Raw genomic sequence first — 288,358 nt, forward strand, 5'->3', positions numbered from 1 at the left:
GAGCTTACTAGACATCCGCCACATACCATGGGGAGTCTTTTGGTTCCGTGCGTTTGATTATGAGAATTGCTTTGGCTGTTTGCAAAAAACAGTGTGGACAGTTTTGAAGCACGGGCTTTATTTATAAGTAAAACTGATGATGGATCGAGTTCTATAACATTTTCAATTAAGTGGCTCTTATTTAAGTAGTATTATTGTTTGGGTTATGTCTAGTTTATCCAATCACAATTTAAGTTGTTATTTTTTTGGTATTTTAATGGTACTTTTTTTTTGAAATTTTTTTTTATTAATTTTTATTGGTTTATTATTATTTTGCATTATTTTAGGTAATTACACGGTCCTGTACCATGGGTCAGTGACAAATACCCCCTGAATTTTAATTTGCAACAAAGATCCCCTAAACTTTGGCCATTAGACAAAGACCCCCCCTCGGTTAACGTTCCATCAGTTGATTTCAAAAAAGTTTCTCATTTGATTGTTTAAAATTTTCTAAACGCCCAAATTATTCTGTTCTAATTTAGGTGCCATTTGATTGCACTTTTTAGAGGTCTGAATCTGAAAAAGCTACTTTTCATACCTCACCCCTTGTTTGGTTGTACCTCTTAAATTAGGTTTGAAACTAATTTTCAGATCTGAAAATCACAGACCTTGGTCTGGCTCTTAATGCATTAAGATGTGTTTCAAAGCCAGCCCAATGTCGAAAATATCCTTACAATTTTTCGTAGATGACCCAAATTACCCTTGATACCCCAAACCCAGAAAACCAAAACATTCAACCTCTCTCTCTCTCTCTCTCTCCGCCCTGTCTTCCTGCCACTGCCGCTGCAACTTCCGACGGTGGTTCTCTTTCTCCTCTTGTCTTCTCTCTCTCTCTCTCTCTCTCTCTCTCTCTCTCTCTCGCTCGCTCGCTCGCTCTCGCTCTTCACCCTGTATTCCCGCTACCGCCGCTGCAACCTGTAGCGACAGTTCTCTCCCCCTATCTTCTCTCTCTCTCTCTCTCTTCGCCCCCTGTATTCCTACCACCGCCGCTGCAATAGCTGCTTTCTCTCCCCATGTCTTCTATCGCACTTGCTCTCTCTCTCTCGCTCTCTCTCTCTCTCACTCTCGCTCTCGCTCTTACTCTCTCTCTTCGCCCCCGTATTCCCGCCACCACCACTACAAGTTGTAGCGGCAGCTCTCTCCCCTCTAGTCTTCTCTCACTCTCTCCCTCCCTCTCTCTCTCTCTCTCCTTCCCTGTCTTCTCTCATTCGCTCGCTCGCTCCCTCTCTCTCTCTCTCTCTCTCCCCTATATTCCCACCACTGCCACCACCGTTGTCTTCTCTCTCTCCCCAGGGGTGGCTCTCTCTCTCCCTGTCTTCTCTCTCTCTCCCTCTCTCCCTCTCTCCCTCTCTCCCTCTCTCCCTCTCTCTCCCTCCCTCCCCTATCTTCCCACCACCGCCACTGCCACTACAACAAGCAGTAGTGGTGGTTCGGTACTTCGGTGAATAATAATAATGTTTTTATTAATTATTAATTATAAAATATTTTTATTAATTATTTTAATATTTTTTATTAAATTTACTTGTGTTATTTATTAATTATTAATTAATATTTTTAATTATTTCATTAATTTTTAAAAAGTAGTTTAATTTTTATTTCTGTAAATTATTAATTATTTTAATATTTTTATAATCATTATTTATTTTTTTATTTTAATTATTTCATTTATTAATTAGTAATTAGTAATTTTTTATTTTTTATTTATATTGTTTCAATATTATTTTGAGGTTGAAAATTATTTTTTATGAGATAATATAAATTGAATTCAACATTTTCAAAATGTATATTTTAGGGGCAAAATAGTAAAATCAATAAATTTCAGATGGTAAAAGGTTGATCCAACACAAATAAACTCATGGATTCAGATCTTCTAAAAAGTAGAAAAGCAACTATACCTCTTTTCAGATTTTAGACACATTTAATATCTTTTTAACTTTCCAGATTTATCAAATGCCACCTTATTTTATGACTTTTTTTTTAATCCGACAAGGCTAAGATCTAGTACTTTTGGTGTATAAATAGATAGACTCCGGTCTGGGTGGAGGTAGTGGAGCTGGTGTATTGTCCAACGAAAATGGCAGCAATGAGCAAGCCAGTGATCCATTCCCGAGTAGCAGTGATGGGGATGACTGGATTGGAGTCGTAGGAAGAGTTCTAGCGATAGGATGGGACCGAGGCAGTTTTTTTGCACTTTCCTTCCTCCCTTCTCTATCTCAACTCTCCCCCTCTTACTCTTAGTTGTGTCTATTGCTAATGGCGTCAATTCATCACAATAATCTCGTTGTGGATTCCTCCAAAGAACACAACCCTTTTCACTTCATCAGTGGTAGCAGTTTTTTTGTTCCTCCCCAATCCCTAGTTGATCTGTTTCAGAATCATACCCCAAGGTCTTTATGAATCATACCCCTGGTTGATCTGTTTTGGCTTGTCTTGCTCAGTCTTTCTATTGTGGTGGTTGTTTATCTTGCAAATCATCGTCTTCCTTTGATGGAATAAGAGTGGTTCACCAAAATGGTTTTGTGGAGGAGTTCAACTATTCGGTCACAGTGAGTGAGGTCACCAAAGCACTAAGGGTGTTCATGGGTCGAGTTAGGTTGGTTTGAGTCATTTTCTTCAACCGACCTGACCTAGTCGGTTTACCTATTGACTAAATCGAAACCAACCAACTCTGGAGCAAAACCGACCCAAACATGAAGGGTCGGTTTGATTTTATTCAAAATCAAAATATATATTTGAATCGATTAGTTTTTTATTCAAAACTAAATTAAATATTGTACCATTGTATTATATTTGTATTGGTTTTACATTTTTAGTTTTTATCATAAATAACCAATTTTTTTTTCAAAGTTCAAACAAACACAAATAAAATATATCAACCTTTAACATATAGGGTATGGACTAATTAATAATTACTTAAACACTTAAACATATAGGACCGGTTCGGTTTAGAACCAAATCGAGTTATCGGTTTATTTTCTCATACAAACTGAAATCGACCGATGGTTTTAAAAACCGACCAACTCGGGTTGGGTCAAGCCAGTTTGGTCAACTTGGTTGGTTTGACATTTAATGTGAACACCCCTACAAAGCACTTTGTTTGCACCATGGCTCAGCTCCACTCCTTTGGCTCAAAACCAGCACTGGCCCCTAACACTTAACTTCAACCCGCCCAACTCTACTTCGTATAACCTTTTTCATCTTTTAGTCCGATGCCTCTCCCATCGACCTTGTCTCTTTGTCCACAAGGCTCACATCGATCGCCAAACGCGGTAGCTCCGCCTCCGATGCTAGACACCTAGAAAGCAGTCCTATGTCGAGGCTTAACAACTCTGGTTTCAAAAGTAATTATATTCCTACAAGTGCCACACTACAGGAAAAGAGGCTTTTCGTGGCATTTCATAAACGTCACCAAAAGCTAGGGAAACATCGCCAAAAGGTTTTTGTGACGTTTTCATCATCGTCACGATTGTGAATGTCGTTAAAAGTTTTTGTGACGATTATATTAGATTTCACGACATTTTGCAAATGTCACTAAACCTTTTACAAAAGTCACATACTTCATACAATGACAACATTTAAATTTCTCTTGTTAATACTTAGCAAATGCCTATTTTTGGCGACATTTATAAATGTCACCAATAAAATTATTTTTTGACATTTCTTAACTATCACCGAATAAATATTTTTAGTCACATTTCATAAGTGTCACAAAAAATAAATTTTGGTGACGTTTGCCTAATGTCACTAAAAGGATAAATTTGAGATGCATTAATATTTTATGGTGACATTTGGAAAAGTGTTACAGAAATTACTTTTAATAGCTGTTGCCAAAAGGTTATATTAAGTTTTGATGACATTTGCTAATAAATGCCACTGAAAATTGAAATGGCTTCATCAACCATCCTTGCTAGCATAATACTTGTAACCCAACAAGATTTAAATGAGCCTATTCTCAAATATGACCTATTTTAATAATTCATATACACATAATAATTGAATAGTAGAGATGCATTAAAAACTAAAATTCAATTTTAAAAAATATAATGTATATTTACAACCAAAGTGTTATTTACGTTTTGGAACAAAGAAAGTTAAAATAATATAATAAAACTCTCATTGGAAAAGGGCATTCCTCTTTCCCTTCCCAGTTTCCTTTGCATGCACTTGAGATGAACCTCTCATGGGATTGAGCATCTATTGCAAAAGACAAAATGAATATAAAATAATATTATTTACATGATAAAAGATGTAAATAAATAAAAAATAAAATCAAGCTTACAATAACTTACTAGGCTTGTTGGTGGTTCTTCAATAGTGTCATTGGCATTATTTATATCCTGAATTGAACTAGCTACTAATCCATGGTCACTCTACACATGAAAATAATAAATAAAAGACATTAAAAACAAAATAAAATAGAAAGAATATAGCATATACAAACATAATAAAAGTATCCATGTTTTATAGAGTGGTGTGGGTTTGGTCTTAATATGTTGGATTCGATTGAGTCTGATTAGGATGTCAGTTTAAATAGGTTGATTAAAATTAGGTTTAATTAGCTCAATTTGAATTGAGCAAGATTGATTTCTTATGAAACTAGGTGTTTTAGATTGGTTTAAATTTTGTTGGAGTGTTTCCTAGAGGTTCTAGAGATGGTGTGGTTTAAAATTATTGCAAGTGAGTTGGAATGAAATAGTTTAGATGAGTTAGTTTTGTTTGAGTTTGGATAGGTTGAATTGTAGTGAATCTAAGAGAATTTGGGTTGGTTTGTAATAAATGGGATTAGTCTTTAGTGATTATAAGTAAATTAAGCTAATTTTGAGTTGATTTAAACATGGGTGGCGGGTTTTAGATGATTAGTTCAGAGTTAATTATCTATTGGAAGTAGGTTATTAGATGAATAGGTCAATTTTTAGTAGAATTTCGTTAAAGATGGTAGGTTTTAGGTAAGTGGATTACTTTTAAGTAGGTTTAGTTAGGGATATTGGGTTCTAGTTAAGTTTATTAATTTATAATTGGTTTGGCTTTCTAAAGATGATAGAATCTAGTTGAGTTGGTCAAGTTTAACTTGGTTAAGCTAAGGATGGTGGAATCTAGGTGAGTGGGTCAATTTGGAGTGTGTTTGGCTTGGGTCTTAGGTGAGGTGATTAATTTTGAATTGGTTTGGCTAGTTAAGGCTAGTGGGTTCTAGGTGAATAAATCAAGTTTAAATTTCATAAGCTAATGGAGGTGGATAATAAGTGAATGTGTTAGGTTTGAGTTGGTTAAGCTAGAGGTGATGGACTGTATAGATTTTGTTTATAAGTTGGTTAGGTTTGCTTTGAATGGGCTTAGGTAGGTTGGGTTTAATTCTAATAGTCTTGAATAGGTCAATTAGGTATGGTTAAGTTGGACTGGGTTGAGTTGTGATAAGTTTGGGTAGCTTTGATATATGTAGGCCTAATTAACTTGGGTGGGTTTAGCTTTTGTAGGTCTAGGTGAGTTGTGAATTTGGTACTAGTGGGATACAATTTGGTTGTTTTGGTTATTGTAGACTTTAGAGGTTTTGGTTGGATTATGTTCTAAGAAGAATAAATGAATTGGATTAAATTGGATTGGCTTCTAAAAAATACATATAAATTGGGTTAGGTTAAAAGTGTTGAAAAGTTTGAGTTTGATGGACTTCTAGTAGGCATAGGTAAATCATATTGGATTGGGTTAGGTTTTTATAGAAAGGTATGGACACATGGAAAGGAAAGAGCACTTCTATATTCATTCACATCAACCCAACTACAAATAATCCTCACCTCATGATACATACTTCCATCAACCATCATCACCTCCATCATTCATTATTTTTACAATCAAGATGCACACTTGCATCAACCATCTTCACATCCATCATTAAATTGATTTGGCTAGGTAAGGTTGGTGGGCTTTAGATGAATGAGCCAAGTTTAAGTTGGTTAGGCTAGTGGACATAGGTAAAAAATGAATGGTTCAAGTTTGAATTGGTTAGGCTAGGTGTTTTTGGTTAGTCTAGGTTTGGTTGGAGTGTTTCCTAGTGGGTATAGAGTTGGTTTGGTTTATAATTGGTGCAAATGAGTTGGATTGAAAGGGTTTAGATGGGTTAGGTTGGTTTGAGTTTGGTTAAGTTGATTTCTAGTGGATCTAGGAGAATTTGGGATGGTTTGAATTGATTGGGATTGGTTTCTAGTGGGTATAGATAAATTAAGCTAATTTTAAGTTGGTTTATTCGATGTAGATTATAAGGTAAAATTGGTTAATTTAGAACTTATTTGGCTAAGGGTGGTGGGTTCAAGGTAAGTAAATCAATTTTGAGCATGTTTGTCTAGGGATATTGAGTGGTGGATTCTAGATGAATTGGTTAGGCTAAGATCTATGGTGGGTTCTAGGCAATTGGGTCAACTTTGATTGCGTTTAACTTGTTATGGTGGTTCCTAGGTGAGTTGGTTAATTTTAAATTGGTTTGTCTATCTAGGACTTATGTAGGGGGTAGTTAGGCTATGTGTTTTGGGCTGGTTCAAGTTTGGTTGGAGTGTTTCCTAGTGGTTTTATAGTTAGTACAAGTTGAGTTGAAATTTTTTATGAGTTAGATTGGGTTGATTTCTAGTAAATCTAGGAGAATTTTGGGTTGATTGGGATTGGTTTCTAGTGGATATAGGTAAATTAAACTACTTTTGAATTAATTTAGACAAGGCTGGTGCAATCTAGGTGATTAGTTCAAATTTTAATTGATTTGTCTATTAGATGTGAATAGGCCAATTTTTAACAGATTCGGATAAGGATGGTGGCTTTTAGATAAGTGAATCAATTTTGAACAGGCTTGAGTAAGGAGTAAGGATATAGAGTCTAGGAAAGTTGGTTAATTTTAAATTGATTTGGCTTTTTAGGGGTGGTAGATTCTAGCTAAATTTGTCAAGCTTGAGTTGGTTAGGCTAAGAATTGTGGGTTCTAGGTGAGTAGGTCAATTTTAAGTGGGTTTGGCTTGGTATGGTGGGTCTTAAGTGAGTTGTTTAATTTTAAATTGATTTGGCTATATAGGATTTGTGGATTCTAGGTGAACGAGTCAAGTTAGGTTGAATTGGGTGCAGTTACAGGTGTTGAAAAGTTTGAGTTGGATAGGTTTACGAAGTGCAAAAAATATTGGATTCAACACTTTTTCAAGTTCCACCTCCATCATCTGCATATGATGAACTATCAACTATGGTGTCATGTTCTCCTTTGTCTTGTAGCCTATCTTTTGCATTTAGCCAATCCTTCAAGTAGATGCACATCCCAAAGAACGATCATTCAAGTTGCCCCTCTTCTTGTCCAAAACCCGATTACCTATAGAAAAACAAGACTTCAATGCAATTGTTGATACCAGAAGGGTTAGTATATCACGTGCCATAGATGAAATAATTGGATAATTTTTTCCCATTTTCTCTCCACCATACTAAAATATCAATTTTGTCTACTTCCTCTAAACTGAGGTAGTCAAACATACTTAATTATTGCAAATAAATTTGAAATTCACTAAATGATGAACTTGGTGAAGATGTGGTAGTTGATTGTTGCTTTTCTCTACTTATTATTGACCAAATTTTATTTCCACTACCACTTTCACATGGTGTGGTTGTTGACTTTTTTTTTTTTTATTTTCTACTGAACTTTAAGAATCGTACATTTCATACATTTGAAATAATAAAGTATTAACTTAATCCTTTTTTTCCAATTTGAGTTATCATATTTGTATGATAAAGATCAAGTAAAACATCTAAACCCAATTTTTTAATTCTAGGGTCAAAAATTGTAATTAAGCAATATCAAGGAGAAATGTTTTCCCAATATTTTTTTTTAATTTCAATTCCATAATTTCAACAATTGCTTGAAATTGTGAAATATTTTTATATTTTGAAAAAATGTCACTAATTTTAAATAATTGATTAACTAATACATATGAAGTAGGATAATAAATTGCTGAAAATAAATTAATTGCACCATAAAAGGTTGTAAAAAATCTTTTATATAAATTGCAACTCCCAATCTTCATCAGTTATGTAATCATTTGGCATTTTTTTCATTATAAAAATTTGTTAACACATATTTATATTATAAACAACTTTCTAACATAGAATATGTTGAATTCCCCCTATGCTATAAATTTAATACAAATCTTTTATATTTTTTCCCATATTAGTGACATAAATTTTTAAATTCTTGTTTTCTTACCCTAAAGTTGTAATATACATAATACAATTTCTAACTTTATTTATATTGAGTGAAATAAATTCTAATGCATCATGTATTGATAAATTTAATGTGGCATGCACACCTAATGTAAAATAATTTTCCATCAAAATTTGGTTTTAATTATTTTTTAACATATTTATTGCTGATTCATTATTACTAGCATGGCCAAAAGTAATAGAAAAAACTTTACTTTCAATTTTATATTCTTATAAAGTATTTAAAATACTAGCTGAAATTGTAGTTCCAGTATGTGGCCATTCTAGTTTAATAAAACTTAAAATTCTTTTTTTTTTGCAAATTCCAATATTGACCAATAAAATGTGTAGTGACATAAATATAATTAATAGTATATTTGGATATCCATATATCAGATGTAAGAGAAATTTTAAAATCTAAATTAGAAAGAGTTGAAATTAAATCTTGTTTTTATACCTGAAAATTTTTAAAGCATCATTTCTACTTGTATTCCTATAAATTAACTTTACTAAATTGAGGATTAACAACATGTTGCAAACATTTTTATAACCTAGGGTTACTCAACATGTACAATGTATTTTACTAATTCTTGCCTCATTTTCTCTTGGGAATATTTGAAATTACTAAATACCCCACTAGAAATTTGCATTTGGTTTGAGTTGTCATCTCCCTTTTCATGTGAGATGCCATGTGCCTGCACTTTTTTGCAAATTTCTCTTCTTCCCTTTCCAAGGATTTCCTCAATCCCAAATATAGTCCAAACATTGCTAGTCCTTCTCTTACCCGAATGGGATTTGACATTACAGGTAATAGCACCAATTTGAAAAAGCCATATTTGGAGCAACATTAGTGTTGCTGACATTGATATTTTCAGTGTTATCATATTGAGATTCAACTTCATCAAGAATAGGAAAAGGATTTTGGGAAGAGCCGGCTATTGTAATAAAAATTAAAATCTATAAGAAAATAAACTTTGATGTTGTCTGATCCAAGGTGTTCCAAATCAAGGACACAATTAGATAGTCCTGCTAAATAGATGAGGTCGAGGTGGAAGGATGAAGCTGCACACCGAGATCTACAACTAGGAGAAAGGTTAGAGGCCTGAGGAGTTGTTCCCCGGGTAGGTACTCCAATGTTCAAGTCAGTAGGATCGAGAAGGATGTAGCTGGGTTGAGTAGGTTGAAATAACGTCATATTCAAAGAGTGCAGTTCCAAAAGGTCCCTTACCTCAAGTGGGGAATACTTATTTATAGTTGGGTGCCCATGTCCCAAATGGATAGGGCTCCCTGGGTTGTCGAGATGAGGGCATCCGCCGAGGTCTTCGAGAAGTTTCCTCTTCCCTGTCGAAGTTTGCTTCCTTGTCTATGTAGGATACTCCTTCTTAGTTGTGTTCTTCCATTACGCGTGGCGACGATGTGTTTTGAGAGGGGGGCGGCTATGGAGATAGTCATGTGGCATCTTTGGCTAGCTCAACCATCACCCGAACAAATTTAATCTACTACTTACTTGGTTCAACCGCCATATTCTTGATTTGAACTGATGAAGCCTTAGAGAAGCCTCCTGGGTTCCCAATTGTAGTATTTGATTTGCAAACTTCACTTGAAGCAAGTTCCTCCTTGTTGAAACTTAGAAATTGGAATAACAAAATAAAGTTGAGAAAAGTAAAAGAATTAAGAATATGAGAACAGATAGATTGTAGGGAGCAATAGAGTATGAGAGTTGTGGTGAGAATAAGTGATGGTAGGGGTGTCAATTGGACTGGATTTGGTCCAATCCGATCCAGTCCAATGTGTAGATTATAAATGGACCAGGTCCAATCCAATCCAATGAATATTTTGGACCATTTTGGACCGGTCCAATTTAATGTCTAGACCGTCCAATCTGTTCAATTTTGTTTTCATTGAGATCGGTTTCAACTCAAATCTGGTCCATTAACTCCTATATTCTTATCTTATATCATGGATTAGATATTGACTTAATCCAACACAATCTAATATAAATTTGTTACGAACAGATCAGGTACAATCCAATCTAATAAAATATTTTGGACTGGATTGGTCCAATCCAATATGTCTTGTTGGTCCGTCCAGTTTGTCCAAATTAATTTATAGGAATTAAGGGGTCCAATCCAAAATCGGTCAATTGACACCCTTTAAGTGATGGTAGAGGTATTTATAGGAATTAAGGGGATTAATTTGACCAAAATACCTTTCTAAACTAATTGTTTATGGATGTTAGGAGGGGCATTTGGTCAGTTTTAGGGATGATATGTTATTGAACTTAAATACCATCCTAAACTAACTATTAGAGGCATTAAAGTCATTTTTTGCCCCCATCCAAAATACATAAATACCCCAAAAAATAGCAAATATAACCGTTGGGACCCCTCCAACGACTATGAGCCATACTGCGGTCCCCTCTGTAGCCTAGGCCCAGCAAAGCCTGGATTCCCATCCCGTGCCTTGGCACGGTACTATAGCCATATAGCGACCATGCCAGGCACGACCCCTGTCGTGCTGGGCCTGCTGGCACCCGCCACCAGCCCGGCCCACATTACAGCTCCAGCCCCAGCCGTGCCATGCGTAGACTGCGGGCCGTGCTCTTCTTCGTTCCATGCCCACGGGCCTCAAAATTCAAGCCCAGCACAGCCACAGGGGTTTGGGACGGCCCGCCCAACTTTACAGCTATACAGAGGATGGAGGATGTATCTACGATTGATGCCAATCTGTTGGATGAGGGCAGTATTGGCTTACTGCCCTTCTTTGGCTGCTTCTCCTTGGAGAAATATTCCCTATGATGGTTGTTTGAACGGGCTTTGCACTGACTGAATCCCATTTCTTCTCCTTGCGTGTATCACTGTGTTGACATCCGTTACTTATTTCAGACATAATAATCTAATAGAACTCTCTCTCTCTCTCTGCGCTAGGAAACCTAGATATCAGCAATGGCGGGTGGAAAGGTCTCCTTCAAGGTCACGCTGACGTCGGACCCGAAACTCCCGTTCAAAGTGTACGTCGGAGATGATTTCCTTTTTTTTTTTTTTTCTCTTAATTTACTGTTTATTATTGTTCTTTCTTCATCTACCTTCGATCTTCGAATAGCTGAGTTCTGTTTATCTTTTCCAGTTTCAGCGTTCCAGAAGCAGCTCCGTTTACGGCAGTTCTGAAATTCGCTGCCGAGGAATTCAAGGTTCCTCCCCAGACCAGCGCCATCATCACTAATGGTACCAATTCTCCCACCTTTTTTTTTATTTATCTTTATTTGTTTAACTTGCATACGGTTTTTCTTTTGGCTTTTACCTTTGCTTCGATTTGCTTTTTTTTTTTGGGAACCGGATTACGGATTACCAGAGTTTAGTTTTGAGAAGATTTCTAAATATGTGTCATTTATCAAAAAGAAAAAAAAGATTTCTAAATATGTGGATCTTAAAAGACAGAAATTAGACTTGGAGCAATAGAAGAATTCTAGAATTTTCTAAAAAAATTAATTTTTCTTGAAGGTTTTGATTATTCTAGGCACTAAAGGTGCATGAGCTTCATGGATCCTTTTTTATGCTGTCTGTTTGGTTTTGGAACTCCTAAAGATTGTGATTATCATATCTCTGTGCTGCTTTGCACATTTTATTTGATGTATAGCACCCTGACACGAAAGTAGTCTAATATGTAACCCTAATTTCTGAAGTTGATATTTGCTGCTGAAACATCTGAAGAGTATTGACCAATTTATCAATCATGTATTTCTGTTGGCGGAAAAAACTAATAATGAGAACATAGATACAAAAAAGGGAGTAAAAGGAATCAAACAGAAATTCTGGGGGGGGGGCGTAAATTAATACTTTTTCATCCCAAAGCACAAATTGTCCACAAAACTATTGACATGTGGATGGGCAAGATCTGCATCTTGGACATGTGTTCAGGGTTACAATATAGTTTTTGAGGATGGGTTTATACATTAATATACCATGTTACCCTTTTCTAATGTTGCAGGTTTTGGTCCTATGGCTGCCTGCGTTATGGTGAAACTATCCTTCTTTGCTGGATTGTTTGTTTAAGGGAAAAAAAAGAAAAATCAATGTTCAAACTTTCATTGTTTAGCTAGGAGTCCCATTGTTGGATGTAATGATGATTTTGGTTGAACCTATCCATGTGGTCAATGACAATCCAAAGATCACTTTATTAGATTGATTATCCAGATTGGCCATGTAATCCCTTTACATGGTTAAAAGTTTGTGGTTCATATTGCTAAGAGAACATGTGATTGGGTCTTTAGTTGTCAGATCATTTTTCCCCTAGAGATTTCTGCAAGAGCGAATTGCACAGTTGATCTTGATTCTACCATAATATTAATGTTGTTGAGTTTCTAAGATCATTTCGTACTTTTTCTGCACATGGTTGCATGCCATTTGTCTGCTTTCCGATGAGTAAATGCTTGTCTGCATTTCTTTCTTCTCTTGGTGTTCTGCTTCTTGAATAACCAACTAACATTGTGCTCCTTTGCTTCTTTTAAGAAATGTCAACTAGTTGAGGAGGTTGTCTAGTTTATTGCTTCCATGTGTGAGTGCTTTTTCGGGAATTATTTCCTCTTGTGTCATCCTTATGCTACACTATAATCCTTTGAGTAAGGAAGGTTATGGAATAGTAAAGATTTGCTATGTAATGAACTGCCATCAACCATTTTTGGTAAACTAGTAATGGGAAGGAATACAGTAACTAGCAGTCCAAATCAGAGAAAGGAGCATCTCAAACCTTAGAGAGGCAAAGCAGATATGAATCTAACAAAAGAAGCAAGAAGACAAATTTACCATAGAGGGAGGGAGGACACCCAATGGTACTTGGTGCTGCCAATCCCACTTTTGGCAAGACTATCTGCCAAAGTATTAGTAGATTTTGAATCCATTGGGACTATTCTGTTACTGTAAATGCCAATCCTAAGGGAAATCAAAAGTAAAAACCCTCTTTGAACTAACCAATAATCACCCCGACCTTTATATATTTAAACCCAAGAGAATACATGAGCTGAGACCTGGAAACACCACTAGAATATTATCTTTAACACCTCATACTGTGACTTCTAAAGACACCACCAATTCTAAATGGTCATCTTCCTGTCGGTAATCCATCAAATTTGATGTCGATGGCTCTCTCTCTAGAAGGGGAGATGGCTCCTACATAACTTCCTAAAGGAAGCAAAGCTAAGAACTCAAAAGGTTTTCTATCCTCCAATCACAAAATTCACATAAGTTCCCCTGAACTCATTCCTTTGTTCATGATCCAATGGGGCACTCTAATGGTAATGAAGTCAATAAAAGTTATGATAAAATGAACTCTATCCGAGAACCTAAGTTCTTATAATGGGCAAGAACATGGATGGATATGGCATTGGATATGAATTTTACAAAAAATTTCAAGTATCTGACATGATATTGGTATCCTTATACAGGTATCTGTGCCCCATAGATACTAGTTTATAAGACCAGATTTAGGTTTCTGCTCCACATTCCTGCTAAAAGTTTTGATGATAGGGGGAGCCTATTTGGCGATGATTAGAGAGTGGCCAGGCTTTCCTCTAAAGCCGGTGGTATTGGTCATCATAAATCCTCTAACAAATTACTGCTTCATTGGAACTGTAGTCATTGGTATGATATTTGAAGGTGGGCCATCTAATTTCAGAAGGATAGTGACGAACATGAATGAACATGTGTTTTTTTTCTGCGCAATCAATAAGCTGAAGTGCTGGCTCATCGATTGCTACATCATCCATTATGCTTGAAGTATGGTAGCATTCTAATTTGCAGTTTATTGGTTGATATGGGAGTAGAAAAATAACATAATTTTTGGATGGAAAAGATATTCTTTATAATTGGTGTTTTGCAAGATGGTAAAAAGTTAAGTCTTCTCATGGTCATCTATATTGAAGCACTTCATGGTTTTAACTTGCAGTGTTTTTGAAGGAGAAGCAATCCCATGATTTTTATTCCTCTTTTCTGGTTTGCAGTGATTTAAAAGGTGCGCCTAGGCGCACAAGCGAGGCGCATTTTAGGGTATGTGCCTTGCCTAGGTCCCAAGTGGGGTATTTTCTAAAGGCACCCTCTTGGTGTTCCTAGGAAACCTTGTGTCCGGACCCCCGACCAAGCCCCTCGAGGCAAGCCCAAACAAGTCCATATTAGGGTCTTAAAATCTTAATCCCTATAAAAAAGAAAGGTTTTATAACTTTAAGTGTCTTTTAAAAATATCTTTTATTAGAATGAATGAATGGGCAACATTAGCAAAGGCAACTCCTAGAATCAAGAATGCATAATGTTTAACATCATATTAGCTACCTCACCTTGCGCCTTGCATTCTATACCTGTCACATTTTCACTTTTAAAACACTGCTGGTGTGACTTTCTTGTTCATTTTTGCTCGCATGGTTCTATACCTGTCACATTTAAATTTCCGTAAGGGTAAGGTTCTTTTATCCCTTTTACCATTATTTCAACATTTGCATTTATTTATCAAATAAGAAAAATAAATGTTTGTCCTTTTCTAGAATGTCACCAATGCACATTTACTTGAATTTTCACCCTAAACTTCCTTATTTTTTTTTCAATTTTCAGTTTGTTGACTTTAATTTTATCTTTTTTATTTTGTTCAGATGGTGTTGGTATCAACCCTCAACAAAGCGCAGGTATGTTAAGATATCACCTTTGTGTATCTTTCCTGTTTACTTACGTTGTTCCCTCCTGTTTTGTTTATTGTTTTGAATCATGTAAAATATATCATTCACTAGAATACCATAATCAACTGTATAGGTTATGGTAAATTTGATAGAAAAAAAACCATAAACTTTTTTGTGATGTCAAAGATTGTTATATACTTTCGGGGGCCCTCTATCTTGATGATGTTTACGGCTTTTGGTTCTCAAATTCTTGTGCACTTTGAAGTATCTTCTTCAGCTTCACCTTGGAAGTCTATTCAATGGGTACTTGAGTACTTCTTTCTTTTCTAAGATTTATTAGATATGATGTGGGGTGTGGAGATAAAGTCCTTTTCTGGGAAGGTCTGCAGTTAGGTGAATCCCCTCTTAAAATCCAATTCCCTTTGCTTTACTCCCTGTCATAGTTATCAAGGCGACGCCTAGGTGACAAGGCGCCCTTTGAGGCTCGCCTCGCCTAATCGCCAAGCAATTTTCTACTTCCTACTATAAAATACTTTTTATTCATTCTTTTTGAGATTATAATTATAAAATAGACATTATTAAACTAAAATAAACATTTTGTGTGTTTATATACTAATTTATTTTTATTATTTTCTTATTTATTAGGGTTTTATCAACACAAACATTGCTAAATTCTGTATTGAACCCTCAAATACTTAAAAACCTGAACCAATAAGTAAGGAAGAACTTAAAGTTTTATCTAATCAGAGCACATTTTCCTCTTCCATATATTCTTTTTCTACTTCTTCTTCTTCTTCTTCTACTACTACTACTACCAATACTTTTTATTTTCTTCTTTTCCTATAACAAAAATAAGGGTTCAGCCCCTATATTTTTTGAATTTTACTTTCCTTCTTTTCTTCTCACGAATATGTTGAATTTCTTTACTTTAATATGAAATTTATACTTTTCTTATGAAAATCATGAATAATTATTAAGGAAACATGGTTATGGTACCTAGGAAATTACCCTAGGATCTATGTTTTTAACATAAAAAAATCCATTGCCTAGGCACCCCCCAGTCGCCTAGCCTTGCCTTGGCGCCTTGAAAACTATGCTCCCTGTCTAATTACAAAGGTGATCCTATCTCAAAATTTTTGGCTGCTTCTTTTTCTTAACTCAAATAAAATGGGATTTTGGGTTTAGCAGAGGTATAACTGTATAAGAGATGGTGAATGTGATTCTCTACTTGGATTGTTGGCAAAACTTTAAACTGTTTTCTACTTTTCTTGGATCCACACATAGAAGATAGTAGGGTTTGATCAATTTATCCTATTGGTTTCTTTTCCTATGCTTCCTTCTTCAGTACTCTTCTTCAGACAAATAATATGGGGGGGGGGGAGGAGGGGGTCTTCCCTGTGAAAATTCAAGCCTTTCAATGAGAGGTGTTCCTTGGCAAGATTAATGCCTATATATGCTCCAAAGAAGAAGGTCAAGTACATCCCTTTCTCCTTATATGTGCATTCTGGTTAAGGCAAGTGGTGAGACTATTCCCCATTTCCTCTAATCTCTTGTTCTTTTGTGCATTGCATTTGGGTTTGCTTTTGCTATTTCTTTGGTTGCAAATGGAATCCTCCTCAAGATGTGGTGAACCTTTTTAGTCCAAGCTTTCTTAAACAGCCAAAGAAGAGAGGGAGAATCATGTGGGCCAGTTAGGGTAGCAGTAACATGGATTATTTGGAAAGAAAGGAATGAGAGGGTATTCAATGAGAAAAACAGATAATTGGAAGAGTTGGCGGATAGCATAAAAGTAAAAGTTTCACATTGAGCGAAAACAATAGAGGCCTTTCAAGTCTTCTTGATGGAGGATATAATAAGAGCTTGGGCAGAAGTATAAAATTCCTATTCAATGAAGGACAAAGTGGTAATGGAATGGAAACCTTCAGCAAATAATAAGGTTAAGCTGAATTTTGATGGAAGTTCCTTGGGCAATCTGGTTCTGGAAGGTGTTGGGGGTGTGCTTAGAGACACAATAGATAAGGTTGTGGCCTTGTATTTGGGCCCGATTGGTGTTGGTGATTCTTTGTGAGCCGAGTTATTAGTATTGTTGCAAGGACTAAGAATAGCAAATCGACTCGATCTTTAACAGGTGGGGGTAGTAGGGGACTCCAAGTTAATCATATCTTGGACAAGTGTAATACTCTAGGTGCTTGGGTATACAAGCATACACTAAGGCTATGTTTGGTTTGAAGGAAAAAGTAGGAAAGGAAAGGAAAGTTAGGGAAACCTTCACAAATCTTGTATAGGTTTCCCTAACTTTCCTTTCTTTTCCCTACCATTTCCTTCAAACCAAACATAGCATAAGGGAAATTTATTGCTTAGCTAAAGAGATGGACGCTTCTTTTAAATGGGCCAGGGGACTACTAGGGCTAAGTTGTAATCACATATAGTAAAACACATGGGTTGTTGGAAGTCTCTCCAAATTCCAACATCTAGTTGTACTGTTTCTATTCTAATTTAATAAAATTTCCCTTGCTGAGAAAAAAAATGCATGATCAATAGAATTAATCATATGTGAAATAAAAAGAAAACAACAAAGCAGAGAAAATGAGTTGGAAAGAATTGGAGCAAAAACTTGATATAGATGACTCCAGAATAAGACATGTTTGTGTCCATGCAAGATGCAACACTGCAACAAGCACAAAAAATGCATGGACATTCCCCATTTATGTAAAAGAGGAAAAAAATGGACCAGTCTCATTTGAATTGCTCAGCAATCAGCATTGCATGGGATTATAACTTTTTACCCTTGAATAACAACAATTGGTTATTTTGGCTGTTCCTTCTTAAGCTACAGTATAAAGGAAATCCAATATAAGATGAAACTAATCTTAGGTATTTTGTTTCGGTAAAAGACAGATATGAACCACTTATTTGAGGAGCTTGATCAAGTCACACCAAAAAGATGGACACATAGTGCATACAAATTTGCCCATTTGTCTCATCTTTTTTGATATTTAAGTTGTATATAAGTATATAACTAAAGTCTTAAACCTTGATCGTGATACCTCAGAATGCAAATCAACTTGAACATGAATCAGCATAGTTTTTTTTTGAAAAAGGTAAGGTAATTTTATTAAGAATATAGAGAAGGATACAAATAGCCCCCCAGAAAGAAGGAAGGCCCAAGAACCAGTTTACATTACAGCTCAAGGAGATTTCTAGAGTTCAGCTGGGCTCCAATCTCCCTGTTTTGGAAATCATTTACAGAAGCAATCCAAGAAACCATTTTTCCAAAGGAATTAGAGATGAGGCTGTCTATTCCTTTGGCCTTGTTCTAGAACACTGTTGTTTCTCTCCTCCCAGATGGTATTAATCACTGCTGCAGGAATTGAGCTCCAAACACTTTTGGCCAACTTGAAAAGTCTTAAACAGTCCCGGTACCACATCAGACCCAACACAGACTTTGGCATGTTCCAGGGCACTCCTACCGAGGAAAGATAGTGATTCCATAAAGACATTGAAACAGAACAATGGAGGAACAAGTGATTGTTATCCTCTTCATGTTGACGGCTGACCACATAACACACAATTCAAGTCTTGAATCTGCACTCCTCTCCTCAGCAGGCCTTTCTTGGTGAGGCACCTATCCAGGGCGGCAGCCCAAACAAGGGCATTTACTTTGGTAGGAGCTGTTGCATTCCAAACAATAGCAGCTGGAAAAACAGGTTTGTTATCTCCTTCCAAAACTTTGGCAAAGGACCTCACAGAAAAGAAACTGTCTGCACTCCAGATCCAGATCCATCTATCATCTTCCAACAGGTTTATGGTTTGATTCGATAGCAGCTCAAATAACTCCCTTACTTGATTAATTTCCCAATCCTGAAAGTTTCTTCTAAATGAGGGGCTCCAAATGATGGAATTGTTTGAAACTTCATAGCACTTGGTCACCAAAGCATCTTGATTATCAGCCAAGCAAAATAACTGAGGAAACAACTGCGCCAAAGGCCTTTCTGCACACCAAATATCTTTCCAGAAATTTAAATGCTGACCATTTCCCACCTTCTGAACCAGACACCTTCTGAATCAGCATAGAAATTTAACATACAACTCAGTACATCTAACAAGGTGAAAGTGGAGAGAGAAATGAGAACATTATGAGGAATCAATTTGAAGATAAAAATATGAGAAGATTCTTTGAGTAGAGGTGTAAATCAGGCCGTGCCGGCCCGCAGGTCGAGACTGGTCGTGCTTCCCTCCCCTGGGATACTTCGGGGGGTTGGCCTGCATGGCCCATGACCCGAGTCCATGCAGGCCCATGCTGTGTCACGACCCAAGCCTTATGCCAGGCCGGGCCGCAAACTAGGCCAAGCCATTTTTTTTTAATTTTGAAAAAATAATGAAAATTTTAACATAAATTAAAAAAAGACAAAAAATAAAAAGATCTTAAAATTTTATTTTATATGAATTTTGATGTATACAATATTGTTTATATATGCAATAATAAAATTGAAAATAAAATTATATATTAATATATTATATAATTATTATATAATATATATGGGCCGGGCCGACACATGGGCTGTAGGCAGCACAGCCCACGATCCGTCGTGCCAGGCCGCAGGTGGCACGAACCGATTTACACCTTTATCTTTGAGTGACGGGGGGGGGGGGGAGGTCATGTCGTGAGAAGAGCATGATAGGAGGGGGAAAGTATGGCTGTTTGGAATAAACCTGGGCCGTTTTGAAGCTTTGTCTGGATGGCTTGTTAGCATGGGTGTGGGATAAAAGAGTAATTGCAATCAATGTTCTGATAATTAAAAGAAAAATAAAGAACTAAGTGAGATAATGTATCATGTGTACAAAGCTTCAAAACAGCCCAGGCTGTTTTTTTCCAAATAGCCAAGCTTTTCTCTGATAGGAGGTTGAGAAGGACATTATATAAAGAAGAGGATGGAGAGAAAAGGTGAAACATGTAGGATGTTTTTTGACAGTCTCAATGGAAACACATTCTCCAATAACTGGAGCAAGCTGTGTCTAGATAGTTTTCTTTAATAGGAAATAGATGTAAAACCTAAAACATGTGTGCATTCAAGATTCTTATATACAATAAGAATAACAAAAAAGAAAAAAAAAACTTTGTTGAGATGGATGGCAGGTTGGTTAATCCTCTAGCAAATGTTTTAGCTGGGTATCTGTTCAGAATCTGCTTAAGAATGATGATTAATCTGCTCCTTTTTTTAGTCAATTATTTTTTGTTGTCCTTTAATGTAGATCAGATGTGCAAAGTCTCTTTGTGTAGTGGGCCCTATACATCATTGTATACACCTATTTTATTTTGTTTTTCCTTGATACAAACTGGGCCAAGCCATTTTTTTAAATTTTGAAAAAAATGAAAAATTTAACATAAATTTAAAAAAGACAAAAAATAAAAAAAGACCTTAAAATTTTATTTTATATGAATTTTGATGTATACAATATTGTTTATATATGCAATAATAAAATGAAAGAATATAATAAAATTGAAAATAAAATTATATATATTAATATATTATATAATTATTATATATAATATATAAGGGCCGGGCCGACACACGGGCTGTGGGCGGCATGACCCGATTTACACCTTTATCTTTGAGTGACGGAGGGGGGGGAGAGGTCATGTCATGAGAAGAGCATGATAGGAGGGGGAGAGTATGGCTGTTTGGAAAAAACCTGGGCTTTTTTTGAAGCTTTATCTGCATGGCTTGTTAGCATGGGTGTGGGATAAAAGAGTAATTGCAATCAATGTTCTAATAATTAAAAGAAAAATAAAGAACTAAGTGAGATAATGTATCATGTGTATAAAGCTTCAAAACAGCCCAGGCTGTTTTATTTTTTTCCAAATAGCCAAGCTTTTCTCTGATAGGAGGTTGAGAAGGACATTATATAAAGAAGAGGATGGAAAGAAAAGGTGAAACATGTAGGATGTTGTTTTTTGACAGTCTCAATGGAAACATGTTCTCCAATAACTGGAACAAGCTGTGTCTAGATAGTTTTCTTTACTAAGAAATAGATGTAAAACCTAAAACATGTGTGCGTTCAAGATTCATATATACAATAAGAACAACAAAAAAGAAAAAAAAAACTTTGTTGAGATGGATCTGCAGGTTGATTAATCCTCTAGCAAATGTTTTAGCTGGGTATCTGGTCAGAGTCTGCTTAAGGATGATGATTAATCTTCTCCTTTTTTTTGGTCAATTTTTTTGGTTGTCCTTTAATGTAGATCAGATGTGCAGAGTCTCTTTGTGCAGTGGGCTCTATACATCGTTGTATATGTACACCTATTTTATTATGTTTTTTCCTTGATACAAATTTACTTTACCTTTTCAAGAAAAAAGTTTAGCTAGAGGAGGTGGGGAGGGGGGGGGGGGGGGCAGAGCCATATATGGAAGATTCTATCTCTCCAAGGATAGCAGCTTTCTGTTTCAGTTTTCTGTTGTTTCATATACTGTATGGATTTCTCCTATGAGATGCATTTGTGTCTAGCCCTGGCATCAATACTTTTAGATGATTGTATCCTGATTGTTTGAACTCAATTAATAATCAAAAGTAAAACAAAAAAAGAAGAGAGAAGAAACGGAACAGGGAAGGATAATCTTTTTATGGGCAAAAGTTACCAAGAATCAAGAGCAATAAAATGTGCAGCTATTTGAATGGAATAACTCATCAGGAAAATGAACACACATTAAGAAGAAAGAAATGTAATGAAGATAGAACTGACAGTGGAATTGATCTTAGTCTAACATGAATATGTCAAAAAGCACTTGCAATAATTTAAGGATTGGAGGAAACAAGTAAAATCTAAGTGATGCAGAAACCAATACCATTAATCCTTGCTGTTAACATATTATAGAAAATTATCTACAATCAATACATCCACATATTAAGAAGAAAGAAATGTAATTAGCATATGCTGGAAGCATTTTTTAATGCAATAATTATTTTTCCAAAAGAAAAAAAAGAAAGTTCATTAAAATATGACTAAAACTTACCCTTCTACCCCATTCATTGGCCCGATCAATAAGGTACGATTATTCCAGATCTTCAGAACATTTTTGCAAAGAGAGTGGCTCATTAAAGTAAACAGGAAGGCAAACTTTTGTGAGATCCTTCCCAATGTTATCTTGAATCATTGACCATAGGCTAATTCCCTTCTCTTTTTAATGGGGTTAGGCAATTTCTTGCGCCGCCTCGCATAAAGATAGTTATACCAACAGATTTAATTGAACTATCAATACCATCCTCAGAATCAACAGCATAAAGCTCTTCATCATCAGAGTCAAATGATGATCTCTGGAAATCAGATGCACTGCTTTTAAAGGAGCTTGATGAAAGAAATCACATGTATCAAAGAAAGTGTTATTGTCATCGTCTGTTTCTTCCTCTGCATATCAGGTCTTTCATTGTCATCCTCAGATTTTTTTTTTTGGAAAAAGGTAAAGTAATTTTATTCAATGAGAAAGCCAAATACAACAAGACTCAGGCCAACTAGGCCTTCCTGAGCCCAAAACATATTACAAGAACATCCATGATTTACAAAGATGGAGAGAAACATTCTGACTTTTAAACTCCTCATTCACCGACACCCAGGAGCAAATCTTCCCCACCACTTTCTGCACAATCTCATCTGGACTTTTAGATTGATTACAGAAAATTCTATTGTTTCTTTCCATCCAAATGGACCAAAGAACAGCCTGCGGAATAGTATTCCAAACAAGCCTGCCTTTCATGTTAAGACCCTCCAATCTCCAACTCATAAACAGCTATAGCCCAACACACCTCTAGTTTCTTGAAGAAATGTCCCCAGATTGAAGAGGAGATCGGACAGTGAATGCACAAATGATCTATAGATTCAGCACCCATGCCGCATAAGACACAGGAGGGATCAGGAATCTGCATACCCCTTCTCTCCAAGTTGACCCTAGTTAGACATTTATTCAAAACCATTGTCCAAACCAGGAAGTTAACCTTGGAGGGACAGGTGGGGTTCCAAATCTGCCCATCCGGTAAGTTCTCCTGACCTGAGCTGCACATCTTAAGGAAAAGGGATTTAACTGTGAATCTACCATCTGCATTCCACTTCCAAGTCCATTCATTTTCCATACTCGTACCAATTCTCTGATTTTGAATTTGCCCCAACAGACCTACATACTCCTCCACTTCCCAGTCTAGCAAATTCCTCCTACATAGGGGAGTCCAAGAGAAGGAGCCCCCAGCAGTACTAATGTTATCAGCAACTTAAGAATCTTGATTCACTGCAATTTGGAACAGCCAGGGAAAAGCATCAGCCAAGGGGCCTTCCTCACTCCAGGAATCCTTCCAAAACTTGATTCTATCCCCTTTTCCAACTTTAAACTTGACCCCATTCATGAAAAGAGTACTGACCTTAGAAATACCAGCCCAGAGAGAGCTACCCCCAAATGACAAGGGATCGAGAGTTTTCCAATTTCCCCAATCCACACCATACTTAGCCACAATGAGGCACCTCCACCAAGCATTTCTCTCATAAGCAAATCTCCATATCCATTTGCTAAGAAGAGCAGCATTGAAATCTTTTACTTTCCTAACTCCCAAACCACCCTTCTCCTTAGGCTTACACACTTGCTCCCACTTAACAATGTGAATTTTCTTCTCATTCTCCCATCCCCTCCATAAGAAATTCCTTTGAAGCTGTTCCAACCTCTTTGCAATTTTATTTGGAATTGGAAAGAGAGAAAGAAAGTGCGTTGGGAGATTGGACAGGGAGCTCTTAATCAATGTAACCCTACCACCAAACGATAAATATTTAGCCTTCCAAAGAGTCAACTTCTTCTCCATTCTCTCAATGATTGGACTCTAGATTGAAGAAGAGGAACATTTTGCCCCAAGAGGCAACCCCAAATACTTAACCGGAAGGAGCTCCATATGGCAGGCCATTATCTATGCACAATCTTCCAAATTTACAACTTGACCCACTGGGATGATCTTACTTTTGTTCAGATTGACTTTGAGACCCGTAACCACTTCAAACCAACTCAGAATTCCAAGAACTGTTTCCAACTGAGGCAGAGATGCGTCCACAAAGCAGAGGGTATCATCAGCAAACTGAAGAATATTAACTCTCTTTACCTGGAGAGATAGCAAACCCGTTCCATAATCTCGATTCTGCAGCCTTCTTACTAAAAAGAGTGAGGATTTCCATAACACAGATGAACAGCAAGGGTGACAGAGGATCTCTCTGTCTCAGCCCCCTAGAACTACCAAAGAAACCCGTGGGCTGCCCATTAATTAGGATTGAAAATTTAGAGGTCTTAGTACAAACACTAACCCAGTTTCTCCATTTTTGTCCAAAATTCATGTAGTCCAACACCCTATCCAAACAATTCCAATTGACATTGTCATAAGCCTTCTCAATGTCAAGCTTACAAACAACCCCCGGAATACCTTGTCTTCTCCTTGAGTCAATTAACTCATTAGCAACTAAAATTGAGTCCACCATCTGTTTGCCTGGAATAAATGCACTCTGATTATTTGAAATAACATTACCTATCACCCCTTTCATTCTTTCTGCCAAGACTTTTGCCAATATTTTATAGAAACTGTGAAGTAAGCTAATAGGCCTAAACTCCTTAATATTCACAGCCCCCTCAATTTTTGTCATCCTCAGATTCAGTAGCACTTTCTTCTGAAAAATTATTCAACAGAAGTAGGGTTTTGTGTAATATACAAAGCTTGAACTTGACTAGGGAAGTAATAACAATTTTCAAATGGACACTTAGATAAACCAACAGCATTGCTGATGCTCAGCAAAAACCAGTTGTAAATAGGGCTATGTTGTATTGGAGGATACCTCTCAGGGGAATGTAATATACATTATACAAAAAGAACAACTGGGATAGGTAGCAGTTTGTAAACCAATCAAAAAGAGGTGCTAGGCATGAAACAAAATTCCATATATAATTCTTTAATCACACTCAATAATATTTATGATTATTACTAATCAAAAAGATGGAAGAATTAGAAACTAAAATATATGAATCTTCCACTTCAAAACATAATGACTTCCATCATTCAGAAACAGCAAATGATCTAACATAATTGTCAAGGTGATGAGGAATTTTCTTGGAGCCTTATCCCTCATTTTGGTGCCTCTATATTGGTGGTGTATAAATTTTAGGTGTAGTTTAGCTAAATTGTATCTTGCTGTATAAATAAAGGTAAAAAGGTGTAAAGAAAATCATATAAAATCAGTTTTCAATTTAGAGATCCATAAAATGGATTTGGGGCAAAAGAAAACAGAAATGTTAATGTATTTATTGTGACAGGGATTTAACTAGTAGCCCCTGTCATTGTATTCATCACAACAAGCTTTTCTTCTACTTTCCTCTCAATTTTTGTAAATGCAATAAAGCGTCCTCTCTCTCTCTCTCTCTGTATCTTGTATATCTTTGCCAAATTCAGCATGCTTGAGGTTTTGTCCCTTTGCTTTTTTTCCTCCATTTTTTAGTCGTAGATACAAAAATAGATCATGTAATGCTGTTTCTCTTTTACTTTTACTGTTTAATTTGTTCATTTCAGGTCATTTTTAATGTTTTCTGGTTTCTACTTCAATTAGGGAAACAATTTACCCATAAAAAAAGCTAAAGAAAGCAAGATACACACACACACACAAAAGGGGTGTCTATCAGGATGTTATAAGTGTAGTATGTGCTCATTCTGAAACTTTAGTTTCTATGTTGCCTTTTCTTTGGAGGAGGGCATCCTTGATAATGGGTGGGACCATATCATTGTTATTGTAATAATCTTATAGGTGGATAGTTTCCCCAGTGTTGACACTTGGTTGCACTTCCTTTCCATTTTACTTATTAAAAAAAAAATCACCTTCGATTCTTCCATAGCAAAAAGGAAATATGATCAATTTCTAGGAAGACGTCAGAAGATCAAGGAACCATTAGAAAAATAAATCGATGAATCACACTGGCACTAGTTCATACAAGGTTCACAACAAAGAGCCCAAGCGCATACATCCATATATTAATTTTCTATCTGAATTCACATTTCAAGTGCAAGGAGCAAAAAAAAAAACGAAAAGCAGTTAAGTTTACGCCCAAGGTGCAACTCTGATTGAAGTTAAAGGTTTACTTTTCATCTTTTAACCTCACTATTGGGAGTGAGGCTAAAAGATCGGAGATTGCTCTCTGGGCAACAGGTCCAGTGAGGTAAGAGGGTGAGTACCTTAATGAGTTTGGGCAAATTCAGTAGGTCTTCGTAGAACCTATGGGTTGGAGGCTTGGAGCAACTCCAATGGAAATGAAGTTTATGTTCTCTCCAGCTGGCTAGAGCTTGCCTCAATTCAGTTTCCTTACCCCCCGATCCCTTGATGAGTTTTGGCAAATTCAGTAGGTCGTCTTAGATCCTATGGGTTGGAACAACTCCTCCAAAGTTTAATGTTCTCTCTGGCTGGTTAGAGCTTCTTCAATTCAGTTATCCACCCCCCCCCCCTGTCTTCAATTTTCATATTGCAATATGTGGCTGAATTTCTGTACCAAGTGTGTGCCTCCAATTACAAAGAGAACCATCAAACATGACAAATCAGAATAAATTGTTACTTGAAGGTCCTCTATTAATTCTAGACAAAGTTTTATTTATTTATTTTTCTTTTTCAGGGAACGTCTTCCTTAAGCATGGATCTGAACTACGTCTGATTCCCCGAGATAGGGTGGGAGCTTTGCGGTCATTCACTTAAATGATGCACTTGTATCAGGTTGAAGACGTTGTAGGTCACAATTGTGCTATTTTATTTCCTTTGGTGATCTCATTCTTCAAGCATTAAGCATTTAATGACGTTATACAAATTAGATATGTATGGGGATCCTATGTGATAGAAATAATGAACTTTCGAAATAAATATATTTATATAAGAAGCTGGAAAATTGCATCTTTATCCTATTTACCATCAAAAGCATGAGGAATAATATGAAAACCATGAAGTGTAATGCCATGGGGAGTAGACAGTGACTACCGTGTAAGTGCAGTCTACTTTTTTTATCTCTGACTCAAACCTGCATTATCATACTTTTCAGCATGAGATTTCCACTCTATGGTTGTATACAAGGCTGCTTTTGGTAAGAATGCAAGTGCAAAACCAAGGTAAATTTGTATTCTAGTTCAGTTTTGCAATTGCTTGGTAAGAATGCAAGTGCAAAACCAAGGTAAATTTGTATTCTAGTTCAGTTTTGCAATTGCTTGGTAAGAATACGTCTTTATACTGAAAATGAAAGTAAATTTGTTGTTTTCTTTTTCTGACATTTTTGCATTCAAAATGGGGCAAAGTCTGCTTTCAAAAAGTTGAGACAAACTTTTGCACTCAAGTTGCTCATAAGGTAGATTCCAGTCTTAAAAGTTAGTGTACATACTCGTCACAAGTATAACCAAACATAAAACAAAATTTATCAAGCCAAAACCAAATGATTTTTGCATCCTACCAAATGCAGCCTCAGGTTCACAGTATCAATATGAATTGGCTGATATGGGTAAAATGTAGAGCCCGGATACCTAAAAGTAAAAGCTCTGATAACATGGATCTAGCCGCTCATTGAGAATATCTCCCGTATATGTATCTTTTAAGTTCATGGGGAGATGTTCCTACTGTGTGGCTGGATGCGTATATTTTTAGGTGTTTGCAGGGTTTTAGATTTCAGGAGACCTTGTCACATGTTTTCCTCTGTTGCTCTTCTTGATTTTCAAGCTGTAGGGAGAACCGGAGGGGCAAGTGACCACAAGTAAATTCATTGGTGTTCATTCGATTAGTGATGAGCCATCATGCAAGCAGATGGATGGCTTTGAACTTTATTCAGCATGGGACTCAATGCTAAAGGAGTAGATCAGGTGCAATCGCCCAAAAAGTCGAGACATAAGTCTAAAGGCATTGCAAGCCATGAGGTTTAAAAATTAAGAAAAAAATTAATTCAAGTTATACATGACAAAATTAACATGTGATAATTAAAATTGAATTACGAGCCCTGTTTGGTCTGCAGGAATGGGGGTTTGGAATTGGAATTGGAATGGGCTATTCTGATTCCAGCTCTTTGGTTGGGCAGAATCGGAATTCCATTCCCATTCCTGCTGGAATGACCATTCCCTGTCCCTCCCTTGGGAATGAAATTTCATTCTTACTGATTTCAATTCTCATTCTTATTCCTGTCTGAATCAAATAGACTATTATCCCCATTCCCATTTTTGTCTAGTCAAATAGACTCTGGGAATAGGCCATTCTGATTCCAATTCTAATTGCAAACCAAATGGATCTTGAATTTTTTACATTTCAAGTTTCAAAATTCAAGGTTCTCTAATTATTCAAATGACCATTTGTAATGTTTTAGATTAACAATCTCCATCATCAAAATTATTTTCATAAATGAGATTATATGATGAATCATCCATATAATTGACATTAGATTTGTCGTCACCCAATATAGTATGTCATATGTGTCAAGTGCACTAAAATTATATATATATCCACAATTTTTTTTTATGCCTAAAAGGCAAAATATGCATCCACATAATTGATAAATATGCTTTATACATGCATACATGTCATAAACAAGGGAGTGGGAATAAATGTACTAAAATCAAGAGTTTGGATTTTTTTTTAAATATTATGAGTTTATATTAATTCCCATACACAAGAGTGGGGATGAACATGTAATATTGATAATGGATGGGAAAGACGGGAGTCACTTTATATATTTTTTTAATGATATTTATTGTTATTAATGTGTTTTTGAGATTTATGTAATTTTTTATTATATCCATGTGTATCTTAATTTTCCAATCATAAATGTGTTTTCCAGACCATATTTTTCTTTTGTCCCTCTGGCCCTCTGCATCTTCAGTCTTCAATCTTCCTCATCTCTTATTGACCTACCTGGTATGCAGGTGCCTTATCACCTGTCTTCACCCTTCTAATCCACACTTAACCAACTATATTGATCCCACCACCACGGCACCACTCTTCCTCCACTCCACTCTGTTATTTTGTTTACTTTATAGGCAAAAGAAAAACAATCCTAAAAACTACTCGCAACGGATGCATCAAGATTCAGGATTGTCAACAGCCAGCGAGCAGGAATCTAGCAGAAACAAGAACTTTTCAGTCTTATGGGCTACAAAGTGAGTAGCTACGTTCCCCTTCATCGATACAAACACAAATTTAACATGACTAAACTTTTCTCATTCATGTCTGATCAAGTGCAAAAGAGAAAAAAAGATTGAGAGATGTCATCTAAAATTCAGCATGACTTTTTCACTTTTTAAAACCTCCAAAAAAACTCACCTTCAGTTAGGATTTTCATTAGATCACTGTTAGTTATCATTAATAGATTTTTTTTATGTAAGCATTTATTTATTTTACATAACCAACTGAATGATCAGTCAACATTATTAAGTACTTCAAGACAAAATTACTCGGCTGCTATGGGCTTGGCATGGGTCAGGGTAATTTTGTCATAAAACATTTAATAAGCTTGACTTGCCATTCAAGGGTAATTTAGTCATTTAAAATATTCAAACGCTTATGTCGACAACTTCTGTTAATAATCACTAACAGTGAATTAATGAAAATCTAAAGGAAGGTGAATTTTAGACAATAAAGCTCATGAATGATAGGAGGCTCTCTTGAGGTTTTGAAAAGGAACAATGTGAAAAATTGGGAATGGGGAAAAATGCAACTTCTGGCTGGACAATTGGGTGGAATTGAAGCCAATAAAAGATTTGATAGGAACCCAATTAGAGGAATCACAGCTTCAAAATCAGAAAGTAAATGAATTCATTACTTAGAATTACAGTTTATGGCACTTTCAAAAATTGGCAGATATAGTTCCTCGAGAAATAAGTAAATAAAATAAAGTCAATTCACCAACCCATTAACCCTAGTTCGGACACTAGACATTGGGGACTAACCCCTGATGGGAAATTGACAGTGAGTACTGCATATAACTTATTGAGAGGAAATAATAGCCTAGACCCTTCCCTTTTCCCTATCTAAATTGATAAGCAAAACAAGGAAAATCAAATGTCCGGAAAAAATAAAGGTTTTCCTGTGGTTACTATTCTTGGGGTTCATTTGGTTCACAGTTGGAATCAGAGTTAGAATTGGAATTGTAATGGTCTATTCTTATAGTCTGTTTGGTTCAGACAGAAATGAGCCAGAAAAAATAAAGGTTTTCTTATGGTTATTATTCTTAGGGTTTGTTTGGTTCATAGTCGGAATCAGAATTAGAATTGGAATTGGAATGATCTATTCCCATAGTTTGTTTGGTTCAAACAGGAATGAGAATAAAAATTGGAATCAACAGGAATGAGATTTCATTCCCAATGGAAGGACAGCGAATGGCCATTCCCTCAAATGGAGGAATGCCATTCTAGTAGGAATGGAAATGAAATTTCGATTCCGCTCAACTAAACAGTTGAAATCGGGATAACCCATTTCGATTCCAATTTCAGATCCCTATTCCTGCAAACCAAATGGGGCCTTAGATAGACTACCCATAAAAAGAAATCTCCGAGAGAGAGAGGAATCCAAATCGACCCAAAATGCCCAAACTGTGCAGAGATTGAAGATTGTAACCACCTACTTGCAAAATGTCACCAATATAAACAAGTCCGATAGACTGTGGATAGACCCGATTGGAGTGTGGTCCAACCATTTAATTAAAGAACAACTGGAGGATAGCATAAATAGACTAGAAAAAAATACGTTTAATTAAAATATGATTTGGCTTAAATGGATCCCCCGGCTCAAGGTTATTTAAATAAATTTCAACGCCTCAACTTAAATTCACCATGACTTGGGTTAAATTCACCAAGTCTTTGCCCCCACTGGTCTTGATTATTCTCCCCCATGTATCAAAAAAAAATCATGGTGAATTTAAGAGAAATGGGAAGACTTGAATAAAGCAAGTAGATTTCTATTTTACTGTAATTCAGAAAAGAGAATAAGAGAAAAGAAGAGGAGAGGAGAATACAAAGAAGAGAAGGGAGGAGAAGAGAGAAGAAAGGGGTTTGGTGATTGATGTATTTTCTGCCCTATACACTCCTTTATTTATAGCTTTAGGTTCCTTACAAGAAAATGAAATAAACATAAAGTCCTAGTCTTAATAAAACAAAAAAGAAAAAAGGATAAACATAACATGGATAAGGCCAACTGGCCCAAGTTAAAAGAATTTAGAAACAACTAGGTGTGGGTATGGAACCACACACACTAGAGACTGAGAGTGGGCATGGAACTCCACACTCATGGCTAACCAACTATTTCTTCACTCCCCCTCAAGTTGGGATTAGATATTTGTCATGCCCAATTTGCATAGATTTGTCTCTAATATGATTTTTGTGATTGCTTTGATGAAGATATCAGCTAACTGCATGCATGTCTGAGACAATGTAGGGAAGGCATACGACTTGAGATGCGACTCGCTCTCAGATAAAATGTTTGTCAACCTCGATATGCTTAGTCCTGTTATGTTGTATTGGGTTGTGGGCAATATTAATTGCAGCTTAATTATCGTAATACAACATCAAAGGCTTCTCATAATCAACCTCCAACTCATTAAGCAAGGATCTCAGCCATAACACTTTTGAAACACCATTGGCTATTGATCTATATTATGCTTCTACACTGGAGAAAGCAACAACATTTTGTTTCTTGCTTCTCTAGGAAATGAGATTTCCCCCTAGAAATGCACAATATCCAAATGTGGACCTCCTGCCATCAACACATCCAGCCCAATCCGCATCTATATACACTTCTATTTTCATATGACCATTATTCTTGAAGAATATACTTCTCCCTGGACATCTCTTTAAGTAAGCAATAATCCTTTCTATTACAAGGAGGTGGGTGGTCCTAGGAGAATGCATGTATTGATTAATAACACTAACAACATATAAATATCTGGTCGAGTTAGGCAGAGATAAAGAAGTTTTCCAACCATCCTTTGGTACATAGCCCTGTCCTCAAAGGAGTTTTCCAATTTCTGCACTTATCTTATGGTTGGGCTCAATGAGAGTATCAGCAGGTTTCACTCCTAACTTGCTAGTTTTTTTTAATAAGTCCATAACATGCTTCCTTTGAGAGATGAAAATGCCATGCTTAGATCGAGCTACCTCAATTCCTAGAAAATAGTGTAACTTCCTAGGTCTTTCACTTCAAATTCCTTGTAAAGGTGTTGTTTAAGGGTTTCAATTTCACTAGTGTCACTTCCTGTTATCACAATGTCATCTACATAGACTGCAAGTAGAGTCAGGGAATGACCTGTCTTCTTAAAGAAGAGAGTGTGATCTGACTGAGCCTATATGTGTCTGAATTTGTCCAAAGCCAATCTAAACCTATCAAACCAAGCTCTTTGAGATTGTTTCAGCCAGTACAAGGCCTTCTTCAAAAGGTAAACTTTATTTCCTACCTCTATACTAAAAGCTAAGGGGTAACTCCATGTATACTTCCATTTATAAGTCTCTATTGAGGAAGGCATTCTTAACATCCAACTAAAATAGTGGTCATGAGAAGTTTGCAGCATGGACAGAAGAACTCTAATAGTGTTCATTTTTGCAACAGGTGCAAAGGTTTCTGTATAGTCTATGCCATAAGTTTGTGTAAATCCCTTTACAACCAATCTAGCCTTATACCTCTCTACAATACCATCAACATTATATTTCACAGTAAACACCCATCTGCATCCAACAGGTTTCTTCCCTTCAAGCTGGTTAATTGGTTTTCATGTGTTGTTCTTGACAAGAGCATCCATCTCTACTTGCATTGCTTCCTTCCATTCAGGTATCAGAAGAACTTCTTGCACTTTTTTGGGTATAGGAATAGCAGAAATAGATGCCAAGTAAGATCTATAGGATTCTGAGAAACAATTATAGGAAATGAACTTAGAAATGCAATGGGTAGTGGATGAAGGGCAACGACACTTCCCTTTATGAATAGCTATTAGAAAATCAAGGTCATCTATTGGCGAAGGCTGAGCATCTGTAATAGTGGGATCAATAGTGAGAGCAATAGTAGTGTCTGGATCTAGGGCTATAGAAGATGTTGGAACTGGCCTGGATTGCTGTTGAGTACGAGAATCAACCTGCCTCCACCACTTTCTATGATATACTCTCAACTCTCTGCATTTTTGACAACCTTCTTCACAACTCCCCCCCCCCCTTAGTAATTGGGATAGGTAAAGGAAATTTTGGGGGTTTGAAATCCCTTCCTCACTATTATCCCCCTAAGGAGAAGCCTTATGATGGTAAGGCATATCCTCAAAGAAATAGACACAAAGCGCTTCCTTGAAACTGGCTCATAACAATAATATTCCTTTTGATTTTGTGCATACCCAAGGAAAATACACTTAGTGGCTTTGGGATCAAACTTGGAGCGATGAGGTCCAAGGACTTGAACAAAACAAGTACACCCAAAAGTTTTGAAATGAATAGTGAATAGGTCCTTATCTAGTTATAGAAGATTGAACGGGGTTTGCATGTTTAGGGCCCATGAAAGAACCCTGTTAATGAGGTATATGGTTGTACGGATTGCATCCCCCCAGAAGCGTATGGGAACATTGGAGTTGAGCATGATGCTTCTGGCTACCTCTAAGATATGCCTGTTTTTTCTCTTAGCAACCTCGTTTTGTTGAGGTGTGTGAGGGCATGTGCTTTGATGAATGACCCCATAATCAAGGAGATAGGATGCTAGGGGTTTTGAAAAATATTCCTTGGCATTATCAAATATAAGAGTTTTGATTTTGGTTCTAAATTAGGTTAGAATCATCTGATGGAAGGCCTGGGTCAGAGTGGACCTCATCTCGAGAGTGCATAAGGTAGACCCATGAAAAGCGGGTATAATCATCAACAAATAATAAGAAACATTTGTACCCCCCCCCCTTCATGGTGGGAGTATGATATGATCCCCAAACATCGGTATGCACAATCTCAAAAGGAAAGTTGCTTCTTTTATTACTTAAAGGATAAAATGATCTACTATGTTTTGCAAGATCACAACTTTCACATTTTAACTCAGACACTTCTAACTCAAACAAGTTTGGAAAAAAACTCTTCAAAGACCCGAAAAATAAATGACCTAAGCGGTTGTGTCAAAGTATAATCTTGCTATAAGACTATGAAACAAACAATTTCCCTACTTCCCTCTGCTCCCCCTGTGAATGATCAAGCAGGTAGACTCCATTCATCTCACAGCCAGTCCCAATCACCTTCTTCGTTTCCAAACCCTGAAAAATACACCGTCAAGGAACATGCAAAACTGAGGATAGGGTGATGGCATCTGACAATCTGATATCTCCCTTACCAGAAATTGGTACAAGAGAGTCATCAGCAATGAAAACTTTGTCTATCCCAGAGGATAAACAATAGATGGTGAATAAAGTAGATATATTGGTCATATGGTCTGAAGCACCTGGATCTATTATCCAAGAAAGTCTAGTATTATTTGGGACAAAAGCATGACATGCAACAGCTCTTGTACCTGTATGCAAGGTTCAAAGTATCGATACAATACATCCCATATCGGGCGTATCATATCGTATCTTTTGAAAATGACATGGTTTGAAATGTCTGTTTCTAGGTGTTTCGGACCCCCAATTTCTTTTAATAATAAAAAGCATGCTAAAAGCTTCCCAAAAAACCAAAATTTGAAAAAAAAAACTAAAAAAAATAGAGTTTCGGTCGTTTCTAAGTGCCAATATGTTACGGCCGAAACTCGTATCGTATCGATACTTTGAACCTTGCCTATATGAGCAAGGGCTGAAGTAGACTAAGCTGGTGTAGTAGTTGAAGATCCATAAATACCATCTTCCTTTTCTAACCGTGTCAGTGCATCTTGGACAGCTGCCAAGGCATCCAAGGATGTGGTCCTTGTGCTGGAAGAGGATGTATTATCAATATTAGTTGTTGTATTAGCACTTCCCTTCTTGTTTCTAAGTCTAGCTGGCATTAGGTGCGGATGCAACTTCCTGCATGTCTCCCTAGTGTGTTTGGGCTTCTTACAATGATCACAAAAAATATCCTTTTTGTCTTCCTTCTTAACTTCTTTCTCCTTTTCTCCTCCAGCTTTGAATTTTGTTGCTTTTGTTGCTGCCAATGCTGCTTTTGTGGGTTGGAAGGATATCATTACCTTCCTCCTACTCTCTTCACTGTGGACTAAGAAGTAGGCCTTTCTCAGAAAAAGAACTCTTTGGTCTGAACCCTGATCGTCCACTTCAAAAAAGGAACTCTGATCGTCCAACTTCAGAAAAAGAACTCTGGTCGAATCTGAATTTTTTCTTAGAAAAAGAATTTTGATTGTCTTCTTAGGTTTGAAACCCTAACCTTGTTCGAGTATGATCTCTGATTCTTCTTGGTCACTAGGTAATTCTCCAAGAATCTTTCTTGGGCAGTCTTCAGCACTCTAGTGACCTCCAAGAACAAGGCAACTTCTGCAGAGGTCTTGATCTAATGGTTTCTCATGTAACCGACCAAATCAATCTTACATGAAAAACTTAGTTTCTTTCACCTCCCAAGCTCTGATACTAACTTGAATAAATCAAGTAGATTTCTATTCTACTATAATTCAGAAAAGAGAAGAAGAGAAAAGAAGAGTAGAGGAGAAGAAGAAGAAGAGAAGAGAGGAGAAGAGAGAAGAAAGGGGTTTGGTGATTGATATATTATCCCATACACTCCTTTATTTATATCTTTAGGTTCCTTACAAGAATAGGAAATAAACATAAAGTCCTAGTCCTAATAAAACAAAAAAGAAAAAGGATAAACATAACATGGATAAGGCAAGCCGGCCCAACTTCAAAGAATTTAGAAACAACTAGGTGTGGGTATGGAACAACACACACTAGAGCATGAGTGTGGGTATGGAACCCCACACTCATGGCTAACCAACTATTTATTCAGAAATATCTCTCTCTCTCTCTCCAATTTCATCTTTCTTTTTCATATATTTCAATGTCATGTTAGGCTCACTAGTTTTGAACTAAAAAGTCCAACACAAATTATAGTTCAAACTATTTTTACTAGCTGGCAGATCTCTGATGTAGGTTGCTATAGACCATAGAATTATCTCCTATACTTAGACTTTTTCATTCATGGGAAGATGTTCTCAATGTATCGGGAACATCTCCCATTAATAATAACATATAAGTATGGGAGATATTCCCGGTACATGATGGTGGGATCAAGGTTCAAAGTATCGATATGATACGCCCCGTATCAGGTGTATTGTATCGTATCTTTTGATCTCGATACATCTATTTACAGGTGTTTCAGGACCCTTGTTTTATTTTAGTAAAAAACCATTAAAAACATCTTTAAAATCAAATTTTGAAAAAAAAACCATTGAACGGGTATTTTTTAGTACCGATACACAGGGGCATATCGATACCTTGAACCTTAGGTGGGATGTGCCTGTGAGATTAGTGTGAGGAGCAGATCTAGACTCAATAATAACATGGAAATATGGGAGATATTCTTAATGTGCGGAGGGAACATGCTGTGAGGTCAGTGTGAGTGTAAGGAAGGAACAGATCCAGAATCCCCGATGCAGGGTTATAATGTGCTGTGATGGTGTGAGACACATTCTATGAGGAGCAAATCCGATTTTCTGAAGACATGGCTGATCAAGAAGATCCCTATCTGATCTGATGCAATGTCCAAAAGTACCACAAGATTCCTCCACGTGGCAAATTTGGTGGTTATCCTCCCGCAATTCGACCAAATAATGACAAACAGCGTTGTGTAGTTGTTAGATTCCAATCTAACAACACAAGTACCTCGGGCAATACACACCACCAAATATTCCAATCTAGCCCATATAAACTGCATCATGACAGTGGTTGCGAATGGCTTTTCCCACAGCCCCACCCACTGCCCTGCTGCTTCCTTAATAAAATCACCATTCACTGCACTGGGAAATATTCATGGTGTGTGGTGTTAAAGGTCTCGGGTCGGCCAACGGCCATACCTCCACCAACTTCATTAGGCCACACCATCAACTCCGTATGGGCTTAGTGTCAGATTTGCAGAGAATTCTATGGGCCCATCGAATATACATCCATGTTTGGAGTCCATCTACCACTGCTATCCACCATAAACACAAATAAGTTTTTCTGGTATGAGCTATTACTGACCCACTTGTCTACCCAAGACAATTAAATATATGAAACAGACAAAAGACCTAGGTGGGCCATAGTAATAAGATGGTGGGCTGGTGGGCCCTTCAAAGAAATCAAACTAGCAAGTGGGACATGGTGATTGGATTACGGATCGTATTGAATTAACAAGTGATTGAGAGTATCGGATCCAATAGACCTCATCCCACCTCATGTCCCCTAACCACCCGATCGTCCTAGACTCCTAGTAAGTTCTTAAGTCATAGTAAGTTCGTAACTACCCTCCAACCCCAACTCGACCTCAATTTGAAAGGAAGCTGCAGATCTTGTCCAAATGGTCCAGGTCTGTGGACCAAAGGCCCACAATAAATGACCCATTTGGAGTGTTATGTGTTATCAAATATTTGAGTAGCATCAAGCCTTCAACAAGGAGATGGATGACAGGATGGGGCAGTTAGTTGCACTGTAATTTCTAGGGGACGGTTTTACCCTCTTTAAATTTTTCATTATTCCATTTAAAAATCAGAGAAATACGAATACACATGATGCAGAATTCTGAATTCCAGCCCCTCCCCTACTATTAGCCCTTTCCCCCTATAAACCACATTCTGTCCATAAATTTGGCATCAATTCATGGTTAGGATGCATTTCCCAAATACTTTGGAGCTATAAAATTCTGATCTGGGCTGATTAGTCATTCTCCCTTTAAAAATACTATTTTTTCTATTTAGTGGATAACCTTGATTTGATAATTAAATTTTCTTTTTGTGGGTAAAATATAAATAAATTTTCAATAATATAGTCTATGAGAGGCTAGCCATGTGCCTTGCATGTGGAGGGATTGAATTGAAAATCAACTTTGTGAAGTTTCTTCTAAGTGAGATAGACATATGGAAGGCAAAGATAATCACCAACCTTCTTTTACACGGAAGAAGAAAGGTTTCCTCCCAAGTTCCAACCCCGACAACCCATCTTCCCATCTAAGCTTTGACCTCAACGATGGGTTTTTATTTATTATTATTATTATTATTATTATTATTATTATTATTATTATTATTATTATTATTATTATTATTATTATTATTATTATTATTATTATTATTATTATTTTTGGGGGAGGAGGGGCAGGGGGGCATTTTGATGCCTTCAAAGTTCAAACAATATGAACAGAGTTTCTTAGTGCTTAGTTTGTCTTAATATGCCTTTTCCGGTTATGGGAATGGATGAGTCATTACTTTCTTTGACTTAAAGAAGTCTTTAGAAATCTATTATACACAAAGAAAGTTTGAATAGTGACTAACTTAATAGAAAAGCTGATAGTGGATGCTGGATAAATTCAGTTAAATAACTAAACCAAAGAAAGACATAAACTGAATATGAAATTATAAACTACAAAATTGAACAGGAACAACTAACTGAAAGGAGACCTGATTGAAGAGCAAATCTTGTGAATTTTTGGGAGAAGTGATTACCCCCTTTTCCTATTCATCTTGATCAGAGGTTTTCTAGCTCCGATAGCTCATGTAAGAGAGCAAATGAAAAGAGTAAGAAAAATAGTTAGAAGAAAAGGAGATATATCTTGAAGCCATTAAGCTCTATGTAAAGTGGAAAAGGGAAAGAAAAACAGAAAGGAAATACAATATCGATAATTATATTTTCATATTCTTAATCTTTCTTGTACTAGATTTTTGCCTTCCAAACCTTTCTCTCCCTCTTCTCTTCTTCTTCCTTTATTTTCTTATATGATAAAAGATTTAATTAGTAGAGCTTAGTAATGAGAAACAAAAATGCTTTATATATATGATTTAATGAGGAAAAATGGAAGTTAATACTTTAAATGTGGGATTTGATGAGAGGGAATAGAATGAAACGAATAATAGTATTCAAAGCACATTTTGTAATCGCACAACAAAAAGAGATCATTTTTCAAAAAGATGGGATATTTTAGTTAAAAAAAAACTTTTAGAAATCTAAAACCCTATTTGTACTTTCTATATAGATATAGATTGACAAATGGCTTGATATAAGTAACTGAGTCTAAAATAACAGGAAGAAAAACAAAGAAAATGCAGTAAAAATGATTTAAGGACTTGAAGGATTTGTAATTAAACTGAAAAATAAGGCTGTTGATATACCATAATGAGGGAATAGGATCCATGTAGCTGATCCCATGTTAATGGTTGGGGTTAAGGAATATAGTTAAGGCTGAAGTGAGTTGTATTAAGTTAATATATTTTTTTTTACTTTAGACTATTTCTGTCAACATGTTTGTTTTTCATTTTATTCCCGTGCAGTAATCAATGCGCAGACGGAGTTTGACCAAATTATTAATCTAATACAAGAAGTTAGATCTAAACTTCAATTAATTAGAGCCATTTGAGTTAGATATTATATTGCATCCTATTTTAGTGTGACCCTAGGTCAAAGCAAAAGGTTTCAAACAAAGTAAACATGGAGTATACTGGTGAGAGGGATGAATCTTAAATCTTAGTTGTGTAATGGTTGCAACTTTTCTTCTTAAATCTTAATTTTGTAATAATTTACTATAGTGTAATCCTTGTGTTGCCTTCCTTCATATCCTCCTACCAATGTTTTGTACGTAGTTTGAAAGTACTGATCCTAAGGCATTCACATTGTAGAGCTAAGACCAAAGATTTTTCAATCCCAAAAATCAATCCAATTAAGAATGTCAAAGAATAAATAAGAAAACCGTTGTTGAGATTGGTTCAAGGTTAGAATCATGGGTGAATGACTGTTCAATATACCTTAAGAATTCTTAGCCCCACTGTACAGTTGGGGTTGGTGCTAGCACGCAATTGATGTCAATTCACAGGCAGGTATTGATGTTTAAGGGTAGGGGTATTTGTCATTTCAAATTGTGTAGGATTGCAATGAAATTCCGAATTCTGCAATTAATTGTACTATACTTTTCTGTAGAATCATTCAATCACGGTCAATTTATGTATAACAGATCTATTTGGTAGGTCTTGAATTTGTACAATCCAAATTAAAGGAGAGAGAGAGAGAGAGGAAGGAGAGACCGAGAACGGCGAAGGAGGTATTGTCGCATCACATTTGCATATGAGTCACTTAGGCTCCCCACGTAGCACATCCCACATGCATCCTAACAATGCATTGGGAATATCTCCCATGACAAGTACATGAAATGTTATTAATTAGGGGTGTAAGCGAATTGAGCCTATTTGTAAGTTGTTTGTAGGGGTGAGCATTCAATTTATTCGATTAAAAATTGAGCCGAATAAACCAATATTTTAAAAACTGAAATAAAAAACAAAAACCAAACCAAAATCGAATTATAGATGATGTTGTCCAATCTGGCTGCTCCTAGCTGGAGATGACTTGGATTCCAATAGACGACGGGCTAGACGGATCTGCACAGAGAGAATCAGAGAACCCGAGGGTGCTTACCCGGGAGGTCGCTCCAATGCTTAAGTCAGTAACTTGCGAGTTGGAGGTAATTTAGAAAGCTAGAGAGCTAGTGAGCAGTGATTACACGTACCTTTGCCCCCGAAGGGTTGGGGTCTTTATATACTGGAGTCCTCACGGGTTTCTCAGAGTGGTTCCGGGATTCTTGCCGTGATGAGGCCCGTTACCGAATTAACAGGAGATAACGTCGCTAGCCGTTAAGGCATATCATTGCCGTCCGAATCGGTCGAAGGAGATAAGGCCAGCTGTTACGAGGCGTGATCCCATAAAACATGGAATCCGGTGACGAGATCTTCAGGGTTATCATGTGGAGGTCAGTCAATATTACCCGAACTAATGCCACCTGGATCCGACCTACTATAGACGTTGAGGTGCCTAGTAACCGAAGTGATCTTAATGCAATCGTGCCCCGAAGTGAACTTGTCCCGAGGTGGTTCAGTTATCCAAGCTTGGTCCGTCGCAGACTTGGGTACGTTGGGATGAGCTATCGTTCTTTCAACTAGGTCGTGTCCACGTGTCCCTCTATTATTAGGTTGGGCCAAATCACCCTACATCAATAGAAAAACCAAAATTTTCGATTCGGTTTTCAGTTATTTCAATTAAAATCGAATTTAATAATATATTCTATTATATATATATATATTATAATTATAGAAAGTTCAGTTAACCGAATTTCTAATTCTAAAAACCGAAAAAAAAATCAAAACTGAAATTTTCAGCTTGGTTTTTTTTTGTTTTAACTGAATAATGCTCACCCCTAGTTGTTCGGGCTCAGCTTGCTAAATACTCAAACTCGACTTGTGGTAATCAAGTTTCAGTCGAGTTCGACTCGACTCGAGTTGAGTACTTGGTTGAATCGAGTTCGAGATTCACAATAGTCGGCTCTAGTGGCTTGCGAGCCTAATCGAGTTCATAATAAAATAATATTTTTTTAATATATTTGTATTTATAATATAAATAAACATTAATTTTTTATATTAACTTATTTATAATATAAATTAATACATTTATAATTGATTTTCAAAATATATTTTTATTTAGAATATTTAGAATATTAATTTATTTATAAATTTTTAATATATTTAATATTGATTATTTATAATTTTTAATATTAATTTATTTATAATTGACTCGAGTCAAGTTGAGCTCGAGTAGCTCGCAAGTATCAACTCAAGTCAAGTTCAAGCCAAATATATGAAACTTGGTCGAGCTCAACTTGAATTTCAAGCTCTATGTTTTTTAGTCAAGTTCAAGCTCGAGTAGCTCGCAAGTATCAACTCAAGTCAAGTTCAAGCCAAATATATGAAACTTGGTCGAGCTCAACTTGAATTTCAAGCTCTATGTTTTTTAGTCAAGTTCAAGCTCGAGTAGCTTAATACTCGTCTCGACTCAACTCGATTACACCCCTATTAGGCTATTACCAATGCACGGTTGGAATGTGCCATGGGGTGTATGGGGCATTCTGTGGGGAGCCAAGGCAAATTTTTTGTGAGATTTTACAAACAGCCTCCCACACATGCATTTTTTAGGTATACATGTTTCAATTATAAGCAGCCTCAAATAATAGTTGTATGTCAATTTGTGTTGATCAACCTAAAAAATATAGGCCTCTTTTGTTTTTTGGGAAGCCACTTACCTGGGTAATGTATTTATCTAGATAAGTGTTATTCGAGTAAGTGTATTTGTCCAAGTTTTTCTATTTCTCATGTAAATGACCATTTTAGCCATAAAAAACCATTATTAAAAGGGTTAATTTTGTCCCATCCAAGTGTTGACAACTTCCCCCCTAGGTGAGAGAGTTACTCCCACTTGGAAGATGGATATCACTCATCCAAGTAAGTGATACCTTGGAAAAATGAATTTTCCGTGAATCCCATATAAATATAAAAAAATAATATGGATGCCTCAGTCAATAGAAACCAAAATCATATTAACCGAATTAATTTTCTCCCTCTCAAAATCCGAAAAAACGAATGAAGCCTTTTAAGATAAAAATAGCAATGCTACCAAACAACCTCGTACTTAGCCAATTGGATGTAAAAGCTTCAAAGGCAGCTTAATATTAGATGTTTCAAATCAAACCATTGTTTAAATACATATCTTTGCAAATAATAATGCCCTTAAATTTTGTCTGTTCAAGATTGGTCCTATAGCTATTTATCAAGGTATTCAGTTGAATAGATCTTTCTTTTGTTTTAAAACCTTCATCATAAAATACCTATATTGGGCAGTTGACTTTCAAGCCCAATGTGTTGTTCTTTGGGCTGCCATAAGAAAGAAATGAATAAACACCTGATAACCCCGGTAAGATGTTGGGCTGCTAGATAATATCAATTGGTGGGCTGTGGGCCCATGCCTTAAACCCTTTAATGATTTAATCAAATTATAAGCTCTGGGCAACATTATCTCTCCTCTTGATCAAAGCCCGTTCTTTATTGTTAATAATGCATGTCGCATTCTTCTAAGTATAAATTAATAAGCGCATTTGATGTTTAGGAGCGTCCCCCTGTCTCTGTGATGAGTCGTAGTCAAGTAAAGCAACACTTGTTGAAAGCGCCAAAGCAATTTTTGATCATTCATCTCAGCATTGAGTGTGGTGGGTTGGTGGGTCCCTTTAAAATTTAAGTCCAACTATCTGCATGGATGACACGTGTATCTTTTTTAAAGAAAATGCCAACTCATCATCTGATGTCCAGGGTTCAAACTCGGAGGAAGTGGGGAGCGGAGTTCGATCCACCATTTCGCTTTATTCCTTGCACGACTCCGCAAACAGAACCGAATGAATGAAAGAAGCTTTTAATAAAGTAGCTTTAATATTAAATTACAGAAATAGCCTTCTAATGGAAGCGGTGTATCCCGTAATGAGAAGGGAGTTTTTCGTAATTTTTGACATTTATCTGAAAGAGTTTTTGCGGTCCCGATAAGAGACGACGTGTTTTGACTTTTTAGGGTTGCGCATGTTTCGGAGAGATTCTGGCAGTAATCATGGTCTCAGAACTCCGACGTTGCCAAATTTTTGCTAATGACACTTTTACCCCTATTGTAGATCTGGATACGTTTTTCACGTAAACGAGAGCGTTTCATCTTTCATGCGGCGGGCGACTCACATCACATGTGGTACAATACTATGTGCAATACTAGTAAATATGTGGATGTATTTGCATACTATGTGGTACAATACTAGTAAATATGTCCGTGAATCCCACATATTTACTATGTGGTACAATACTACAATCTCTAACTATATATATATATATAATAGTAAATATGTGCATGTATTTGCATGTGATAATATCTATAAGATAAATCTATTTATAATTCATAGATAGTTTCTGAACAATTATAAATGGACAAATTTTGAACAGTTATAAGTGAATAGTTTCTAAAATGAGAGTAAAAGACATACATGCCCTCTTTATACTCATTGTATGTTTAGACAAAAGAAATAGAAAACGTCTAATGAAAAATCCAAAAAGAAAGCGCATTCACTCTTTTATAGGTAGTATATATATATATATGCTATTTCTCTTGTATATATTTAGACGTGTTTCGGTGATCATTTCTCTTGTAAATAATACAATGGTCGTTTTAATCATAAGAATCTATTATTAAAAGGGATAATTTTGTCTCATCAAAGTATTGGTAATTTCCCCCATGTGGAAAAGTAACTTATCAACCTGAGATGAATGTCAAAGTAAGTGATATGAGGAGAATAAATTTTTCATAAACTCCACACATAAATTTGAAAAAAGAACATAGGCTTTTTGGCCAATAAAAACCAAAACTCTCATTGCCAACTTTCTCCCATTCAAAATCCAAAAAAAAACAAACAAACTGACCCGTATATTAGTACTCTTCCAAATTGAGCGTTATAATACAAGGTTCAAAAATACTCATTACAAGGTTTTATACCATATATTTATCAAAAAGAAGGTTTTATACTATACATATTTATTTGTATTTATACACCTCCCAAATCGAGTCCACAAGAATGGTCATGTGGCAAATTCAAAAGCGTTAACCTAAAAACATATACCCAAATATTCTTTTCCCAATTCTTTGCAGAATATACTCTTGGTAGCCAAGAGTGTTGTCTAAAAAAGTTCGTCCATTAACATTTTGTAATGGAGTTGCCAAGTTTGTTTTAGATGAATATATTTGCCTATATGCAAAGTAAGTCTTAATATTAGTAGTTCTATGCTACATGGTCATAAATTTTTAGACACCCATTGGTGAACTGTTCAAATTCAGATTTGCTCCTTACAATATTTGCAGCCACACATTGGGTTCATTTCACATATTTGCATATTGCCATTCATAACGAGATGCTCTCAGATGCATGGCTGCAACTTACTATGAGGTTGGTGTCAGGAGCAAATCTAGGTTAGACCTGTTAAGTTCTAAATTTTTAATAGTAAATCATCTTATTGTTGTTTGTGTGTGTGAGGAACGATGAACCAGCACTAATGTTGTGTGTATATCCCATTATACTTTGTCGTCGTCATTTTAGTCTTATCCCAACTAAATGGAATCGGCTACAAAAATCCTGTTTTTCCATTTTGTTCTTTTAAATGGCATTATTTCGACACATGTTCTCTTTGGTGTGTCCCTAACCCTCTAGCTCCCAATGCTATAGGTGGTCTTCTATGGATGTGATTGAACTATTTAAATCTAATATCTTTTATTTTTATCATGTATTGGAGCCACTCCTACATTCCTTCCAATGATCTTATTTCATGATAATAGGTTTTGTGTTCTCATTTTGGACATTTGTACTAATAGTATAATTTTCCAATACAAAGTATTCTATATGGATAATATGGATACAGGAAACAAATCTAGAGAATCGTCTGTCTAATGGACGCTTCAAATTTAACCTGAATAGGAAACATTTCCTACTAATTTCTTTGCAATTTGAGAAAGGAATATATGCAAAATTAAACAGATCTATTTTTTTAAGTTTCTAAAAACACAATAAATCAAATTTTGCATTTTAAAATAGTATATGTCCAAGTAAAATGCATATGATTTGAAAAATATAATGAAAATTAACTCAATGAATGAACGCAACATTGATCCATATGACTAGATGGATGGATTACTAACATGTTAATTCTTGATTGGGTTTTTGTAGCTCTAGTTTGTATATGCCTTGTTTGTGAATTATGACAAATCAGATGGTAGTTCGAGTACAACAAAATAAAGGGAAAATTATAGTCAAAACTAATAGTACATTTAATTTTAGGGATTTTTGGACTGAAATCCCCCTCAGAAATTGAATTTGCAGCCCCCTCCTAGTCTAATGGTAGCACCCCTATAAACCACATATTGCCTGTGAATTTGGCATCAACCCACGGGTAGAATTCAGTCCACCCCTAGTCTAGTAGTAGTTCCAGGTAGGGGTGGACTGAACGGTAAAAACCCTTTAATTTTATGTTGTAGGTTTGGTTGATCAGAAACCAACAAAATTCTAACAATCAGGTGTACATTTCAAATTATAAAAACCCCGCCATGTCATTGGAGGCTTATGTGGTTGTTACCAACATAGGACTCTTAATCCATATTCTTGACCTTCAATTGTGTAAAAGTTGAAGATTGTGTTATTATCTCCAAAGTGGGCATTGAGTTTTATTTTGAAAAATTGAAGAATAATGGAGGGCAAAATTGACATAAAAGGGTAATACTAGATTTAAAAAAAAAATTATATTGCTACGTGATATTACATGTGAATGTATTGTGATGAAATGTTACCAATGGCTAACAATAGGGGAAGATTTAATTAATCAATTGTTAGAAAAGTTAAGAATACTTTAATATAATTTTTAAATAATAGGCACAGAATTAATTAATTTCCTAAAACTTAGGGATACTCCAAGGAATGTGCCCTTTCTTTTAAATTAAAAAAAAAAAAGATTAAGGCAATATTTAGTTTGACAGAAAAAAAGTTTATCAAACCCAACAGTCAAACGGAGGATAATAGTAAACCTTGAAAGGAATAAATGGACTCTTTTGGAGACAGGTGAGAAGAAACAAGCCCATTTCATATCAATGATCAAATGCTTTAAACAGTTCCTGGGTAAAACCCTTCTCATCAAACCCATCCAAACTGTTACAGCACAAATCTATATACAATTCAGTGGTTGATTCTATACTGCAAATTCTCTCAAATCAGCTTTTGCCCTTCTATGAAGTTTCCAAGAAACATGAACATATAGCTGACTTCAATTCTACCATTCAAGCTTCTAGACATTAGAAGGGACCCTTGTCCTTTCTTTCCAAAAAGCTAGCCTATGTGACATTACATGTGTGGGACAGCCAATGTGAATAATAATTCATGTACTAAGCTGTCCTGTATTTTGAAAATTAAACATGATTTTACAAGCCGAGGAACCATGTCAAGCCACCTCGAAAGCTTTGAGATTGGAATAAATGGCCCCACCAACTCATTACAATAGGACAGTTGAAAAGTGTCCTACACGATCACATGGGTCATCCGGGCCTCCGGGGCCTCCTGCGTTCCTTTCATGACGGAGATAAATGAGTGTCAGTAAGGAGAGCAATTTCGTATTTAAACGAAGTATTGTAGTCTGTTACTAAAAAATATTGTCATCCACTTGGGCAGTCAATATTAGCTGTTGAACGGCAAAACCGGAGGGTAATCCGGTCAAAAAAATAAAGTTGGGAATAAATCATTAATGAGTTGGGGCTGAGATTAACGGAGCCCGAGGCAACGCACCTTCAAATGGACGGGCCGTAGCCGGTCGTCCAGTACTTTCTGTTGTGCTCCATTTTCCGTTTTATTATGAATAACGCCAAACGGTCCGGCTTATGCGGCTCGGCTGAACGGCTATAGCCAATTGATGGCTTAGATGAATCCACCTTCACTACAGTTATTTCTGTTAGTTCATGTCGGCCAGCTTCCAGTTCGCTTGTTAATTTCCAAATAGCCAATATACCCTTCAAAAGAGTGGAAATTCTGTCCTGAACTATTCAATCAAAGGTTAATCTGTATTAAAATTATATATAATTATGCATATATACACATATGCATCCAAATATATGTGTCTATATTAAAAATCCAAGCCTTGTAATGAGATAAAGTTGGTCAGTTCTTTCTTTCTTCTTCTCTTCTCCTCCTCCTCCTCTCTCTCTCTCTTCTCCTTCTTCCCCCTTTTTTCTAGGGCGGCAGCGGCATTTCTCTCTCTCTTCTTCTTCTTCTTCTTCTTCCCCCTTTTTTCTCTATGTTCTGTCACCACCGCTGAAACCAGTTGCAGCGGCAGATCTGAACCCACCTCCCATCTGTCTCTCTTTCATTCTCTTTCTTTCTCTCTTCTCCTTTTTTTTCTTCTTCTTCTTCCTCTGCTTCCCTCCTCCTCTATGTAAATTTTCACAGAATTTACACCTTGGCAACCAAACATGGAGGGTGTAAATTTTAAAATCTACTAGTCCCAGTTTCTATGAACAACTAAACCGGTTCACATTTCCCATCAGTGTAAAACTGAATTTACACCTAAAACAAATACAACCTAAGGAGTTCAAATCTATTATTGCCTACAAGATATACATAAGGAATGTCTCACTTGTCATTCATGGTTTTATAGTTTTGTGGCATATGTTGTCAATCATGGTTGCATTGTGTTGTGGATACGTTTGCAGCGTCTTTGTGCAGCAGATCTGAGCTCGTTATTGACAAGGTTGTGAGATGACTAAAATAGATTTTGGGTTGACTGGGGAAAGACAAAACAATAACAATAAATCATTCAGTTTAATCACTTCAATCAATATCAAATGACAGACAGTCTCAATGCAGATTTCTGAATTCCACTATAGAGCTATAAACATTCAAAAGGTCAAAAACCCCCATTTTATTCACCAATGCCCGCCCTAGAATTGGCATCAATTCCGAGCCGGCATCCACCCCAACTGTACTTTGAGCCTAAAAATTCTGACCCTAGGCTGAACCATCATTCTCCCTTAATATTATGCAATGTTTAAAAGATCGAACCAAACCGGATGGTTGGAGTGGTTGAACTATAACCCAGACCCCTGGTCGGTTCCGTCATACCTCCAAAACCCTAGTGGGCAAAAAACCAGTCAAAACCGGTGACCTAGATAGTCAAATAGGAAAACTTGTGACCCGATTATGGTTTTAAAAAACTGGCCGGTTTTTGGACAATTTTTTTTGCACATAAATGTGAATTTCTAAAGGCCATAACTTTATGCTCAGATGTTCGATTGGGGTGATTTTTTTTTTATTTTGGGTAACTTTTCAAGATCTACATGTTTCCAAGGTTAAAAAGGTGCTTTGCTCCACTGTTTTTGCTAAAAAAACACCTTTTTTGCTTCAAATATTAATTTTTAATATAAAAATTGAAATTAAAATAATATATATATTATAGAAGAATATAATTATATATTTTTAAAATATGCATATTATTATTATTATTATATATCATATAACCGTGCATATTATATAATATATAATATATATTTTATAAATTATATTACATTACATTATAATATAAAACAAAATAAAAATATGTTATAACAGAATATAATTATATATTTTAAATATATTATAATCTAATATATAATTTATAATATATTAAATATAAATAATACACACAATATATTACAACATCACGTTTCAACCTTTGATCAGGCCCTGATTGAACCTCTGGCCTGTGAATCTCTCCCTCTTCCGGGTCGATGCCTGGTCCGTTCTCTGAACATATTATTATGACATCATCTAGTTCAAACCAAACCAGGATAAAAATTGACTAAGGCTGCAATGGGCATTCCTTATTTTAAGTATTTATCTCTTTTTTAACTTAAAACTTAGTATTCAAAGGGGTCATTTTAATTACAAAAAAGGAGATAAGTCCTTAGAATAAGAATAAGGAATGCCAAATGCAGCCTTAGCCTAATTGATTGCAGTCTTGCAAAGTCAACAAGAGTTTTGGCTTCCATATATAGTATTTAGTAAAATATTATATGAATGATAAATTCAATTAAAATAGGAAAACATGTAAAAAGATTAAAATGCTACTTCCATTTCTTTATTGCTTACTAAGTAATTCATCAACAAAAAAAAAAAAACTCTTTCTCTTTTTTCCTAAAGATTGCAAAATTATTATTAATTATAGGAAAATGAATTGGTAAGGAAAATATCAAAACTTATAGCAAAATTGCATCTAAACCGTTCGTCATCATGTCAATGTAGACCTGATTTTCAACCACCGTGGATGGTCACATGAATCACAAGAAAAAAAAAAAAAAAGGTGGTTTGGTTTGGCCAATTTAAATGTAAAATGACTTTTTTTTTTTAATTTTCTCAGGTTTGATGCTTTCCCAAAAAGTAGATATCCCCAACCTTCGTTTTCTCTAATTTATAGAAGCCCCTCTTAAAAAAGGCATCTCTCCCATTCATAAAAAAGGCATGGATTAAGGTGTAAATCATGCTATTTGGAATAATACCCCAAGATTTCATCAATTGTAATTTGGGAGAGGTCGATGACTTGATGTAATGGGTGGAGATGGTGATTTCTGATCAAGGATGAGATAGGCAATATGTTGATGAGATGGACTGAGGAAGATAAGACAGGTTTTGATTGAAACCTGAGAACTTAGATGGGTTGCAGAGAAGAGAAGATGGCCAGTTTTGTGGTATTAGAGACGCTAGGCATGGACGGTGGCCCAACAACGGTCGACGGGCTGTTCTCTTCGGTTCCTTTTCTACTCGCTCCTTAAACAGAAATGAACAGTAAAAATGGTTGCTTATTATGCCATTTACCAATTGTAATATCTATGGAAATAGCAGAGGGGCCCTGCTTCGCAGGGGTTGGAATGGAACTGTGGATCCGTTGATCTGTTGATCTAGTTTTTGGTTAAAAGTTATTGAATCGGTTAATGATTCATTGACCTGAGTGGTCGAATTGTCGATCCGTTGAGCCGTTCAATGGTTTTTAGCCGTTTTTTATTTTTTTAATTGAGAACCATTCAGGCAACCGGTTTCATTTTATCCTAATCTCGGTCCTTAGCAAAAAATCGTTGAATCGGTCAATGATTCATTGACCCAAGCGGTCAAACCATTGACCCATTCAATGGTTTTTGGTTGTTTTTTATTTTTTTAATTTTTGTTATCAAAACAGGCCATCCATTCGAACCGAGCAGTCAAACCATTGACCCGAAAACCGATGGCCAAAACAGTTCCATTTTCAGGTCATATGAGTCACACGCTCGAATGACATAACACGTATGGTATTGCTTAATGGACCTCACACACTCAATTTTTTACCTATAATTTTTGTTGTTAGAACGGATCGTCCGTTTTTTTTTTTTTAATTAGGAACCATCCAAGCAACCAATTCCGTTTTACCCCAATCCCGGTCCTTTTTTGGCCATTTTTTATTTTTTAATTTTTGTTGTCAGAACGGGTCGTCCATTCGAACTGAACGGTCAAACCATCAACTCGAAAACCGGTGGCCAGAATAATTCCATTTTTAGGTTGTATGAGTCGCACGCTCGAATGACATAACACATATGATACTGCTTAGTGGACCTCACACACTCAATTTTTTGCCTGTAATTTTTGTTGTCAGAATGGGTTGTCCTTTCAAACCGGATGATCGAACCGTCAACCCAAAAACGGTGGCCAGAATGGTTCCGTAATTTTTTGCTTGTAACTTTTTGTTGTCAGAACAGGTCATCCGTTCGAACCGAACAATCAAACCGTCGACCCAAAAATTGGTGGCCATAACGGTTCCGTTTTTGGGTCGTATGAGTCACACGCTTGAATGACATAACACGTATGATACTACTTAATGAACATCACAAACTCAATTTTTTGCCTATAATTTTTGTTGTTAGAACGGATCGTTTGTTCAAACTGGATGATCGAACCGTCGACCCAAAAACTGGTGGCTAGAATGGTTCCATAATTTTTTGCTTGTAATTTTTGTTGTGAGAACGAACCATCCGTTCGAATCGGACGGTCGAACCATCGGTTGTCAAAACCTTATTAACAACATTTATCAATAATAGTAAGTAATTATACTATTTAATTAAATATTTATTAATGATAATTTTAATAATATTATTTAGTTATTTTTAATATAACAATAAATATTAAATTTATGAATAGGATTTATTAACAATATTCATTAAAATAATAATTACCAAAATTAAATTAAATTAATAGTATTTATTAGTAATAGTCAGTAATTATAATATTTTATTAAATAATCAATAACAATACTTTTAATAACATTTTTAATTTTTTTAATATAACAATAATTACTAAATTTGTTAACAGTATTTATAATTTTAATTTAAAGTAAAATTAAAATAAATATCTATTTATTAACAATATTTATAATAACAGTAATTATTAATTATAATCACTAATTATATATTTATTAAATTAATGTAATAATTAGTAATTTATTAACAATATTTTTTGATAGCAGTATTTATAATTTTAAAGTAAATATCTAGTTATTAACAATATTTATAATAACAATAATTATTAATTATAATAACTAAATATATATTTTTTAAATTACTGTAATAAATCAGTAATTATTAAAATAAATAGATGTATTTATTAAATTACTCTAATAATCAATAAATACTGTTATTTATATGGCAATAATTAAAGGATTTGGATTGCTCTCACGTGGAAATCTACTCGCACGAGTAGATTCCATTTCCTGCATGGAGAGAGCACCTATATGTAAGATATTTTGCGCTGAATTTCAATTAGGTTTGCATAATGCCCTCATATTCGATTTTGAAAAAGCAGAAACAGAATATTATAATAGCAAATGTTTCTATATGCAAGATATTTAAAAGTTACTAATGATTGTCAATTGGCAAAAAGCTTAAAGTTGAGTACACATCTCCGCCCCAAACGTCCCACAGCACATCCCGCTGTGTATTTGGAATATCTCCCGATGATAATACCAGAACCGATGATATCATTGTCGAGAGATGTTTCTAATACACGACAGAGATGTGCTGTGGAACGTTGTGGGACTGCCCCTTGTGGGGCGGAGGTGTGAACTCCCTAAAGTTATGGTCTTCAAAAATTTGCATATACCTTAGAGATTGGACTCAAAATGGTAAAGCGTGGGTTGGGTTCCAGCTAGGCTTTGCCTCTTTATAAATAAAAAAATGACTAGGCTTGAGCCTGAGCCTGGCCCTATATAAAGACCAAAGTTTGACATGTATTTTATAATTATTAATAATATATTATATATTATTCTATATTATAATATATAAAATTTTTTGCTATTAATTTTATTATTATATAATATATATATATATATCATATTTTTATGATATATAATATTATCGGACTGAGCTTATAGAAAGACAAAGGCTGATCCAAAAAATAATCAGACCTGATATTTAAAACCCAAGACTGAAGCTGTAAGCTTAAAAACTTGAGTCTTTTATTAGAACAGCCCCTATAGTTTCACAGATTTACTTCAACCTATCATATAGTTTGTATTTTATTAAAACGCTCCTTATACTTTGTAACTTATTTACATAATCAACCTTTCATTAAGAACTATTTGTTTTGTCATATGAAAATAGTAACATGATCACCTAGTATGTGTTTGGTTTTGTTTACGTTTTTTTCATTCAACGTTTGTACTTTATTTGCTTACAAAACCGAGAAAGGTAATAATTACAACCGTTTATGACAAACTAAGCACCACTAGGCTCCACATTAGCGTAACAGTGAAAAAACGCTTGACCATTTGTGAAAGCTTTAAAAAATAACTTCCACAAACAATTGGCATGCACAAAAAACGAAGCCCACTTTTGTCATTCTCGATGCATACAAAAGAAAAACAGAGAGAAATTGCTGAAGTAACACCTATAGGGCAGCGTTTATTGTATAAACGCTCACGGAACCAAACACCCTATTAAACTAAGTGGAAAATGTTTAAGGGCATTGGCCCATGGTTGTTTATTCCAAAAGTACCCCTAAATTGAGTGAAAAATGTTGGATCCATGGTTGTTTATTACTAAAGTACCTTAACACTTTTTTGTATAGAAAATAAAGTTGACCAAATAGAGAAAAATGGAGTGGTTGTTTGTGTTTTACAAGGAGAAAAATGGTATTTTTGTTTTTAGTTTCTTTTTTATTAAATTTATTTGAATGGATTTTAGTGTTAAAACTATATTTTCACTTTCATTTCATTGTAGGTCAATTAAGTAAATTGATTGCAAACTATAGAAGATGTTTTAGTAATACATAAATTATAGAATATGTTTTAGTAAATTCATGAAATTATAGGGAGTGTTCTAGTAAATGACCCTAAAAACTTTGTCCAAACCCAATTTAAAACAGCTAGGCCAAGCTAGCCTATTGGGCTATCCGGCCCATGAAGAGGTTTATTGGTGACAGTTCTAATAGTTAGACCGTCCAAACCAATGGCGGATTGAAAACACTATATCAAGGGTCTAAAGAAGAAGGCAATGTTTTCAAAACTGGACTGGACGGTTGGACTAAAAAAACCAGGAAACGGTTCTGTTTTACCCCAAAACTGCTATTTGGTCAAAAATCATTGATTTGGTCAGCGAACCAATGACCCAGATGGTCGAACCATCAAACCTTTCGACCCCAAAACGTTTTTCTGGCTGTTTTTTGAGTTTTTTTAAATTTTTATTATTTTTTATCAGAGCAGGCCGTCCGTTTGGACCATTCAACCCGAGAACCGGACCGGGTTGAATAGTTAGACCGTCCCACAGAGGCACAGAGAGAACTTGTCGGCTCCAAGCCGCGCCGGAGCTGGTCATTTCAGACTTGAACACCAAAGTCTCTCTCTCTCTCTAAAAGCTGTCTCATAACTCATTCTGTAGTTCAAACCCATCTCTTAATTCCGTTCTGCAACTACGGTTCCTCTTGAATGACGGGCATTTTCTCATATCCAAGCTTTTAGCCGCATTCTATCAACAATTCTGTAATCTAGGCTATCTAGTTCCTATGTTGCTCTCGTAAGCTCTTTCTGTCACACTAACACAGACACTGTCTGAGTGTCTGTCACTGTTTCTCTGAGGAAGCCATGCTAGACCTCATCCAACCAGAAGATTTCAAACCCACATTCTCAATCTCTTAAAAATACATAAAAAGAGCTCCATCACTGTTTCATGGTCTCAACCAAACTCTGCAACCATGACAACCAAAGTTCATCTCCAAAGTCTCCTCCCAAATACATATAATGGGTACAGCAGCGAAAGCAGTTCAGATAGCCCACCTTCCTCCCCACGCCCTCTCTCCAAGGTTCCACATTACCGGCGACGTCTTCGTTCTAAGGGCCATTTGGGGGCGGCTGGTCATGGAACTTTCTTTGCATGCGTGCTCTCCCAGCGCAATTTTCGCATTTTCATATTGGTACCAGTGTTCTACATCTCCGGTATGATCATATTCTTAGGTACATTCTCTGTCGTCATGCGCCCCCGCTCTTGTTCTCCTTCTCCCTCTCCTCTTCTTCCTCCTCCGCAGCCGGGCTCGGTGTACCGAAGCCATGAGATTTTCCAAAACCTCTGGCCTGACATTCAATCGGATAATGCCTCTGGAATTGAGGTTGGATTTCTATCTTTCTTTATCTCCCATTTGTTTTTATTCATTTATTTTTTCCAATTCGTTGATTATACATAATGGGTTCTCTCATCTGGTCCTGATGATTGAATGTAGTTGTGCATTGGGTTATTCTGTTTTTTCCCCTTAATTGGTATGAATTGGATTATTCCGTTTCTTTAGTGTATTCAGATTCACGAATACTTCTTGATCTCTGCAATGAGTCGGTTATGAATTGAAACAGAAAAAAGAAAAAAAAATGGAGAAGAAATTCTAGTTTATTGGAGTAGGAAAGAAGAAACAATAGTGTGATTTATCTACCAAAACAGTGACACTAGACGTGCTGTTGACTTGTGAAATTCGTCATTTCATTTACTGCTGGACTTGGTACTTCAAGGTTCACATTTATAATCAAGGAAGATGAAGATAAGAGCGTGGACAATGGAGGAAAACTTCATCTGTTGAGAAAGAAGAGAACCCATTTTGCTGAAAACATCTTTTTTTTGGACGTTTTTTCGGTTTCTTCCACTGTTCATAGGCAAGTAAATTTACATGTCGGTCTCAATACTGAGAAGTTCGTAGGAATTCGGGAACTATGTAACTAATTTCTGCACCTTACCAATTGGGTGGTTCACCTGCAGTTGCACCTAATATGTGCTTTGAAGTGGGATTGAGTGGTACAGAGAATTTAACATACTCTCTCATGTGGTCATGTAACCTACCATACCAAAGTCATCGAGCTTTACAATTGCTTTCCTTAATCTGTAAGATGTTTCATACTTAAAAACATTGTTCATTCCATGGTCATCTTATTATTAGGGATATTTTATGACTGACACAATTGTTAAAAATTTGATGACTGGCAAGCAATGCCAGGATGCATCTTCAGGCTCTAGTTCTGTGACAGACATGAGGGTAAGCTTTGAAGTGGAGCTCAAATTAGAGTGATGCTCCATAGCTGTTTTTTAGCATTTTGATTTTGAGTTATATGTCTATACTAGCTATGATTTCTAAGTTATAGAATGAAAAAAAATTAAGTATTAATAATGTCCATGAGAAAATGGATGGGGTGACAACATTTTTTGAAATGGTCATATGGTGTTCTGTTAAGATTCAAAGATTCAAGAAGATAATTAAACATTGACCAATTTCTCCTTGTTTACATAAGCAGCGAGTTAGAAGAGGTCCTTCCTTTCCCCCATCCTTCAACTGAAATAAAATATCTTTATCGTCTCAATAAATCTACTAATAACTGAATGGAGCAATAGTTCTCTATGATGTTTAGTTTATTTATTCCTTGTGGAAGTAACAAAGATAGAAGAATTGGGAGAAAGATAGGTAAAGTGGAAGAGAAGGAAATGCCCACATTAAGGTGGAATTTGGTTCGTCAGTAGGTCTATTATCAACCTGAGCCCATTTATATTTTGACAAAAATCCAACCTGAGCCCATCCAAGTTGCACCTATTACTTATCACATTAGTTACCCAAACCCATTCAAATTTTGAAAAAAAAAAATCCAATCCAAGCCCTTCCAAGTTGCACCCCTGACTTATCAAAAGGTAACTTATCACATAGTTACTTATCATTAGTCATAAGCAAATTTTTTTTTTTTTTGTTTTTAACTTAACCTAATTTATTTAAGCTTACTTATTGAAGATATTTTCTAGATGGAAAACCAAGCTTACTTTTCTACTGATATCTACTGATGATCATCAATTGATATCAGTAGAAAAGTTATTTCTTTTGTGAACCAAATGCCTCCTAACTTAATTGGAAATTCTCATGTATGCTTGCTTTAATATCATACAATTATGACAAAAATAAAATGAAAAGGAATTCTTACTAAATTTTGTTGAATTTATTAAAAAATAAAATACATGCTAATAGTGGCCTACACAATGGGCTTTTTATGCCTAGAGGCGAGTTTTCTTGCATTAGAGCATCTTTTTATGAAACTATTGTTACGTGGTTTATCTATTTTGGTTGAAGAATGTAATTACCATTAAATATAATTGCTTTGACATTTACCTATATCCCCATAGTAGTTATATAATTGAACAAGTGTAATAAGCATAGACAGAATGGAAACTGGTGAACAGAATATAGTAGTTAGAGACTTCTTACAGAGAAAGTTACTGAAATTGTCTGTGCATGCATGTGTCTGTGTGGCTGCATGCACATGTACAAGAATGTTTAATGATTAACTGAGAAGTCTGTTGCTTCTTTGTAGCTGTCCTCTGTATGGAGATATAGCAAGAAGCTAAAAGAGCAGAAACCTTGTACAAATGCTACTCCTAGACAACATTCTGGTATGTACATATACTCCAACTACTGTTTACTTCTCCATTTATCTTCTTTTATCATGGGAAAATAATGTATGGTCTTTCTACTATATAATTTAGTTCTCAATTCTATAACTGCAATTTGTTATCTTTAGCAAGTTTCTCAAAAACTATAACAATCACAAAGTAAATCAAATCAATGATGGCTGCATTTTGTTGCACATAAAAATAAGGAAATCAAACAAATTTCTAGAAAATGATATTCAACCGGAAAAATTTCCTAATTTTTCTGGTGGTTGGTTTGGGAAAAAATATGAATGCTTGAGAAATACATAGGTGCTATGAAATGTAAGTTGAGAGGGATGGGAAGTAAGTGTGGATGGAACGGAAGGTTTTAAATTTATGAAGAAACTTCAGTGGATTAAAACCAATGTAAAAACTTCGAAAAAACAAGTGGTTGGCATAATTTGGGAGAAGAAACACCTACCATCACAAATTGAAGATCTGGACAAAGGAAGAAGGTAGGGATTTGTTTGGAGAAAATCTGCTTTGAAGAAAGGATGGAAATAGAATTTCAAGAAATTGAAATCTAGTGGAAGCAAAATTAAGATGCAAATGGATCAAAGAAGGTGATGGAAATACCAAATAGTACCATGCAATGGCAAATGGTAGGGAAAAGACAAACCTGAAGTCTATCCAAGATCAGTGTTTAAATTAGGAATTGTGAAGTAAGTTGATATGATGTTACTTGGAGTACTTTGAAGCTCTACCAATCAGTGTTTAAATTAGGAAATAGAAAGAGGTACTGAGTTCAATCTTGTCCCATTTGATTAGGGTGACCCTCTACTAATCAAAAACAAACAAAACAAAATGAGATCACAGTGACCTTTTGACCCTTTGAGGAGGAAGAAGTCAGAAAATCTATTTATTGGATGATTAGAGTGACTCATTGAGGGTGACCCTCCACAGGTTTTCATTGGTTTTTCGAAAGAATGCTTGGAAACAATTAAGGATGATCTAATGAAGGTTTTTGGAGAATTTCATAATAGAGGTAAATTTTGCAAAGCACTGAAGGCTACATTTATTTGCCGGATCCCAAAGAGGTCAGGAACAACTTTACCTGCTGATTTAGGCCAATAAATTTTGTAACTAGCCATTACAAAATCATTGCAAAGGTGCTGCCATTGTGACTTGTGACTAAGGAAAATTCTACATTTTATTGTTTTCCTCCTTAGGGTGCATTTTTAAAGGGAGGAAAAATTCTTGATCTGATCTTAATTGAAAATGGGGCTGTTGATGATATCAGGAAGAAAGGTTTTGCTTGCAAATTGGGTTTGTAGAAGGCTTTTGATCAGTGTAGTTGGGGTTTTCAAAGATGCATCTTGGTTAAAATGGGGTTTAAAAGGAGGTGGATAAAATAGATTATGGGTTGCATAGCCTCGGCATATTTCTCTCCTAATTAATAGATCTCCAAAAGATTTCTTAGAGCATATAGGGGTTTACAAGGAGACCTATTGTCACTAATACTTTTTGTTTTAGTAGTTGGGATTCTTATAAGACTACTGTAGAGTAGGTGTTCGGATTCTTATAAGACCTGCAGGTGACATCAGAAATTTGAAAATTATGCGACAGGTTGTACTCTTGTAGAGTAGGTGTTGGGGTTGAGGATAAACCTATCTGAATGTAACCTTGTGGGGATCATGAAAAGTTTAGAAGTAGAATATTGTGCAAGGATTCTAGTTTGTAGAGTGGAGGAATAATGACCCATTAGATGTCTTGGACGGAAAACTGGCAATCCTACAGCTGAATGCTTTTGAGATGCTGTGGTAGGGAGGCTTTTGTAAAAAATGGTGGCTTAGAAGAAAAAAAAAACTATTTTTTGTTGGGGGAAAGGGTTGTACTTATTAAATTGGGTGCATTTCCTTTCAGTTTTGAAGGTACTAATAAGAATGATTAATAAAGTAGAGAAAACCATTTGAGACTTCCTGTGGGAACCAGGTGACTCCAAAAGAATAATTACCTAGTTAACTTGAAAAGTTGTTTACTGAAGCAAGATTGATGGTGGTTTGGAGCTAGGAAGGGCGACAATAAAACTATACCTTACTTGGGAAGTAGCCATGGAAATTTTTGTCAGAATCACTTTCTCTATGGTACTCAATCATTAAAAACAAATACAGGCTCCTGCACAAAAGTTGGATAGCGACCCCATAAACAGAGTAATGTTACATAGTCCATAGAAGGCCATATCCACAATCTATCCCATTGAAAGGACCAACCCTCTGTTTGAAAAATGACCTGTAGAAAATTAGAAGGAATGTCAATTTCCCTACAACTACTACTACTTTCTGGGAAATATTTGTTTCTGATGGCCGTTTTATGTGCAATCAAACACCAAAAAAATAGCATCTTATGTGAAACTCTTTTATTTTCCTTTATTTTTTACAAGCAACCAAATGGGTCAATGAAAAAACTGTGGAATCAGAAGTACAATAATACATTCCAAGGAATAATAACAGAGATAATTATAGGTGTTTTTATTAGATAACTGACGTTCTCCATTAACTCTCAGGATCTCCTGCGCCTATTGGTTACTTGATTGTTGAGGCTAATGGTGGTCTTAATCAACAACGCACATCGGTATGTAACTATATTGGGTATGGGTGGCCATTTTGATGCTTGAGTCACCAAATTATTTGAGATACACATCTTTTTGCATGAGCTCCAAGCTGGATTTCTTTGCTCTATGTCCTTGCAAATGCACACCTATACCCTAACATTCACGACACCATATTAGTTTGAAAATGCGAGGATAAAATCAGAAAAAAGGATGTTGAACTGCCAAAGGAAAAAGGGAAAGGGGCAAGGAAAGGAGAGGAAAAAAGAAAAATGAAAAATTTCAGAAATTCTAATGCTATGCATAATGTGATGCATTTTTATATTATATCTCTGCATATGATGTTTGTTCCTCATATTTGTTAAATTGTCTGCTGGCAGATCTGCAATGCAGTCGCTGTGGCAGGGCTTTTGAATGCAATACTGGTCATCCCACAATTGAATTTCCACAGTGTTTGGAAGGATCCGAGGTGAATGAACTGTTTTTCTTCTTTTCTCATCTTGTTGGCATAATTGCATTATTGATCAATTGTGCATAGAATTTTGATGAAAATAGAGGGGATGCATAGATTCAAGTCTTTTAATCTTATATGAATATACTATGGATGAATTTATATTTTAAAGTGATGTTAAAAGATGCCTATAATATGAGAGAAGGAAGAATGGGACACAATCTTGGGTTACCTTGTTTTTTGTTTTGCTTGCAGACAACTGAATGAGATATTCAAGTATTGCAAAATGACTATGTAATGTGACAAGGAAATCTGTTTGGGGGGATGGTGTTCTAATATTATGTTTAAGTTGAACATTTTGAATACAAGCTTCAAATTTGATGCAGGTTATTACTTATTCCCTCTTCCAGTTTGTTTTATCATCCATTGTGTTTTCTTTTTACTTATGTTTTATTCTTCTACTACAAGCTTTACTCTAGATTGGGGGACATCCAATTGCAACTTCCATACAGATCTCCTTTTATACTTAGCTCAGCAATCCTTCTCCCAGCCTTCTGATTAGTTGGCAATTATACACAGGAAATGTAATTAAAGAAAGGGAAACAAACTATCAAATTGTTGTTAGATACTATTACTTTGAACATTCATGTACTAATTAACCAGATAGCATAAGAGTCCAGGGTTGGATTATATGTTGTGGCTCATTCATTCTTCTAATTTCTTTTCCACAACTTTTAGTTGTATGTTCTATGGTTGTTTATTCCTTTTATCCTTTTTTGACAAGTTCTGTAGCTAGCAAAGGAAAAAAGAACAGAGAGGCAGATACACAATACAAGTTTGGTTTTGCAGCTAATTTATTACTTGTACAACTAAAAGACCCCCTTAGAAATAAAAAAAATTATTTCATGATTAGTGAAATTCAGCCGTTCAAAATCCACTAAAATGGAATCTCGGAAAACCATAACAGTGAATTAAGGATTTCTTATGTTAATTTGGATTGTTTTAAACTTTTTTTATCAGAAAAGGTATGGATTGTTTTAAACTATTAACCAAAATTATAAAAATAAACTGAAAAGTAAAATTATTATTTTTACTTATAGTAATTGTTTCTTATGATAAATTTCATAGCTTCTTAGTAATATTATCTATGACTTTGCAGTGACTTTAGCGATATCTATGATGAGTACCACTTTGTGACTGCACTTAAAGGCCATGTGAAGGTTGTTCAGCAACTACCTGAGGTATTGATGGAAAGATATGATTACAACATCAGTAATGTCCCAAACTTCAAAGTCAAGGCTTGGTCTGAAACAAGTTATTACATGGGACAAGTTTATCCTATTTTGCAAAAGAAAGGGTATGTACTAAATCACATCTATTTTTAATTCCCTTCTGTGGCCTGGAGGTGGGATCAGTATGTTGGGTACTTCTATTACCAAGACCAAGAGGATCAACAATTGTAATATAGAATGGTGGTTTTAACTCCTTTTCATGCCTTGATATTGATATGGCCAGTCAACTCAACAAAGCCTCAATTGGATCCTCTTTTGTCATTACACTCAATCAGGTCTCAACTGATATGGTATGGTCATGGTGCTGCGCATAGACAACCAATGACTACACCATTGAGGAGTGAATTGGTACAAATAGAAGGCTCTAACAGATCAAGGAGAAGACCAAAGAAAATGTGGTCTGAAGTGGTAAAAAATGATTTAAAAGCTTAAAATTTGACAGAAAACATCACACTTAATAGAGCAAAATGGTGACTTGGTGAGACAATTCATGTAGCTGACTTGAAATGGTTTGGGTTAAGGGTGAGTTCAATTAAGCAATGTTGTAAGACTTGGATTCAACTAAAAGCTGGAATACTCAACGGGTCATGGTTTTACTGGTTAACTGGGCAGTTAGCATGTTAAACTCATGAAAATCATCATTTAAACAGGACCCAGAAAAGGTTACTAATTCCAGTTTTTCCAATCCGACTGTCTTGTCTGACCTGAGTCTTACAACACTGGAGTTGAGTATAGTTAATCAGGATGTAATTGATTACTCAATTAAGGTACATAAGAAGCTTGGTTTACAACTCCTGGGAGGACATCAGCATGGTAAAAGAGTTTCTTAGAAGATTGGAGCAGAGAGTAGTAATATATTGAATGCTATTGATCAACCACTGGATGGGACTGAGAAGTCACTGCATATTCCTAATGATGGTGAATTTATGAAAGGAAGAGGCAAGGGTCTAGGGTAAAGCATTTTGGGCTGTTCAAGAATCGGTATATATGGTCCCAAAGCACATAAAGGAGGTTCCAAGTTTTTTTTTTTTTTTGAGAGAAGGTAAGGCAATGTTGTAATAATGTGTTTATAACTCAGATTACAACTTTATTGCCTATGCCAGCCCAAAATTTGGTGTGGAATTATCCAAATAATGTGGAATAGTAAAAAAACTGATCGTGTGGGACCTTGTTGAACTGTTCTTTGACTGATATCCATGAATGCAGAGAAGCCCTTGCCTTCTGGCACAACTCATCCAAGCCCCTGCTCCTCCCTTCAAATATTCTCCTGTTCCTCTCCTTCCACAGTGCCCAAATATTGCTGAAGGTATTGTGTTCCAAAGCAATTTCCCCATCTTATTTAAACCCAGAATCTTCCAGGATTTCACCACCACAGAGAGGCTTCTAGGTTGACACCGACACATGTTCAACCTCCTGTGGAAATGATTAAATAAGGATCTAGCTACTTTACAGTAAAAAAAGAAATGGTCAGCTGACTCTGTCTCCTGGCCACACAAGAAACAATCCAAACAATCCAGGACCAAGCCTCTCCTGTCTAACTGTTCTTTCGACAGACATTTGCCCTTCACATCTGACCACATGAAAAAGATTACCTTGGTTGGGACTTGAGGAAGCCAAATGACCCTCCATGGGAAGCCCCGAGGGAGGGGGGGCTCTAGGTGGTCATATTTTATCTTTTATGCTTGTATGTGTGAGTTTGTTTTGTTTTATTTTATATTTTGTGCTTCTCATCTGTAGTGTGGTGCATATTTCTTTCTACTTTCTGTCTTATTTTGGTGGTTGATGTTTGATCTTCTGTGTGTACTTCTATCTATCTGGTTCTATCTCTAGATATCTAGGACCCCTGCACTATGTAATTTCTAATAGTAGGGTATTGATCAAGAACAAGGTACAGTACAGCATAAAGCTGGACAAAAGTAAAGAAAAACAAAAACAAAAAAAATCAGGTTTGCTGCTACTCCCTTGGTGCTTGGCTCTGGTGTCACCCTTCCCCATGGTTGACTCTCCATACCTGTCCTTCAGTTAACAAGTTGGTCAAGGCATTAGCCAATCTAGAAATCCACCAGAACATGGCTTTCAGAGTGGAGGCTAAGGCCTTTATCATCCTAATAATTAAGGGCCAATGACCCTCTTTTGAATTTGTTAAGATTGCCATACGTTACTAAATGGGGGTGTACCTTCATGGTAGATATATACAGATCCGGGTAAACTAAATGATAGGATTTCCCCTTAAAATAATTATGTCTAACAGTGAAAGTAGGCTGATGGTCCATGTCTCTTGAAAAAAATATTAGAGCACTTAAAAGATACTACAAAACCATACGGCTTTATTTATGCAGCTTCTGGTCAAAATGATCAAGTAGACACATTCTTTCATCATTCTTTCCTTTCTAGTGGAAATTTGAAGTTTATAATTTACATAAAACCTTTCTTACTGGTTTGCTTGGCTGATGTAGAGTTATCCGCATAGCACCCTTTGCAAACAGATTGGCAATGGAAGTTCCTCATAATATTCAATTTCTTAGATGCTTAGCCAATTATAAAGCATTGAGATTCTCTGTTCATATTGCAACATTAGCAAAGAAGTTGGTTAACCGTATGATCAAGAAGAGCTCAAGGACTGGTGGGAAGTATGTATCTGTTCACCTTCGTTTTGAGGAGGTATACAAACATTCCATTGATGTGTTGAATAAGTCTTGATCCTTTAAATTTATGATTATTGAGGAATTGTAATTTTTCTGGATGGACTCAGCTTGCTATTTCTTTACAATTTGTAGGACATGGTTGCATTTTCATGCTGTGTATATGATGGAGGAGAGAGTGAAAAGTTAAAAATGGATTTCATTCGTCAACAGGGGTGGAGAGGAAAGTTTACACGTGAAGGCCGTATTGACAGACCTGATCACAATCGGATCAATGGCAAATGCCCTCTGACTCCCTTGGAGGTAACTATAAGCTGTATCTTTTGTTTTTGTTTTGGATGTTAGAAAAAGTATACAGTTTTTAATTCTGTTGACTTTTTTTTCTTTTACTTTCGGAATGCAATTTAAATCTTAATCAATGTTTAGGAAACCGGACCGGATTGGACGGTTGGACCAAGGTTCAAAGTATCAACACAATACACCTGATATGGGGTGTATCCTTGCATTTTCAAACAGCCAATACACAGTGGTGTATCAATACTTTGAACCATGGATCGGACTGGTTGAACTGTGATCTTCAGTCACACCCCAAGAACTGGAATTGTTAAAAATCTGGTGAAAACTGGCTGACTGGCCATTTAACTGGAAAATTGGTGAACCGGTCCTGGTTTCATGAAACTTCCCAGGCCATTAAATAATTGAAATTTTCGAAACATGGACAAGACTTGAACCGATGACCTCTTATTTTCAAATATTGCTTAATTACCATTAATCCACTTCTTTATTTGTGTTCATTAATGACTCTTTATTGTATATATTACTTTGCTACACATATTTTAAAGAAAATGTGAATTAAGTGGCTTGAGCCTTGGTAATTTGCTTTAAAAATTAAAGAACTTTCCATCCATCCACCATATTTAAGTATGATAAAAGTTGTAAAATATATAATATATAGTATATATCACTTGTAGTATATATACATATATGCCACGTCATCACGGTTTGACCTCTGGTTTGACCCCGGTTGAACCTCTGACCTGTGAGCCTCTCCCTTTTCCAGTTCCATACCCGGTCCGTCTCTCTGAACATTGATCTAACTATCAGCTATATATAAAATAGATAAGTTTTTGGCATATGGTAGTTTTGGATAAGTCATTCCCTGGTTTCATGCACATAGATGATGCTAGCTGGGTGGAGAATTGATAATATTGTATAACACAAAAGGAAGTGTTAACATATCTATCAATAAAAGGAAGTGCTAACATATAAAAAGCTATGCAAAATATGGTTGGATATTTTCTTGAATTAGTGAACCAGTTGAATCTAGCAGTTTCATGCCAGTTTGAATTTAAGGATTTCAGACCTCTATGGATGGGGAAATCTTAAGGGTCATTTCTTGGTGAGATGGTAAAATCTTAGGATGACAAGAGTGACAGAATAGATCAAGTCTGTGCTAAAAATGCCAGAGGTCAGGTCCATACCAGTCCATTCCTCACAAGACCCTGGATAAGCTCTGGGACTAGCATTAAGTACTGGCCTTTCTTTCTACCATGCATATAACAAACCATTATGGCTGTTCTTTATTGTGATTTTCTTGACCACTTTTTTGATACTAGAGGACCATTTGATAATGGCTGGAGTGAATGACTTGTTTCTTTGTCTTTAGTGATCAAATACTTAAATAATAAAATATTTGATGGCATATTAGTTGATCCAATTTCAGCTTCGGCCATTAATGAGCGTACAACCTCCTTAAAATCTTGTTGGCTAAAAGATAAAACAATAAGTCATTTAATTCTGCCACTTCATCTGTTTATCAAATGGCCCCTAAAAGGCCATTAGCCATTGGTGGTACTACCGGCTTCTGGGGTTGTGGTAGGGGTATGCTGGATATTGACCTAGACCTTGGCTTTTTTTTTTTCTTTTTTTTTTTAATTTTTTTTTGGCGCAAAGTGGCCACTCTCAGACTCAATCCTGTGTTGCGCCCATCAAATGAGATTTTACCATTACACCATTTCTTTATTATTTAAACAACTCTAAAATAAAACCTCAGTGAGCATAAACTAAACAAGTTAACGAAGATTCCAATATTTAATGATTTGCATGTTATGGGAAAATGTGATACACTCCAAGCCCCACAAATACTTGATGATAAAACTTTTCCACTCATATAACTATTGTGAAATGTGTTTATCAGATGGTTTTACCTACTTGTTTACTTTATCATGCCACAACTTCCTTTCACATGGATTCATACATCATGTATGTTTATAACCCTCTTTCTCAAAATTTGTTACTTGTCAGGATAGGTGGGAATGATGCTGAGGGGTATGGGCTTTGATAACAATACTTCAATTTATCTGGCGTCTGGGAAGATATATGATGGGGAAAGGAATTTAGCTCCTTTACTTAAGATGTTTCCCCTTCTACAGAGCAAGGAGTCCCTTGCAACCCCAGAGGAGCTTGCTTCTTTTCAGGTAATATTTCTTTCTAGCACTATAAGACATGTCACTTTGCTAAATCTTGTCTTTATCTCCACATTTATATATTTTTTGGTTTCTTTATAGGGATTTTCTTCAAGGATGGCTGCTTTGGACTACACGGTTTGCTTATTTAGTGAAGTTTTTGTGACAACCCAAGGTGGTAACTTCCCACATCACCTGATGGGCCATAGACGGTTTTTGTATGGACATGCCAAGACCATCAGGCCAGACAAACATAAACTAGTTGTTCTGCTGCATAACACTAGTATTAGGTCATCTCTCTCTCTCTCTCTCTCTCTCTCTTGCTCTCAATATTTATCTATCTAGTGATTTTAATCTGTCTCTATATCGTTGACTTGTACAGCTGGAAAGATTTCAAAGAGCATATGGATGAAATGCTCGTGGATAGTGATCACAAGGGGATAACTGTGCCTACAACTGAAAAAGAGAGGAAACGTTCTTCCATATATGCTTATCCTTTTCCAGAGTGTAGGTGTTTGCATGGACAGCAAAATTCAAGCGTTTGGTCTGCCAAGAGCATTCCATTCTCTTAGCCACCAACTCCAAGCCATGGTCTAGGAATACAGTGCGGTCTCCCTGCTGCAGTCTACCATTCATTCCCATTTTTGACTACTACAACCCACATCAAGCCCCGCCCCACTTTTGGCACGCTTTTTAAACTGCCACCAACCATGGGTGACAAAGTCCGCAGTGCAGAGGTGGTTGAGTCACTACAGCTGTATTGATGATAAGCAGGTTTTTTGATATTGAGAATGGGGATTCCTTTTTTCTTGTTTTACTACAACATGGAGGCTGGATGGTTATGTACAGGTAGGTCCAAGAATTTGAGGGACGTCTAAGGATTGATTGAATCGTTTGTCATGTTACATGTGTGGTGGGTCCTTTATAAAACCAAAATTTGTGCAAAAAGCTTGGATGGTTTCAGGCAAAATTGGATCCAAGATGATACCCACTTAAAGCTCTTTTTGAAAGTCGTTTTCCCAATGTATCTTTTAACATCTTTTGTCTGTAACATATACTTGTGCTCAAAAACATACTTTTCAGCAATCTTCCTGAGTTTGAGTCAGTGGATGAAAAACTGGGTTTGTAGATTTATGTACTGGTCTGCTACATATATGGTATGGGTAGAGCTGTTAATGCATGAAGTGGCCTTATAACATGAATTTAGCATGGTTTCAAGAATAGTTTTGGAACTTTGCCTAAGTTAGCTTGTGTCATAAAAAACATGGATGTTTGCATTGATTACATTATCAATTATACAGGGTTCAATTACACAGCCATGAGGTCAGAAGAATCAAAAACTTTTTGATGTTCTAATTTTAGAAGTCTGATATTTTTTTTCCACTTTAGTAGTGCTTAGTTTTTATTAGACTAGGATACGATTTGATTAATGTTCTTTTGGATTAATTTGTCTATTTACAATATATAAGATTTTTGTTTCAATAAATTGTGGATATGCATCAATAGTGTACTGATTTATTAAGTTTTAAATCAAACCAGATTCAAATAGGATACCTGGATACATGAATGAATCAAATATAAATCTGTTCTCTATTACATGCCCATTGGATATTGAATCACATTTGGATGTTTTGGATTCTTAGTGGATTGGGTTCATATATGCCCCTATCTGAATTTAGTTGGATCCATTTTCATCCCTATGTTTTATATTAAGGAGCTTTTGGTCTTGCATATATATGTATTTATAGGTAGATTGGGCTTGGGTTGAGTTGGCCTCTAAAGCTGATTGGGTTGAGCTCGATCAGGGCTGGTGTAATCTGTCAACCCAAGTATACCTGCCTACCTGGTCTAACTGAAGTTTAAGGTTGCTTTTCTTATTTTTTTTCTCTTTTTTTTTTTTTTTTTTTTTTTATAACTGGAGTTTTAGTCTTTCACAAACAGAAAACTCCGACATGAACTGTCACCAGTTCTATGTTCAGTAATGGCTACACTTACCGAGAAATTTCATTCAGCATGATACAAAGCTCCAAAAGAGACCAAAACAGGAAAAAAAAAAGCCAATACGAGACAATCAAAGTTGCAAATTATCAGGTTCCGGCCTTCCGGACATCCTCAAACAGAATGGTCCCTTGTTATACCCACCGTTGCAACTTTACAAGAGAATCAGCCAAGGCGTTAGCCTCCCTGTGAACTCAACTGAACGAGCTGTTCAACTTGGAAACTAACGCCTATGCCTGTCTTGCCAACGGCTTAAACTTCCAAGGGATTTACTAGTGTTTGGCATCGGTGCTGTGTACCGTTTTGAAACGGTGCTGGTAACACAGCACCAAGGGATTTACTGGGTGCTTATTTTTTGTTTGGAAATGGTGCTGCCACATGGGCTATTTTCTGGGAAAACAGCACTGGTTTTGTTTGGTACCAGTGCTATAGAATCGTTTTCAGCATTGGTCATATTATCCAACGTCCAATATGATGCCACATCATTGCACCGCTAGCAGCAATGGGCTATTTTCTGAGAAAACAGTGAACTTGACGTTTCTTCAGACCACACTTTCTCAATTTCCAAGATATGGTCTGAAGCAACGTTTTTTTCTGGAAAAACGGTACCAAATAAGAGGCCATTTTTTGAAGCACCGCCTTTTCTGATGTGGTGCCTATGTGGTGCTGTTTTCTGAGAAAACGGCATCAATGCCAAACACTGCCTTAAACTTTCAAGGGATCTCTTCAAGAGAACTTATTCAGCAGATTATGGTTTTGCAACTCCGTTTACCTCCATGTCCCTCATTCCCTGCATATTCATGAACTTTAAACCTTGAATCATAGCTTGCAGTTCAGCCCTCAAAAACTATATTCCATGGCGGCCCCTAACCATGCCCTCAATACCAGACTCCCCCGCGTTACCAAGGCAATGTCCATCAAAGTTGAGCTTTGACCTGCCGGGAGTCGGGGCAATCCAACCAGCCGTCCTTTGCCATCTTGTGGCCTGAAAATCAGCAACAGCTTGCCGCCCACTTAACAAGTCATTAGCTGAAACAATCACAAATCAAAACCCAATGAACTACTCTTATTTTTATCGTTTCAGTCTGAGCCATCCTTGCCTTCTCTTCAAAGTTTGGTGCATTTCTTTCATTCCACAACCGGCAAAAGACAACCCCAAAAACACATTGCCAAAGAATTCACTGAACCACTCATCATGTTTTTAGTGAACAAGTCTGATATGTCATTTGGAGCCGCTCAATCACTTCCAACCAGGGAGAGAATTTTCCCACACCTGAGCACCGGAAGATGGTTGATGTTTTCCCCATTTTTGGGCAAAGAATGCATACATGAGGGGAGAGATACCAGTTTTTCCACTTCTTGTTATCACGAATCCAGCACTTAATTGACAGCTTTCCAACAGAAAACCTTTACTTTAGGGCGAATGGGACTGCTCTAAAGTTCTTTAGCTAGGACAGGATTTTCACTAGAAGGTTGATGAAGGATTTGAAGACGAGAAACAACCACTAATATTTGGTACCCAAGCTCTCTCATCAACTCCCGTCCGGAATAAAATCACCTTTTGGAAACAATTCTAACTCCTGACCACAATCCAGCTTAATCCAGCTTCCTTCATGCCAGTTTCTCTGATAAGTTCTCTAAGTTTTGTTGAATCAGTCCACATTCCCAAACTGGCATAAATATTTGACAGTGTCACATAGATTGATGGGTTTTGTGGTGACACTGCAAAAAGATTTTGGGCAATGCGAATGGCAAGTTCAATGTTATTGTGAATTCCACAGGCTCCAAGCAAAGAGAGCCATATGGTCTCATTGGGTTCATATGGCATAACAGCAATCAACTTCTCTGCCTCTTCAAAACACCCAGCTCTACCAAGAAGGTCAACCATGCAACAGTAATGCTCAATACGTGGTTTGAGCCCATGCTTTGATTCCATGGCTTTCAAAAAGATCCAAGCTTCCCTAGTCAAACCAACATTCTTACATGCAGAAAGAACACCTAGAAAAGTGATTTCATTCGGTTCAACTCCTGATTTTAGCATCTCTTGGAATAACCTTATTGCTTCTGTTGCTCTTCCATTCTGTGCACACCCAACAATGATTTCAGTCCAACAAATGGTGTCTCTCCTGGAAACGTCATTAAATAAAGTCAATCCAGCCTCAATATCACCACATTTTGTGTACATATGAATCAGAGAGGTGATTATTACCTCCTCCATTTCATATGCGCTCTTAACACAGTAAGCATGAACCTGTTTTCCAGCTTCAAGCGCCACAATGTTACAACAGGCTTTAAGAACACTTGAAAGAACAAATTGATCTACTTCAAAATCCAAGTAAACCATATCTTTGAACAGAGAAAACACTAACAAGTTTAATCCTTTTTTAACACAACATGCAATCAAACTAGACCAGGAAATTATATCCTTCCTGGTTAGCTTCTGAAACAATTTTAGTGCATCCTTTATGTTCCCATTTTCTGCATAGAAATCTGTAAGCACACTTCCAACAACATAATCTGATTCATATCCGCTGGTTATAATTATACCATGGAGTTGAAGCCCAAGCTTCAAATCAAACAGGTTAACACTGACTTTTAAACTACTGCTGAAAGTGTAGGAGTCGAGAGGTAAACCTAAGCTATGGATTTGAGAGACTAGGTCAAGAGCAGCAACATTGTATTTATTAACAGCATACCCAGAAAGCATAGAATTATAAAGCGACAACTTATCATGAACAGACCCTTGGTACCTTGGATATTGATCAAACCACTTTATTGCTTCACCAATTGCACTACACTTAGAATACATATCAATAAGAGCTGACCCAGTAAAGCAGCTTAATTCAAAACCAGACTTAACCACACAGCAATGAATCTGTTTACCCACTGTAAGCAAACTGAGACAACCACAGGTGTTCAAAGCACATGAAAATGTGAATTGATCAAGTTTAAAGCCTTCTCTGTGCATCATTGCTAGAAATTTTAACGTTTCTGGACTCTCTTTATGGGCAAAGCCTGAAATAATGGTGTTCCATGTGACAGTGTCAGGTTTGGGCATTTTATGAAATAGATTAACTGCTTCTTCCATCTGAGCTTCCTTCAAATACCCTGCGATGATTGTATTCCATGAATTTGAATTTGGTAGAAAATCCTCATCAAACACCTTCCTAGCATTACTCAAACTCCCGCACTTAACATACATGTCAAGAACAGTGTTCATCAAAACTGTATCAGATTGCAATTTATCTCCGGATATACTTCTGTGTATTGACTTGCCCAGTTCAAGATTCCCTGACAAAGCACACGCTTTAAGTGCTGCAGAATATGTAAAGCAATTCGGTTGTTCTGATCCTGACTCTGACATCAAGTTAAATATCCTTAAACCGTCAACAGGACTTCCTGCAATAGTATACCCAGAGATCATGGTGGTCCAAGTAACAACATTCCTTACAGGCATTTCCCCAAACAAATTTTCTGCATCCCCCATGGAAGTGAAATCTACATACATGGCAATCAAATTATTTGCAACAAAAACATCCCTCCAGAACCCGTATTTTATCAACTGGCAATGCAACGCCTTGCCGTTTTTGAAAGCTTGAATGCGGCCACAATGGCGTAAAGCTCCTACTATCGTATTCAAGTCCATAATTACCGCAGCGACCAAAAAGAATTCAAAATGAATGATCAAATGGCATTTCGAAGTTCTCATCGCATAAGTCTTTAATCCTGGGCAAACCCATCAAACGATATCGAGACATCAACCCCATATCATCAAAGACCGAAGAAAGTTCACCCTGTTCCATCAAAATCCGGTAGTTCGTTCAGAAACATCTGTACTACTACTACTTTCTCCTTTCTTCCTACTGCGGACATATTGGCCGTTATACACGGTTTAAGTACTTGAAACCTGCACGTGTTGCTCTGTGGTAGCTATGTTGGGTTCGGTCAGACAGCAGCTCTCAACGTTGCAAATTTGTTGGGGCCTTTTGGGCCCACGTGGTTCTTTCACTGATCACTGTCCTCGATTTTCGCAACTTGTAATCCGGATTTATTATTCACAGAGCAGAGCGCACGCACCTCACACCGACATCACAATACGTCCCACCGTGTATTGTGAATATCTCTATGAAAAACAATACACAAATACCGGAGATGTTCTCAATGTGCGGCTGAGACGTATTGTAAGATTGGTGTGAGGAGCCCTGTGTGAGGAAGAGATCCGAACTTTGATTGTTGGATCATTGCGAGTGGTCTGAGACAGAAGTAAATGGGTCGTCTAGAGAAAAAGGCCAGATTTTTTGCTCACAAACCTGAGTGGTGGTTTGGTTGGCAGGTTAGCTGGGTAGGGCTGTCAACGCGTCGGGTCTCGGCCGGTATCAGCTGGAACCGACCCGATAGGAAATACTGAGGACCCACTGAACCAATTTTTAGACCCAAAAGGGCCAGAACCAAACTGATTGGTTCTCGAGATAATCGGATCTAACCCTATAATAAATAAATAAATATGTTTAGTATATATTATATGCATATTATATATATAATTTATTTATTTAATATATATATATTATGAATATAGCTCGGGTCGGGTCTGAATCGATTTGAGATTAGGTGGAACCGGTTGTGAACCAATAATAATTAAGACTCTATATCAGGACCCGGAACTAACTTGTCGATCCAATTCTTGGAACTAGAATTGGCCCAGGTCGGATCCGACCCATTGACAACCATATAGTTGGGTACCAGTAGAGGCACGGATTTGAGTCGTGCTATTACCACCTAAACCTCACATATTATCAAGAATAAAATAAAATATTTAATATATAAATTAATAAATATTGAAAATAATATATAAATGGATTTCACTTGAAATTTACCTATTACTATTATTTTTTTAAAAGAGGAAATTTTGAGTAAGATCCATATATAATTTCAATTTTCAAGTAGAACTTATATATTATATTCAATATTTATTAATTTATACATTAAACTTTTTATTTATTTTTCTTGATAACGTGTGAGGTTTAAGATATTATAATTTCAGTGAACTCACTTGTAATTTTTCAGTTTGTTGGTTTGAGTTAAATAATACCACATCAATATTTCTTATTATTTTATAGTCATTTTTAGTTAATTATACATATGATATTTTGATTTTTAGTTTAGGCATATATATTTCGATGTCCGAGTAAAATCGGAGTTCAGTTTAGGCATATATATAACTTAAAAAGCAAAAGGCTGTACCATGCCAATTGCTATGCATTTGCCAAATGGAATCATTTTTTATATAACCTAAATAAAATCTTATAATCTTACAATATTTCTCTTTTCATGTTTTTAACCATTACAATTATAAACTTAATTAATTACAATGATATCATTGAATAAAATAAAAAAACAATCATATTTTGTCCTTTCTCCTTTTCCTCTTTCATATTTGATACTAAAAATGTAATTATTTACAATGACGTCGTTGCTAACTATTTATAATGATGCCATTAAATTTCTACCTTTTTCATATTGTTAAAAATTGTCTTTATCTCTCATTTTATTTACAATAGGGTCGTGTTGGGCATGTTGTGTGGCCCATGCTTCCTTTCCCTGGGATACTTTAAGGGGTTGACCCAGCACAGCCCTTGGCTTGAGCCCGTGTAGACTTATGTTGTGTTGCGGGCTAGGCTGGTCCATGAGCCAAGTCTTAGGCAAGGCAGAGCCACGAATCGGGCTAATCCATGTTTTCTAAAAATTTTGAAAAAAATAATGAAAAGGTTAACATAAATTAGAAAATAGATAAAAAATTAAAAAAATCTTAAAATTTTATTTTATATGAATTTTGATGTATACGATTATTTATATATGCAATAATAAAATGAAATAGTATAATAAAAATGAAAATAAAATTATATATTATATAATTATTGTATATAATATACGACTTGAGCCCGCGTAGGCCTGTGCCGTGCTGCAGGCCAAGTCTTAAGCCAGGCCAGGCCACGAATCGGGCTAAGCCATGCTTTTTAAAAATTTTGAAAAAAATAATGAAAAGTTTAACTTAAATTAAAATAAATAGACAAAAAATTAAAAAAAGATCTTAAAACTTTATTTTATATGAATTTTGATGTATACAATTGAAAATAAAATTATATATTATATAATTATTATTGAGCCACGAACCGGGCTAAGACATGTTTTTATAAATTAAAAAATAGATAAAAAATTTAGATCTTAAAATTTTATTTTATAAGAATTTTAACGTGTACAATTGTTTATGTATGCAATAATAAACTGAAATAATATAATGAAATTGAAAATAAAATTATATATATTAATATATTATATAATTATTGTATATAATATATGGCCTGAGCCTACATAGGCCAAACTGGTCCGCGGGCCAAGTCTTAGGCCAAGCTGAGCCACAAATTGGGCTAAGCCATGTTTTTTTTTTAAATTAAAAAAGATCTTAAAATTTTATTTTATCCTGAGCCCATGTTGTGCAATGGGTCGGGATGGTCCACAAGCCAAGTTTTAGGCCAAGCCGAGCTACGAATTGGGTTAAGCCTATTCATGGGCTTGATAGCCCAGTAGTTTAGCCTAATCCATTAACAACACTAAATTAATTAATTAAATAATTTGAGATAACCTTTACCAATCTTGTGTTGATAATACATAAAATTTTATTTATTTGTTTACTTATTTTACTAAATTATTTAATTAGTTAATAATTTAATAATCTAACAAATTAATATTTCTAACAAAGTAAGACATAGAATCATGTGTATATGTATATACATATTTACTCTCTCACTTGATTGTCTATTTATCTCATTTATTTTATAAATTTATTTATTTATTAAATTAAATTAATTATTATTTAACTATTTACGATTATTCCACTATATAAAACAGAAGTACAATGACAAAAGTCATCTCTCTCTCTCTCTCTTTTACTCTATTGCCCGATGGCCGTGATTATTTATTTATTGTTTTATTTTATTAAATTAAATATATCATTATCCATAAATATTTATTTATTTTAAATAGATATTGTTTGCAATAAACTTTTAATTAAAAATTTACCTTTTGCAAATTGTTTTCCTATATAATAATTTACCTTTGACAAGCCACTTACCATCATGTTTTGCCCCTACAACGTAGGCCCCTCAACTAGATTGATTTAATCCGTTTGCAGCCATAGGGGACAAAGGGTGGACAGAGATGTGGAAGACAAGAATGGAAAATCATCACCATCATCATCTTCTTCTTCTAAGCCTTATTCCAGCTATGGGTGTTGGCTATATGAATCCTGTTTTGCAATTTTCATTCTGTTTAGTGTCATATCTCTTGTAAATTACAAATGCTTAAATCATTTCTTACTACTTCAATCTGTCTTATTGTCCTTTTTTGGTCTAACCCTATCTCTACTAGTCCCTTTAACTTGTAACAGATCTACTTCCTTAAATGTTCTATGCACAAGAAAAAACTATCCTAACCCATGTTCTCTTATTTTATCATCTATTTAAGCTACTTCCTAGATTCTTTCTTACCCTATTCAGGATAGGAATGGAATCTGAAAATGAATAATCAATTAAACAAAGACATAATTGAAAACAAAAAATAATTAAGGGTTTTATGTGAAAATAATTAAGGCTGTATTTGGTTTGAAGGAAAGGTAGGGAAACCAATACAAAAGTTTGAATGGAGGAAGAAACTCTCCTTTTTATAAGGTAATAGATATAGTCCTGTACAACCATGAAAATGATACAATTAAGTAGGTCTGGACTTTTGGGTGAAGTCTGTTATCTCTAATTGTCCTTGACCATCAATTGCCTTGCTTAGATCAGCAGACCCAGCTTTATCACTCTCAAATGGTAATATAACCACAGGAGCTGCAGGTACACTATCCCAACGTTCCTTCAAGAAGCTTGAGAACCTTATAACCATTTCTCTACGAAACCCAAGCTCCCGTGTGAACAGATCAAGAAGTAAAAATGCAAGGACGAAGCGGAAAGGAACAACAAGGAGAATAAATGCAACAGCCAACAGTACCAGAGAAACCTCAGCTGTTATCTGCAAGTAAGTTGGGCTGAACACCATAAGCAGATAATTTAAATATATATAAAACAAGTTATCTACACAGAGAGCATTGAAATAACATAAAGTGTATGAATTTCAGTTCGTTGAGAGCAATATTAATAAGTTGCAACCCATCTTCTGATTTTCTAATTTCTGCAATTATGGGGAAAAAACAAGTTATCTACACAGAGAGCATTGAAATAACATAAAGTGTATAAATTTCAGTTCGTTGAGAGCAATATTAATAAGTTGCAACCCATCTTCTGATTTTCTAATTTCTGCAATTATGGGGAAATCTAGTCAGTATATTATACATGTAATTTGTTGAGAATTAAAAACAAACCTGCTAATAGATAGTTACAACCAGTAAGAGATATGGTTCATTATAAGAAGGCCACTAGACAATGTTGGTCCTGGCTATCTGAGATCTTGGCAGGGGTAAGAACACAGACCTAACCTTGGCAATTTGTTGCACAAAGTGGCTGCTACTGGACTTGAACCCATATTCTCGTGTTTGTCAGCCTAGTCATGATGAAAGAAACTTTTGTAAATTCAGGTAGGTAGAGAAGCATCCGGCTATGGTTGGCAACATTCAAAGGACAAGACCAAGGAATATATAATATATAGAAGGTCTAGCATCCCTATGTGTTACACATTATATTGAAGCCCAAAATAAATGCAACCAGGCGTGCAACTTGGCCAGGCCCAACCCGAGCCTGAAATTTTACACAGGCTGGTCTTGGATTTTCGGTCCTTGGGCTGGGCTCAAGGTAGCCCGAACCTGGCCCAAGCCTGGCCCAACTATATACATTCACACACACACACACACACACACACACACACACACACACACATATATATATATATATATATATATATATACATTTGTATACATATTTAAATATATACATACATATTTTGCATACATATTTACATGTATACATAAATATATGTATACATATTTACATATATATGTATAATTTTAGAGTGAGTTCATTGACCAACTCGAGCCCAGTCCAGGCCTGAGCCCAACCCGAGTGCATCAAATTACAGTGCGGGCTGGGCTTGGGTTGGGAAGGTTGGGCTTGACCTCGGGCTCGGGCCTTAAGCCCAAATTTTAGGTTCAGGCTTGGGTTGGCTATAAACCCAGCCCAACCCACCCGACTTGCACCCCTAAATGAAACTCATTGACCCCTTGTTGCTTTCACTTCTCTTGCTATTTGCTTCCCTTTGCACCCACTGGAATGTTGTTTTGACTTCTCTTGCTAGTTTCTTGTCTTCCTAACAAGCTGTCTATGAGTCTATATGCCTGATTGTTGTTTAGCCAGACAACTACCAACTTTGAGTCCTCTTCAACGACAATTTTCTTGAAATTAGTTGTCTTAGCTATTTTCATTCCTTTCTTAACTGCTAGTAGTTTTCCCTTGCTGAGTTCCTATAGCCAATTGGTCCCAAGTAGAGTGCTAGAATTTCTCCACTATTTCTCCTAAGGACTCCACATCTGCTGAAGGTCTTCGGTTACCACCTGAACTTCCATCAAAATTCAACTTTATAGACCCAATGTTCCGGGGATTCCATTATTGGATATGAATGACATCCTAGCTGTAGATGAATCAAGAACCATTTTCAATCCAATGTGAAAAGGGCTAAACACTTCCTTAGTCTTGACCCAGTTTGCTACTTTATCATAGTATACTCTCTATTATTCCCTCTTTTTTTGTTTCCCTTTGAAGGTTTTTGAGTTCCTTTCTTTTCATATAGCTCAAATGACAGCTACTCTTGTGCATTTCCATAAAACACTCCCTATTTTCTGAGACAGCAAGAGGTAGTTTTGATTGAAGAGGCTGGCCAAATATAATGGGGGTATTATGTGCCTTAGGAGAACTCACCCCTAAAAGCTAGCTGTTAGAGGGAGGGAACCCAAGCACATATATACCCCACAACAGCATCCCATACTACCGATGTGGGATACCTCACATTAGCATCCCATACTACCAACATGGGACAAATGGATCGTAACATTCCATTACGCTCCGCAGTCCCAGCACCCACACAGGCTGGCTTTGCACTAGTTCATCTAGTTCCGGCCAAACACTGTAAGACCGGTGTCACCACCTGTGCCACACACGATTACAACTGGGAGGCAAAGTGTAGGCTCTGATACCATTTGTTATGTGCCTTAGGAGAACTCACCCCTAAAAGCTAGCTGTTAGAGGGAGGGAATCCAAGCACATATATACCCCACAACAGCATCCCATACTACCGATGTGGGATATCTCACATTAGCATCCCATACTACCAACATGGGACAAATGGATCGTAACAGGGGGCTCATATAAAGCCAACAATATTAGAGAACTCTCAAATAGTGGAGGCAAATAAATAGGAGATTGGTAAGTGATGAGCTATTTCACCACTAGCATCACAAACAAGACATGTATGGGAGAAAGACACCAGTTAGATCTGTTTTTGAAGTGCATCACAAGTATTGATACTCCTAAGGAGAACCTCCACGTGTCAGATGCCAACAATTTTAAGAAGCAATTCTGCACTTGTCAAATATCAACCTCCACTTGAAGGATTGAGAGAGAGAGAGAGAGAGAGAGCCCAGAATCAGTCATGAGATATTGGAATCACTCTAGGGCATTGGAATCACATCCTTACGTATTTATAGTCTGTAGACTCATAAGAATACTAGTAAGACACAAAAACAGACGATTACTGAATCGCCGCTAAAGTATTTCAATTTGAAGAAAACTTGATAACTCAAACTACTTATTCTATGACTCTGAAAGACTGAAACTTTAAACTTTGACATATCAAACTACTAGACAGGATCCCAAGGACAGTGTATAAAATAACTAAAACACCCTTATTATTTAAAAATACATAAAATATAAAAGATCCAATCTTGGCCTTTTTTGCCCTTGCATTACCCTTATGTATGTGGATGTGCAATCTACTGTTGAACCTTTTCTTTTTGCTTTTTCGGTGGTTGTGATAGCATTTTTATTCTCAGAAATGAAATATATCAAAAACAAAAGCAGATAAGAGAACAAGACAACTAAAAGGATGAGCCGATGAGGAAATGCACAACTGGCATGCAAAAACCCCAAATTAAAAAAAAAAGGAAAAATGAAAGAAATAAAGGAAATCTAACATGGTTGTCATGGCTTTTCTCATCAGAAGAATGAGTTAAAAGACCAACTCTAACATTTCTATATGTACTTTCATGATCAGTACAAGTGTGAAGTTAGATCTGTATGCAGTCAACCCCTCCCAAGGTTCCAAATATTCGGGACCAACATTGGATAATGGCCTTCTATGGTTTTCATTTACATGAAGAGCTTTTCTAGAAGGATTTGTAACAAGGTTCCTAATACTTTGTAGGCCTTATTTATAAGATGAGTAATTCATCTATAAATTAGTCAGTTTTTCATAATTCTAACAAATTCTCTCATTTTGGTTCACATTTTCTGTTGAAATAAAGAGATTTCATGTGCATCATATATTTCTGTTATTATGGCCAAGACACAATTATATATTGATTATATCCAGCTGAGTCTAGAGGATCAGTATCTGGGCTTGGTGAATACATTGACAGCCATACAAGGGAAGGTATCAGTACAGTTAAATATCCTACAGATTATATTTGAAAATATATGTCTAACCCAGAAAAAAAGAATTGTGAACATATGCAACTGGGGGAAACTCATTCTTATTCAATAAGATTTCAGAACAAACACGGTTATCATTTTATGCCTGCATTCTATATCATACTCTAGTATCCAAGTTCTTTAATGCAGAACTTGTAGCAACTTTAAACCATCATTGGAAAACAATGACTATATCAATAATATCATCATCTTCCAATTAAACGAATACACCTGACAAGCATCTAATGATCATTGTTTGCACTTCACCCTAACTACCATATATGATCCCATAAATTTTCTTATGGCAAGCATTCAATTGTCCGGAAAACACACCTGGGGTTGACCTGGCAGAAAAATTGTACGAATTTTTAGAAGTGCAACATTCAGATTCTGCAGGTAATTTTCTAAGTCAATCATTGCCTCTTTCAAAGCTATGATCTTTTGAATTGTACTTGAAGGTGGCTGATCATGTATTATAATTTTCCCGAAAGATCTTCCTAGACGACCTTGCTCTTTAAGCTCCTTTAACAACAGCATGACAGCTGCTAGAATCATCAATGCAACAGGAAATGCATATGAAAGCAGGTTTCTGGAGGGAAAAAAAAAAAGAAAACAGAATATATATGTCAGGGCTTTTTTTTTGTGCAAAGGGAGGGAAGTGCCATCACCATAAAAAGTATGCCTACAAAAACAAAATTAGAAAGAGGAAATACTTGTGGAATTCTTATTACAACATCAACTTTTGATATAATTATCAAAAAGGTGGGAGTAAATTATTTCTATAGGCAATTGAGTAATCAAATCTTTTGTAAGGACGCACAAAATAGAGGAGAAAAAAGTTACTTTACACAATATATCATATGTACAACGAAAACAGTGTTCCAACAAAATAGACCATCAATCTTGCCACTATTACCAGTGTTAACTATAGCTGGTTGACCTACTACTTTGTTATGTCCCATTTCAACTGCATCCATCACTAGTTAGTTGATACACATGATGCAATAACTTTGGAGGACTAAGCATCGAACAGGTCGATAACAACAGCAACTTATTTTATTTATCTGTAACTACTTAAAATAATAATATATGTTTTTGATATATGTAAACAGTAACTGTTTTAGGAAAAGTACTTGAAACTGATGTAGGACAGAAAAGAGAACATCCGTGCTTGCATTGAGAATACAAAAAGATAACAGAAGAGCTTCACCCATTTGTGGATGTATCTCTACTAATATACTTACATATGACACTGATATACAATATATTCACCTCCTACTTTCTTTTGACCACCCCTTCAAGGAAAGAAAAAACAAAAAACAAATAAAGCAAAGATATGCATATAGTGCCTCGCTAAAACGTCTCTTTTCCCATTGCCATCTAATCATTTGGATACCTTTGAACAAATCCAATCCACAATGAAGAAAGATATGTACAAGTTGTATGGGTTGGGCTAGATTTTGCTTCACTTTTTTATTGGGGTTTCATTCTTTCCACAAGCCCCAATGAACTATATATGCCTTATTGCCTTTATGCTGTTAAACACACATAGGTTTGTTAAGTGTTTGCAGTGACATGTGGTTGGTTCAGGAGTATATAAAGTAGAAAGCTATAACCTAATTATTGTCCTAGATATCTGGGGCTTTGGGAGGGGTGGACAGGATAGAGACTAACTCTATGGCATTTTTTTTTTGCACAAAGTGGTATCTCTCAGACTCAAACCCATTTCTCATGTTTAACAGCCTGAGATTTTATAATTGAAACAAGAATAAAGTTCATGTGGTGTATTTCAGAGCAATAGTTGTCAAGGCGACGCCTAGGTGACAATGCGCCCTTTGAGGCACACCTCGCCTAATCACCAAGCAGTTTTGTACTATGTGTTGTAAAATACTTTTTTATTCTTTATTTTTTGACATTATAATTATAAAATAGGCACTATTTAACTAAAATATTCATTTTGTGTGTTTATATACTAATTTCATTTTATTATTTTTTTATTTGTTAGGGTTTAATCAATACAAACATTGCTAAATGCTGTATTGAACCCTCAAAGACTTTAAAACCTGAACCAATAAGTAGGGAAGAACTTAAAATTTTGTCTAATGAACACATTTTCTACTACTACTACTACTTTTTCTTTTCTTCTTTTCCTATAACAAAAATGAGGGTTCAGCCCCTACATTTTTTGAATTTTCTTTTCCTTCTTCTTTTTCTTCTCATGAATATGTTGATTTTCTATACTTTAACATGAACCCTATACTTTTCTTATGAAAATTATGAATAATTATTAAGGAAATATGGCTATGGTACTTAGGGAACTACCCTAGGATCTATTTTTTCTACATAAAAAAATCCATCGCCTAGGTGACTAGGCAATGCCTAGGTGCCTGCCTAGGCGACTAGGCAACAAGGTGCCTCCCTGACGCCCAGCCTTGTCTTGGCGCCTTGAAAACTATGCTTCAGAGAAGTTACTACAAAACGGGCACCACATCCTCCATGTGTGTGTGTGTAAGAACAAAGACTGTTTCTGCTCTTAACTTTGGATGGACAGAAAAGCCAAGTTCTTGGAGCCAAAAAGTAGAACCCACGCATCATATCTAGGCAATAAAATCATACCTGAAACATAAAAAGAAAAAACACCCAGCAAAAATAAACAACAGATTTACTAGATTTTAGGGGTGCTCATAAAAAATTGAAAAACCGAACTGGACCAATGAGACCAAACAAAAAAAAAGGTCCAGTCAACCAAACTGACTGGTATATATATATATATATATATATATAGATAGATAGATAGATAGATAGATAGATAGATAGATAGATAGATAGATAGATAGATAGAGAGAGATATTATATAAATTTTTCATGTATATTATATATGTTTTCCATATATATTAATATATAAATTTAGAATATATAATATTTTGTATATTATTTATAATATAATATATTACATATATTTATAGTATTTATATTATGTATTTATGCATTTATAATATATATTATAAATTAAAAAGCTGAAAAACCGAAGAACTGAACCAGTCAAAAATCAAACTGATCAACCAGTTACCAATCAGTTCGGTTTGGAAAAAAACACCAACGGTTCAGTTAACAGAACTGTGAGCACCCCTACCAGATTTATGCAGTTCAGCACTAAGGTGTAACTCCACAGGAGAGAGAAAATCACGAATCACTATGAAAAATAGTACAATAGATATGGGAATTAAAACCACAAACCTTCTAAGCTGCATAGTCTATATCTCTCTTTTCTCACCAAATCAGAAAACAATAATGGCTGAAATAAGTCCCATACCAATTGGCTTCTCTGACAATCGATATACGAGTTGGCATAAATAAGCCACAAGATTGGGAAGAACGCTAGAATCTTCAACAACAAACAAGAGGTGAACATTATTATTGATCTGATTGCTCTCAAGGCGGCTCTTTAGATATATAGAAGTGACATAGGACCAGCTAAATTCCAGTCCTTCGATAATGTTGAACCATCTTCTCTGTTTATTGTTCCAAACTCATGTTCCTACCTATTTTTGGGGCGATGTTGTCAAGGCAATTGTGTATCTCATTAACTGGCTTCAATCAAGGGTCCTTAACCTTTGGTCTCCTCCTCATCAACTTCTCCTCCCTAATTAACCTCTCTTATTTACCCATCTTTGGTTGTGTTTGTTTTGTTCATGATGAGTCATCCTTGGCACAAATTTGATCCTAAATCAATCAAATGTGTATTCCATGGTTACTCTCCTGTCTAGAAAGGTTACATATGTTTTGATCCTCTCTTTGGAAAGAGACATGTTTCTAAAATGTTACATTTTTGGAGTCCTCTTTTTTGTAGTCATCACGTCCTCTTCAGGGGGAGAATGCAAGTGAAGATTGAACTTCCTTTTGTCTTCCTATTCTTGTCCCTATATCTCCTCCTCCTCCTTCCTCTCATCCTTGTACCGATGGTATTCCTTCTCGTCTTGTGTATCCACCTTGGTCCTGGCAGTAGTTCTTCATAGGTGCAATAAAAGGGTGGCTCCTAAAGCTGAATGCCCATCACAATCTGATCTTTTGGACTTGGGTAATCTTGAACTCCCTAATAATTTTGTTACTGATCCTAACCTTGATCTTCCTATTGCCATCTGAAAGGGAAAGAGAACATGCAACAAGTATCTCATTACTAACTATGTGTCTTATGATGCTCTCTCACCTTCCTATTATGCTTATATTTCTGCCATTTCTTTTATTTCCATCCCTCGTAGTGTTGCAAAGGCAATGTGGTCCCCACACTAAAAGGAAGCTATAGACCAAGAGATGAAGGCCCTAATAAAGAACCAAACTTGGGATGTTGTTTCTTGTCCCAAGGATAAGAATAGGGTGCGAGTGGATTTACACCATTAAGCACAAGGAAGATGGTTCAATTAAGAGGTATAAGACTCGGCTTATGGCCAAAGGATACACTCAGACCTATGGCATTGATTATCTAGAAACCTTTCCTCCAGTTGCTAAAATGAACTTATTTGGATGATCAGGTCTCTTGCTACCCACTACTCTTGGCCTTTATTGTCGGCAAGATATGATTTGCGGCAAATTAAGAAAGATATGATGCTGCAAATTTAGAAAGATTTGATTTGATTGATTACAGATTTGAATAAATTTAGGAACAATTAGATTTGAATAAAATTAGGAAAGTCATATCCTAGGATTAAGGGAAAGATTTAATCAATCCCTAATTGAGAGAGATTCTAGGAGTAATTGAGAGAGATCCTAGGAGTTTGTCTCTCTTATCTTTTCTTATTTAAGTTGTATGCTCAACATGTTTTATCAACACATTATCAATACAGAAGTATTTCTTCTTCTCTCCCTCTTCATTTCTTCTTCTCTTCCTCTTTATTTTTTCCACATGGTATCAGAGCTTTAGGGTCCGATCATGAATTTTAAGGCCGCCATGGTTGGCTCTGGTTCAGCCTCTTCGGATGCTACCAGTGGTGTGACATCTTTGGAGGGAGGTATTCAGTTAGCGACCATCTCTCTTTCTGAGAATTCTCTTCAAATTACCATTCACAAATTGAATGGAAAGAATTATCTTGAGTGGTCTCAGTCCGTGCGGTTGGTGATTGACGACAAAGGGAAACTTGACTATTTGAATGGCGAAGTGAAACCGCCAGCCACTGATGATCCCAAGTACAGGCAGTGGCGTTCTGAAAATTCAATGGTTACCGCCTGGTTGATCAACTCTATGGATCCTGTGGTTGGAAAACCATTCATGTTCCTGCCGACTGCTCGTGATGTGTGGGAAGCTGTTAGGGAAACCTATTCAGATCTGGACAATCATTCACAACTATTTGAACTGAATACCCGAATGTGGAAGATGCAGCAAGGTAAACGTGAAGTAACTGCTTATTATAATGAGATGATGGCTGTTTGGCAGGAGCTGGATTTATTTGAAGAAGAAGAATGGGAAAGTCCGAGTGACGGTGCTTAGTACAAAAAGAAGATAGAAAGAGGCCGGGTCTTTGTCTTCTTGGCTGGTTTGAATAAAGAACTCGATGAGGTTCGGGGACGTATCTTAGGGCGAAAGCCCTTACCTACTATAAGAGAAGTTTTTTTAGAAGTGTGTAGAGAAGAAGCACGACGACAAGTGATGTTGAAGAATGTTAATGAAACAAAAACTGAGAATGAAGGGTCCGCTCTTGTGGCCCGAGGTGCAGACGTAGATGGAGATAAACGAGGAGGAAAGCAAAGGCCTTGGTGTGATCATTGTAAAAAGCCATGGCATACTCAGGAAACCTGCTGGAAGCTGCACGGCAAATCAACAGGTTGGAAGAAAAAATCAGACAATGACAACAAGTCAGGGGGAGATGTCCGCGCGCTTCAAGTAAGCAATTCGGATCCAGGGCAACAATCATCCTCAAAGTCTCTTCCTTTCACAAAGGAACAAATAGAGCACTTATATAAAATGTTTCAATCTCAATCGTTAAGAAACTCTAACCCATCCTGCTCTCTAGCCCAATCAGGTAATTTTTTCACTACAGCCATTGCTTGTACCAAATCTAATGGCTCCTGAATATTAGATTCAGGTGCCACTGATCATATGACCGACACTTCACAATTCTTCTCTTCATATACACCCTGTGCAGGGAATCAAAAGGTTAAAATTGCAGATGGTTCCTTTGCTACTGTTGCTGGGAAAGGAACTGTGTCTATTTCTCCTTCTCTAAACCTTAAAAATGTTCTACATGTTCCTAACCTATCATACAATCTCTTATCTGTCAGCAAACTAACCCTTGATCATAATTGTCGGGTTAATTTTTGGTCTTCTTGATGTAAATTTCAGGATTTAACCTCGAGGAAGATGATTGGGGGTGCTAAACTGAGAGGTTACAAATGCTTTGATCCAATTTTGAAAAGGATGTTTGTGACTATGGATGTCACATTCTTTGAAGGAACCTCATACTACAAACACTCCCATCTTCAGGGGGAGAGCAACACTAGTGAAGATGGTCTTTTAGATGGTTCTGATTTAATGTTTGAATTTGTCCATAATGATGTTCCTCACAACCAGTCACCAAAAGAAAGTGAGGCAGAAAATACAAAATCAGTGGAAACAAATGAATTAAATATTGAAAATGAACAACCTTTGGTGATGCCATCTCAAAATAAAAAAGCTGAAACAACATAGATGCGTGCGAAACAGTATAAAGGCCTTGTATATTCAAGGGAACATCTAGCACTGAAAAGGAGAGGCACTATTCCGCAGCATCAACAAGAATCTGATCTGAGGGTGGATCATGAAATTCATGATGATTTTCCAAAAATACCTGAAAATATTCCTCCAGGTAATTCTAATTCTTCCAGTCAGCTTGATCTTCCCATTGCTCTTAGGAAAGATGTTAGGTCTTGTACAAAACATCCTCTATCAAATTTTGTATCTTACAAAAATATTTCACCTTCATATTGTGCCTTTATTTCACAAGTGTCTAATGTATCCATTCCTAACAGTATCCAGGAGGCTCTAAATGTTCCTGAGTGGAAAGAAGCTGTTTTTGAGGAGATGAGAGCTTTGGAAAAGAATGCTACCTGGGAGAAAGTGGATCTGCCGGATGGAAAGACAGTTGTTGGTTGTAAATGGGTGTTCACTCTGAAGTACAACTCAGATGGATCCTTGGAGAGATACAAGGCTCGCCATGTAGCTAAAGGCTTTACTCAGACATATAGAGTGGACTATCTGAGACCTTTTCTCCAGTGGCGAAACTAAATACAGTTTGAGTACTCTTATCTGTTGCAGCTAATCTTGACTGGCCACTGAATCAGCTGGATGTGAAGAATGCTTTTTTGAATGGAGACTTTGAAGAAGAAGTATATATGGAGCCTCCACCTGGTTTCACTGAGAAGTTTGGAACTAAGGTATGCAAGCTAAAAAAGTCTCTATATGGACTTAAACAGTCTCCCAGAGCCTGGTTTGAAAGATTCACAAGGTTCGTTAAAAGTCAAGGATATAGTCAAGGACAATCTGATCACACTCTTTTCACAAAAAGATCCACCAAAGACAAGGTATCGGTTCTGATTGTCTATGCTGATGACATAATCTTGACTGGAGATGATATTGAAGAGATGAGCACCCTAAAGCAAAGCTTAGCCAAGGAATTCGAGATTAAAGACTTAGGCCAGCTAAGGTACTTTCTTGGAATGGAAGTGGCTAGATCAAAGAAGGGCATTGTGGTTTCGCAACGAAAATATATTCTAGACCTCTTGAAAGAAAATGGAATGAGTGGATGCAAACCTTCAGACACTCCGATAGAAGTTAAGGCTAAGCTCGGAGAAGTTAAAGATGGGGTTCCAGTAGATGCAGGTAGATACCAAAGGCTGGTAGGAAGATTGATTTACTTGTCACATACGCGTCCTGACATTGCCTTCACTGTGAGCATGGAGAGTCAATTTATGCACTCCCCGTACGAAGAACATCTTGAAGCTGTGTATCGAATTCTTAAGTATCTAAAAGGCACACCAGGAAAAGGACTCTTCAAGAAAAATAAGAAGAGAGGGGTTGAAGTGTATACAAATGCGGATTGGGCAGGCTCAATCACTGATAGAAGGTCAACTTCGGGGTACTGCACATTTCTTTGGGGCAATTTAGTTACTTGGAGAAGCAAGAAGCAAAGTGTAGTTGCTAGAAGTAGTGCTGAGGCTGAATTCAGATCAATGGCTCAAGGAGTGTGTGAGGTTCTTTGGCTAAAGAGGGTGCTAGCAGATCTTAAGAGACCAGTGAGTTTACTTATGAAGCTGTATTGTGATAACAAGGCAGCTATCAGCATTGCTCATAATCCGGTTCTACATGACAGGACTAAACATGTTGAGATTGATAGACACTTTATAAAGGAGAAGCTTGAAGAAGGAATAATTTGCACTCCGTTTGTACCAACCACGCAGCAAGTTGCAGATGTTTTGACTAAGGGCTTGTTGAGACAGCCATTTGAACTTCAAGTTAGCAAGTTGGGCATGATAGATATCTTTGCACCAACTTGAGGGGGGGTGTCGGAAAGATATGATTTGCTGCAAATTTAGAAAGATTTGATTTGATTGATTACAGATTTGATTTGATTGATTACATATTTGAATAAATTTAGGAACGATTAGATTTGAATAAAATTAGGAAAATCATATCCTAGGATTAAGGGAAAGATTTAATCAATCCCTAATTGAGAGAGATTCTAGGAGTAATTGAGAAAAATCCTAGGAGTTTGTCTCTCCTATCTTTTCTTATTTAAGTTGTATGCTCAACATGTTTTATCAACACATTATCAATACAGAAGTATTTCTTCTTCTCTCCCTCTTCATTTCTTCTTCTCTTCCTCTTTATTTTTTCCACATTTATATTAGATGGATGTGAAGAATGCCTTTTTAATGGGGATACAGGAAGAAGTTTATATGGACTTACCACCTAGGGTAAGCCTTCCTAACAACGAAGGGAAAGTTTGTCACTTGAAGAAGGCTTTATATGGGCTCAAGCAATCCCCTTGATCCTGGTTTGACAAATTTAAAAATATTATCTTAAATATTGGATTCTCTCAATCTCAGGCATACTATACTTTGTTTGTAAGAAGAGTTAATGGTAGAATAACAATGTTGATAGTATATGTTGATGACATTATGTGATGGGTGATGACATTACATGTATCTCTCAATTAAAATCCTTCCTTGCTTTAGAATTTGAGACTAAGGATCTTGGTGATCCTAAACATTTTCTTGACATTGAAGTTGCAAGATCCAAGAAGGGAATCTTTCTTTCAAAAAGGAAGTATGTTCTTGACTTGCTCCATGAAGTTGGGAAATTGTGGTGCAAGCCTGTAGAAACTCCAATTGATCTTAACCACAAGTTGAGTGCTATTGAAGGAGTTCTTCTAGATAGAAGGATAGATCAGAGATTGGTGGGCCATCTCCTATATCTTTGTCTAACTAAACTTGACATATCTTACGTTGTTGAAATGGTTAGCCAATATATGCATGAACCTAGAACATCTCACATGCAAGCAATTAATAAAATTTTAGCTTATTTAAAAGGGTGTCCTAGTAAAGGAATGTTATACTCCAATCATTATCACCTAAAAATTGAGGATTAAACAGATGTTGACTGGGCAGGGTCCATTGATGATAATAGAAGATCTACATCTGGTTACTATGACTTGGAGGCAATATGGTTTCATAGAGAAGTAAGAAATAACCAGTTGTTGCTCATTTTAGTGTTGAGGATGATTACAAGGCAATGGCTCATGGGGTGTCTGAACTGCTTTGGTTGAAGACATTATTGACCGAGATGGGCATACAAGCTGATACTGCGATGGGACTTTATTGTGACAATCAAGCAGCCATAAACATTGTTCATGATCCTATTCAACATGATTGTACAAAAAATATTGAGGTAGCAAACACTTAATTAGAGAAAGGATTGCTAGTGGAGAAATTTGCCTTCCTTTTGTAAGGTCGGAAGATCAACTAGCTGATTGCCTCACTAAAGGTGTTCACCATCCAAAGTTTGACAAGAACTTTGTCAAGTTGGGCATGATTGACATATATGCTCAGCTTGAGGGGGAGTGTTGAGAATGCTTGGGTGGGGTGTTTTTGGTCTTTCCCTAATCTGTTTGTATTTGGGCGTGCAAGTAAGGGCTTTATTGTAATTTTCCCTCAAAATATAAATGGCAGATTTGAGGGTATGAATAGTAACACACACCTCTCATTCAATATTCTTCCTTCTCCTCTCTACAAAGCCTAGCTTGATTTCTATTTGGATTGACATCTCTCTTGACATCACATTTTAAATCTTCGTCCTTAATTGGATTGGGTCAAGGTAGACCAAATACCAACTAAATTATTATTGGACTCTAGAAGTTGGACCAAGAACTGATCTTTCATAGTACCTGTCATAGTATATTATAGATTTGCATATCTTGAGTCTATTGAACCAACCTGGCCCATTGACAGCTTTATAATTTTTTATGGAATTATATCATATATTCTGAATTCGCTTTGCCAACTGAACTTATCCTATTATACATTACGTCCTTGAAGTATTATGAGTTCTGGTCACCTCGTATCTCCTTTAAAATAGGTTAATTTTTCTCTACTTAAAATTTCCTAAATTTACAAATTTTAATGCTATATTGACATGACATTTTTATGCTATTGAAGGCTCAAAATTTCATGATAAATGAAATAAAGAACTTACTCAGTAAGTGGCAACAATAAATATATACTTGATCCTCCATAATAATCAATTTACAAGACATACCTTGCAATAAGCTAGTAGAGTGGAGTTTGAGTAATGAAAAAGTAATGGCATGGAAGTTGATCAACCAGTTTACCTAAAGATTATGGTATAGGCAACTGCAAGAAAAGACACTGTCAAATGTGGCTCCTCCCAGTGCCTAAGCTTTTCAAAATTGTTGGCAACAACCACAAATGGAAGCATAAGCTCCTGAATAATGCCCAATCACCAAAATGTTGATCCAGGAAATCACATATAGAAAAAGAAGAAAATATTGATTATAATAACCATTCCTCACAGCAGCAAAGCATATAAGAAAAATCTCAAGTAAAACAAAGTTCATAGCATAAAGCACAAGTCCATGATATCAGAACAGAACAGAAAGCAGTCTAAGAGATCAAGCCATATGTTAAAATGTTTGATTACAATTCCTACTTAGTGATAATATTCATAACAATTATAATGTTTGTGAATTTTTTATACTTTTTATATTGGTTTTTTGAGAAACTAAAAGGTCCCAAACAAGTAGACCACACACATCAATGACCACTAAAGTTGCAGATTGTCATGTTTTTCATGGTTATCAAATGGGAGGTATGACTCCTAGGATGTCACTAAAGCACTGCCCTGTCAAGGAAGAAGATTTGGTTTCCAGCCCTGTTAGCCTAAACCTAGGATTGGATTTCATCTTTTTGTTCCTGGATGCCCCATAAAAGTCAATTGCTATTCCTTTCCTCCACCAACAAAGGTTCATTCCAAGTCACAAGAGTGGGCAGAAGAGCATTTATAGTCATCCACTCTAATTTTACTTGAGGGGCTGATCAGTAATTTGTTATTGTAGTCAATTTTCTAGTATAAATAGAAGTATGCCACAGATGGAGAGTTGATTTATTTAATATCTAAATGATCAAGGTTATATTACAACAGTGACATACCCTTCAAATCTTCAACTATTACCTTAAGTTCTTTACTTCTAGGTTTTACTTTTAACTCAAATAATATCAAAATAACCAAACAGTAAGCAATTTCCCGGTGTAGGGCCTCCTGAAAGACACACATGACACAACAAACCACCCAATCCTTTCTAACTTCAAAGAGAGTTTATAAATTGTAAAGCATTTAACAAATCCCACATAGATTTTCTATACTGCATCAAGAAATATCTGTAAATATTTCCACTCGCTCCCCAATTCAAGACCACAGGTTTTTTATAAAATCTTTTAATCCAATCATGATCCCTTTCCACTAAATAAAACCTATGCTGATGAACCTGGATGCCTTTTTCACCTCAAGAAGTCATATTCTGGTATTCATGTTGCAATTAAGCTCCTTCACGAATCCATCTTCTCATTCCTAAGTCTCATATACAATTCTCATAGAATACTTAGTCATCAATAACACATTCCTCATCCCCGACCTATCAATTTCTTTGAATAGTTCTTTATCATCTTCTTTAAAAAGAAATGGCCCTGAAAATATACGCTTTTGGAGATTTATGGTTCATGTTATCTGAGAAGGATCTCCATACAAAATTAGTCACAATAACTGAACTAAGCGAAGTGATATAGGCAACTACTAGTAGTTACTCAGAAAGACATCAAGGGAAAAGCAATTATGACAAACCAAGAAAAATTAAATAATTACATTTTCATAATTGTACATAGAACATTCGTAGAATTTATGAGTGACAGTATACTCTATAGGCAATTCAGCAGGAAGAATGCGATAATTTTCTCCTATGGGCGATGAAATGCAATACCTATACAAGAACCCAGTCTAAGAATTAAGGTCAAAAAGATTAAATAATTAAAAAAGCACTAAGAAAGATTAAGTACCTTGAAAAGATCAATGTTACTGGGGATCCCTTTCAGCATTGCAGCATCAATAGTAGCTTGTGTTTTCTCAATAACCTGACTTTTCTCTTTGCAAGTTATTGCTGCCTTTTCTACAAGAGTCATATCAGACACAACAAGATTTTTATTCAAAACTAGACCTTGTCTTATTGAAGAATTTTTCCAGAAGGTAACTGATGCATTAGTTGCCCAAGATGGAGATTTCATCCACTTCTGCAAGTAAACACTTCCATCTATGTCAAAGACATGAATACTACCAGAGACCTCATTTGAAGGCCTTGTTCCTTTCATTTCTACATGGTCTGACTCTGCAAATTTTTTAACTAGTGGTCCACCCCAAAAGTTTACAGCCAATGCCTGGCAAACTACATAACCATTAGGTGTATTTCTCAAATATGCGAACTGAACAAGTTTAGCAGGATCTTCTGATAACTTCTGAATAAAATGAAGTGCCTGTAGTCTGGCAACACTGTTAATTGCACTTATGGTAGCTCTTGTTTTCCCTTTATGAGAACCATATACATAATTAACTGATTGATCACCATCCTCTGGTCCATATTCACGTATAAACTCATGCAAGGCAATTAATTCACTAATAAAAGCATGCCACAAATCTCGTCTCATTTCACCACCAAATTCAACAAATTCTAACAACCAAGTTTCTGACCTATTCAGAAGAGAAACATTAGGGGAACATTATGAGAAAACAAATGAGAAATCAAGTGAAACATAAAGATGGAGGCCAAAGAATCCCATACAATTTAACATGGAGAAACTGTCAAAAGCTAAGTAATAGACATTTAGCTTGTATATGAACAAAAAGTTACAATCCATGCTACCCAGACATTAATGCTAACAAAGATGTGGATATGGGAACAGGAGCATGATCTCTTCACTATGATATTGGACATGTATATAAGTAAAAGAATTCCATGTAATATTCTTATTGATTCTATATCTAATTTTTGAAGCTAAGCATCATTCTCAATACTAATAATCATCTTTATAAATTTGATTGAACTTCAAATGTATTCAATTCCAAGAAAGTATTTGAGATCACCAAGATCCTTAATCTCAAATTTAGAATCAAGGGTTTTAATATCAGCATAGTCAACTGCCATCAAATTTCCTTATGAACAATGTGGTCATCTTGAGACTGAGAGAATCCAATCTTCAAAACAACATTTCTAAACCTGTCAAACCAGGCTTTGGGAGACTGTTTACAAAGAATTCTTCAAACAACAAACTTTACCTTCAAACAACAAACCAGGCTTTGGGAGACTGTTAAGTCAATATACATTTCTTCTTGCAGATCTCCATTAAGAAAAACATTTTTCACATCTAGTTTATATAAAGGCCAAGGAAAGTGGGTAGCAAGTGACATAATTACACAAATAGACTTAATCTTAGCAATTGGTGCAAAGGTTACAAGATAGTCAATACCATAGGTTTGGATATATCCTTTGACCACAAATCAAGCCTTATACTTCTCAACTGAACCATCAACCCTATACTTAATAGTGTACACCCATTTACACCCAACAAGAACCTTATCAATGGGACAAGACACTATCTTCCAGGTCTGGTTTTTTATCAAGGCCTTTATCTCTTGGTTCATAGCTTCCTTCCAATGAGGAGACTACACTACTTTTGTAACATTGTGAGGAATAAAAATAGAGAAAATGGTATAAATATAGGCAATAGGAGGATGAGAGAGAATCATACAACACATAATTAGTAATGGGATACTTGGTACATGTTCTCTTTCCCTTCTGGATAGCAATAGGAAGATCAAGGTCAGTATTAGTAATAGAAGTACTAGGGAGTTCAAGATCAAGGTTTTGAAAGGCTAAAGGTGTAGTTGAGGCATAATGGCCCAAAAAGGTGAGGCATATGCCTCTAGACATTGCAAGGCGTAACCCTTAAATCCTAAGAATAAAATCAATTAAAGTTTATAAATTGATAAAAATAACATATAATATATCAGGTTAGAAAGATAAAAGGTATAAATATCCATAAAATAAAAGTTTATAAGCAATAAGTTTCAGCCAAGGTTCAAAACTTCGAAACGTATCAGGCCATGTCGGCTGATACATATCGTATCGGTGGCCTCTTGATATGCCCCTACAGTGAATGTTTCGGGGTTTGACCTGGTTTAATGGGTAGATGAGCCTTAAATCAACCCCTATGAACCAGTTTGAAAAAAAAAAAGAGCAAGCCAAGATACAAGTCGATACGTCCCAACTGACGTATCGACCTTATTGATATTTTGAACCTTGGTTTCAACATTTAAGCAATAAATAAAATAATAACTAATCAACTAACAATTATAAGCATTTTACATTTCATGTTTCAAAATGCAAATTTCTCAAATAGTTCAAATAACTAATTTAGAAGAAAAGAAACATATGAAGAATCATCCATGTAATTGGATATTAGATTATTTATGGTTATTCAATAGTTTAGAAGAAAGAAAAGAACTAAGTTAATTTGATCTATGCAAAAAAAAATCAAAACAAAAATAAATCTATTAGAAAAAGAAATGAGAAAAATAACAAACATGGGATGCTATATTTATAATAATTAGAAAAAAACTCACTTGATATATCCAAGAGAAACAAAGAACTTGATTAGTCCATTTTGTAGTGAATTCTCCTAAAACACTAAGAGAAACTAATAGAACTTGATTTTCCATATTGGATTTTCATTGTTACTCTTTTTTATTTATTTAGCCCATAATTATTGAAGTGCTTCTTCCATATATTATGAACTATAAAAATGCATAATTTTTTTTGCATTAAATCACTAAATAATCATTGATACTTGAGGCCTACACCTTTTTACGCCTAAAGCTATGCCCCACACCTTGAGGCTTACGCCTCATTCTGACAAAGGCTTAAGCCTCACATTAAAGTTGTAAGGCTTACCTCTTGAGGCAAAATCAATATGCCTTGTCTCAAGGTGTAAGCCTCATACCTCAAGGCTTAAGCCTTTTAAAACAATGTTCAAGATTACCTGAGTCCAAAGGGTTAGATTGTGATGGGTATTCAACTTCAAACGCCGATTAGATTGTGATGGGAATTCAACTTCAAAAGCCACCCTCTTACTATGCCTGATGAAGAACTATTGCCAAGACCAAGGTTGACCACAAGATGAGGAGGAGATGGAATGCCCTCATTACAAGGATGTGAAGGAAAAGAGTAGAAATTTGCAAAAACAAAAAGTTGTAGAGAAAGAAAAAGAGAAGAGAAGTTTTTGTGAGGAGAAAAGAAGAAGAGATAGAATGGAGAAAAGAATGAGAGAGCTCTTAGATCTGGCCACCCCCTCCTATTGATAATTTATACTTTTAAGTAAAAAATATGTACAATGACTGATATGCCCTTTTAGGGTGGATGACACAAAAAAATCAATAAAAGACTTAAAAACACCAATCTAAAGGGTCCCAACAAGTATGTTGTGGTCTCCACTCCCTAACTAAACGTGTAATAAACAAATTAAGTTGAGTGTTGATGCAGGTGAAGAGTTTGATGATCCTAGAAAATACAAGAGGTTGGTGGGAAAGTTGAATTATCTGACTATTACCCGGCTAGATATATCATTTGCTGTGAGTCAGTTTATGCAACATCCTCAGATTCCTCATTGGGAAGCAGCTCTAAGGATTGTTAGGTACCTGAACGGTGCTCCAGGTCGTGGTTTTCTATACAAAACTGGAGTGACTCTTGAGATAGTAGGGTATACAGATGCTGATTGGGCTGGTTCTATATCAGACAGGAGATCAACTACAGGGTATTGTAACTTCCTTGGTGGCAATCTTGTAACTTGGAAGAGCAAGAAACAAACAGTGGTGGCAAGGAGTAGTGCAGAAGCTGAGTACAAAGCTATGGCTTATACCACATGTGAACTAGTATGGTTGAAGAACTTGTTACAAGAGATGGGGTTCTCAATTGACAAACCCATGAGACTATACTGTGATAACCAAGCAGCTGTTCACATCTCTTCCAATCCAGTCTTCCATGAGAGAACCAAGCATATTGAGGTCGATTGTCACTTTGTAAGAGAGAAAGTGATCAATGGAGTGATAACCATATCTCATGTGAGCTTGGGAAATCAGCGGGTAGATCTCTTTACAAAGGGATTGTCTCGGGGAAGAGTAGATTATATTTGTGACAAGCTGGGACTATTTGACATATGCTCTCTAGCTTGAGGGGGAGTGTTAGAGTTCATACAACAGGGGTATTTTGGTCATTTGGGTTTATCCATTTGAGAGTGAAAGGTCTGTTTTATTCAAGTTTAAGTTGTGTGTCCCATCACTTATGAGGGACAATATGGTTTTTCTTGTAACTAAGGTTATTTGAGATAAATACAAGTGGGTCGACTAGAGGGGACAGATTTTCCTCTATTGGTCGAACCCTTCTTCTTCTCTTCTTCTTCTTCCTCTTCTTATTCTCTATTGTAACCTAGGACTGAATAAGGTTTTCACAATTTGGTTAATCTACTAACAGACATAAGGTTAAAAGGGAACTTGGGAACATATAAAACAAATGATAAAGATAAGGAGGTAAGATCAACATCACCAACACCACAAATGGGAGATGTAGAACCATTAGCAAGGGTAATTGTTTGGGATGTAGAAGACTGAGAAAGTGAAGAAAATACATTTGGAGTCCCAGACATATGATCCAAGGCTCCAGAGTCAATGATCCAGTGTGAAGGTTTGGAAGCCAAGCAAGCCATACCTGAATGAGCAAGAGTAGTTGTGTTCTGCTAAGAGGATGTCTGAAGGAATTTCCCATATACCTCACGTGGTACACTCACTATCTCCTTCCTAGAAGCACTAGTAGATGTGGAAGGAGTTTGATCAGTTTGCTGATTTTCACTAACTGTACCACTGCCACTAGTCACAGCATGGTTAGCCCAAGTGTTGGGTGGACCATGTAAATCATAGAAGAAATTAACAGTGTGCCCCTCTAATCCATAGTATGCGCATTTTCTAGTTGCATTACTTCTTCCTCTACCACGACCTCCCCCTGACTCTCGACCTCCACTACGGCCACTAGAACGATTAAACATAGGACCACCTTGGTTCCCTGGAAACCCACGGCCACCACCTCCACCACCTCTATTTCCATGACCTCCCCCTTTAGTCACCACAAAACCAGATCTGTCCAAGAGAGAAGACTCTATAGAATCAATAGATATCCTCTGAAGATAGGCAAACACTTCTTTAAATGAGGGGAGAGCAGACCCCCCCCCCCCCCCAGTATTTGTGCTCGAACCGATTCATATTCAGCCTTTAGACCTACTAGAAACTTTGTCACATCAAGTTTCCCTCACTGTTGTTGTTGAACCTAAACATCCGGAGTCAGAGGATGATATACATTAAGCTCATTACAGATATTTCTCATGCTTGCATAGTATTCCTTCAAGCTTTGGTTACCTTGCTTCAAATTAAAGTACTCTTGATAAAGCTGATATGCCCTAGTGGTAATATCATAGCCGGAATAAAGTTTCTTAGCATAGTCCCAAATTTCTTTAGTTGTATCTAGAAACATAAAATTCACACTGATTTTAGGTTCCGTGCTGTTCCACAATCAGGTCATGATTTGTGCATCCTCCTGTTCCCAATCACTGAACCCTAGAGAATCGGAAGGGGGTTTCTCCTCTCACATGTTTTACCTTTTTCTTGGATTTTAGAAACACTTCCACGGATTTCGCCCACAACACATGGTTCTCACCATTTAACTTAATAGATGTCATTTGAACATTTAAGTAATCTGGAGTGTTAGTGTCGAGTATGTAGGGGTATTTCTGTCTTTATACTTATGTTGAGGTTGCTGATCTGTAATATTATATTAGAACTAGTGTCCCTCACTTAAGTAAGGGCACATGTGTCTTTTCCATTATGTTAGTAATATAAAACATGTCTGGCTGAATGGGAGAGGTAATTTTTCTCTCATTCGAACCAGACTTTTCTTCTCTCCTTTTCTCCTCCTTTCTCTCTCTCTTTCTTTCTTCTTTCTTCTTCTCTCTTCTTGGCTGTTATCAGACTAACAGAACTCAAGGGCAGGCCGAATCATAATATGGTATCAGAGCACAGCTAAGCAACTCGGATCTGCCCAGGTTTCTGTTTTCTGCGCACTCAGTCTAGGGTTTTCTCTTGATTTCTCTGCCATCGATTGGAGATAAGGGAAAGGGCTAAAAAGGAGTGGTCGCCCTCTTCCCTTTGAGGTCTCTATGCCTCAAGTTGTGCTGTTCATGGTCGGTTGCTGTGGTTTCTAAGAAGCCCTCCCCTAATCGATGAAGAGAAGAGGGCTGATTCGTGTGGTGCAGTGGGTGTCTTGTGTGGTCTGATTTTTTTTGTGTGGTTTGTTTTTCGGGTGATGAGGTAAGAGATTTCTATGCATATTTTTGTTATGAATCAAATAAGAAGTATGTTTCAGATCGTACGGTGGGATTTTAGACTGTAGTGTGCTAGGGTTTATGCTGTTTTTAGTGTGATTCGAAGGGGGAGTGGTCCTCATATAGTGTGGTGAGATTTCAGGTAGTCGTGGGGTAGGGTTTGTGGTGTAAAGAGTGCAATCTTTAGCAATAACAAGTGCTGAAACCAGTGTGATTAGTGTGATCAAGTAGTGTGCTGTGTGCCGAATTTGGTAATAACAGAATTCAGCAATGTGAGATAGCAGTGGTAGCAAATTTAATGTGATGATACCTACTGACTACCTGAATGTTCAAATGACCTCCATTAAACTGAATGGAGAGAATTATGTACCTTAGGCTAAATCTGTAGAAGTTTTTCTGAAGGCAAAGAAGAAGGTGAAACACATAAGGGAGGAGAAACCCTCCACTAATTCTCATGAGTATGATGGCTGGGAACAAGATGATGCATAAATTATAACGTGGTTATGGAACAGTATGGAACCCAAGATTAGTGTAAATTTCATGTTTCTTGACACTGCCAAAGATGTGTGGGACCATGCTAAGAAGTTGTATTCTGGTCAAGACAATACAACCGGAGTATATCAGCTGTATTAGGAATACTTTAATCTGCAACAGGGCAATCAGAGTCTTGAGGAGTACTATGCTAGTATGAGAAACATTCGTAATGAGTTGAATGTTTATCACCCCCTCACTTCTGATGTCAAAATTCAGCAATAACAGAGAGAACAACTTGATGTGACTCGATTTTTGGTGGGGCTGAAATCTGAGTATGAACCAGTGCGGGCTCAGATACTAGGAGAGTCAGCTCTCCCTTCCTTAGAATAGGTGTTTGCTCGACTTCGGTGGATTTTCATTGGATCTACTGAGAACTCTAATGTTTCTGATAGATCAGCCTTTGTAGTATCAAGGGGCCATGGTGTTAGAGGTGGAGCTCGGGGAGCTCAGTCTGGCCGTAGTGGTAGCAGTGGTCCGGTATATGGCCGGAGTGGTGGTGGTGGACCTACATATAACCGTGGTGGTGGTCGTACTGGAGGTAGAGAATCAGGGGGAGCCCGTGGCAGAGAACGTGGCTCGGGTCCGAGGAGGTGTACTCATTGTGGTATGGATGGACATGCCATTAATTATTGCTGACTTGCATGGTCCACCCTCAACTTGGGCCAATCATGCCATGACTAGTGACACTAGTTTCAGATAGGAGAGTCGTTCAGCTGATCAGATGCCTCCTACATCCACAGATGTTCCCGGGAAGGAGATTGTGAGTGTTCCCTTTGATGAGTATGAGAGGTTTGTCCAATCCACATCTCAACAGAACACGACTACTCTCGCACATTCAGGTATGGCTTGTTTGGCATCCACACCCAATCCCTAGATTATTGACTTTGGAGCCTCTGATCACATGACTGGAACTCTAGGTGTGTTTTCTTCCCTCTCTCATTGCTCAACATCACAATCTGTTACCCTTGCTAATGGTTCCACATCCTCCATTTGTGGTGTTGGCAATGTTAACATGACCCCCTTATTTTTATCCTCAGTTTTGTATGTCCCTAAATTTCCATTTAACCTGTTAGTAAGTTGACCAAGTCACTCAGTTGTTCTATTACTTTTTACCCTTCTTCGTGTGTTTTTCAGGATCTCTAGACAGGGATGAAGATTGGTGGAGGGCATGAAGCTGGTGGATTGTATTATCTTGACGGTGGTGGAAGAATATTAACAGATCTCCAGTCATCTCTCTCCCCTCTCCAGTGGCACTGTCGATTTAGTCATCCTTCGCTGAAAGTTTTGAAGTCTTTGGTTCCTTCGTTGAGTCAACTTTATGTTTTAGATTGTGAGTCGTGTCAGTTGGGGAAGCATCATCGTGTTCCGTTTAATCCTACGGTTGATAACCGTGTGCCGACTCCTTTTTCTTTGGTTCATTCAGATGTTTGGGGTCTTTATAAAGTGATGCCATACAATGGATATAGATATTTTGCCATTTTTGTTGATGATTATTCAAGGATGACGTGGCTCTATTTAATGAAAAAAAGGAGTGAATTGTTTACCATCTTCCAAAAATTTTATGCTGAGATTCGCAACCAATTTGGTGTTCACATTAAAATTTTTCATTCTGATAATGGCCGTGAATATTTTTCTTCATCATTTCAAGAATACTTGGATCAACATGGCATTATACATCAGACCTCATGTACCTACACCCCACAACAAAATGGGGTGGCTGAGAGAAAGAATCGTCATCTTTTGGAAACAGCTCGATCCCTCATGCATCACATGAATGTTCCCAAACCCTTTTGGAGTGATGCAGTGCTTACTTCTTGCTTCTTGATTAATCGAATGCCCACGTCTATCATTGATGGTCATTCCCCATTCACTACCTTGTTCCCACCTTGTCTCTGTTTCCTCTTTCTCCTCGGGTTTTTGGGTGTGTCTACTTCGTCCATAATCTGGGCCCCGGGAAGGACAAGTTAGATGCACGATCCATTAAGTGCATCTTCTTTGGCTATTCCCGGACCCAAAAAGGGTATAAGTGTTATCATCCTAGTTCTCGACGTTCCTTTGTGTGTGTTGATGCTACCTTCTTTGAGTCTACTCCATTTTTCTTGGGGTCCGGTGATGTTTCTTCCTCCTCATCACCTCCTCCTCTTCCACTTCCAGTTGCGGATTCTGTTCCCCTTGTTCTAGTTGTGACCAAGTCCTTGCCTCCAATGCCACCACCTGTTGAACGACCACCTATCCGTCAAGTGTATACACATCGCCCACATGTACCGGCTACTACTCCTCCAACTCCATCAACGTCGACAGATCTGGAAGTTGTCTCCACATCAGCCCCAAGCTCAGTATCTGATCTTGATCTTCCCATTGCCTTGCAGAAAGGTAAACGCACTTGTACCCTTCATCCTATTTCTAATTATGTTTCATTCACTCACTTTTTCGCTTCCCATCGCCAGTTTATCTCTTTGTTATCCTCAGTTGTTGTCCCTAAGGATGTCTAGGAAGCCCTTGCCTCTCCAGGGTGGTGTCGTGCAATGGAAGTAGAACTCTCAGCTCTAACTCATAATCATACTTGGGACCTCACCACTCTTCCTCCTGGGAAGCAGACTGTCGGTTGTAAGTGGGTTTATATTGTTAAGCATTTACCTGATGGTAGTGTAGAGCGCCTAAAAGCTAGATTGGTTGCAAAAGGGTACTCCCAAACCTATGGTATTGACTACACAGAGACCTTCTCCCCAGTTGCTAAGATAGGTTCAGTTCGTGTTGTGATCTCTCTTGCTGCTATGTATTATTGACCCCTCTATCAGCTTGATATCAAGAATGCTTTCTTGCATGGTGATTTGCTCGAGGAGGTCTATATGGAGCAACCACTGGGGTTTGTTGCTCAGGGGGAGGATGGTAAGGTATGTAGACTAAAGAAGGCTATTTATGGGCTTAAACAGTCTCCTCGAGCATGGTTTGGTAGGTTCAGTGAGGTGGTAAAGAAGTTTGGTATGAAACAGTGCCAAGTTGATCATTCAGTCTTCAGTCATGACTCTCAAGCAGGAAAAATCCTATTGGTGGTGTATGTAGATGATATTGTTATTACCGGGAATGATAAAATGAGCATTGACAGGTTGAAGACTTTTCTACAGGAACATTTTCAAACAAAGGACCTTGGTAAATTGAAATATTTCTTGGGGATAGAAGGAGGAAACAGGTTTGTTAGGTGCTAAACCAGCTGAAACACCTATGGAAACAAATACTAAGCTGAACAGTGATATGGGTGAAGTGTTTGAAGACCCTGGCAGATACCGAATTGTAGGTAAATTGAACTACCTAACCATTACTCAGCCAGATATTTCATTTGCGGTTAGTGTGGTAAGTCAATTCATGCAGAAACCTCTGGTTCCTCATTGGGATGTGGTTCTAAGAATTGTGAGGTATTTAAAAGGGGATCCCGGTCGTGGTTTGATATACAAAAGTGGTGGAAAACTTGAAATAGAAGGATATACTGATGTTGACTGGGCCGGTTCTATGTCTGATAGGAGGTCTACCACAAGCTATTGCACTTTTCTTGGGGGTAATCTGGTGACATGGAAAAGTAGGAAGCAGACAGTCGTGGCGAGAAGCAATGCAAAGGCAGAATATAGAGCTATGGCACATACTACTTGTGAATTAGTGTGGCTAAGGCACCTTCTACATGAGATAGGATACAATGGTAACACTCCAATGAAGCTTTACTGTGACAATCAGGCTGCAGTTCATATTTCTTCTAATCCGGTGTTTCATGAAAGAACCAAGCGCATAGAGGTTGACTGTCACTTTGTGAGAGAGAAGGTGCTGAATGGAGTGATATGTAACAAGCTGGGCAAACTTATTTACTAAAGATGTTAACACAGGGTTGACTGTGTTAACACAGGGTTATTTACTAAAGATGTAACAAGCACATAGAGGTTGACTGTCACTTCCCTGTGTTGCATATGTTAACACAGGGAACCAGTGGGCAGACTTATTTACTAAAGGGTTGAGTCGGGGAAGAGTGGACTACCTATGTAACAAGCTAGGATTATATGATATATACTCACCAGCTTGAGGGGGAGTGTTGGTGTCGAGTATGTAGGGGTATTTCTATCTTTATACTTATGTTGAGGTTGCTGATCTATAATATTATATTAGAACTAGTGTCCCTCACTTAAGTAAGGGCACATGTGTCTTTTCCATTATGTTAGTAATATAAAACATGTCTGGCCGAATGGGAGAGGTAATTTTTCTCTCATTCGAACCAAACTTTTCTTCTCTCCTTTTCTCCTCCTTTCTCTCTCTCTTTCTTCTTTCTTCTTCTCTCTTCTTGGCTGTTATCAGACTAACAGAACTCAAGGGCAGGCCGAATCATAATACGGAGAAATCATAGCACCTGTTATATTGTCACTTCCATCTCCAGATGATGCCATCTTAACTGGTTCACCTCACTTCACAAAGGAATCACTATTATAGACAAAGTAGTTACCTTCTACTATTCAGCAACACACCACACACCACTCAACACTTCTACTATTCAGCACCACACCACATACTACTCAACAGACTATAATTATGACCACACTACTGCTGTCATGAATTCAGCATTCGAAAACCCTACTTTCAACTCACATATCCAGGTATAAACAGAAGAAAAAGAAGCTTATAAGCATACCTATCAATTCACATTGCCACATAAATGAAGTCCAGACCAAAAGAAAACAGCCGCAGTCCACTACTAGTCGAATAGAGATTTCTGTTCACACCTGTCCACAACCAGCCCTCTTTGTACCATCAAATAGAGGGTATCTAGTACACCACCACAGCAACTGGATGCATATTTACCTCCAAGAACAAAAAACGACCACTCCTTTTTGGCCCTTTATCGAACTTCTAATCTGTCTAGGAGATATTAAAAAAAAAATTGATATGGCTGGTGTTATCTCAGTGGCTTCAGCAGTTTGAACCAGAAGAAGAAGAAGAAGAAGAAGAAGAAGAAGAAGAAAAGGAACAGTCGAATCTGATAGCTTAAACCCTATCAATCGACCCTAATATGAATTAGCCTCTAATTAGTTGTACAAAGACTAAACTGCCCCCCACTTAAGTATGGGACAGGAAATCTCTATTAAAACTGCCACATAAGCACATAACTTAACAGAAATAAAATGACTAATCTACCCTTATTTGGCTAGCTCTAAAACTCCCCCTCAAGCTGGAGAATATATGTCATATAATCACAACTTTACATATATAGTTCACTCTCCCTGAGCTTAAGCCTTTTGTAAACAAATCTGCCCATTGATCACCTGAGCCCACATGTTCTGTGCTTATCTCTCTAATAAGAACCTTCTCCCTCACAAAGTGGCAATCAATCTCTATGTGCTTTGTTCTCTCATGAAAAACAGGGTTAGATGAGATGTGGACTGCAGCATGATTGTCACAGTACAATTCCATAGGTCTATCCATGGAGAACCCGATTTCTTGTAGGAGATCCCTCAGCCATACCAATTCACATGTAGTGTGTGCCATGGCTCTGTATTCAGCTTCAGCACAGCTCCTTGCCACAACCGTCTGCTTCTTACTCTTCCATATCACAAGATTTCCTCCAAAAAATGTGCAGTAACCTGTAGTAGATCTTCTATCAGACACAGAGCCTGCCCAATCTGCATCTATATACCCAATTACCTCAAGTCTTCCTCCTGGTTTGTACAATGGCCCACGGCCTGGAGCTCCCTTCAGGTACCTTACAATTCTAAGAATTGCATCCCAGTGAGGTATCCGAGGGTTTTGCATAAATTGGCTCACCACACTGACTGCAAAGGAGATGTCTGGTCTCGTGATAGTCAAATAGTTCAGCTTCCCCACTAACCGTCTATAACTTCCAGGATCAACAAATATTTCCCCTGTATCACTGTTCAACTTATTATTTTGGCTTCATGGGAGCTTCATCCGGTTTTGCACCTAACAGTCCTGTTTCATCCAGCAGATCAAGAACATATTTTCTTTGGCACAGGTTTACACCTTGTTTTGATCTAGCAACTTCTCTACCCAAGAAATACTTCAATGTCCCAAGGTCTTTTGTTTGAAAATGGTTTTGCAAAAAGACCTTTAGTTTATCGATCCCCAATTTGTCACTATCAGTTATGATAATATCATCCACATAGACCACTAATAAAATCTTTCCGGCTTCTAAATCATAGCTGAACACCGAGTGGTCAACCTGGCATTGTTTCATTCCAAATATTTTCACCACTTCACTAAACTTCCCAAACCAAGCACAAGGCGATTGTTTCAACCCATAAATTGCCTTTTTCAATCTGCACACCTTACCATCCTCCCCTTGAGCAACAAACCCAGGTGGTTGCTCCATATATACCTCCTCCATAAGGTCACCATGAAGGAAGGCATTTTTAATGTCAAGTTGAAACAAGGGTCAATCATACATAACTGCCAGGGAAATTAAGACACGGACAAAGCCAATCTTAGCCACTGGAGAGAAGGTCTCCATATAGTCCACACCATACAACTGTGAATAACCTTTAGCAACAAGTCTGGCCTTCAAACGCTCCACACTACCATCCGGCAAGTATTTAACAGTATACACCCATTTACAACCCACAACATGCTTACCGGGAGGAAGAGTAGAGAGCTCCCACGTTTGAGTATGCAGAAGGGAAGAGAGTTCCTCCTCCATTGCCTGCCGCCACACAGGTGAGCTAAGAGCCTCTTGGACATTCTTAGGTATAGAAATAGATGACAATAGTGAAACAAACTGGCGATTTGAAGCGGAAAGGCGAGAGACTGAAACAAAATTGGAAATGGGATGGAGGGTACAACTACGTTTACCTTTCCGTAAAGAAATGGGAAGATCAAGTCCTGAAGGTTCTGGGACAGGAGCAACAACAGGATCCACAGACAAGGTATAAGCTGGAGGAGGAACCGGTGTCTGTCGATGAGTATACACGTGTCGGATCGGTGGTCGTTCAGTAGGGATCTGCACTGGAGGAGGTGAAGGGTCAACCCCAACTGGAACAACCGGAACGGGATCATGGACTGGAAGAGGAAGATGAAGCAAAGGTGGAGACACCGATGCTTCAGGTCCCGAGAAGAAGGGGACAGACTCAAAAAAGGTGACATCAGGACAGACATAGCACTTCCGAGTAATGGGATTGAAACATTTATACCCTTTTTGAGTCCGAGAGTAGCCAAGAAAGACACACTTAATAGAGCATGCATCCAGCTTGTCTATCCCATGACTCAGATTGTGAACAAAGCACACAGCCAAAGATGCGGGGTGTTAATGGAAAGGGAGACAAGGTGGGGAACCAAATAGAAAAAGGGAGACCAACCATGAAGAATGAAGGAGGGCACCCGATTAATAAGGAAACACGCAGTAAGTACAACATCACTCCAAAATCGTTTAGAAACACTCATATGATGAAGAATAGACCGAGCAGTTTCAAGGAGATGACGGTTCTTTCGTTCAGCCACCCCATTTTGTTGAGGAGTGGATGCACATGAAGTTTGATGAATGATGCCATGCTGTTCTAAATATTGTTGAAAGGAAGTAAGAAAGTAATCACAATCATTATCTGAATGAAGAACTTTGATTGGAACACCAAATTGTGTACGTATTTCAGCATGGAATTTTTGAAAAATGGAAAATAATTCACTCCTTTCTATCATTAAATAAATCCATGTCATCCTTGAACAATCATCAATAAAAGTGACAAAATACTTGTAATCATTATAAGACTATTTTAATCGGACCCCAAACATCTGAATGAACTAAAGAAAAAGGACTCAACATATGACTATCAACTCTAGGACTGAAGGGAACCCGACGATGTTTCCCATACTGACACGACTCACACTATAAAGACAACAAATGACTCAAAGAAGGAACCAGTATCTTGAGTGCCTTGAGAGATGGATGTCCCAGTTGACAATGCCACTATAGAGGAGTGAGTGAAGTCTGAAGTGCAACTAACGATCCACCACCGTCAAGGTAATACAATCCACCAGCCTCATGCCCCCCACCAATCTTCTTCCCCGCTTTGAGATCCTGAAAAACACAAAAGGAAGGGAAAAATGTAATAGAACAATTAAGAGTCTTGGTTAATTTACTAATAGACATAAGATTGAATGGAAACTTAAGGACATCTAGAACAAATGATAAAGAAAGAGAAGCCGTGTCAACATTACCAACACCACAGATGGGAGAAGAGGAACCATTGGCAAGGGTAACAATTTGAGATGTAGAAGTTTCAGAGAGGGAAGAGAACACACCTGGAGTCCCGATCAAGTGATCAGAGGCTCCAGAGTCAATAATCTAGGGGGAGGGTTTGGATGCCAGACAAGTTATACCTGAGTGGGCAAGGGTGGCTATAGTATGCTGTGAAGTAGCCTGGGGGAACCTCTCATACTCATCGCGCGGTACACTCACCATCTCCTTCCCGGAAACAGATGTAGATGTGGAAGGTGTTAGATCTACCTGTTGGTTATCACTGACATCAACCCCACTAGCTACTGCATGATTAGCCCATGTAGAAGGAGGGCCATGGAGATCATAACATAAATTCACCGAATTTCCGTCCCTGCCACAATGGGTACAGTTCCTTGTAGAGTTACTTTTTCCTTTACCACAGCCTCCCCCTGAGTCACGACCACCACCACGGCCAAATACGGAACCACCATGACCTCCTCAGGAGGCATGTCCTCCCCCTCTAGTACCACGTCCTCCTCCTCTGGCTATCACAAATGTTGATCTTTCAGACTGTGTGATTCTCTGTAGATCTCAAAGAAATCCTACGAAGCCGTGCAAAAACTTTCTCAAGTGTAGGAAGAGTAGAGCCTCCCAATATTTGGGCCCTAACTGGTTCATATTCTGATTTCAACCCCACTAAGAACCTAGTGACATCTAGTTGTTCCCTCTGTTGTTGTTGAACCTTAACATCTGGAGTGAGGGGATGATAAACCTTGAGTTCATTTATGAGGTTCTTCATACTGGCATAGTACTCTTCTAGGGTTTTATTCTCTTGCTGCAGATCGAAATACTCCTGATAGAGCTGATATACCCTTGTAGTATTATCCTGCCCAGAATAAAGCTTATTGGCATGTTTCCATATGTCCTTAGCTGTATCTAAGAACATAAAGTTGGCACTTATTTTGGGTTCCATACTATTCCATAACCATGTCATGATTTGGACATCTTCCTGTTCTCAGTCATCAAACCCTGGAGAGTCAGCTGATGGTTTATCTTCCTTCATGTGTTTCACTTTCCTCTTTGCCTTGAGGAAAACTTCCACTGACTTGGCCCATGGCACATAATTCTCACCATTAAGTTTAATGGAGGTCATCTGCACACCCAAACAATCAGAGAGAGATCATCACACTCTGTTTCTGATCACTAGAACCACCTCCCGTTGCTGCCATTATGTCTCCCCCACTGCTATCTCTAATGCTGAACTCTCAGTCACCAACCAAATACTACAACAGCCGATGCAACACTACAGCAGTCTCTAAACTCAGGTGATAGGTTCACAAGTCACAATCAGTCACCACTGTGCACAAACTACCATTCAGATTAAGAACAAAAGGTAAACCAACATTCAGACAACACCAACAAGGCAAAAAATTGATGTAGGCAATTCGGCCATTCCTTCCGGCCCCCCCAAAAAAAAAAACAACTTTTGTTCTTGCTCACACCACTACTGATTACACAGAGCCATAAATCACCACTACAGTAATTCAGCAATTTACTAACAACATACAAGCCCTCTTGAGGCTGCTCAATAAAGGGTGAGCATCAAAAGCATCACCACACAACCATCTCTATCCCACATGGTACAGGTCTGTTTGACCCTTTTTTTTTTTTTAAAGGTCACTACCAGTCCAAAGACATCAACTACAACCACTACAGTAACCCTTACACCATTCGGTCACTGTAAACACAGCCTGTTCTTGGGCCTTTTGCCAAGAACCAAGGCGACAAATAACCTAGTTCTTTAAGTTCTGATCAGTCTGAGCAGATTTTTGAGGGTTTTCCAACCTAGAAACACCAACAACACAAAAAAAAAGGATAACCAACCTTGATGGAGAGCTTCAGTCGACCATCCACTTATTTCTGGAGTTATTCTCTTAAAAGGCAATCAAGTTCTGAGCAGAGAAAGAGAGGTCGAAGTGTTCTCAGACCTAGGTCGAGTCTGTGTTCTCCATTTGCAGTCCAGAGAGAAGAAAAAGAAGTCACGAACAAAAAGGAGCAGCAGTCACGAGCGGAGATTTAAAGAGCACGTCCTGCTCTAATACCATGTTATCTCAGTGGCTTCAGCAGTTCGAACCAGAGGAAGAAGAAGAAGAAGAAGAAGAAGAAGAAGAAAAGGAACAGTCCAATCTGATAGCTTAAACCCTATCAGTCGACCCTAATATGAATTAGCCTCTAATTAGTTGTACAAAGACTAAACTGCCCCCCCCCCCCACTTAAGTATGGGACAGGAAATCTCTATTAAAACTGCCACATAAGCACATAACTTAACAGAAATAAAATGACTAATCTACCCTTATTCGGCTAGCTCTAATAGCTGGCAGTGATCCAGGAAGACGAAGGGCGGTGAGAGAGAAAAAAGAAAAACTGGTTTCTTATTGCTGTGATGCCATGTAAATGGGTAGATTGATCCTATTCAGTTCTAGGTTCGAAGTATGAGAAGGAGAAGAAGAAGAAGAGAAAAAGTCACTCACTCTAGCCGACCCACGTTGTATTTATAATGAATAGGTTGAGTTACAAAAGACAGTATCGTCCCTTACAAGAGATGGGACACATAACTTAAACTTGAATAAAACAGACCTTTCACTTCTAACTAGATAAACCAAAAGACCAAAATACCCCTGTACTGTCGACTCTAACAGCAGCAAAATAGAGGGGGAAGAAAAACTCCCAACAATCTTTTAGGGTTCAAAAAAATATAGGATCACTTCTCATCATTCCCACGATATAAAACAACCTAAAAGGACCAGGTTTCATAGAATAAGAACCCATCAAACAAGGAAAACAAGCCTCAAAACTAGATCTGGAATTTCTGCGATTTTCCACTTGAAAATTCCACAATAAATCATAGAGGCATCAAACATAAATGAGACATATACCAAAATTCATCTAAAGCCAGGGCGAATCAAACCATGTAATTTTTAGGGATTGCCGCTGTCACCTGTACAGATTGTTGATGTCATCTAATGGCAGTCTGACATGAGCAATTCATCCTCTCAGCAAAGATCAGAAGAAGAAGGTTCTCCTAAGAGCTTCTAGTTGCTCTGATATCAAGTTGTAGTGTCTAGGGTTTTGTTGAGAGAGAAAGAAGAAGAAGAGAGAAATTACATGGAAGCCCTCATATGGGCACCGAAATTCAAAAGACTGGGACCAACATTTTTTTTTGCTTCATGGGGCTACACAACAGGGGGTAAACCATCCCCTTTCCCTTGAACCCCCCCCAACCCCTGGTGGCAGAGGGATTTGATCCCAGGTCTCTACTCCGACGAGTCAGAGAACCTACCAACTGAGCCACCATCAGTTGGCAATCCTGGGTCAAAAACCTAGACCCAACCTACCAACTGAACCTACCGACTGGGACCAACATTTGGTAATGACATTTTTATACTAAAATCCTGGGTCAAAAACCTAGACCCAAGTCCAGAAATTTGCAGGCTGGTCCAAGAATGATCACCCTATTGTCAGCCCAAGATTTTATTTCTACACCAATAACTTGTTGAACTGCCACTTTTGATTGTAATTTAATTCTTGAACTTGATCTTTGATAACTTCTTCCCCTCAAATATTTCAAATGATTATGGTGATCCATTTGCAGATTCCTATGTGGTAAGGTTGAAAAATTGAAGCTTCTACACTTGGATTCATCATTCTTCTAAAAGATGATATCAAACTAAAAAGGGATGACCTAACAAAAGGAGCATGCCTGATGTGTCAGACCTTATTTCATCTTTAAAGAGAAGAAACACAGGTTCACAGAAGCTTACTCACTGGGGACCAGATGAAACAGAGACAGCAGAGTCAAAAAGTTCACATCCCAAAGGTCCAACTCTTGCTTTCTCCACCCTTGAACCATGTCTTGTAAGATCCAACCTACTAGCTTCTTTCTGATTTATCAGACCAACTGCCTGTTATAAAAGTCCAAGTAAAAGTGGAATTTAGAGACAAATTCATTGAACCAAACACATGCAATGGAAGAAGGTATACAAACCCCAACTAACACTGCAGATTTTTCACTCATGGTAACACAAACAAGTTTCAAAAGCATAAATCACAATTTATTTCTCTAAAGAATCACATGATGAGACAAATGAGGGGGGGGGGATAGTAAATGATTAAAAGGTACACCAACAGGCATTTAGTGGAAGAAAAATTTTAAATAGGTCTGATATATATACAAGATTCTAATACCATTTAATTTTTTTTTTCAAAACGCCTAATACCATATAATGAACAAGGAGAATAACAACTCAATAAATAAAAACAATATTCAACCTAACAGTGCATGCAAAATGATAACCAACCACCATGTTAATTAGCAAAGCAGTTTTTATTCTATAAGATCTGTCAACTCTGTTTATAACTAATAACACACAAAACAGCAACTTCCTATTTAGGTTCAAACTCTAATAGAAAATAGTAATTGCCTATTCAAGCCAGGATACCTTTATAACTCTCTACTAATTTTACTAAAGCTAACTTAATGTGAAGAAACCAGATAGTCTCCCAGTTGGCCAGACCTTTTATCTATTATATGTTAAAAACAGGTAAAATCACATTTTTATCCCTTTAAGTAATAAAAGCAAACTGACTAAGTTATAACAGTATATAGACATAAATGCCCCTGTCTACTAAAACAAAAGGAAATAAACTAATAGAAATAGAAAACAAGAAATAACAAATCAGCATCCAGCCACTCAACACCCTCCCTCTCAAGTGGGGAATCAATATTCCATATACTAATATCTGGCTCTCTTACCTCCAGTATTTTGAGCTGGTTTCTAGTTCTTTTTGTTTGTGGTTGCTCCCTACCGGTTTCAGCGAGAAGTATTTTCTTGCCTTCCTTTTTCAAGCTCCCAAGGAGAAGAGGGAAAATAATGTGGAGATGCTATTGGGCTGCCATCCTTTGGTCTATTTGGGAAGAAAGAAATGCAAGATTTTTCACAATAACAGACTGACTACAGAACAGATGATAGAAAACATTACTTGAAAATTTGTGCATTGGATTAAAACTCTGGACATCTTCATGCATTTCTCTTCTTGGCAGGTTGTGGCTCAATCTTCTATGGCAAGAATAAATATACCATGACAATGGAGGCTTCCAGTGTCAATCTCAAGTTGAAATTTGCTGGATACAGCATTGATAACCTTGGAGTCTTTAGAGATAGCCATAGAGCTGTGGTAGCATAATATTACAGTACTATTGGTTTTGGGGTTTTACAAGAGCTGAGATACTAGCAGTTCTTTATGGAATTAAGATGTCCAAGAGGATGAATATGAGAAAACTAATGATGGAAGGTGATTCTGAAACAGTAATGAGCTCTCTCAGAAATTATTGTCAAGGAACTTGACACCACTGACATACTTTAAGGGAAATCAAGGATGAAGCAAGGGAGATGATTAACTGAATAGTTGGCTACCTAGATTGGAAAATTGCATTGCTGATTCATTTGCAAAACAAGGAGCAAATAGTGAGCAAATGTACTAGGGGACCACAGATAAAATCTATCTATAATAGGTTTAATTTGAATAGAGGGTAGGCTGATGAATACCAGCCCTAAAGAGGAATTAATATAAATCAGTGTAAATACCAACAAAGATGAATACAGGGTTGTTCTCTTTCAACCATCATCAAGGAATGCAATCCTCTTGACTCAAGTCCACCAATTTTCTTCCTCATCTTTATGCTTTGAAAATTTAAATACACAATGAGTAATGAAAACATTCAGGTTTAAAGAAGAAGGTGAAGAGTAGTAGAGAAGAAGAAGAAAACTCAAGAGTGGCCTGCAGCTTCTCCATTCTGTACAGCCCTAACAATACCATTTAGCCCAATAGAGAAAATACATAAAAATGACATAAGGCCCAGGCCCACTCATCCCAATAGAGAAAATAAATAAAACAAGTACATAACAGCCCAAGTCCACATAATCCACACAACACTCCCCCTCAAATTGAGAATGGATATCTATCATGCCTAGCTTGCACAACATTGTTTCTGCCCACTAGTGGAGAATTGGAGGTTTCATCCCTACTTATAGTCCAAGATTGAAATTTTGTTGATATTTGTAGAGAAGATGGGCCGAATGGCCCATAGCCCACAGTTTTTATTTCTCTTTATTCTTCTGTTCTGTTTTGTTAATGGGCCTTCTCTTATGGGCCGAATGGCCCAATTAAGGGCTTACTTGTAATTTTTTAAAATTAGTGATTAATTTTTAATGAAAGGATTAGGGGAAGGAGGGACTGTACGAACAACTCTTCTCCTCACCCTTCTCACAACCGAACTCTTCTTCTTCCTCTTGCTGCTGCTATCTCCTTTGTTTTTTCCCTTCTTTTAATCAGTTTTCTTATTCTTTTGGGACTATTTTTCTTCTTGGTATCAGAGGAGGTCCCTTTTTTCTTTCCCCCTTTTTTTCTTCTTTTTTCTTTTCCCATGCACAATGTGTATGGAAAGTCGAACCAAATATTTGATTGAAGAAGATATCCAGCCCAATTGGTAGTGGTTTCTTGGAGAAAAAAGGAAGATATCAGTCTCATCTTTTTAACAGTTTTTGGTTTTTGCCCAAAAACCCTAATCAACTAGAGAGTTTTGATTGCGGGTCCCACAGGAAGCTTTACCTTGGTGCTCAGTGGTTGAAGGGGCTCTTTTTTTTATTACCTTGAAGATTAATCCAAGCTTTGCGCAGTTCTGTGAAGCCTACAGGGAGTGGCTGCCTCTTTTCTTTTTCCCCCAGGTTCTAGGTGAGACGCAGTTGGCTGTTAGGGATCTGTGAAGGTTGGTACTTGGTGTCTGTTATTTCCTATCTTCTTTATTTGTCATCTAAAAACTGTTTTAGTCATTGTTTGAGGAAGATGGATGTTTCTGGAGTTGAAAATAAGATGGGCTCAGAGTCCAGACAGGTTCCAGGAGCACCTGTAGACTCTTTATTGGCTATGACCACAGTCAAGCTTGATGAGACTAACTATCTAGCATGGTCACAATCAGTAAAGATACATGTTTGTAGTAGAGGCAAGTGGGGATATATTTCTAGGAGCAAGAAAGCACCAAGGGAAGATGACTTGTCTTATGAGAAATGGTTGCAAGAGAATTACACTGTTATTGGGTGGTTAGTGAATTCAATGCAACCGCAAATTAGTCAGCACTATTTGTGGACGAATTTTGATAAGGAAATATGGGATAGTGTTGCTGAAACCTATTCACAAAAACTGAACATGGCCAGGGCATGTAAGTTAAGAAGTGATGTGAACAGGGGGAGAAACCTTTAGCAGTCTACTTCTCAATGCTGAAATCCTTGTGGCAAGAGATAGATCTCATGGAAACAGTTGTCTGGGAAAATACAGATGATGTAAAGACATAGAAAATTAGTTGAGAGGAATAGAGTTTTTGAATTCCTGACAAGGTTGAATCCAGAATTTGATATTACCAAATAGAATATCCTAGCTAAAGACAATGTATCTTTGTCTCAGGCTTATGCCATGGTGAGCAGTGAGAAGAGAAGGAGGATGGTTCAGGTTCAAGGGACAATTCCAGTTGACCATTTTGCTAATATGGGGTTGAAACCTAGGATGACTACAGGTGGTAAAGGGAAGGAGGTTATATGTGAATACTATAAGAAACCAAGACATACAAAGGATAAATGTTGGAAGCTACATCCAGACCTTATTCCACCTCATTTTCAAAAGAAGGTCGAAAATGGGAAGACTGGGAGTGCCAATGCAGCCATAGTTTCAGATAATGATGGGAGTGCCACAGATGAGAAAATTGCTAGTGAGCAGTTAGCTATTATGAAGGCGGAGTATGAGAAATATGGGAGAATGATCAGCCACCTTGAGAGTGTAGCCACCTCCTCCAACTCTTCAAGCAATCCAACTACGTCAGCATTTGCTCATTCAGGTATACGTGCTACTACCAACCATGAAGCCATGTCAGGTAATCATAGGATCCCTCGTATTATTGATTCTGGTGCTTCTGATCATATGACCAACATTTATACTCTGTTTAGCCCTTATGACTTACTTTCTACTCGTGATAAGATTACCCTAGCCGATGGCTCTCTTGCTCCTATCTCTGGCAAGGGAGTCATCAAGGCCACAAACCCCCTCTTTTCCCTTATTTTTGTCCTTCATGTCCCTAAATTGCATACTAATTTGATGTCAGTGAGTAGCCTAATTAAATCCTTAAACTGCAATGCAACCTTCTTCCTTTCTTATTGTGTTTTCAGGACCTAAAGTCTCAGAAAGTGATTGGGAGTGGCCATGAAGCGAATGGAATATATCTGCTAGATACTCCTCGACAAAGCCGAGGACAGGCTAAAAGAGTTGCTTTCGGGTCTACTTCTTCAGAGTCTTTTAGTCGTATCATGTTATGTCATTTTCGTTTGGGTCATTTATCCTTTTATGCTTTGAGCCATTTATTCCCAGAGTTGTTTAAGGGAATTAACTTGTCTAGTCTTCATTGTGAGTCATGTGAGTTATCAAAATATTGTAGAAGCACTTATCCTTTAAGCAATAAGAGATCCACTTTTCCTTTTCATATTGTGCACTCTAATGTGTGGGGGCCATACTACTTGCCTTTCGTGGGTGGTTATCAATATTTTATCTTGTTCATTGACAATTTTTCTCAGTATACTTGGTTATTTTTTATGAGATCTTGTGACGAAGTTCCCAAGCTTGTAAGACAATTTCATGAATATGTTCTTACCCAGTTTGATACAAGAATCAAGATATTTAGGTCTGATAATACAAAAGAATACTTTGAGAATAACCTAACCTCTTATCTCACTGACTTTGGTGTCATCCACCAGAGCTCTTGCATTCGTACTTCGGAATAAAACGGAGTATCTGAGAGGAAGAATCGTCACATAGTTGAAGTTGCAAGAAGAATTTTGTTTGCCTCATGTGTTCCTACAAAGTTCTAGGGGATGTTGTTCTCACTACAACATACCTAATCAATCGTATGCCATCCATAGTTTTGGGCTTTAAGTCTTCTTTTAATCTTCTTTATCCAAATAAGGACCTTTTTATCTTCCCCTTCGTATCTTTGGTTGCACCTGTTATATACACATTTCTAGTACCTAAAGACATAAATTTGAACCAAAGGCCCATAAGTGCATTTTTCTTGGTTATGCCTCCACACAGAAGGGTTATTGTTGTTTTAATCCTAGTAGTGGAACTTGTTGTCTCAATGGATGTCACTTTTGCTGAGTCCACTCCTTTCTATGGTTCATCTCAGGGGGAGTATTTGTCACAGTTGTTTGCACTCCCCCTTCATGTTCCTGTTGAGTCTTCTTCACTTGAGTTTTCTTCTGTTGAGTCTAAGAGGGAAAAATCAACTCCGGATCCCTTCACTATTCTTGTTTCTCCTCCATTGCCTCCTCGTCCTCTTTCTACTCATAGGTGGTACCAACAGCAAAAGACCAGGAGTGAGCAAATTGTTTCCTCTACACCACATGAGCCTCCTACGCTTCCAGTTGCTTAAGAGACAATAGGTATTGAGGTCACTCCCTTGCAGCCTCCCTTCCCAGACCTTGATGTCCTTATTGCCACAAGGAAAGGTAAACGGAAGTGTACTGCACATTGCATTTCTAAACATCTTTCCTATGGCCTTCTTTCTCCTTCATATTATTCATTTCTTTCCTCTGTTGCTTCTATACCCAGGTCTGTATCAGCAGCTCTCTCTATTCCAGAATGGAGGGATGCTATGAGAACCGAGATAGAGGCTCTGCACAAGAATGCCACATGGGAAGTGGTTGATTTTCCTGAAGGGAAGGAGCTAGTGGGCTGTAAATTGGTGTACACCATCAAATATCATGTTGATGTCTCTATTGAGATACAAAGCTCGATTGGTTGCAAAAGGCTACACGTAGACTTATGGGATTGACTACCTAGAGACTTTTGCCCCTGTTACGAAGATGACCTCTGTGAGGGTCCTGCTATCTTTGGCAGCTCATTTAGATTGGCCCCTCTATCAGCTAGATGTGAAAAATTCCTTCTTGAATGGAGAATTACAAGAGAAGGTTTAAATGTCTCTCCCACCAGGGATGTATGGCATAGACATGAAGGGTAAGGCGTGCAAGCTGAAGAAGTCTCTCTATGGGCTCAAAAAGTCACCTAGAGCCTGGTATGAAAGGTTTAGGGCTGCTCTTGTTAAATTTGATTACACACAAACTCAGTCTGACCATACCCTAGAGAAGAGGTTCATTGGTGGTATATCTTATAGTCTATGTGGATGACATTGTAGTGACTGGCACTGATGTGACTAGGATTGATAACCTTAAATCCTTCCTTCATGTAGAGTTTGAGATCAAAGACCTAGGGGAATTGAGGTATTTCCTATGCATTAGGGGTGTTCACGGGTCGGGTTGGGTCGGTTTATTGGGGTTTTCCCAACCGACCCGACCTAGTCGGGTTACCTGAGGTGGAAACCGAAACCGACCCACGGATAGGCCAAACCGACCTGGTCGGTTTGAGTCGGGTTGGGTCGGTTTGGGTCGATTTCAGTTTTGCTCCTATACAAAAGGACGCCTAATTGAATTATATTTGTAATTGCCTAATGGGTTGCCTATTTGGTGTAAAAGATTATAGAAAGTTAGAAACTAGGATAGATTGCCTATTCTAATTGTAATTGCCTAATGGGCCTTCTAGTTTTAGTAGAAGACTAGTTATAGTTAAGTAGAAAACTACTCAAACTAGGAACGGGTCGGGTTGGTTTCGGTTTTCACACAAGAAAACCGAAACCGACCCGATATATTGGTTTATATATTTTCCCAACCCAAAACCGACCGGTACTGATGAAAACCCAGCCGACTCGGGTTGGGTCGGTCCGGGTTGGTCGGTTTGGTCGGGTTGGGCATTCTTATGAACAACCCTACTACGCATTGAAGTGGTTTAGTCTAAAGATGGAATCTTTATTTCTCAACGCAAGTATGTGCTAGACTTGCTCACTGAAACAAGTAAAATGGGTGCAAGACTAGTGGCTACACCTGTTGATATGAGTCACAAGCTTTCTACCTTTGATGGAGAACTATTGAAGGATAAGGGAGTGTTTCAAAGGTTACTAAGGAAACTGCTATATCTTTGTATGACTCGCCCTAACATTGCATATGTTGTTAACTGCATTACCCAGTTCATGCATGCTCCCAGAGATACACATATGGCAGCAACAGAGAGGATTTTATGTTACTTGAAGAGCACTCTGGGGAAAGGTATTCTTTTTGCTAAACATGGTCATATGAAACTGGAGACCTATACAGATGCTGATTGGGCAGGCAACATTGATGATAGGAGGCCAACTTCGGGATACTGTAGTATGGTGGTAGGCAATATTGTTTCTTGGAGAAGCAAGAAACAATCTGTTGTTGCTAGATCTTCAGCTGAGGCAGAGTACAGAGCTATGGCTCATGGAGTTTTTGAGTTACTTTGGCTTCGATCCTTGGAGGAATTAGGTGTTAAGTATGACAGACCGTTGATGTTGTATTGTGACAATTAGGCTGCCATTAACGTTTCCCATAATCCTGTGCAACACGATAGAACTAAACACATTGAAGTTGACAGGCATTTCATTAGAGAAAGAGTGGCTTCTGGAGAAGTTTGTCTACCTTTTATTGCATTTGAAGAACAATTAGCTGACATTCTTATCAAAGGTGTCTCCAAGGCCAAGCTACAGCATGATACAGGCAAGTTGGGCATGATTGACATCTATGCTCAGCTTAAGGGGGAGTATAGAGAAGATTGACCAAATGGCCCATAGCCCACAGTTGTTATTTCTCTTTATTCTTCTATTCTGTTTTGTTAATGGGCCTGTTAACATTAGTTTTGTTTTGTTTAATTAGTTGGCCAACCAATTAAGGGCTTACTTGTAATTTCTGAAAATTAGTGATTAATTTTTAATGAAAGGATTAGGGGAAGGAGGGACTGTACGAACAACTCTTCTCCTCACCCTTCTCACAACCGAACTCTTCTTCTTCTCTTCTTCTTCTTCTTCTTCTTCTTCTTACTTCTGCTATCTCCTTTGTTTTAATCAGTTTTCTTATTCTTTTGGGACTGTTTTTCTTCTATATTGTTTCCTACAAGATTCTTAGTAAATGAAGTTCAGCTCCTATGAACTCATGGACTGTGCTGGGAATAATTTCAATCTGTTCATTTGTACATCAGTGGATATAGAAAACTTGGGTATTTAACTACTGTAGTGATGCAGCTAGGTCTTTTAAATCCTAGTTACACAAAGTGGGTCCAAGAAAACTTCATAGTTATATTGTGGTTGTGTGGTTCCATGCTTCCACACAGTAGTACGAATGTTTTTATGGATGGAATATGATAAAGAAATCTTGGATAACGTCTCAAATAATGTATTAACAGGCACTAGAGGTTGTTACAGCATATCAGCCTAAGTGTGAAACAAATAATTTAAAGCAAGAGAAAATTTCAGCAATTTATTTTTCTATGCTGAAATCTTTGTGGCAAGAAAAAGTTTATCTTGAGAGAATACAGTGGAAAAGTCTTGAGGAAGCCTTTAGGGACTGCAATAGCATGACCGTAGGGCTTTGTTCAGGCCATAATGGAATTGGGGACTCAACCATAAGGATCACAAAATAGAAAAGCTTCAACCATCTAGAGGTAAATAGGACTCGAAAGTGATTGTGGTGTGGCTAACCAAAAAATTACAGGTTACTTGGCAACACTGGAACATAATGAGGAAAATTCAAAAATTGGGAAGGAGACTTATTGTAGCTTTCAAGTGGATAAGCAGGTTAGCCAATGTTTTGGCCAATACATTGTCTAAGCAAGGGGTAAACAGGTCAGAACTATGCAAGAGTCTATATTATCAGGAGTTTGGGGGTTGCAATGCCTCCAATGTATGGATGACTTTTGGCTGTACAATTCTGTAACTCCTTTAATAAAATCAGAATTAAATTCTTCAAAAAACTAGTGGGAAAGTCCCAAGGATTCTGAAACCTTTGCAGCTCTCCCTCCAGTTAATGCAATTTCTTACTTATCAAAAATAATAATAGAAAAAATTCTTAATGATTCACAACATTATGCCTACAATCAGGATTTCAACATGCAAAAAAGAACCCTGAAACTATTTAAAAACTTACTTCCATGGTTTTCAATATGAACTTATAATAAAATCATTTGTAAAACTAGTTTATAGACTTTCTAAGTATATTTTCAATATAAATTAACAAATCAATTTCTAAGTAAATTTTAAACCTGTTAAAGACTTTAACTTACCTTTTGTACATATGAAAATTTCAACTAAAATTGGCAGGAGCCTCATGCACTGGGCTGCCCTATGAAAAATTCCACTAATATTTTGTCCAATCAGTAAATTGTAAATTGGTCATAACTTGCTCAAAGTAGCCATTATAGTGACACCGAAATCAATGGAAAAGACCAAGCTCTTAAATTGCCCCTGAAAATGATAAGAAAGAGCAATTAAAGTGTCACTTTGTTCAGCATATTCATCTTTCTTCTTCTTCCTCACCTGGCTAGAATAGCATTCGTTCTTCATCAGGGCTGTTTCCACATATAAAAAAGAATTCATTCTTCTAGGTATGCTATGTGATCAAATCCAAACATCAGATTCAATTGTTACATATAAGTGGCAATATAGAACTGTTTATGATAAAATTGATAGTTATTGCAATCTTTTAGAAAAGTGACAGAACTTTACAAGTTTGGTACAATCTTGGAAGAATACATTGTGAGATAGAATACTTATTATGTTACTCAGACATGGTACCAAAAGCAAAAATTTAATTTAGAAGGCAAAGTGTGGACCTCTACTAAATTCCATTTCTTCGAGACAATCTCATTTTTTATTGATTCTATAAGAAAGCATTCTTAGTATTTTACTCATATAAATGAAAGAGCATATACCTCAAAATAGAGTGCTTTATCTGTCAATATAAGTTTTCCAGGCCAAGCAATGCTATTTTCCCATTTTAGAACAGGTTGCTTACTGCTAGAACCAACACATAAGATTTGTTCATCAGAAAGTATGGGTGTTTCTCGTGTCTGGTATGACTTCCGCCCTTCATGAACCCTATACAAAAGAAAACAAGTACAACACCTTAAATTGAGAAAAGACCAAAATATTCATGTAATTTTGGTGAAGCATTGCCGTAGGTCAAACAGGAGAGGAGTTTCTACGGAAACAATGAAGTGGAGTTTGAGAGAGGAAGATCTCTCCCATCATTATCTGTTGGATTCTTTCCTAGTACTTCACCCAAGGCTTTACAAGTATCAGAATGGACATCAACTGAATGGAAAGCTGAGTGAGAGGACTAGGCTAGAAACATGTTTTGTGTCTTATTCCTCTTCACCTTTGGAAATTGGAGAACAACATCTTTGAAAAGAGCTCTTTAACAAAGTTGTGTTATGAACCAGTCATAGACTCATAGGTTCCCATGCCCATATTTCAAATCAAAATGGTGGAAAATTAATGGACCTTGTTGCACTTGTGGATTCAGTTTCTCTTTGAGACTATTGAGAACATTTCATGTTACTATTTTTTTGCAGATCCACAAAAGTGTTCTTGGGAGATCATAGGTAATGCTAAAATCTTGATCAAGCAAGAAGGTATCAAGAAGATGCCAAATACTGACATTGGAGAACCAAATACCTGAACAGATTTTGTTTTTCTTTGTTACCAAGTTGAAGATGATTACAAAAATGCAATAATGCCCTCCATACAAGTCAAAATTACTTCAGGCACCAAACCCACTTGCTCTTTATCGAACTTAGTGGTGTTCAATAAAATTTTAGGGAATAATATCCTCTTTATTAGAGGTTTTTATGTATATGCCTGCACACTTACTTGAGAATTTCTTCAATATACATAGTCCACGAGCTTAAAGAGATCCCCTGTTCTTCTCCCGCAAGTGCCTTGTAAAGACTGTATACTGTTAATCTATCAGCCAGACCAGCAACAGCTGGAGCTATACGAACAAAAGCCTCTTCTCTTACAAGCTTCATCTTCAATCACAAGAACACAAACTATTTTAGATGATAGCCCTCAAAATAACATAGAATGTTGGTAACAAGAATCTAACCACAATGGATAAGAAATACAGAAGTCTACTTAAAGTTAAATTTGAAAAAAAAAAACGAGTCCAGAAGGCATTTAATGTAGACAAGAATGAAAATATCAAATTATCCCTTCTTTTGAATATGTATATAGGTAATGATACTCAAGAAAATGAAATTGCAAGTAAAAGCATGAATGAAGTTTGAAGATGTTGGACAATAAGGCTAAACAGCCAAGGTGAGAGTTCAATATCAATGGGTAATGGCATGGTGAAAGCTAATTCATAACGAGTTAGGGAAGTTCATCTCACTTTTTTTTTTTTAAATCCTTATATTATTATTCATAAATAGGAGCTTTAGATTTCTCTTGTTGGATGCCAAATGCTAGGTCCCACTGCATAGCATTTTTCTGTACAGAGGCAAACTGTGTATATATTTATCTCTACCATGTCAAAAATAAATAAATAGAATAAAACCTCAGATAGAACATGAACCACATTGAACATTCATCAGTAAAAGCTTTTATAGGATCAAGCACATTATTCTTATCCAAGCACCTTGCCGATTATCAAACAAAAACTAACACCTAAAAATTAAAAGTGTCCAACACAATAGGTCACCTATGTACAAGTATCTGGGTGTCATAGTCCTCTAGAATGACCTCATAAAAGCTTATTTAATTGTATTTTTGTGCTAAATGATGTTATACTTAATGTATCTTATCAGCATATTAAAACAAGTTTTGAAAACACATCCTAGTAGATTTACATGTTTATTTTAATAGCATCCAAAACTTTTATCTATAATACACTACACACCTTTTCTCCACACTCAGTACATATTTTTAAATCAGTAACATCACCCAAGGTTCGAAGTATCAAAGTATCAATACACCTGATATGCACAAATATGTGTATTGGGCATTTCAGGTCACTGATACTCTTTTTTATTAATTTTTTTGGATTCAAATTTTTATAGGGGTTTGTGATATTTATATTTAATGATTAAAAACATTAAAATTTTCAAACTCTTAAAGATAGGCATTTTGATGACCTTTGGGAACAATACAATATGCCCGAAACAGGGCACAGGATATATCACATAGATAATTTGATCCTTGACTATACCCATAGTTCACAATATTGGCAATATTTAGTGAAATTTCATAGAAACCTCCCTATTTGGCTAGGTGGTAATACAAAATATTTTGAGAATCTTTTTTTCTTAATATCTCTAATGTTTTGCCAATAAGTTGGCAATATTTCAGATTTCATTGATTGACTATACATTTATGTTTAAGAACTTTTTTAAAATATTTTGATATTTCATTAAAATCATCATAAGTTTTTAAAAATCTTTCCCTTAAAGGACCCATAAGAAAATTGGTAATTGGATGATTGGCTCACTATTTTGATATGATTCACATACTAAGTCACTACAATTCAAAACAAAAAGAAAAATGCACACAAGTACAAAAGAAGATTCTCAATCTAACCAAAACATATAAGACAAGAGACCTAATACTTTGAATCTGCCATTAGATGATACTTAGAATATGACAACTATAGTAAGAATAACTCATCATTTGCAAAACTCAAACAGAAAATATAAAATGTATTATAAATTAATCAAACAATGTGCTCTTGCAGATTGCTGAAACAATAAGTGAAACACAATTCAGGGAATGATCTATTGTGATATAATATTTAGAAATTCAAACCTGCAAGGAAGTACTTCCCGAAGCATTGACATGTGAAACAATGCCTTCACTGTAAGGATTCTCCCATGCAAGCATTGTTATGAAAAGAAGTCTTCTGAATGCATGTCCCTGTGAAAAAATGTATCTATTACTATATAAGCAGATACCCCACCTTAATAGCTATGATTACCATTCTAAGTGTAGCTGTTGAATAATTGAGGGGGTGTGTTGCCATGGTGTTTTCGGGCTAATCAATATAAATTTGTATGAGAAAGATTTTTCTACCTAAAACATTTTAAGTTGATTAATACTGTTACGAAATTATAGGCTGTAAATATGTAGTATTAGCCCAATTAGGAATAGCTTGATTATAGGAATTATTCTTTCTTTGATTTTCTTCCTATTTTAGTATCTACAAGGCTGTATGATTTTCTTCCTTTTTTGTATCTGCAAGGCTGTATGATTTTCTTCCTTTTTTGTATCTGCAAGGCTGTATGATTTTCTTCCTTTTTAGTATCTACAAGGTTGTATATATATGTACTACATTCTCAATAGAAAGACATCAATTTCTTCTAATTCTTGTTCTATCACATGGTATCAGAGCTGGAGACACCAACAGTCTGAAACTAATTTCTGGTTTTCTTCCCTCTGCTGCCCAAGTGAGCAGCAGCTGCGATCTCTAGGTCACCCATTCCGAGTGACATCTGCATCTCACCGCCCCTACTAGTGGAAGCGGAATCCCAGATCAGCCTACCCACCTTCACCCATCTCTTCTTCACTTCGATCGGGAGAGGGCTTTCAAGTCTGCAACAGGTCGGAGAGTAGCACAGCAGCCTCGGTGTTACTCCTGTGGAGTTTGTTTGCCCATCAGGAAAGTCTTTCTTCTCTGTTCTTTTTATACAGTTGATATTTCGGTGCTGCCAGTTGTGGTTTCTTGCTGTTTGGGTGTTGCATCTGTTGCCGATTCTGTTTTATTAGCTTTGCTGGTTGTTAAAAGTTTATTTTCCTGTGTTTATGATGGCGGTTGAACAAAAGAACTTGGCTATGCCTAGTGTTATCCCCATTCTATCTAAGATCACTGAACAAAAAACTAAATGGAACTAATTATTTAGACTGAAGTAAGACTGTTCGTTTGTATTTACGGAGTATCTCTAAGGACAACCATCTGACTAAGGACCCTCCTACTGATGAGACCCGCACTGAATGGCTAAGGATTGACGCTCAATTGTTTTTGCAAATCCACAATTCTATTGAGAATGAGTACGTCGGTCATGTCTCTCACTGTGAGTTTGTAAAAGAACTAATGGAATATTTGGCTTTTCTGTTCTCTGGTAAAGAAAATATTTCCCGTATTTTTTATGTTTGCAAGACATTTTATTGGGTTGAACAACAGGATCAGTCTCTTCAGACCTATTTCATGAATTTCAAGCGCACTTATGAAGAATTGAACGCCTTGTTAACTTTCAGTACTGATATCAAAGTTCAGCAGACTCAACGTGAACAGATGGCTATTATGAGTTTTCTGGCTGGTCTTAATCCTCAATTTGATGGTGCTAAGTCACAGATTTTGTCTAATCCTGAGATTACCTCTTTAAAAGAGGTCTTTACTAGGGTCCTTCGTACAGATACTGGTTCCCATACCTCACCTGTACAACAACCTAGTGCACTTGTCAGTCAGAATAGTGGATCAACTGGCCGGTCTCATTCTCAGAATAGTAGCAGAGGTGGCAGTAATAGTGGTTGGAATGCTGGAACTCAGGCCATAGGGGGAGTAGTTTGCTACTATTGTCATGAACCAGGACACACTAAAAGGACTTGCCAGAAATTGCTAAAGAAAAACCAGAAGTCTTCTGGGTCTCAGTCAGCTCATGTTGTAACTACGAGTGATGCTCCTCATCCATCGTCAAATCAGACCATTACAATTTCTGCAAATGAGTATGTGAAATTTACCCAGTATCAAGAGGCATTAAAGAACTCCTCTCAGTCCATCACTGCCCTTACTGAGTCAGGTAAAACCAATACGTCTTCTCTCTTCTTCCTCTCAGTGGGTCATTGATTCTGGTGCAACAGATCATATGACAGGTAATCCTAGTCTCTTTTCCACTTTCCAATCACACACTTTTCCTTCTTCAGTCACCTTAGCAGATGGTTCTATTTCTTCAGTCCTTGGTTCTGGCACTATCAATCCCACACTAACACTTTCTTTGTCATCTGTATTGAGTTTACCAAAATTTTCTTTTAATTTGGTATCTATTAGCAAACTCACTCGTACTCTTAACTGTTGTATCTCATTCTTTCCTGATCATTGTCTGTTTTGGGATCTTATGACGAAGAGGATTATTGGTAAAGGACGAGAATCAGGAGGTCTGTACATTTTGGATACCCAGGAACCTCAGACCATTGCTTGTTCCAGTACTTTATCTCCTTTTGAAGTTCATTGTTGGTTGGGGCATCCATCTTTACCTTTGTTAAAGAAGTTATCTCCTCAGTTTCATGATGTATCTTCTTTAGATTGTGAGTCTTGTCAGTTTGCAAAACATCATCGTCTATCGTCTGTTTCTCGAGTTAATAAAAGGGCTAGTCATGCTTTTGAGTTAGTACATTCAGATGTTTGGGGACCTTGTCCTATTATGACTAACACTGGATTTCGATATTTTGTTACCTTTGTGGATGATTTTTCTCGTATGACTTGGCTTTATTTAATGAAATCTCGTTCTGAGTTGCTTTCACATTTTAAAACCTTTTGTGCTGAAATAAAAACCCAGTTTGATGTGTCTGTACAAACATTGCGAAGTGATAATGCCAAAGAATATTTCTCTGATTCCTTCCAGACTTACATGACTCATAATGGAATTCTCCATCAATCATCTTGTGTTGATACTCCATTTCAAAATGAAGTGGCTAAGAGAAAAAATAGACATCTTCTTGAAACTACCAGGGCTCTTTTATTTCAAACACATGGGCTGATGCTGTTTCTACAGCGTGTTTTTTGATTAATCGCATGCCTTCCACTGTTCTAAATGATCAGATCCCTTATAAGATTTTGTTTCCTAATAAATCTGTGTTTCCTGTTGAACCTCGTATCTTTGGATGTTCTTGTTTTGTTCGTGATGTTTGTTTGCAGGTTTCCAAATTGGACCCCAAGTCATTAAAATGTGTCTTCCTGGGATACTCTCATCTCCAAAAAGGGTACAGGTGTTTTCTACTCTCTTGAACAGGTACCTTGTGTTAGTTGATGTTATTGGACCCCAAGTCATTAAAATGTGTCTTCCTGGGATACTCTCGTCTCCAAAAAGGGTACAGGTGTTTTCTACTCTCTTGAACAGGTACCTTGTGTCAGCTGATGTTACATTCCATGAACATCTTCCTTTCTTTACTGCTCCATCTACACCTGTGTGTCCACAAGAGGATGATGATCTACTAGTGTATCATGTCACCGGTCTAGACGCTAGTGTTGTTCCAATACCCCCACCACCACCTTCTCAACAAAAACTACCTATTACTCAAGTCTATTCTCGACGACCTAATCCTCCTGTGACAAGTCCGGCACTAGTCTCTTCTTCGTCATCAGATCCAATGCCCAGTGATATTGATCTACCTATTGCTCTTCGGAAAGGTAAACGTCAATGTACTTATCCAATTTCCTCTTATGTTACCTATGATCGTTTGTCCTCTACTTCTTGTTCGTTTGTTGCCTCTCTTCATTCTGTAGGGATTCCCAAAACTGTTCACCAGGCTTTATCCCATCCTGGGTGGCGTGATGCCATGCTTGAGGAAATGAATGCCTTGACTGAGAATGGTACTTGGGATCTGGTCGATTTACCTGGTGGTAAGAAAGCGGTTGGATGCAAGTGGGTCTTTGTAGTCAAATTTAATTATGATGGATCAGTGGCTCGCCTAAAGGCTCGCCTGGTGGCCAAAGGCTATGCACAGACATATGGAGTGGACTATTCTGATACTTTCTCCCCTGTGGCAAAATTGACTTCAGTTCGATTATTTATTTCTCTGGCAGCTACATATGATTGGCCACTTTACTAGCTTGATATAAAAAATGCTTTCCTGCATGGAGTTCTTCAGGAGGAGGTTTATATGGAGCAACCACCTAGGTTTGTTGCTCAGGGAGAGTCTGGGAAAGTTTGTCGTCTTCGAAAATCGCTGTATGGACTAAAACAGAGTCCTCGAGCTTGGTTTGGAAAATTTAGTCAGGCAGTAGAGAGGTTTGGGATGAGGAAGTGCAAATCTGACCATACTGCTTTCTATAAGCAGTCCACATTTGGCATCATTCTACTTGTTGTATATGTAGACGATATTGTTATCACTGGGAGTGACACAAAGGGAATCTCATCCTTGAAATCCTTCTTGCAGAGCCATTTCAATACTAAAGATTTGGGGCACCTAAAATACTTCTTGGGGATTGAGGTGGCAAGGAGTAAAAGAGGCATTTTCCTGTCTCAGAGGAAGTATGTTTTGGACCTGTTAACAGAAACTGGGAAACTGGGAGTCAAACCATGCAGTACTCCAATGCTTCCTAACCAGCAACACACAAAGGATGGAGATGCTTTTGATGATCCTGAACGATATAGAAGATTAGTTGGAAAGTTGAACTATCTCACAGTGACTCGTCCAGACATTGCTTACTCAGTTAGTATTGTAAGTCAATTTATGTCCTCTCCTACAGTGCATCATTGGGCAACCTTAGAACAAATCTTGTGTTACTTGAAAGGAGCTCCTGGACGGGGGATACTGTATCGGAATCATGGTCACAGTAACATTGAGTGTTTTTTGATGCGGACTGGGCAAGTTCCAAGATTGATCGAAGGTCCACTACTAGCTATTGTGTTTTCGTTGGTGGTAATCTAGTTTCGTGGAAGAGTAAGAAGCAAAATGTGGTGTCGCAATCTAGTGCAGAATCTGAGTATAGAGCAATGGCACAAGTTTCGTGTGAGGTTATGTGGGTTTCTCAACTCTTAACTGAGGTCGGTCTTAAAGTCTTAGTTCCAGCGAAGCTATGGTGCGATAATCAAGCTGCGATTCATATTGCTTCGAATCTAGTTTTTCATGAACGAACTAAACATATCGAGATAGACTGTCATTTCGTTCATGAGAAAATTCAACAAAACTTGATCTCTACAGCATATGTGAAGACTGGAGAGCAGTTAGGAGATATCTTTACAAAAGCTCTTAATGGAGCTCGGATTTCTTATATTTGTAACAAGCTGGGCATGATTGACATCTATGCTCCATCTTGAGGGGGAGTGTTACGAAATTATAGGATGTAAATATGTAGTATTAGCCCAATTAGGAATAGATTGATTATAGGAATTATTCTTTCTTTGATTTTCTTCCTATTTTAGTATCTACAAGGCTGTATGATTTTCTTCCTTTTTTGTATCTGCAAGACTGTATGATTTTCTTCCTTTTTTGTATCTGCAAGGCTGTATGATTTTCTTCCTTTTTTGTATCTGCAAGGCTGTATGATTTTCTTCCTTTTTAGTATCTACAAGGTTGTATATATATGTACTACATTCTCAATAGAAAGACATCAATTTCTTCTAATTCTTGTTCTATCACAAATACAATTGCTATTTCTACCTAGAACATCAAATTTGATGTTTCTTACACACATGTGTAGAGAGGATGGGCCGAATGGCCCATAGACTGTTTACTTATTTTTGTTTATGTTCTTTTCTGTAATGGACCTCAACATGGGCCTTACTTATGTTACGTTTTCTTAAATTATTTGCCCAGTTAAGGGCCTCTCTGTAATTACTGAAATTAAGTTAATGAAAAGGGATTAGGGTGTAAGAGAAGATTACATTTCGAAAATCTCTCTCTGAACCCTTATTGCCGCCACCTGCTTCTTCCTCTTCTCTCTTCTTGGTTCTCTGCTTCTGCTGTTCTCTATCACTTTTCTGCACTCTTTTAATCAGTCCATTTGTTTCAGAAGGTTGTTTTTCTTCTTGGTATCAGAGCGGGCTCTCCTTTTCTTTCTTTTCTTCTCTTTCTTCCCATACATAGTGTGTATGGAGAATTGAATCGAATGAATAGTTAAAAAATTCTTTTTACCCCAGTTGTTAGTGGTTTTTGGAGAGAAGGAGGCTGTCCTTGTCATCACTTTGACAGTCTTAGGTGTGTTGCCCAAAACCCTAATTAACTAGAGAAATCTGCTTACGGGGCCCCACAAGGAGTTTGACCTTGGCGCTCAGTGATTAAGAGACTTCTTGTTCTTCTTGAAGGTTGATTCAAGTAGCTCAATGTTCTGTGAAGTCTACAAGGTACGGCTGGTTTTTTTCTGTTTCTCCCGAGTTCTGGGTGTGACGTAGTTAACAGGTAAAACTGCATAGAGTTTGATTCACAACATATATTTTTTCCTGTCTTCCTTGATTGTTAATTGAAGTTGTTAGAAGTTATTTTTGGAGTTTTTTTAAGAAGATGGATCCTTTGGGAGTTGAAAACAAGCATGTCACAATCAAGCTAGATGGAACCAATTATCTGGCATGGTCACAATCAGTAAAAATTCATGTCTACAGTAGAGGCAAGTGGAGGTCTATCTCCAGGAGCAAGAAGGCTCCCTCGGAAGATGATCCATCTTATGAAAAGTGGATGCAAGAAAATTACACTATAATTGGATAGTTAGTAAATTCGATGCAACCTCAAATCAATCAACACTATTTATGGATGAATTCAGCAAAGGAAATATGGGACAGTGTTGCTGAAACCTATTCTCAGAAATTGAATGTAGCCAGGGCATATAAGCTAAGGAGTGATGTGAAACCTTTAAGGCAGGGGGAGAGACCTTTGGCCGTTTATTTCACAATGCTGAAATCTCTTTGGCAAGAAATTGACTTGATGGAAACTATTGCCTGGGAAAGTACTAATGATGCTGAAACCTACAGAAAATTAGTTGAGAGAAACAGGGTTTTTGAATTCTTGACGGGGTCGATATCCTGAGTATGATATCACAAAACAAAACATCTTATCCAAGGATAGTGTTTCATTGTCTCAGGCCTATGCCTTGGTAAGTAGTGAAGAAATTAGGAGACTAGTCCATGTCCAAGGGGCTGGTCTAAATGACCACTTTGCTAACATGGGGCTGAAACCTAGGGAACTACTGGAAGTCCAGGTGCTTCAGGAAAGAAGGAAGTTATTTGTGAGTATTGTAAGAAACCAAAACATACAAAAGACAAGTGCTGGAAACTACATCCGGAGCTTCTTCCCCCTCGTTTCCAAAAGAAGGCTGATAATTTGATGATTGGAAGTGCCAACATTGCTACTGGTCCAGATAATGACAGGTGCTTAACCGATGAGAGAACTACTAGTGAACAGTTAGCAGTTATGAAGGCAGAATATGAGAAGTTTGGAAGGATGATCAGTCACCTTGAGAGTGTTGCCTCTTCTCCCAACCCTCCAAAAATTTCAACTTCTTCTGCATTTGCTCATTCAGGTATAAGGGCTATTGCCAATCATGCAACTATCTCAGGTAATCATAGGATCCCTTGGATTATTGATTCTGGAGCTTCTGACCATATGACCAGCCTTTCCACTTTGTTTATTTCTTATGATTTGCTTCCTATTCGTGATAATATCACCTTAGCCGATGGCTCTCTTGCTCCCATCTCTGGCAAGGGAACCATCAAGGCTATAAACTCTCTTTTACTTCCTTCTACTCTTCATGTGCCCAAATTGAATACAAATCTGTTATCTGTAAGTAGTCTAACTAAGTCTTTGAACTACAGTGTAACATTTTTTCCTTCCTACAATGTCTTTCAGGATCTGGAGTCTCAAAAAGTGATTGGGAATGGCCATGAGGCGAATGGAACATATCTGTTGGATACTCCTGGACAGTGTCAAGGACAACCTGGGAAAGCTTCTTTTGGATCTACATCTTCAGTTTGTCATTCGTGTCATGTTATGTCATTTTCGTTTGAGTCATCTTTCTTTTTCTGCATTGAGTCATTTATTCCCATACTATTTAAGGGAATTAATTTGCTTAGTCTTCATTGTGAGTCTTGTGAGTTGTCAAAACATTGTAGAAGCAGTTACCCTTTGAGTAATAAAATATCTTCTTCTCCATTCCACATTGTGCACTCTTATGTGTGGGGACCATACCACTTACCCTCTATGTGTGGATATAAATATTTTATCTTGTTCATTGATGATTTTTCACAATATACTTGGTTTTTTTTTTATGAAGTCCCGTGATGAAGTTCTCAGACTTGTGAGGCAGTTGCATGAATTTGTTCTTACCCAATTTGCTACCAGAATCAAAATCTTCATATCTAACAATGCAAAAGAATATTTTGAGAAAAAACTAACCTGTTATCTCACTGATTTGGGGGTTATTCACCAAAGTTCCTGTGTTAGGACTCTAGAATAGAATGGAGTTGCTGAAAGGAAAAACCGGCTCATTGTTGAAGTTGCAAGAAGTATCCTATTTGCCTCACATGTCCCTACAAGATTTTGGGGGATATTGTTCTCACTTGAAAGAAGAAAAAGAATAATTGTTTACTGTATTACAGGTTTGAAGAGAAGAAAAGAGAGAGAGAGAGAGTGAAGAGAGTGAAGAGAGGAGAAAAGAAAGAAGGGGTTCGGTGGTGAATGATATGCCGCCCCATACACTTCTTTATTTATAGCTTTTAGGATCCTTACAAGAATAGGAAATAAACAAAAATTAGAAACAATAAGGCCAGCCTGCCCAACTTAATAGAAATTAGAAACTTTTAATAACAGAAATTAGAAACTACTAAAAAAAGAAATTAGAAACAACTAGTTGTGGGTATGAAACCACACCCACTAGAGCCTGAGTGTGGGTATGGAACCCCACACTCGTGGCTAACCAACTATTTCTTCACACTGCAACCTACCTAATTAACCGTATGCCGTCCAGAGTGTTGGGTTTTAAGTCTCCTTTGAGTCTCCTTCATCCGGGCAAGAACCTTTTTCCTATTCCACTCTGTCTTTGGATATACTTGTTATGTACACATTCCAAGTACCTAGAGACATAAATTTGAACCAAAAGCCCACAAGTGCATTTTCCTTGGTTATGCCTCCACACAAAAGGGTTATTGTTGTTTTGATCCAAAGTCTAGAACTCAGTATGTCTCAATGGATGTCACCTTTGATGAGTCTTCTTCTTTCTATGATCCTTCTCTAGAGAAGCATTGTCCAAAGGGGGAGAATTTGTCACAGTTGTTTGTTCTCCCCCTTCCTATCCCAGTTGAGTCTTCTTTTGAGCCTCTTTCTACTTCAAATGAGTCAAGGGAGGAACAGTCATCTCATTGTCCTTCCAATATCCCTATTCCTCCTCTGTTACCTCCTCTTCCTCCTCTCTTTAATCCCCGGTTGTACTAGCAGCAGAGAACTAGAAGTGGGCAGATTGTTTCCTCTACATCACATGAACCTCCTACACTTCCAGTCACAGAAGAGACAACAAGTACCGATACAGTCCCTTTGGAGTCACACTTCCCAGACCTTGATATTCCTATTACTATCAGGAAAGGTAAAAGGAAGTGTTCTACACATTGCATTTTTTTTATCATCAAAGGAAACTTTTATTTGAAATTAGATTTAAGAAGTTTTACAACATTGTGTATGCAACAAGAAGTCCCACATGAATACATATTTCAGTCCCTTTTACAATGCAGCCCAAAACAGTTGTTGCCTCAAAGCCCCTTGTTTAGCAAGATAATCAGGCTAGCCCATTTGCACTCCTTCTAACCCATTTGAATTCTGCTTCTATCTCCCTTGCAACCTTTTCCACTTCCCTTATCACTTGTTTGAAGGTCCACGGAGTAGTTCTATTGTTCATATCCCAAGAGATGATCACCTTGGAATCCCCTTCAACCTCAATTTTCCTCATTCCTAGTTGCTTGGCTATCTTCAATCCTTGTAGGTCCAGAGAATAATGCTAATATCCTCCCTTCAGAATTTCTGATTACTCCCCCAATACCTGACAATCCCAGATTCCCAAATGAACTTCCATCAAAATTCAGTTTAATTTTGTTACCATTTGGAGGTTTCCATTCCATCCTTACTCTCCCTTTCACTCTTGAAGATTGTCTTACTTCTTTCCAGGATCTTATAATGTCTGTGACTGAGAACTCTTGAAATATATGCAAAGAACTTACTCAATGGGCTACTTTAACTTTGATTGTGTCAATCACCTCCTCCGTGGTTCTACTTTTTTCTAAGAATATTCTATTATTCCTTTCTTCCCATATTACCCAACAAATAGCTGCCTTTGTAGCTTTCCACATAACCTTCCCTCTTTTCTTTGATTGCCTCAAAAAGTCACGGTTAAAAAGACTTGCCACATCTTGAGGGGAAACCCACCTGCAACCAAAGAGAAGACAAAAAAAATCCCAAATATGATGCACAAAAGGACAAGATAAAAAAGGTGTGTCAAGGTCTCACCACTTTCCTTACAAAGGGAGCACATGTGAGGAGAAAGGCAAGCAAAAGGCCTTCTTTTCTGCAACATATCACACGTATTAACCTTACCAAGGAAAATTTCCCAACAAAAGGCTTGAACTTTTGGGGGGATAGGCTTACTCCAAATTTCTTTTACAGGGAAGTCCCCAGCCGGGTTGCTAGGTGAGACAAGGACATTAAAGAAAGAGGAACAAGAGAAGAGGCCATCTGTGAAGCCATTTCAAATTCTGGAATCTTCCAAGGACGGGCCCAAAAGGACTTGTCCTAGAATATCCAGCAAGTGAATTAAAGATGCACATTCATTTTCCCTCAGGCCCCTTCTGAAACCCAGATTCCAATTTATCCTACTTGGGCCAGGATTACCCAAAAGACTTATTGTTTTCCTTTTTAAGTTCGACAAAGAGTATAGGTCAGGAAAAAGGTCTTTGAGTGGACTATCTCCCACCCAAAGATCTTCCTAAAAACAAACTTTATTGCCCTAGCCCACATCAAACCAAATGGAATTAAGGAAAGATGGGTAAATTTCATGGATAGCTTTCCAAGGAGAACAAGAGGAAACATGAGGGGCGACTTTTGCATCCCAACCATTCCCATCCAAACCATGGATACTCGCAATGACTTTGTGCCACAGTCTATCTCTCTCGAAAGGGAACCTCCACAACCATTTTCCTAGAGAAGCTGAGTTCCTAAGTGAAATATTTCCTATTCCCAAACCCCCTTTATCCTTGGGCTTTCTAACTTGATCCCAACTAATCAGGTGATCCTTCCTCTCCTCTCCTGAATCCCAAAAGAAACCTCTCATGTATTTTTCTAACCTCCTTGCCACTCTACAGGGTATTCTAAAGGTTGAGAGGAAGTAAATAGGAAGGTTTGCCAATATGGCTCTAATCAGTGTTATCCTTCCACCAAGAGAGATGTAATTCCTCCTCCTAAGAGCTAGCTTCCTAGCAAATCTTTCAATGACTGGCTTCCAAAAATCTTCTAACCTAGGATTACCACCTAACTGTAACCCCAAATAGCTAGTTGGCCAACTTCTAATCTCACACCCCAAAATCTCTGCAAATCTATTAAGTTCCTGTTGGAAAACGTGGGGTTACTGGTTCAGATCTGAAAATAGAATTGTATATATTCCTAGGATTGTGGAAGGATTGATTTAGAAAGTTTTTTCTTTCTATTTCTTTCTTTCTATTTTTGTACTTTCTATTTTCTCTTCTTTCTATTTTTCTTTCTATTTATTGCAGCAGCTTACTGTATAAATATGCCCATTGGCAATAGAATGAAACATATCAGTATTCTACCATTCCAAAACATGGTATCGGAGCTCTAGGTTTGTCAACCTTGAGATTTTTTCGGTCTTCATTGCCAGTTTTTTGTGTTTTTCTCTTCTGGCCTTCAGTGTTGATCTGTAACCAGAGGTGTTCCTTTATTCGCCTTTCCTGCTAGCCTTATTTTTCCTCCATTAACAATGTCTGACATGACTGCAACAAGTGCTCCCATCCAAACCGATGAAGGAGCAACAAACTCTCATCCTCACACTGGTAATTTGCAGAATATTCAGGCAACATATAGACTGAATGGCCATAATTACTTGAAGTGGTCACAACTAATGCGTACCTATTTGAAGGGAAAAGGAAAAATTAGTCACCTCCTTGGAACAGGACCAAGGTTGGGCGAGCCAAATTTTGATGCTTGGGACAAAGAGGACTCCATGATTATGTCATGGTTGTGGAGTTCAATGACACCCGAGATCAGTGATACTTGTATGTTTCTTCCCTCTGCAAAGGCTATTTGGGATGTTGTCCGACAAACCTATTCCAAAGCCCATGACACTGCTCGTGTCTATGAGGTCAAAGTGAAGACTGTGGCGGCCAAACAAGGGAGCAGGAGTGTTACAGAGTATGCAAATCTGCTGCAAAATTTATGGCATGAGCTTGATCATTATCGGGTTCTTGAGACAAAGTGCGCAGATGATGCTGTGATCTTGAAGAATTTTATTGAAAGAGATAGGGTGTATGATTTTTTGGTCGGACTGAATGCTGAATTTGATCAGGTCCGAGTACAAATTCTTGGCAAAGAAAAAGTGCCTCCATTGAATGAAGTCATAGCCCTTGTCAGAGCTGAGGAAAGCCGCCGTGGAATCATGCTTGAGCCTAAAGATCCCGAAGGCTCAGCCATGGTGGCAAGGGGAGGAAGTTACAGTGGTTCAAAGGGTGAGAACAATCACAACTTGGCTCGTGACACAACCACCCGTGACTCTAACGATAACCTCTGGTGCACCTATTGCAAGAAGCCCAAACACACGAAAGATCGGTGCTGGAAACTTCATGGGAAACCTCCCACATCCAACAAGGAATGGGGAAATCGAGGAGTTTCAAAAGGAGTTCAACAGGCCCATAATGTCTCCACAACCCCGCAGCAAGAACACTCAAGTCAGGGACCATTTAATGATGAAGAAATTGAAAGGCTGAGGTGCTTCCTGAAATCCTTGAAACCAGGAAGTGGTTCTACCTCTCTTGCTCTCTCAGGTGAGTCTTTATCTCTAGGATTACATGCCTCGGCTAGTGTTTTTCCATGGATTATTGATTCTGGAGCTACTGACCACATGACACCCTCTTCACTACATTTTCTCACCTATACACCCTGTCCTAGTAATAGAAAAATTTATGTTGCTGATGGTTCTTTCACCACAGTGGCAGGGATTGGGAATATTCAAATTACTCCATCCCTATTACTTAAAAATGTGCTTCATGTTCCTAAATTATCCACTAGCCTTATCTCTATACATACACTCACCCAGGATGTGAACTGCAATGTTGTGTTCTTCCCTTCTTACTGTGTATTTCAGGACCAGGTTTCGGGGAAGAAGATTGGACTTGCTAAGGAAAGAGATGGACTCTACTACCTTGAAGCAACCAGCAAATCATCTCACACTGTTATGCATGTCACACACGAGTCATTCTTATCTACCTCCAATAAAGATTTAATTTGGCGTCATCATTTCCGTTTTGGCCATCCTTCATTTCCTATTTTAAAAACAATGCTTCCTTACTTGTTTAAAGGAATTGATGTTGAAACCTTTTTATTTCCCAATCAGCAATAAAAGATCTTCAACTCCTTTTTATTTGATTCATTCGGATATATGGGGCCCTTCTCAAATTCCCAACATTACTGGTTCCAAATGGTTCGTCACCTTTATTGATGATTGCACTAGGGTCACATGGATTTTTCTTCTTAAGTCTAAATCTGATGTGGGTACGATTCTTCCCAACTTTCATAACATGGTCCGAACTCAGTTTGGTGTGAGAATTAAAAGGTTTCGATCTGATAATGCTACAGATTATTTTAATCAGAATTTGTCCCCATTTTTCAAAAAGAAGGCATTGTGCATGAATCCTCTTGTGTTAACACTCCCCAACAGAATGAGGTAGCTGAGAGAAAAAATGGCCATCTTTTGCAAACCACCCGAGCCTTTCTCTTTCAAAATCAGGTGCCAAAACAATATTGGGGGGAAGCTGTCCTTATTGCTACCTACACCATAAATAGACTACCATCTAAAGTTCTTGACAACCGAAGCCCAATACAAGTCCTTTCTCAATTTTACCCTGATATTCGAGCCTCAAATAATCTCACACCAAGAATTTTTGGCTGCACTACCTTTGTTCATGTCCATAATAAGGGAAAATTAGACCCACGAGCAATCAAGTGTCTCTTCTTGGGATATTCCCCAACTCAGAAAGGTTATAAATGTTATCATCCAGCCACCAAAAAATTCTACACCTCCATCGATGTCACATTTGAGGAAGGAAAATCTTTTTTCACTCAACCTTATCTTCAGGGGGAACCCTCATTAATGGAAGATAAGGCATCGGATCTACTCTCCCTAGATGTTTTACCCTCCTCACAGACATTCAATCGTCAAGAATCACATCCCTCTGAGTCACATTCCTCTGAGCCCCACATTCCCGAGTCCCAACAAGAGTCAAACAACCCGACCATTGAACCAAATTCGGACACTGTTAACCCCATGAATGATGTGCATGATAATGTGAGATATATGCAGGTTTACTCTAGGAGGAAAAATCCAAATCCTCAACCTGTGCAAGTCCAAGATTCAACTCCTAATCCTAGAACTGAGGGATGCTTAGATCCTAAACCTACACCTTCACAGTCTAAGTATGAGTATGACCTACCTATTGCACTGAAAAAAGGAACCAGAGAATGTACCAAACGCCCATTGTACCCTTTAGCCAAATATGTATCATTCCAAAGATTCTCTAAATCCCATAAAAGTTTTCTAGCCAGCCTTAACACCATTCCAATTCCTAATACTCTAGCCGAGGCACTTTCTAATAAGGAGTGGAGAAAAGCCATGAGAGTGGAAATGGAGGCATTAGAAAAAAACAACACATGGGAAGTTGTGGATCTACCAAGAAACAAGAAGACGGTAGGTTGTAAATGGGTGTTCACAATTAAGTACAAATCTGATGGGTCATTAGAAAGGTACAAAGCACGCCTGGTAGCCAAGGGTAGATTATTAGGAGACTTTTGCCCCAGTAGCTAAAATGAATACAGTAAGGGTGTTACTGCCATTGGCTGCTAACTATAATTGGGATTTGCAACAGTTTGATGTAAAAAATGCGTTTCTCCATGGTGATCTAGAAGAGGAGATATACATGGACATTCCACCGGGTTTTGGAGAAGGCATTAAAGGGAACAAAGTTTGTCGGTTGAAGAAAGCACTATATGGTCTCAAACAATCTCCGAGAGCATGGTTTGGAAGGTTTACGAAGGTAATGCTGAGTACAGGTTACAAGCAAAGTCAAGGTGACCACACATTGTTTATCAAACACACAGCCTCAGGGGGAGTTACTGCACTATTAGTCTATGTGGATGATATAATCGTTACTGGGAATGATAAAAAGGAGAAGGAAGCATTGAAAAACTGCCTTGCCAGAGAATTTGAGATAAAAGACTTGGGGAGACTAAAGTATTTTCTCGGAATTGAAGTTGCACATTCTAAACAAGGCATCTTTATCTCTCAACAAAAGTATGTTGTTGATCTTTTGAGAGAAACAGGAAATATGGCCTGTAAACCAGCTTCCACGCCTATAGATCCCAATCATAAACTTGAAAAAGCCCACGAGAATGCAAGTGTAGACAAGGAGATGTTCCAAAGACTAGTTGGAAAACTCATTTATCTTGCACATACACGACCAGATATTGCATATGCTATAAGTGTAATAAGTCAGTCTATGCATAATCCTAAAGAAGTTCATCTGCAGGCTGCTCATCGAATTCTGCACTATTTGAAAGCCAATCTAGGAAAAGGAATTTTATTCAGAAGAAATGGAGGACTGACTCTTGAAGCATATACAGATGCCGATTATGTAGGATCTCCAGTAGATAGACGGTCCACTTCTGGTTACTGTACCTTCTTAGGAGGAAACTTAGTCACTTGGAGGAGTAAGAAGCAAAATGTAGTGGCTCGGTCAAGTGCAGAGGTAGAATTCAGGGCTATGGCACAAGGAGTGTGTGAATTACTCTGGTTGAAGATAATTTTAGAAGACCTGAAGATTCCACGAGAAGAGCCTATGAAACTATATTGTGACAACAAGTCAGCCATCAATATTGCTCACAATCCTGTTCAACATGACAGGACAAAGCACATCGAAATTGACCGACACTTTATAAAAGAGAAACTGGACAGCAAGTTGATTTGCACTCCCTATGTGTCTACAAAAGGACAACTGGCCGATGTACTTACTAAAGGGCTTAATAGTACAGACTTTCGGAGAAGTATAGCCAAGCTGGGAATGGAGGATCTCTATTCACCAGCTTCAGGGGGAGTGTTGGAAAACGTGGGGTTACTGGTTCAAATCTGAAAATAGAATTGTATATATTCCTAGGATTGTGGAAGGATTGATTTAGAAAGTTTTTTCTTTCTATTTCTTTCTTTCTATTTTTGTACTTTCTATTTTCTCTTCTTTCTATTTTTTCTTCTTTCTATTTTTTCTTTCTATTTTCTTTTCTTTCTATTTTTCTTTCTATTTATTGCAGCAGCTTACTGTATAAATATGCCCATTGGCAATAGAATGAAACATATCAGTATTCTACCATTCCAAAACAGTTCCCCTTCCTCCAAATTGATCCCTACGATGCCTGTTTTGGTCCAATTAATCCTTAAACCTGTTATCCCCACAAAGTTATCCAATAGCCTCTTTAGATTCACCACACCTTCCTCGTTACCACCCTCACAAAAGAAGATTGCGTCATCTGCAAATTGGAGGTGGGTAACAACCTCTTGATTTCTACCTATCCTCCACCCCTTGAACGACCCTTGGGTGTCATCTACAAAGGGAGATAAGGGTTCTCCTTGCCTAATTCCTCTCTCCACCGGAAAGAAATCCCTCACTACTCCATTAATAAGAATTGAGTAATGGGCAGAATTCAAACATCCTCTGATCCAAGATCTCCACTTAGTTCCAAAGCCCAACCTTTCTAACATTTGAAGTAGCACTTCCCAATTAACCATGTCATAAGCTTTCTCTAGGTCCACCTTACACACCAACCCTTTTCCTCTACCCTTTCTTTTTTCTGCAACACACTCATTGGCTACTAGAATTTGATCCACAATCTGCCTACCTTCCACAAAAGCACTGGAAAGGTGAGATGATTGATAGAAGCACTTTCTTGATCCTTTCTGAGAGAACCTTTGCAATAATTTTATATATACTCCCAACAATACTAATTGGCCTATAGTCTTTAGGGGTTTTGGCCTCCCTCCTCTTCGGGATTAAAGTTATAAAAGTGGCATTCACCCCTCAAGGCACCTCTCCTTTGAGAAAGAATTCATTGAACACTTCTAAGATATCATTTTTCAGCTAATCCCAACATTCTTGATAAAAGGGCATTGAAAATTCATCTGGTCCGGGGGCTTTTGATCTATCCATGGAGAAGATTACACTCATAATTTCCTCCAAAGTGAAGTTCCTCTCCAAAGACAAAGATTGTTCTTCTGAGAGCCAATCCCCTTCCATTTCTGGTAGTTCTGTTGTCACCCCACTTGAGCTTGTGAAGATTTCTTTGAAGTAGTTCACAAAGATCTTTGTGGTCTCCTGGCTCTCTCTTACTTCCTGACCCCCCTCCTCCACATTGAAGTGTACTACACATTGCATTTCCAAACACCTTTCTTACAGTTTGCTCTCTCCTTCATATTTTGGCTATCTTTCTTCTGTTGCTTCTAATCCAATACCCAGGTCTGTGTTAGAAGCTCTTACTATTCTAGAATGGAGGGATGCTATGAGAACAGAAATTGATGCCCTGCATAAGAATGACATTTGGGAAATGGTTAATTTACCTGAAGGGAAGGAACTAGTGGGCTGTAAGTGGGTTTTCACCATCAAATATCATGTTGATGGCACCATTGAAAGCTATTGTTTGTGTTGTTCAGCCGAACTGAGAAATGAGGAAGGAAGAAGAGAAGAAGAAGTGAAGAGGAAGAAGAAGATGAACAATGTCGAAGAAGAAGGTACTGACATGACTCACTGTAAAGACGACAGACGACTCAATGACGTAACAAGAAGCTTGAGAGCTTTAAGAGATGGATGGCCGAGTCGACAATGCCACTGAAGAGGAGTCAAAGATGTTTGAAGTGCAACTGTAGATCCACCACCATCAAGATAATACAACCCGCCAGCCTCATGCCCTCCACCAATCTTCTTCCCCCTCGTTAGATCCTGAAAAACACAAGAGGAAGGGTAAAATGTGATAGAACAATTGAGGGATTTGGTTAGTTTACTAACAAACATAAGATTGAAAGGAAACTTGGGAACATATAAAACAGAAGTCAAAGAAAGAGACACTGTGTTAACAATACCAACACCATAGATGGGGGAAGTAGATCCATTGGCAAGGGTCACACTATTCGATGTAGAAGTTGGAGAAAGGGAGGAAAACACACCTGGAGTCCCAGTCATGTGACCAGAGGCTCCAGAGTCAATTATCTAGGGTGAAGGTTTGGATGCTAGGCAAGCTATACCTGAATGAGCAAGAGTGGCAATATTCTGATGTGAGGTGGCCTGAAGAAATCTCTCATACTCCTCTCTTGGAATACTCATCATCTCCTTCCCAGAAGTAGTTGTGACTGTAGAGGATGTTGGATCAACTGGTTGAATATCACTGACTTCACTACCACCAACAACTGCATGATTAGCTCATGTGGATGGTGGGCCATGCAAATCATAGCAGAAGTTAACTGTGTGTCCTCTCCCACAATGTGTGCATTTTCTAGTAGTGCTCCCCCTTCCTCTGCCACGGCCTCCCCCTGAATTACGACCTCCTCCACCACCACGACCACCCATAGGGAGACGACGGCCTCCCTTAACTGTACAACCACCTACTCTGTGTCCATAAGAACCACCTCGAGTGCCAACAAGTGCTGATCTATTGGAAGGTATGTAACACTCTGTGGGGGTAAGAGAGATCCTACGGAGACGGGCAAACACCTCTTCTAGAGTAGGGAGAGCAGATCCTCCCAATATCTGTGCTCTAACTGGTTCATATTCTGCTTTCAGTCCCACCAAGAACCGAGTAACATCTAGTTGTTCCCTTTGTTGCTGCTGAATCTTAACGTCTAGTGTTAAGGGATGATAGACATTAAGTTCATTCCAAAGATTCTTCATACTGGTGTAATATTCTTCAAGAGTCTGGTTTCCCTGCTGCAAACTGAAGTATTCCTAATAAAGCTGATAAACCCTTGTGGTGTTGTCTTGTCTAGAGTAGAGTTTCTTGGCACGCTCCCATATATCCTTTGTTGTATCTAAAAACATGAAATTAACACTGATCCTAGGCTCCATATTGTTCCACAACCACGTCATAATTTGAGGATCCTCTTGCTCTCAATCACTAAAACTCGAGGATTCAGCACTAGGCTCCTCCTCCCGTACATGTTTCACTTTCTTCTTAGCCTTCAGAAACACCTCCACCGACTTGGCCCACGGAACATAGTTTTCACCATTAAGTTTGATGGAGGTCATCTGGACATTTAAAAAATCAAAGGAAATCATGATACTCGATTTCTGGTCACCACTCGCATCTTCCATCGAAGCCATTTCAGTCTACAAGTCGGTTCTGCCCATCACACAAAAAAAAAAAACAGTTCCAACCACTGCACTACAGTTCGTTAGCTACCACATTAGCACACTTGAAATCACCAAGTATTGGCCTTGGCATACATTCAGCCACTTCAACCACCACTGTACTGCTAACATACAGATTTAAAACCACAAAGAATTCCTCTTGAAACTGCTCACTAGAGGGTTCAGACTACCACAACTGCACCTACTCGACCACCACAACTGTCACACCCATGGTGACAGCAGTCTACATAAAAAAACTTTTTTTTTCTTATCACTTGACTGTTGTTCTCTTTCCCTTGTCACCAGAAGTCAAACCTCTGAAACCCTAGAGGTTGCCGGAGGAATTTGGGTTGTGCCGCAGTCTTCTACCCCAGATTTGTCGCACCAGAGAAAAAAAACGAAAAAATTAGAGCCTAATCACTATTAAGAGGTCGACTGATAGGGTTTAGCCTATCAGGTTCGACAGTTCTTTCATCTTCTTCTTCTTCTTCTCTTCTTCTTCTTCTCCTTCTCTTTCTTCTTCTCCTTACTGGTTCGGACTACTGTAGCAGCAGTCGAAACATGGTATCAGAGCGGGATTTGTGACCTGCTTCAGTTCGTGACAACTTCAGTCCGTGCTTCAGTTCTCTCCTTTTCTTTTCTGGGCTGTCAATGGAGAAAACTGGTTCGTCCTAGGCCTGAAACATCTCAGCTCTTCTTTCTCTCTGGTGCGCAGAACCTCATTTCTTAAGAAAACGACTTCAGCAGTGAATGGTTGGCTGAAGCTCTCAAAAGAAGGTTGGTTATCTCTTCTCTTTGTGCTGTTGGTATTTCTGGGTTGAAAATCTTCAAGAATCTGCGAGGACTGATCAGAACCTAGCGAACTAGGTTGGTTGTTGCCCTGGTTCTTGAAAAAAAAAATTTCAAGAACAGGCTGTGTTTACAGTGACCGAATGGTGTAAGGGCTGCTGCAGGTGGCCGAATGGTGTAGGGGCTACTGTGGGTGGCCAAATGGTGCAAGGTGTAATGCAGTGACACTAGCTGAGTTCTCTTTGATCTTGTAGTGCTCTCTTAAAAATGTTAGACAGGTTTGTACCGTGTGTGACAGCTATGGCTGTGTGGTGGTGCTTGTGATGCACAATCTCTGTTGAGTAGTTGTAAGAGGGCTTGCATGTGGTTAGTAAGTGCTGAATTAACGTCGGTGTGGTTCGTGGTTTTGTGAAATCAGTAGTGGTGTGGACAAGAACAAAGGCTTGTGTATCTATCATTGTGTTTAGGGACTGCTGTAGGTTCTAGAACATCAAACTCCTGACAGCAGCACTTAGTTGGTGACTGGGAATTCAGATTAGAGGCAGCATTGAAAGAGTATCATGGCAGCAATGGGAGATGGCTGTAGTGATCAGAAACCAAGTGTGGTGGTTTCTCTCTGACTATCTAGGTGTACAGATGACCTCAATTAAACTGAATGGTGAGAACTATGTTCCATGGGCCAAGTCAGTGGAAGTTTTTCTCAAGGCAAAGAGGAAAGTGAAGCATGTGAAAGAAGATAAACAACCGGCTGAGACTCCTATGGAACCAAATGTTAAGTTGAGCAGTGATACAGGGGAAATATTTGATGATCCTGTAAGGTATAGACGACTAGTGGGGAAGCTGAACTATTTGACTATCACGAGACCAGACATCTCCTTTGCAGTCAGTGTGGTGAGCCAATTTATGCAGAACCCTCGTATATCTCACTCGATGCAGTTCTTAGAATTGTAAGATATTTGAAGGGAGCTCTGGGCCGTGGGCTATTGTAGAAACCAGGAGGAAAACTTGAAGTAGTTGGGTACACAGATGCAGATTGGGCAGGCTCTGTGTCTGATAGAAGATTTACTATAGGTTACTGCACATTTCTTGGAGGAAATCTTGTGACGTGGAAGAGTAAAAAGCAGAAGGTTGTGGCTAGAAGCAGTGCTGAAGTCGAGTACAGAGCCATGGCACACACTACATGTGAATTAGTATGGTTGAGGAATCTCCTACAAGAAATTAGGTTCCACATGGATAAACCTATGAAATTGTACTGTGACGATCAAGCTGCACTCCATATCTCATCCAACCCTGTTTTTCATGAGAGAACAAAGCACATAGAGATTGATTGCCACTTTGTGAGGGAGAAGGTTCTTACTAGAGAGATAAAAACAGAACATGTAGGCTCAGGTCATCAGTGGGCAGATTTGTTTACAAAAGCCTTAAGCTCAGGGAGAGTGAACTATATATGTAACAAGCTAGGATTATATGACATATTCTCCAGCTTGAGGGGGAGTGTTAGAGTTAGCCGAATAAGGGTAGATTAGTCAACTCACCTTTGTTAAGTTATGTGCTTATGTGGCAGTCTTATTAGAGACTCTCTGTCCCATACTTTAGTGAGGGCAGTTTAGTCTTTGTATAATTAATTAGAGCCTAATCACTATTAAGAGGTCGATTGATAGGGTTTAGCCTATCAGGTTCGACAGTTCTTTCATCTTCTTCTTCTTCTTCTCTTCTCCTTCTCCTTCTCTTTCTTCTTCTCCTTACTGGTTCGGACTATTGTAGCAGCAATCGAAACAACTACTGTCAATGGCGCTCTGATACCATGTTTGTGTTGTTCAGCCAAACTGAGAAAAGGGGAAGGAAGAAAAGAAGAAGAAGAAGATGAACAGTGTCGAACTGAGAAGACTAAAATACCCCTTTTTAGTTGATTCTAACAGGTACAAAGCTAGGCTGGTTGCAAAAGATTATACACAGACTTATGGGATTGACTATCTGGAGACCTTTGCTCCTATTGCAAAGATGACCTCTGTGAGGGTTTTGCTATCTCTGACTGCACATTCAGATTGGCCTCTTTACCAACTGGATGTGAAAAATGCATTTCTGAATAGAGAATTACATGAAGAGGTCTATATGTCTCTTCCTCCGGGGATGTATGACACAGATATGGAGAGAAAAGTATGCAAGCTGAAGAAACCTCTTTATGGACTTAAACAATCACCTAGGGTATGGTTTGAAAGGTTTAGGGCTGCCCTCTTTGTGAAGAGGAGAGGCTCTTAGGTGGTATATCTTATTGTCTATGTTGATGATATAGTTGTGACTGGTAATGATGTAACATGGATTAATGATTTCAAAGCTTTCCTTCATACAAAGTTTGAGATCAAAGATCTGGGGGAATTAAGGTATTTTCTTGGCATAGAAGTTGCTCGGTCTAAGGATAGGATCTTTATCTCTCAACGAAAGTATGTGCTTGACTTGCTCACTGAAACAAGAAAGATGGGTGCTAGACTAGTTGCTACTCCTATTGATAGTCATAAGCTTTCTGCCTCAAATGGAGTATTGTTGAAAGATAAGGGAGTCTTCCAAAGGTTACTTGGGAAGCTGCTCTATCTGTGCATGACTCGGCCAAACATTGCATATGTTGTCAGCTGCATTAGTCAGCTCATGCATGCTCCTAGGGACACTCACATGGCAGCAGTAGAACGAATTCTGTGTTATTTAAAGGGTTCTCCTAGAAAGGGAATTCTATTTGCTAAGCATGGTCATATGAAATTGGAGGCTTACACAGATGCTGACTGGGCCGGAAACATTGACGATAGAAGGTCAACTTTTGGGTATTGTAGCTTGGTGGCAGGTAATATTATTTATTGGAGAAGCAAGAAACAACTAGTTGTTGCTAGATCTTCAGCTAAAGCCGAGTACAGAGCCATGGCTCATGGAGTTTCTGAACTACTTTGGCTTCGATCCCTGATGGAGGAACTGGGTATTGAGTATTGTTAGTGGTGTTAGTGAAGGGGTATTTCAGTCTTTGTACTTGTTGAGAATGCTGATGTGTACTGTTATGTTAGTTCGAGTGCCTCTTACTTAAAGAAGGGCACTCAAGTCTTTTTCAATAAGTCAATAATATAATAATAGGTCTGGCCGAATCAAGGGATTAACTTTTTTTCTCTAATTCGAACCAGCCTTTCTCTCTTTTCTCTCTTCTCTCTTTTCTTCTTTCCTCTCCTACTTCTTGCTGTCTACTTTACTCTACAGTCAACGAACAAGACAGAATTCTATGGCAGGTCAAACTTCAACATGGTATCAGAGCTAGGTTCACCAAATCAGACTTGCTAGAATTCTGCCTTCTGCGCATTCGAATTAGGGTTTCACTTGGGGTTCTCAGTTGTGAGTTGGAGACTGGGAAAAGGGCTGAAAAGGAGTGATCGCCCTCTTCCCTAGGAGGTCTCTATGCCTCCGATTGTGTCGTTGGTGATTGGTTGCTGTGGTTTCTAAGCCCTAGTTAGGGCTGGTACGTGTGGTGCAGTGGTGTCTCAGCCCTTCGTATGGTTGGCCTTCAGGCGATGAGGTAAAGTTTTTTTTATATATTTTTTTTCGTTATGGAATACATGAGAGGTGTAGTACAGTTCGCATGATGGGTTCTCAGATTGCAGTATGCTAGGGTTTATGCTAGGGTTTATTCTGGTTTGTGTGTGATTCGAATGGCAATAGTGTCTACTTAATGGTGAAGCTTCCTATAGTTGTGGATTAATGTTGGTGGTGTTACAAGTGTGGTTTTCAGCTTTTGATATCGCTGAAATCAGTGTACAGACTTCGGTGAGTAGGGTTTGTGGTGTTGCAGTTCTCAGCTGTTGAAATCAGTGTGCAGATTTCGATGAAGTGTCTGTGTGTAGTGTGCAGTGTGTAGTGCTCCTAATTCAGTGCTCAGAATTAAGGGAGTTCGGCAATGGCAGATAACAGTGATAGTAAACCTAGTGTCATGATATCTACTGACTACCTGAATGTCCAAATGACCTCCATTAAACTGAATGGAGAGAATTATGTCCCTTGGGCCAAGTCTGTAGAGGTTTTTCTGAAGGCGAAGAAGAAAGTGAAGCATATAAGAGAGGAGAAACCCCCCGCTAATTCTCAGGAGTATGAAGACTGGGAACAGGAAGATGCACAGATCATTACATGGTTGTGGAACAGTATGGAACCCAAAATCAGTGTGAACTTCATGTTTCTTGACACAGCCAAAGAGGTGTGGGATCATGCCAAGAAACTGTATTCAGGTCAGGATAATACCACTAGGGTATATCAACTGTATCAGGAATACTTCAATCTGCAACAGGGAAATCAGAGCCTTGAGGAGTACTATGCCAATGTGAGGAATATCCGTAATGAGTTAAATGTCTATCATCCTCTCACTTCAGATGTCAAAGTTCAACAGCAACAGCGAGAGCAGCTTGATGTAACACGGTTTCTGGTGGGGCTGAAGTCTGAGTATGAACCAGTACGAGCCCAGATACTAGGGGGATCTGCTCTTCCATCTTTAGAGGAGGTGTTTGCTCGTCTTCGGAGGGCTTCCATTGGATCTATGGACTCTAATGTCTCCGATAAATCAGCATTTGCAGTGTCAAGAGGCCGAGGTGGCAGAAGTGGGACTCGAGGAACCCAGCCTGGCAGGAGTGGTAGTGGTGGATCTACACATATCCGTGGTGGTGGTCGTACTGGAGGCAGAGATTCAGGGGGAGCTCGTGGTAGAGGACGTGGCTCGGGTCCACGGAAGTGTACTCACTGTGGTTTGGATGGACATACCATTAACTACTGCTATGACTTACATGGTCCTCCCTCGACGTGGGCCAACCATGCCATGACTAGTGACACCAGTTTCAGCCCTACACAGGAGAAACGGTCAGCTGACCCGATGCCTTCTACTCCCTCAGATGGTCCAGGCAAGGAGATGGTGAGTGTTCCTCGTGATGAGTATGAGAGGTTTGTTCAATCCAAGTCGCAGCAGAACACAGCTTCCTTTGCACACTCAGGTATGGCTTGTTTGGCATCCACACCCAACCCCTGGATTATTGACTCTGGAGCCTCCGATCACATGACGGGAACTCCAGGTGTGTTTTCATCTCTCACTCATTGCTCAACATCACAATCTGTTACCCTTGCTAATGGCTCCACGTCATCTATCTGTGGTGTTGGTAATGTTGACCTAGACCCTGTATCCCTATCCTCTGTTTTATATGTACCTAAGCTTCCATTTAATCTTATGTCTGTTAGTAAGCTGACCAAGTCACTTAAGTGCTCCATCACTTTTTACCCTTCTATGTGTGTTTTTCAGGATCTCAAGACGGGGATGAAGATTGGTGGAGGGCATGAAGCCGGTGGACTGTATTATCTTGATGGTGGTGGACGAACGTCAACGGCTCTTCAGTCATCCATTTCTCCTCTCCAGTGGCACTGTAGATTTGGTCATCCTTCGCTGAAAGTGTTGCAGTCCTTAGTCCCTTCATTGAGTCAACTTTCTGTTTTAGATTGTGAGTCTTGTCAATTTGGGAAACACCATCGTGTTCCCTTTCGTTCTAGGGTCGATAACCGTGTGTCGAGTCTTTTTTCTTTAATTCATTCAGATGTTTGGGGTCCTTATAAAGTGATGTCATATAATGGATACCGATATTTTGTTATTTTTGTTGATGACTGTTCAAGAATGACGTGGCTCTATTTAATGAAAGAAAGAAGTGAATTATTTTCCATCTTCCAGAAATTTTATGCTGAGATCCGCAATCAATTTGGTGTTCACATCAAAATTTTCCGTTCTGATAATGGTCGTGAATACTTGTCTTCATCTTTTCGAGAATACTTGGACCAACATGGCATTATACACCAAACTTCATGTACCTATACTCCGCAACAAAATGGGGTTGCTGAGAGAAAGAACCGCCATCTTGTAGAAACGGCACGCTCCCTCATGCACCACATGAATGTTCCCAAAACTTTTTGGAGCGATGCAATGCTCACCTCTTGTTTCTTAATTAATCGGATGCCCACGTCTATCCTTGATGGTCGTTCTCCTTTTAGTGTCTTATTCCCCAACATGTCTCCGTTTTCGCTTTCTCCTCGGGTATTTGGGTGTGTCTGCTTCGTTCATAATCTGAGTCCCGGGACTGACAAGTTAGATGCACGTTCCATGAAGTGTATCTTCCTTGGTTATTCCCGAACTCAGAAAGGGTACAAGTGTTATCATCCTAGTTCTCGTCGTTCCTTGGTATGTGCTGATGTTACATTCTTTGAGTCTACTCCGTTCTTCGTGGGGTCCGGTGCTGCTGCTTCCCCCACATCACCACCTCCTCTTCCTCTTCCTGTGGCTGATCCACCTCCTTTGGTTCCAGTCATGCCTACGTCCTTGCCTCCGGTGCCACCATTGGTTGACCGTCCACCCATCCGTCACGTGTATACACATCGCCCACGTGTACCGGCTGCAGCTCCTCCAGCTTCATCACCGTCGACAGATCCAGCTCCAGCTTCGACACCAGCCTCCGACCTAGATCTTCCTATTGCCTTACGGAAAGGTAAGCGTACTTGCACCCTTCACCCTATTTCCAATTTTGTTTCACTTACCCACCTCTCCGCTTCCCATCGCCAGTTCATATCTTTGTTATCCTCCGTGGTTGTTCCTAAGGATGTCCAGGAAGCCCTTACCTCTCCAGAGTGGTGCCGTGCTATGGAAGAAGAGCTCTCTGCTTTGCATCATAATCACACTTGGGATCTCACCGCTCTTCCTCCTGGGAAGCAGGCTGTCGGTTGTAAGTGGGTGTATAGTGTTAAGTACTTGCCAGATGGTCGTGTTGAGCGCCTGAAGGCGCGGCTGGTTGCCAAAGGGTACTCCCAAACCTATGGCATTGACTACACGGAGACGTTCTCCCCGGTTGCTAAGATAGGGTCAGTTCGTGTCGTCATCTCTCTTGCAGCTATGTCTGGTTGGCCTCTCCATCAGCTCGATATCAAAAATGCCTTTTTGCATGGGGATTTGCTCGAGGAGGTCTACATGGAGCAACCACCTGGGTTTGTTGCTCAGGGGGAGGATGGTAAGGTATGTAGACTTAAGAAGGCTATTTATGGACTTAAACAGTCCCCTCGAGCATGGTTTGGTAGGTTCAGTGAGGTGGTCAAGAAGTTTGGTCTGAAACAGTGCCAAGTTGATCACTCTGTCTTCAGTCTTGACTCTTCGGTAGGTAAAATAATATTGGTGGTGTATGTGGATGATATCGTTGTGACTGGGAATGATAAAATGGGCATTGACAGATTGAAGGCATTCCTACAGGAACACTTTCAGACAAAGGACCTTGGCAAGTTGAAATACTTTTTGGGCATAGAGGTAGCAAGATCTAAGCATGGCATTAATTTGTGCCAGAGGAAATATGTGCTTGATTTACTGGAAGAAACAGGATTGTTGGGTACTAAACCGGCTGAGACACCTATGGAAACAAATACGAGGCTGAGCAGTGATATAGGTGAAGTGTTTGAAGAGCCTGGCAGATACCGACGACTTGTAGGCAAACTAAACTATCTAACCATTACTCGGCCAGATATTTCATTTGCGGTTAGTGTGGTGAGTCAGTTCATGCAGAAACCTTTGGTCCCACATTGGAGTGCAGTGCTAAGGATTGTGAGGTATCTGAAAGGAGCTCCTGGTCGTGGTTTGCTGTACAGAAGTGGTGGAAAACTGGTAGTAGAAGGATACACCGATGCTGATTGGGCAGGTTCTATGTCTGATAGACGATCTACCACAGGCTATTGCACCTTTCTGGGGGGTAACCTGGTAACATGGAAAAGTAAGAAGCAAACAGTTGTGGCAAGAAGCAGTGCAGAAGCGGAATATAGGGCCATGGCACATACTGCTTGTGAACTAGTGTGGCTGAGGAACCTTCTACAGGAGATAGGATATGACATCAGTACTCCAATGAAGCTCTACTGTGACAATCAGGCAGCGGTTCATATCTCTTCCAATCCAGTGTTTCATGAAAGAACCAAGCACATCGAAGTTGACTGTCATTTTGTGAGAGAGAAGGTGCTGAATGGGGTGATAGAAACTGCATATGTTAGTACGGGAAACCAGTGGGCAGACTTGTTTACAAAAGGCTTGAGTCGGGGGAGAGTGGACTACATATGTAACAAGCTGGGATTATATGATATATACTCACCAGCTTGAGGGGGAGTGTTAGTGGTGTTAGTGAAGGGGTATTTCAGTCTTTGTACTTGTTGAGAATGCTGATGTGTACTGTTATGTTAGTTCGAGTGCCTCTTACTTAAAGAAGGGCACTCAAGTCTTTTTCAATAAGTCAATAATATAATAATAGGTCTGGCCGAATCGAGGGATTAACTTTTTTTCTCTAATTCGAACCAGCCTTTCTCTCTTTTCTCTCTTCTCTCTTTTCTTCTTTCCTCTCCTACTTCTTGCTGTCTACTTTACTCTACAGTCAACGAACAAGACAGAATTCTATGGCAGGTCAAACTTCAACAAGTATGATAAGCCATTAATGTTATATTATGACAATCAGGCTGCTATCAACATTGCTCACAATCCGGTGCAACATGACAAGACCAAACATATTGAAGTTGACAGACATTTTATCCGAGAAAGAGTGGCTTCTATAGAAGTTTGTCTACCATTCTCTTCTAAAGGACAGTTAGCTGATATCCTTACCAAGGGCATCCCCAAGGCCAAACTTCAGCATGATACTGACAAGCTTGGCATGATTCTAATCTATGCTCAACTTGAAGGGGAGCCTAGAGAGGATGGGCCAAATGGCCCATAGACTGTTTACTTATTTCTTTTGTTTATGTTCTTTGCTATAATGGGCCTCAACATGGGCCATACTTATGTTATGTTTTCTTAAATTATTCGCCCGGTTAAGGGCGTCTCTATAATTACTAAAATTAAGTTAATGAAAAGGGATTAGGGTGTAAGAGAAGATTACATTTCAAAAATCTCTCTCTGAACCATTATTGCCGCCACCTTCTTCTTCCTCTTCTCTCTTCTTGATTCTTTGTTTCTGTTGTTCTCTATCACTTTTCTGCACTTTTTTAATCAGTCTGTTTATTTCAAAAGGTTGTTTTTCTTCTTCCTCCTTCAACCTTCATAAACAATTTTATAGAATGGCCCATTCATTAAAAACAAACTTCTAAGTTCTACACCAAGAACCCCAACATACACCTTTTGACTTACAGACCCAAGTGTTTATTCACAGTCAACAAAAACTAAGCATTCTAGCCCATAGCAAACAGCTTTATGTCACAAATTAGACCATTTAAAGCTCGAATTGAAATTCAATATTCCTTCTTAAAAGTACCAAACTTTCAGAATTCTCATTCTACACCCTCTTCTCTTTTTTTAAAAGAAAATAAGACGGCATCAACATCAACCTCCAAACACTAGGAAAATAACACATAAGCATCAGGCACTAAATTCTAGGATGGTTTCATACACATCCCAACACCTCTGAATAGATTATTTTACTAATGGAAAATAAAATAGAATAACATAATATATGTGATTTACTCTAATGATTTCACAGACCTTCAAGCAAGGATGAATATCAGAACTATCTCTTGACAAGAACCTGAAGCAACAATACTCCACTAAGTTGCGGGCATCATTCCGTACAGACTCAGGAACAAGTTCCTCAAATATTTTCTGCATTATTTTCCCTGTCATTCCATTCATCCTGCATATCAATAATGGAAAAAAAATCAGAGCATAAATTTTTACAAAGTTCAAACAACAGGAAAAATTAATTTGAGATAAATATGTCGGCACTTTCATTCACTAAAGGACAGGTGGAAGAAAAAATAGAAGGCAAAAGAAATAAAATTATGGTTGTTCACATGGTAAGGAAATGCACTTGTTACTGTGCACTGGTAACAAATTGAAGAAATCCCTTTATGGCCTCAAGAAAATCCCCTTGAGCTTGGTTTGACAAATTTCAGACTGCACTTGTTGAGTTTGGCTACACTCAAACACAGTCTGACCATACCCTATTTGTTAAGAGGAGAGGTACTCGGGTTACCTTATTGTTTATGTTGATGATATTGTGGTTACAGGTAGTGATACAAAGGAAGTCCAAGCACTCAAGAGTTTTCTTAATTTAGAATTAAAATTAAGGATTTAGGAGAATTGAGATATTTCTTGGGGATTGAAGTTGCCAAGTATAAAGATGGTATCTTCATCTCCTAGCAGAAGTATGTGTTAGATCTTCTTAGAGAGATTGGAAAACTTGGTGCCAATCTTGTCTATACACCTATTGATGCCAACCATCAGCTTTCAGCCAATTATGGTGAGCTCTTGGCTTGTATTTTCCTAAGTATAGTACCACAGGGGTACTATTGTACTTTTACCCTTTTATTTTTTAGTTGTTGTCGCCCTAGTATATATAACAAAATAGCTGGCACCGCCAGCATGCTTTTTGACTCTCAATCTTTTCTCCTCTCTCTCTTCTCTCTCTCCTCTCTCTTCTCTTCTCTTCCATCACTGCACTGATAACATGGTATCAGAGCAGGACTGTTAGATCCAAAAGAAGAAATCGAGCACAGCTTCCCTGTCTTCTCCATTCGCCAGATCCAGATCCAGATTCATTGAAGATTCAGATCCAGATCCAGATCGAACTGAAGTACTCTCTCTCCCTTCTCCTTTTTTTTTATTCTTTCTGGTCGTGTGCCAGAACAGAACCTATAATAGGTTCAGACTGTTAATGTGAGGCAAGCAGCCCCTTTTCTTTCCTTTTTTGTGGGGTCGGCTGATCCCTGTAAAACTGTAGGTCGTGAGGACCTTTTGTGGGCTACAACAGCAGCTTTTATGGTGAACTGGAGGTCAGAAAGTGACCTGTACTTGCTGTAACAGATTTTGTGTGCTGCAACAGCTTTTATGGTGAACTGGAGGTCAGAAAGTGAACTGTACTTGCTGTAATTGCCTTCCTGTTGATGCGTAGGTCAAGAGATGACCTGTATGCACTGTGGCAACACTTGTGTTAATTCTGTAGGTCAAAGGATGACCTGTTAGTGCTGTTACAGCACCTGTATTTTACAGAAAAGAGGTGTGTTTTCTAAAGACAAAAGGGGTTCTCCTTGGTACCCTGTGTTAGGATATTGTTAAGGCTGTGTACCCCTCTAAGAGTGTTTTATTGAATCTGAAATCATGAGTGATGAAGATTCTACTACATCCAGTGTTTCCTCAATGTCGAATGGAACGAGTGGGGGTGCGGACCTTTCCTTTCCCATGGCTGTTATTCCTCTCAACAGTTTAAATTATTTGGAATGGTCAAGAGGGATCAAGTTATACACTACTGCAAGGGGGAAGATAGGTTATATAAATGAGAGAATAAAGAACCCAATTCTGGGAGTGCTGAATACGGCAGATGGAACCAGGAAAACAGTATGGTTATGTTCTAGATTTTAGTGTCTATGCAACCCCAAATAAGAAGGAATTTATGTGGGCTGAAACGGAAAATGAAATCTAGGAACAGGCAAAATCAACCTTTTCTGAGCTGCATCACTATGCAAAGATTTATCAGTTACAGGCAAAATCGTCCACTTGTAAACAGAGGGAGAGGTGTCTTTCTGTATACTACTCCAACTTGACCTCTTTCTAGAATGAGCTAGATCATTATCAGTGTGGACTGGAAGTGTGATAAAGATGCAAAGTTATACAAGAAACTTGTATCTTAGCAGAGTTCAGATCCTAGGTAGCAAGGATCTTCCCTCCGTCCAGGAAGTTTATGCTCTTGTACTATCAGAAGAAAGTAGAAGGAACTTGATGAACAGTTCTGGAGGGGATGCAGTTGGGTTGGTAGCAAAATGAAGTGTGATTACAGGTGGTGGGAACACTTTTAAGAGAGGGGACTCAAAAAAGGGTGGATGACAAAGACAAACTGTGGTGTACTCATTGCCAGAAACCCCGACACACTCGAAATACATGCTAGGATCTCCATGGGAAGCCAAAATGGGCTCAAGATTTGAATAACAAACAAGGTTCAAATCTGAACAAAAAGTCAGGACAGTGAAGTACAAGAAAGAACACTATGGCAAATATGGCCTCTCAAGAAAATCAGCCCCCCATAAATACTGTGACACCGACTCACGTCTCTGGATCTGACCCAAGGGAGGATATTATTAATTCCTTCCGTGACCATTTAGAGCTCTATGGTAAAGAAATTCTTTAGATGGATGCTCCTTCCTCAACGTCATTTGCGTCTACATCAGGTAACTCTACCACAGCCTTCCATGTTGCATCTCATACCCCTAACACTCCTTGGATCATTGATTCTGGAGCGTCTACACACATTGACTGGTACGTCCTCTTACTTTCAAACCTATCACCTCCTTTTTGGAAGAGACAAAGTGAGACTAGCTAATGGATCATATACTACCATAGCTGGTCAAGGAACCATTTCTCTTCCTTTTGGCCTTACACTCTGATGTTTTACATGTCCCGAAATTTCCCATTAATTTGGCCTCTACTAGTAGTATTACAAATTCCTTAAACTGCTCAGTTACCTTTTTCCCTTCTTACTGTGTGATCCAGGATCTGGCCTCGGGGAAGACGATTGGTAGAGGATGTATAGTGGATGGACTTTACATGCTGGAGAATAAGGTTGGTCTTCAAGTCACAGAGTCTAAGAGTCTATCCTATAAGAGTCAAGTCTATTTATGGCATTGTCGTCTTGGTCATTTATCTTTTGAGTCTTTAAAAGTGGTGTTTCCAGAATTGTTTAAGTCAGTGTCAGTTTCAGACTTTTCTTGTCAAACTTGTCAATTGAGTAAGCAATGTAGAACTCATTTTCCTTCAAAGAATAATAAATCTAAATTTCCTTTTCACATCGTTCATTATGATGTGTGGGGCCCGGTTACTTTACCATCTGAGAGTGGCTACAAGTATTTTATTACCATTATTGATGATTATTCTAGATATACATGGGTATATCCCATGCAGACAAGGGATGAAGTACCAAAAATTATCCAAGACTTTCAGGGGATGATCTTCACCCAATTTCACACTGAAATCCAAATTTTTCAATCAGATAATGCCAAAGAGTATTTTCATAGTGATCTCACGGAATTTTTTGTTTTACGTGGTTCACTTCACCGTAGCTCTTGTGCCCGAACACCACAAAAAAATGGTGTTGCCGAAAGAAAAAACTAACACCTCCTTGAAGTGGCTCGGGGTTTACTAATCCATATGAACGTCCCAAAATGATTTTGGCTTGAGGTTGTCCTTTGTGCTACCTATCTCATCAACCATATGCCCTCTCGTTGGTTAGAGTGCAAAGCCCCACATCAGCTTCTTTTTCCTAAGGCTCCCCTTCTTTCCATTCCTCTTCGTGTGTTTGGTTGTCGTTGTTTTTGTCCAAAATCTGTCACCCACTCGTGGAAAATTAGACCCTCCTGCTATTCCTTGCATCTTCCTGGGGTATTCTTTCACTCAGAAGGGATACCGTTGTTTTGATCCTGTTTCTCGGAAGTTTTATGTTTCCATGGACGTCTCTTTCTTTGAGAGTGAGCCTTTTTTCCCAGTTTCTCTTCAGGGGGAGTGTAGGAATGAGGAGAAACTGGTTCAGCTCCCTCCTCTTCCTAATCCTCCTCATTTTCGTGTCTTCTTTCGTCGTCACAAAGGCCAACCAAGTTCAAGAACTGTGGAGAACCTAGAAGTTGTACCTCCAATGCCGTCAAACTCCCCGGGGGCAGATCATACTCGCTCAGGTATCTTGGTTCCTATAGATGTCCCTGACCCTATTGCTATCGATACCTCTGTTGCTAATGACCTTGACCTTCCTATTGCTCACAAGAAAGGTGTTAGATCTTGCACCACTAAACAACCCATTTCTCATTTTGTTTCCTATGAAAACATTTCACCCTCTTTTCGGGCCTTTCTCACATCCATTAGCAGTGTTCCTATCCCTAAGAATGTGGTAGAAGCTCTTTCAGTACCTAAATGGACAGATGCTATGAAGGAAGAAATTAATGCTCTACATAAAAATGGCACATGAGAACTATTAGATTTAAGGTAAAGGATCCAGTTGGATGTAAATGAGTGTTCACAATCAAACATAAGGCTAATGGCACTGTGGAGAGGTATAAAGTTCGTTTAGTGGCAAAGGGGTTTACACAAGTGTATGGAGTTGATTATGCAGAGACTTTTAAACCCGTTGCCAAGATGAACTCCATTAGAGTCCTGTTCTCCTTTGCCGGTAATCTTGACTGAGATCTACATCAGCTTGATATCAAGAATGCATTCCTGAATGGTGACCTTGAAGAGGAAGTTTACATGGTACAACCCCCTGGTTTTCGGGTTCAAGGCAATGAACAGAAAGTGTGCAGGTTGAAGAAGTCCTTATATGGGCTGAAACAATCACCGAGAGCCTGGTTCAGCAAGTTCCATGTAGCGGTTCATCAGAAAGGATACAAGCAATGTCAATCTGATCACACATTGTTTGTGAAAAGAGAAAAGGGAAAATTGCTGCTCTGATAGTATATGTTGATGATATAATTATCACTGGCGGTTGGAAGGATGAAATCCAAAAGTTGAACATTTTTCTTGCTACACAATTTGAAGTAAAGGATCTAGGTCCTCTAAGATACTTTCTTGGAATTGAAGTTGCCTGCTCACAAAAGGGTATCTTCATTTCCCAAAGGAAGTATGTCCTAGATCTACTCTAGGATATAGGAAAATTGGGAGTGAAGCCAGTTGATTCCCCTATTGATCCTAACCACAAATTAGGTGACTGCCAAGGTGAACCTATCAAGGATGTGAAACAGTTTCAGAGACTTATAGGAAGATTGTTATATCTTTTTATGACCCGCCCCGACATTGCTTATGCAGTTGGTGTTCTTAGCCAGTTCATGCATGCTCCCAAGACCACTCACCTTGAAGCAGCAGAAAGAGTTCTCAGATATCTTAAGAAGCTCCCAGGCGCTGGTTTGTTGTTTCAAAAGCACGAACGTCTGAAAGTTGAAGTGTACACTAATGCAGATTAGGCAGGATCCCTAAATGACAGAAAGTCAACTAGTGGCTACTGTGCCTTCATAGGAGGAAACCTAGTTACCTGGAGAAGCAAAAAGCAGAATGTGGTAGCTAGATCCAGTGTTGAAGCTGAATATTGGGCAATGGCTCATGGAGTGGCTGAAAATATGTGAATAAAGAATCTGTTGAGTGAGTTGGGTTTTCTAGTGAACAAACCTAAGACCCTATTCTGTGATAACAAAGTAGTCATAAACATTGTTGTTAATTCAGTGTTGCATGATAGAACTAAACACATCGAAGTCGACAAACACTTTATTAGAGAGAAAGTTATCACAGGGGAAGTGTGTACTCCTTATGTCAACTCTGAGGATCAACTTGCAAACATCTTTACAAAAGGGCTACACCATTCACGACATTATGATTTATGTGACAAGTTGGGCATGATTGACATCTATGTCCCAACTTGAGGGAGAGTGTTGAAAGCGTGTATTTTCCTAAGTATAGTACCGCAGGGGTACTATTGTACTTTTACCCTTTCATTTTTTAGTTGTTGTCGTTCTAGTATATATAACAAAATAGTTGGCGCCACCAGCATGCTTTTTGACTCTCAATCTTTTCTCCTCTCTTCTGCTCTCTCTTCTCTCTCTCCTCTCTCTTCTCCTCTTCTCTTCCATCACTGCACTGATAACAGCAGACAAGGGAGTGATCTAGAGACTTTTGGGGGAAGTTACCATATCTTTGTATGACATGGCCAAAAAATTCATATGATGTCAATGTGATTAGTTAGTTTATCCATGGCCCTAGAGACACAGATATGGCTGTTGTAGAATAGGTTTTGTGTTACTTGAAGGGAACTCTAGGAAAGGGTATTTTTTTCTCTAAGCATGGACACATAAAGTTAGAGGCTTATACATATGCCCATTGGGCTGATAGTATTGATGGTAGAAGATCTACATCTGGTTACCATGCTCTGGTAGCAAGGAATATTGTCTCTTGGAGAAGAAAGAAGCAGCCTATGTAGCTAGATCTTCAGCTAAGGTGGAGTATAGGGCCATGGCCCATGGAGTTTTGGAGTTGTTATGTGTCACTTCTAGAGGAGATAGGCATTGCATATGATAAGCCCTTGATGTTGTACTATGATAATCAGGCTACAATTAACATAGCTCAGAACCCAGTTCAGCATGATAGAATAAAACACATTGAAGTAAAAAGACATTTCATAAGAGAAAGAGTGGCATCAGGAGAAGTTTGCCTTCCTTTCATTGCCTCAAAGCAAAAATTAGCAAATGTTTTGACCAAGGGTGTCCCTAAGTTAAGGTTACAACACTATGTAAGCAAGTTGGGCATAACTGATGTCTATGCTTAGCTTGAGGGGGAGTGAAGAGATGATGGGCCAAATGGACCACAATTCCTTTCTTTTAGTCGGAGCACCATTTATGACTTATGTTTGTTATTAAAGGGCCTTAGCTATAGGCCTATTTCACTTTTCTTATTACTTTTATTGAGTTGGCCTCCCTACTAAGGGTACTCATGTTTGTTATTAGCACCATTGATTGTATTCACATTACAATCAATGTCTAAAGAAAGATGATTTAGGGGACTAGAGAGAGGTTCGATTGACTTTCTTCTTCCTTCCCTTTCTTCCTTTCTCTTGTTCTTCTTCTTCTAAATTTTCTCTATTCCATCTTCTTCCTTTTCTATTTTATTCCTAGATTTATATAGGTGGGATTTACAACTACTACAACAGCAAGGTTAATGTTAAAAACATGCATTTGTACGTGAAATACTACCATGTCAGCCTCCTTACCTGCTGAACTGCTCAATGGAAACAATAGCAGTTAAAGAAAGATTTCCTTTTGGTGTTCTTCTCTCAATAGTTTGCTCTGCAATAAAGATTTCTTCAATTTCTTCAGAATCCATTGCATTTTTAATATCAGGTTTTCTGACCTGCCTTGTTCGAACAATTGGATGAGCAACACCATTCAAAAAGCTTTGGGTCTTTAGCAGCCACAAATTTAATCTTTCTGGAACTGCATTTGTCAAGAAGTCGAACAAATGATAAGGCCATTAAACAATGTCAATTATGCTCAAGAGATTCCATGAACTTTAGTACAAAAGGATTACAAATCAACAAGGTTATGATGCAAACTTATCTTTTATACTGAGATATCCGCACGCTAGCTATGTGAGCTGAACAAGATATGTCCTAAGGTGTCTATATCTCATAACAGCAACTCATAGATGTATATTTCTTTTGTTTTTATTTCTTCCAATTTGATACCTTATCACATTTTTTAACTATCTATTTTTATGTTTTGATTTGATACGTTATGTATGTATGTGATTCTAACAAAGCAAGAACTAAAAGTTAGATGGGTAGTATTACAATTTCTTTTCTTTTTATTTGATCAAGCATATATACATAGACATAAATATGTATCTACATATATATTAATTTTTGTCAGAAATTATAAAAAAAATATGCACGCCTTTTATACATATATTATACATGAAAAAGAAAACAATGATGGTTAGTGGTTGAAAGAAAAATGAAAGAATTCTTATTGAAAAGGATGAAAAGAAGAGTTTAAATTCCAAATGCTAAAATGGGAGGAGATATGTGCTCCTAGGAAGAATGGAGACTTGGGTATGAGAAGGATGAAGTTGGTAAATACAGCTCTGCTTGGCAAGTGGTTTTGGAGGTTCCTATCACAGATGAATAGTTTATGGAGACAAATTATGGCAGTGACATATGGTACAAGGAATTTAGAGTAGGACCTGTTAAACTATATGATATTAAGTAATACTAGGCGTAGGGGTATATGTGTCATTTTACTTTTATTATGATTGCCCTATAAATAATGACAGTTTGGGTGTCTCCACTTTGTTCTGTCTTCTCTTTTCTTATTCTCTTATGTCTTCTGTGGAAGACATCCTGGTATCAGAGCATATTCTGCCATAGAAAATACTTCTTTTCTATTTCTTTCTCTCCTTTTCTTCTCTCAAGAACAGATTTGGTTGGAGTAGACTGAAAGTTAACTTTTCTTGACTGATCACACAAAAGAATGTTTCTTTTCTCTATGTTTTTGCTGGTCGTGTGACCTAGGAATTTATTTTACGTAATCTGTTGGATGGTGGTGCAAAGAGGCTGTTAGCAGTGCTTGGACCATGAAAGAATGAAGTGGGACACAAGGGGTTCCAAACCAAGGACTTGGGGTAGTTGAAGTATTTCTTGGGAATTGAACTGGAAAGATCAAGGTGGTGTATTTCTATGTCACAGCAAAAATATTTTCTTGATTTTCTGGATGAGGCAGCATGGCTAGGAGTCAAACCAGCTGAAACTCCTATGGACCCAAAATGTTAAAATGACTGATGATCAAGGGAGAACAGGTTTTTTGGTGTCCTACTTCAAGACGGCCATTACTTGATAGGGAATTGGAAGAATACTTTTTTCTATTTTCTAAACCAAAAGCATGAAGTTTAAAGACAATGAAGCAGATGTAAGGTAGTGGAAAAAATGTGTGGATGGGAAATCCACTATCAAATCTTTCTTTAATGATTTAATCATTCATCAGATGCATAGCTCTGAAAGACTTGGAGTTTGGGGATATCCTTTGCTACCAATGCTGGAGGCGTTTGCATGGTTTTTATTCTTGGACAGAATTCTTACACTGGATCACCCAAAAGCAAAGGGATTTCAGAACCTAGCATCTTTTGTGTGGAAGAAGAAAGAAGAAAATGTGCAACATCTGTCCATTCACCGCATGCAGTTATACAAAGTACATCTCATCATTATTTTTCTCTTTGTTCAGCATTGGAAGGGTGTTCCCTTCATCGGTGAAAGAAATTTTCTCCAACTGCCAAGCATAGGAGGAGAAAAGAGGGCAAAAATCATTTGGGGTTTAATCCCATTTGCAGTGTGTAGGGGTATATGAAAACAAGGAAATATCCAGAAACAAGATGATTGGAGATATATATTTCCTAATCATGGGCTGGTCATTATCTCGTTCTGAATCCAGGGGTGTAAAAGGAGTACTTTTGGGTTCCCGGGGGGGCAGGGGGTTGAAAATTCTTTGCCTGAGGTACTGTAATCCTGTTCTGTTTTAATAAAATTTTCTTCTTTACCATCAAAAAAAAAAAAAAAACTTTCAAAAGGCATTTTAGGAGTTGTTCAGGAATTAGAAAGGGAATCATTTTCCTTCTAATCTACCCTTATATTAAAAGGAGAAAAGAGATCATTCCTGAACAAGCTCTGCATGTCAGCAGGAAGCTAAAACCATGTACTGAAAAGGATAATGAAATGATTCCAGATAAATTGATGAAGTGATTAGTAAATTCATCATTAGATTTCACAAGAAACACATGTGGGAGGCCAGTTTCCAGGTCTGTTGCCTTTGCTGAAGAATGTCATAACTATTAATCTACATATGCACCACCTCCCAACAAATGCCCTGATTATTCGAACAATGTAAACCTGGCTGTAACTTTGATTAGAAAATAATCTCGTTAAAGGTATTATAATTGGCAATACAAAAAAGAGGAACAAACTAGCATAGGATGTAAGTCCCCTTACCATAATTCCTCCAAAAATCTAAGCCTTCTCCAATATGTTCATAACTGTCGTATTAAGAAAATGAAACATAGCAACAATGGATTTTTGAAGGACAATTTAAAGTGACCCTACCAGCTAATTTAGAATCACGAGCATTGCATTCATAACTGTTGTATTAACAAAATGAAATATGGAACAATGAATTTTTGAAGGACAATTTGAAGTGATGCTACCAGCTAATTTAGAATCACAAGCATTGCATGCATGCCATACTTGCTTCTGGTGAGGGAATGCCAAAAGCTTTGAGACACTTCCCTTGATCTCCACAACCAATTTCCAGGCAAACAAGTATTAATAAACTTGGCCTACCAATACCTAAACCGACTTCCTGCTTTACCAATAGTTTCCCAGTTCATAAGGTAGTCGTCCTTCATAGAGTATCTCAGCTCCCACAATAAAAAAAAAAAAAAGAAAAACTATAAACACCAAGGAAAAGTGGACCAACAGGTTAGAAAAAATAGATTTAATCAAAGTTATCATGCCTCCCAGCAAGATATGACTCTTTTTCAAGAATCCCTCAGCAAAAATGTTACGACTTACAAGAATCAATTAACCTGATATCCCCACTGCAACATGGCTTCCTTCCATAACACAGTTACTTTTCATGGGAACTTGTAGATCACATCCCCTAAAATATCTACAAGTCATACTTGAAGTATTGATGGATAACCACCCAACACTAATTGTATCCTCTAAATTCTATTCGGGCATTAGTTTAAATCATTTCAACAGCTAGTTCTCCTGTTAACAGATCTATGACATTATCATTTAAGTGCTCTATGTACACGAATACAGTCTGGAGTCTAGAATGCCTCTCCACCTCCAAGACTTACTAGATTACTCAAGGACTTTACCCTCATGAAGCTATTCTTATCTTGGGCGTGTTCATCCATTCAAATACCTCTACATAATAAAAGTATAAAATTAAAGCCATTACCCAATGTTGGTCCCAACTATCTGGGGTCATGAGAGGGGTAGAGTGGATACAGGCATACAGGCATACAGGCATACAGCCTTAACCTTAAACAGTTTTTTGCTCACAAAGTGGCCTCTCTCAGACAAAAAACCGCATTCTTACTCTTGTCAGCCCAAGGTTTTACCATTACTCAAGGACTTTACCCTCATGAATCTATTCTTATCTTGGGCGTGTTCATCCATTCAAATACCTCTACATAATAAAAGTATAAAATTAAAGCCATTACCCAATGTTGGTCCCAACTATCTGGGGTCATGGGAGGGGCAGAGTGGATACAGGCATACAGGCATACAGCCTTAACCTTAAACAGTTTTTTGCTCACAAAGTGGCCTCTCTCAGACACAAACCCGCATTCTTACTCTTGTCAGCCCAAAGTTTTACCATTACACTAAGTAACGGCCCCTATCGTATAATAAAAGTATCAATCTAGAAGAACTCCACTCTTAAGTGTTTCATTTCTTGTGGAGATAATGGGTTCCAGCACTGCATTCTACCTAGTATCCCTCTGCCTCCTGAGTCATTCACCACCATTCCTACACAGTCTAACAACATTCACCTCTGTCAATCAAATTTTGTTCGAAGCACATAAGCATATTGCTCATTATCATAAGTAGATTGATCTTTACTAACCAAAATTCTGTGTTTATATGCTTATCTTTAATGTAATCTTTTTTGAATTGTCAATGTTATTAGTTTTCAAATTAAAAACAGATCAGGAAAAATGCCGTAGAACGTACCAGGAGCAGGAAAATAACTAAGAAACAAAATATCAAACTGGAAGAAGACCCACATAGTCATAGAGGTTATAAAACTAAATTATACTCGCAACCCATAAAAACCACAAGTTCACAACTACTATGCTTGACAATACCCAGATTCTTTGTACTAATTGAAAAACTCCTGCAATCCAAGAAAAAAAAAAAAAAAAGAAAAAGAATCACAAAGGCCAATACCCCAAATATCAACAAGTCAATAACCCACAAAATATAGTATATCATCAGTTGAAAAACAGAGAAAAGAACCGCCAGAATAAGCAATTGGCAAGAAAATACTAACTTATGTCGATGTCATTTAATTTCCATCTGTTACCGAGAGATTGGACCACGAGCCTGAAACGCAGTCTGGGATGTGGGGAGCATCTTGAGGCGAGCCTGAGCTTGCGAGAATCTCGGAAACGAAGTGCAAAAGGTGGTGAAGGTGTTGAAGATGGTTTCCTGGAGATAATTAAAGGATCCAAAGACATTATTGAACGTCCAATATCAGGCCCTTTTTCATTACAAACGGTTATAAACAAACACATTATGAACAACTGTGCTTCTGCTTCCAAGTTCCAAGAGACTGGTGCTACTAACTGCAGCATCCAGCGGGGACGCTCACACCGACTGTTGGGTCCGAACTAATTTGCCACGTAATGTTCCGGGGATCGATACGCACCGCTAAATGTGTGGGACCCACTTTTAAAATTCTGACGACAGTGTTGAGAAGAATGCAAGGAAACACAACTTCAAATCTTCAATAATGCATGCAACTATTGATGCATCGCCCATCCGCCCTGCAGCGGCTGTTCGGCTTTAGTTTGATTTTCGTGAGATAGGCTACAATCAGTGCAAGACCCGTTCAGTCTTTACAGCGGGATATCTCCGTATTTCGGTGCTCTATTTGTGGTGGGACTCCGTATTTATGTGTTTTATTTTAGGGAGAATGTCGATTCAGCCCAGGGTTAAAAATTCTTAAGCCCATATAACGGTTGGGTGGGATAGGTGTCAATTCGGAATTGATGATTTGATGTCAATTCATAAGTGGGCAGTGAAGTATTTTACATTTTGAATGGAATTTAGAAATCTGAGATAAGCTTATCCGTATTTTTCCGTTTATTATTTTATGGGACAAGGTTCAAAACGTGTGACGGTGTGAGAACGGACTTGCAAGCCGAACTCGGGAAGTCGGGTGCGATGAGTACGAATGATGATGATGATAAAACACTTAAAAAGGGATAACCGCGAAAGTGCTCACTGGATCATCTGAATTCCGGATGAAACTGATGCCGTCAATGGAGAAACAGCTTAACGTGGAACATCACAAGTTGTGAACAAAGCATTTAGCGGGTAGTTACAGACCGTGGAGGTGTTTGCTTTCATTGAGTAATTGCGTTTTTTTTTCACAATTTTTGAAAAACTTTTTAGATATGGTGTTAGCTTGGTTCCATTGCCGTTTTATGATATACGGTTTTTAAAATCGGATTGGACAAGGAACCGTTCTGGGTCCTGTTTTCCGTTCGAACAGATGGCCTGCACCGATAAAAACAAATTAAAAAATAAAAAATAGTCAAAACCGTTCGGGATTTCAACCACTTGGGTTAATGGTTCATTGACCAAATCAACGGTTTTTAGCTAAAAAGTGATTTTAAGGTAAAACATTCCGCTTTTTTCAATCCAATCGTAGTCCGGTCCGGTCCGATTTTGAAAACACTAGTAGTGGTAGTATATTATGATTTTTATTATTAATTTTTGCTTATGATTGTATTATTATCATAACAACAATTATCATAATAATAATTAATACCACTAGACCCATATTGTACATGGACTGGGTCATATGTCCCATCTTTTCATATGTGGGTTTATCAAAAACGGGTCATAGCAGACCCGTTTTGATCGTCTTCTTTGCCTAGACGATAAAGTGGGTCCTGCATCTATCTGACTTGTTTTCTTAACCATATTTTGACGTTTATAGTTATTTTTTCACAATTTTTTGCTTTTCATTAGTTTATATCTATATATGTTATATATATATCTATATATATATATATACTTCAGACACGTGGCATTGTAAAATTTCAATAGATAGAATTTCAGAAGAGGTTAAACTCTCACTCTTAAAAAAGTCTATCCACTCGCAAAAAAGTGATAACTCTACTTTCTTAAAATTCACACCTAATCCCTAAAAAGTAGCCACTTTTAATGTTATGGTAGTAACTGAATTTTATTCAAACATAACCATTTCAAAAGTAACGATTAAACAATAATTTAAGTTAAAAATATTCAAAATATTAAATGGATAAAAATAAAAATAAGTGAAATTCATAAAAATGACTAAACAATTAATACAAATGATATGAGTTTCATTATTTTAGATGAAATAGTTTATCAATTGCAAAATAGATTTAACTTTTATTGGAAGCGTAATAAATTTATCAAATTAATAGTAAATACCAATTAAAGTGGGTTATTGCTTACAAATAAGACTTCGTTTAATCTCTAAGTCATATTAAAAACAACATAAATTAATAGTGATTTTTGAACAAAGTAAGTTCGAATAGATTGTCAATTACAAAGATGTAAGACCCGTGTTATTTTTTCTAATTTAATTTTTTATAATTAAATAGTAAATTTCAAATTCAATGATACTATAGTTGTCCCTTAATATGGAATCATTCTCTAGATAAAACAAGGTAAGTCTCTTAAATCAAATAAAAAGCCAAACCTAAATGTTTAATATAAATATTTTAAAATTTTGAAATAATTCAAATTAATGGTCCCATACTTAGTACGGGCGTCATTCCTTGTGTTGACAAAAATAAAGAGGTTTAACCTCCTACCTGATGTTTGAAAGTGTTTGAAAGTGGGATGAAAATCTGAACTACTGAAACATTTGCAACTATAGCTACAACATAGTACAGATGAAACATTTGCAACCAGGATGTGTTTGAAACTTAGAACAGTATGAAACTTTTAAGAGTTTGAATCTACTCAACCAAAATAACTTACTGTCAAGGCTGAAAACCTGCAACTTTTGAATAGATTGGAACTTTGAAAGAAAATCTGTTCAACCAATAAAAAATGAGAGGAGAGGAGAATGAAAGCAAGTTGTGTAAATCTGAGATGGTTAAAAACGTTTAAAACCTACAATTGCTGAGACACTTGAAACCTACAATGATGTCTTTTGGTCTCCTAATGGTGTGAGAGTTTGAGAGGGTGTGAGAGTTTAGTTTGAGATGAAAGAGTGAAAGAGTGGTTCAGTTATAAGAATCTAATTAAAGCATACGTTTGAAAGGATAAATATTTTGGTCTCCCAAAGATGTTTTGGGAACCCACAAGTAATGAGTGTAATGGCAATGTTCTACTTTAATTATTTATTGAAAAAATAGAAAAACCTAAAAAATTCCAGATAGTTAAGTGTGTTCTCAAAACAGCCAAATCATAGCAATGTGCGCCACCAAATCAACTACATCGCAAAAATGTGCCAACTCAGCACATTACAAATTAATATATAGATATATATGAGAAATAGGAACCACGTGAGACGCCATAAGAAAACACTTTGATAAGAGAAAAAAAACATCAAAAATAACATTTTTTAAGATGGGTCATTTTTTGTCAAAATGGCAAAACATTTTTCACACCTTTTTTGGAAAACGGCTAACTAAACAATATATGTCAATGCATTTTTGTCATTTTTTTTTTCAAAATCTAATGCTATGTATGTGGCATTGCTATTTTAGAAAACAACAATAAAATCTGTTGTAGTCCGAATCCGGGCAACAATTAAAGTGGAGAAGAGAGGATGAATTGAGTGAGCGAACTAGGGTGTGGGAGTCTCAGTCCTACAAGGAGACTTGTTGGACTTAGGTCATGCCAATGGGCCTCGTCACTTGCCCCCCACTTTTGAGACTGAGGTAGTCATCTTGTTGCTCAAGCAATGACAGGTCAACTCGGTCAAAGAAAATAATTCTATTGGAGAAAGGAATTAAATCCGAGCCATGCCACCATTCTATTAAATTCACCTATCTTCATCTAAGGCACATGGACCATATGCGCTCTTCAAGGGGTCACAACACTTCCGCTATAGTTGGCATGAGTGTTGGAGTTAATGCACCACTTTGACTTCTGAAGCATCTATCAAAGTCCCCTTCGCAACGGGATGTGCAACAATTGTCAGATTGTAGCAAAATCTATGCCATTGGTGGTGGACCAATCTGGGTCATTGAAGCTCCTATATAAGGAGAAGTCCCAAGCGATTATGATTCAATCATTTTCTTCTAAGCATTTGGAAGATAGAGCAAAGCTAGATGATTTAATCATTTGCTTCTAAGCATTTGGGGCGTATTGATCGGTACATATCATATTAGGGCCCCTTTGATATGCCCCTATACTAAGTGTTTCAAGGTCCCACCTATTTCAGGGGGTAAACAGGACTTAAATCGACTCCCCTTCCCCCCCCCCCCAAACAAGTTTCACAGCATAAAAGTAAAACCGACCTATCAGACTGTATTGATATTTTGAACATTCTATTTCTATTTGTCAATTCAGTAAGTTCCCTTACCCTTCCTATTAATTATGTCTACTTCAAGTTTTAGGTTTTGGTTCGAATGTTGTAGCTTAGGATCAGAGTTGGAAAGTGATCACTCTAGTTCAATGGTCGACCCCAAGGTGATGGTTAGAGAAACTGAGGTTGTTAGTCCTCTTACTAAGGACAAGGCCATTCTAGGGGGCTAAATCCAAGGTCCAAAGACAATTAGTAGATGTGGGTGCCAAGGTCAAGACAAAGGTTGAGATTTAGGATTTGGAGGTTGATGTCATCAATGTAGACGATGAGGTTGAGGATGTTCCTAAGGTCAAGACCTCGAGTGTAGTCTAGGAGGAGGTTGAGTCCATGAACAAGTCATCAGAAGGGTACGAGTTGGTGGTCCTGTCAGAGGAGGAGAGCATTTGCTGGGCCCATAAGGGTTGGCTTTATGCTACAAAGGCCATCTAGTGGTCGGGCTTAGGTTCCTAGTGGATGAATAGGTCACCTAGATTTTGACTTTACATCGAGTCACTCTGCCCCAACTAATGTCTAATTTGATGATATTCCTTACTTATGATATCTATGCTGCTCGAGTCTGCTAGGGTCTTTCAGGCCATTTTTGTGTTAAAGAACCATCCTTAATCCAAGGGGTGGTACTACTTCTTTGCTCGGAATCGGGGTACTCAATTTTTAAGGACTCCTTCCTCCATCCATACTGGGAAGGATCATTTCTTCGATGTGATCAGGCGGAAGGCATGAACATTGTCGACGAGATGGTTGGCCCTTGTAACCAACTTGAAGGAGCCCATGCGGGTAGGGAAAGAGAAGAGGAATTGAAGAGTCCAATCCGTGTTGAGATCAATGGGAAAGAGTTCTTGTCCGAGGCTATGTTGGTTGAAGCTAGGCTAAGTCGGGTGAATCTAAGTAGGAGCGTGTCATGAACCGACCAAAGTTTAATATTTATGCTCATACTTATGTTTGCTCTTGCTTGATGTAGAGATGAATGATCATCATGGACTATTTCAACATGTGAAAAAGAGGAAACACTAAGATATTGAGGGCCAAGGTTCGTCTTTGATGGATCCAAGGCAAGAAGCTCCATGGGTGGTCACCCAAGCAGCACCAAGAGCACATCGAGATTTTAGACAATGATCAATTCAAGGTAGGGACCACCAAGGTGACTCCTCAAAAACTATAGGGGAGGTTATTCGTGATAAAGTGGTCTACTCTTGTTACTAAGGTGACTACTGTTACCTTCCCATGGATCAAGAGGAGGCCAAGTTCCATTCTACTGAGGTTCTTCAATGTCATGCCTATATTAAGGCAATTGAGGATGGTATGCTTTTCTTCTGTTCATATTGCTTGGTTCATTTTTCTTTTGTTGTGCTAATTAATTTTTCTTTTTGTAGGGTGTCCTTGCTATTACCATTCTTTGTGACTCCCTTGCCCAGATGGCAGCCTAGTTCAACGAGATGCTGAAGAAGAAAGAAGCCTACAACATCGAGATTGAAAGGCTAAAGACCAAGGTGAAGGCAAACACAGAAAGGTCTCTAGCAGCCAAGGAGAAGGTTGGGGTGGCTAAACAAAATGTCATAGAGCTTCAAGACCAATTAGCTAAGGAGATGACCCATGTTATAGTCAAATACAAGTAATTGAAGGACCACCAAAATGCCTTGAATGAGTACGAAGTGATCACATTCTATGAACAGGTTCTCCATGTGTAGAGCGAAGGTCGCCAAGCGCTATCCTAACCTCGACCTCAACTTTGTAGATGTCGAGGCTGCCTTGAAGGAGTCTATTGTTGTTAAGGCAGTCGTGTTGAGGATTGGCAATATGCCTCTCAATTCATCATAATTTTTCTTTCTTACTTGTACATGTTGTGAGTCTGCATGCCCATGATTTTCTATCATTCATTTTCTTCTTTTTTTCTTCCACATTGTAGGCCTCAAGAGTCCGAGGCCATTTTTTGGGGTGTAATAAGAGTATATTTTCATTTTAAACTGAGCTCTAGTGACTTGGTTGTTTCATTTGTTTCTTTATTGTTGTAAATGCAAGATAACCAAAGTGGCTTGTCTAAGGCTACACACGGTCGTAGGCTGAGATGGCTTAACCATGCTAATAAGATAAAGTGGCCCATCTAAAGCCTTTGTGGACTAAGTTAGGTTGATGGCCAAGATGGCCCAATCCTTTAATGTGGTGGTGTAGGTCCATAATGCTAGCCTATGCAAGACCTCTACAATTCAAGCTGTCTAATTCCTAAATTGAATCTTCCAACCCTTCTAGGTGAATAGGGCTTATACTAGTGATCGAGTCTCAACATATTGGTATGACCAATGCTTTGGTGGAGTTTAGCTCGATGGATTAACTACTCAGCTACCATTCTTTATCAAGCCTAACTCAGTTAGGTCTTTAAGAATCTGGGGGCCTTGTGATCTTACCAAAAGAGGAAAAATAACTTGGAATGAAAACCAAATATCATTAATTATAGAAATCTGAGATGCAAGCTATTTGTAGACATCCTTAAACTAGAAAAGTTCCAAGAGTGTGGGACGACCTTCCCTTGTAGTGTCTCCAAGTAATATGTTCCTAGGCCAATGACTTTGGTGATGTTGTAAGGGCCTTCCCAATTTAAGGTGAACTTGTTCTTGGGTTGCACAACCTTCTAGAGCATGAGATCACCTTCTGTGAGTTGCCTTCCATAGACTTGAGAGTTGGTCATCCTCTATTGGTAAGCCATAGTTCTGAATTGAGTTTATTTTCAAACTTCCTCCAACAGGTCCATGTTTTCTTTGAGCTTCTCACTATTTTGCATCTGATCAAATTATTTGATACACAGGGATAGTGAGCCAATTTCTACTAGTATCATAACCTTGGCCCTAAATGCTAAATTAAATGGTGTTTCCCTTGTTGCTAACCCAGGGGTTGTCTAACATGAGCATAATATGTTGTGTGGTTCTTCGACCCAAAGTCCTTTTGCCTAATCGAGTCATGTTTTTAACCTACGAGAGAGTGTCCTATTGGTTACATGGGTTTGTCCATTGCATTAGGGAGAGTGGAGTTAAATGAGTTTCTACTCAATGCCAAGCTACTCATAAAATTCTCTAAATGCACCACCAGTGAACTGCTTTCCATTGTTAGTGTTGAGGATTTGAGGTATCCCAAACCGAAAAATAAGTAGTCTCTAAAAGAAGTTGCTGGCATTCTTCTTTATGATTTGTGCCAGTCTCGACTTCTGCCCACTTTGTAAAGTAGTCGATAGCCACAATCATGAATTTCTTCTATCCAATAGTGGTTAAAAAGGGGCCCAGTATGTCCATTCCCCACTAGGAAAAAGAACACATCTTATTGATTGAGGTCAAGCTAGTGGCAGGCTGGTGGACAATGAGCTACTTCCTGCTTCATGGTTGGCAATAAGTATCCCTGTCTCAAATTTTTGTGTGTGTTAGGGACATGCCCTCCAAGTTCTCACCATAGATGCCTTTGTATACCTCTCGCAAGATGTAGTCCACTTCCTCAAACTCAAGGCACTTATGGTAAGGCAGGGTGAATGACCTCTTATACAATTCTCCTCCAGTGATAGTGAATCTGATGGTTTATCGAGCAACTTTGGGGGCCTTGGCCTACTCTTCTAAGTTTCTTTAGCAATTCTAGGTCAAGATAATGTCTCCATACACATTTCTCCCGAGGTTGAAATGAAATGAGCTGGCCATCTTGGATATTGACACTCGAATGTTTTCTAACCTAAGTATATGCTACAATATGAACCTACTCATTCTGTCGAAAAGTCATTTGACCTTTTGTAGGTACTTTGCCATAGTCAGCTCCCAAGCCTCACTCTCTCAATTTATTTGGTTCACTTAGGAATCGTTGAAAACTTTTAACTTAACTACACCAAGCTCCTTTGCCAATTCAATCCTGATAATCAATGCCTTGTACCCAACTTCACTATTGGAGACCTTGAATATGAACCATAGGGCATACTTTAGAGCAATGTTATCAAGGATGAGTAGGATGATGACAACACAACTCTTGTTCTGATTGGGTGACTCGTCCACATGCAATGTCTAGGAAAGTGAGGCAATAGATTTCATAGTCGACTCTATCTTGTTGGAAAATGTGCACTCTACTACAAAATCTACCGGTACCTAGGGTTTGATAACTAGTTGAGGCTTGTACTAAATGTCAAACTCCCCCAACTCTATGGCCCATTTGACCAAGAAACTTGATGTATCTAGTTTATAAAGGATCTACCAAAGAGGATGGTTAATTAATACTATAATACTGTGGACCTAAAAGTAAGGCCTAAGTTTCCTTATTGAATAGACCAGGGATAAGGAAACCTTCTCAATGTCCTGGTACCTTGCCTCGATATCCTGTAATACTTTGTTAATGTAGTAAATCGGCTTTTGCTTCCCATCTTCCTCTTTGGCATGCACTGCGCTTACTACTTCATCTCTAACTAACATATAAAATAAGAACTCATCTATAGGACTTGACTTGATGAGCAAGGGCTACGAGCATAGATATTTCTTAAGCTACTACAAAGCTTATTTGTATTCATCAATCCACTAAAACCCTTGGGCTTTTTTTAGAGCTTTGAAAAATGGAAAACACTTCTCTGTCGATTAGGACATAAACTGGATGAGAATAGTGACGACTTGATCCATCAAGCATTGTACTTCTGTTAGTGTTCAAGACAAGGGTATGTCAAATATGCCTTTTGTCTTCTTAGGATTTGCTTCAATACCACTCTATGTCACTATAAACTTGAGGAATTTTCTCAAGACGGCTCCAAAAGTTCACATTCTTGGAGTAAGATTCATCTTATACCTCTTGAGAATGCCAAATACTTCTTCTAGGTCGGCAAGATGTTGTTCAAGCTTGATGCGCTTCACCAACATGTCATCAATATACACTTCCACTTTCGGTCGATCTGATCCTTAAAGATCCTATTGATGAGTCATTGATACATGGCACCAGGCTTCTCCAATCCAAAAGGCATTACCAAGTAATAATATAGACCCCACAAGGTGATGAACAATGTTTTTTCCTAGTTAGGTGTATGAATCCCAATTTAGTTGTATCCCGAGAAAGCATACTTAAAGCTAAGAAGCTCATGATCCAAAGTGGCATCTACCAACCGATTGACTTTAGGTACTGGGAACTTGTCTTTCAGGTAGGATTTGTTGAAGTTAGTGAAATCAATGCATATACACCATTTCTTGTTCACCTTCTTTATCATCACCACATTAGCAAGCCACTCAGGGTAGTCTACTTCTCAAGTAAAGCCTGCTTTAAGGAGTTTGTCGACCTCCCTATCAATATTCTACCACCTTTTCAATGCATAGTTTCTCTTCTTCTATCAGATGGGGTGGTAGCTCAAGTCTATGCTTAGTCAGTGAATAATCACTTTAGGGTCAATCCCCAACATGTTTTCCATAGACCAAACAAACACATCTACCTTAGTCCTAAAAAAAATTGACAATGTTTACTCAAATATTATGTGACCTAATAGAAGCCTATTTGGACAGTCTTCTCAACATCATCACCAAAGAGTGGTACTTGTGCGAGGCCCTCCATTAGCTCTGCACACTAAGCTGTGAGCTTGTCTCTGAGGTCCAAGCTGTTAATGGCTAGCTACTTGCCTAAGCTCATATTTTCATTCAAAGCAGAATCATAGCATTGTTAAGCAACTACTTTGTCACCTCGTACTACTCCTGTGCCCCAGCTAGTCAAGAACTTTATTACCGGGTGGTAGGTTGACATCAAGGCCCTCAATGCGTTTAATGAGTCGACTAATGATGGTGTTCTACGGCAACCCAATATTCACAACTAGGAACCCCACCATTATTGTAACATGGTCTGATGACTCTCTAAAGGTGATTAGGAGAATGATCCTTCCATCTACTAGGACCATGTCTCTCCAAAATCCGAGCAAGGGTGTGTTGACTAGTTAGAGGCGCTTGGTGTTGATCATCATCCACTTGAATGCCTTAGAGAAGATGATGTTTGTCGAGTTGCTAGTATGAATCAGGATTTAGTAAATGGTGAAATTTACCATTATCAGGATGTCATCATGAAGGACTTGGGCTCCCTTCAAGTCCTCGCCAGAAGAACACTTCTTTAGGTTGCACTTTCTTCACTAGTTGTTGGTTGGCCTGGAGCATCTGAGCATAAGCTTTCCAATCTGAAGAGCTTTCTCCCCTCAATGTTGATCCATTGGAGATGACATTTATGACCCTAGTTACGTTGTTGATTTGTTCCTTGGCTTCATCTTTCATTCCCATATTCACTACCCTTTGTGTCTATCTCCTCTATTTTAACCATGACCTCAACTCCTCTATGCCAATCTCAAGAAAAACAACCACTAAGGTAACCACATTACATGAGAATCTCAATCTTGTTCTTTAGCTCGTGGTAGTACTTATCTCGATCTCTCTTGTTCCTATTCAACTTCATCTTGTCAAGCCACCTAAGGAAGGTCTGCTTGTGAATCTAGAACAAGATTTGAGCTTGGGATGCATTTAGGGAATTTATACTAATCATAGTTCAGTGCCTTTGGTGACCTACTAAGGTCATTGGCTTGGGATGACCTTCTTCTGTAATTGTCCCAATCTTTGTAAATGTCCTAATCTCTATTACTCTTCCTTCAATCTGACTTGTCTTCTTCCATGGCCCTGCAATGTGCCTAGGTCTCTTCTATATTAATGTACTTTTCTACTTAAGGGAGGAGGTTAGTCATGTCCTTTGGTGTCTTTTTCACCGAGGAAAAACTAAACTCTTTATGTTTAACGCCGTTCATCAGTGCAACTATTGTGAGGGAAGGGTTAAGGTCTCTAACTTCCAAAGCCTTGTGTTAAACCTCTTCGCATAGTCTCACAAGGGCTTGTCCTTCTTCTACTAAACATCCATTAGGGATGTCGAGGTCCTCCGGTGCTTCCTACTATTGATGAAGTGATTAATGAACATGGTGACAAAATATTCCCATGATCCGATCGATTCTAGCAACATACCAAAAAATAACTAAAGAACTACATCCGAGAATGTGGCCTAGAAGGCTCGACAAATGATCAACTCATTGTATCCATGGAGGAACATGAGCATTTGGAAATTCTCCAAATGATCCATAGGGTTTCCTATGTTGCCGTAGGCCTTTATGCTTGGCATCTTAATGTTTGCAGGGAACAACTCATCTCAGATTTATGTTACGAAGGGTAGATCCTTGGATAGTTGTTATTTAAGGTCAAATCGCAATATCTTTCCCTTGATTGTTGAAAGTTGAGCTCACATGTCTTTCATTTTATTATTGAGGTTCGGCTTCCACCTTGGTTTTGGGGACTAGTTGTGCTTGTCCATAACTGAGTCAGTCCTAGTCTTATTAATCGTTAGGGGGGATTCAAGTTGGATGGTGCCCTCCCGTAGTAGGTTCCGAGCAATGTCCTAGGGCTGCTAGTCCTACTTCTAGTCGTGTTAGGCTTCTAGATGATGGACCCACTCACTTGAGGGTTGAGGATTGTGATCATCTTGGGGCAATTGTCATTGTTCTACTTGACTGTTGAGGTTGTTGGGCCGAGTGGTCAAGTGTAAGGGTCTAGCCCTATTGTTGGGGTGCTCCGTGGTCGTGGACCTCTTGTGCTAGTTGTGGAGGATTTAATGGTGGAGGTTGGTTGTCATGTCACTTCTTTATGACCATGGAGACCTACTGAGAGAGGGACTAATTCTAGGTCCCTGTTGGTGTTGGTGTGTGTCTTCTGAGGCATAGTCTTCATCCGGATCCCACAGATGATGCTAATTTGTTGCAGTCCAAATCCAGTCAACAGATAAAGAGGAGAAGAGAGGACAAACCAAGTAAGCAAAACTGGGGTACTTTCGAAGACCTACAAGAAAGCAAAGAGTCTCTACGTGTGCCCCTAGGGTGAGCTCTCAATGCTTAAGTCAGTAGGTAGGAAATGAGTTGCCGGGCCAAGCAAAGGAGGTTGGTTAGCTAGAAAAGCAATGAAACAAGGAAGCGAGAGAGCAAGAGGGTTGTGCTTACCAAGGGGTCTTGGTGCTACAAGGAGATGGGCGTTATGACTAGCCCAAGATTCTTGATAGTGCATCCTTATTTATTCGTGCTATATGCATGGATGGATCAAGCTGGTCGATTGATGGCTAGGCCGATCCGTGTCACCAGTGATCTCTTTGGTTTGTTCAAGACATGTGGTGGCACGAGTTTAGGATGCATCAATGGGCCTCATCAGAACCAAACACCACCGAAGGACTGAAACTAAGTATCCATTCCTTTGTTCTAAAATCCTAATTTGTTTTGATGTGGCATGGAAAACAAAGTTCTCATCATAAAATTTTCTGCCCATTTTACGTTGAAAGTTGAAACAAATAGATCCATAAACATCTGTTATTTTCTTTCCTTGATAAATGGTCCATTGGAATGCTTTCTTTTTCTTCTAAGAACTTCAGGCAAAAAAAAAACAACAATTATAACAATTTTGGAAATGTTTCTTAAGCATTAATAAACCAAAAGCAATTTACTGAGACAAATAAATCCAAGTTTCTAACCAGATCAAAGCAGATTCTAATTAGCCAATGGCATGCTAGAAGTACACTATTAGAAGTTTCAGGAAATTGGATATTTTAAAAAGCCAGAACTGCTCAAAATCTAAGCAGGAGAAAAAAAAAATCAAAAATACATGTACATGAAATTACTCTCCATTATGGCAAGTTTACTCGTCATCTTTGTATGGGTACTCTTCTGGAACTTGTTTCAGGAGTTTCACACGTAATTCATAAGCATCGTCACCTCGGAGCATATCACGAACCCAAGTAACTTCAGTCTTCATTGAAACCTGAATTTATAAGGGAAAAAAAGAAGAGTAAGAGAAATTAAAAATCAATAAATTAGGACAAACATTATCAATTGAAAGAACAGAAGATGCCCACAAGTAACAGGCATGTGGAAGAATCATTTTCTTTTCAGCCCAAGAAATACATGCATAACAGCCTCAATGTACTGGGAATTAAGATCTCTAAAGACTTGGAAAAGAATAATCAGCAATTTGCATGTGCAACAAAACGGCCTACTACCTGAAAGAGGCATACATGAACCACACTTTCAGATTTACGGTAACCATCATCCAATGGATCTTGTGTCTAAATGGTCCAATGCTTAATCATCTGGGACAACAAATCTTCTTCTTACTGGAAGAACAATTATTTTTCTTTAATATATCTAAAACTCTAAAAAGAAGTTTCATCATATCAGATGGTTAGGTCTTCCACTTATATGATCTTCAAGTTAAGGCCAATTAGATTGAGGGGTCCAAGATTCATGCATATGCACTAACAACGGAATGTATCACGTAAGATATTGCTACACTCCATTCTCAAAGTAGTCAACTTTAGAAAATGAATGTTAGTAGCACAGAAAATTCCACCATTGCTTGAAATTTGAAAACTGCAGGACAAATGCCAACTGCCAAATCACGTTTGGCCATCCATTATGAAATCACCCAATATGTCACTAAACCTATGGCAGAACCATTTAGATTAGAATTCACAAAAATCTAAATAACAAGAACTCACTAACTAATGAAATAAATGAATAAAAGAAAAGATAAACAGGACCTGTTTTATAATCACATCATCCATGGACTCTTGGGCTGCAACCAGTGGTTAACATTAATTAACAATTTTAGTGTACACCCTATCATCTGACACAAAAATCTTCTAGTCTACATCCTTTCTCATCAGAGTGCTAAAGAGTCTGGTTACTTGTAATGCAAAATCAGGAGAAATGGAATGAGCAATATATGAAGGAAATCCCAACAATTAGGCAACTGAAAGAAAATTAGGAACGTAGGCAAGCACCTCCTTCCTCACCCTGTGTCTGATAAGACATCAAAATTTCATTAAAAAAAGACAAAAACAAAAAGTTAGAAACTCTGGTGATAGAAATTCACCGAAACCTCGAGAACCAACTAAACTCCACATGGCATCTTCAAAACAGCAACACAGTAAAGACCAAAGGAAACCTTTCCAGCATCTCCTCCATCCAAAACTTAGACTAACTAACCCCTTTGACACACATTTAAAAACGATTGAACCATGGATTACATCCTACTGCCTTCAACTCTTTAACATGAACCTCCAGGTCTACTTGACATACTAAAATTGAATAATATTTGTTATAAGCAACAGTAGTTACAGATTTACTAGTAGAGATTAAAACACCTCCCTGCTTTCAAAACATATGGACAGAAGGGTAGAAAAGCACAGCATTCAGTTAATCACACCCTGCTTCTCTGCCATATTATTATTTTACAACTATCTACCTAGAATCTTTCAGAGGAGAGAAGCAGCAGATTAAAGAATGTGTGATGCTTAGAGTAATACATTGGATAAGAACTATGGACATCTTCGACCAATACTCCTTTAATGATATTTGGAGGAATTGGATTGTGGTGGCAAGAAGCTCCTCTACAAAACCAAAGGTAGTTTCAGTAAGGATGCCTCCTGAAGGATACTGGAAGTTGAACTTTGATGGGAGCAGCCAAAGCAGCCCTGATCCATCTTGAGTAGGATGGGTTCTAAGAGATAGAGAAGGGGCATGTCATTGTTTTGTTATCAGGTCTAGTGGGAGTGGGGATTCTGTTAGAGCTGAACTACTTGTTGCTTTACAAGGGGTCCAAATTGCAAATGATTTGAATATAGAATATTCGATGATTGAAGGTGAATCTAAGTTGGTGGTGAGGTGGTTGAAAAAACTGGGGACTGTAATGTGGTGCTATTGAAATGAAATTAGTAAATTCAAATGGTAAACAAGAAAATATGAATGTGAGGATACAATGGGTAAGGAGGTTGGCTAATGCTATGGCTGATCTTTTAGCTAAACAAGGGGTGAATAGGGATGCTTTGTATTGGACTGAACTATAAGATGTAAAGTGAAACATTGTGGGGACTGGGGAGAGGCCACACCTCACGCCTCTCCAAGGGATGCTTGTAATGCTTTAAATTTTGATAGTTAATAAAATATTTAATTTATTAAAAAAACTATCCACCTAGGCCCTAGGACTCCGCACACACGATTTTCCACCAATTGTTTCTGTGAAATCTTATTTTGCTTACAATTTTACATTATACAAGTAATTTTATTCAGAATCGTGTACAATTATGCCACTGCAGTGCTGTTCCATGATTTCTAAAGTGCCATACGCATCTGGACACCTAAACATTTGGCACCAATATCACATAACAGGCTGGCAATGCTTATTGGTTGTCTGTATTGTTTTGAACTCATAGAAAATACACACACAAACCAAGGAACTTAGCAAAATGCACAGAGTACTTACCATCTCCAAGGCCCCTCTGATGACTCCACTTAAGATATTGCAATAGTACAGACCTTGGCATGTATCAGGAAGCTCAACAAAATCAACCAAGGGATTATCCTCCAAAACAAGACTGCAACATGTTCCATCAGCTTCCCAGTTGGTTACAGATGCACTGACTCCCAAAAACATTTTGAATCCAACCTGTTGAAGGGTATCATGAAAGCATATACAATTGAAATTTTCCAGTGGGTTAAGAGTATGGATACATCTTGAGAGAAAAAAAAATGATCAGCAAGAAAATTGGACTATAATAAACTGATAATCTGGATATTACAAGGACATCTTGAGAGAAAATTAAAAGAATATTGGGAATAAAAGTGGAACATTATACTACAAGCTTACATAAATTAACTGCAGTACAAATAAATCTCATTATAACTGAAATAAATTGTATAGGCATGTTTGGAATTGGGATTTTTTTCAATGTTATCCTGTTATTGAAGCTATCCAATGACAATTACTGACCTCTGTCCTGCTTCACATCTTCCAAGAATTCAACTTATTTTCAGATTCCTATTAATAAATATTTAGTAGAAATAAAGACATGCAAGGTTTATCTAACTGAAGTAGAAATAAACCCCTTTCCCCTTTTACCAAATTTTTGGGGACTGATTTACATCCAGTACACTTGGTGTAAGGAGAAACAAACTGTCAAACATAACCATGTTTCCCTGGCTTGAAATGGTTTGGAGGGTGAAATTCAACATGGCTATCAAGGAAGCATTTGCATTGAATGAAGAATTCTAAAAGCAAAGGGTTAGTAGAAGTCATTTTACATTTGTAATCTGAGTTTTAATTTTTCACCCATTCGTTTCCTCAAAGAATGCAAACTGGATTAGAAATTCTTGTTTGTGTTGTATACAGTGTTCTAGGCATTCAACTTTCATTATCCATCCCTTTTTTTTATCAGTAAAAGAGACTTCATTATAAATTTAGAAAGATTACAGAAATGAGTAACCTTGGCTACCCCACTAGAATTTAGAGTTTGCCAACTATCAACTTTTAATTATCCAGCCTTGCAACTGAGCCCAGAAACAATGTTCCCTGTTAACCCCTTGTTTTGCTAGCTGATCTGCAAAGCCATTTGCCGCTCTTGGAGTCCACTGTATTAACAACTGCATGTCCTTGGAAAAGCATTTAAACTTCTTAATTTCATTTCTATAGAGCCAGGGAGTCTTTTCATTTTGCTTTAACCAGATTATGACCACTTTGGAATCGCCTTCCACAACCAGTTTTCTCACTCCCAACTCCATAGCCTTTTGCAACCCAAAAACCACTGCCTTTAGTTCAGCTGTAGTGGAATCTCCCCTTCCAATAGGGCCTGAGAACAACCCCACCACAGCCCCTTTGTCATTTTATCACCCCTCCAATTCCATATATTCCTGGGTTGCCAAAACTACTTCCATCAAAGTTTAATTTGAGGAAGCCAGAATCAGGAGGATCCCACTCTCTTAAGACCTCTTTAGTTGATGAAGAGGAAGCTACTGTCCTCCAATTTCTGAAGATATCGTCCACAGTAAAATCTGAGAACAATCCCACAGATTTTACCCACAAAATCACCTTTATCATGATCCCTTCTTTCAGCACTTCCTTGCATCTTTTCTTTTCTTCAAAATTTCTCAGATTTCTTTCCTCCTGTATCACCCAAAGCATTGCTGCCCGAGTGCATCTCCATAGCATTCTACCTCTTCTTTTTGACCATTTGAAAGTGGAGGAGTCAAATATCCTTTCCAAACTCATCGGGGTATCCCACATGCATCCAAAGAGAGAGAAAAAACAGTCCCAAATACAGCTAGCAACAGGACAGGAGACAAAAATATGAAAAGCAGTTTCACCACTTGACTCGCACAAACAACACCAATTAGAAGAAAGGCACCAGCCAAGCCTCTTCCTCTGCATCAGATCACAGGTGTTAATTGCACCATGGTAGACCTCCCAACAAAAAGCACTCACTTTCGGGGGAATGGGGTGAACCAAACTTCTTGGACTGGAAACAGTACCCCATGTTGAGCAGAAGTGGACAAGGTTTTGAAGAAGGAAGCACAACTGAAGGCTCCGGAGGGGTGAGGGGTCCAAAGCCTAGTATCTTGTTTGGAGGTACCAAGAAACACCCCATCTAGCAGCTGAAGGAGAGAGGACACCAAGCCCATCTCAGAATCTCTCACATGTCTACGAAGCCCCAAATTCCAGGCAAAACCGAACTAGGAGGGAGAAGGGATTAAGAAATCAGCAACCGGTCTGTTTTTAAGAAAGGAAAGGGCATAAATTGAGGGGAACAATGTCTTCAAAGGAGAGATACCCACCCACACATCTTCCCAAAAGTTAATTTTGTTACCTGAATTGAGATCATCAAACCTGACATGACCGAGCAGCAGTGGAAGGAGTTTGTGAATTGCTTTCCATGGTGATGCGCTAGAAGCCCTACAAGATACTCCAGCATCCCAACCATTCTCTAAGAGCCCGTGTATGCTAGCCACAATTTTGTGCCACAACCTATCCGTCTCGCAAGGGAATCTCCATACCATTTTCCTAGAAAAGCCTCATTTCTTTCCTTCAATCTCCCTAATCCCAAGCCTCCAAACTCCTTCCTCCTATTCACTAGTTACCATTTTACTAAATGATCTTTCTTCTTATCACCCGATTCCCACAAGAAGTCCCTCATTATCCTCTCCAACTTCTTTCCAATAGCCTGAGGCATGCAATACACCGGAAGATTTGCTAAGGTTGACTTAATGAGAGTAATCCTACCCCCCAAAGAAATGCAGTTCATCTTTCACACTGCCAAGTTCCTTTCAAATCTTTCCACTACTGGGTTCCAAAACTCTAGGTTTCTAGGATTTTCCCCAAGGGGAAGACCTAGATACCTCAGTGGGCAATCACTCCGTAAACAGCCTAGCTCCCCAGCCCACAAGTTAATCTCCTCTTGAGCTAAGTTGATCCTTGCCACCACACTTTTATTGAGGTTCACCTTTAGATTTGTCACTTTTTCAAATAGATTCACCAGCATCTTTAGGTTTCTTGCATCTAACTCACCTCCACTCTCACAAAAGATAATGATGTCATCCGCAAATTGTAGGTGAGTTACCACCATTCTCTCCCATCCTATTCTCCACCCCTTTAAAAGACCCCTCTCATCCGCCCTCGAAATCAGTCTACCAAGCACCTCTACTAGAATTGTGAAAAGGAAGGGAGAAAGTGGATCCCCTTGTTTCACTCCTCTTTGGGCCCCAAAGAAATCCTTGACTACACCATTTACTAGAACTGAGAAGTGGCAGGATTTTAGATAACCCTTAATCCATTTGCACTATCTTACTCCAAATCCGCACTGTCTCGATGCTTCAAATAGGAACTCCCAAACCATAAAATCATAGGCTTTCTCTAGATCCAGCTTGCACACAATGCCCTTCTTACTCGATTTCTTGAAATCCTTGACACATTCATTGGCAATGAGTATTTGGTCCAAAATTTGTCTATCTTGAATGAAAGCCCCTTGGAATTGAGAGATTATTGATGAGAGGGCCTTTTTCAACCGAAGAGAGAGAACCTTGGCTAGGATTTTGTACGGACTTGTTACCAAGCTGATTGGCCTGAAATCCTTGGGATGGCAAGCACTAGACTTCTTTGGGATCAGTGCGATAAAAGTAGCATTTACCCCCTGCTAACAATCCCTCTGTGATAAAATTCCTCAAAGACTCACATAAGATCGCCCTTAATCCACTCCCAACAGTCTTGGTAGAAAGCCATAGAGAATCCATCAGGCGCTGGTGTCATAGAAAAGATTGCTTCCTTTACCTCATCCACCTCAAATTCTTTTTCCAAGTTCCTGCTTACAGTACCTTCTAAAACTGGCCAGTCTAATCCTTCTAACTTTTCCATCTTCCTGATAGAGGCCTTCTGAAAATCGATTTAAAATGATCCACCAAGGCCTTTGCAATTTCATCCTGATTAGTTAATGTGCCATCCTCCAATTCTAATTCATTATCCATCCGTTATTTTCCAAATTTTCTCCTCTATGTATCTTAATTATCAAAATATACATGCATCTACTTTTGAGAGAAAACCAAGCTGATCTAATACCAATTAGTAATGGAAATACCAACTATCAAGCAATAAGCCAACTGCTGTATGTGCATTAAATCAAAAGGATCTAAAGATAATTAATGACCACACAAGCAAGGTCATCTAATCTGTTTTTATTTGAAGGTGAAAAAATATGCCTCTACCATTTGAAAAATGTATAGGACTTATTTTGTGCTTCCTCGTTAAATACACAAAATTTCAGGGAGGTGTCCTTTGCAGCTTTTGTAGTTTGAACGCAGCCTGACTGCCCTTCTTCTTCTTCTTTAAGTGCCATGACATGTATGTATAAACTTGAGTTAAACAGGAGATGTAATTTACTATGTCTTATTAACTTTACAAGGAGTTTTGCATATTCAAATTCCTGAGCTTTCTGCATGATATCTCTTTTGATGATCCTTTGATAAATTGTCCATTTATCTTTGTACATGGGGTATAGGACCATACCTTCTATCTTTTGTATATGAGAACTCAATAAATAAACTCTTAAAAGAATCAATATTAAACCAGTTTTTGGACTTCATGTTATAAGTTTTATAGTAACAATAAGATAAATCATTTTTTTTATCAATACAATAAGATAAATCATCATCATAGCCTTAACCCAACTACATGAGGTCATGAATCCGGTTTCGCCATTCTATTCTGTTTAGTGTCATATCTATTGTTAAATTATTAGCACTTAAATTATTTCTTACTAGTTCAACCTGTGTCCTTATTGGTCCGCTCCTACCCCTTCTAGCCCCCTTAACTTGCAACAGATTACTTCTTCTTACAGGTGCTGTAAATATTCTTCTATGCACATGATCAAAACATCTTAGTCCACTTTCTCTCATTTTACCACATATTGGAGGCTTGGAGCTCCTCCTAGGTTCCTTTGAAGGACTTCATTTCTGACCCTATCCATTCTAGTTTTTCCACTAATCCATCTCAGTATACTGCCAACACTCATTTTTTGGACATGTTATTTATTGACAGCATGACGCTCTACTCCATACAGCACTACTGGTCTTATAACTGTATTATAGAATTTTTCTTTTAACCTAAGTGGTATTCACCCATCACATAAAACTCTGAACTCCATTTTTCCATCCTACTCTGATTCTATGGGTGAGTTCCACCTCAATCTCTCCCTTGTTATTAATTATTGAATCAAGGTAATGGAAAAGGTCATTTTGAATTATCTCTTGGGCTCCAATACTAAGTGTTGAAGATTAATTAGTTTTATGATGTTTTCCGAGTAGATGTTTTATGTTAATTGTTAGATAGGAGGTGAGGACCACAGTAGTTATGTGAGTCCAAATTTTATTATGTTTTTTGAGTGTTATATATGCTGTTTTATGTTTTTCCGCCCTATAAGGGCATATTTGTCTTTGTACTGTTCTATTATTTTAGTATCAATAATAAGTGAAGGGGGCGGCCAGATTATTGCTCTCTTTTCTTTCAACTTCTCTTCTTCTCTTCTTCTCCTTCTCTCTTCCTTCTCTCTTCAAGAAACTACTTTCTTTCATATTTTCTAATTCAGCAGATTTCTACTTGGTGTCAGAGCATCGGCTAGGGTTTCTTGAAGCATTCTCATGCAGCCCTAGATCAGCTGACTGCATGAAGTAGTAAAGGGCTGATCGATCTACTATAGATTGCCCAGTTCTTGGAGTTTTTGGTGGGATCTAGACATTAGGAAGGTGATCTACCGTTCGGCATCAAAATCAGGAAGAACTGGAGTACGGGGAAGAGTCCCAGAAAAGTTGGACTCTTTGTTTTTTATCTGATCTTGGGCACCCAGGTATTGTTAGTTTTCTTTTGATTTCCTAAAGAGGGCGGTTTGGTTTCTGAAATTTTCTAGGCCTCTCGGAGTGATCGATTCACTTTTCTCTCTGTTGGGAGGCGTGGGGAGGAGAGAGGTTTCCCTCCAGCTAGGGTTTTCTTCTTCCGGAAGGGTTGGTTTCTGTGTGTGTGGTATTAAATTATTTTTTGAAGGTCTCCAATCTATTTTTTTCTTACTGTTGAACTATTTGAAGTAAAATGGAGAGTTGGAATACCGAGATGAAATCTACCGGTACTGTGGGACTGGGTGTTGGAGGTAGTAGTGATATTTTCGGGTCTGGGATCATTACTACAGTAAAACTTGATGGTACAAATTATTTGGAGTGGGCACAATCAGCTAAGATGGCTATTGGTGCCCGTGGAAAATTAGGGTATCTCATTGGGTAGGAGAAGAAACCTGATACAGACTCTTCCCAATGGATGCAAGACAATTACATGGTAATGTCTTGGCTGTGTAATTCTATGTTACCTCATATTGCAAAAAATTTCCTATGGGCTAATACTACTAAGGAGATTTGGGATGGAGTGACTGAAACCTACTCTCATAAGCAAAATGAAGCCAGAGCCTATCAGTTAAGAAATCAGGTGATAAGTATGAAACAGGGAGAAAAACCTCTTGCTGTGTATTTCTCCAAGCTGAAAACCCTATGGTAGGAAATAGATCACTTAGAAACTGTGGCATGGGAAAGTGTAAATGATGCAGCAACTTATCACAAACTGGTAGAGAGGAATAGGGTTTTTGAGTTCTTAGCAGGGCTGAACCCTAAATTTGACATTGCTAGGCAGCAGATTCTTTCTAGGGAGGGTGTGACACTCTCTCAGGCCAATGCTTTTGTCTCTAGAGAGGAGAGTAGGAGGAATTTAATGGTGAGACAGCCTGGGATTGACCAATCGGCTATGGTTGGTACAACAAAACCTAAGCCGAATGGAGACATGGGGAGTAGTGAGACTAGAAGGGAAGATAAGAAGGACTTGGTGTGTGATTATTGCAAGAAGCCTAAGCATACCAGGGACACTTGTTGGAAGCTTCATCCAAATCTTATGCCTGCTCGGATAAGAAACAAGAAGGGAAATGCAAATGTAGCCACTACAAGAGACTCTTCAGCCCCTCTCTCCCAAACTGATTGGGAATCCATTGCAGTAGCAGCAATGAGAACAGAATTGGAGAGGTTTGGACAGCTTATGAGTAAGAAAGATTCACCCAGCTCTAGCCTTCCAGATGGACAGCAAAATGCAGGAGCCAACTACACCACTTCCTTTGCACATACAGGTAGTTCATATGCAACTGCAAATCTTGCATCCACTTCAAGTAAGGAGGGACCTCCCTGGATTATAGACTCAAGAACATCTAAGCATATGACTAATGCCCTTACCATTTTCAGTTCCTATCAGTTGTGCTCTGGTAGAGACAGAGTCTCTACAACAGATGGTTCACATATGCCCATTGCTGGGAAGGGGACAGTTAGAGTGACCAATGATATAACTCTGTCCTCTGTTTTACATGTCCTTAGACTTCATACCAACCTACTGTCTGTTACTTCTTTGACAAAATATTTGAATTGTTCTGTGACCTTTCTTCCTGGTAATTGTGTTTTGCAGGATCTGTAGTCAAAGAAGATGATTGGGAGTGGTCGTGTGGTGAATGGAGTCTACCTTCTGGATGAGATTCCGAGACATCAGGGCCATCATGTTAACAGCAGCAGTAGTAGTGGGTTAGAGTCAGTAAACCAGATTATGCTTTGGCACAATCGCTTGGGACATCTTTCTTTTAGTTCTTTGAAATGTCTTTTCCCAAAATTGTTTGAGTCTGTTCAATTATCTACTTTGGAGTGTGAGAGTTGTCAGTTAGGAAAGCATTGTAGACAGTCTTTTAAACCAAGTAATAAAAGAAGTACTTCTACTTTTAATATTGTTCACACTGATGTATGGGGGCCATATCAAATCCCTTCCATGGGAGGATTCCGTTACTTTCTCTTGTTTGTGGATGATTATACACGATATTCTTGGATATATTTGATGAGATCACGTGATGAGGTTCCTAACTTAGTACGACAATTCCACCAGATGGTTCTCACACAATTTGGAGTGAGAACTAAGGTTTTTAGATCAGATAATGCCAGAGAGTACTTTGAGAAAGACCTAACCACGTATCTCTTAGAACATGGTGTAGTTCATCAAAGCAGTTGTGCATATACACCGCAAAAGAATGGAGTTGCTGAGAGGAAAAACAGACACATTGTGGAGGTGGCAAGGAGTCTTGTGGTGTGTGCTTCAGTTCCTGTGCAGTTCTGGGGAGATGCAGTTCTTACAGCCGTACATGTGATTAATTGTGTTCCTTCACGGACTTTGGGGTTTAAGGTGCCATTTAGCCTTCTTTTTCTAGATGGAGAGATATTTTATATACCTCTGAGGGTTTTTGGTTGTGTTTCTTTTGTTCACATTCTTGGCCCTCATCGCAAGAAATTGGTTCCTAAGGCCAAGAAATGTGTTTTTCTTGGGTATGCTCAGAACTAAAAGGGGTATTGCTGTTATGACCCAGTGTCGAGGAGCAGATCTGTCACTATGGATGTTACCTTTTTTGAATCCACATTCTTCTTCTCGAGTGGTTCTCCTTAGGGGGAGAGTTTTGAGGAGGAGAACTCACAATCTGTTCCTCTTCCTGTTTCTGTGGTTTCTCCATCAGTTCAACCAACATCTACATCAGTTCAGCCACCACCTGCACATCAATTCAGCCAGCATCGGTTCAACCAGCACCTGCACCTCCAGTTTCATTACCTGAGCCACTACGGGCAGCCTCACAACAATATCAGCACCAGCAGATGATGGTTGACTCCACACATCCTCGACCCACACCACTCTCTGTCAGTCCTTCTGAAACTCCAGATTCGGCATATACATTTCCAGGTATTCCTCTTGAGCCTATTATGTTTTCTGATGATAATGTTTCTGTCCCTAACACCATTGTTGCAGCTAATCCCACTGACCTTGATCTTCCCATTGCACTTTGTAAGGGGAAGAAAAAGTGTACAGCCCACTGCATTTCACACCATCTTTCCTACAGTGCCTTATCACCCTCCTACCATGCTTTTCTTTCTTCCCTGGATTCTGTGTCTATACCCAGGAATGTTACTAAGTCTCTCTCCAAACCTGAGTGGAAAACAGCCATGCAAGATGAGATGGATGCTTTGGTCAAAAACCAAACTTGGGAAATAGTTGATCTCCCCCCAAACAAGGAGACAGTCGAATGTCGATGGGTATTCACAGTGAAGTATAAGGCCGATGGCAAGATAGAGAGGTACAAGGCAAGGTTGGTAGCAAAAGGGTATACTCAGACCTATGGTGTTGATTATCTGGAAACCTTTGCACCAGTAGCTAAAACGAATTCAGTTCGTATTCTTTTATCTCTAGCAGCCACCTATTCATGGCCCTTGTTCCAGCTTGATGTCAAAAATGCTTTCCTCAATGGTGACTTACAAGAGGAGGTATATATGGACATTCCAGCAAGCTTTTATGAAAATGTTGGTAAAGGAAAGGTGTGCAGACTCAGAAAATCTCTATATGGACTGAAACAGTCACCTAGGGCTTGGTTTGACAGGTTCAGAGGGGCACTCATCCGTTTTGGATACACACAGACACAATCTGATCACACTCTCTTTGTGAAGAGGAGAGATGCTTTGGTGTCTATTCTGATTGTGTATGTTGATGATCTCAAAAAATCATTGCAGCAAGAATTTGAGATCAAAGATCTTGGTGAGCTCAAATACTTCTTAGGGATTGAAGTTGCAAGATCCAAGTATGGGATCTTCATTTCACAGAGAAAGTATGTACTTGACCTACTGCGAGAGACTGAGAAGCTGGGGACCAAACCAGCAGACACTCCTATTGATCCAAATCACAGAATTAATGGTGTGGATGGTGAATTGGTAAAGGATGTGGGGAGATATCAAAGAATGGTGGGCCGACTGCTGTATTTGTGTATGACACGACCAGATATTTCTTATGCTGTCAGTGTTGTGAGTCAGTACATGTATGCACCTCAGGTTCAGCATTGAGAAGCTATTGAGAGAATACTTGCATATACATGAAAAAGCACCCTAGCAGAGGCATTCTTTTCTCAAATCATGAGAATCTGAAGCTAGAATCCCATACAAATGCAGACTGGGCAGGATGCTTAGATGACAGGAGGTCTACATCAGGAGTGTGTACCTTTGTAGGTGGAAACTTGATCTCCTAGAAAAGTAAGAAGCAAGTGGTTGTGGCAAGGTCAAGTGCAGAGGCTGAGTATAGATCTATGGCTCATGGTGTCTCAGAACTTCTTTGGGTTAGATCTCGTTTTAGTGAAATTGGGGTGAAAGCAGAGGAACCTATGATGTTATACTGTGACAATCAGGCTGTAATCAATATTGCCCACAATCCAATTTAGAATGATAGAATAAAACACATTGAACTTGATAGACACTTTATAAGAGAAAGGGTAACAACCGGAGAAGTTTGTTTGCCTTATGTCTCTTCAGATTTGCAGCTGGCTGATGTTCTCACTAAAGGGGTGGCAAGGAACAAGCTTGAACATGATCTACGCAAGTTGGGAATGTGTGACATTTACTCCCAACTTGAGGGGGAGTGTTGAAGATTAATTAGTTTTATGATGTTTTCTGAGTAGATGTTTTATGTTAGTTGTTAGATAGGAAGTGGGGACCACAGTAGTTATGTGAGTCCAAATTTTATTATGTTTTTTGAGTGTTATATATGCTGTTTTATGTTTTGCCGCCCTATAAGGGCATAGTTGTCTTTGTACTGTTCTATTATTTTAGTATAAATAATAAGTGAAGGGGGCAGCCAGATTATTGCTCTCTTTTCTTTCAACTTCTCTTCTTCTCTTCTTCTCCTTCTCTCTTCCTTCTCTCTTCAAGAAACTACTTTCTTTCATATTTTCTAATTCAGCAGATTTCTACTCTAAGTTTACCCTGATTTGCACTCCTATTATTAAATTTACATAGCATATATTCTGTATTGGTCCTACTTATTTTAAACCCTTTGTTTCTAAGGTATTTGTCCATAAACTTAATTTTACATTTAATCCTTTGTTAGTTTCATCAATTAATCAATCATATTAATAAGATAAAATGCATACCTAAAACCATATCCATGAAACAACCAAATAGGTAAACGGTATATTTAAATGAATCAAGTAACTCAATATGTTCAAAATAAGAACTTCAAGTTGTAGAAAATAATAAATACATAAAACAATATAGGTTCAGAGAGACCTTTGCAATTACTTCAGCAGTCTCCTTGAAATCAACACATCTGGAGATATTAGACTTTGCCAAGAATTCATCAATCAGACGAATTCCAATGTTGTAACCCCTGCAATTGGAACTCGGTCATGCCCGAAACCATATAACCATATAAAATGAAAACTTTAAATAGATAGGAGCTTTGACCAACACATAAAAATAATGAAAGTGATATAAGAAAAAATTGCATCACCATTAACATTGTTGGTTCGGCTGTCTTAATTTGTTTGTTTATCATTGTTGGGTCTTAAGTCATTAGTTAATGGGCCTAATCTTATTTAGTGTTTTATTTGACTAGGTGTCCCATCACTAATCAGGGGCATTCTAGTCTATTTATGTAACATTATGTAATGCTCTTATATATAATAGAATAGGGCTGGCTGAGAGGGAATTGCCGCCCTTCTCTTATCTTCTCCTTCTTCTTCTTCTTCCCTTCTCATTCGACAGCCTTATTCCAGCAAACATGGTATCAAAGCTCTAATCTTTCACCTGGTTACAACAGCTACTTCTTCTACTCGCATCTAACTCTCTCTTCTTCTTTTCTATCTTGGTTACTGCAAAGAAACCCTAGGGTTGGTCGTAGAACACAGCAGGACATACATCTAGGGTTTCCCTTGGTTGTAGGGCCCAAGGGGAGTTAGACCCAAAAGGTGATGCCCTAATAGACACAGTACAGCAGACTGTAGCCATTCGGCTAAGAGGAATCTGTGTAGAACAGATCTAGGAGGGAGGACTGATCTCAGCAGTCCTAGAACTGTTCGTGGGTGAAGTTAGAGCCTGCGATAGCAGTGATTAGCACACAGTAGAATCCAACACAGCAAGTTGCAGGCTAAGGCAGCAGTGATTAGAACACAGTAGAAGGTAGTACAACAGATTATAGTCTGCAACAGCAGTAATTAGGGCACAGTGCCGCAGTGTAGTACTCGGTGTTTCAGCTCTGTGACAGGTTCTCAGGACTGAGTTTACAGTGCAGCAAGTTCTGTAAGTTTGAAACAGTTCTCTATATATTGTGTTTACAGTCTTGACATTTACAAGTAGGAGAAGATGTCTTCCATATCCGGGGAAGTGTCTTCTAGAGATGTTAGGGCTTGTGGGAGGTCTCCTAATCTGGAGAATCCAAATCTGCACAACCTACAGATCACAAATGTGTTGTTGGATGAGTACAACTTCAGAGAATGGTCTGTTTCAGCCATGCTCTTCATCACATCCTGGGAACTCACTAGTTACTTAGACGGGCAGAAGAAGGAACACAAAGTGGGGAGTGCTGAATATGCAACTTGGCACAAGGAGAATGCTACAGTTATGTCCTGGCTACTTGCTTCAATGCCAGAATTTACAGACTGAATCAAGACATTGCTACCTTGAGGCAAGGAGATATGAGTGTTGCAACATATTTTGCTACACTAGAAGGACTATGGGAAGAGCTAGATCATCACCTTATTATTGATTGGGAGAATACCAGAGACAAGGAAAAGCATGACAAACAGGTTGAAGAGGGTAGAGCATTTAAATTTTTGGCTGGCCTAGATCCAATATATGAGAGCATAAGGTCCCAAATTCTGGGAAGGGATGAAATGCCAGACTTACATCATGTCTACTACCTTGTGAGGAATGAAGAGGTGAGAATAAAAGAGATGCAGGTTGATACTCAAACTAAACTAGCTGAACAGTCTGTGGAACATTCGGCCCTAATCTCTACAAATCAAAGGGGAAACAGGTACTCGGACAAGAGACATCTGAAGTGCACCCACTGTGGAGGAGAAAGGCATGTGAAAGAGACTTGTTGGGTTCTCTATCCGCATCTGAAGCCAGCTGCATTGAGGAAAGATAAGAAGCATCAGAAGGGTCAACCTGCAAGTGGGAATCTGGCTGCGAGTCACAGTGATGATAGTTCAAAACACTCATCCACAGTTACTTCCTCTTCCATGGGACAAACTACTAATTCCCTTGGAACCGGGTCCTTGGGTTTTACTGCCGATGAGGTAGAGGTTCTTAACCGGGCCCTAGCCCGTCTAAGGACCAATTCTCTTGCTTCCACCTCCCTTGCCAGATCAGGTACTGTCTTTGCCTTCAGTGCAACTAGTACTATTGATCCTGCCTCTTGGATTATTGATTCTGGTGCAACTGACCACATGACACACATGTCTTCTCTATTTTCTTCCTATCATTTAATGTCTAGCCAAGATAAGATGAGGGTTGCCGATGGTTCTCTCTCTACCATCTCTGGGAAAGGAGTGGTTGACCTAAGCAAGGACCTCTCACTCAAATCTGTCTTGCAAGTTCCCAATCTTTCTTCAAATCTCTTATCTGTTTCAAAGCTTACCAAAAATTTGAATTGTAGCATAACCTTTTTTCCTATTCATTGTGTCTTTCAGGACAAATTGATGAAGAAAACGATTGTGAGCAGTCATGAGTGTGGAGGTCTCTACTACCTTGATGCAGACATCAGTTCGGCCTTACAAACATCTGCTACTAGTAGTCAGTCCAATGTGGAGTTAATAGCTAGGTTACATCTGTGGCATGCTAGATTAGGTCATTTACCATTTTCATCATTGGAAGTGTTGTTTCCATAATTATTCAAAGGTGTTTCAAGTCAAGAGTTAGTTTGTGAAGTCAGTCAACTATCAAAGCAATGTAGAACTGTTTATTCAACTTCTAGTAATGAAATTCAAGCTTCTTTTGACTTAGTCCACTCTGATGTTTGGGACCCCTCTCCCATTATTTTTGTTGATGGCTTCCGATACTTTATCAGTTTTATTGATCATTATTCCCGATGCACATGGATCTACTTATTCAAAGCACGAGATGAAGTGTCGCGGGTAACCATGACATTTTGCAAAATGATTGAAACACAATTTGGCAAGAAAATCAAACAATTCAGGTCTGATAATGCTGCTGAATATTTTGAAAGGTCCTTGAATCTGTTTATGGAGGATGCTGGAATGATTCATCAGTCATCTTGTGCTAGTACCCCCCAACAGAATGGGGTTGCTAAGCGCAAGAATAGACACCTATTGGAGACTGCTCGAGCCTTACTATTTCAGCACAAAGTTCCAAAAAAACTATTGGTCTCAAGCAATCCTTACTACATCATATCTGATAAATCGAATGCCATCCAAGGTATTGGGGATGAAAACTCCTTTCTCTGTTCTTTGCCCTCACCTTCCTGACTTTTCTCTTCCACCGAGAGTCTTTGGTTGTGTATGCTTTGTACATGTCAAGGATCCGAAGAAGACCAAATTGGATCCTAGGGCTACGAAGGGAATCTTTTTGGGGTACTCCCCTACTCAGAAGGGGTACAAGTGTTATGATCCAGTCACCAAGAAAAAATATGTCACAAAGGATGTGGTATTCTTTGAGTCTCAATCCTATTTTCATTCTTCCCAGAATCCTCTTCAGGGGGAGACTAGTGGGATGGAAGAGGATTCTTCTATTCCCTCCTTCTTTGTGCCTCTCTCTACCTCGGACCTTCCATCTTCTCCTCCTGATCCACCTAGTTGTGGTATTCCGGGTGAATCTAGTGAGGCTCCCATGGTACCAACTACTACTAGTGATGTTGCAAATGTTATTGAAGACTCCAATAGGCAGCAAAGAGATATCAGAATCACCTACAACAGAAGGAAGAAGGGCCCTCTAACTCATGACAGCAACCAATTGGACTCGGATCAACCTGTCTCAGAAACTCAAGGTAATCCTATCAATTCCTCTGACTAGGATCTTCCTATTGCCCTTCGTAAGTCTACCCGTTCTTGTACTATCAGACACCCCATTGCTGATTTTGTGTCTTACTCACATTTGTCTCCTCGTTATTGTTCTTTTGTCTACTCTCTCTTCTGTGCATGTCCCTACTAGGTATCCAGAGGCAGTATCTGACCCAAAATGGAAAGAGGCTATGGACGAAGAAATGAAGGCCTTAATGAAAGCAGGGACTTGGGAATTAGTGGATCTACTAGAAGGGAAAGGCACTGTTGGATGTAAGTGGGTGTTCACTGTGAAGCATAGGGAGGACGGGTCCATTGAAAGGTACAAGGCTAGACTGATAGCAAAAGGGCTTACTCGAAAAGAAGGGATTAACTACAAAGAACCTTTGCTCCGGTAGCAAAACTCAACACAATCCGAGTTCTATTATCATTAGCTGCAAATTTCTCACGGGAGCTACATCAATTGGACGTGAAGAATGCTTTCTTAGATGGCGACCTACATGAAGAGGTATTCATGGATCCTCCACCAGGTTATGGGTTTGGCGGGAAGGTATGTAGACTGAGAAAAGCTCTATACGGTCTTAAGCAGTCCCCTCGAGCTTGGTTGTAGAAGCTATGTGGGGCCATGAAGAAAGGGGGTGACAATCAAAGTGGGGCAGATCATACCCTGTTCATAAGGAAGAGAAATGGCAAACTTACAGCACTTATTGTCTATGTGGATGATATGGTAATTACAGGGGATGATCATGAAGAGAATAAAAGACTAAAAGAGGTCTTGGCTACTGAATTTGAGATCAAAGACCTGGGCCAACTGAGATTTCTTGGGATTGAAGTTGCTAGATCCAAAGAGGGCATCTATATATGTCAACGGAAATACATCCTTGATCTTCTAAAAGAGATATGCATGATGGGGTGTAAGCCAGCAGATACTCCAATAGAACAGAACCATGGTCTACAGGAGTCAGTAGGAGAGGACTACCTTGATAAGGAAAGATACCAAAAGTTGGTGGGGAAGTTGATTTACCTGTCCCTCACTCGCCCTGACATTGCTTATGTCGTACATGTTGTCAGTCAGTTCATGCACACTCCTAAAATCCCTCACATGAAAGCTGTGGAAAGGATCCTCATATATTTGAAGTCTTGCCCGGGGAAAGGGATTCTGTTCAGGAAAAACAATAAAATTGAAGTTGAAGGATATACTGATGCAAATTGGGTTGGCTGTGTTGGGGATAGGAAGTCTACTTTCGGGTACTGCACCTTTGTTAAGAGGAAATTTAGTTACATGAAGGAGTAAAAAACAGAATGTGGTTGCTAGATCTAGTGTAGAGGCCGAATATCGAGTTATGGCTCATGGTGTTGCTGAACTTCTGTGGCTTAAGATCCTTCTTGGTGAACTTGGAATAAAGATCGAGTGCCCTCTCAGGCTGTACTGTGACAACAAGGCTGCCATCAACATTGCAAATAACCCAGTGCAACATGATAGAACGAAACATATTGAGATAGACCGCCACTTTGTCAGAGAAAGAATCGTCTCAGGAGAACTTTGCATTCCTTATACTCCCTCCGAGATGCAGATTGCAGATGTTCTAACTAAAGGCTCGCTACAGTGAAATTCCTGGACTTACTTGGCAAGCTAAACATGATTGACATCCATGCTTAGCTTGAGGGGGAGTGTTGGTTCGGCTGTCTTAATTTGTTTGTTTATCTTTGTTGGGTCTTAAGTCATTAGTTATTGGGCCTAATCTTATTTAGTGTTTTATTTGACTAGGTGTCCCATCACTAATCAGGGGCGTTCTAGTCTATTTATGTAACATTATGTAATGATCTTATATATAATAGAATAGGGCTGGCTGAGAGGGAATTGCCGCCCTTCTCTTATCTTCTCCTTCTTCTTCTTCTTCTCTTCTCATTCGGCAGCCTTATTCCAGCAAACATGATTTTCAAGCTCTCAAAATAGATGAGTTGAGCCAATAAAACCTTCAAACCTTTAATTCCAGTCAAAATAAACGTCTAATGGTTTCCCCACCTACATGACAGAAAACTGCTATACAAAAACTGTTAATTGGAAATCATACTGCAAGTGTCTTGTTGGTTCTTCGTCCAAGTTGGAGACGGTATGGTGTATACTTCAGGTGATAGTCTGTCCACAAATCACAGCTATCTCCGCAAACCCACAGGAATTAATCATCTATCCAATAACAATATCAGAACCACCCTCAATAATTTTTTGAGAGAAGGTAAAGTATTGTATTATATTGATAGATAGAAAGTAAAGGAGAATATACAACAAGAAGCTGTACTCAGAGGCTATACAAAAAGCTACCCTGCAGCACTAACCCCCCAAGCCCTGATTTACATAAAGATTTCATGTGCAAAAAAAGGAGTTATAATCTATATTCTTAAACAGATTGTGTAGCCAGTTACAAAAGCATCTCCCGCAAACCTTCTGAAAAACTGTTTCAGCCAAGCTGCATTTGTTCTTGAACATTCTTGCATTCCTCTCCTGCCACAAACACCAGAGTACCATAGCAGGGATCATGTTCCAAGCCAATTTTCCTCTTTGGCTCAGTCCTTCAACCCTCCAACCCTTTAAAACTCCAACACCAACCCTAGACAACAGCTCTTTACTTCAAATAAGTTCCAGAACCACCACCAATAGTCAGACCTTTAAAGTCAATAGAGAACAAAAGAGAGATAGAAGTTAAGTTTCGTAAATCTCCTTCATCAGATGGACCAGTATAGACCAAAAACGGAGCTCCTCCACACTCTCCATCATAGTTTTTAAGGTGCCAAAGCGAGGCTAGGTGACAGGGGGGCACCTTATCGCCTAGTCGCCTAGGCAATGGATTTTTTTTAAGTAAAACCATATATCCTAGGGTAGCTCCCTAGGTTCCATAACCTTCTTTCCTTAATAATTATCCATAATTTTTATAAGATAATTATAAATTTCATGTTTTAAGTTTAGAAAATCAACATTTTATGAGAAGAAAATGAACAAAGGAAGGAAAATTCAAAAAATATAGGGGCTGAACCCCTACTTTTGTTATAGGAAAAGAAGAAAAGAAAAGGTGGAAGAAAAAGATCTGTAAGAAGAAAATGTGTTGATTAGACAAAATTTTAAGCTCTTCCCTTGCTTATTGGTTCAAGTTCTGAAATCTTTGAGGATTCAATCAAGGACCAAAGCTTCAATACGATACACCCCGTATCGGGTGTATTGTATTGTATCTTTGGCGCCCCAATACACATGTTTACAGGTGTTTTCGGGAACCCATTTTTTAAAATAATATATATATATATATATAAAATTGGAAACCCAAGAAATAAAAAAAAAAATAGGGGGAGTATCATTATAAGTACTGAAACACCTCTGTCGATACACAGAGGTGTATCAATACTTTGAACCATGGATTCAATACAGCAGTTAGCAATGTTTGTGTTGATTAAACCCTAACAAATAAGAAAATAATAAAAATAGATTAATACATAAACACATAAAATGAGTATTCTAGTTTAATAATGCCTATTTTATAATTATAACATGGAGCTGTGTTTGGTTGCAATGCAAACGCAAATATGTACACTGCATATTTATCCTCTTTTCGGTTCATGAATGCAAACACGGTTCAGATTTTAAACCGTTTTTGCACGCATATTGTTTGTTTGAAATCGGTGCTAAGTATGGGCCCCATCATTAAATGCTCCAATGCCTTAACTTTGGTTAAAAAGTTGATTATCAAAAGAATAAAAGATTGTATCCAAAAAATAGGTACAGTAATGCTCTCTTTTCAGAGTACAAAAATGTCAGAAAATATATATTTGATCTGATAATCATTACTTTTTTACATGTCAAATGAAGGCTCGCAAACGCGAACCACAGTACATAAATACCCTGGTTCGGCATTTGTATTGCAAACAAATGTAGCTTAGTGCACAAAACTACTTGGCAACTGGGCGAGGCGAGCCTCCAAGGGCGCCTTGTCGCCTAGGCGTCGCCTTAACAACTATGCTCTCCATACACACTTCTAATCAGATAAGGCTCAGGATTTCCAAGAGAAAACCTATCAAATTAAGATTAATGAAATATCCACTTGGGTGGGAGGAAATCCCAGTCAGGGTGGAACCAAGCAATTGGTCTCCACTCACAAACCAAGATATCAACAGATATGCCTGTAAATGCCTCCACTTCTTGCAACCTGTGAGGCAGTGACTGATTCTGATATTCAAGAATGGAGGTGCGACTCCTCTAGTTATTCTCATGCTATTTTCTTCTCGTTTCTCTTTTCTTGGTTGTAGCTTAAAATTTTGCATATTTGTCTCAATTCCAAATACTACCTTATTAACCTTTCCATCCATTCCATTCCCATCTACCATGTATATTCTGATCTTACACAGATTCCAAGAGTGTAACTCAAACTGAATATCTGATCCTCAAAATTCAAGATTCAATAATTCCATAAAGGGGTGATTTGGCAGCTCAAAAATGAGTTTAGGCACTTCCAATCAAGGTTCAAAATATTGATACACCGGTAGGGGTCCCGGAACGATACGTATCGGCTGATATGGGCCGATACATGTCGATACTTTGAACCTTGATTCCAATGGCTCTCAAGAGATCTGAATATTCAAGTAAGATGGATTAGAAAATATGCTAATAGCTTGGCAGACAATCTTGCTAAGCAACGGGATCAGAAACAAAATTTGTTTTGGGAACAATTGCAACACTTATGGGGGGCTAGTCCTATTCTGGACTTTTTTTTTAATAATTTTTTTTCTGTGTTGCTGATTAAAAAAAAAAAAAGATTCAATAATTCCCTAAGTTGCTATAGGTATTACATTCTCTTAAGGACAAACCTCCAAAATAATGATTATATAACATTCTTGATAGTTGCATTGCTCTTTTCTTCAAGCCTCAGCTATCTCATATGCTCTTGATAGTTAAGTTGCTCTTTTATATTTATTTTTATCATCCAACCTTACATGAAGACATGCTTTCTACCCATAAATGCACTAACAAGCTTTTCTCCTCAATGTTTAAGTGCATATGTTTATTGTCCCTAGAAGCTCTGCTTTAGTGTTCACTCTTCTATGATCCCGATAAGAAAAAATCATTTGTTGTATGTTTCCACTTTCGTAACCTATGTAATAAGGACATTCCGTTTCCTGGGAGTCAGCATCAGATTCCACCTCGTATTCACAGTTCCAGCACATGCTAATGCTGATCCAGTGCTAATTATTTTTAATATTTTCTTAAGTCCTCATGATAGGCAGCATATATCAGTAAATCAGTGTGCAAACCAACACATGTAGGTGCCTTTGTAATTGTAAGTAATACAAAGCTCAGAGATGGCACTTAACACCAAGGCTGTGTTTGGTTTGAAGGAAAAATCAAGAACTCTGAAGGATTTCATCACAAGGGAGAAAGCTGGAGCAGGCAGTAGAGTGGAGGTTGTATAAGAAACACTGGGGGGTAGTGAAGGCTCTCTAGTGAGAGAGCACAAGGAGCAAACCAAAGAATTTACACAGTTGCAGATTTTGGGTCAAGCAATAAGGACTGTAGAGTGGTCTGCAAACAGGCTCAAGAATGATTGGGAGAAGAAGTTTATTGTAACTCTGACAGTTCTACCGAAAGACTGGAAGAAAATTGCCGAAGAATTACCAAGGAAGCTAAAGTTGAGGTGTACTATCACCTTAACCCCATTTGAAAAGTGTAAGGTTTTTTTTTTATGATCAGCAAAAAAGACTTATTAATAACAGAGAAATATTGAATTACAATAGTTATAGGTTGCAGTAATGCATTAACACAATCTACAAACACATACAAACAGTTACAGTTCTGCCCAGTACAAGGTAGATCTATTTGCCCCCTGTTTTGCTAGGGTATCCGCCAACCCATTTGCAGTCCTTTTGACCCAACCAAACTGAGAGTTGAACCTCCTTGCAAGTATGTCAATTTCTCTGTAGATAAATTTGAGCTTCCAAGGTGCTGATGTGATGTTTTTAGCCCAAGAAATGACCAGTAGTGAGTCTCCTATTTCTAAATCCGTTGTTCCAATCTGCTCTGCCATTTTTAAACCTTGAAGTAGAGCCAGAGATTCAGCCTGTATTGAGTCAACAATACCTATTGGTCCTGAGAAGAGTGCCACAACTTCACCTAGATGATTTCTAATCACACCCCCTATACCTGCCCTTCCCGAGTTACCAAAGGAACTCCCATCAAAGTTTAGTTTTAGTTTGTTCAGTGCAGGTGGCTTCCATTCTGCTCTCACAACTTCTTTGGGTACATCTGTTTGTGCTACTTCAGTCCAGTTTCTTAGAATGTCATTCATGGAGAAGTTTTTGAATAGTTCCATGGTCATCACCTAATGTGCAGTTCTGATTTTTATAGCTTCAATGACTTCCTCCTTTGATTTACTTTTTTCAGAGAAGAGTTTGGTTTCTTTCCTCCCATATAGTCCATGCCACAGCAGCTCTTGCTGCCTTCCATAAGCACTTTCCTCTTTTCTTCTGTTGCCTCAGGAAGGAGGGGCTGAATAGACTAACCACATCCTGTGGGAGAGCCCATCTGCATCCAAAGAGAGAACAAACAAATTCCCAAATACAAGAAAAAAAAAAAAAAAGAGCAGGATAAGAGTAAGTGGGGTAGGGTTTCACCACAATCCTTACAAAGGACACACACATGAGGAGAGAGGCATTTGTTTGGTCAAGGGTTGAGAACAAAAGCACTAGGGACTCACATTCATTTTCCCTCAACCCCCTTCTGAAGCCAAAGTTCCAAGAGATACCCAAGTCTGAAAGCATGCCAACCTTGGCAACAGGTTTATTTTTAAGGTTTGATAAAGAGTAGAGATCTAGGAATTTAACCTTAAAAGGCAAATCTCCAACCCAAAGGTCTTCCTAGAATAAAACTATTGCCACACCCAACATCAAACCGAATAAATTGAAGGAAGGTTGGTAGTACCTCAAAGATTGCCTTCCAGGGGGAATTTGGAGCTGCATTGGAGGTTAGTTCAGCATCCCAGCCGTTTTCTGCTTCACCATGAATGCTTTTAATGACCCTATGCCACAATCTATCTTCTTCACAAGGGAATCTCCACAGCCATTTCCTTAGGAGGGCCGTGTTTTTCTTTAAGATGTTCCCAATACCTAGGCCACCTTGCTCCTTAGGTTTACAGACTTGCTCCCACTTCACTAAATGATCCCTCTTTTCATCACCAGGTTCCCACAAAAAATCCCTCATTATCTTCTCCAACTTCCTTGCTATTTTCACCAGGATCTTAAAGGTGGAGAGGAAATAAGTGGGCAGATTTGCTAAGGTGGATTTTATCAAGGTGATTCTTCCCCCCAAGGGAATATAACTTCTCTTCCACATTGCCAACTTCTTTGTGAATATCTCTAAAACTGGCTTCCAAAAGCTTTCAGCTTTCGGGTTTCCCTCCAAGGGCATACCTAGGTATTCTAGAGGCCAACTTTTCACTTCACAACCTAGCAAATTTTCCATGGTTTGGATGCCCCCCTCCCTTAGGTTTATTCTAGCTACATAGCTTTTCCCCAATTCACTTTTAGTTTGGAGGCCTGTTGAAACCTATCCACCAAATTTTTCAGATTCCTCAAACTAGATTCATCACAACTCTCACAGAAAATGATTGTATCATCAGCAAATTGCAAGTGAGACACCACCACTTTTGAACAACCAATCCTCCAACCTTTAAACTGATTTTCTTGGTCAGCCTTAATGATTTGTCTACTCAAAACCTCAGCAACAAAGGTAAATAAGAATAGGGATAAGGGACCACCCTGTCTTAGTCCTCTTTTAGTTGGGAAGAAGTCCTTAGCTACCCCATTTAAAATGATAGAAAAATATGCCGAGCTAATACATCCTTTGATCCATAGTCTCCATCTTTCACCTAAACCCATCTTTTCCATGAGGTTCAACAAGAAGGACCAATCCACCATATCATAAGCTTTTTCTAGGTTCAATTTACAAATCAAACCTTTGCCACCTTGTTTTTTCTTAGCTACTAAAATCCACTATCTGTCTCCCTTCTACAAAAGCTCCTTGGTTCTAAGAAATAACAAAGGGCAAGACAATCTTCAACCGACCAGCCAGAACTTTCGTAATGATCTTATACATGCTACCCACAAGACTTATTGGTGTGTAATCCTTAGGGGTTTTGGCTTCTTTCTTTTTTGGCACTAGAGCAATAAAAGTTGCATTTGCTCCTGAAGATAATTTCCCTTTTTGATAGAACTCAACAAAGACATCCATTAAATCATCTTTCAAGATTTCCCAAAAATCTTGATAGAAAGCCATTGAAAAACCATCTGGCCCCGAAGCTTTAAATCTATTCATCGAGAAAAATGCTTCATGGACCTCCTCTACACTGAAGTCTCTTTCTAAGAGGGCAGCTTCGGATTTTGGCACTCTATCTCACTGTAATTCTCCCAATTCCAAATTGCTTTTAACAGAGGAGGCAAGGATTGACTTGAAATGATCCACAAAGCACCTTTCAATTTCCTCCTTTGAGTTTACTACTCTTCCCTCCACCTCTATACTGGAGATTTAGTTTTTCCTTTTTCTCTCGTTTGCTAGGGAGTGGAAAAATCTAGTGTTTCCATCCCCCTCCAGAAGCCATTTACACCTTGATTTTTGTCTCCAAGAAATTTCTTCCTTCCTTAGGATCCCCTCTAGTTGCACTTTTAAGTTCCATCTTTCAGCTCTATCCTCCAGCCCGCACGCTTTACGAGCCTTCTTTTGGTCCAATTCCTCTATTTTCCTGGCTAATTCCTCCTTTATGACCTCGAGTTTTCCAAATTCTTCTCTTCTCCACTCCTTGACCTTTTCCTTCAATCTTTTCAACTTCTTGGAGAATCTCATCACTTTCTCTCTAGCCCTTATTCCACCTTCTGACCACCAATCTTTTACCTTTTGCATAAAGTTTGGAACTTCCAACCACATATTCTCAAATCTAAAGGGTGTAGGGCCTCCAATAAAGTTTTCTTGGTAGAGACTTAGGGGCAATGGTTCGAGGTTACTCTAGGAAGGGCTTTTAGTGTTAAGTTTCCCCATAACTCCTCCCAATCAATGGAAAAAAGGAACCTATCCAGCATTGAGGACACTTGACTTTCCTGAAGTTAGTTCTAGGGACTCAATCAAGGAGTTGAAGTGTCTCATACTTGTTATGGACTGATTGGGGTTGTTTGTCTCATTTGTGTACCTTATCACATTGAAATCCCCTCCCAAACACTATGGACCCTCCCAAAGGCCCCTAACTGCAGCTAGCTCTCCCTAGAATGTATCCCTCTCTCTATATGAGTTCAGGTCATACACATTAGTCAACACTCAATCCCTTCCATCACTCGTCCTCTTGGCTTTTATTGATAATGAGTATTGTCCTATCAACTCCTCCTGGCAATCAACTTCCTCGTTCTTCCAAATTGTAAGGATACCACCCGAGGCACCCCAAGATGGGGCAAAAGACCAACTTAGACCCCTGCTACTCCAGATACTTCTTATCCATCTTCCATCCAAATCCGAAAGTTTTGTTTCCTAGAGCATGACTATTACTGATCTCTCAATTCTTATCACATTCCTGATGATTCTCCTTTTCTTTGCACTCCCTAACCCTCTTACATTCCAAACAAGAATCTTCATTCCATTTTTTGTCTAAACCCTTTCCTATTTCCAAGTCCTAGTTTCCTCTCTTTTTCTCCCTTTTCCTGTTTACAGTCTTCTCATAGGATACTCCACAGGCTAGCTTTTCCACCTCATTCATTCTCCTTTTTCGTTCTTTGTCATCTCCTGCCTCCTTTCTAAGATAGACCTTCCCTTTGGTGAACTTTCCTCTAGCTTCTTTTTGTTCCTTCCCTTTTAGTTTGGGTGGTTCTCTGCAATCATCTTCTTTCTCATCTAACACACTAAGTTCCTTCCCCATTTCTTCTGTGCCTACAATAGTTTCATTTTCCCCTTCTTCCTTCTCAAATTCCTTCTCTTGAGTCACATTCAGGATTACTTCCCCCTCCCTGTCTTTATCTCCTCCCCCATCTTCTTTTCCTACTGCACAAGGGTCATTATCCGCCATCGATGAAGTTTCAACGGCTGGATCTGCAAAAACCCAAGGCCGAGGATTACTACAAGGATCAATGTCAATTGAGTTTTGAAAGTAAAGTGGGGAGGAAGAAAGAATTGGAGTGAGGGGAAGAGGGGAAGAAACTCCCTGATCCTGATGCTAGTTTCCACCGACCACTCCAAGTACAATCCCTGATGGTAAGAGTTCAGGTTCAGTACCACCTGTGCAGCTGGGGGGAATTGTTCCTCAAGTGGTTCCACATTTGGTTTGCAGTGGAAATCCATCTCAAAACCGCTACCTTGCCTTTGTTCTTGACTTGTTTCTACTTTCTCCTCTCTTTGAGAATCATCTAAAGCCCTCCCACTTTCCGTAGTAGAGTCACCATCCCTCGATTCCTATAGTTCCAGAACTTCCATACTAGCTTCTTCACTAAAGAGGAGTTCAGTTCCAAAGACCTTGAGGTCTGTGAAATTACAGGCCTTTGTTGAGTCAAGGCTACCTATGCTCGACGGATGATCCACTTCATCCTCTTCCATCTCTCAAATCCCCCCAGTCTGAGTCATCTTCAGACTTCCCTTGCGAGTCCCTATTGTATCAAGGGTTCGGCTTTTTAGGGGTCTGAGTCTCTTTTGGAGTAAGTAGGAGAAGAAATGGAGCTCCAGGGTATGTGTTGTCAGATGGAGTCAGTTTCTGTGACTGTTTCAAAATGGACCCCTCATTACAACTCCAAGGATTTGCATGCGAGAGACAAAGTAGTTGTTAGGATTTGGGGCCTGCCATTTCATCTTTGGATTCCAGATGTTTTTGTTTCTATAGCTTCTCTTTGTAAGGCAAGATTGGAGGGATACTTTGTTAAAGATCTCCACTCAGCTGCAGTGTGTCTGAGTAACGCCAACCTAGAAGACATCCCCCGTTTTGTAAAGGTGTTGGTTGATGGAGTTTTTTTATTCAGCCTGGCTAGCTACAGCCATTGAAGCTGAATTGTGGAGGGAGGGAAGAAGGAAAGAAGATGAGAACGTAGAAGAAGACTGGTTATGTGGAAGGATGGGATTGGCTAATTCAAATTTGGCTGAGAGTGCCACCAATATGGCAAACTTTGTGGAGAAGGAAGTAAAAGGAATGTTACCAGCTTCCAAAAGGGAAGAACCAATAGGAGGGAAGGGAAAGGAGGCATGTCACAGATCCTTTGCTCAGGTCCTGACAGGTGCTGGACTGCTGGTTCTGGGCAGTCATTGAGTAGACATTTTTCACCATTTAAGCAGCTAATGAGTCAAGGAAGAGAAGGACTAAAAGTGGGATCAAAAAAGCAAGAACGCCACATGGGCATGAGTAGAGAAGGTGCTGGTTTAAATAAACCAAGTGGGCTTCCCTTAAGTCACACGGAGGTTAGTTCGAATGGGCCTAAAAACCAAGACTGTGTAGGACAAAAAAGGGGAGTGGAGTTGGGCCAACATTCTTCAACAGGTCAAGGGGCCAAACACTCAAATGGACTTAGTTCTTCCCCTTCTTTTTACCGTAAACTTTCACTGTCACCGGTCTCCACTGTAGCAATTTCTCTCACCTCTGCTCACTCTGCCTTGCTGAAATTTGAGTTGGGGATGATGATGGACCAGGAGTAACATCCATCATTGGCCTCTCTAAAGAGGTAGAAAACATGAAAGTTTATGGTAAAAAGAAGGGGAAAAAGGAGGATGTTCAAGGAAGAGGAAGCTGACAGAGGTTGAAAGATTAAAATCAGATGTTGCTGCAGACTTAGAGTTCAGTGCCAGGGATGAGAGAAGGAAAGGTGCCAAGTAAGGGTGACAGATTAGGAGTGGTTTTAGAAGTGTTGCTATGAAGATAATAAGTTGGAATGTGAGAGGATTGGGTATGGCTAGGAAAAGAAGGGTGGTAAAAGATTTGATCAGAATAGAAAATCCGGACATAATGCTACTCCAGGAAACAAAAGTGGCAGATTGGGATAGAAGGTGGGTGAGAAGTGTATGGAGCTCTAGAGGATTAGGCTGGTCCTTCTCGCCTTCGTGGGGGCATCGGGGGGCCACTGGAAGAGCTAATAGGTCGGTTCTCAGTTTCATTGAAATTCAGGAGGGTGGGAGAAGAGTTTACTTGGGTAATGACAAATGTCTACGGTCCCAATAGATATGGAGAAAGAGGTAAAATGTAGGAAGAGATCACTGATATTAGGGGATTGTGAGAGGGTCCTTGGTGTTTAGGTCGTGATTCTAACGTAATTAGATTTACAAATGAAACCAATAATCTCACTCAAATGATCACAACTAGTATGAGGAAGTTTAATGAGTTTATTAATGAGTATGAGCTGTCAAACCCCTCCAGCAGACTGTCTACACTTGGTCCAACCTACAATCCCCCCCCCCCCTCCCCAAGGTTTTCCAAGCTAGATAGGCTCCACTTTAATTCTGAGTGGGGAATCATTGGATAGGGTTGTCAGCTAGAGCCTTGCCAAGAGTCACCTCAGACCACTGGCCAATTAACATTGGAACTAAAGACTTTGTGAGTGGGCCCAAACCTTTTAGATTTGAAAATATGTGGCTAACACATCCAGATTTTATTCATAAGGTTAAAGAATTGTGGGGTGAAGTGGTGGGAGTTCATTGGAAGGGAGTCAAATTCCACAAAAAAAGTCCAAAAGTTAAAATAAAAAAATTAAACAGTGGAATAGGGAGCACTTTGGGAGAGTGGAGGAAAGGAAATTAAGCATTATTTCCGAAATTGAATATCTGGATGAGAAGGAAGGGCAAGGTTCGCTATCGGAAGAAAAAAGGAACAAAAGATGGTTCCTGAAAAAAGGAATTGGAAGAGCTAGTCCTTAGAGAATAGATGTGTTGGAGACAAATATCAAGACACAAATGGATCAAAGAGGGGGATGGCAATACTAAGTTTTTCCACACACTAGCTAATGGAAGGAGGAGAAAAAACTTTGTGGAGAAGTTAGAGGTTAATGGTGAATTGATAGAAAATCAACATGAGATTGCTAATGTCTTTATAAGTCACTTTAGGGCAGTCTACAAGCAGCAAGAAGATGTAGGGTTTAGAGTGGAAGGGTTGGAGTGGTCAATTTTGAATCCTTATCTGGCAAGCTGGATGGAAAGGAACTTTGAGCTGAAAGAGATAAGAGGGGTTGTATTCTCTATGGACAGGTCGAAAGCACCAGGACCAGATGATTTCACTATGGCCTTCTATCAAGATTGTTGGGACATTGTCAAATCAGACTTGTGGGCAGTTTTTGAGAAATTTGTAGAGGAACATTTTATCAGCCCAGAGATTAACTCCACCTTTCTGGCCTTGATACCTAAAAGGGAGATGCAATCCAACCAAGAGATTTTAGACCCATCAACTTAATGACCAATATTTATAAGATCTTGGCTAAAGTTTTATTTTTGAGGTTGAAACGGGCTCTACCTGATCTAATTAGCCAGTCACAAGGAGCATTCTTTCAAGGGAGACAAATCACAGATCAAATTCTGATTGCAAATGAATGTATGGAGGACTTTAAGAGAAGGGGAGAAAAAGGTTTCGTGTGCAAATTGGATTTGGAGAAAGCTTATGATATGGTAGACTGGCCCTTCTTGCTGGATTCTCTGAGAAGTTTTGGGTTTGGAGAGAGGTGGTGTGGTTGGATTGAAGGTTGCCTGAAAACTTTCCATTACTCGATTATAGTTAATGGAGTTGTCAGGGATTTCTTCCCAGCCTCTAGAGGTCTGAGACAAGGGGATCCCCTTTCTCCCTTCCTCTTTACTTTGATAGCAGATGTGTTTAGTATGCTGATTTCTATAGTGGATAGACTGGGTTTGATCAGAGGTTGGAGGATAGGTAGAGAGGGTACAGTGGTAACACATTTGCAGTTTGCAGATGACACAATCATTTTTTGTGAGACTAGAGATCCACAAAAGGCACAAAATTTGAAACAAGTGATAAAGTTGTTCAAATGTGTTTCAAAGTTGAAAATCAATTTTGGAAAGAGTTGTGTGGTGGGGTTGAATGTGGAGCAGGAGGAGCTGAGCCGAGTAGTAGAGTCCTTGGGTTGCCCTACCTCTAGTTGGCCTTTGATTTACTTGGGAATGCCATTAGGAGATAATCCAAGGGAAGGTAGATTCTAGAACCTGATAGTTGAGAAGTGTACAAAGAAATTGGCAGTATGGAAGAGAAACTACATCTCCCTTGGAGGTTGTATCACCTTAATAAAGGTTGTATTAGCAAATCTCCTAGTCTACTTCCTCTTGGTCTTTAGAATGCCCTAAAGGGAGGTTTTAAAGGTAGAGAAACTTATGAGGGATTTCTTATGGGAACTGGGGGAAGGAAGGAAGGATCATCTGATTAGGTGGGAACTAGTTTGTAGAAGTAAAGAGTAGGGGGGTTTGGGTCTAGGTAATTTAAGGAAGAAGAACACAGCACTTTTGGGTAAATGGCTGTGGAGGTGGCCTCTGGAGAGGGAAAGCTATAGCACAAGATGGTAAGAAGTGTTCATGGTGCGACAAGTAAAGGTTGGGATGATGGTGTATATTGATAAGCTATGCTCAATTTCCCTTGGAAGTCTATTCATAGTATTCTTCCTCTTTTCTGGAACCTGATCAGGCATAATGCTGGTACTGGAGATAAGTTATTGTTTTGGGAGGACACTTGGGTTGGAAACTCTATCCTTAAGGACCTTTTTCCTTCTTTGTATTCCCTTTCTTGTTTTAAAAATGAGCCAATTCAGAGGCTTGCTTCCTTCTCTGTTTCCTCCGGTCTAGACTGGAATTTGGGCTTTAGGAGAGATTTAAGGGATTTTGAGTTTGACCAGGCTGCTTTGCTCCTTAAAATTCTTGAACCTATTTGTTTGGACCCCTCCCCTCCTAATAGCCGCATATGGGTGCTAATTCCCTGGGTGCTTTCTCCTGTGCCTCCTTTTCCTCGTCTTTGTGCTCAAATCCTAATCCTCACCCTTTTCATAACAAGGAGGTTTGGTCTACGCCTATCCCTCCCAAAGTGGGAGCCCTCTGTTGGGAAGTGTCTCTTGGAAAAATAAACACTCTGGATGTCTTGCAAGAAAGGAAACCGGGTCTCTGCATCTCCCCTAACTGGTGTACCCTCTGCAAAGCAAATGAAGAGAGTTGTTACCATTTACTAATCTCTTGTCCTTTTGTTGTAGGTCTATAGGAGAAGCTTTTTGATCTTTTTGGGTGTAGGTGGACAGAACCAAGGCAGATTAGCAATCTCTTTCACCCCACAACCTTCAGGTAGCCAAAGAAAAGAGGTAGAGTCTTGTGGACGTGTGCGGGAGCTGCTTTGGTGTGGACTGTTTGGGAGGAAAGAAATGCCAGAATTTTCAATGATAAGAAGAAGAATGAGATTAGTATATGGGGAAGTATCCTATATAAGGCCATAAGTTGGGCAAAGTCATTGGACCTGTTTCAACCTTTCTCCTTTGTTGATTTCTGGAGGAATTGGGAGCAAATTGCCAAAAGTTCTGCTGTAAGACTTAAACCTGTGGTGGAGTGGAGCCTCCAGGAGAAGGAGCTATCAAATTAAATTTTGATGGCAGCAGCCAAGGTAACCCAGGGCTGTCTGGAATTGGGGGAGTCTTCAAAAATGCTGAGGGCCAGATCATAGCCTTATATTCTGGTCCTATTGGTGTGGGAGATTCAGTTAATGCAGAAGTCCAAGCTGCTCTAAAAGGAGCAGAGTTTGCTAAGGAGATGGGATTGGAAAACTTAATTATTGAAGGGGACTCTAAACTGGTTATTGGGTGGATAAAAGAGCCGGAGACTGCAGCCTGGTTCTACAGAGGGGCTTTGAGAAGATTCAGATGGCTAACTTCAAACATATCAATCACAGTTCAATGGGAAAGAAGATCGGCAAATGGATTGGCAGATTTTTTAGCTAAACAAGGGGTACATAGGAATCAGATTTTTTGGGCTCAATTGTAAGCTTGGGATACAGTTTAGAGGCGGCACCTCGTGCCTCTTTGTGGGATCTTGTAATATGTATCATTTGTGATATTTGTGATATTTTTAATAAAATCTTTATTATCTATCAAAAAAAAAGGGAAAGGTTTCCCTTCCTTTCCCATGTAAAGGTTTTCCTACCTTTTCCTTCAATCCAAACATAGCCTAAATAATAAACATCAGATGAAGTATAACCTAAACAACCCTAAAAGAAAGTGCAAAGCAAGCAAACTTTAATATAAAAGTCAAACTGTTGTCCAAAAATAAAAGCATCAATGCAAACATAAAGAGAAACAACAGAATCAATCAGATTTAGACGTAAAGAGAACAAAATGGATAGCATTAAAGCTAAAACCAATACATTTGATCAAGCTGCTTGTTGACTTCCTCCACCTCTTCCAAATCTGTAAGCAGCTGCCGTACTATTGCCCCATAGGTTAGGGTAAATAATTCTGCATTCTACACCAGATCGTTGCAAATCAATTTCAAAGGTTAACAAAAGAAAGAAACTTTCATGGTGATCTATCAGATATAGTGCAGGATTACTTACTACACGCTCAATATTAGCAAAGACTGCATCTCCAGATCTTGGAGCAACAGGAGCCATGGAAACGAAAATCTCCTCTGAGAAGCCAAGAAGAACTGTTTTTGTTAAAATAGAAATCCTTTTTCAGCAAAATTTTACCACACAGAAGAAAATCTTGACTACTACTATTTTGCTTGAAAACCTTTTGCTTCAAAAATATTTTTAGTAAGAATCTTAAGAGATATTGTTTTGTCCTTTTTTTTTTGTTCAAGGTGTCAAAAAATATGGAAACGAAAAAAAAAACTCAAATTCTCCTATTCTTTGGATTTATGATAAATGGAGAGAAAAATAGAACTTGTTTAAAATTGATTTAGATACTAGGTAAAGTTGCATCCACCATTAAGGTGGTAGGAATCACCATTCAAAATGCCCCCTGAAGTAAACCCTCATGTAGAACCATTATTTAAAATGTCAATATATATCCTAAGATTTCCATGACACATTTCTAGTTCCATGGGAATCCACACGAAATATTACTGGAATTACAACATATTAACTAGTAAAAACTACCAACACCATCTGGAGTATACAAGATAGTTTTATAACACAATGAGTTGGCAATAATATCATAAATATGTGGAATAGCAGTACTGTTGCCCATATAATGCACATGATCCCCTCTTTGAGCCATCTCAAAATTATCTTTGGACATAATGCTAAATCTTAGTTTTCTCTTGTGTAATAGATTATTTAGTTTATCTAATAAAACCATTTACACTTTCTATGAGATTAAATTTTTCTTGAACTTATTCTAGTATGTAGTTTTAAAGTCTAGATGACAACTTTGCAGCATGCTATTTTGTTTATTAACCTTAGTTTCTTGGCTTTAATAATCTAAAAGGGTGTTACCTATGCTTCTTTTATCATTTCATAAAATATTATTGTATATTTCTGCATATTTCACAATGTTTCCCCAATGTCTATAGTTTTTACAATATTTGCGTATGACATTTCTGACATGTTTCCTATATTTTCATGATAAATTTCCACTGACACTGATATTTCAAACTTAGCATGGAACATGCAATTCAAAGAAGTAAACTTGTAGGTGGGTAAAAGTTAAGAGTTAAGACCCGTAACAGAAAAGGTCAACCTAATCCACAGTTCCACATTGGGAATGAAGGCCTCATGTGAAGTAGTTGGTCTAGAGGAGTCTATTTTTAGGACCAACTTAAGGCTGCATGTCTTGTTGTATTCTAAGGTTGATATGAACCTTATTAACTGTAGGGTGGAATTGATTGGCCTGGCCAGTGCATTGGTATTCTCCATCAAATTCTGAGGGCATTCTGTCTAGTTTGTCTAGAAGCTAAGTAATGAAAATACTGATGGTTCACTGCTTCAAGATAGAGAGTGGAGACAAAAAGTAGAACACTGTAGCAGTGCTTCCTTACTGTTAAGAGTGTTTGAAGCAAAGCTTAAAGAGAGAACAGGGAAAGAACGGAATGAGTGCTTAGGTAAGGGGGCAGAAAACAAGATAGGGCTTGGGCAAATTAGTGGGATGGAAGGATTAATAGGGACCAAGAAGGGTGGTGAAGGGGATTGAATATCTTTAGATGGAAAATGTTGACTTTTGAGGCCAATGTTAAGGAGTAGAGAAGAAGAATAGCAGTGCTCAACTGGAATCTGTCCGAGGAGACTCAGACTCTACCTCATACAAGTCAAAGAGCTGGATAGTGCGAATAAAGAGGTGAAGAAGATAGTAGACCCAAAGGAAGTAGACAAGTTAGTTCACAGTAGCAGAAAGGATTTTTTTTTCTCATTGGAGGAAGAAAGAAATCCTATGAATTTTCATAGGTTCGAAACTTCGAATAAAGGGATTATGAAAAAGAAGGCTGCTATTTCTGATTTTGTTAGTTATTTAACCATTTTTATGTATCATTTCCTCTTTACAAGGTCAAACAAACCACACATATTTCTCAGAAACAGTGCAATTTATGAAAGATCTATCCTACGAACCACGAATCTCATGCCAAAATGACCCTCATGGCTTCATCTACCAACTTATTCATTTTAAACGAGTGAGCATCATAATTATCTACCTCATTACAGCAGCTACATGAAAAAGAACTAACCAGTGGCTGATGGAATTCGTTCAACATTTCCAGACTCAGCCCCCCATTTCGGGTACGATTAAAGTCAATTTCTTGCAAACTCTCAATACAATTCATTTTTACCAGAAAGAACACATATGGATGTAAAGTCACAAATTCCTGATCATAGGGGTTTTCTTCAAACAATTAGAAAAGCACACAATCGACATGCTTCAGATGCCAATCAGTAGAACGCCAATGACCATTCAAACCAACACCTAGCATCATCATTTGAACACCATATGTTTCCATTAACAATTCAGAGACACTTGTCCAACATTTCTGAAAATTGGTGCGATCCAGAGAAAAAAAATTGCAAAAATTAAAAATTAAAAATTAAAATAAACAAAAGAAACGTCTTACCAGTTTGTGGAGTTCCGAAGCCAATCGACTACACAGAAATGACCCGGAATCGTTGCTCTTTCCGAGTTCAGCTAAATCAGGACCAGCATCCAGCAAACCTAGAGAGAGAATGTCGACTATGAAATTGCAAGTTATTTAGGAGTTCACATCAGCACCGCACCACCTACAGCGCCTCAGAACATCTCCACCGTGCATTGGGAGCATCTAGTACGGGAGATGCTCCTAATGCACGCTGAGATGTGCATGTGGGGCGTCTGTGGGGCGCGTTCAGGAAGGTGCTGATGTGATCTCGTTATTTAGGAGGCGAATTGCTGAAACCTCCAACGAAGTTTGATAATTGCAATCATCTCCTTGAACTTTTTGACACATTTGTAAGTAGATTCCCTTTCTTATAATCTTCTTGTTAGAGGTACGAAAATGTCTAAAATACCCATGCAATTATTATTGAGGTTGGTTTCTAAAAAAGCAATACAAACTTGATGAACAACATAAAGTATGTGTTTGGTTCCGTTTAAGTTTATTGAGTAAACGTTACCAAATAGACGCCCCATCAACAAAAGCAAAGATCGTTTTCTATGCGTCTCTCCCATTTCAAAAAACTTCATTTTGGAATTTCCCCCAACAGGTAGGTGTTTATTGGCACATTTGCTGATGTGGTGCCTAATAGCGCCTATGTGTCATAAATGCCCTCATTAATTGCTTTTCTTGATTTTGCAGCCACACAAATACAAAACGTTTACTCAATAAACATAAATGGAACATAAATCAATTTTCAAAAAGAGATTGGCAATGCTTAGAGTAACAATTGATATATAGAGAAAATTTGGAAAATAAATATTTTCGTTGAAAGTAATTACATTGGTATTTTGGACACTTTTGTGCCTCTTCTTAGGGGATTCTAACAGAGGGGTCTACTTGCAACTATGTCAAAAAGTTTAAGGGAGGTGATTGTAATTACCAAACTTTAAGGAAGATTACAACAATGATCAAAAAGCTTTTAGCAATTTTGACACATGTTTCTAAACCACCATTGATCTGGGTAGTTGAACCATTCAACCTCTCACCCTAAGGTGAGACATCCCAGTTCATCTATAAACTCATAAAATCTCTAAAATTGGTTGACTTGGGCGAGTGAACCATTGAATCATTTAACCCGTTAAGTGGGCAATGATTCAATCCATTTGTAATATTTTGTGTAAAAATAAAATTAAGGTTAAATCCTTAAAGCTCCAAATGACTAATGGAGAGGGTTTTTTTTTCCATTAATGAGTTGTAAAATATAACTATAGAGTAGAAAAGAATAGATAGAAAGAAGGGAAAACAAATAGTAACAAGAGGGAAGGAAAAATATGATTTTCCTACTAGTTGTTGCAATACATTTATATCTATATCTATACTACTATTAAAAATATAAATGAGGTCTAGATTTTGGAATTTTTTTTTACTAAAATACTCTTTTTTTTTAACTTGGTCTAATGAGAGCAAAAAACATAATTTGAACTACTATTTTTATTAAATTCAATATATCCTTCATCATTAAGTTTTGTATTTAAGGCATTAACTCTCATATACTTTCACTAGTAAACGCGTATGCACATTGCACGTGGCAGTTTCAAATGATGATGACGATAATAATATCTTAGTATTTTTACTAGAATTCACGGAACAAAAAAAAATGATCAAAGCATGGTGTACTAACTAATTAAATCATTGAACCATTTGACATAGTTAGTGGAGGTCATGTGTTACACATAAATGCTCTTTATTTTTGTTCTCTTAACTTTTATACCATTTCCATCATTAATAAAAATAATTCTCATCTATCACCCTTTTTATATGATAAATATATAATAGTATAGAATGTGCCCAAATTTATCTACAAAATTCTACGTTTTTAGAACTTTATGTATTTTATTATTTAATTATAGCATTATGTGTTGATCCATTTGATATGAACAGTTGAACCATTAACCCACCACCTGGATAGAAAAACTATTTTGCTTTTTCTATTGATTTTAAATCATGTATTCCATTTTCAACGTTAATAAAAGCAATTCTTATTTTCACATTTATTTGTTTAATATGATGAATATACAACATTAGAAATGTATCAAAATGCTTTATACAAAGCTTATGTTTTCTTTGATTATATATATATATATATATATATATATATATATATATATTTAATATTTATTACTTAATTATGACATCATAGATTGACCCATTTGACCCAAAAGGTTATATCATTAACCTACCATCTAAATATGAAAATAGTTTCATTTTTAGACTGGTTTTAAATTTTGCATTTCATTTACATCATTAATAAAATAATTATTGTTTATCACACTTATTTTTGTTTATATGATTAATATATAATATTATAGATGTGCTCAAATTGTTTTCATATTTTTTTCTATTATTCTATTTTAAAAATTTTATTTTTAATTATACATCATGTGTTAACTCATTTGACCTAAAAGGTTGAACCACTAACCCACCCTCTAGATAGGAAAATGGTTTTATTTCCCATCAGTTTTAAGTTGTATATTCCAAGTCCATCATTAATAAAATTATGTCTATTTATCATATTTATCTTTTTTTCTAAATATGACAAATATATAATAATAGAAATATTTCCATTTTTTTCCAAAATTTCTTTATTTTCTATGCTTTTGTATTTTTATATTTTAAATTTGTATTATTTATTTATGACATCATAGAATTATCCATTTGACTGAGATGGTTGAACTACTTATCCACCACCTAGATGAAAAATATGATTTGATTTCTACGTTTATTTTAAAAATATAAAATTGCATTCTACTAATAATTATTGTGTATGGATTTATTAGTGGAATTTAATGATGAGAAAAAAGTATAAATGTTGGATTCAATGAGAAAGAGAATGATATTTATTTAATATCTTAAACCTAAGACTTAACAAGAGGTAATCGAATGTACTTAATAGTATTATTTTAATTACCTTTTTTATCCTCTCAAAGAAGAACCAAATTCAAGAGGAAGGGTATTTTAGTGAAAAAATAAAAAACCAAATACCTCATTCACAATTTTATAATAGTATAGATTACATCTTATATTTAACGTACTTTAAATACAAGAGTTTTGTGGATTTTTCTTGAGTAAAACACTCATATTTATGAATTTAGTTCCTCTTTCACTCTATGGGCAAAAAATGTAATTTATAGTACTATTACTAGGGGTGCAACTTGGGTGGGCCCAGCCTGAGCCCGAACTAGCCCAACCTGGAATTTTACACGGACTAGGCTTGGATTTTCGGTCCTCGGATTGGGCTCGGGCCCAAGAAGTTGGTATTTTTTAATTTTTTGGGCTGGGCTCGGGCACTCCTAGTTGGCTGCTGACTGGCTCCTTGTTGGCAACGGACGACACCTAAGAAGATGGAAAGGAAGGATTCCCAGGGATTTTACCCAGTGGGAATAATTCGATGCTTAAGTTAGAACGTAGGGAAAAGAGAAAAGAAGTGTGTGGTAGCTAAGAGTGTAGGTCACGCTTTTTCACTATCCTTGAGAGATTAGAAGTCTGAAGAAGAAGCTTATCTTCTGCACTAAGGGCTTTTATAGGGGCGTTCTTGTCAGATCGGGCGTAATCGCCACTGGGCCCCTGCAACGTACTCCTTGCCCGGGTGAGTGACACGTCTCCAAAGGGAAGGCGTGCCTCCGCTTGCTGAGAGACGTGGATGCAAACTGTCGAAAGGACAGGGACTGCGCCGTTAGTTAAGGGACATGGCGTAGTCTGATCAGTACGACCTATCAGATGGAAGCTTCCTGAGGAACGCTCGTGCTGCTCATTCGCAAGCTACTTTGTAGCGAGCTCGGAATGCTTCAGGGTTACCCTTAGTAGAATTGGTCCCTGGGATGACTTATCTGCTTGGGGGCTCGAGCGAGTTGGTTTCCCTAGTTTGCGAGCTAAAGTTGCCTCGGAATATCCCTTTCGGGGTAGCTCGGGGAACCCGGAGCTCGCGTTGTGGCGAGCTACAATGTAGCGAGCTGCTTTAGGAGCTTGTTACTTGGTCGTACTAGGCCACGATGTTGAGTTGTTGCTCGTGCTGAGTCAGGTCCACGTGTCACCATTTTGTACGTCGGGCCAAATCATCCTCCATCAATTGCCCCCCACTCCTCCAACTGAGAGCGTTGCCTTAGCACAAGGAGTTCATGAAGTACGATGGACTGATTTGACCAAAATTCAAACTTGATTGACTACTCACATTAAATGCATTCGCGGGAATCAGGAGATCTTCTGACTTCGAATTCCGAAAATGTGCTGAAGTGGCTCTTAACTCCGGACATCGTGCAGCCGTCATTACCTTAATCATGGAAGACGTGCAGCCAATCACTTTCGGTTTTCAGAAGGCGTGCGGTCAGTACGCCTGCGAACTGTTGGATCTGCTTTAATCTGGGCCGTTGATTCGGAGACGTGGGGGCTATAATAGGAGGGCCCTCTGGGTCTCATTTTCCCTCACGCCATCTTGCTGTCTTCGGATTCTGAGGTCGCACATCTGTCATGTCTACTCGAGTTCCTCAACTCACTTCACCCCGTCCTTTCCGGTGAGTCTCAATTACTGTCAGTCATGTTGGGGTATCCGTACCATATTCATCACCAGGGTGGTGACCAGGACGATGATGCTCCCTCGAGCTCGGGGGAGCTTGGGAGCAGGTTTCGGGGGCTAGGTAGGCCTCTGGCGAAGGAGCCTCCACCTCCCGAGGAAGGGAGCCTGACACTTTTGGCCCTTCCTCCATGACAGGGGGAGGCTTAGGTCTCTAATTAGTTATTTCCACCTCCCCAAGGACCTCCTCTACTGCCTTCCCACCGGTAACTTTTCGTGGGAGCATGGTCCCAATGAGATAGTCATTTACCAGGAGCAGCTCGAATCTGGCCTGCGTCTCCCCCTGCACCCCTTGATAGTGGAGGTGCTAAATCACTTTAATGTCACTATCGATCAACTCCATCCCAATGCCATTCGGAACATGGTTGGGACCATATCCTTGTGTTGGGAATACTGTCTTCCCTTGAATCTCGATATTTTTTCCGCTATCCTCTGTATAAAGAATGCCACCCCTGGGGCTCCATTGGGGAGGCATCTCTATTACTTCTCTCCCCGCCGTGGCTACAAGCTCTAGCATAAGCTCCCGAAAAAGATTCCTGCTTGGAAGTGGGATTATTTTTTGGTCCGCAACCCTGAAGGGTGGCCCTTCCCTACTTCTTCGAGGGGCATCATCCAGGACTCCAGGGTCGAGCTGGACCCTGATACTCAAAAAATGATGTTGTCCTGGGCATCGGTAAGCTTCCTCCATTCGGACTACTTGACCGAGGAGAAGCTCGTGCAGCCCGGTCTGAGCCTGAGTAAGTTGCCTTTTTAGGTCGCGTAGTACTTGTCATAACGCTGTGTTTATATACATATACTTCGTTCTTACCGAACTAACACTTTGTGGTTTCTTCTTGGCAGCCATCATGTCTAGTATCGGCTCGCGCCGTCTCCTTTCAAGCAACCAAAGGCATAGAGAGAAGAGGTCGCGCTCCGATCGGACTCCCCCCTCGGGGGGCACCAAGTTCGGATCGGCCGAGCCAGTCTTATCCTCTCTGCCGTTTGAGATTCCGCCACCTGAAATCCCGTCACCTCCCCCCGAAGGAGGAGCTAGTGGGGCTGGCTTCAAAGGGGGCGAGCTCCCACGGCAGGGGGTGACTCCCCGTAATCCTCTCCAGCCATTCCCTTATCCGCGGTTCCCAGTGGGGAACTGGGAGGGGTGAATGATTACGTCGTGGCTCGACGGAAGAGCCGGAGGGCGATCTGTAACGACGAGATTGCCAAGTGGGGGGAAATGGAGCCCGAAAACCTCGCTGTGTTTGCCTCCTCTCACTACATGGTGGTAAGTGATTATTTCCTTTCTTCTCTCATTTTGCTTCATTTTGCTGTCCTCTGATTCTCCTTTTGTTGGCAGGTGAATACCGCCATCCATGCCATGGCCCTCTAGACGCGCATCCACTGCGGCGACACCATCGACCAACGGGCTACCAATCAGAAGCTCTAGGGCGAGCTCGACCGGACTTGGGGTGAGCTCCATCACACTCGCAAGGGGAGTGAATCTCAGGAGTTGCTCATCCACGACCAGGAGGCATAGATTGCCCGACTTTCTGAAGAGAGCGCGCGTTATAGGGAGGAGTCGTCGAGGGTGGTGCGAGACTTGGAGTCTACTCTTCTGGATCGGACTTGGAATTTTACTAGATGGTGGAGGCTGAGCGAGAGAAGGCGGTATGGGATTTTCAAGAACTCCTAGGAATATCACGACCTCTAGGTGGAATACGGCTTGAGTTCGTACCGCTCTAGGTTTAAGCTCTGCCGGTGGTTGGTTCGGAAGAAATTCTTCGTGTTCAACCTTGACGGCATCACTATGAAGAGCCTGTCTCCCGAGACGGCGGACCAGGCGGAGGAAGAGGAGCCTGACTCTCTGGAGGACGAAGATGAGGAGGCGGATCCTTGAGGCTTTGGCGGTGTCTTTCTGGACTTTTGGTGGTTTTCGGGTACCATAAACCCGGTCTTGCAAAGATCTTTGGTTGGGCGGTTGTGCCCTTTGATTGTCAGACTTTCCCAAGCTGTCTAGCTCGGTTATTGCCTTGTAATTTTTCTTTCTCTTTTCTTTTTTATGGTAATGAAATTTCTTCTTTTTCTTCCAAGTATGATGTGTTCTCTTTATTATTGCTAAGGCGATTTCAACACCCGAGCTATTAGAGCTACATACCCGATGTAGGACTTCTCGATAGTCGTTATTTCGAGCTGTCCCTTAATCATTTAAGGCATCTCTATGGTGCGCAGCGAAGTGATTACCATATGTGCCTGAACCATACACTTGTCGGTTGTTCTTTAGTTCAATCAACATACTGAAACGAACTATGCGTGGCGGGGTTTAAACCCGAGCTGCTTACGCTTTTCATACTTTGCCTTCATCATCAAAATGGCTAAGTCTTTCTTGATGTCGAGGTGTTAGTTAGTTCGGTGTTTTAGCCCGTATGCCGGGGTGTTACGGTTCAACACAGGCTAAGCCTTGCCTACGCTTGGCAGGCTTACGTTAGGGACATCACCGTCATTTTCGCCTATAAGATTTTTGGGAGAATTTATGTCATCTTCAAGCAGACCACCAAAAGTTTAACGTACTCTTTGAGGAGGGGTGGTCGACCTCTTTGGGTGCCTAACCTTGGCACTCCTAGACCATCATCCCCTTGCGGGGCGGCCCTGGTTAACGGCTAGCATGGCTACCAGGGTTCCTCATGGGCGCACACTTGCTCATGGGAACAGTGTTGGACCGGCATTGCGCTACCGATACTCAAGGGAGGCTTGGCATGCGGGCCTGGCTCAAGCATGACCCTTCACCACGCCAGCCCCTTGCCCAAGCTGAGTGAGCTACCCCGTTGCCTCTAGCGCACGAGTGTGTTTCGGCCCAAGCAGTTGCCTATAATCATGGCACACAGGTGCCTGTCATCATCGGCATATAGGAGACCCATCACATCGGTGCCAAGTCACCTCATCGGCGCATGGTCGCCTTGCATTATGGTTGTCCCCCTTTAGCACGTAAGCGGCGCCTTCCATGGACCGGTATGAGCCAGGAGAGAGCCCCGGCCATTGGACTTGAGGTCATGATCCAATGCTACTGACTTTGGTGGAGCCATCCCGTCGGGCAATTCCTAGCCTCTAAGCGTAGAAAGGCTTGGCCTGGACGCCGCACGGGTTTCTTCCGCTGTAGAATTACCCCCGTGACAGGGGGGTGACTTATAGTTCACCCTTGGAGTTTGCCCATGCTACGGAGATGACCGGGTCTTATTATGTCGAGGTCACGTTAGCTTGGCATTTTGGCCCTTAGGCTCTAGGAGTGACTCATAGTCCACTCTTGGAGTTCGCCCATGCCATGGAGGCGACTGGGTCTTATTATGCCGAGGTCACGTTAGCTCGGCATTTTTGGCCCTTAGGCTCTGGGAATGACTCATAGTCTGCTCAGTTGTTACAGGTAATACTGTCTTAAGTTGACAATATTCCATGCCTGAGGTACTTGTTTCCCTTCGAGGGTCTCGAGCTCGTATGTTCCTTCCCAGAGCACTCGTTTCACTCGATAAGGTCCTTCCCAGTTGGACCTGAGCTTGCTAGCATCGGGCTCAGGTACCATAACTTTACGCAGGACCAGGTCGCCAACGCGGAGGTTCTGCTTCTTGACCCTGGCGTTATAGTACCAAGCTACTCTTTGCTGGTAAGCTGCGGTCCTGATGTACGCGAGGTGCCTTACTTCGTCGAGGAGATCGAGGTTGGTATGTAGCTCATCTTCATTCGTCTTATCATTGTATGCTTTCAATCGCAGCGTAGGTACTTCGATTTCTGCCGGGATAACTACTTCGGTGCCGTAGGTGAGGTTGAAGGGAGTCTCTCCTATGGCGGTTTTCTCCGTGGTTCGGTAAGCCCATAGAACACTGGGTAGCTCGTCTGCCCATAATCCTTTAGCTCGGTCTATACGTGCCTTCAGTCCGCGGAGGATGGCTCTGTTTGTGACTTCTGCTTGACCGTTTGCTTGAGGGTGCGCGACTGAAGTGAAATTCTGTCGTATCCCCATATCTTGGCACAAGTTCTGGAATTTGATGTCCTCGAACTGATTGCCATTGTCATAAATTAGTACCCGAGGTAGCCTGAAGCGGCACAATGTTCTTCCAAAAGAAGTTTTGGACGTTTCGGGCTGTGATCATTACAAGAGGTTCAACTTCTACCTACTTGGTGAAGTAATCCACTGCTACTACTAAGAACTTCCTTTGGCCTGCCGCTGGCGGGAACGGTCCAAGGATATCGATGCCCCATTGTGCGAAAGGCCACGGGTTGGTGAGATACTTGAGGAACCTTCCTGAGGAACACTTCAGATGGAAGCTTGGATATTGACGCTCGTGCTGCTCATTCGTGAGCTACTTTGTAGCGAGCTTAGAATGCTTCAGGGTTACCCTTAGTAGAATTGGTCCCTAGGATGACTTATCTGCTTGGGGGCTTGGGCGAGCTGGTTTCCCTAGCTCGCGAGCTAAAGTTGCCTCGGAATATCCCTTTCAGGGTAGCTCGGGGAACCCGAAGATCGCGTTGTGACGAGCTCCTTCTTTTGCGAGCTACGATGTAACATGCTGCTTTATGAGCTCGTTACTTGGTCGTACTAGGCCACGATGTTGAGTTGTTGCTCGTGTTGAGTCAAGTCCACGTGTCACCATTTCGTAAGTCGGGCCAAATCATCCTCCATCAATATATGTAAATGTTGCATACATATTTACAATACATATTTGTATATATAACATTTGTATAGATATTTTGCATACATATTTACATACATACATAAATATATGTATATATATTTGCATAAATACATTTATATATGTATAATTTTAGAGTGGGTTCATTGACTAACCCAAGCCCGGCCCAGGCCTGAGCCCAACCCGAGTGCATCAAAGTACAAGGCGAGTTGGGCTCAAGTTGGGAAAATCAGGCTTGACCTCGGGCTTGGGCCTTAAGCCCAAATTTTAGGGCGGGGCCTGGGTTGACCATAAACCTGACCCAACCCGCTCGACTTGCACCCCTAACTATTACTTTCCATTTCATTAAATTCCCCCTCATTAAGGTATTAACTCTCATTGTCTCTCCTTAGATATTTTATTTTAATTATTTTGTTTCTCACCAATAAATTCTACAAATTAAATTTAGGATAAATTACAAAGACCCCACGTACTTTGTTTTGTGACAAAACCCGCTTGTACTATGACCGTGAGACAAAGATCCCCCCAGACCGTTAAGTCAAATGACGGAGTATGTTAAATTATCAAAACACCCCACTAAACTTTTTCTATTTTCTTTTTTTTTTCCTTTTTCTCTTAAAACCTATTTAACCTATTGCTTTCCTTTATTCTCTTCTTTTCCCCTCCCTCACTGTCCTCTCTCATTCTTTTTCTCTTCCAACTCTCCGAAATAAATGGACGGAGGAACCAGCAGTGGGACTTGTAGTTGACTGAGTCCAGCTCTATCTGGGCTGACTTCGAAGTCCTATCACAAAGCAAAACTTGTATACACATATATCAAATTATCAACGAGTGACTCATTGAGTTAGGTGGGCAAACTGGGTTGTTGCCCAGCAGAGGGACTTTTTTCTCTCTCGCTTTCTCCATAATGTGAAGTTGCAGAGAAAGAAGTGATAAAAGAGACTAAGATAATGTGCAATGTGTCGAAACGAAGATCGGATTTTTGTGAGGTCAACGGAGATGTTAGAATTCAGGCGAACTCCTCCACCATCTTTGCTGTTTCATCATCTCAAACGGGTATTCCGGAATCGGTAGGAAATGACTCATGGGCTATCTGACCCTATGCTCGGAAAGGAGATAAAGCTGTGATGGGAAGCGTTAACCAGTTGCGGGTGAAATTGGGACGTCGGCTTTGAACATCAACAATTCTCAGGTCCCCGGAAATTGGGACGTCGGCTTCACTGTCAGGAGACAAACACTGTTCCTCTTTGGTGAGTGGGTGGATCCATTAATTAATTCCACCAAATCCTGTTTTCACTTCAATCCAAGAAGAAACAGCCTGTAGGCTGTAGATAGTAGAGACAAAGCTATATATTCATTATATATTCACCAAATACTCCTTGTGGGATTTCCTTCATTAAATGGTTACAGAAATTTAAGAGTTCAGCAAATTTCATTCACAAAATCACAAGTTGGTAGAAAATCATGCTTCTGTCACTGAACAAAAACTCCCTGCAGTTGCATGCATTATTAGCTCACATTCAACAAGTTGGCCGTAGGAGATCTGCTATCATCTATATATGCAAATGCAACACAGCTGGGTGCCTACTCGGAAGCAAAGACCTTGGTCTCCAACTGGTAAGCTTTGGTGAAAAAGGCGGGCCAACAGAGGTAAGTTGACATAATGCTGCTGACAGTTGATGCCCCGATGAGCATGTTCATAACCACGATCTGTAGCTGAATGGCCTCCAGAGGAGACGCGCCTCCCATTATAAGACCAGTCATTGCGCCCGGCAGAGAGATCAGTCCCACTGTCTTGGCATTGTCCAACACAGGAAAGAGAGCAATAACCAGAGATCTTTTCACTTGCTGGAGTATGGCCTGACGTGGGGTTGCTCCAACGGAAGGATAGTATCGAAAGGTTGGGGATAGAATTAAATAATAAAAAATAAAAATGGATAGAATTACAAAAAACAAAAATATAGAAAATTTACAGAAAAAATTGACATATCTCAAATACTATAAATTTGTTATAACAAAGAAAGATAAGTGTGACAAAAAAGAATTGTTTTAATAATTAATTATGAAAATGGAATAGAAAATTTAAAATTTTCCAAAAATAAGGTTGTTTTCTCTTTCAAGTCAAATAAGTCAACACATAAATAAAAATAAAAAATATAGAAAATGCAGAATTTTATAAAGAAATGTACACCTCTAATATTATATGTTCATTCATGGAAATAAATAAAAATAAATGCTATATAAATAAGAAGTAATTTTATTAACAATAGAAAACTTAAATCCACCAACAAACCATGTTTCAATTAGTTATCTTTTTTAATGGGTTCTAATAAGGATATTGAAATCATTATTGGCCATTTTGGACTTTCTTGGTGCTTGTCTTTGGGATTTTCTCTTTCTATTACCAAACGGAAAAAAAAAAAGAAAAACAAAAATTGGTTTTCCGCTCTTTCTATAAACCAAAAAGACCATGCCAAAAGATTAACCAAACAATGCTTTATTTATTTTCCCTTCTTTAAAGAAACCAAGATCATGCATGAAAAATTTTCTAGCAACACTTTTGTACTTTTGTTTTGTTTTATTAAAAATAAGAGAAGATGGCTTATAGAGAAACCTTTGGTGGTTCTCTGGATCCTTCCACGCTTTTTTTATGAAGATGACGGCCTAACGTTTGAATGAACCAAAATAATTTGATCCATTGATGGTTCTAATGGTTCAATTGTCTCGTCTGGTCTAGCTTTTAAAACTTTGGTTAAGAAAGCCAATAAGGATTTAGAACCAAACATGATTACACCCACTAGCAGAATCCTCCATACCCCCCAGAGTTGCAATGTTCTCAATTTACAGCATTTACTATTTTACATCAAGTTGGACAAAAACAAAACACTAGTGTAAGAAACGGAACCTCATTACCAGGCCTTCTGGATCGCATTCTAGAGCCTGGATTCTATCCAAAATCCGGTTCCACTGAGAATCAGAGGCGTTATGTTTGAATTCTAAAAGAAGATTAGTTCCATATTCAATTCTAAAATTCAACTTGATTCTGGAATCCACTAGGCAGCAGTCAAATTCTGGGGTTTTGGCAAAATGATTAGAATTTGAAGCATTGGAATTGTACTTTACAAAATTTTGCTTTAAAATTGGTGGCCCATGTTACTTCAGACTCGGGCCTTGAGGCCAAATTCATTCAAATTTTGACAAAAGCTCAACCTAAACCCGCCCAAATTGCAAACTAGGTCCAGGAAATTGTTTTTCTATCAGGCCCATCCCAGATCAGAGTTGCACTAAAAGTCTAAAACTGCACATAATGCTAGCCGGGCCTGAGCCAAGCAAAATTTAGCTCACTCAGTCTAGTCTGGCTTGGTCCAGAAGTTATATATATATATATATAACATATCATGAGTTTTCATAAATTTATTTGAGCATACCCTCAGTTTTTCGATTAGACTTGAATATACCTTATATTCTAAACATGTGACCTTCCAACCCAGGTGTGCTATGAGCTTGTTACAACTTACAGCAGTGATGATGACAAGTGGAAGAAGAAGAAGAAGAATCAACAATACAATTTGCTTCACTAAGATTTTCTTTCAAGGAATCATCAACTCATTCCATGTTCACACTAATATGGTGATATAGAGATTTTTCTTTTTTTTTTCTTTTCGGTATAGAGATTTTCTTTCAAAGAATTATGAAGGACACTGTGATCACAATGGGAATCACAAGGGCTTCAAGCCAGTTCCTTCTCAGAGACCCTACCTCGACCTTTATGTAGAACTATAAAACTACAATCCCCCTCCATCCATCAAAGTTTTTGTGTTTTTGATGGAACCGAAGAGCACAGTCACCTCATCATATCTATTAATGTATATAGGCTAGTCCGGCCGGACTGCCTTACCATGGCCATGGGGACATTTCAATAATACAGATGACCACAGCAATCTCGGGGGGTCATGACAACAGCTGAATTGCCTGAACTGAACTGCTTATTAATTTGTCCTTTAGTAGATAAGCAATTAAGTAGAATGCAAATAGCCAAATTGCATGCTTGGATGACTGTTTTTACCCACAAATATTTCACTAGCTGTCAGTAAGGCAACTAATAAGCAATTCAGTTCGGCCATTTCAACAGTCGGTGGATAAGGCATGAACAAGTCGGTGGAGATGAAATATTATCAGAGTAGGGACCTCTAAGATTCCCCATACGGCTCACACCCAGCCACTTACAGTGGCTTTTCTTGTAACTTATTCCAGCTTTTAGAGGAGGTACACTCCATTTCAGTGAAGCTTCTTGCTTTGAAATGATGGGATATACCCAAACAAACCCTACATTCAACATGTACATGTGCTCAATGCATTTGGAGATCTCAAGACAGATGGGAAATTGCAATCTGAGCTTCCTGTTGAGTAAAGTTAAGCTAAAGAGAAATGGTTGATTCACCAGCCAGCCTTCCAAAAAAAAAAAAAAAAAACAAAGCATTTGCTCTAAGTTGACGCTTCAACTGTTAGGTTTACAAAGGAATTAATCCTCATGACAAGCCATGTGATGAAGTATTGTCACTTGCGAGGTTCTTTCACAGTGAAAGGTTTCCTAGTTAAGCTGAATCTTTCCTGGTTTGGCACTACTCTGGGTGAGATTCTTCTTTCCTGTAATAAGAACCTCACAAAGGACACTAAAAACAGTAGAGAAATTTCTTGATAGATTTGAAATTTTTAGCTCTATTAGTACTATTTTGACTGGTTGTTGAAGCTACAACAATCAACTCAGGATTATGAGAGGTCCAGAATTATTTGTCCTTGTACTAATTTTTCAATCCAATGGTAAGTCATCATTCTCCTTAATTCAAAGCAGTTTATTGTAGAGTAATTTGAGAATTCAGGACTTGATATTTTCATCAATTAGGGGCCCTTTGAGAGGGCTGCTGAGTAAGCTGGTCTAGGTCTAGCTGTTTGAAGGGTTCTATATATTCAAAGAGATTGAAGTGGATAGCCCATTCAAATGGCTGACTGGCAGACCATTTGGACCAGTCCTGATCTCCTAAATTTAAGGTTTTGTGTTAAGTTGTACACTAACCAATGAAAATTCATCGAAATTCAAGCGGGTGGTTTTGATTGGTTAGTAAGATTGGGTGGTTATGATATCAGAAGATCTAAGGCCCCGTTTGGTTCATGGGAATAAGGGTCTCTAATTGGAGTCAGAATGGGCTATTCCAATTTTAACTGTTTGCTTGGGTGGAATTGGAATCCTATTCCCACTCTTGATGGAATGGCATCCCCCTATTTGAAAGAATTGCCATTCCCTCACCTTCCTTGGGAATGAAATCCTATTCCTTCCTATTTCTGTATGCACCAAACAAACTATGAGAATAAACCATTTCAATTCTGACTGCAAATCAAATAGATACCAACTTTTTTGAGCCTAACCAATCAAAACCAACCCATGAATTTTGATGGGTTCTCATTGGTTGTTGTACAACTTAACACAAACCATAATCCGGGCTCGATGTGGGTTTTGTGAATTTTTCATCAAACATAGATGAAAATTCATAAACAGTACCCATGAATATGTTGTCTGTGTTGGGCCAACCTGAAAAAGCCATAAGTAATGGGCACTAGAAAAGTAGGAATGAGACTTTGGAATTATATAGGGAAAATTCATAAACAGTACCCTGAACTTTGGGGGTGTGTCAAGTCAGTCCTCGAACTTTCAAGCATGTCTATGTAGTATCCCGAACTTTCAATTTGTGTCTAATAGGTCCTTACCGTTAGTTGACTATCAATGATCAATTGAAATGATTGAATTGCCCTTCATATTCCAAGTAAGAGAGAGAGAGAGAGAGAGAGAGATTTTTAGAAAATAGGTAGAACCAAGGTTCAAAGTATCGATATGTATCGGCCAGTATCGGCTGATACTTATCATGCCGATGTCCTACCGGTATGCCCCTCCAGGGGTTGTATCAGGTCAGCCACTGACCATCGGCTCAGAGGGTAGTAGAGCCTTAAACCGACCCCTCTGTACTGGTTTCGAAAAGAAATAAATAAAACTTATAAAAACGTATTGGCACAGGCCGATATCCCCTACCAGTGTATAGGCCCATGTCGATATTTAGAAACTTGGGTAGAACTTCCCTCATCTAAAAAAAGGGTTTATCCATCGGAGGTTGCAGTGGTCGCTGCCGGTGTGATTATTCGAGTAAACGCCGCCAGAGACCACTTACCGGTAGATTGAAATCATCGCCAACGATTAACTGAGCATTCTCTCCGGTCTGCGGTTATAAGGTTTTCTCTAATACAGTTGTAATATCAGTCCTTTACCGTCGCTAGATGATATTAAACAATTGTCGTTGCCAGAGAAGACACTAAGCCCTTGCCGTTGCCGGAGAAGAAGGTAAAAATCCCATGGATTTTTGTTCATTCGATGGATAACAGAAATTGTATTTTTCAGATCAAACGTCTTTTTTGTCCATTTGTTAGACATACATAAATCCCATGGTTTTTTTGTCTAGATCATTCTTGTTTAGTCGATAGATGTAGGTTATTTTGATTTTCATGGTTTTTTTGTTCGTTCCTACCGTTAGGTTATTTTGGTTTTTGTCTTCTTCGTTCTCGTTCCTTGGACATACAATAGGATGGAGGAGCTTGAACAGAGGATCACGGTGGACAGGAGAGCTTGAACAGTGGATCTGATTCAACGGTGGACGGGGGAGCTTGAACAAGGGATCTGGTTCAATGAGGAAGCTTGAAGATGAGAGCTTGATCGGCGTTCAGTTTCCCCTTTTCTTCTTCCTTTCTAATCTTTTAATACTTAAATGAAATGGGCAAAATAGCCACAAAAATATCAAAAAGGGTAATTTTGCCATTTAGAAAAATGTGCACTTGACGTCTCGGGGTGATGTCGACTGATGGTCAATTAACGGTAGGGACCTATTATACACAAATTAAAAGTTGAAGATACTGCAGACATGTTTGAACGTTCGGGGATTGACTTGATCCAACCCCCAAAATTCAAGTTAAATTCAGGAATTCTCTCTTATAATATCACTTATATCAGAGTTCAAATCAGCCCCCACGAGATTGCCTCCCACAACACATCTTCGCCGTGTATTGAGAGCATCTCCTGATGATGATATTATCATTTCTAGGATTATCATAGGGAGATGTTCTTAATACACGGCGGGAATATACTGTGGGATGTTGTGGGGAACAATCTTATGGGGGCTGATTTGGTCTCCCTATATCAAACTTTTAAGTGGTTTATCTTTCACTCTTAGATGACTGGAAAACCTTCGTTTTACTCTTTTGCTTGATATTTATGGACCAGCAAGAAACCCCATGTGATGCTATTAGCATGGGATGAATAGCACTTGATGAAGACTGATGAAGAATTTCCAAAATATTTCAAAATATCAATGAACTAAAAGATAGGAAGAGGTGATGGCATCGTACCAAAGCTTGGAAACATCATATCCAATGATATTTCCATTTCTGCAATAAAAACTTCAAAGGAAGCAAGAACGACATTTAACTTGGACTGTAATGTGGAAAAGAAAATTTGATAAAGAGGAAATGGACGAGTAGATTTGAAGGAGGTTGGAAGTCTGTGGAATAATAAGTAAGACAAAAAAAGAAAATATGGTAGAAAGCATGGTTGGAAGTATTGATATACGTGTATGTGTTAGTCTCATAAATAAATTGTGCTCATACCGTCTTCACAATCCGTTGTAGCCGTTTATTGAAAATATCTCTCATAAATAAGAAGATACAAATATACAAATGTTTTTCGATGCAAAAGGCTATGGGAATAGTATGAGTACAGGACTGAATCCACCCTCGTATGTATATATTAATGGGGTTCGCTGATGAGAAATTACACATGAAAAAAGAAAAAAATGATACAGGAAAAACTTATAACTATGGTTTTAAAAAACGATATTTCATTCTGGTTATCGGTTTTTAGGTTGATGGTTCAATTATTCGATTTGAATGAACAGTCCATCTTAACAAAAAAATCAAAAATCAAAAAAATCAAAAACTATTAAACAGATTGACAGTTGGACCACCCAAATCAACAAGTTATTGACTGATTTAATGATTTTTGGCCAAAGACTGAATTTGGAGTAAAACGAAACCGATTACATAAACAATTCCTGGGTTGAACGATCCAACCATCCAAGTCAACAAAGGTTCAAAAACCATGCTTATAACCAAACGATCAGCATCAGAAAGTGATAACCAATGAGATGGTTTTCCATCAAAATTTATGGGGATTTTTGATAGCTTAAATCCTTTTCAATATCATGTCTTCCTATCTTTTTAGTTCTTTTCCATAATAAAAAGAAGCCAAGCAACTCTATTATTGCATGTTGATCCATAATAATTGAGACATGACATGACATTCTACCGGTTATAGGTCAACATGGAACATTTAGTCATACATCATTTAGACGTTAGTTAACACATTTGGACAGCCTCAACCAATCACTGGGAGACTCTTGTTGGATCATATATATGTCATGTCTAGACTTAACATGCTATGTTGATGACTACTATATTCCTACCCCTGCAATTACAGTCTCACGTTGTGGATTAATGTTAATATTGAATATTGATAGAACTAACTAATCTCTGAACTACAAGTTTGCTTTACATATTTAAAATTTGCTTATGGATTCAATACTAGTGAGGAACAAGTCTCTTATGCAGGATAAAGGGTGCAACTGTTGTGTATATTATAGAGCACTCTGGATCTGCTATCCATAACCTGTTCCCATACCTTATCCACAGAATAAACTGTTGTGTATTAAGAAGGAGATATTTCCGATGCGCAGCTGTAATGTTGAGTGGCTAGGGAGGTGGGAACAATTTGTTGGTAGTAGATCTGAGCACATTACAGAAATTCATAATATAAACAATATAAGTAGATAGATAGACAGAAATAGAGAGAGGGAATTCATGGGGTTACTTTTTCCTTGGTCTGCATTCTTAGAGAAAATAAGAAAATGAGATAGAGAGTAGAGGAGGTAAGGTTTAGAGAGAAATAGGGTGGAAGGGTTTGAATCTATTACAGTTTTTTTTTTTTAAAAAAAATTAAGTAATATTTTTTTTTAATTTTGGGAATAGAGTTGACGAGTGTTGAGCCCAGATTTACTACTCACTTTTTCTAACCACTCTCTACCTGCAGTGGATTGTAGCCATACATCTTTCAATTCATAATAGAGAAGTGTGGCTCCAATTCACGGGGTAAAGAATTGGTAGAGAAAGTAAGTAGGAAATCCCAAGGAGGAGTGTTATATAGTTAGAGTCGGGGGCCCGGGAGGACCTACTTTGTTACATATTTGCCATGGCTCCACCCACTAACTGTATGAGTTAATGGTTTTAACAAAAACTTTGCGGGAGAGAGGGGCAAGGACCCTTATACTTGGCTCCGCTCCTGGGTGCAAACCAAGAAAAAAATATTTATTCACAATGCTATTTTCTTAATATGTTTTTGGAAATATGTAGAGGAGGCAAACTAATTTTCAAACACAAGTACTAGTTTGTTTGCAATGGTGCAAAAACATGAGAATGCAAATTCTGATTTCTTTTTTATTTTTATTTCAGCATCTACTGCAGGTTTGTGTGAGATGTAGATGAAGTAAGATAAAATAGGGGTGAGAATGGGTTAGTTTGGTTTGATTCCAAGGGAAAACCTAGAACCTAGCTACCACAAAAGGGTCTGTCTTAGGTTTTTGGAACTAAAATCTACTATATCAAAATTGATTCTGGTCTTGACAGATCTAGGATCTATCCATGGAACTTATTCTTTCTTTACCAAAAAAAAAAGAATACGTTCTTTGAAAAAAAAAAAGAACCATTCCATAACATTAAGGATTAAAATAGATAGCTATATTATATAGTTGAGTTTAATTAATATGGTAATATATGATATGTTTTTTCAACATTAAGAATTATAAATGTGATATAATTGCATAATCACAAATTGTATCATTTATAATTTTGCTATTAATGTATCATATTGATTAGAAATCACAATGATCATAAATTTTTAAACTTGATTTTTAATGATAGCAAGATATAATTTAAAACTTAAATTACCTTTGTTGATTAAATTGAGTAATTTCACCATAGATTATCATAATATATTAATAAATAGTTTAAAACTTATCATTATAATTTAAATATTGTCAATAAAATTATTATACACATTAAAATATTATACATTACCTATTATACACCTTCAAATATTAAATTTAAGAAAATTATCAATTCACTTAAGTGGCTTAGTGGTTAAGTGAGACCATGATCTTTGTAAAAATGAGTGTTTGGACTCAGATCTTTACATCCTCAAAGTATTTTGGGATTTATTTTAAGACAAGTTTGGTTTCAAGGCTAGTTCCACAAAGGCTAATCAATGTGAGCTCTCTAGGCCAATTCTAGTAGGATAAGCCTCTAGCTCTGGAATTGGCTTGGGTGGAGTTGGCTTAAAGAATTTGGAATTGGACCCTATTCGGTAATAGATTGTGTAGGGTCGATTTGAGGCTAGTGCAAGGTCCATTCCACTTGGTTCTAGGTAGAACCAAACCCTTTTCTCACCTCTAAGACAAAACATGAAACAAAGTAAAATAAAACACAAAGCAAATGCTTCCATACATTTGTACTAGTACAAATAAAATTGTACAACAAATAAATGAAGTCTTGGTTTAGAAACTCATTTGCTCATGACCAAGGTTTGATAGTTTGAGCTAAGACCCCGTTCATTTTTCAGGAAGTTACTTACCTAAATAAGTGCATTTACACATGTTCTTTTATTTCCTAGGTAAACAAGACAATGACAATTTTATCCATAAAAAAACTATTATTAAAAGGGGCAATTTTGTCCCACTAAAGTGTTTGCAGGGGGACAGTTATTTATCCACTTGGGAGATGGGTACTTAGGGAAAATGAATATTCCATGAACCCCACATAAATCTGAAAAAAGAACATGGATATCTCGGTTAATATGAACCAAAATCCCAATGACCGACTTCCCCCTCTCAAAAATCCGAATAACAAACAGGCCCTAAGAGTTTGGGGATATTAATGGTTTGACTTGTTAATATCCATCCTAACAAACCTATTGTTAAGTAGGGATGCAAACAGTTTAGATCGGATTTGAATAAGAGTACATTCAAATCCGTTCCGATATACTATAGATCAGACCGGATCCGATCTAAAGATCCAATTGGACCTCATAAATATTGATTTTAATTTGAATTTGATCAAGATGTCAGATATCTAAATCCGATCCAATCCAATTTCATTTTTTTAAAAAATAATAAATTATTAAAAGGAAAAGAAAATATAACAGTTTAAATAAAGAAAAATAAAAAATATAGACATTTTTAACTATTTTTATCATATATATACATGCTTTTTATAAAAAATAAATAATATAAAAAAATTTCAAAAATACAATATAAATAACATATTATATATTTCAAATAAGGGGACCCGAATTCAATCTGATTATCTAGTCTGATCTCAAGACCCAAAATAGGGATATCTGAAGCCGATAAGAGAGAGAGAGAGAGAGAGTATTGGACAGCTGACATGCAGGATAATTTTTTGGTATAATGTATTAATATTTTGAACCTTGTCAATTACTCACTGCCACTGGCCAGGATGGTCACATGGTGTCTCTAGAGGTGTCTATGGCATGGTTTTCAAAACTGGATTGGAAACCGTTGATTTTGGTCAGCAAACTGTTGAACCGGCTGGTTAATTGTTTAAACTGTTTGAACCATTTTTGTCATTTTTCAAATTGTTTATTATTTATTATTTTTTTTGTTAGAATGGGCCAACCGTTCAGGTCGAACGATTGGACCGTTCAACCCAGTAACTAGACCCCAGACCGGTTCGGTCGCCGGGTCGATTTTAAAAACCATGGTCTATGGTTCGATTAATCAAACAATGGGCATACTTTGTAAACTGAACCGATGGTACTGGTTTTTCCATTTCTCCAAACAGAAATCAAATTGGTACCACTGGTTAACTGGTCTACCGGTTTCAGTTTTTGACCAGTTCGGTTCTTCTGTTTTTCAATTTTTTATATTTATAATATATATTATATAAATATATGTATAATATTATAATATAAATAATAAATGATATATAATATATTTATAAATAGATTATTATAAATATAATATAAGTATATATTTATATATGTAATGAATATATATTTATATATAATATATAGAAAATATGTAAATATATTAAAATATACATAATATATATAGATTAATTCGATTAACCACCAGTTTTTTTTAGGTTAATCGAAAATCGAACCAATCCTTCGATTTTTCAAAAATTCCAAATCGAAAATGAACCGATCAATTCAATTAACCATATTTTATAGTTCGGTTTTCTCGATTCAATTTGATTTTTCGGTTTTGATGGACAGCCGTAGGCGTCTCTCCCAAAAGAGGCATAAGATCAAATCCGCATAATTGCATTCTCTCCATGATAAGGCCAGTAGGACTTCATACGCACTTCTCTATCCTCACCCCTTAATTAATCCCCAATGTAATATATTCTGTTAATATAGAAAGCCAGAAATCCATTTGATCTGCTCTCTCTTGGCTTTAGCTAAGGTGAAGACCATTCAACAGTAGTAGGCCCTAATACCAAAGAGTCATGCTCATATGTGGCAACATCAAGACCACTCTGAGTTGTTGGCTCTAGGCGTGGCACAACACTTTCTCAGGCACTCGACTACTCCAGGCTCTAGCTCAAAGAGTACACCATCCCATTTAAATAATTATACGTATGTGGCAGGAACAGCCCGCACCCCATCCGATGCTTGCTATTAGGGGCCCCTGCCGCATGGTTTGGATGGTCCCAGCATTCTTAACACCCTAACCCAAAATTGTAGGACCCCAGTCAATTCAGCCAGAGTGGTCCAACCATCTGACTCTGACCTTGCAAGGGCTACTACCGGATCCAACCCCACAAATGTTGAGTGGGTCCCTCAACTGGTGCAGAATATTAAATCCTTGTCCCTATTGGGTATTGATTGCAGGGATGAGAGCCTCACTAAAGATATTAAGGGTCCCCGCCCCATAACAAGGAGCTGCTTCTCTACTCCAGTCTATGCATTGCTTTCAGCGTGGCTCAACTTCAGCTCTCCCCCTACCAGACAAACAGTACCACAAGCTTTTCTCAGCCATGTGCACAGTTGCAGCCAAGCCATCAACTTTTTGTAGAATTCCATGAGCTTTCATAGAGCTTTTTCCAGGTATGGATGCTTCTTTTTACTGTTTGGACGAGAGTAAATGCGACAATTACACATGCAGAAGGTAGGGAATAAGAAATCTTTGCATGGGAACGCAGTAAAGCTAGCACTTGGTTAATTATCATAGGGGACCAGTTAACCAATATCAAACAATGGCTTTCGGACTTGGCTCGGCACAAAATCTCATGGGTCCCAACTCGGGCTTGACCGAACCTGCAGTAAATCTATTACCAATTAGTGCTGCAAAAGAACCTCATCTCCTTGGAACACTGGCTTCATACTCAAGGGAATGATTTCATTTGTAATGTCCTCTAAATTTGTGTCTCAGGGACTGATTCTATCTGTCCAGCCTGGCCCAGTTGTATGACTGAGTCGGCTATTTATGGAATTGTCTGGTTCATCTGGTCTGATCCGGCTTTTTTGCCTATAAGAAAAAAAGGGGTTTTAGAGGCTAGGGTTTGTGAGTCTTATGACCAGGGTCTGAGGCCATGGCGTTTAGTAGATGATGATGGCAGACGAGCAGTACTGTTCAGTCGAATCCGGGTAAGCCGGTCGAGATCCGTAACTAGCCCATGTTGCCACAATTCGGATTCAGTACTCACAAGACCGTGTTCATACTATCCTCATAGCCACTTGCAGCTGTGTATTGAAGATATCTTTTCATGAATAAAAACATACAAGTAAGGAGATATTTTTAATACACCATTGCAAGTGACATGATGGGATCTGTTCCTCACAAAGCGCTTTTCACACTGACCTCAAAGTCATATCCTACCATGTATTGGAAACATCTCCCATGTGCAGCTGAAACATGCTATAAGGTTGGTATGAGGAACAGATCCGGACTCACAAGTGACTGAATACAATGTGAACATGGTCTTGTGAGGACTGAATCTGATCTCATTTGACCCAAAAGCCACTTGAAAGAGACCAAATTAGCTGTAATTGATGGCTGTGTTAGGATCTATATAACCAATAATAACGCCCCACATCAGAGATGCAGTGTTAGGATCTATCTAACCAATAACAACACTCCACGTCAGCCATACATGGGGAATGCAATCTGCACTCCCCTAGAAGTGGGTTGCAAGAAGTGGCCAGTGGTTTAGAATTTGTGCTAGACCCAACATCACTTGGAGCCTTGTACTGTCACCAGGCCCTAAGAGGGCGACCAATCTCTTGGACCGGGTGGATGGGGCCAACCCTCAACCCAAAATTTGGAATTATTAGGTTTTTCGAAAACAAAAACCTTGGGTGACACACTTTGTCAACTTTGATACATAAAATGAACATTTATTATAAAATTCAAAATTGTGCTCTTTGTCAAACGTTTTTTTTTTTTAAATCGTTTTAATTATATGATGAACCAATTGTCAGCAGCTGACCCAACAGTTGAACCAATAGCCCATATAACCCAAACTTCAGCTTGAAGAGACCGAACCAATAGCCCATAAAGCAGTACTGCCACCCATGAAGAGTAACACAGCCAAATCTGGCAAAAAGCACACGCGCACACGTAAAAGAAAGAGAAACAGGGTATCTGACAGGATGCCCACTCCGGTCCAACTTGGTTCGGGCAAAACAAGACAGCAAAAGCCATGCAGATCCAGACAAAAACCGGATAGGACGGGTTTCCACCAAGGCTGTATTATCTCTTCTCAAAACCCAAATTAAGCCCCTAATTGTATCCAACGAAATCCAAATTAAACTAGAAGACACAAAAGAAGAGTCAAAAAATTAAGCTAATAAAACAAAGAACACAAATCAAGATCCAGAATTGCAGTAAATCAATGAACTAGCAAGAGAACAAAATTACAGAACAAGTAAAAAGGCGAAATGCGTATTGAATCATGATAAATTGAGCAACAAAAACAAGGATTACTTAGCCAAATGTGTGTGTAAAATAGCAGAGCTTTGAACCACTAAAAGCCTCTGTAAATGACAACAAAACATGGCAATATAGCCTTGGGATTGAACACATACAACTCATCCAAATTCGAGTAGATTCCGGTCGGGCCGGCGACTGAATCAAACTCTTCGGAATTCTTTTGGTTCATTATCTCTTCTGAATTGGTGTCCTGGGTCCTCTTCACCCTGCCGGCGATCACTCTGCAGACCAACATTGCCCGCTTGTCGTCGTCGGTCTTTATTTGAGCGTTGTCGTGTGCTTTTCCACTGGTGGCTGTTGTGCAGATCGCGCTGCCGGCATCGCCGGCTGGGATCTTGAACCCGTTTCTTATGATACTGCAGACGTTGCATTGGGGGATTGAATTGCAGAGGTTGGAGGACCCATTCATACCAATTGAACAGACAAAGGTTGTGCAGTGGAACCTTAGGAGCTCATTGCCGTCTGCTACACATCTTGGGTGCTTCTTTGCAAGTTTGCTTGCCTTGGCTTTAATGGATTCTCTGTAATCTTCAAACCTGGTGATGGTCTTCTGGCTGTTGTGAACCTTCAGGATCCTGTCTACTTTGCAAACTGAAGCTTGTTTCTTTAACCAACTTGATTGAAATATAATCTCTACTATGTTTCTGCTGGTATCTTCAGGACCCAGTTCGGATACTGTGGTTTTTACATCCAAGAAGAGGGAGAGCATTAGATTTCTGAAATGGTTTTTGATAATCCAAAGACCGGAACCAGAACTAGAAAAAAGAAAATCAAATGGTTGTTGGTATATGAACCTAGGATTTCTGAAACAATAAAATAAAATTTTAGCTTCCAATGATTTACACAAGGAAAAACCAATCGAGATTATTTCTTAATCAATAATGAAACAGAAGAAGAAACACTGACAAATTAAAGAAATAAAAATTAGTATAAGAAAACACATGTAACAGAGACTTGATGCATTACCTGCATGTCGAACAGCTTGGTGGGCTTCTAAATTCTCAGCTTTCGTGAAAATCTCTCCACATTCAGGACAAGAACAAGCAGTAGTTCTAAGAGCAGGATCTTTGGGGACTCCGCTGATGGGATCAACAACTGCTCTACACTCATAACAACCGGAGAGTCTCCTCAAAGGCATGCTCCTAAATGACCCACCAACAGAAGAACCAGAAGACAGCAGAGACGAGGATGACGAAGAAGAAGAAGAAGGAGTAGGTACAGCTCCATTGATCTCATTCAAAGGAACCTTCAAGGATCTGCTAGAAGCAGTGGTGGTTGAAGAACATATTGAAGCCCACTTCTTACAGTCTTCAGGAGAAGACGATTCAGGCCTTTGCATTACTTTCGTGTTGTTACAGAGAGAACCAGAACACTTCATCTTCTTGTGCTTTTTACCATTCCCCTCCACAGCTTGCTGTTCAACTGGTTGGAGATGCTTACATGTAAACAGACTCCTAACAACTGCCCAAGGGGGTGGCTTTTCCGTTGGTTTCTGGGACTGCAGATTCTGATCCTGGTGGGTTTTCTTGCTGGGTTTTCTAGGATTTTCAGTTTCTGCCATTATTGAAGAAAAGATACGAAAATGAAACTGGTAACTGGTCTCAGAGCTGAAATGGAGGTTTTCTTCTTTTGGTTTCTCTTCCTTGTAAGCTGGGTTGCTCTAGACAGACATGAACTGAAGGCTATGAAACATTTGGGGAGATGAAGTTTCAGTGGAGGCTAGCCTTGTAACTATTTGGATTTGGGATTTGTGGGTCTTCTGGGGAATGGAGATATGAATTCCATTAATTGCAGAGCTTATTTGTCGCTAATCCACCGTGAAATCTTCTGAAGCTACACAAAGGATCTGAATATTAAATTAGAGAATGAATAATTTTAGGCTCAGGGCTGGAGGACAGCAGCTGAGCTGAGCAGCAAGCTATGTATATATTTTGCTCATCAGCTCATGCTGCAACTGACGCAAGTACAGCCAGGATGATCAGAACTCCACTCTTACGTGATGGGCCCCGCCTAACAGATCGAACGGTGAACCGTCACCATCCAATCAATACTTTTGCCAATTAAGTGAAAAGGAAAGTTTTCTAAAAGAGAATGATATATTGGACGGTCGTGATAATTTGTTTGAATTATGACTTGACTAACCCTTGCGGGACCCATGAAATTCTGAGTCAAAGATCCCTGTATCTTATGCAATCAAACGGTCAGAAATTCCTCAAGTACAACGCCGAGCTCATAAAGAATTAATGGGAGTACCGGTCCCACCTAAGATCTACCCAATTTCGATTCATTTGAAAAATCTCAACCATCCATTTGGACCATCTCTACTTCTACCAAATAACCCTTTAAATACTTGCAATTTTACAGTACCGAACCGACAAAGGGATTGGTGCCAAAACATTAAATGTACCGATGCTTGATCATAAAAGATGGGCTCATCAACCCTTCAATCAGAACCGTTCATTTTTGGCAGTAGGGTTTTGATCAATTACATAATATTTCCTCTTTCATTGGGAAAAGCCGCTTGATTCCCTCTGCCTCTAAATCAAGCAAGACTCTCAAATTGAAACAAAAGGTTAAGGCTTAATACTTTAATTAGATAGATGCTCTTTGTTCTTCACATAAGCTTTATAAAAAGCATCACAAGAAATTCCTCTCCACCAAGTTGAAACGGTTAGAAATTCTTTATTTCTGACATTCCGACCTTTTCAAATTCTACTTGCTGGAGCTGGATTATTACCTGCAAAAGCTTAATCACATTTCATCGGATTATCAAACGTTTAATTACAGACTAATGGCATTGATTTGAAACTTAATTACCCATTAAAAGCGTAGTCTTCCTTTGATTTGAAATATTAAATCTTTGTTTGGATAAGTTTCTGCTTTAGAGATTTGGGCTTTGAAAACAAAATTGAGGCAAAAAGTGTCTCAAGCATTTGATAAGTATTGCTTTTGATAACACTATAATATGAAGCCAAAACACTTTGTACTTTTGGGCTTTAAAAGTATAAATGAGTCGGGTAATCTGAGCAAAAAGACAGAAGCTAACCCTAATTATACTGACAAATGTTTAACTGAATGGGGCTAGTTTGTCTTTTAAACCACAAGTTTAACTACTAATTGAGAATACACCCGTTATGAAAATTGGGGTTTATCGAGATCACCCCTTAATTATTAAACTTAGAGAATTTAAGTAATTAATTTTATTTTTGGTCAAGGTAAATGGTGTCAACTGGCAACTGGCAATACAGAGAGACTCATTACCCACTGACAGTTTTCCCGGGGTTCTTTTTGGCGGGAAGTTAGAAATCCGTACCAAACAAGGAAGACTTTAACATGCTTTTTTACTTTTTTGTTTTATGATTTTCGAGGAGAGAGTATATATTGCTGCGTGTTAGTGAAAAAAAATGGAAATTTGAAGCAAGGCAACGTACCTTCCGCTGTGTGAATTGTCGGGAACGGATGGGGGAAATTATAAATAACAATTATTGGAGCGAATTACGCGAAATATACGCCCATTAAGTACGTACGGTGGAATCCTGTCGGAAAAACGGGTGGGCCGTTGATGAATGATGCCTTGGAGGATTTTCAGCCGTACGATGTGATTCTTTAAGTGGGACCCGCTTCGGTACGGATGGGATAGGTGTGATGAGTCCAATGTGTAGACATTGGTGTATGGGATCTTCTGGTCAAACGTGTCTAGTGCATGGGAAAAGGTCTAGCCAATTAGCCATGGGACCAGAAATTGTAGTTTGTAGGCCCATTAGGCCATTAATCATTTTTGAAACGCGCAGATGTCTACGATGTGGGCTAGTCGGGTTGAACGAACAGTTTATATTTTAAATTGTAGTTTGCGCAGAAATTGTAGTTTGCGCAATTCTTGGATTTCATGTTGAACGAACAGTTTATATTTTAAATTGTTTTTATATTTATGTTATTTGTTTGAAATCAGTGCAAAGTATGGGTTCATTATTAAATGCTCCAACTATCTTATACTCTAATGTTTTAATTTTAATAAGAAAGTTAATTATCAAAAAAATGTAAAATTATATCTAAAAAATAGATATATTAATATTCTTTTTTTAAAGTAAAAAGTATTAGAAAATACATTTTTAATATGATAATTATTATTTTTTTATATATCAAACAAATACTTGTAAACGTGAACCGAGATACATAAATACCCTGATTCAGTGTTGTTTATATCACCAAAAAAAAAAAAAAACGGAGCCTCAGATTCAAATCTTAAACTCTTAAACTTTGGAGTTGGTTTGTAGAATGGTTTTGGTCAGATGTATGCACTTCAACCGGGTAGGATTCAAGCATTTTCCATTTTCATGTAGATTTCTTCCTGGTTTTATTGAAAACTGACATTGACTCGGCTGGTCCATTGGTCATTTTTTTTCTTACTTGACCCAGATTTTATTATCCACAAAAAAACACTGTTGAATAACAGTTGATCTATTCAACTGAGAGTTCGAGAAATAGCTTTTAAGTTATTTTTATTTTAATTATTTTTAATTTTAAAAAATATCATGAATTGATCCATTCGAACCAGACAGTTAAACCGTACAACGTAAAAATTTATGGTCAAAACGGTTTCTTTTCTGGATTGTTTTTTAAAACCTTTTTTTTTTCCACTTTATCTCTTCGTCATGTTTCACTTGCAATTGCCAGCAAATTCATGGCGCAATGATCAAAATGGTTTTACATCTATCCAAATCTGACAACATGGGCCTCCACATCACCTGCATGCCCTGATCTAATCAAGTAGCAGGGTGGGTTCGGGTTGAGGCGAAATCAGATGGGATGATTCCAAAAAAGCTTGATTTTGCTAATATTCATTCATTTTGGCTTCATGGGCGTTACACAGCTGGGTGGCCCACGCGACATTACAATCATGCAATGGGATTTCCCTTATCATTTATTGAGAGTGCTTAAAATACTTAGAAAATAAGCAAGCAATGAAACATTAAGTATAATTATGTTGAGCTCCCCATCAATTGTGACTTTCTATTTGAAGATTTAAAGAATTTACACAGTATTGGACAGGATCCATGTGTTGCCTAATTACAATACCAGTTTGGTCATCTTTTAATTCACTATTTTACTGTTGATTTGGGGGGTGTTCTATTGTGTAAATTGTTTTTCTTATTGCTGGTTTCAAAAAAAAAAAAATCAAAATCATTTGGTTTGAAAATTAATCGATTTTCAAAACAAAAATAAAGAAAAAAAACATATTATTGGCTGTGCAGTGTTTTTTTTTTTTTTTTCAAAACTGAAATAAAAACATGCTTTCATTTGGTTATTTAATATCATGTCATACAAATTATACAATTTCTACCCTATAAAATTTGTTTTTGTTTTAAAAAAATCATTATTTTAATGGTTTCAAAAACTTATTGATTTAAAAAAAAAACAACTCATTTTTTCTTTGAAAACAACAAACAGAATTCAAGAACATATTTTTATTTTTTTTTTCTAGTGATGTAATGGATTCAAAAACAAATTAAAACAAAAACATCAATATTGTATAATACCCCTTGGTTATAAGCAACCTGTTTATTTGGGCTGTTAAACCGTTGACCCGTCACCCGTTCAGTGGGTTATTATTGATGACATTATTAATTCATCATTGACCCAAATGTTTGAACCGCTTGGACCTATTGGCCCATGGGGGCCGGGAATGGTTCAAACTCTAGGTTGGATTTTAGAAGACTGTTGTTTACTATGTAATTTCTTTTTGGCAAACCCACTTGCATTGGTTAGAAAGAAAAGGAGTACATGTGGATCAGCTTTGACTATCATATGAAGTATAAAGATTGTGCTTTACATGTCAAAAAAAGTAAAAAGATTATCTAATTCATTGATCGAATTCCTTATGTAGATATCCTATTTACATTATTTACAAGGTTAATGACCTTTGCCAACTCTTGAGTAGATGATTAATTAGCTACTTGATCTTCAAAAATGAGGCTTCCTCAGGACAAGTTAACGAGGTTCGGATTTATGCATCATAGTTTATTTGAGCTCGGCATTTTTGGTACATTATTTTTTTGGTATTAAATATTATAGAGATTAAAGGGTTGGAGATAGAACCAAGGTTCAATATGTATTGTGCTCATGGTTTTTCGATATGCCCTTCTAGGGTTATATCAGGTCGGACACTGATTCAAAGGGTAATCGAGCCTTAAATCGATCCCTTTAAACCGGTTTCAAAAGAAAAATAATACCTAAAAAAAGTATCGATACAGGCCAGAGTATCAGCATGTATCGATACTTTGAACCTTGGATAGAACAGATTGTGCCTTGGGTATTTGGTCCATTACTCTTACATGAAGAACCTGCTGTTATGCGGGTTTGATCCCGTGCCTCCATATTCAGAAGGATGATAAGAAATTATTATTGGCCAATTTGATATCTTTTGCGTAAATTATGTTTACCATATAATGTTTGATAATTGATATATTTGCCTTGGCTTGGGTGTGAAGAAAATTAGTATATTTATTTTCCTCTCTCGGAAAATTGAAAGCCATTTATGCACATGGCATCCAATCATACAATTGGAGCATCTCTTCTACAAATTTGACATATATTCTTAATGTGCGATTGGATGCCATGTACATGGTTTTGTTTTTAAAGAGATTCTATCTCGGGCTCTTGCCGTATTTGACTCAACATTCAAAAAGACATAGAAGAATTTTAGTACACTATTCTACCCCAGTCATCATTTCTCTCCCCCCGTCCTCTCTTTCTACAAAGCAACCTTTAGTAGGACCAGCACCGAAAAAGACAGTCAGTTATTCTAAAGGGAAAGAGAAGTGCTTAGAATAGATAAATAGAGTCACAAAAGTAACTCCCATGAGCCCCACCTCATCCAGAAATGTAATAATGTGGTATAGAGGCATGCAAGAGATAGACAGGCTAGATGATGGGTTAAAACCATTTGGAGTAAAAATTAGCTATTCCCATTTGGAATAGCGTTGGGTTAATGTCATGGTTTTTGAACCGTTGTTGATTCAAATGGTTGGACTGTTCCGCCTAGAAACTGTTTAGATAATCAATTATGTTTTACTATTTACTTGTTTTTTGGCAAAAAACTATTAATTTTGTCAACAAACCATTAATCTGAACAGTTGAATCATCTGCCCATTCAATTCATATAATAGTTTTTAGCCATTTTTCTATTTTAATTATTTTATTTTTTAAATGACAATAACTGTTCATTCAAATCAGATGGCTGAACCGATGACCTAAAATTGATAGTCAAACCGGTTTCAGTTCTGGGTTCTGGGTTCTGGGTTGGTTTTTAAAACGTTGGTTAAAACCATGAAATAATGATTCAGAATCAGGTACGTACACAGGGTGAGAAGCTAAGTACTCAAAAATATTTTTGACACCCACCCTATAAATACCCCCAACCTACCTTGCAAAAGATTAAAAGAAAATTTCTAAGACAACTGTCAGATTATTAATTGAGTGCTCACTTTGTATGAAATAATGGCCTTTGATGCTTTGTTGCTGCCCCACCTTATGTCACTTCAACCAGTTCAAGGTGGGGCCTCAGTAATACATTAAGGGCCATGATTCATGGTTTTAGGCAAGGCTATTTCAGCGGGATTAGCTGATTTTTGAGAGCTCCTTGGATGATATGTTAGTTCACCCAACTATGCATTCATGACCCATCTTGTTACACCAAAACTGTATCTATGTCACATGTTGAGAGATCTATTGACAGCCCAGTCTGTAAAATGTAGACCTCCAAGGTTTTTCCTGGACTTTATAGCTAGGTCACGGGCAAATTTGGAAGGGCTTCTGCATTGATCGAGCTGCAATATTGACTAAGCCACTTTGGATAAGCTTCCTAAGCTTTACTTCAAAGTGATTTTTTAGCTCATGTAAGTCCATTTTTGGCTTTCTGGTTTTCTGAGCTCTTGTAATGTAAGAAACCATTGCATAAAAGCCTTCACAAATGGACATCTAAGACTGTACTTGGCATTCCTCATTTTAAGAACTTATCTCCTTTTTAGGATTAAAAATTCAGTGTTCATATGGAGCATTCTAACAGCAGAAAAGAGAAAAGTCATTAAAATAAAAAATGCCATTAAAATAGCTTCACCAGAAAGTCCTTGATTATTTTTAGGCTCATTTTATAAATCCATTTTAGGCTTGAAATCTCCATCCCATGCCTAAATTGATGGCTTCGGTCGGAACCTGATAATCAGCTGCTTTTGGTAATAGGTCCAATTTATATATATATATATATATATATATATATATACAAGGACTGATCGAAATCACGTTTCTCCCAGAATGAATGAGAAAGCAAAGATTGTCATCAGCAAAAGATGATTTTACTTTAGAAATTTGAAAGTACATTGCTTTACAAAGACAAATTTTGTACATTTTTGGAACTTAGTAAATCTTATTAGGCAAAGATTGTCAGTATTTGGCAATTGGCATCGATGCTATGATTCTTATAATCACCATCTGAATTATGTCTCAGCTCTCTGGGATTACTCATGAGAAGTGAGATAAACTTTGAGAAAAAACAAGTAAATGAATAAATATTGATTCTTGTACAGACTTAAAAGTAGCGATATCATGAAGACAGAGTATCACTAGAATTGATTCTTGAATAATGCCAAACAATACCCAGCTGCAAGGATTGAAATTTCAGATATTTCAGGCTTTTCAGCCATTTTGGACCTAGGAGCTCAAATGGATTTGTAAAAGTTTTGGTCTGGGCAATTTTTTTAATATTTTCTTATTTGTTCCAAGACAAATGGGCTGCACACTAGCTGACACCTTCAAAACTAGCAAGCTTCAACCATCTAAATTTAAAATGTTTTTTATCTGAACCCCATAACAAATGTAGGAACATTCAGTCATGCTGATTTTTATTTTGGACAATATGTAAAGCTGGAACAGAAGATGCTAGCTGTCTCAACCGGCAAAGTCAGTTGGTGTAGTTCAATTGTTTAAATCCAATCCTACCAAGTGTCCACGGGTTTCCCCACTAATAGAATATATGAAATTGGGCCAACGATATGGTGGGTCCCAACCTCTATTCCATTAATACGTGGCAATTCAAGAGGCCAGCTCATATCTATATTGCTCAAACCAAAATTTCATTGTATCACAAAATTTTGTGAAACAATTTAACGTGTGGGGTAATTTGGATAGATCCTATTTTTATAAGGTTTTGTTTTCAGTGCAAAAAATTCATTTACTACAAATGTACAGGAGTGTAAATTCTAGTATGTTTTTGCTTCAGGTTTTGCTTTGCTTTGTTTGCAATAAAACAAAACAAACCTAAAACAAGAGTGGATTAGAATTTGCTCCCAACTCTTTTGCACTTTCATACTTCCGCACTAGTATAAATGAAATTGTATTACAAACCAACCAACCCAGGGAACAAGCCCCATCATTTAGTGGAAATGTACTAGGGTTGAAATACAAAAATGCCCCCATGTTTTGACTTTTCTCATATCCAAGAGGGGTTCTTTTGTCTTTTCATAGGAATGCGCCCTAGACATCAAAAAGTGGTAACAATTACATTTATTAGTATCAACATAATATAGCTAAAGCTTTTATGGGTTGGTAGGGCAAGGGTAAATAGATCTAACCCCCAAACTAAAAAGAATATATCTAAACCCTATAGGCTATGCTTGGTTTGATAGAAAATGAGAGAGAGATGGGAAATTCTTTTTCTTTAAGAACTTTTTTAACCAAACATAGCCTTAGGGTTTGAAAAAATATAATTTATAGCCTAGTAATTTGACAAATTATCTTTTCCTCAAAATATTTCATATATATACATATATCACTTATACAACAAAATTTTTAGCCATTTTATATAGAATTATTGCATATAAATCATGAAAAACATTCACTCAAGAGCCATAGTTGGAGTGGCTGAAATGAAAAACTTATTTTCTGTCTTATTTGAATCAGTTTTTAAAGAGATCATGGACTCTTAATGGCTGAAACTGAAGTTGACAACCCCATTTATCATGTCTACCCAGACCATTGACAATCATAAATGTTGCTGATCCATCTCTATCCAGGTGCCAACCCCCCAAATCCCAATGCAGATCTCCCAGTTTGACTTCAGATAAGCAAACCTGGATGGAATAGTCTCCCAAAGCCACAACAGACTGGTGCTCAGGCTGCTCCCTGTTCACGGTTCGGCTAATTAATCTGGTCTGATCTGGGTGGTCCATCAAAACAAGAAAATTTTATCATGAAGGCAAAGACCCATTTTGATCAAAACATACAAGTGGAAGGATGGAAGAAAGAGGCAAATGCAGCCAAATATAGCATATAAACAGCTAGAGGCACCAAAATCTGCCATAAAGTCCGCCACTGCATTGGCTTGGCAGTGAGCATGAAAAACATATATAACAGTGAAAATGACTCATATCAGTAAGTAAAAAAACAGAAATCATCAGTCTGCAAAACAGGGATCTTGTTATGGTCTTCCCTCAAAGAGATTCATAAGGTCCTTTGGAAAATCATTAGGATCCATTCAGTTTATCGGAGTATACCATTCTAATTTTATCTGTTTGGTTGGATTAGAACCTCATTCCCATTTTTGATAGAATAGTATTCTCCCATTTGAAGGAATGGTTATTTCTTCCCTTTCTTTGGGAATGAGAGTCCATTCTGGCCAATTCTGATTTCATATGGATTCTAGTTTGAACTAAACAAATGAATGGAATAGACCATCCCAATTCTGACTACGAATCAAAGAGACCCTTATTTTATTATCAAAACTGAAGTTTCAATTATTATATTACAAGTAATTATAGATGACAAATATAATGGGTCTAGGGATGTCAATGGGTCAGGTTAAATGGTGAGCTCGGCTTGACCCAACCCTATAGGGTTAGGTTAGGGTTTTGATTCTTCAATCCGATTCGGTTTAGGTTTTGGTTAACCCAACCCTCTAGACCATGATACCCTATATATATACAAAGTATTCTTGTAACTTTTTGATTTCTAAATCTATAGCTTTAAAGTCTAAGATTTATTTACATATTAGTTTTGATTTTCTTCTTTTTCTTAAATAGGAAAAATGATACATTAGAATCTATAGAATAATTTCCTAACTTAAAGTAATGGATTTTAAATATTCAAAATGTGTGAAAAAAATACAATTGAAATGCTACAGATCAAGTTGGGTCGATATTGGATTAGACCTTATAGGGTCGGTTTGGAAATTATGTATTTTTTATGATAAATGGGTCGGGTTAGGGTTGAGGTAAAACCTTGTCAAACCTGATCCGCTGGCACCCCTAATTGGGTCTAATCAGGTCAGACGCAATTTTAATAATCGGTTCAGTTATCGATCTGGTTTTATAGAGACAATAGGGTGTGATTTGGGATTTAATCTGCATCCGTTTTATCGGTTTGGGACTAGGTCCACCTAAGGATGCTTCTAGGGTTGGGTTGGTTGGAAATTTGTTAAAATTTTTAATGGACCTGTGTAAGGGCATAGATATTTAACTTGGCTAGATCCATCTGGTCCACCCCTCCACCCCTCAGTCTGACAGTTTCTCTTTCAACCTCTTGCAGATCACCAACTTTGGGACAAAGGATTATGAAGGCCTGATCCCTCTCCGGACTCACACAGCCCCTTCAGCACTCTAGCGACTTCCTTTCCAATTCAAATCCTTTCATTTCCTCGAACCATTTAGAGACCCGACCACCGACACCGTGTCAATAGGCTTGGAATAAGCCCAATGTAGTTGAAATTCTTCAAATCGGACAATGCGATTTGCAGCCCTAGGCCCCACCACCCATTGAGGGTTTCAGTACGAAGTGAAACATGTTGGGTCCCAAACTAAATTGTAGGTGGAAGATTCTTTGGTTGTGTATAATTGAGCACATTATTGTGTAATCAAACTAAATAATGCACGTTATTGTGAAGGAAAGATGTCTTCTGCACCTGCGCCTGCGCCAAGTGAGCCTTGATGCATGCCTTGTATTGTAAGAAGCGGAACCCGTCCAGATTATTTTTTGCACCGGCCGGCATGCTTGGATAAGGCCAAAACTTGTCTTTTTGCCAACTGACACAGTGAGAAGTCAGATCTATTTCCCATTGAGAGAAGAGAGAAGAGCCCTGTTATGGACCTAACCTTGTGCAGATGCAGAAGATATATGAAATGCATGCAAGAAATTGCAGACAGTGGACCCCAGTTGATGAGATTTTCTGGGGTGAAGGAAAGGCCAACATGCAAATGCTGCTGATTCTCACTTCTGAGCTAAGGTTCCCGGAAATCGGTTTCTTTAGATGATATGATAACACCAATTCTAATTGTTTCTGTACGTTAGTTAATTCACAAATTTAATGAACGAAAGTATGACATTATTTATGTTTCGTTTGTTTTTTTGATAAGTTATTTATTCAGGTAAATGCAATTATTTGGATAAATTTTTCAGAGAAACATTTATTTGAATAAATATATTTATTCATGTTCTTTTATTTCTTATGCAAATAAGACAATCATCATTTTAATTATAAAAATTCATTATCAAAAGGAGTATTTTTGTCTCATTCAATCCTTGTCCCCACATAAATCTAAAAAAAAACATAAAATTCTTAGTCAATTGAAATCAAAATCTCATTGACCAACATTCCTCTTCTTAAAATCCTAAAAAAGAACACCCCTTAGTTGTATAAACAAATAAATTCTTAGGTTTTCTTAGCTTGGTATTAGGGTCTGATTTTCTACGGGGCCGGAGTAGTGCTTTTTAGGTTTATACCTCTGTTGGAGGAATTCAATCCTTCGTCTTAGCATCTTCACACTCTACGTCATTTGGAGCGGTTTTCTACTCCCTGTGCTCAGCTTGTGTACACCTACCTCAGTATTCCTGTTTGGTTTTTGTCATTTGTTGGGGTCGTTAATTTGGCTGTTTATTTGATTCCAACATTGTATGTCATCTGACCATGATTTAATGAAATTTGCCTTTATACATTACTTGACTAACCACAAGAATTGTACTCATTCAGGCTGTGTTCGGTTTTAAGGAAAAGGGGAGGAAAGGAAGGAAAAGGTAGAAAATCCTATATACTTTTCCCTACCTTTTCCTTCAAACCAAACATAACCTTTCAATATCAAGAGAATTTAAAAAACATAATTCTTAATGATGCGGGTACCATCGGCTGCTTCATCAAGTAAGTAACAACCACCCAAGGGCAATCTCGTTACCTTGACCTCGGACAGGAGCATTGTCATAACGTCCTAGAATCATTACTGTGGGAACATTTATTATAGGTGTTACGATCTCGGCTTTACTCTCTCCCAATGCATTTATATGGGGTAATACTCGGTCATCGTCCTTGTAATAGCCATTCATAACCGATTTTCACGAGACAGTTACTGAGTGCCCGTTACTGCTCTCCCAGGCAACTCCAATTATAAAAGGGCGCCAAAGCTTATGGTATGGACAAGGGCACTTGAGTTCTCTCTCTTTGCTCTTTTTATGACCTTGGCTTACCATCAGCCCTTGGCTAATTTGACTGTTAGAGTCTTTGCCTCTAGGAAAACTCCCGGGTCCTCCGACGTCTTTTCACTCTTTGCAGGTGGGGCCTTCAGTCATATGACCTCAGAAGTTACCAAGCTGCCCTCGGCTCCAAATTCAACAGCAACACTCAAAAGCAAAAAGTTTTGATATTCAAATTCAAAGCACCATCATCTTTGTAAACAAAAAACATTTTTGCATCTACTAAATGCAATTCCAACTGCTTTTGTTGTGATTTCTTTTCAATAGGCTTGCGATTTGTGAGAAAAAAAAATTACAACGGTCGATTCATTTGCAAGATATTCTGAAATTTTAAGGATGTACACGTAACCAGAAAAGATTATAGATGGGTTGGACTGAGCCAGATTGAGTCCGTTATTGAATTAGATAATCCTTTCTCTGACATAAAGTGGAATTTTTTTCATTGAACATCTTGATAAAAAATTGAGAGCTCAGACATCAGGCAAAATTAACAAATGTATAACTGACAACGTATTATCAAATTTACAACCCCAATAATTTCTTAGAATTAAACCTTAGCTCTGGTATCAATTAATGGAGGTTAGCTTCCAATGTATATTTACAAAATAATGAGAGAAATCTCTCTCTCCCTCTACCCAATAACATAGGGCAAAGAATCAAAACTGATCTTAACCTATATAGAAAAAAGGGGGAAAAAGGAAAACTCCCACGAAAGGTTACGAGTACAATATCCTTTTCCTTTTTAATTTTGGTAATGGTACAATATCCTGGGTTTTACCTTTTTCCCACTTGTACAAGTGGAAAATATAGACCCTTCTCCCATAAAAAAAAAAAAGAAAACATTTTAAAGAAAACCAACACAACCGATCAACCCAACAAGTTGGTCAAAAGAAGACATTTTCACAATAATATAAAATTATAAGTTAAAAATTATATATATACCTAAAAAGTATTAAAACTCAAATTACAGATTATATTTTAATTTTGATCCATTAAGCATCCAACTTAAATTCACTTCATAATTTATTTTATAATTTTCTTTCTTAACTTTTGTACTTAAATGCAATAATAATTTAAGATTACTGAATCCATCCAAATGATTTTATAAAAGTATAAGAAAAATGCTTACCAAAAAAAGCTTATAAAAGTATAAGAAAATACCCGTAGAAAAGGCTGATTTTGGCCGTATTGGAAGGATGTACACCTTAGGGATGTTTGGTACCCTCGCCAAAAAAAAAAGAAAATGATGCCACATCAAAACCAAATCAACATTGTGACTTTAACGATGGAAAACAATGAATTGGTTGGCTGCTATTTGAAAAAACACAATACCCGGGACATTGGGAAACTCACTTCCCATGAAAGCGTCATTTTGAATCTTTGATGTTTCTTGTTGTGGCGGAAATTCAGTTTTACTGTGATGTGTTTTAGCACAGGGCTAAAATGGAAAATCATGACCTTGGATCTGTTGCAGTCGCCCCATCAAGAAGCCATTTCATCTTATTCAAGGTGAGGCCATGGCAATAAATCAAAGGCATTGATTTATTTGTTTCAATGCAGGGCTATGATACTGTTGTAGCAAATGTGGGTTGTTGTCGCAGCCAATATGGCATGGCAGTTTTATCAGAGAACAACAACGTTTCCAAATGCGACCTTAGTCCTTCTCATGTCATATCCAATCCAGCTCACCCCCTCCCCCATTAATTTTCATTGGTCAGTGAACACCTTACATCGAGGATTTTTTACATCGATAATCGATTCTCACATAAAAAATCCCCTAACGATCCACTGACTCTTACATCGAGGATTTTTTCACTGTAGAATCAAATACAAATTTTGCATCAATCATATCTTAAATAAAATTTGTACTTTTGAATGCAAAATTTGCACAACCTTCCTCCTACATCAATCCTCTCTCATATACAATGGAGAGTTGGGAACCACATCATCTTGCTCCTTTCCTCACTTTCAAACTTTGGATCACCTGCCCACAAGAACTCTGCCCACATCTACCCACAACACACTACCCCGTGCAAAATACTATCTAAGATGATGTGATGTTCTCCCTGTGTGCCTGCAATGTTATGTGGGCAGACGTGGGCAGAGTTCTTGTGGGCATGAGATCCAGACTCTCACTTTCATGATGACAGCATTTGCATGCAAGATCCAAACTCCAACCAATGGGAATGGAATGGCAAAATCCTATTGGATGATAATGACGAGTTCAGATCTGCACATCCGGAACATCTCTTGTACTTCATATAGCCAATGTTCCCAATGTAGACAGCATGATTCATGAATGTGGTTCGTTCTCACTCAAATCAAAATGTTTAGATGTTGGAGACCCTGGCTGAAATTGTTAGTATACCCATGATACACCAAGTTATTTTTTTTGATAAATGAAAATGATTTCATTAATCAAGAGAAACAAGATTTTACAAGAATCCCTTGAAGAGGCAAGATACACCAAGTTAATTATCTAACAGATGTATCAATAACACTACAATTTTAAGGTTCAAGTGACTGCAACTTGGGAAAGATATGATGGATGGTACAGATTCCTAACATGATTCCTCTACATAGCAGACACAGATGGATTACCTAGGGAAGCATGAACTTTTTTTCTCCATGCTTGGATAGTTGGGTGTAGTTCTTTTCTGGGTGGTTTGAAAAGAGAGTTTTTCCTTTTTCCTCATTGCTATGCTCATAGTCACTAATTCATTTGCTTCATCGTATCTGAATTCCAAAAGACATTCTAACTTATCAAGAAATTACCTTTCATTGGGCCATCGGCAAAGCATATTACAAGAGTCTTATATAGTAATATGACCAAAACTTAGAAAAGTAAACATTTTGAGGATACAAAGAGGCACTCCTCTGATTGAGATTTAGGAGAGCATGTTAAGTACTTGGCCTAATAATTCTTTTACCCTTGTTTCTTCTGGGGCCAACTACAGACCATCCATCTTCCACTTCTACGGTTTCTCTTATCTGCTTCTCATCAACTGGCTTTGCCTTGGGAATTGGATTTAATCTTGGTTTTGGTTCATCAAGCATCATGTCTGATACCTCGTCATCTGAGCTGTCCTCATCATCTTCATTTATAACCTGGCCCAAAGCAAACAAATGCGATGATACCTTATGCTTTCTAAATTCTCATAACAAAACAATAGTAGGACAAGATACAATGCCATCCAAGATCTTGGATAAGAAATCTGGGAGATTATTCTATTGATGCAGTGTTTTAATTTTTAAAGGCGTGGGAGTACACCTCCTCCAGGTGAGGTGCCCCCAAAATTCCCTGAGCCATGCGCCTCAGGTGCAAGAGGCGTACGCCTCGTGCATTTTTTTCATAAGGCATGCTAGAGGCGTACACCTCATGCACACCTATAAAAAGACAAAAAAAAAAAAGAAAAAGAAATGAAAGGAAAGGAAAAGAAAGGGAAAGGAAAGAAATAGGAGAAAAAAGGGAAAAAGAAAAAAAAGAAAAGGGACGGGAAGAGAAGGGAAGGGAAAGAAAGGAAGGATAAGGGGAAAGAAAGTGGTAATACTGTAAAGTGCAAATTCACCAACTTTTCAATTTCCTCAAAAGATATCTTTTCAAGCTGAAGAACTAGTATGAAAATTCATAGCATATTCTACCACTTATTATACCTATTTCTAATTTCTTTTAGTTTTAAACAGTGGCAATAGGAGAAAGATATTCAATTGCAACCTACTTTTAAAGATTCTTAGGTGCTACATCAGCTATTGGTAGGGGAGGCCCTTTTGCCTCATTTTCCTAACTTGCAACTTATATTTTTACTTGAGTTCTAGTATGCAGTTAGGCATCACAAATAAAATAGCCACCTTGACATTTTTATCTCCTAGCCTCATTTTTTATCATTTTTCAAGTTCGGTAAAGATTAGGGTTTACAATAAGAGACCCTAATCTTTAAATCCATTTGGGATGGGCACTAGGAGGTCATGCGTTCAAGAATCAACACTTGCGAGAATTTACGGCAGAAAGACACATTATTATCACTCATCTACAATTTTGTCTTTTTTATCTTGTAGAGCAAGGTATGAAACTATTTATAGAACCTGCCAATCTCCTAGTCCTTTGTATCATGTATTTGGTAGTCTTCCTTTCCTCTATTTGGTTGTAGGTAGAATACTCCAGGTGACATTTAAGGCTTGTTCAGCCCATATCCCCCCTACCCATAACCCAAGAAGAAAGAAAGGATCTTATGGAGATGTGTAAGGGCTATAATTGTTTTGTGAGTGTTTGTGAGGAAAGATATGCTAGGATCTTCAAAGAAAAAACTTGATCAAGAGAGACTGTAATCAGAAATATTTCGGTCCAGGTGGCACATTTCAAAGTATGTCACAACCCCTCTTCCCAATGAACTACACGGAGGAAAAATAGCCTACATCGTCAAGATCTTTCAAATCAAAGACAGTGCACAAAAGAACTACCCTGGTACGGTCATTCCCCAGCTAAAAGCACTAAATTTCCTGTACAATAATGGATTAAGAATTCCAACTAATGCAATAACATATAAGACTTGATTAACCATATCTAGAAGAGAAGAAAACTGTTATTGGTGATAAAAGCATTAAAATGTGGTTCTTTTGCCATAAGCTAGTGGCCTTTCCTTTTCTAATTACTTCATAAGCTCAATACAGCTCAAAAACTCGACCACATTCAGGACATGACAGTATATGCCACATGCAACTGCTCCAATGTAAACTAACTCTACTATTTTTTTAGCAGTAAAGCATAACTACTCTAATCACATTTACAACCACATTTGGCAAACTTTGTGAATTTAAAGTGCAACATGCAACCAATCCATCTAAAAAAACCTAAATCTTTCTTATAATCATGAGAATATTTTAATAATCGACAATTTAGCAAACTCATACATGATTAAGAGGCACAAGTCACTAAGTCACGAACATATTTTATCATTGTTTTTACCATTAACATCCTCAAGTTTATCCTAGGTAAGCTGATCCAGAGAGCAGATTTGAGGGAACTGGTCAGAGGTTGGAGAGTAGGAAAGAAAAGAGTGCCTATCACCCATCTACAGTTTGCTGATGACACAATCTTATTTGTGAGGGAGATGATCTCAAATGGATGAGGAATTTGAAGCTGGTGGTTCCACTGTTTGAGAAGATGTCAAATTTGAAAATCAAACTTCTAATAAAAGCTGTGTCATGGAGATCAATATGGATAAAAGACAGGTGTCAGAGTGTACAAATATTTTGGGCTATGAAGTCCCCTAGTGGCCAATGAATTACTGGTGGTTACCCTTGGGAGGAAACCCGAGAAATGTAAGTTTCTAGAACCCAGTGGTGGACAGGTTTATAAAGAGATTAGCTTCTTAGAAGAGAAACTACCTTTCTTTGGGTGGCAGAATTACCTTAATCAAGTTGACTTTGGCCAATTTGCCAGTTTCCCTTTTGGTGTTCAAGATTCCAGTTAGGATTTGTAGGAGTCTAGACAAGTTAATGAGAGATTTCTTGTGGGAACCTAAGGAGGAAAGGAAGGACCATAAAGTTAGATGGGAAGTTGATAGTAGAAGTAAGAATTTTGGTGGATTAGGATTCAGGAACATCCAAAAGAGGAATATGGCTCTGTTGTGGAATTGGTTGTGGAGACTGTCAATGGACATGGATAAACTGTGAAAAAAGGTGATCTTATGCATCCATGGGTTAGTGGCTAAGAGCAAGGACGCAGGAGTATTGGCTCGAGATACTAATGTGGTGCCAATAAAATCTATTCATGCCATCCTTCCTTCTTTCCTACCTCTTGTCAGGTATAAGTTGTGTTATGGGAATTTGGTGAAGTTTTGGGAACATGTGTGGTTGGGGATTCACCACTAAACAATCAATTTCCTTTATTATTCTCTATCTCCAACTTTAAAAATGAGTCTGTGCCCACCTTCTTGTCCTCTTTTGGTTTGAGTCCTAAGCTTGAATAGGACTTAGGGTTTAGGCGGGGATTCAGAGGTTTGGATTTGGATTTTGGACAATATCTTGGCATTGATTCAAATTCTACAAAGGGTTGTTTTAGATCCTTCTAAATTGGATTCTTGAATTTGGACTCTCTCCTCTTCTAGTTCCTTTACCTGTGACTCTTTCTTCAAGGCCTTAATTCAACCTTCTAACAATTCAGGGCAACCTTTCCCCGTTAGTAAACCAATTCCTCCAAGGGTTAGGGCACTCTGGTAGGAAATTTTCTTGGAAAGAATCAACACTTGCAATCTATTCAAAGAAAAAATCCTTGTTGGTGCTTATTTTTATTTCCTAACTAGTGTATTCTCTGTGAAGCCAATAGTGACTCTTGCAGCCACTTATTAATTTCCTGCTTCTCTCTCTGTTTGGTTGCAGGTGAACTCCCCAACCAAATGTTTAAAGCCTCTTTGATTCTTTTGTTGATAGATGTACAAAGAAGAGGGGAAGAATAGTGTGGAGATGCACAAGAGCTGCAATTTGTTGGACAGCCTAAGAGGAAAGAAACCCAAGAATTTATGTTGATAAGGAGAGAAGTAAAGAGGCAATTATTGAGGTGACCACTGCTAGGGTGGTCCATTGGGTGAAAACAATGGACTTATTTGTTGACATTTATATAGTGGCTTTGCTAAATAATTGGAAGTGGCTGTCTTAGCTCCAAGTAGAAGTTCTGCTCATCCATTGTGGACTAGACCTTGTTCAGGTTTCATCAAGTTGAACTTTAATGGCAGCAGTGAAGGTTACCTTGGACCTTTAGGGGTTTAGGACGGTGGAAGGTTTAGCCACTGCTCTATTTTCAGATCCAATTGGAGTTGGGACTCACTTCAAGATGAAATAATGGTTGCGATGGAGGGTGTAAAAGGGCTAAGGAATTAAATATCAGCAGACTAATGGTTGCGAAGGAGATTCCAAAGTGGTAATAGGATGGTTAGGAAAGGAGGATAATGGCATGTGGCCATACATTAATGAACGAAGACTATTTTATGTGGTTGACTCTAAGTACGGATGTGAAATTGCAGTGGGCAAGGTTCAAAATTTCAACACAAACGCGCATGGCTTTTAGTACCGATACGCCTCTGCTGATACACAGGGGTGTATCGATACTTTGAACCTTGGCAGTGGGTAAAAAAATGTGCTAACTCCTTTGCAGATGCAGTTGCCAAACAAGGGGTGGGAAGGAATCAGTTGCTTTGGGCTATATTGTAATTTTTCTACTTTTTTGGGGGGAGAGTAAAGAGAGTTTACCTCCCCCCACTTTTGAACTTATTCCTTATCTTTAATGAAATTAGAATGTATACATGCGTTGCACGTGAAAATTTCAGATGACAATAACAATTATCATTATTATCATCATCATTGTTTATTACACATTTTGTTTAATATGATGAATATATAATATGAGAGATATGTCCAATCTTTTTTTTTAAAAAAAAAAGAAGAAAACCAAAATCAATATAAGGCTATGGAGTTACAAGTCAAAAAGTTACAAGAATACTATGCATACATGCAAGGGTCAAACCCGACTCGGGCCAAAGAATCAAAACCATAACCCAACCCTATAGGGTTGGGTCAAGCTGGGTTTACTGTTTAACCCGACCCATTGGCATCTCTACCACCAGGTGGTGTTGGGGGGTTAAAGGGATGAGGGATGGTCTACTCCCCCCCCAGTTGTGTAGCCCCATGAAGCAAAAAAAAAAAAAAATGCCTGCCTATTCTGGTTAAATTAATTTCTTTCAATAAAAAAAGGTATAACACTTTAAAAGACTTGTGAACAAACATGTTTATATGCACAAAATGTTGTGTGATTGAGAGGGTGTTGTGTTGCCCATTATTCTCAAGCACAATGACACCATGCCCCTTGAACTACTTGTTTCTAGAAGAAATAAATAAAAATAAAATTGATCTTATTTATTTCTTCACATCCCAAAAGTCCAAAATTCAGCCAAAATATATCTATTCCTAACTATTCTCGTTTTTAACTTTCCATAAAAAACAAAAGGAAGATTTTATAGCAAGTGGAATCAATGACAATTTAGCAATAAATTATTAATAACTGACTTTTATGAGTTGGAAACGAGATGAATTAATGGCTTATGGGGGTATAATTATTGCTCTTAAAAACTGGATTACACCACATTAACTGAACCAAAATGTACCAACTTCACCAGCTGGTCCCACATGGGGTATGGTGTGAAACACAGATTTCAATATGATGATATAAAAACAACCTTACCCCACTAACTTTACGTTGGAATCTATAATTAAATTAATATGGTATTTTTTCCTTGATAAATATTGGAGCTTTTAGTAACAAAGGCATCTGAATAGTCTTCTAATGCATTTAGTAGGGAATTAATAGGACAGCATTACCTTTTAACACAATGTATTAAATAGATTTTAAAAAATCTTTTTTACTCTTTTTAATGTGTATTTAATAGGAAAAGAGGAGGGTATTTTATGTCAAATAAAAATTCCAGAAACAATGTTAGGCCATTCGTGCTTTTTATAGTAGTATAGATATAGATGATTCTGTTATTGATAAAAGAACGAAAAAAAAAATTCTCAAGTAAGCAAGTCTCTAGTTTGTTTTTTCTTGGTGGGGAGGAGTTGGCTAGAAGAGCTTTTTTGAAGATGGAATTGAGATGGCATTCTAAAAAAGATGAAGATGCCAAGAAAGATTTGGGAGCAAAAAGGGAGAAGGGATAGGTGGTGGAAGAGGAGTTTGAAGAGTCATGATGAAGGGTCTGTCAAGTGTAATGTTAGTTTTAGGGGTTGAGTGACCGAGGGAGCAGTGTTTCGTTGAAGTGGTGGGTGAACTTTGTTTGTGAAGTGGAATTGAAAAAAGGTTTTTCTGGGCTGATATTTGGCTCAGATGTTGAGTTTGTGGTTGTTGGGTGTAGTATTGTAGTGTTGTATCTTGGTGATGTCTTATTGCTGTTGTAATCCATTTTTTTCTTTTTAATGAATTTTCTTTTGTAATAAAAAAACTGTAGAAGATTCTGTAAGGCTGCATGTTTGGAAACATCATTGAAAGGAAACTCAAAGGCTGATAAATTCAAAAAAAAAAACAACTAAAACCCAAAAAAAATATATATTTGATACCAAACCCATAGAAATGATGAAAATAAAATAAAACAGAAGCCAAGTAAGCATTCTCCTTTCCCCTGGTAATTACGAATTCGGATTAGCTGAATGCTTTGGCTGTTCAGCAGGCTGTGGAACCAATGATGAGGTTCCATGCCAGTAATAAATTCATGGGCCCCACTGTGAAAGGTGCGGGCCCCATGTATTTTATTACTGGCGTGGAACCTTATCATTGGTTCCACAGCCCACTAAACAGCCAAAGCATTCAGCTAAACCTTGCTCAGTAATAACACCTTCAAAAATGATGCAGGGTCTCAATAAAGAAGGAAAGGTTGCATGAAGGATTTCTCCTCTAGCGGTTTTTGGAACTAGTGAAGTTAAAGGAACGCAAGGATTTTTTTAAGAAAACAAATGTGAGATAACAGATGGATTAATAGCTAAGTTGAAGACCAGAATTTGTTTCTTGGATTGGTGTTAGTGGTGTTAGTGAAGGGGTATTTCAGTCTTTGTACTTGTTGAGAATGTTGATGTGTACTGTTATGTTAGTTCGAGTGCCTCTTACTTAAAGAAGGGCACTCAAGTCTTTTCCAATAAGTTAATAATATAATAACAGATCTGGCCGAATCTAGGGATTGACTTTTTTCTCTAATTCGAACCAGCCTTTCTCTCTTTTCTCTCTTCTCTCTTTTCTTCTTTCCTCTCCTACTTCTTGCTGTCTACTTTACTTTACAGTCAACGAACAAGACAGAATTCTAGGGCAGGTCAAACTTCAACATGGTATCAGAGCTAGGTTCACCAAATCAGACTTGCTAGAATTCTGCCTTCTGCGCATTCGAATTAGGGTTTCTCTTGGGTTTCTCAGTTGTGAGTTGGAGACTGGGAAAAGGGCTGAAAAGGAGTGATCGCCCTCTTCCCTAGGAGGTTTCTATGCCTCCGATTGTGTCGTTGGTGATTGGTTGCTGTGGTTTCTAAGCCCTAGTTAGGGCTGGTACGTGTGGTGCAGTGGTGTCTCAGCCCTTCGTGTGGTTGGCCTTCAGGCGATGAGGTAAAGTTTTTTTTATATACTTTTTCTGTTATGGAATACATGAGAGGTGTAGTACAATTCGCATGATGGGTTTTCAGATTGCAGTATGCTAGGGTTTATGCTAGGGTTTATTCTGGTTTGTGTGTGATTCAAATGGCAATAGTGTCTACTTAATGGTGAAGCTTCCTATAGTTGTGGATTAGTGTTGGTGGTGTTACAAGTGTGGTTTTTCAGCATTTGATATCGCTGAAATCAGTGTGTAGACCTCGGTGAGTAGGGGTTGTGGTGTTGCGGTTTTCAGCATTTAATACTGCTGAAATCAGTGTACAGATTTCGGTGAGTAGGGTTTGTGGTGTTGCAGTTCTCAGCATTTATTACTGTTGAAATCAGTGTGCAGATTTCGGTGAAGTGTCTGTGTGTAGTGTGCAGTGTGTAGTGCTCATAATTCAGTGCTCAGAATTCAGTGATAAGGGAGTTCGGCAATGGCAGATAATAGTGATAGTAAACCTAGTGTCATGATATCTACTAACTACCTGAATGAACAAATTACCTCCATTAAACTGAATGGAGAGAATTATGTCCCTTGGGCCAAGTCTGTAGAGGTTTTTCTGAAGGCAAAGAAGAAAGTGAAGCATATAAGAGAGGAGAAACCCCCTGCTAATTCTCAGGAGTATGAAGACTGGGAACAAGAAGATGCACAGATCATTACATGGTTGTGGAACAGTATGGAACCCAAAATCTATGTGAACTTCATGTTTCTTGACACAGCCAAAGAGGTGTGGGATCATGCTAAGAAATTGCATTCAGGTCAGGATAATACCACTAGGGTATATCAACTGTATCAGGAATACTTCAATCTGCAATAGGGAAATCAGAGCCTTGAGGAGTACTATGCCAGTGTGAGGAATATCCGTAATGAGTTAAATGTCTATCATCCTCTCACTTCAGATGTCAAAGTTCAACAGCAACAGCGAGAGCAGCTTGATGTGACACGGTTTCTGGTGGGGCTGAAGTCTGAGTATGAACCAATACGAGCCCAGATACTAGGGGGATCTGCTCTTCCATCTTTAGAGGAGGTGTTTGCTCGTCTTCGGAGGGCTTCCATTGGATCTATGGACTCTAATGTCTCCGATAGATCAGCATTTGCAGTGTCGAGAGGTCGAGGTGGCAGAAGTGGGACTCGAGGAGCCCAGCCTGGTAGGAGTGGTAGTGGTGGATCTACACATATCCGTGGTGGTGGTCGTACTGGAGGCAGAGATTCAGGGGGAGCTCGTGGTAGAGGACGTGGCTCGGGTCCACGGAAGTGTACTCACTGTGGTTTGAATGGACATACCATTAACTACTGCTATGACTTACATGGTCCTCCCTCGACGTGGGCCAACCATGCCATGACTAGTGACACCAGTTTCAGCTCTAGACAGGAGAAACGGTCAACTGACCCGATGCCTTCTACTCCCTTAGATGGTCCGGGCAAGGAGATGGTGAGTGTTCCTCGTGATGAGTGTGAGAGGTTTGTTCAATCCAAGTCGCAGCAGAACACAGCTTCCTTTGCACACTTAGGTATGGCTTGTTTGGCATCCACACCCAACCCCTGGATTATTGACTTTGGAGCCTCCGATCACATGACAGGAACTCCAGGTGTGTTTTCATCTCTCACTCATTGCTCAACATCACAATCTGTTACCCTTGCTAATGGCTCCACGTCATCTATCTATGGTGTTGGTAATGTTGACCTAGACCCTGTATCCCTATCCTCTGTTTTATATGTACCTAAGCTTCCATTTAATCTTATGTCTGTTAGTAAGCTGACCAAGTCCCTTAAGTGCTCCATCACTTTTTCCCTTCTATGTGTGTTTTTCAGGATCTCAAGACGGGGATGAAGATTGGTGGAGGGCATGAAGCCGGTGGACTGTATTATCTTGATGGTGGTGGACGAACGTCAACGGCCCTTCAGTCATCCATTTCTCCTCTCCAGTGGCACTATAGATTTGGTCATCCTTCGCTGAAAGTGTTGCAGTCCTTAGTCCCTTCATTGAGTCAACTTTCTGTTTTAGATTATGAGTCTTGTCAATTTGGGAAACACCATCGTGTTCCCTTTCGTTCTAGGGTCGATAACCGTGTGTCGAGTCTTTTTTCTTTAATTCATTCAGATGTTTGGGGTCCTTATAAAGTGATGTCATATAATGGATACCGATATTTTGTTATTTTTGTTGATGACTGTTCAAGAATGATGTGGCTCTATTTAATGAAAGAAAGAAGTGAATTCTTTTCCATCTTCCAGAAATTTTATGCTGAGATCCGCAATCAATTTGGCGTTCACATCAAAATTTTCTGTTCTGATAATGGTCGTGAATTTGTCTTCATCTTTTCAAGAATACTTGGACCAACATGGCATTATACACCAAACTTCATGTACCTACACTCCGCAACAAAATGGGGTTGCTGAGAGAAAGAACCACCACCTTGTAGAAACGGCACGCTCCCTCATGCACCACATGAATGTTCCCAAAACCTTTTGGAGCGATGCAATGCTCACCTCTTGTTTCTTAATTAATCGGATGCCCACGTCTATCCTTGATGGCCGTTCTCCTTTTAGTGTCTTATTCCCAAACATGTCTCCGTTTCCGCTTTCTCCTCGGGTATTTGGGTGTGTCTGCTTCGTTCATAATCTGAGTCCCGGGACTAACAAGTTAGATGCACGTTCCGTGAAGTGTATCTTCCTTGGTTATTCCCGAACTCAGAAAGGGTACAAGTGTTATCATCCCAGTTCTCGTCGTTCCTTGGTATGTGCTGGTGTTACATTCTTCGAGTCTACTCCGTTCTTCGTGGGGTCCGGTGCTGCTGCTTCCCCCACATCACCACCTCCTCTTCCTCTTCCTGTGGCTGATCCACCTCCTCTGATTCCAGTCATGCCTACGTCCTTGCCTCCGGTGCCACCATCGGTTGACCGTCCACCCATCCGTCACGTGTATACACATCGCCCGCGTGTACCGGCTGCAGCTCCTCTAGCTTCATCACCGTCGACAGATCCAGCTCCATCTCCGACACCAGCCTCCGACCTAGATCTTCCTATTGCCTTCCGAAAAGGTAAGCGTACTTGCACCCTTCACCCTATTTCCAATTTTGTTTCACTTACCCACCTCTCTGCCTCCCATCGCCAGTTCATATCTTTGTTATCCTCCGTGGTTGTTCCTAAGGATGTCCAGGAAGCCCTTACCTCTCCAGAGTGGTGCCGTGCTATGGAAGAAGAGCTCTCTGCTCTGCATCATAATCACACTTGGGATCTCATCGCTCTTCCTCCTGGGAAGCAAGCTGTCGGTTGTAAGTGGGTGTATAGTGTTAAGTACTTGCCAGATGGTCGTGTTGAGCGCCTGAAGGGGCAGCTGGTTGCCAAAGGGTACTCCCAAACCTATGGCATTGACTACACAGAGACGTTCTCCCCGGTTGCTAAGATAGGGTCAGTTCGTGTCGTCATCTCTCTTGCAGCTATGTATGATTGGCCTCTCCATCAGCTAGATATCAAAAATGCCTTTTTGCATGGTGATTTGCTCGAGGAGGTCTACATGGAGCAACCACCCGGGTTTGTTGCTCAGGGGGAGGATGGTAAGGTATGCAGACTTAAGAAGGCTATTTATGGACTTAAACAGTCCCCTCGAGCATGGTTTGGTAGGTTCAGTGAGATGGTCAAGAAGTTTGGTATGAAACGGTGCCAAGTTGATCACTCTGTCTTCAGTCTTGACTCTTCGGCAGGCAAAATAATATTGGTGGTGTATGTGGATGATATCGTTGTGACTGGGAATGATAAAATGGGCATTGACAGATTGAAGGCATTCCTACAGGAACACTTTCAGACAAAGGACCTTGGCAAGTTGAAATACTTTTTAGGCATAGAGGTAGCAAGATCTAAGCATGGCATTAATTTGTGCCAGAGGAAATATGTGCTTGATTTACTGGAAGAAACAGGATTGTTGGGTACTAAACCGGCTGAGACACCTATGGAAACAAATACGAGGCTGAGCAGTGATATATGTGAAGTGTTTGAAGAGCCTGGCAGATACCGACGACTTGTAGGCAAACTAAACTATCTAACCATTACTCGGCCAGATATTTCATTTGCGGTTAGTGTGGTGAGTCAGTTCATGCAAAAACCTTTGGTCCCACATTGGAATGCAGTGCTAAGGATTGTGAGGTATCTGAAAGGAGCTCCTGGTCGTGGTTTGCTATACAGAAGTGGTGGAAAACTGGTAGTAGAAGGATACACCGATGCTGATTGGGCAGGTTCTATGTCTGATAGACGATCTACCACAGGCTATTGCACCTTTCTAGGGGGTAACTTGGTAACATGGAAAAGTAAGAAGCAAACAGTTGTGGCAAGAAGCAGTGCAGAAGCAGAATATAGGGCAATGGCACATACTGCTTGTGAATTAGTGTGGTTGAGGAACCTTCTACAGGAGATAGGATATGACATCAGTACTCCAATGAAGCTCTATTGTGACAATCAGGCAGCGGTTCATATCTCTTCCAATCCAGTGTTTCATGAAAGAACCAAGCACATCGAAGTTGACTGTCATTTTGTGAGAGAGAAGGTGCTGAATGGGGTGATAGAAACTGCATATGTTAGTACGGGAAACCAGTGGGCAGACCTGTTTACAAAAGGCTTGAGTCGGGGGAGAGTGGACTACATATGTAACAAGTTGGGATTATATGATATATACTCACCAGCTTGAGGGGGAGTGTTAGTGGTGTTAGTGAAGGGGTATTTCAGTCTTTGTACTTGTTGAGAATGTTGATGTGTACTGTTATGTTAGTTCGAGTGCCTCTTACTTAAAGAAGGGCACTCAAGTCTTTTCCAATAAGTTAATAATATAATAACAGGTCTGGCCGAATCTAGGGATTGACTTTTTTCTCTAATTCGAACCAGCCTTTCTCTCTTTTCTCTCTTCTCTCTTTTCTTCTTTCCTATCCTACTTCTTGCTGTCTACTTTACTTTACAATCAACGAACAAGACAGAATTCTAGGGCAAGTCAAACTTCAACAGTGTACATAGGTCAGTTTATAGGAAATCATATGATAATTTTTTTCTCAAAAGAACTCTTTAGTTTGTCCTGTGTGGTCACCACCAGGAAGTGGACTTATAAAGTTAAACTTTGATGGAAGTAGTGAAGGAAATCCAGGTCCATCAGGTGTAGGAGGGGTTTTCAGATACGAGGATGGGAAGGTGCTCGCTATGTATTCAGGTCCCATTGGGTTGGAGACTCTCTTAAAGCTGGGGTCTATGCAGTACTGGAGGGTATAAGGAAGTCTAAGGAACTGAATATACAAAAGTTAGTCATTGAAGGGGACTCAAAACTGGTCTTAAGTTGGTTACAAGAAGGTAATGAACTTTGGAAATTTGCTAATGAGAGGAGGGAGACTAAATGGCTAACTAGAGGACTGGAAATCAAATTTCAGTGGGTCAAGAGAACAGCAAATGCATTTGCTGATGCTTTGGCAAAGCAGGGGGTGGGAAGGGGTCAAATGTTTTGAGCTGGTCTGTAACTTTTTCTTTTTTGTTATCTTCCTGGAGAGAGTTAAGCCTGTTTATCTCTCTCTGGAGTGGTGTAACTAAAATTCTTTTAATCTAATGAATTCCAGTTATTGATAAAAAAAATAGAAATCTTTTTGTAAATTCTGAGATGTAAAACTATATATTCCCACTGTATAGGTCCTTGGTGAACATGGGGCGTAAGGATTTTGATTAATACAAATTAATACTTAACCTTCAGGAAGAGAGGCTCAAACTCTTGATATCAGAATCAATAGAAGCCAAGAGACATGGTAGTAGATAACTACACCACCACCTTATCGATAGTAGTAAGCAAGTACTATCTCCTTAGTTTTTCAATGCTGCAATATAGGCTCTAAATGAATAGCACTACCTGTTTAAAGAATATAAATCTAAAAAATACATAAAAAAAAAAAAAACATTCATGATACATTCTGTTAACGAACCTACAAAAAATTATTCTCATAAACACAACAGTAAATCCATTTGAACCAAGCAATATATTACAACAGTTACCTTTCTGCTTTGAGAAATGGCTTCTTTTCCAGAGTTGGATTTCCTTAGCTTTTCAATTGATTCATAATTGCCTTGTAGACAGTCCTCATGCATAATCATTAACTTTTCTGCCACCTACATTGAACATCCAAAGAATGTATAAGCATTAAAATATCAATAGTAGGAATCCTACAGATACTTCTGGTGATTATCCCCTATTAACCACTTGTTAGTGTAGAAATCAAAATGTATAAAAAGTTGGGCCAAATACTAGAAGTCTAGAAAAGACAGAATAAAGGAAATGGGAACAAGTTTTACTGTCTTTAAGTAATCCGATAGAGCATGGTTTAAATGATTCTACAATGGTTAACTTCACTTCTTATCTAATTGGTAAAACTTATCAGTATAGATTAATGTGTACACATATTTCTTAGTTAAGTAGACCATCAACTATTAACTATTCAGTGTACAACTTATGTTAAGTTTAATGGTTGTGCTATATGATGCATGGAAAGAAAGAGGAACCATAACTTTCAAGGCCGAGTGGCAAGGAGTCCTAGAAAAGTCTTGATAAAACCTACACGAACGAATTGGGTGGTTAAAGCTCTTCACCATGAACTTGTAATCCTTTTTTCTTTTTAATGAAAGCTTTTTCTTCTTGTTATTATCAAAGAAAAGTTGGAACTTGGAACAAATCATTGTTTATTCTTCTTTTGATGCATAGAGGACTATGCATGTTTATGTTCTAGATGGTTCAATCTCATTAACCATGCAAAGTCCATGTATATAGGTATTTGGCCTTCTTTTGAAAATATTTAATATAATAGACATCACTTCAACTATCAAGAGAAAAAAAAATAAAAAAAAAAAATCCATCAGTTCCCCTCCACAATACAAGCAGCTCCACATACCCTAAAATCAAGGTTCAAACTTCAAAGTATCAGAAACACAAGGTGTATTGAAAAGACAATTTTAAGAGAAGTATCAGGATACGCTTTGGATACGCATGGATACAGACACAAATCAAGATACGCATAAATATGCTAGGAAACTCGAATAAATCCTAAAAAATATATTAATAACAATAATTACAAGTTTTATATGATTGTAAATAAGTTACTTAAATGTAAAAACCATAATTTAATGGTTTATATAAAGTGTGAGATATTGGGACACAATTAGTAACCGTTGAAATTTGAAAAATGGAGTAACTAAAATGTGAAAAAAAAAACAAAAAAAAAACAAAATGTGTATGCATATACGTTAATTTTCAAATAATCAATATAATATATCTTAATATTTATTAATATATAAATTTTAATAATTAATTCTACCATTTATTGACAAACATCCACTAAGAAAAGAGAAAATTTACTTAAAAATACAAATGCATATGACCATAGCAAACAAATTCAGTCTAGAATTAGGAGATGCAAAGAAGGCAATTAACAAGAAAATGTAAAACTTGTATACCAAGGATGTAAAAAAACAAAACAAAACAAAAGGTAATCCAGACAGCAATAACTTAGATAATCAAATCAGCTTCCATGGTTGTTCAAACTTAAAGCTACATATCTCCAATTTTGACAGTTGGAGAAGGTGAAGGTATCTATTAGTGCCCAAACACCATATATAGATCATGCTATGTGGTAATGAAGTATGTTGGCCTTCTAAGGTATATCCCAGTATAAGCAGTAAAAGTGCTCCTGCACTTCTGAAGGAACAACTGGAATGAATTTCCTTTAGGTAGGACAGTAGGATGAGGCAAGAAAAACTTTTTAGTGTGCCTTGAGAAGTGGACTAGAAACATAAGCATTATCCACAAATCATAAAATCAAGTCCCAGCCAAACACTGTATCAGAGAGTTTTGAAGAAAATTCCAAGATGAACATAATATATTGAAAGATAGAAACACAAGAAACGTTCAAGGATCTTGCACCTCAACATGAGCCTGGATTAAGTTAGACACAAATTTTTAAAAAATAAATAACAGTAAACATAAAAAATATGGAAACCTGAGTTAAAAGAAATAAATGCTTTAGAAAGCTTATTAGCTCAAATCAAAATACACTGGCATGACATATAAAATGAATCCGATTTGAAAGCAAAAGCAAACAAATGTGGATCATACCAAATTGCTTCAAACACTCAACAATTCAAGCATGTGAAACTCTCAACATGTTTGCCTATTTCCTAGTCGCATTACTTAAAATAGCTAGTGTGATGTTAGACATCTTAGAAACTTAATCCTAGGAAGTTGGGGACTTTATGACTATACCTCTTCAAGGCCCCTTGAGGCAAGTTCAAACAAATCCATATGAGGGGTTCAGAGACAATACCACCAATCTGAATTATTGGCCCATATATACAAGAGGGTAAGTTTTATGATTTTGGCCATAGTTCATTCTGTTTTAGGTTGAGGATCAAACATCAGTTGTATTGTTGTTGCTTCTTTAGTGAAAATTTTTCTACCCCAGATCCTATCCACAACAACTAAGGCTTCAGGTATCTAAAAGGTCTTTATTTCTTGTTCCTTTTAAAAATTAATGGACCATTAATAGTGCACAAGCACCAATATAGGGTAATTTAGAAGGTTATAAACCATTAAAAATGTGTAAAGCACATAAGAATGTAGAAAAATAAAACCTAAAAAACAAACTTGTAAAAGACATGCACCTGGGTCAAAGCACACAGAGACCAAAAGTGCACATTTTGAAAGGGGCTGCGCTTGGGTTGAGGAAAGGTTCGTGCTTTAAAATGTGCATAGCTAGTGCATCTAGGAAATACCTTTTAAAACACTGAGAATACAAATAAATAACAAAATAAATTCTTTTACCTAGAGACCTCTTAATGCATGAACATAAATATGCATAATTAACATGTTAGTTTATCATAAAGAACAATGTATCCCAAAATTAAAGAAACATGAATCTTAGAAGAAGGATCGGATCATAAGAACAGCTTATGGTGAAACTAGCCTACAAAATAACACAAAGAAAAGCATACCTCCTCAATGCTACCATCCTCAATCTCAGTATTGAAAGAAAACACCATGCTTTCATCGAGCATGTTTTCTAAATCATCAATGTAATGTGGCTCTGGAAAATACAAAATTGTAAGTAGATCTGTAGATGAATAAACAAATGAAGCAAAAATGATATCTTAATCGAAAATCACTTTAGAATAAAATATTAAAAATGAATTTCTTGATTCTTATTATTATTATAATCATTCTCATTTGTAACCACAATCAAACGGTTCTATTAATTTAGGAAACTATAAAACTCTCCACTAAAAGTAACTCCAGTAGCGGATAGCTTATAGCTGACAGCTTGACGCAATATAAATAGAAACATCATAATATCATCATAATGGCCTTCCCATATAGAAGAGTGTAAAATAACCTAAGATTTCAACTTGCAGACACAATGGCATATATCTGGATTTTGTTTCTCTTTATGATGCCTTACTTAAGTTTCTTTCTTCTTGTCTTGATTAAAAAGGATAATAGAATGGATTGGAATTCGCTAAACAATAAACTCGAAGTAAGATTTTAAACTCCTAATGTTACTTGATATTAACCCAGAAAACCTGAATTGTACCTTTCGATTGGGAGAACCAAGAAAAGATGCTGAGAGCAAGTTGTTCAGATTTCTGGCAGGAGTCCCTGCCACCCCACTCGTTCTCGATGGCCACTTGAAGCGCAGTCCATCGGGAAAGAACCAAGGAGATCCCCTCAGCCAAGAAAGAGAGAGCCTCCGGCGAAAGTTGCACGGGTACATCACCTTTATCACCGTTATCCATGGAACTTCATGGACACACTAACCCTAGTTTGTGCTCCTCTGTCTGTGATGGCTGGTTATCAGAGACAAAGAAAAGAAGAAAGGCAAATAGAGTATCAAAAATGTAAAAGTAGAATTTAAGGCCTTTTTTTTCAAATTTCTTAAAATACCTCTATTGTTTAAATAATTGACTAATTATATCCTAGTATTTAACTATTATCTTGTACGACTTCTATTTTTTTTTACAATTATCTAAAATTTCCCTTACCGTTAATGAACTGTCATAAACCGTTCACATGTAACATTATCTGATTAATATATTTTCAAAAATTCCAAACTTACTCTCTCAATACTTTCAGGAACTCAGTGGCGATGTTACTCGCTCATGGTCTTGTGGTGGAATCATATTTTGCCATAGACAAGTAAAACACGAAGGGCTTTTGCCATGGATTTCGTGTGACTGGGTGAGTGTTGAAGGCACTATGTAGTGTAGTCAACCTTCCCGTACCAATTGAGGAAAGTTCTTGAAGGTATATCCATCTCTCGGGTGAGAATACACCCCAAAATATCTGAACGGCGAACCCCCAAGAAACGGAGAGTATCCAGCTCTTTTCTTTGTCATAGCATATGGACTACTGCATGAGGCCAGCCGAGTCGAGCTTCATTGGCCCCGCCATTGCAATGGAAGGAGTTTCGGGTTTCTCTATTATCAAGATGAAATTTCATAAAGGGAGGTGGTTAGGCATTTTGGCAGAAATTCTAAGACAATACTTTGTAATGGGAAATCTTGTTTTGCGAAAGAGGGAGAGGATAACTCTTCAACCGCTTTGCTTAGTTGCTTACCGACAATGGTAGAGAAGAGCAGGCGCTCACATCTCCTCAGGAAGTTCCAGTGCAAATGGTTCTTCAATCTCAGCCTTCTTATGATGTGATCGATGAAAGAGAGTGGGGTCATGGGGTTCATCTTCTAGTTAAGCGTGAAGAGCATTAGAAGTTCCATCCTCTGAATCGTTTTCTCCTGGAACACATACTTTGTCAATGCTTTGTCAAAAGAAAAAAGGTGGGCTAGGTATTGTAAACCTAATATGCCATATTGGATAAAAAGAATTGATAATTCCTTTGTTAATGCTTTGTCAAACAAGGGGTGAGAAGGTATCAACTTTTCTAAACTGTGTTGTAACTTAGGTAATCAGTTTACATTTCAGAGAGAGTTAAGAGAGTTCACCTCTCTTTGTGGTATACCTTTGTAATTATTTTATCTTAATGAAAATTTTCTATTATTGAAAAAAAAATTCTTATGGAGATTTTTCCCTTGAAAGGGATAGGCTTCGGCACAAGGTTATTGCAAGCATTGTAGTGTGCAAGACAATGGTTGAGATGCAAAGGTAGCTTCCTTTTCCATTTAAGTTCCCCCTTGAAAATCTATACAAGATATCTAACTTTTCTTTATTCATTATGATGTGGGAGGTGGGAATAGAGTTCTCTTTTGGGAGTTGAGTTACCCCTTATGGTGTAATACCCTCTTCTTTACACTCTCTAGTTACAAACATGAACCTATTTCATCATTTGGAACCTTTTCCCAGTTTTGGCTTAAATTAAGTACATTTGTCCCTCCCCAAACTTTGCATTTAGTGGGAGCCTTATACACTAAACTGCCCTTTAAGGGGGCTGAGAGATGATGAGTTTATTTCTCTTGTTCAACTTTTAACCAAACTGGAGTCAACCTTTTTGGTTCAAAAATTGGAGAAAATGAGGGTCTAGTCATCTTATCCTTATGATTATTTCACTTTTTCTTTTTTATTTAAAATTCTTCAACATTCCACTAATTTAGAGAACTTTTGGATGAAAGAGATTTGGAATAAGCCTATCCCACCCAAGTGCAAACCCCATGTTGGAAAGTCCTAATAAGAAAGATAAATACATGTCATTTGCTACAAAAGAGAAGGCCAAACATGTTCCTCTCTCGGGATCTCCCCACTTGTGTTTCCTTTGAAAAGCTAGTAGTGAAACTTTATTCCATCTACTTCATGTCCTTTTGTACTATTTGTTTGAGAATACTTTTGCTCTCTATTTGGTTGCAAGTGGGTCTAGCCCCAAGATGTGATTAGTTTCTTTAACCCAAACTTCTTAAGGCAGCCAAAAAAGAGGGAGAATTATGTAGAAGATAGTGAGAGTAGCAATGGTGTGGATGACTTAGGAAGAAAGGGATGGGAGAATTTCAATAAAATAAAATAGATCCAAGGAGGACTTAGTAGAGTATCAAAAGTTTAAAGTGGCACATTGGGTAAAAACTGTTGGATTTTAATCTCAAAAGAGACTAAATCCAATGTGTTAGATTGATCAATTACATGAGAAATTGTACTCGAATCCTATTGAAGTGGGAGATTCTCTAATAGTTGACTTAATGGCCTTACTACAAGGTTTGAGATTAACAAAACAATATGGCTTTAACTCATTGGAAGTAGAGGGAGATTCTAAGTTGATCATCACTTGGGCAAAAGGCTTCTGCCCTACCTCTTGGTGTTACAAACATAGTTTTAGGGAGATAGATTGCCTATCGAGGGAATTAAACACCTTCATGTGGGTTAGAAGAACTGCAGATGGGATGGTGGATGCATTAGCAAAACAAGAGGTGAATAAAAATCAACTTTTTTGGGCACTATTGTGAATCCTTTGTTTTTTCTTGGGTGTATGGAAAATCTCAAACTCTTTAATTTGTTGATAAAAAAATGCATTTCCACCAATTCAAGATGCTTCTAGTCTCTGCCAAGTAATTTGCCAACATCAAAGGTCCACTATCCATCTTTCTCAATCATCTGGTTGTGTTTTTGAATCGCAATTGATGCTCAGGCTTGAGATATCGAAGTCTCTAACAATATGAATCCTAGTTAGCGTAGCTAGCATCTTAACTTTAGTGGGATAAGCAAGTAAGAAACCCCCTTTTGGGGAAAAATGATAGAAGTAACAAAAATCCCAATGCTCTTGTCCAGTGATGAGTAGTCTTCTAAAGTTTGAAAACTACTAAAACAAGAGCATCAACAAAAAATTTATCCTAGAGCTTCAATTTATTTTCCATGTTTGTAAGCTACATGGTACCATTTTCTCGGTAAATGAAAATATCTAAATCAAATGAATTCTTACAAAGAAAAAACAAAATCAAATGAATTATACAAATTGTACTTGATCGTTTTGGTTGAAATGCGACGATAATCGGACCATTGTTCCATGATCATCTTAGCATTGGTTAAAATGTGGTGTTTGATGGTGATTTTGGATCCGATGTGTGATGGATATGATAGTTTTAGGATCATTCTTCATGCTGAAATGCAATGCTTCATGTTGATCTTGGATTTAATGACCTACACCCATTTGCCACCCATATTAATTGCATGTTAATGGATTGTGGTCCACCCTAATACACCTATTTTGACTTGCTTATCCAAACTAAACATTTTTTCATTTTTTTTATAGTTAAGCCAGCCCATATATCCAAAAAATCAAATTTAAGAAAAACAAACTTATGTCCCTTCTTCTAGTTGTCAAATAGCAGAACCAGGTTGGGATAAATCGTATACCCGAAAATTCTAATTTAAGAGAAGCCTGACCCCTATCCCTTCTCTTGTCTGCAACATTGTAGAACTAAGCTAGGTCAACCCTGTTAACCCACAAATTCCAATTGAAGAGTAATTATGTCCCTTCCTCTAGCTGTCACATGGTAGAAATAGATTGGACCAATATGGTTGACCCTAAAAATTCCAACTGAAGAGTAAAATGGCCATTGCCCCTTCTTCATGCTACCACATGACAGAACTAGGTCAGGTCAACCCAAATAACATGAAATTCGTAAGGTAAAACCTTGAATTGTAAAAAAAAAAAAAAAAAACATAAAAATATAGAAATATAGAAATTCCAAAAAATTTCATGAAAATTGTATGATTTGTAGAAAATTGAAAGAAAATGTAGGAAAATTGCAAAAATTTTCAATTTGCTAAGAAAATATATTTTAGTATTTAACTCATTCCTTACTGCACCAATGTGCTCTACTGTTCAAGCCCAATAGTCCTAAGTCACAAAAAGATTGCAATTTAGAATTGGCATATTCAAAAGATAAATTAGTTTCACAACCACTTTCCCTATAAGAATAATTTATTCAATTATGAGATATTAAGTATTATTTTATGAATTCATTGGTGTGGATGAATATATCTCCCTACAAACTAAGAAAATATATTGATAGAATTTAAAGATAAAAGTTTTAAGATTAAGGAGGTGTTTGACAAGTTTTTTTAGAAATATCTTCTAAAAGCTTAAGACCTCAAAAGATTGAAGAGCTTTCAAAAGTAGATCTTCAAAGACCAAAAGATCATTTGGCAAATAGTAATTGTGGGTCTCACTTACACTTTTATTTTTTTATGCAAAATATTAAAGTGGGCCCCATTAATATATTTCCCTATACAAGATATCAATGTAATCCCTTTGGCATATGTAATTATCACCTATGAGTTCTATTCACACATTCACCTATACAAAAAATCAATGTGGGGCCCCACATATTTCCAGACATTAAAGGACAAGTACCTACATTGACACATGGGTCATCTTTGATGTCCACACATTAGGTATAGTTATAACATGACTTAATTCCATATATTCCATATAATATATGATATGAAATTAATTCATCATATAAAAAGTAATTATTTTAACAAACATGCAATTACTTTAACATGAGTACTTTTTTTGACAAATAGTTCAACATAAACAATTTGATACGTGTCACTAAATAAAAACACAACACTTTTGAGGAAAAAACAATAATTATGTTACCCACCTTCTTCAAATGTTCTTTGGCCGAGGGCGAGTAACTCCCAAGTTGCAATGCTCTTCCATCCAAAACATAATTTTATCTCGTAGTAGTTCTATTGTTTACATGCTTAGGACCCAACATTAACTAAAGTAAAATTTAGTAAAGCTAATTCAAGTTAGCTTTAGACCTGAAATTATCTGTTCTAACTTCCAACAGAAGTTCAAGTAAGATTCTCAAGTGTAGATCAAGTAACTGTAATAGCGTTATCAATAGCTTTACAAGGCTTGAAATGGGCTAGGAGTGACACTTGAATACCCATACAAACCTAGCCCTTTTAAGGGTCCGTTTACCATTGAATTTGGCAAAACCAGTTAAGATCTTAACAAGAAGCTTTTAGATTTGTAGAAGGGAAGCCTACTCTAATCCGTGTAACCCATTTTGCCTAGGAAGGGTGATTGTAACATGGATATTACTACTAGTTAAAAATGCTGACTTATTAATAGAATTCTATTGGTTAAAAACACTTGTTTTGTCAACATATAAACATTTTATTGTTTTACTATTTCATAGAACCAATTTATTAATTATAGATGTCAAGTATAATAAAGTCTTGGGCCACACTTGAAACAATAGGTTTTTAGTACACCATATAAAAGATGATAGGAAAGGCTATGAACATATCTTCTTTTGTTCACCCAGAGACAAAACTCTAATCATGGTTTTAGACCTCTTTAGGGAATAATAACCAGGTGCCCAATAGATACATCCATACTGTAGAACTGATTCTTTTCTTTTTTTGGAGTTTGGATGTCAATTAAATCAAGTTCCTGAACTGTCATAGGTGTTGCTATTTGATTGTGGAGGTAAGAGTTTATCTTTTCTTTATTTAGTAGAACTTTTTTATCCTTCTTTAGTTTATTTCTAGTTAGTTAGCAAGCTTTATTAGAAGTTTATGGTACCTTAGGGAACTCAAAAGCTTTTTCATGACCATCCTATGGAGAAAACTGGAATAACAATAGTTGAAATTAGATGACTATGGCTTCCCTTAAGTGTATATTTGTGTTTGGGGGGAGGGGTTTCAATGTAAAGTGCATTTACATGGTGTTTTTCTTCCTCTTTCTACTTGGAGATAATTTGGCCACTTATGGATATCACATGGACTTGGATATTGATGATATGTGAGTCCAAATATTCTATAGGACTTTCTATGCAATCTATATTTTACTTTATATATTTATACTAAAAGACACTTGTTGATGCATGGATTAGTGTTATAACTTAAAAGATACCCGCATTCTATAAGGGAGTGGTAAGATTTGGTTCCTAATAACAAAGGAAACTGAATTGGTTGAATGTAGGTTTAAATAACAATATTTGATATTTTTTAAATGGAGCTTAGCCAAGATTTATATATATCAATATATGAACCAATCAACCATGCATAAGCATACCCAATGTTGAGATATGAAGCCTCCCAAGTAGCAACAAAAAGCCACACTCTTGTATCCTTTAACAACAAACATACATGCTTGAAAACATTACTAATATGTTACTCCATCTTCTTAGATCTATCAATGGGTTTCCAATCCAAACAACATTGAAACTCAATAAAATAAATAATACATCAATGTCAATAGAACATGTGAGACATAAATCAACCTTCATGCAACATTCAACACTATCGTCCTACTTGGGAGAGAGTGTATTAGGCATTCTAGATAATTTTATTAACAACTCAATTTACTTAAGTAACAATGTAACCTTAATATGTTGTTGAAATTATTTAAGCACAAATTAATTGATCTATTTTTTTTTATGCTTTTACATGTTTGGATTTGTGTATTTTTATGATTTCCCTACTAATTTTCCCAAGCTTCCTTTCCTTTTTACTGATGCCAAAAGGGGGAGAATTTGGGCTTGATTTGAAAAATGATATTTGAGCATGATATAGTTTGGGGGGTAAGAAATAGGACAAGAGATCTAAGTGAGAAAGTCTCCTCAAATAAGGGGAGTTATGGAAAAGATGTCTCCTCATTTAAGGGGAGATTAATGAATGATTATGAATGGCCATCAGCTTACATGATTTAGGGGAGTTTTGGTTATTGTGCTTAAATGTTTAATTTTTTTCAAAGATAATTATGATTTAGTTTAAATGTTAATATTTCTTAAATATTTTACATGATTCTGTGCTTATTGTGCATTATTATTTTTGGGTAGCATATATAGACAGGGGGAGTTAGCATTTTACTCTCTATTTGTGCTTATTTGTTATCATTTTTTATCAATGGATTGTCTTCACAAAAAAGGGGGGAAATGTTGGTCCTATATATTTTGATGATAACAAACTCATTGAGAGTACTAATGACCGGTGCTAAGTATACAACAATTTCCATTAAGCTACAATTGTTTGACAAATGCTATGAGAAAGCAAAGCATGAATAAGGAATTGAACATTTGTCAATCTTATTGAATTTCTCCAAATGAAGATGAATTTTGCTACCAAAAGATGAAGAATAAAGAAATCTTGGTGAAACCAAATCTTAGAGACCAATGATTAGCACTAGGTCCGGTTCTTAAGTGTTTTTGGACTTAAAAAATAATTAATCTTATTTTGAAAGCCTAAAGAAGCGAGTTTGCCATCGTTGGAATATAAATATTCAAGTTTCTAAGGATATGAACAATGAAGAGTAGATTATAAGAAATGATGAGTCGAATACCCATGACAGCGGAGTCTAGTATTTAAGAAAACACTATTCATGAGTCAAATATGCTTGATAGTCGAGAGTTGGTATGAGTTGATAATCGATTACTAGAAGGGAGTGGTTGACTACTAGAGAAGAAAGATTCCTTCCTACAAGTCGATACCTTCCTACAAGTGCTAGTTGACTATCGACTTGTAGCAATTGATTACCTATAAAAATTGTTGACCATTAGAAGGCATAATGGCTATTTCTTCTTATGGTGTGCCTTCTACTCATTGGAAACTTGATTTGAACATTACCAAGAATAGATTGAATCCTCACTAACGGCTCTCAAATGGTCAAATTCTCTCACTACTATAAATTAGTGGTTTTGGATTGAAAGAGAAATAAGAACTCGATTTGTGAATATCAATTAAAAAAGAGAGCATTATTATGATAAAGAGTTATTCTTTTAAGATTTTTTATCTAAATTAGTTATAGTAAGAAAAATAGAGTAGCCTTCTTGGCTTATTTGTTTCTCACTTAGATTTGTAAATCTCTTCAAGTGTTTAGCTTATTAGTTTATTAGCGGGGACCCATGTGATGCGAAAGTTAATAATAGAAAGGGTTATTTACTAAAATACCTCTTATAGTTTCATGAATTTACTAAAATCTACCCTATAGTTAGCATTTTACTAAAATACCACTTATAATTTGCAATGGATTTAATCAATCTTCCATTAGATGGCAGTAGAAAATGATAATGTTGACCCTAATGTTCATTTAAATAAATTTAATAAAAAAATAAAAATACCATTTTTCCCTTAATAAGACATTGGCAACCACTCTATTGTCTATATTTGGTCAATTTAGTTCTCTATACAAAAAAAAAATGTTAAGGGCATTTTTGGAATAACAAATCATGGGTCTAATGGCAAAACAAACACTCCTTAATGAAAGGTTGATTAAGTAAATAAGTTGTAAAATATATGGGATGTTTTAGTAAAATGAAAACTATATGGTAGGTTTAAGTAAATATGTATAACTATAAGGTGTGTAGGAATGGCAATGGGGTGGGAGTCATATTCCCCGTTGACAACTCTGCATTTTGATGCCTTAAGGGCATCAATTCAGGGATATTTTCGGCCTTAGAATAGTTAAGATGTGCAATTTTCCCAGTTAAATGCAATGTTGTGGCCTCTAAGGGTCTCTATGCAAATTCTGGGGAAAATTAGGAAGTTTTCATGGCTGAAATGCAAATTTTGGGAAGCTGGTATGAAGTCCAGTTGAGAGGGGGTGTTTTGTGAAAAACTGAAAGCAGGAGGGCGCCTCCTAGCTGCTAAACCCAGTTTGGCGCCCCTCCTACTGTATTAACATGCTCCCCACGCCTTAGCATACCCTAGGGCGCCTTTTAACCCATTCTTTTCACTCTTAACAAACCCTAGCCACCCCTAATTGCTAAATCCTCACCTTTCCATCCCTTCTAATCTCCACCATCAATTCTAGGGCACTCTCTTTTTAGCATTCTAACCCTAAGAACCACCTAACTTCTAATCTTCACCATTCAGCCTTTAGCCATTAAATCTGAGTCATACATAATATTGGGTGTCTTCTCCTTTTCTTCTCAGCTTTAGGATCACCCTAGAACTATCCTAACCCTTCATTCTAAACCCTAAGGCACCTATATTTTTGCTAAAACCCAACTTTCGCCCCCTCTTTCTGTCAATTCTCAGTTGTGTCCACTCTTCTTTATAAAAAGGACCCCAGGGGCCCTGTAGAAGGGGTTGGTCAATTCACCCAGGTAAGAAGGAAGGTAGATCTTGAGAAGTTCAAGGGTAGAGGAAGAGGAAGATGCCCAAGCAAGAGGAGGGGTTCCTACTTGCAGTTCGCCAACACCACTACTGCCACCTCTAGAATTGGATCCCAACTATTTTACATTAGTTTTAGTTTTAATTTATGTTCTTTCTTTCTCAGTTTCGTTATTTCCTTTCTACAATTTATTTTCATTCTGTTTGATCTTCATTTTCTTTTCTGCAGATCTGAAATTTGGCCAGGTAAGACGAAAGGCCTAGCTCGAGAAGTTCGAGGGTCAAAGGAGAGATCCAAAGACTACTACCTCTGGTCAAATTACAGATTTTTATTTCATTTCTTTCGTTTATTTATTTATGTTTCTACACATTTAACTTTCAGTACTGTTCAAATTCTATATTTTCCTTAGTTTAATTAATTAATTTTTATATTTTTACACTTCCCTCTTGTGTTCTCTTGTCCGGATTTGAGTATGTATTAATTTTTCCCTCGCTTCCCTGTGGATAGGACCCGTTCTCACCCATTTATTGCGTTAGTATTTGTTTGAGAATTGGAAAAATTTATAAATATTTAAATTGGTGTTTCGAAGTAGTTAACGACACACTTCCAGACAACACCACCCGTCCCCAACCCCGATTATGAAATTAACCCCCATCCCCGATCCCCGACGGGGATGGGTTCTCCGTAGGGACCCAAATCCCCAAAATGTTTTCAGATAATAGTATTTTTCTTAAAATAAATAAAAATTATAAATTATAAATAATGTTTTAAATATGTTTGGATAAATATATATAAATAATATAATAGTAGATTTAATATAAATAACATTTAATATATATATATATAATCAGGGTCGGGGTGGGGCAGGGACCTCAATCCCCATCCCCAACCCCGATCGGGGATTCCTATTATTCCCCATTGCCACCCCTATCCTACCAAAACAATCCCCATCCCCGGCTCCATCGGGTCGGGGAAGTCGAGTCCCTGTCGGGGATGGGGAAAATTGCCATCCCTAAAGATGTCTTCTAGTAAATGACCCTATTAGAAACACATAAGAGTATACAATTGTTTTATATTTTTCAACTTTTTAAATAATTAATAATTATTTATATTTTACATACTACTTTTGCTAAATTTTTTATAATACAAAAATAACAATAATTAATTTCAGTTAAGTTTATTCATCAAATTGATGAAACCGACCAACTCAATCAACTCGACTTGAGTTGCTCGGTTTTCTAGTATTTTAGGTCGACTTTGATTAAAAAATTTCCCAATTCAACCAAGTTGGTTCACTTTCACTTTGGCCATTTGTAAACAACCTTATCATGGATATATATATTAACATTTTATATTTTAAATATAATTTTTAATATGGAAAAAGTGGGAAATTTCCCATATTTCTTAGTCTAAAATATTTTATATCACAAATCTAATTTTTTAGTTTATTTTTTAATAATTGCACTGTAATTTTTAAAATTAAATTAAATTTTTAAGTTTAAATCTTTTGAACCGACTGACCAAACCAAAAAATTGACCCAAACCGATACAACTTGAGTGTGTTGGGTTTCACAAAAGGTTAATCAGTTTCAATTGCCAACTCCCCAACCTGACCAAGTCAATTTGGTTGGCCAAATAGCCTACGACTAAATTGAACCAACTCACGAACACTCATAATTTTAGCTAAATTAATGGTCTCATCTCTGATAAATAAGAATAATTTAATATCCAATAATTATTGAAAATTTATAGCGAAAATACACAATTATTGAAAATATATTGATAATGAAAAAAATACAATAATTACAAAAATACAATAAGTACTAAAAATATATTAACTTAGTCAATAAATAGTATAATCTCAAATAATAGTTTAATCTCTAATAAAAATTAATCAATAAGTTATGATAAAGCACAATTTGCTTACTCCCTCGTGTCTGATGAGGTGGCTCGAACTGGGTTCCAACCCGACAATGCCGAGTTGCGAGCTATGAATTCGAGTTGAGAAGAATTGTAAGGACAAGAGAGTTAGAGTAACTAGGTAGGTTTTACCCAAGAATACACTCTGATGCTTAAATCAGTAAGTAAGTCTAAGTGAGGATATGTGAGAGAGCGTAAGAGCTTATGTGCGCATACCTTTCAAAGTGATCTTGGGGTCCTTTTTATAACTATCTGAGGTTTAGTTGCCATCAGGCAACGTCTTTGAGTCTTCTACGAAGCTGTTTTCCGCAGTTTGGGGTATGTTGGTCAGTCAATTACTAGATTTGTGTGGTAGTTATAGGTCACCCGCGGGTCTTGTGTCGTACGGTTCGGCGAGCTGCTCCTATAGCCGTGGTAATGGCGTTTTTGCGGGCACAAGGTGCGGAACAATTTTGGGGCAAGCTGTAGTTGTCGGCTGACCGAGCTCGCCTCAGCTCGGCCACGTACCTACTCCAGACTACCACATATCGTTCTATCGAGCTGTCTTGTTGAGATGGACGTTGTGTTGCTGACAACGTCCACGTGTCAATAATTGTGTAGGGTGACCAAAATGCTCCTCATCAAGTTATAACAAAAATATAATAAATACAATCAGTACAATAAATTAAATTTAAAATTTTCAATAATAGTAGTTTAATCTCCAATAATTATTAAAAGTTTTTTTGTTAAATAGCAAAACAAAATAAATTTATACATAATAATTGAAAATACATTTATCATAATAAACAATAAATAATTACTGAAATCCAATAAATATTAATTTTAGTATATATATCTATATAATAAATATAGATTAAGAGTTTAAAATTATCATAAATAAATATTATTTTTTGAAAGTTATTTTCTCAAATTATTACTTGATATAATTGAAATTAGTTATTTACAATATTATGTAAAAATATTAAATTATTATTAATTTCATCATTATGTTATAATTACTTTTCAAAATTTCAGGATTTTTTAAAATTTATTACATAATTTCTTTTTTTTTACTATTTAGAATCTAGTTATGTTAAATATTTTGTTATTTAAAATATTTATTTATTATTTTAAAATATGAATTATTTATTAAATTTAATTATCCATAAAGTCATAATTTATACTATTATTACATAATTTCATTTTTAATTTTGTAATATATTAAATTATTAATTCCAATATTACGTTATAAATATTTTTCTTCTTTGAAGAAATTTTTTTAAATTTATTACAATTTTTCGTTATTTTAACTATTTAAAATCTAGTTATGATAAATATTTAGTTATTTAAATATTTGTATAATATATAAAATATTTAAAATCTTTTGTTATTTTAATTTTATTTATTTAAAGCTATTATGTATTATTAAATATTTAAATTGATAGTCCAAAAAAACATAATTTAAATTGTTAGTACATAATTTCTTGATATATTTTGTAAAAATATAAAATTGATTTTTTGTGTTTGTATTAAATATTTTAAAGTTACTATATGATTTTGTTAGAATATTTAAATAATTCTTAAATTTTTTAATCTAAACTTTCTTTAGATAGATATAGATAAAAAATTAGGGGAGAGGATGAATAGGAATTATAGATAATTTGGGAAACCCTTTACTAAATTAGAGATAACTTTGGAGATAAATAGGAATTTGAGATAATTTTGGAGAAAGTAGGGGATAGTGGGGGAAGTAGCTTAGGATAAATCTTAGGAGAAGAGATTATTCAGGTTATTGGGAAAGTGCATCTCGTTGGTTGTCTTGAAAATGACATGGAATAAAAAAAATAAAAAATTCAAAAAAGGAGAAAATTTCTTGACTGCATATACATCCTCTTGCTTTGTTATTAGTTTGTTTTGTATTCATTATTATCATCTTATCGAAAAGCATTGTAGGTTGGAATGGCACGAGGGAAGTCTACCCAGATCTAACAGGTACTTGGAATATTGGTTGTAAAGGTTTGATTGACAAATGAGAAGTCTTTTGTAGTTAGTCAATCTCCCAAGAGGTTACCTGAGGAGAGGATGTAAGCTAGGGTGTTGGCCTAACATATATGTAAAGATTTGATTGCATTACTATCTACATTTGCATAACACACACACACAACTTTCACTTCATTGTTCTTGCAGTTATCATTCTATAAGGTTTTAGAAAGGGGAAAAGTTTCTATATATAACCTAATTCACCCTTAGGCTATCTAGATAATAGTTTGATTTTTTGAGCTTTGAAAAGCCTGGAAGACATTGCAAAACGATTTTCCAAATGCAACCTAAGTCTTGAGCTTGAACTTCACAAGCCACTTAGAATTCCATTGATAGACTATCGGTTAACTCTATGGTGCTCCTCTAATGCTCAAAGTCAACCTACTAACTAGATTGGCATCATTGCTAACAAAGATTAAGAGTTGGATAAAGAGAGATAATACGGATTACAACATGATATATTGATTAAAGAGAGATAATAAGGATTATTCTTGAAGAGATGTGTAGATGTATGCAAGGCTCATGCAACATCCATAAGGTCGTAAGTTGGCTCTAATCCTTTGCAATTTATTAGCAGCCCC

The 288,358-nt window shown here is 38.0% G+C and overlaps 7 protein-coding genes across 9 annotated transcripts; 2 read left to right on the plus strand and 5 right to left on the minus strand.

Moving 5' to 3' along the window:
• The first annotated feature begins 11,074 nt into the window (after window positions 1-11,074).
• Window positions 11,075-26,851, plus strand: CCP2 (ubiquitin-fold modifier). The gene is made up of 4 exons (XM_010274560.3): window positions 11,075-11,259; window positions 11,376-11,473; window positions 14,884-14,916; window positions 26,574-26,851. Exons 1-4 carry the CDS (start codon window positions 11,195-11,197, stop codon window positions 26,651-26,653), a joined length of 276 nt encoding a protein of 91 aa, XP_010272862.1. The 5' UTR covers window positions 11,075-11,194; the 3' UTR covers window positions 26,654-26,851.
• A 27,535-nt stretch (window positions 26,852-54,386) lies between these two features.
• LOC104608531 (O-fucosyltransferase 10-like) lies at window positions 54,387-68,053 on the plus strand. Its single transcript, XM_010274561.3, has 10 exons — window positions 54,387-55,107; window positions 57,332-57,410; window positions 59,953-60,020; window positions 60,378-60,466; window positions 61,608-61,805; window positions 64,197-64,401; window positions 64,518-64,685; window positions 66,692-66,859; window positions 66,950-67,137; window positions 67,230-68,053. Exons 1-10 carry the CDS (start codon window positions 54,697-54,699, stop codon window positions 67,417-67,419), a joined length of 1,764 nt encoding a protein of 587 aa, XP_010272863.1. The 5' UTR covers window positions 54,387-54,696; the 3' UTR covers window positions 67,420-68,053.
• Window positions 68,054-69,570: 1,517 nt separating this feature from the next.
• LOC104608532 (Pentatricopeptide repeat (PPR-like) superfamily protein) lies at window positions 69,571-72,706 on the minus strand. The gene has a single exon (XM_010274562.3). It carries the CDS (start codon window positions 72,552-72,554, stop codon window positions 70,419-70,421), a length of 2,136 nt encoding a protein of 711 aa, XP_010272864.1. The 5' UTR covers window positions 72,555-72,706; the 3' UTR covers window positions 69,571-70,418.
• A 3,740-nt stretch (window positions 72,707-76,446) lies between these two features.
• Window positions 76,447-167,665, minus strand: LOC104608533 (uncharacterized). Of its 2 annotated transcripts, XM_010274563.3 has the most exons (11): window positions 167,075-167,665; window positions 162,238-162,460; window positions 154,995-155,142; window positions 125,118-125,225; window positions 123,189-123,346; window positions 122,249-122,414; window positions 112,142-112,278; window positions 93,169-93,853; window positions 91,431-91,543; window positions 80,908-81,163; window positions 76,447-76,912 (listed from the first exon to the last, which is right to left on the minus strand). In XM_010274563.3, exons 1-11 carry the CDS (start codon window positions 167,376-167,378, stop codon window positions 76,610-76,612), a joined length of 2,601 nt encoding a protein of 866 aa, XP_010272865.1. In that variant the 5' UTR covers window positions 167,379-167,665; the 3' UTR covers window positions 76,447-76,609. The 2 variants fall into 2 exon arrangements, with proteins under 2 accessions (XP_010272865.1, XP_088744014.1); XM_088887888.1 differs by lacking the exon at window positions 80,908-81,163 and having other exon boundaries at window positions 76,776-76,912.
• A 12,114-nt stretch (window positions 167,666-179,779) lies between these two features.
• Window positions 179,780-216,781, minus strand: LOC104608535 (Transport protein particle (TRAPP) component). Of its 2 annotated transcripts, none has more exons than XM_010274565.3 (6): window positions 216,642-216,781; window positions 214,153-214,226; window positions 213,964-214,061; window positions 193,860-193,959; window positions 182,650-182,832; window positions 179,780-180,147 (listed from the first exon to the last, which is right to left on the minus strand). In XM_010274565.3, the coding sequence occupies exons 2-6, from the start codon at window positions 214,207-214,209 to the stop codon at window positions 180,025-180,027; spliced, it is 561 nt and encodes a 186-aa protein (XP_010272867.1). In that variant the 5' UTR covers window positions 214,210-214,226; window positions 216,642-216,781; the 3' UTR covers window positions 179,780-180,024. The 2 variants fall into 2 exon arrangements, with proteins under 2 accessions (XP_010272867.1, XP_010272868.1); XM_010274566.3 differs by having other exon boundaries at window positions 214,153-214,244; window positions 216,642-216,780.
• A 24,205-nt stretch (window positions 216,782-240,986) lies between these two features.
• On the minus strand, window positions 240,987-243,001 carry LOC104608536 (uncharacterized). Its single transcript, XM_010274567.3, has 2 exons — window positions 242,069-243,001; window positions 240,987-241,777 (listed from the first exon to the last, which is right to left on the minus strand). The coding sequence occupies exons 1-2, from the start codon at window positions 242,661-242,663 to the stop codon at window positions 241,137-241,139; spliced, it is 1,236 nt and encodes a 411-aa protein (XP_010272869.1). The 5' UTR covers window positions 242,664-243,001; the 3' UTR covers window positions 240,987-241,136.
• A 14,370-nt stretch (window positions 243,002-257,371) lies between these two features.
• Window positions 257,372-275,537, minus strand: LOC104608537 (uncharacterized). The gene is made up of 5 exons (XM_010274569.3): window positions 274,884-275,537; window positions 274,362-274,614; window positions 273,766-273,857; window positions 270,781-270,894; window positions 257,372-257,719 (listed from the first exon to the last, which is right to left on the minus strand). Exons 2-5 carry the CDS (start codon window positions 274,561-274,563, stop codon window positions 257,513-257,515), a joined length of 615 nt encoding a protein of 204 aa, XP_010272871.1. The 5' UTR covers window positions 274,564-274,614; window positions 274,884-275,537; the 3' UTR covers window positions 257,372-257,512.
• Between the last annotated feature and the right edge of the window lie 12,821 nt (window positions 275,538-288,358).

The sequence above is a fragment of the Nelumbo nucifera genome, chromosome 5 (genome assembly GCF_055504915.1).
Source record: "Nelumbo nucifera cultivar China Antique chromosome 5, China Antique-T2T, whole genome shotgun sequence".
NCBI classification, from domain to species: Eukaryota; Viridiplantae; Streptophyta; class Magnoliopsida; order Proteales; family Nelumbonaceae; genus Nelumbo; species Nelumbo nucifera.

Coding starts and splice junctions, on each gene's coding strand:
- LOC104608537 (XM_010274569.3), bottom strand. CDS start 274,563: ATGGATAACGGTGATAAAGGTGATGTACCCGTGCAACTTTCGCCGGAG. Junction 270,895..273,765: donor AGGATGGTAGCATTGAGGAG/GTATGCTTTTCT, acceptor TGTTCAATGTAG/GTGGCAGAAAAGTTAATGAT. Junction 257,720..270,780: donor CCATTTCTCAAAGCAGAAAG/GTAACTGTTGTA, acceptor GCTTTGGGCCAG/GTTATAAATGAAGATGATGA.
- LOC104608533 (XM_010274563.3), bottom strand. CDS start 167,378: ATGCTGCAGTTAGTAGCACCAGTCTCTTGGAACTTGGAAGCAGAAGCA. Junction 155,143..162,237: donor TCCATTGAGCAGTTCAGCAG/GTAAGGAGGCTG, acceptor ATTGATATGCAG/GATGAATGGAATGACAGGGA. Junction 123,347..125,117: donor CGGGAAGTACTTCCTTGCAG/GTTTGAATTTCT, acceptor TTGTGATTGAAG/ATGAAGCTTGTAAGAGAAGA.
- LOC104608535 (XM_010274565.3), bottom strand. CDS start 214,209: ATGGCTCCTGTTGCTCCAAGATCTGGAGATGCAGTCTTTGCTAATATT. Junction 214,062..214,152: donor TTGCTAATATTGAGCGTGTA/GTAAGTAATCCT, acceptor GATCTGGTGTAG/AATGCAGAATTATTTACCCT. Junction 193,960..213,963: donor AACAAGCAGCTTGATCAAAT/GTATTGGTTTTA, acceptor TTCCAATTGCAG/GGGTTACAACATTGGAATTC.
- CCP2 (XM_010274560.3), top strand. CDS start 11,195: ATGGCGGGTGGAAAGGTCTCCTTCAAGGTCACGCTGACGTCGGACCCG. Junction 11,260..11,375: donor CCGAAACTCCCGTTCAAAGT/GTACGTCGGAGA, acceptor TATCTTTTCCAG/TTTCAGCGTTCCAGAAGCAG. Junction 14,917..26,573: donor CAACCCTCAACAAAGCGCAG/GTATGTTAAGAT, acceptor TTTCTTTTTCAG/GGAACGTCTTCCTTAAGCAT.
- LOC104608532 (XM_010274562.3), bottom strand. CDS start 72,554: ATGAGAACTTCGAAATGCCATTTGATCATTCATTTTGAATTCTTTTTG.
- LOC104608536 (XM_010274567.3), bottom strand. CDS start 242,663: ATGGCAGAAACTGAAAATCCTAGAAAACCCAGCAAGAAAACCCACCAG. Junction 241,778..242,068: donor CCAAGCTGTTCGACATGCAG/GTAATGCATCAA, acceptor TAAAAACCACAG/TATCCGAACTGGGTCCTGAA.
- LOC104608531 (XM_010274561.3), top strand. CDS start 54,697: ATGACAACCAAAGTTCATCTCCAAAGTCTCCTCCCAAATACATATAAT. Junction 60,021..60,377: donor TTAATCAACAACGCACATCG/GTATGTAACTAT, acceptor GTCTGCTGGCAG/ATCTGCAATGCAGTCGCTGT. Junction 67,138..67,229: donor CTGCATAACACTAGTATTAG/GTCATCTCTCTC, acceptor TGACTTGTACAG/CTGGAAAGATTTCAAAGAGC.